The sequence below is a fragment of the Toxorhynchites rutilus genome, chromosome 2, assembly GCF_029784135.1.
Source record: "Toxorhynchites rutilus septentrionalis strain SRP chromosome 2, ASM2978413v1, whole genome shotgun sequence".
Taxonomy (NCBI): domain Eukaryota; kingdom Metazoa; phylum Arthropoda; class Insecta; order Diptera; family Culicidae; genus Toxorhynchites; species Toxorhynchites rutilus.
This window is the reverse complement of record NC_073745.1, coordinates 210,031,603-210,319,960: the sequence shown is the minus strand read 5'-3', so window position 1 is coordinate 210,319,960 and position 288,358 is coordinate 210,031,603. Positions and strand designations below refer to the sequence as shown.

Here is a 288,358-nt window from a genome sequence, read left to right as displayed (position 1 = left end):
TTCCCGGGGAACCGTTTGTAGCATCACTCTCCTCCTGATGGATTCCCTTCTGGCCTAAGGTGCACAAACAGTCTCTTGGCGACACCGTTCATCCGCGCTTTCATGATAAACGAAGAGCTTCACCACAACAGCGACAACATGCTCCAATCGCTGTTCAATTTGAACTGAGTGGATTTCCGAGCGGCGCTCGCTTTTATACCGATCGGTGATTTTAATAGCCTGTTTTGAAAGCAATTTTAAGACTATTGAAACAAGTTTTTGGATCAGTCAACAACATCAGTTTTCAACATCAGTTACCAACCAAAGAAAATAGTTCTTGCTACCGAGAAATTTCGTTAATGCCATCCTGCATACAATGTGTTGTAATTTGAAGCCACTTTTAATTCGGAAACCATGTATGGGTTTGTGAAAACTGTATGATCAATTTAAAAGACCTCAGCCACCCATAAGCTCAAGAACAAGCATAAACAAAATAAATCGGTTTATATTATATGTCATATTATGTCACTTTAGAATGCATTGTGAAATGTATTGTGAAAAACTTTTAATAACTCTTCTTTGAAAGGGCCCTGAAAAGCGCCGTGTTTTACGGTGGCTGGTTTTGCCACCAAAGCAGTCTGTATAAACAAACTTTTTCCTTCTTCTACCTGCTGCCGTTTTGCGATTGCGTTTGCCACTCGCTGAAACTAGTTGTTGCCACCGAACCGAATGTGCTCTGTTCTGTAGGCGGGTTTTCTTATTGTCGTGAGCAGCTTTGCAACCAACTCGAGCACTCCGGCGGCCGAAATTCTATAACCGCTAATAGGTATACTGGTGCTCCGGCACCAATCCGTTGATGCGATGTGATGTGAAACGATACCATACAACCACACTGATTTACGGTTTGAAAGAGAATGATATATTTTTCAGCGGGTCCGCGCGTTTTGTACTTTGGCGGTACACGCTCACAGGATAGAGATAAATCAGCACACTCAGCCAAAGGGGCGAGTCCAACGAGACGAACGAATGAACGTTAAAAGGCAGCGATGGCAAAAAAATACATCCATTACGATTTGTTCGCTCGTTGGATTCACATGCAGTTGTTTCTAACAAACACGAAGGTACCGAAGACTAGTGGAATAATGGAAAAGCCGCCAAAAAGTTCGGCACGGCGCAGAAGAATATCTCGGAAACCGACAAGAAGGAGGAGAAGGAATCATATGCTATCTACATCTTAAGGTGCTGAATCAGGATCATTCCGACACCGGTTTCTCATCAAAGGCGATGAGCGTCATGAGCTTCGTCAATGCATCTTTGATCGTATCGTAGCGAAAGCCCCGGGTCTGACCCACTACAATAAGCGGTCAACCATTACGGCGTGGGAAATTCAGATCGCAATCAGTCTGTTGCTGCCCGGTGAACTTGTATGCGGTTTCCGAAGGTATCAAAGCGATGAAGAAGTATACCAGTTCCAAATAAAGAGCGTGCTGATTCGGAAGCAAACACTAAAAAGGGCCCTTTTCAGGGCCACAAAATCATATTTAATCTAAAGAGTTTATTGATTTGTTATCACTCGATATACCCATCTTGTTCGGCTAAACCTTTCTGTTTAGCGATTGCGTTTGCCACTCGCCACAGGATTCACAATTGGAAAATTTCTTCCCATCCAGCTTGGGACATGTTGTACTGTAAATTACATTTAATGCGATATGCCGAAGCACCACTCAGTGTCGCATTGGAGGCGATTTTAACCTGTAATTGAACATTTGCGATGACAGTGGTACAGCTTTCACAGTTGAAAAATTTCTTCCCATCCAGCTTGCGACATGTTGGGTCATAACTTGGACCCCGAACTCCATGTTTACAAAAATGTCCAACTAAATATGTCGCATTACAGGTCCGTCCAATTAGCTAAATGTCGAACTAAATGTAAATTAATGCACTTTCAATCTGGAAGCAATTTAAGAATTGGTGAAAATTGAATAATCGAGAAAGTCTCCAACCATCAATAAGCTCAGCACAACTGCCAAATTCTCAAACTCATCATATTCTGGCAAACAAATTATGAAAAAATCAATTTGTGTTTTATTATTATTTTGGATAATATTTTAGAATGCATTGAACTGTATTTCGTAAACTCTTTTTCGAAAGGTTTAATGGCCCTGATAAGCGCCGTGTTTTATGGAATGGTTCCAATTTAGAAAACTTAGTACTCGTGGTTTTGAAAAAAAAACCATTTCGAACGCCCTCGATGCCACCTTGTTCTGGATTTGCCACCAAAGCAGTTTGTATAAAGAACAAACTTTTTTCTTCCGCTACCTGCTGTCGTTTTGCGATTGCGTTTGCCACTCGCCACTCGCTGCAACTGCCTGTTGTTGTCTTCACCGTTCGCCGAACCGAATGTGGTCTGTTCTGAATGCGGGTTTTCTTATCGTCGCGAGCAGCTTTGCCAGCCAACTCAATCACTTCGGCGGCCGAAACTATATAACGCCGGCTAGGTGGACTTGTGCACTGGTACTAACGCGCTCGGCCTAGCTACCCTTGCGGAGCAATTGGCGGATACACATACGGGGAACTGGAGACCAACACTGTTCGAGCGGGATTTTGCCGTTCCCTTCACTTTTCCTCCTTTGCCATGTCCAGACATGGCTGCTTGTGTTGGTTTGTTGATGTGATGTGATGCGAAACGATGTGGTGTACGGTTTGGATGAGAATGATCGTTACGGCTTTTTTTTTTTCACTTAAATTCTTTTTATTTCTTAATTTGGTTTACATTATAATAAAGTACTACATATCAAGTGATCAACCTAGGGTTCTACATCTTTAAGTTGCAATGTCAAGTTTTGTAATGATTTGTATCATACACATTATTCGATTGTTTCATATTCCTATTGTAAAATCATGCCTAAACTTTTCTAGTTTTTTGTTACCTTTTTTTTTTACCTAAATCTAACTTATAAGATACCCTCCCCAAATTATTTACATTACCCCAACTTACACTACTTATTTAACTGTAAATAAATATATCTGCCCAAACCCAAAGCCGTTACCTTGAAAGGTAACGACTATGAAGTCAGGTAGCATAATCATACAGATTTTGTATTATTCTGTGTGTTGAGAGAGCGCAACTCTGTTCAAATTTCATACAATTGTTATTGATAATTTCATCCAAGGTTTTAATCCCGGCCAGCTGATGTATCTCCGAATTTCGTGTTCTGGGTGGAGAGTTTAGAATCATACGAAGAATTTTGTTTTGTATGCGTTGAAGTTTTAATTTGTGAGTTGGAGCACAGCACTCCCAAATGGGCATCGCATATGCGATAACTGGAAGTATTATTTGTTTGTATACTGCAAGTTTATTCGTTAGAGATAATCGAGAGTATCTATTGATCAGGGGATACAATGACCTGATTAAAATGTTGCATCTTGTGTCTTTTTTGTCAATGTGTGCTCTGAATGATCGTTACGGCAGCGGAGCGGGGAGTTTTAAGCTGACTGGCTGGCTCGAGAATTACGCATGTGTGAGACTGCGACCAATGTTTCGTTCATATTTTTTCTTTTTCCTTTCCAATCGTGCTTCATTGTATTTCGCTGCTGCTCTGGTTGCCCGTTTTGGTCGGTACGATTTGAGGAGCACAAAATGGACAAATCAAAAATGGGCACATAGTGCATTTGGACAATGCTTGATATTTCACAATTATTCAATTATTTATCTCAAGAAAAATGAAATGTTATTTGTTATGATAGATGCGTAGATATATTTCCTATCAATTGATGCAAAAACCTTTGCGATCTATTGAGAAATGCTCGAGTTATAAGCGTTCCAAATCTTGCATTTTTTCCTACTTGTTAAGTGCCTAGATTTTCATTTCACACCCTGTATCTTCCGGTTAGACGTAGTCCTACGTCAAAATTGAAAATGGTACAATACGCTGTTATCGGGTGTATAAATTATGAAAATGACATTATCGGGCCAAAAAAGAGATTCTTTCGCTTTCCGAAAAACCGAGAATTATGTTCTTTGTGGATAAATGTTTTATCAAATTATTCATGGTGTTAAATATAATCAACTATATTATCAACGCACAAACTTACAAAGCACGAAAAATAAAAAATAAGAACACATTGTTTACTTCAACGACTCAGATGCCGTCACTAAAAAATGACTGATCCGGAGTAGCTAGACTTGTCTCTGTAAGCCGTGCTACGATGGATAAGTCGGCGGCAGGACAGCTGTCATCGTCATATATTAGGGTGGGTTTAGACTAGGGATATATTCATGTGAAGAAATATGATGAGATTTATAGAAATCGCATCAACCGTTTACACTAGCGTGAACTTCTATAATGAATATATTCATATCTTCGGTTAATTTATTCACCTCAAGTAGAACTACATCCAACTTTAGTGATTTCGCACCAGTGAGAAATTCACAAGCGTTTACATATGCTGAACTTATTCAAGTTATATATACCTCGAATAAGTGTATCATATTTATTCTCACCCGTTTACACCTATTTTCGCGTGAATAAATCCATAGCTATAGATCTATAGTACGAGTTACACATTTCTATTGCTATAATCATTCCGTTAGTTACGCGTTTCACTGCCACGAGACAACACATCAACATGAAAATGTATCCATTGTGAGCTTTTTTCTAAAAACTGCTCTTACAAGCAATTTAAAACACAGTGGAACAAATTTTCACGGTTCCACGCTTTCTCAAAGTGCCTTGATGCATTTTAATATCACACAAAGAAGTAACGTCATCATCTGCAATCTACAATCTGCAATGGATTGCTCAGCTGACGCATTTGACTGGAATGAGGACGAGCGGAGGATTGACTCACGCAGATTGCATCTGTTCAATTCACGCGCCCAAAATTTGTCGCGTGCGTATTCTATTCGAATGGTAACGATCGACATCGTGACGCAAAAAAAACGCGTTCTGCCGATTCTACGCAAATTGTGACGAAGTTGGATTCTGTTTTGTATCGTATATTTTATTGTTTGTTTATTGATTCCAGGGTTTTGAATATTTTATTTGTTGCCTACGAAAGCGAAAGTTGTGTTTGAGTTTCGGAGTTCGGAGAAAAAAAAATCGCGAGTGATTGTTTGATCCATGTTTGGTAAGTTTCACACTTTTATGGTTATTTGCAGTGATAGGTGATATGTTATGATTTATTTGCTACCATTCGTCGCTCAATTTCGAAAACAAATCTGTGGAAGCGGAACTAAAAGCTATTTGCATATACAATTTGTAATGATGCAATGATGAAGGTTGCTTGAAAAACCTTGCTTTATAGCCGTCGTCAAGATGATGACAATAACCTCAAAGAGTCGGTATGAATCCACACTTCCAAAAGTCCGGAGCTGAAGTTCAGTGACAAGGCTCCCGAAATGTTCCATTCTAAGCACTCTCACGAGAAACATTCCACACTAGTCTTACAGCTTCTGCGTGGGAAATAAGTTAATCTTAAACACTAAACTTTACTTAAAAAAAACAATTTCTTCTTTTCGAGCACACGATGTGCATCTATTCACTATTCAAATTTAACTCTATCTTTACATTCATTGTCCCTGCTTATATATATCAATGATTTGTGTTTACAACATCTTGAATGTGGGAATGTTTATTCATGGCATCAGCGCGATGCTGATATCGATTCTTGTGAACGGTTGATTGTTTATTCTTGGTCTCCGGGTGGTCCGATAAGTTGTGATTGTTGATGATGATGCAGCTGGATGGTGATTCGGATGTTTATATTCCGCTTATCGGCTATGCGGTCTCGATTTGTGCTAACTGTGCTAACTCCTCCCCTCTTGATTGCTTTGTCCTCAAAGTTTACTTTTGGATGGTGCGTAATGGTGTTGGTGCATCAAAGAATGCTTGAAGTTGTTTTTTTCTTTCGTCTGATAATTCCTCTGTGTTGTTGGTGTCAGGTTTAATTTCCGTTGTTTTTGGTGGCTCATTTATTAGGATGGTCTCAGCGTTTTTGTCGAAGTGGACTGTTATGTTGGCCTTTTGTTTACGTCTGGAAAGGAATCGAAGAATTGCAAATGTGCTTGCGATTAGAATTATTGTTGATAGTCCAAATGATCCAAAGATATTGAGTTTCCAACTCAAGGAATGATTTTGCAGGTTTAATAGTTCCAATTTTTCGCGATGTTCAAGGGTTAAATTCTGAAGGTATTCCACAGGTGGTGCGTCTATGATATGAATTTCGTTAACACGAAGTCCAGTGGTAGGATCATATGTTTTTGCAGGAATAGTTGTTTCATAATTGGAATATTGTTCGCCGTTGATATGAAGATTGCATTGGCTGAATTGTATTAAAAACGATCCATATAGGGGTTGACTGGAATTGGTACAATTTGATGAGACTTCTGCACCAGCGTCATTGATCAAAATTGTTGCATCGTTGATTCGTTTTACGAGTCCCTTTGAATATACCTTTTCAAAGGTGCAATTTGAATGTTTCCCTGTAGTAAGTTTATATATGCATTCATTTGCATGTTCTATTTGAGAATTATCGCATAAGAAATAGTCATCTTGCTCTTCACAAGGTTGATTCAATTCGTAAACATTTGTTTGATTTCTGATAATGTAAAAAATGCGTTTCATTGACTTGATTATTGAGTCAATGTAGTCGTATTCAAATGTTTCAGTTGATACTTGTGGAATCTTTAGCATATAGATAATGTGCGTATTATTCAGCATTACTTGTGCTTTGGCTTGTGTTAATAATTCTTCGAAGGAAGTTATGTGAATATCGTGGTTTTGTAGAAAGGTTGCAATTTTTGTAAAATCTTTTATCGATAGTAGTTTGCTACTAGGGATTCCGTGTTTGGCCATTAGAATTGCTTCTTCTAATGTTTCTACCTGATTTTGTAATGAGTCTATGTTGGAGAGAATTATCAATTGATTAATTTCGAGGGAATGGTTTTTTGTTCTTTCATTCTCGATCTTTAGTACTTGATTGGTTATGTCTGTTATTTCTTGGATTCGTTTGTCGATAGCTTCGTTGATGAATAACTGCTTGTTGTTCATGGTTATCAGGGCGTTCATGGAGTGATTGATGATTCGGAGATCTTCTGCATCTGGGCTGCCGGCGATCCATTTCCAAACTGTTCCGATTGTATCCCACCTTTTTCTTCTGTTTACAAATGGTTTGATTTTCATAAATGTTTCATATAACTTATAATTTTTGATTTGGATTAATTCATACAATGGATTATTTGAAGGATTATTCTGTATGTCACTATTAACGAAAAATGTTTTTATTCGCTTGTATTCTTTCGTAAATTACATTTATGGATTTTTCGATTATTGGAATCTATAATGTATGTATTGTGATCTTCTTTTATTTTTATAATGTTGTATCGACTCTTACGTTTATTGTGAGTATTTGTTTTTTCATATGCATAGCTATTGGGTTCGTATGTTTGATAAGCTTTTGGAATAATTTTTTCTTCTTTGTTTTTGTATAATTTTAATATTTTTTCATTATTTTTGTCTCGACTTCTTGCTATTTCTTCATAGGACGCATTATCTCTACTTTCTCCTATATAAATATTTTTTGGTGTTTTGTTAATAAATGAATGTATTGTGTTATTGTATTTATGAGTTGCTTCTTGAATGAGAGTAGTAATTGGCATATCTGGATTTAATGCTTTAACACATCTAGCTATTTCTCGTATTGTAGAGTGACATCTTTCTACTTGGCCATTGGTTTCAGAATGATTAACAGGAGTTTTGAAGATTTTGACACCTAAATTTATAATGTTTTGTTCTACGACATTTGATATAAAAGAACTTTCATTATCTATTACAATTAATGCGGGCAAGTCCCAATCATATAATAATTCCAAAAGAACATTCTTTACATCAGAAATGGCCTTTGACTTAATTGGTTTCATTTTGAGATATTTTGAAAATTTGTCAAGTGAGGATATAAAAAGGAAATTGGCATTGTAACAAAATATATCGAGATGTATGATCTCGCCAGGATAATTAGGGATTGGAGTTCTTACGGGGATAAATTTCTGAGGTTGTCGTTCATATTTTTCCATTTTGCAAATTTCACAAGTTCTTATATATTTCTGGAAAAGTTTATGTATTCCTGGGAAAAAGTATTTCTTTATGAGTTGAAGTGAGTTTTCCTTTGCATTCCGATGAGCGAAATTATGCACATCCTTGATTGTTTCTAACTGTTGTTCTTCATCTTGAATATCTTCTACTTTTGTTTGCGAAAATCTCACTTTCAAAATTTTTGAATTATAGTTTGTTTTATAAATTTCTTGTATAATTCCCATGGTTCGTTCATCTGTCATAATTCCGTTCAATATTCCTGGGTTGAGAAATTGTTGTAGTTTGTCCTTTAGAAAGTTTATATCAAAATTTGGTTCAACAAAAGTGTGTCTGTTGTATTTTTCAAAAAGAACATTAAATTCATAGGATGAATTAGGCCCAATCTGAAAAATTAATTGGTTCCGAAAAACGTTAATGGGAGCCTCAGTTGAGGGTATATAGGAACTGTCATCTTCTTCTGCCGAATGTTGAGTAGGGGTTAATGAATTTATTTGGATGCGTGAAAGTGCGTCAGCTACTACGTTGGATTTCCCTGGTTTATAGAACATTTCATAATCATGTTCCTCAAGGAAAGCTTTCCATCGTTTTAGCTTTGCATTATTGTTTTTGGGTGATAATGTGAATGTGAGTGGGAGATGATCTGTGTAAATTTTTAGTTTTGCTCCGTAGATAAAATTCCTTAAGTTGTGAAGAGCCCATACGACTCCAAGCATCTCTTTTTCGTTTGTTGCGTAGTTTTCTTCGGTCCTGGAAAGAGTTCGAGAAATAAATGTTATTGGTCGTTCGCCGTCCTGGAATTGCTGTGATAACACTGCTCCTATTGCTTTATCTGATGCGTCTGTGGTGAGAATGAAGGTTTTTTCAAAATCTGGAAATGTTAAAACGTCTTTAGAAGATAAAATTTCTTTAAGAGTATTAAATGAATTTCGTGCATCATCATCTAGATTGATGATTGTGTTTTTTGACTGATTTTTCAGAATTTGGCGATGGCCATCCTCCCCTCTTAAAAGTTTTGTAAGGGGTTTTGCGATTTTAGCATAATCTCTTACAAAACGTCTATAATATCCAGACAGTCCTAGAAATGCGCGTAAATCTTTCAGAGTTTTTGGTTCAGGGTATTTACGAATACATTCAACCTTCTTATCGTTTGGTTTTAGACCTTCTTTTGAAACAATAAAGCCAAGAAATTCGACTTCGGTCCTTAAAAATTCTGATTTGTCAGGTTGAATTTTGAAATTAGCTTCTCTTAATGTTTCCAAAATTGTTCTTAAATTTTTCAAATGTTCATCAAGTGTTTTACCGAATATTATGATGTCATCTATATAGACATGACATATTTTTCCTAAGTGTTCTCTTAAAACGTCATCCATTACTCTTTGGAAGATTGCTGGTGCATTCTTTAAGCCAAAGGGTAAACGAATGAATTCATATTTTCCATTATTAACTGAAAAAGCTGTTTTTTCTATATCTTTTTCAGACATTGGGATTTGATGAAATCCTGATGCCAAATCCAATGTGGTAAAAAATTTGTTTTCTCCTAAGTTAGATAGGACTGTGGATGTATCCGGAATTGGATATCTGTCACTAATTGTTTTTGAATTTAATTTTCGGTAATCTATAACCATTCTGTATTTCTTTTCTTTAGAAGCATCCTGTTTCTTTGGTACTATCCAAACTGGTGAGTTGTAAGGGGATCGTGATGGTCTAATAATTCCATCATGTAAAAGTTTTTCTAATTGTTTATTAACTTCAGATTTTAAAGCTTGAGGATAAGGATAAGTTTTGCTATAGACTGCATTTTCGTCAGTAGTTCTGATATCGGCTTTGACCTTTGTAGTAAATGGTAATTTTTCATCCGGAGGTTGAAATAAATCTTGAAAATCTTTTAAAACTTTTCCGAGTCTGTCTTTTTGTTGCTTGTCTAGGTGATCATCTCGAATATTTATTTTGTTGATTTCCTGTAGTTTGTATTGGAGTAGAGGAATAATGAATTTGTTTTCTAAAATTAATTTTTCATTTGAAGTATCTATTACTGCTTTCAATTCTTTTAATGTGTCGTGTCCTATGATTGCATCAAAAGATTTTAATTCATTTAAATGAAAGAATTTAATCAAAACATTAGAATATGGTTTGAATAATTTTCCGCTGGAATATTTATTAATTTTTATATCTCCGCCTACTGAAGATACATAAAAAGGTTTTTTTATTTTGTGGCTGATACTTGCGTATCGAGGGTGAATGAAATTTTTGTTTGATCCTGTGTCAATTAGAATTTTTAGTGGTTCTTTTGCCTTACCAAAATAAAGAAAGTATGGTAGGGCAGATTTTAATCTAAAAAATTTAGTTCTGCTTTTTCTATGTCTTCTTCTTCAGGTGTTTCCCGTTCTTGTGTGTCAATTGTTTTCATATATCGTTCATATTGAGATGATTCTTCGGTTTGTTCCTCTTCATTATATTCGTTATCTATGCATGGATAATCGTGATCATTGGGATTAATTTCAACGAAATTTTGGGGATCTTCATATTGGCCGGTTTTAATGTTGAAGAGTCTTGGTCTCTTCATTGGGTTTACCTGAGTTGTATTTTGAGGTCTATTGCCGTAATTTATTTGTCTAGTCCTAATGGATGGATCTACTTCCATAGGTTCTGGTGGAGGTTGTCGGAAAGGATTTCTGGGAGGTAATTGTGGTTTTGGTTGAAAGGAATGTTGCGGAAATTGTTGGAAATTTGGTTTTGGAGCATTCCATTGAAATGGGGGCCTAAAATTATTGTTGTTATTAATAAAGGGCTGGGGTTTGAAATTGTGATTTCTGAAATTTTGAATGGGATTTGGTTTTAACATACGTGGTGGTAATTTTAGAGGATTAATTGGAATTAAATTTCTGGGTGCTGCTGTATGTTCAAAATGTTTTGGTTTAGTTAGCATTTTTCTGCATTCTACGTTTTGGAATGCGATACAATAACTGTATGCACTTGCTAAAGAAGTTGGTTCATAATTTCGGATGAATTTATAAATGTCTCCATCAAGCCCTCTTATGAATGCATCTATTGCCTTTTTATTGTAAGATTCTATTAAAGCTTTTGAAGCTTCTGGGTGACTAAATCTGTGATCTGTTTTGATTTGATTTGCTATTAGTGATAGCAATCTGTTTACTTCGTCGTAATAAATTTCTAAAGAGTTTCCTCTTTGTTGTACGGTCATTAATTGATAATCGAGTGTTTCAAGATCACGCTTTTCACCATAATAAGTGACAAGTGTTTTCTTGATCATCGTCCAGTTGATACCAATGTTAGAAGCGACTAAAGCGTCATTTGCTTCTCCTCTAATTTTCCGTCTGATAGTTTTGCATACCATGTGGAATTTATTTTGCAATTCAACACTATGATTTGCAGTAGTATTATATAATTGGATTAGACTGTCAACATCACTGATCCAGTTATTTAATTCACTTGGATCGCCTGTGAATATTGGCAAGTCTTTGACTAAATCGGGAATTTTCTCAAAAGTATCTGGGTTTACGGGAGAACCGTCTTGTTTTGTGAAAAATAGGGGTGGATCACTGTAATCAGGAATATTTTGTGGAGCGGAAGCGGCTTCCAGAGCGGCAATCCTGCTCAGTAGTTGGTTAACGTCGAATTGTTCCATATTATTTATTCTTAATTGATTAAATGCTTCTAGCAGGTTATCCAGTTTAAAAAAATTATTGAATGTTAAAAAATGTTGATAAAATAAATGTTTTGAAAAAAAAAATTGTTTAATATAAAAATAAATGTTTGTTTTAAAAATATTTGTTTCACAAAAAGTTTTATCCTAAAAATATTGTTGGAAAATTATCAAAAAATTTTAACCTTACCTGAAAAAGAATTAGTATATATATATATTTTTTTTTTTAAATAATATGATTATTTTCAATGAATATTTTGGAAATTACCTTTATTTTTTTCTGAAATTAATTGTTTTGTTATTTTATTTAATTAATTAATTGTCACACTATATTTTGGAATTATACAATTATTTGCACTACTTGTATTTGAATCTTTGTTAAATTATTCACTTTATTTCACTTTGTGATATTTCTGTTTTTGTTTTTAGTACTTACATGTAAATCCTGAACATCTTGTGGGAACACCACAAGACTGCGGAACAACGTACTTTCGGATGTCAATCCTCTTTCAGTGACGTCTCGAAAGGCTTCGGTGCGCGTGTCCAGTACTTTTGTCTCGATGTCCTATTATCACCTTTTGATTTATCCAACCGCTGGCGGGTTCAGCGAGACTGGTTGGTCGGGATCCTTGAAGTGTCTTCCTTCCTTCCCAGTGTGGCGGCAAATTCCTGTTCGGTCCACAAGCGAGCTCCTAACTGTTGTGGCTACTGAGGGGCTCTTCCACACGGCTGCAGAGGTCCTGCGGTCCAGAGAGGCTTCGTGCGTTCGGATATTTTTTTCGGATAGTGTGGGTGGTAACTCTATCGTTCACCCTATCACTTCACTTGTCTCACTTCCTTGGCACTACTTTCACTTGGCAAGGTCCCTATTCGGGCGCCAGTTAATCTTAAACACTAAACTTTACTTAAAAAAAACAATTTCTTCTTTTCGAGCACACGATGTGCATCTATTCACTATTCAAATTTAACTCTATCTTTACATTCATTGTCCCTGCTTATATATATCAATGATTTGTGTTTACAACATCTTGAATGTGGGAATGTTTATTCATGGCATCAGCGCGATGCTGATATCGATTCTTGTGAACGGTTGATTGTTTATTCTTGGTCTCCGGGTGGTCCGATAAGTTGTGATTGTTGATGATGATGCAGCTGGATGGTGATTCGGATGTTTATATTCCGCTTATCGGCTATGCGGTCTCGATTTGTGCTAACTGTGCTAACTAATATTTCTCTCGCTTGAGTAAATTTAATGATTTAATTGTTATGAAACTTGACAACGACGGATTTCAGACATGGATGTACAACTGTTCTATTGGCTTCCATCTGTCACAAATCACCTATCACCTCTCAAAACCTTCCAGAACCGACCAGTAGGAGCGCTGTGGTAGAAAGAGCAGAGCATCCCGATTCTAACTTAACAACTTCATCCGTGTTGTGAAAAATTTAAGCAGAAGACATCGAATAAAGTTTGGCGGTAGATGACCACTCTGCCCAAGTGCTGAAAGAACCAATATCGAAGGCTACAAAGCCTACGGCCACGTGTTGACCTGTTGCGTAACAAATCTCATAATTATTCCGGATTACGGAAGCACACTGAGTTTCATCTTTTCGACATAAAGATGGAGCTGAAAAGTAAGTTTCTAAGTTGTATGAATTGTACCTTGAAGACGTTTTTGAAAACGAAGAGCAAGGTGTGAACGATCTGCACCTGAAGTTCTGGAGTAGTCAAAATGGAACGTAACTGACCTCGAAGATCTGGACAGGATGACGAGAAAGACACTTAGGGAGACCAGAATACACTATCCTCAATCGTAAGGGAGCGCCAGTATAACTACTTTGCAAGTTGTTCACAAAGCATGTCATCAATGCGCTATATCAAGATATAAGGTACACCGGGGCAAGTTGAAATTAGAGGTAAGTTAAAACGGAAATCATAACTTTTACAAGGAATGATAGATTGACGTGATAAAAATATATGTAGTAAACATTATCTTTCAACCCACCTTATGACACCCATTGCCAGAACATTGGAATGCTTCAACGCAATTCGCACCTTTGTTTACTTTTCCTTGTTCTGTGAAATCAAAACAAACATTTTTGCGCGCTGACTGAATCGGTTCGAAAACACTGATTTTTTCAAAAATATCGCCAGAATCGTAATCAAATAGGAAGAATCAAGTGTAGTGGTTTTGAAAACTAAATTGAAAAATCTTCTTTCGTGAAGCTCTGAGCATTTAAACTCAACCCATGTTTTTTCAACCCTGGGGTAAGTTGAAAATCGACTATTTTTTAAACATTGCGGCAAATTCCGAACGTTATTTGTGGGTGATTGTTGTATGAATGAATGATAATAAATTTAAAAAATAAGAATAATTCATATTTCGTTCCTCAGTATATTCTACATAATTTATGAATACACAGACATGGTATAAGTAGAATTTGTTAATTTTGCAACAAGGGGTCGTTTAAATATTACGTAACGCATTTTTTTACTATTTTAGACTCCCTCTTTTCTACATAACATAAAATGTAACATGTAATGTTCATTTGCATAAAAATGTTTAGATTTAGTTAGATTTATTTCAAGTTTCCACAAGCCATCTCCTCCTTCCTTTTTGAGTGTTTTACGTAATATTTGAATATTTGAATGATCCCATAAACCTTATTAGTGGTCGTTTCAAGTGGCTCTACTCTGACATGAAAGTATTCCTGATGTTATTGTTTCGTATATTAATTCCTAGTATGTAGTTTCCATTATCATCAGACTACTCCTCCACATCTCACGTGTACCAAAACCCCTTTTTACAATTATTTATATGTAATTCCTTCAATTTAGTGTTTCATAAATCAGTTTGAGAAGTAAAACCGCACAATAAACTCATGATAGTTCGCGTTTCAACTTACCCCGCTCTCAGGACAAGTTGAAACATTGGATGTGAAAACTAAACATTTTAAAAATTGATATTTTTTCGAAACATCTAGTGTGAATCATCCCTATTGTTTATCGAAAGACATCTGTTATACCTTGTATATGCTGCAGACAGATTTCGATTTAGTGATTTAGTGATTTTTTAATATAACTTTCAAGTAGAACTTCGAAAAAATCGTTTCAACTTGCCCCGGTGTACCTTATAGAGATTTCTGCTTCCAGCTGAAGGCAGTTCATGTTGTCTAATGCCAATAATAAACTAGAGGCGGTCAGGACATGACGACCGGTTTTTGGATTTTTCATCGACCAGAAGAAAACAGATTACATAATGACAACCTGTCCAATTTAGCGAAGGCAATCAAAATCAAACGCCATAATATCGTAGGACGATCGATCCATTGTCAACTAGTGCTACAGGAAGATGTTGTCAGACATTACAGGAAAAATATCCTGAAAAATTGCTTTTCCAAGCTGCAGTAATCTGGTTGAAGTATTCACCTTAACCATCTAGATATTATGTTTTACGACAAGAGCGACCTATTGTACTGAGTTAAAATCTGGAGGAGATTCTTGGTTGCAAAATATATATGTACCGACCAGTCATCCGCTTTTTGACCAGTATTGTCCTCCTGCTGGAGGCAATAAAGGTGTTCCACTGTTTCGTGATAAGTACTAACGTTCTAAGAGGAACTTTTGTCGTCTCTACATAGGTGTTATATACGTCATTTTTATCCGAAGTACTAAGCTGAAATTTCTTAAGCCAAATAACACGAATGTATTCCGAGAGGCAATATCTAGGATAGGCGTGACCGAAGTGCAAGTCGAAAGAAGTTTCTTTAATGAAAATCGCTCGGTCAGAACGGGAATTGAACCTGAACCACCGGCATGATAATGTGTGACGCTAATCACTCAGACGGCTGGTCCGATAGTTTCATGGTGAAGACTGAAAAGTATGAGCACTTAGGAACGTTCCGTAGGGTCTGAAGTCTAGGAGGCTAGGCATCGCTAATCCAAGAAGGTTAAAAATCCAGAAAAAGGTAAACTATCCGAAAAACGCTTTACACTAGAATTTATTGAGTCGATTCTTTAACCTAGCTCTCCTAATTTCCTCCTCCATCGAGAAGGGTCTGCTGGGTTGCGATATTATGGGCTCCCTAGTCTGCCGACGGGTGAACCCACAGTCACTGCTATTGTCGCTGGTCGTGCTGCGTATACTTTCCGTCTGACGCTTCTGAAAGCATCGTCTTATCTGTTGCTGCCGTTGGTTGTGGTAATTGTGATGCGCCAAGGGGTTCACAGAGTGGTGGATCGCTGTTGGTGCACTGCTTGGATGGACTTCGGAAAGTTCCAACTCCTTTGGGGCTAGGATTTTGGATTGTCGCCACGTTATGTAAACGTACACACCGTACGCAGAAACGAGGATGAGCAGAGTTAGTAGAATGCCGGTCAGAGGAAGCGATCCGGCGCTCGTAGAATCCCCGTAGGATGGGACATAAATGGGAAGGCTTGCTGGGTGCGATGGATACGGGGTGGTGCTGGAGAAACTTTCCTCTGTTGTAGCTAGAGTGGTCAACTGCGTTGTAGTGGAATTTACGTGTTCCGTAGTGCTACTTTCCGTCGAAGTGATCGGACCACTTTGTGTTGATAGTGAAGTAGCAACGGTGGACACTACACTACTCGATGTAGTTTCGGTCGTAGTCTTTTCTTGGGTACTTAGGCTTCTGGTGCTTGAACTTGTGGTCCTGGTACGACGTGTGGATTGAGTTGTATACGATGGATCATAGCGTGTGGTGTTCATAGCGGTTGCGGTGGTTGAGATGTTGCCTTCATTGTCTGATGTGGAATACCCATCGGTCCAAGTTGTTGTTGTAACTCTTGTTGACGACGGACGAGAGGACAAGGTAGTAGTGACTGCAGATTGTCCCGTAGTAGCGTTCATGGTCGACATAGATGTAGTTGTTGTACCACTAGATGTTGTTCCTATGGATGTGGTAATTGTCGATTCCGATGCTGAAGCTGCAGTTGGAGAATATGTAGTGGAAGTTATCGACGGGATTGATGCAGTTGTGGGTGTTAGAACTGTATATGTTTGCATTGGTGTTGTTGATTTAGTTGGAGTTATTGAAGTGATTGTTTCTAGTGATGTAATTGTTGTTGTCGCAGTTGTTTTAGACGATGAGGTTCTAGTTATTGGTGTTGTAGAAGTACTTGTAAACTCTGTTGTATTGATTGATGGCACTAAAGGAGTTGTAGTTCTTGCAGTTGTTGTTGGGGAGAGTGTTGATTCATGCGTTGTACTGGTTCTTCTTGTCGTAGTTGGAGTCACAGTTACAGTGCTTAGAGTAGAATTTATTTGTATTGTTGTTTCTGATGGAGTAACAGTACTCGCGGAGGGCGTAATTGTGGGTGTTGTAGTTTCAGTTGTTAGTGGTGAAGTCGTTGATGTTCGTATTGTTGAAGGTTCTGTGCTAGTAAAAGATACAGTCGTATTAGAGATCGCGGTTGTTGACGTTGATCTGATCGTAGAGGGCGTCAGCTTAGCTGTACTTGTTGTAATTTTAGTCGTCGTGACTGGTGTTGTACTAGTTGATCTTGTTCTTCTTGTTGTTGGTACTGTGGGCGTAAATGCTGTTGTTGAAGTTGTTTGTGTCGTAGATGTCGATGGTGCTGTAATTGTAGAAGTGGTGGTCGTTGTCGTCCTTGGCTTTGATATTGTGGTTGATGTAATTGTAGATCCGGTTGTTGCTGTTGAGGTCATCCTTGGTGTTGTAGTAGTATTTTCGGTCGTGGTTATTGGTAGAGTATCTGTGGTTGTTGATATTGTAGTAATGGTTGCTGATGTTGTATAGGTTGATTCTGTTGAGGTAGTGGGTGGTGTTATTATAGTGGTAGATGTTGTTGTTCTTATTGGCGTTGTAGACGTTGATGATGTTGTTATTGGTTCTAAAGTACTGATATCTGGTAATGAAGTAGTCGATGTTGTTGGTGTTGTTGTTGGTATCAGAGAAGTAATTTCCGTTGTTGATGTTGTAGATATTGTTGTAGTAGTTGTTGGAATTGTAGTCGTTGATTCGGGCGATGTAGATGTTAATGTTACTGTAGTTTTAAAAGTGGACGTCGTAGTTATGGGTGTCGTAGTCCTGATTTCAGGTGTTGTAGTATTTGGAGATGTATATTTTGTCGTGATAGTGGTGGGTACTGTAGTCGTCTTTTCAGGCGCCGTAGATGTTGACGTTTTTGTGGTTGTTGTAGATGTTTCTGGAACGAGTGAGGTTTGAACTGTGGTGCTTGTTCTACTCGTCGTTTTCGTTTGTTCCGTTGAAATACCACTGCTAGTGGACAAAGTTGTGGGTGGCACAAAGGACTCATCCAGCTCCATACAAAATTGTTCTAATACTAGCGGATTGAATACAGTTATGTATTCTATCGCTATATCTCCATCCGTACTCATGTCAACTTCTATTTGCAACTTGGCTCTCCTAATCTCTCTTTCAACACGAATGGTTGTAAGCTTCCAAGTCTGAGTTGTCCGATGTTCGGTCCAATTTTGAGCAACAAATTGGCTTCCTTGGCTATCAATCTTATCCAAATCCAGCAAACGTACAGATAATGTTGAAGCCGTGCGAAACAACAGATGATAGACTATCCTAATCTCCGTATATGCATTCATAAAGAACGTGCCTATCGATTCACAGCAGCTTACCCCGGAGCCTACATTCGATAGATAGTATACAGTGTTCGGTCGATAGGGTGTAAATATTGTAGAACCCGCATAAGCCGAGAGACGCAGTATTTCCTTGTTGCTATTTGAACACTCGCGTATCTTGTACGAACTGAAATCGTTGAAATCAATGCGTTCACAAATTGCATCTGCTGCGTTCGCATCCTCGGACAGAAGAGTTACAACCAATAAAAATACCAGATATGCTCCAATCAAACTAGATAACATTTTGAACACGCGTCAGTTCGGCAAGAACAACCGATATCAACTATTGGTCTGCTCCAAACAGCATGCGTCAAAGTTTTCATTGGTACCAAAACAAGTGATAACATGACAAGAAGCAATCGTATCACATCAACTGCTATTTGTATCTATTTCTGTCGTAGTCTGCAAGAAGTCGTTAACTAAGTGGAAGATGTGACCTTTGTTATCTTTCCCGAGGGAACAGTGCTGTATCTTCGTCGACTACAGACATATAGGGCTACCATACGGGTGGTGAACCACCATTATGGTCAACCCACTGATTTCATCTCTGGGCACTCATAAGATAACAGTGGTAAAATGCTTCATTATAAAAAAGTGGGAGCACGTAACGGACAATATCATAATGTATTTTAGTGCTTCTTCCAGTATTGAGAACTGATAAAGCAGAACGAAACGCATTCCTGCATTGTTTCACATATTATCTAGTGGTAGCATTCTCTATCGGCAACTGATAATTCGAATTTAGTTGTATAAGAACTGACAAACGGTGTTCATTATCATATCACATTTCTCGAAAAATTACAATGTAAAAACTAGCAGAATATAAGCAGAATATCCAATATTCTGAATCATTTTTTGCTGCAGCGCATATTTTATTTAGTTGAGGTTAACAGTATTCAATTCGATTAATTAGTCGATGTGTCGATATATTAGGTTGGGGAAACATAATTCAATTATATACAATTGTTTGCTCCATTCAGTAGTGAGTTACAGGGTGTTAACCATGGAAGTCAACAAAGGAAAATTCGGTACATTGTGCAGTTTTTTTTGGATAAAATGCAGGCAAGGTAGCTGAAATTTTGAATGACGTTTATGGTGCCGATTAGGATTGCGTGATCTTTAGAAAAAGATCGATCTTGACGAACCGATTTTCTAAACGGCGTGAGGATCGATCCACTGATTAAATCGGTACCAATGATTCGATCTTTGTTGAATCGATCAATGAAAAATCAAATGCACAAAATGGTCGACTATGTATTTTTTGCAATCCCATCATTATCGGTATTAATTGAATTGATTTGACTAATAGAATACAATACATCATAAAAACATTCCGAAAAAAAAGGCAAAAATCAAAAATCTTGAAAAATTGTGGAATGTTTTTATTGTAGAGATATATATTGATAATACAGATAATGTACTAAAAACTAAAAAATAAAAAAAGTAAAACGTTTTAAGTTAAACAATTTTATTGTGATAAAACATAATACTAATACAGATTAGGTACTAAAAGCTAAACAATAATTAGGCAAGTAGCAGTTAGTAGTTATCACATCCCTTACTTTAATTTAGGGTATCGATGGGACTGAAATAAAATCGTGGGGCACATTGAATTTCCGTTATCCATAGTAAATAATTTCATCGTAGTCTCATCAATACCCTAGATTGAAGGAATAGGTGTGATAACTACTAATTGCTACATGCCTAATAACTTTTTTTTTAGCTTTTAGAACATTATCAGTATTATCTATAGCAAACTTAAATTGGATCGTTTTTGTAGTTGAGTTCTTAACTAAAGAAAAAATTGATGAAGAGAAATCGATAAAATCATTTACACTCCTTTCATTCTAAGTCGCTCCAATATAAAAAAAAACTTCAAATAATACAGAATCTAATACAAAGTTGTATTCAATCGAATCATATACAACCGAGTCTGTATATAATCGAGACCGAGCCGGACAATGTTCTTCTCGCTTTATTCTTTCAACTTTCAATTGAGGGGCTCAGAAGGAAAGAGGTTAAGTGGCTTGATCAATTTCCATTCATCAATTTTGTATTTTTCTTTTAGTTGATAACTCGACTGCAAAAACGTTCCAATCACTATAGAATCCGATAGATGAGGTTCTGATCTATCTTCCCTATTGTCAAATACAGCTGGGAATGTGTCTGCAGCTGAGTGCAGCTGATCAAAAGAGTGAGTCGATGTAGAGAAATCGATGATGTCACTTATACCCCTTTCATTTCACCTGTTTACATTTTCTCTTCCCTTTTTCCTTCCCAAATTTATCCTGTTCCTCTGTTGGGTGTGAACCACTGCGTCCATTATTTTGAACTATTGTGGTTTATCCTGTTTGTGACGTTTGTTATACTTGCGATAAGTGAGATATGAGATTTTTCCTCTCTCTTCCCTTGTGTTCAGGCCTAATTAGTTTTCCAAGACTAATATCTTGGCTGCCCCTTGCAACGTCTTCGGGGATTTTGGCGCTTTAGGTCCTCTTCGATTCCGATTCCGATTGAATGCAGACGGTCCTGGCAAAATGGCTGATGAAGCTGAACTGCTGCTGGTTTTAAGCTAGGAATAAATCAATATGTAAAAAAAAGCACACTAGACGGACTTTTCTTCAGCTTTTACTTCTCTTCTCTTTCTATTCGTCTTGTCCTGCTTTTATGCTATCCTCCTATTTTCTTATTATTCTTCTATCGATTTTCCTCTACCGTCTTTCTTCATTTTCTGGCTTTTTCCAATTGGAGATTTATTTTCCGTCACACACTTCCCACTTTCTCAGTCGGTTGAAGTTGTTTGCCCACAGTGCTTATTCAAGCTTGTTTTCAGCTATTCGTGTGCGAAAACATTTTTTTCTCTGCCTATTTGGCAAACTCGTTCGATGATGATAGGTCAACTGGATAGTGTGTCGTGGTGGACATTGTTTACCCAGGACCGAAACCGTTTGTGAATATCTGGAAATTGTTTAGTTTTTTAAATTTATTTTTTATACATTTCTTTGAATTTTTGGTGGAGTTCAAATTAAACTTTTCAAGATTACACCAATCTTAATAAGAAATCATTAATGTATTTGGATGTTTTAACGATCTATACATAGTAGATCTAAGAGCTAATGATAGAGATAATTTTTGTTTTTCAAGCGTGCTGATTCTACTCGAAAATCCATTAAGCAAGGTTGCCACATTTGCAGGTTGCCACATTTTACGGCTGGGAGATTTTTCGCCGAAATATTCCCTCTGACCTGCACTATAGTCACACTTGTTCTAGAGCATGACTGAAGCATAGTAGTCGCAACTAAGTACTAATAACACTGACACAAGAATGACTACTTAGAGAATGTGAACTTTAGGAACGTTATTGCCTTTGAAGAAGAACGCGAAGAGAGTCGTATCAACGGTGTGTGTCAACGATGTATCATCGAATCTTCGAATCACAATTTCTCGCGCCAAAATAATTCCAGTGACGCTTGCGAATTGAACCTATACACATGATTTGTAGCTGGCGTTTTATCAGAATTTATGACCCTATCGTGATTGTCATTTTGTAATCCGAGCAAGTGTGATTTGAAGAATTTCAATAATTCATTGTGCTCATTCAAAAAGGGTTCCGACGATGCGCCTGGCTTTAGACGAATTTCAAATTACTTGCGCATGTGTGGATGAAAGTTCTATAAAGCGGATGTAGCGCCATCTGTCATTCTGTCAATGTAAATAAATGTAAATAAATTCGTCTTTCTTGTAATTCAGCGGCATCTGGAATCAATTAGACCAAAGAAAAGCCTTAGATTTTATGATTGGAATGGGAGCCCACATTTGTCCACTCGGTGTGCGAGAAGTCAAACTTCATTGTTCTCATTTCAGTTTGGTAGAAAAAAAAAGAAAAGCCTCAAACCTGTAGGACCAATTCACCCCACAGAAACGTATCCATTTCACCCCACACAACTTGCAAAAATTAAAATACAATTAATTTCATTCATCGTTATCAAACTTACAGTTTCGCTGACAATAAATTGTTCCTCCCCTGTAGGTCCTGTATGACCAAATCATCCCGTGTTACCATACTGCTACTTCACCTCTACAATTGATACACCAGCTACACCAGTACATTTAAACTCTTTTCCGATTTGTGAGTTTTATAACTTATTATTGTTTCTTCTAGACAACAAAGAGTTTCTCCATTACATTCAACGAATTTACTTATTTATAAACCATTATTTTAACTATAAATTTATTTTTAATCAACAGGGTATGTTTCAGCCCGGACAAGTAGAAAAAAAACACAAATCTTATTCTTAACAAAACACTTTATTCATCACACGCAAAAACTACACAAAGATCATTATGAACACTTCAAATTTGCCCGAATCCGCACCTGCAAACAAGAACGGTTAGCGTATCTATACATTAAAATAGTTATTGTCACTTACGTCTTCATCAGCATCAATTGCCTGCTAAAATATTAACTAGGGGCTGTCCACATACCACGTGGACAACTTAAGGGGGGGTGTAGGGGTAATGCAAATGTCCACGGTGAGGGGGAAGGGGGTTTTGATAATGTCCACGTGGACACTTTAAGTATTTTTAAAAGTAAAACATTCAAGTTAATAGTCAAAATTGAATGAGATCTGTTTTGTATTTACACGATTTTTTAAACTTCACGCCCGCCCTGAGTACTCAGTATTCATCAATAAAAATACTGAACTGCCTGAGAGTGCTGCTCGGTCAAACAACCATTTTTTTTTTTCATATGACAGGAGCTCTTTCCTGAAATGTATATTCTGAAGGTAACGCACATGAACTAGGATTCATCAATTTATTCTTCTGGTTACAGGTCGGACTCGATTATATATAATCGCAATTTCACTTTCAACGTTAGTTTTTGAATCCAATACATAATCGAATCACAAAAAAGCTATTTTTCTTTTGATGTTTGACATTCATACATCAATGAAAAAATTGTTTTCTTGAGATTCGATTATGTATAGGATTTGAAATTAATTGTTGAAAAAAAATGGTCGACTATATATAATCGAGTCCGACCTGTATTTGAAACAAACAAATCGAACAGATTCTAAATCAGTAAAGATGCCACTATCGCATGAACCTCGGACAAGTCAAAAACGTGTTTTTGACAAAACGGCGGAAATTTGAAGAAAAAAATGCTGTTTAACACATTTTTTTAAAAGTTTCTTGATTTTTTTAAAATTGTAAACTTACGAAATTATGATCTTTTATAGGTTCATGCGATGCAAACAGATTGTATTCATATCAACAAAGGTCGGATAAGTAGAACTTGAGATATCGTGTAAGCCAGTTTGAAAAAACATGTTTTGAGAAAAACGCGTTTCAAATTAATTATCGTACTAGAGAAGATATCGCATCACTAAAATGGCTATAACTTGGTAAATAATGAGATTTCCGATAAGTCACTTCTATGGTGTATTCTTAAATGTCCGAATTAGAGAAATATGAAGAAAAAAAAACTGTTTTTTTTTTCAAATTTCTAGACTAGAATACCCTCTTAAAGAACGCAACATTGTGCTAATTTAAAATCCGACCGGATTCCGGAATAAAGGTTTATTTTACCGAAAAACACTTGAAGGGACTTATCTCAATTTGCCATAATTTGCCATTTTGTGCCATAAACGCGACGAAAATACATGTTGGAGCGAATTTAAAAGGGCAAATCATTCACAAGAATGTTGAGTTAAAAAAAATCTTGGCAAGTGAATGGAATCCCGAAGCAGGTTTTCGCTGGGTCTGGTAGGACTGGAAGAAAATCTGTATCATTAGCTTCTACCAAGCAACTAATTTCGATGAATTCCAACAAGTACTGCTAGCAGCTGAACGTATGAAAATCAACGATCCAGAACGCTTCTAGGGCACTTCTAAAACTCCACCCGCCTTACACACCAGATATTGCATCTTCAGATTATTAACTGTTAAGATTCTTGTAAGAACTTCAACTTACTGCATAGCATAAGTTCTGAGAGGATGGAATGTTCAAGTTGCATGATGGATGTTGAAATATTCAGGAAAAAACGATGGTGTGGAACAAGTTTGGGCTACCGTCTTGCTGAACAATCGTACAATTTTTATCGGAGTTGTGTACATCCCTCCTGATCGTATCAACGATTCTATAGTGATAGATCAACATATTTCATCACTTAACTGGATTACGCATCAAATGAAGTTGAACGACTTTATACTCTTGCTTGGAGATTTCAATTTACCAGGTATCGGCTGGACCCAATGTGCTTCGAAATATCTGTATCCTGTTTATTCAAAGTCTACTATGAACCGCATGAATGAGCGTCTATTAGATGGGATTAGTACCGCTGGATTGTGTCAGATGAATGAAATCCTTAACGATAACCACCGCACGCTCGACCTATGCTTCGTAAGCTCGGAAATCGTTCACAGCACAGTTGTAACCCAAGCACCTGCTCCTCTGGTGAAGTTTTGTCGTCATCACCCTCTGCTTCTGGTTTCTTTATCTGCTCCGTCTCCTGTTGTTTTTGTTTGCACCGCAGAGTCAACCTTTTATGACTATCGGCGAGCTGATTTCTCATCAATGAATGGTTTTTTTCCGTAGCATCGATTGGAATGAAATTTTGAAGGACTGTGATATCGACATATCAACGTCTTCCTTGTCCAATGTGCTGCTTTACGCAATCGAACAGTTTGTTCCTAAGAAGAAAGCCAGTAAAATAGTTAGCCCTCCATGGACAAACAGGAACTGAAAACGATTGAAATCCATGAAAAGATTTTACTTAAGGAAATTTTCCAAACATCGCGATTGTCTATGGAGGGACCGTTATTCTTCTGCAAACAGGAATTACAAACGACTGAATAATGCTTTATACGCCGCGTATCTCAGCCGCATCCAAACAAATCTGCGTGCCAACCCAAGAGGATTCTGGAAACACGTTGATAGTCAAAGAAAAGATTCTGGTCTACCTACAGTCATGACGCGTGACAACATTGAAGCGAACACTACAGAAGATATTTGTGAACTATTTCGGAATCAATTCAGTGGCGTTTTCGTTAGCGAAAGTCTCAGCAATGATCAGGTCTCTGCAACTGTGACCAGTATACCCTGCCTGCCATCTATCGCAGCCTACCCTGTAATAAACTCAAAATCTGTAGAAAAGGCTTGCGGTAATCTGAAGAAATCTACTAATGCTGGACCCGACAATATCCCATCTGTAGTTTTGAAGATGTGCTCTAACAGCCTCTCGTTACCGCTGAGCATCTTGTTCAGCCGCTCCATCCTTAGTGGTACCTTTCCGAATGCATGGAAAAAATCATTCATCTTTCCTGTTTTCAAAAAAGGTTACAAGAAGGATGTTAAGAATTATAGAGGAATCGCATGCCTATGTGCTATCTCCAAGCTTTTCGAGGTTATTGTGTTAGACTTCATTTCTCATGCTTGCAATAATTACATCGCCGAGGAACAACACGGCTTCATGCCCAAACGATCAACTGCAACAAATCTTGTTTTGTATACCTCGTTCAGAGCTCGTTCACTTGAAAGGAGACAGCAGATCGACGCAATATACACTGATTTCTCTGCTGCGTTTGACAAAATCAACCATAACATCGCTGTAGCTAAGCTTCAGCGCCTTGGTTTCAACGGCTCTTTTCTCAGCTGGCTACGTTCTTATCTAACCGACCGTGTCATGTCGGTGAAGATCGGTGATACCCTATCTACTCCATTTCCTGTAACATCCGGTGTTCCGCAAGGGAGTCATCTCGGTCCGTACATACTCCTTCTGTATCTTAACGACATCAATTTATGTTTGAAGTGCTTGAAACTTTCATACGCAGATGATTTCAAATTATTCCTTCCTGTGAATTCCACTGTAAACGCCGAGTTTCTTCAAAAACAGTTGGATATTTTCGACGAATGGTGTGTGAATAACAGAATGACTCTAATTCCATCGAAGTGTTCTGTGATATCGTTTTCCCGCAAGCGCTCTTCAATAATCTTCGATTATACGCTGCATGGTGTAATATTGGAACCTGTCAACACCATTAAAGACCTTGGCGTCATGTTGGACTCCAAACTGACATTTCGTGCCCACATTTCCTACATCACGTCCAAAGCATCCAAATCGCTTGGCTTCATTTTCCGCGTTTCAAAGCAGTTTAAAGATGTGTATTGCATAAAGGCACTCTACTGCGCATTGGTATGTTCAATTCTCGAGTACGCTTGTGTAGTATGGTCACCATACTACCAAAATAGCATTCAGCGAATCGAATCAATTCAACGGAAATTTGTCCGATTCGCCTTGGGCAATTTGCCGTGGAATGATCCTCTCAATCTTCCAAGCTATGAGGACCGTTGTAGACTGATTGGGTTGGACTTATTACGTTCTCTAAGAGATGTTGCCAAGGCCCTATTTACGTCAGATTTGATTTTATCAAACATTGATTGTCCTGAACTTCTTCGGTTGATAAATTTCAACATTAGCCGGCGTTATTTGCGTACCAATAATTTCTTGTTCCTCCCATCATCACGCACTAATTTCGATTATAATGAACCCGTTTCTAGTATGTGTCGTGTGTTTAACCGATGTAGTTCCTGTTTCGATTGTCATCTTTCTCGTTCGTCCCTTAAAGCTCTGTACTCTGTAGTCCTCACATAGATTTAGTTTACCAATAAGTTAGTTTTAAGAAGTATTTGTAGATTAGTAGTAAGGTCGATCATTAGGGCACTTATGTAAAGCCTGTTGACGTTTTTGAATAAATGAAATGGATGTGTGGATCATCTGAATCAGCGCAGTAGTTCAAAAGTTATGGATTTTTGAAAAAAGCCATTTTTGGAAAAAAGGGGAAAAATGATTTTCGTACCATCACTTAACTTTGAAAACTCATGACTCAAGAACAAAAATAACACTTCTCTGAATTGTAGATATGTTATGTAAAAAATCCTCAGCTTTCAAGAAAGAATATAAAAAAGCGCCCTTGGTCCCGAGACCATGTAAACTATGAAAAACAATGTATAACTACAAAAACAAAATCCAATTTCTTCGCAACTACTATGTTTTTCAAGAAAAGACTGGCTAATTGGCTTCAACTTGATATGTTGATCTAAATATCTAAATCGGCCCAGTAGTTCAAAAGTTATGAATTTTTGAAAAAAGTGATTTTCGGAAAAAGGGGGAAAAATCCATTTATCCTAAAACGGAAATAGGAACCCTAATGAAAAATAGAAAAATACGGGCCTAATATTTTGCGAGGAACAAAACTACCGCTTTTCACTGAAATTTAAGAATCACATTATCGGTTTGGCATGGAATGGCTGTTATAATATATCATCATATCAACGATGAATACTTAAATTTTATTCTAACGGTTTCGTTTATTTTAGTTACCAGATACAGATACAGCGAACGAGGATTTTCAATCGTACCAAAGTTGGTTTTCCTAGGAGGTGGCTTGAAAGATCTCGGTCATCGGTATTTTGTGCAGTACGGTGATTTGCGATATGAACTTCCATCGGCAGCGCGAGCAGTTGATGTGCTTATTAAATTTTCTACTGTCCTGGGAACACCATATTCGAAGCTGTCCAAATTAGTATGGCACTTTATAAGTAGTGAAATCTATAAGATTCCGCAGCGCGATTCCTACGCAAGTGTGAACAAACTACGCAATTTTATGAGAGCCAATAAGCTGCCAACGACATCTATCGAATCAACAAAATGATTAGTTGTATGATGACGTATTGTAACCAATCATTTACAACTGGTCATGCATATCTCCATCACCTTAAAGTATTTCATTTGATACCAACGGAATTCAGATATCGATGCACAATAGTATCTTGCGATCAGATTTTCTCGAAATTTTATCCTTTCAAAAAACACATCAATAACCACTTCATGGCAGAATTATCCAACATACAAGGAAACCATTCAACATCAATTGCACATCACGGTGAATCGCAGCAAGTTACAAGTGCTGAGGAAGGACCAGCTTCAAAAATAAATAAAGCAGATAATCACACAGCATCGGAAATATTACCAGTGAATAGTTTAAATATATTTGATAAATCTGCTCTAGATTTTACGTTAGGTCTACACGCGAAAAACAATCTTACAAGAAAAGCTGCTAGATTGAGTGATATTTTTGTTGCTGGAAGGCTTAAAAAAGTAGACATTCAAGACATGGGAGTCAATAAATTGATTGTAGCATTAGTAGATAAGTTCACGGAAATAGAGGTTGACGGCATTAACTTAACTATAAACGATGAAACTATGTTAGTGAAATTTGTATTGTGTCTACTACAAGAAGATAATTTAGCGATACATTCCATGTTATCATTGTCAAGCGGATTCAATGCTACATTCTATTGCCGCTTCTGTAGAAGGCCTAAAGAATTACTAAGAACCGATGTCAAAGAACATGCAGACTGTATCCGTCGTAGATTAGACTATGACGTAGATGTCAATGTTGGCATGCATTGTGATACTGGCATAGCAGGGTACTCGGTGTTTAATCAATTGCCATCATTTCATGTAACTGAAAATAAAAGTGTTGATGGCATGCACGATTTTTTCAGTAATGGCATCTGCAAATATGGATTTATGGAAGCGTTAAATCATTTCATTTATTCAAAAAAAAACATTTCTCTCTTAATGACTTGAATACCCGTAAAAAACAAGTGGGAGAGATATCATTGGATAGCGAATGCCTGATATTACGGAAACATATTTAAGTAAAGAGAAGCGTAAATTGGTTTGCTTTAAAACAACATCTAGCGAAATGCGCATTTTTTGTCATCATTTTACTATTTAAGTTGGTCAATATGTCCCAAGAATGACGTGGTATGGAATTACACTCTGCTGTTGATACAATTGGTAGATTTATCCCTTAAACGTTCTTTCTCAGTAGAAGATATTGAAAAGCTAAAAAAGTTGATTGATTCTCATCACACTTTATATGTAACATTATTCGAAAAGCACCTTAAACCAAAACACCATTTTGTGATTCACTACCCGAGCACAAATATTTCGTCAGGACCTATACAAAATATGATGTGCTTCCGTAATGAAGGTTTCAAGCAGTATGCTCATGTTATGACATCAAGAAAAAATATTTGTTACACTTTGTGTCTTAAGTCGTATTTACAATTTTCAAATGACCTACTTAATAAAAGTTTTTTTAAACCTTATAAAAATAGTAGCTTTCATATGTCAGATATGAGATTTCGGAACTATTTTCATGGATTGATTCAGCCTTTAAACATAGATACTGATTTTAATGTAATGCTTTCAAATTCGGTGATGTATAAGGGCATAAATTATAAAACAGGGCAATTCGCAGCAGAGTATAGTTTTGATATACCACAACTATTTGAAAGTATTGAAATAATGTCTCACAAAGAAACAATTTATCTAATTTTACAAGTATGGCAAGTGGAATCATTTAATAAGCACTACTTGGCATACGAAACAACGGGATGTTCACCAAAAGTTGACATTTTGAATATCGATAATTTTACCATCCCACCATTAATAATACATATAATAAATGCCGGAATTAATAGAAAAATTGTGTTATTTAGGATTAGGAATTCGTTTTGATAAAACAAAAATGTAAACATAAATTCAAATCACCACTGATGTTACTTCTTCCATTTTTCTGAAATGATACTCAAAAATTTGAAATATATGTGATTCATCTGCAATAACCTGGATAACCATTATACGTTTTGCCACGTGAATGTTATGCGTCTAGCATTATATATTACTGGAATGTCACATACGAATCACTATATTTATATATTGTTATCGTCTGCTATGCATCCACATGTCAATCCTGTAATTTTGGCATGAATTGATCGATGAATAATATTCATGTATATTTTCACGTAACTTTTACATGATTATTATTTTGAGTGTAGAATACCATTTAATGTGTTCTGTTGCCATTTTGCAGGCACAAGTTAATCCTATAATGTCGAGCGCATTCCGTTTTTGTACAACATTTACGCTCACTTGTTTTGTCCCTTTTTCTCTCTCTGGTTCTCCGGTAATCTAATTGGATTTATATTTTTGAAATGCACATTATGAGTTGACAATCAACGACAGCGAAATATAAAATAAGACTGTCTTCGAAGAGTAGAGTTTTGTGAGTACACTGATGTTTTTTACGTGGTTTTAGGAATTAACGCGATTTATTTTTACACGGATTTCCCAATTTACGCGGATATCGAAATTTACTTGGTTTTTTACGCGGCACGTATCAAACGCGTAAACAGTGGCAAGTCAAGTTCAAACAGATTCAATGTGCTACTTGATGTGACTTTTCACGAAATAAGTTTGTATTGTATCACTGGTTAGTACACCAAAAATTATTTTAGCACATGTTTCGGCATCCCGATTTATTACAATCAATGAGCCTTAAAATAACAGAAAATGCGCTACTCCCTAATAATTGTTTATCATTTAAGGGGCACATAATGAATTTTTTTCTTTCGTGAATAGCTCAATAATTTTCCATTTCTATATTTATATTTCATTATTCTATGTTTCTATATGCAGTTGAGTCATTAACTAACGAAATATTTTCTGCCAACACAAGTTTGGGTGTAGCTGAAAAATGAAAGGATAAACAGATATCGTAGGACGGCGCCAGTGGTTGTGTGGTTAGCGTAACAGCCTCACAATCCGATCGGCCTGGGTTCAATCCCAGCTGGCGTCGTTGGGATTTTCTGAGGCGAAAAATCTCTGGTTACGTCTTCCTTCGGAGGGGAAGTAAAAGAAGTTGGCCCGGCTCATGAGTTGTTGAGTCTGATAGGTAGGAACAGGTGGAGTCGCCTCCCTGTTGTCGGTGATTGGCACTAAAGTGGCGGAAATAGGCCGACGAAAAATAAGCGAAGATAAAAAAAAAAAAAAAAAAAACAGATATCATGATTTTAGCATGCAATAAAATCAGTTAATCAATTGTTAGAATATGGGTCACATTTCAAACTAATAATTCAATGTGGGTTGGGTTTTCTCACGGATTTTTAAATTTACGGTTTTTTTTTTCCAACATATATTTTTTATTAAGGCACATGTGGCGTTAGCCTGACGGGGCCGGGAGTCCAATATTTTGACAATTTTTGTCTTACAACTGTGTTAGTAATATGTAACCGATTACTCGCGGTTGGCTCGAGGTTAGTATTACAAGTGTTCTCATAATTGGTATGTTGCAGTCTTCGATGCTCTATACGTGTGCCCGACACGGGCTACTTCCTATTGGGATGCAGCTGACCATTAATCAGCAACGCTCCCTAGTCTGTACCCCATATCTAGCGTGGTGCGTCTTTCTCGACTCGAGGAATCCAGGATAGAATGGTCACTAGCCGGCGCAATCATCAGTTCGTGTAGAGTTGTCATGAGCGGTACAACCTTTGGCTCTTGTTGAATGATCAGTGGACTGCACAACCTTTGGCCCGTGCATCTGTAAAGAGTGTGTGTATGTATTGCCGCGACTAAGTAAAAGTTTATCGATCGGATAGGAGGGATATGAAACGGGGAAACAACGAAGGAAACATCATTAAACGTTGACATCGGCGTTTCTGAGGAACAGGTATAGATGAAGCAGAAAATCAGGATCCTGGCTACCTAAGATATCCCGGACGGGGATATCCGATTGTCTGCCTTGTGCTCTCAGTGCTCTAGAGAGCTGAGAGCGAGCAGCATGGAACCGGATACACGACCAGACAACATGCTCGATGTCGTGGTAGCCATCGCCACAATCACAAAGATTGTTTGCTGCGAGCCCAATGCGATAGAGATGCGCGTTTAGGTTGTAGTGATTGGACATAAGCCGAGATATCACGCGAATGAAATCACGACCTACATTCAATCCCTTGAACCATGCACTCGTCGAGACCTTAGGGATAATCGTGTGTAACCAACGACCGAACTCATCTTCACTCCACATGCGCTGCCAACTAACGAGTGTGTCCTGACGAGGAATGTGAAAAAATTCATTATAGGCAATTTGCCTTTCAAAAAGTGTGCCTTCTGAAGCGCCCACCTTAGCTAGCGAGTCCGCTTTCTCATTCCCCGGAATCGAGCAATGAGAGGGAACCCATGCTAAGGTAATCTTGAATAATTTTTCGACCAAAACACTCAATAGATGTCTTATTCTTGTTAGGAAATAAGATGAGCGTTTATCAACTTTCATTGAGCGGATTGCCTCTATTGAGCTGAGACTGTCTGAAAAAATAAAATAATGGTCGATGGGCAGTGTTTCAATGATCCCTAGAGCATAGTATATCGCACCCATTTCTGCGACATACACGGAACAAGGATCTTTGAGTTTGAAAGAGGCACTGGATTTTTCATTGAAGATGCCGAAGCCAGTGGACCCGTTTATGTATGAACCGTCAGTAAAGAACATTTTATCAGATCCAACTTTCCCATATTTTTCCGAAAATATCGACGGAATAACATTGGAGCGTAGGTGATCTGGTATTCCATGGATTTTTTGTCGCATGGACAGATCAAAAATGACAGAGGAATTGCAAAAGTATGGGAAGCAAACTTGGTTGGAGATGCCTGGTGAAGGGTGCACGTCGTGGGTAAGGTACTCATGGTATAAAGACATAAAACTTGACTGAGGAGTCAGTTGTAGTAGATTTTCGAAGTTATCAATCACCAATGGATTCATGATCTTGCAACGGATGAGAAATCTGTAGGATAATTCTGTGAACCGAAGAGTAAGCGGGGGTACTCCTGCCAAAACTTCGAGACTCATCGTATGTGTCGAATGCAAACACCCCATGGCTATACGCAAGCAACGATATTGTATCCTCTCCAGCTTGAGAATATGAATCCTGGCAGCTGATCGGAAGCAAAAACTGCCATATTCTAACACTGACAATATCGTTGTTTTGTACAACTGAATGAGGTCTCCTGGATGGGCGCCCCACCATGTTCCGGTTATTGTTTGGAGAAAATTGATTCTTTGCTGGCATTTCTGTTTCAAATACGCAATGTGTCTCCCCCAGGTACATTTAGAATCAAAATATACACCCAGGTATTTGAAAAACATAGAGTGTTGGATCGTTTTGCCGGATAGGTAAAGCTGGAATTGGGCGGGTTCGTGCTTCCTAGAAAAAAACGACCATTTCAGTTTTCTCCGTAGAGAATTCGATACCCAGCTTGAGGGCCCACGTGAACAGATTGTTCAGGGTATCTTGCAACGACTTTTGCAGAGCGACGGGATTAGTACCCGTGATGGAAATAACTCCATCGTCTGCAAGTTGTCTCAGCGTGCAGTCTCTAGTGAGACAATCATCAATATCATTCACGTAAAAACTGTACAAGAGGGGGCTTAGGCAGGAGCCTTGCGGTAGGCCCATAAAACTGTAACGAGAAGATTTTGAGTTGCCATGAGAGAAATTCATGTGCTTTTCTGACAGTAAATTGTACAGGAAATTATTCAGAATTGGTGAAAGTCCACGATTATGAAGCTTCTCTGAGAGAATTTCCATGGAAACTGAATCAAATGCCCCTTTGATATCGAGAAAAACGGAAGTCATTTGTTCTTTGCGAGCAAATGCGATTTGGATTTCAGAAGATAGCAGCGCGAGACAATCATTCGTCCCTTTACCTCGGCGGAAGCCAAACTGCGTATTTGACAGCAAATTGTTCGTTTCGACCCACTTGTCCAAACGAAGTAGAATCATTTTCTCTAACAATTTGCGAATACAGGATAACATTGCAATCGGCCTATACGAGTTGTGATCGCAAGCCGGCTTGTTGGGTTTCCGTATGGCTATCACTCTCACTTGTCTCCAGTCATGCGGGACAATATTCAGCTCCAGAAACTTGTTGAACAAGTTCAGCAAACGCTGTTTCGCCAAGTCGGGAAGATTCTTCAACAAGTTGAATTTAATCTTGTCCGACCCCCGAGCTGCATTGTTACATGAGAGGAGGGCAATTGAGAATTCCACCATCGAAAAATTCTCATAATCGCATTGGAGCGGAATATCGCGTACGACGCTTTGTGCAGGAACGGAATCGGGACAAACCTTTCTTGCAAATTTGAAAATCCAACGGTCAGAGTATTCCTCACTTTCATTTGTATGGTTCCAGCCACGCATTCTCCTAGCCGTATTCCAAAGAGTACTCATAGCGGTCTCCCTGTACAAACCATTGACGAATTTTCGCCAATATCCACGCTTTTTTGCTTTAATCAGACCTTTTAGTTTGGCTTCTAGAGCTTGGTACTTTCGAAACCATTCCACTGATCCAGTTTTCCTGAATTTTTTGAAAGCGGATGATTTTTCAAGGTAGACCTTTGAACACTCCTTGTCCCACCAAAGTGATGGAGGACGACGTCGGGAAGTGGTAGCATGAACACGTTTCTTTTGAGCTTGAAGTGCGCTATCGTAAATCAAACTTGATAAAAAATTATACTCTTCAAGGGGAGGAAGTTCATGCATCGAAATGATTGCTTCAGATATTAATTCTGCAAATTTTCTCCAGTCAATGTTCTTCGTGAGGTCATACGCAATATCGATTGACTCACTAGATTTTGATTCATTGGCGATCGATAAAATTATTGGTAGGTGATCACTACCGTGGGAATCTTGGATTACCTTCCATGTGCAATCCAGGGATAATGAAGAAGAGCAGAGAGATATGTCTAGCATGCTTGCCCGTGCAGGAGGGTTGGCTATCCTAGTTGCTTCCCCAGTATTTAAAACTGTCATGTTGAAGTTGTCGCACAGATCATAAATCAACGTGGCACGGTTGTCATCGTAGAGTGACCCCCATGCTGTTCCATGGGAGTTGAAGTCACCTAAGATTAACCGCGGCTCCGGCAATGCCTCGATAATATCAAAGAACTGATGGCGGCCTACAGTAGTCCTGGGAGGAATATATATCGAAGCAATGCAGAGTTCTTTGCCATTGATTTGTGTCTGGCAAGCGACAACTTCAATGCCTGTAATCGATGGGATAGTGACTCTATAGAAGGAGTGACGTTTTTTGATCCCCAATAGTACGCCACCAAACGAGTCGTTACGATCTAGGCGAATAATGTTGAAATCGTGAAAATTCAGCTCGTCGGCTGAACAAAGCCATGTTTCACAGAGAGAAAATACATCACAGTTAGAACTGCGAACTAAAAATTTAAATTGGTCTAGTTTAGGGATGATGCTTCTGCAATTCCACTGTATGACAGTGGTCAAATCCTTGACCTCTTGCGCTGAATTAGGCATCGAGGGAAATGAACGCTGCTAAAAAGCCACATTTTTCTTTCAAAAATGTTCTCACAACCGGAAGCAAACATAATACTATGCTTTTAAGAGGATCATTTATATTTAAAGCATTTAAAATGTTATCCACATGGTCTGAAAGCGCAAGCAGGCCAGGTAGTGGCTGTTGCTTCGACCGCGAAAATGGAACAGACGTGTTCGTTGTTGTTCCGGGAAGTGCTGAGGACCCCTGGTTGGTAGCATGACCACGTAAACCGGGAGGTACTTGCTTCGGCCTATTCTCAGCACGTTCAGTTCGAGGTTTCATTCCAACTTGGGAAGTTTCGGTATTCTTTCTGGGGAGTGATGGAAAAGAAGTAATTTTTCTTTTCCTGATGGCACCCTTCGATGTACCGGAACATCCGGCATTGGGAGCGTCAGCAACAGGCTCGTCGTTCTGCAGAATGGAGTAGGGATTGTCCTGTGTCGTTGGCACGGAACTCTTAAGCATTTCTGCAAAAGTCCGCTTGGAACGTTCCTTTAAGGAACGCTTGAGTTTTTCCCCTCGTTGTTTGTACACCGGGCATTGAATAAGATCATGAGGAGTCCCGCCGCAATGAAGACACTTGTGCTCTTTCGCGCAAGGATTCTCATCATGGCTCTCTCCACAATCTGCGCAACGTTTTTTATTGCAACAATAGGCGGCCGTGAGACCGAGTTGCATACATTTGTTGCATTTCATTACCCGGGATACAAACAATCGAACAGGTAAACGAAGTGCCCCTATTGCAACGTAATTTGGAAGGGCGGAACCCTCAAAAGTCACACGTAAAGAGTTTTTCCGATTGAGAATTCTTTTGTCATTTTTATGTGACATAGATTTCAGTCGATCGCATGCAAGAATCCTCACAGTTTTTAGTGTGGAGTTCTTGAAGCGACCGACACCATCGATTATCTCTTTTCGGGTCAAACCCTTTTCGGTTATTACGCCGTCTATTTCGACGTTGCAACAGGGTACGTATACACGATACTCAATCGCAAAGAGGTCGCAGCGCGTGATTTCGTTCGCTTGGGTCCTGCTTGAGACGACAACTCGTAGTTTGTCTGGCCCCATCCGTGTAATTTCGGTAACGTCAGAAAAATGTTGAGTTAGTTCCTTCGAGATACGAATGACATTGAGAGGTTTGGATTTTCGTCTAAAGTACACAATGAATGGGCCTTTGGAGCCTTCAGGGTATTCTTTAGGACGAAAATCCTGTTTCTCGTCGATTTCCTCATCTTCGGAACTATCAACTTCGTAAACAGAATTTTCTACCTCAATTTCTGCTTCATCCTCCTGCTCTTCAGGAGGAGGTTCGGTATCAGAAATATTCAATTGCGTCAACGGGGGGTCCTTTCCGCCCTCAGCCATATTAGAAAAATCGGCCAACTGTTCGATATGAACAGAATATAATAATTATCAAAATGAATAAGTAAAAAAAAATATATTATAAGGTTATGCTGCGGATAATATTTATATTAATTTATTTTATTTATATAAAATTCTAAAATGAAAAAAAGTTCCAATAAAATTTAAACGGTAATGTAACCAAGAAAAAATAGACACCCCTAATGCCAACGTTTGCCGATTTGGTAAACACACAGATGAACAATGGTGTAAATTGAGCACAGATGGTAGAAGGAATGATAGGAGGACAAAAGTAAAATAAACTTATACTTGCCGCTGCTGTGTGGCGTGTGTGATAAATCTGTCTGAATTGTATCCTCTGCGTCTCGGTCGCGCACCACTTTGAGCTTCGCTCTACTCGCAAGCGCAACCGATGAAAAAAAACACAGTCTGATTCGATGTGGAAAAAAACACCTTTGTTGGATCGTTTCGAAAACCTATCCGATCTACTTGCGAGTTATCGAACGAATGAATTGATAATATTTGAAATTGAAATAAAACACAAATTTACGGTTTGATCATGTACATTAAAAAACATGTATGTGAGCTCGTCCGGGATTTGAACCCTGGACCCCTCGCACCCTAAGCGAAATCATAACCCAAGTCAAACAAGCCCTTGGATAAATGAACTTAGAGTTTCTTTTCAGCCTTTTGTACCTATAAAGTAAAGCGCAATACGATTCGGGTTTACTATTGTTCTCATTGTTGTTAGATTTTAAATTCAATACAATCAATGTATCAATAAAAGTGGTAACGTTTCATTTCCTCTCAATTGTCTGAATGACATTGTTGAGCATTTATACAGAACTATAGGAGAAAAAATAGAGTAAATCACGGCTTCATTTCCTGCCCTGAATTAGGCTTGAACATGATCCATGAGCCCACCGCTACTATTGGTGTAGAATCAACGCTGGGACTAATTGGGAGCGTTGGCACAAAACGTCTTCTTTCCAGCAATTATGGGGTCTTATTCGTTTGAAGGCAACACAAAGCGCGCATTATCACGTCGTCTCATCTAAACGATGATATTGATTTTTTTCATAGATTATAGCCAAACGTCCGCCGGAGCAATCAACGCCTAAAATCGCGCCTTTAGTTTTCGTATCCATCGCATCTTTTGTTTGGCATCATCGGGCGGAACAAAATTGTATGATTCAAACACCTGAAAGGGCCAAATCGAGCTCGGGTTTCTCAGAGGTTCAGAGACGAACCAGTCCAGGAGACTGAAAGTTTCTTTAAAAAAGAGCAAAAAAAATCGTATAATTCGTATATTCGTAAGGTATTCGTATAATGATAACTGTTGTATATATGTTGTCCCGTATTTTACAATTTTTTAAGCACGGTATTATTTCGAATGTTTCCATTATTTTCATTCGATTACAATGTCATTCACTCACATAGTAGTCTGGAAAAGGCAAAATCAAGATCAAGAACCAAATTATCGGTATCATCTCTGCTATGGGAGCTGGCATACCAACCCCTTAAGTTAACGAACGAAGAACAAGATCGTTTATCCTGCGGGAGAGTACGGTCGGCAGACATGTGCCCTCACACCTCATCCGCGGATGGCGAGCCCGACCAGGGGCCGTTGACGAGGGAAGGTGGTAACCAACTGCTTTTGCGAAAGATAGAAATACAATCGTTCGGGGCAAAGTAAAAATTGTACAAACAACACGTCGCACGGTTCATTAACTTATTCCTATAAATCTCTGCCCAGAGCTCCAGCGAGGAACATAAAATGTGCGCTGTCCATGCTGGGTTTCGAGATCTTCACGGGAAACGCTTCACGCTGCTAGGAGGCATGCATGATATGCCTTGTTTTGTGCTACATGGTGTGAAGTGTATCAATCGAGGGAAGTTCGCGCTGTCGTTTTAATTCGAATTTGAAAAGTGGTTAACTATATTTGATTATTGGTTGTGTATCTAATCCTTAATGTACAGAGATATATCTTTGTGATGTTATATGACGATGGAAAATTAATATTTATTAATAATCAAAAAATACAATTGTTACCATCCTATTTGTTCCTTGGCTCGTGTTGCGGAGAGCACTAATAAATTCGCTTTGCCTTCGGCATAGTGAAATATTTTTTTTGACGAGATGGTACTTTCCGTCCTAAGACAGAATAATCTATGTACAGGTCGGACTCGATTATATATAATCGCAATTTCACTTTTAACGTTAATTTCCGTATCCAATACATAATCGAATCACAAGAAAGCTATTTTTCTATTGATGTTTGACATTCATACATTAATGAAAAAATTGTTTTCTTGAGATTCGATTATGTATAGGATTTGAAAATAATTGTTGAAAAAAAAATGGTCGACTATATATAATCGAGTCCGACCTGTATATAAAAATGGATTTCTGTCTACTGTCTGATTTTTAAAGACTCGGAAACTACTGAACCGATTGACATGAAAATTTGTATGTAGGAGTTTTTGGGGTCGGGAAAGGTTCTTATGATAGTTCGAGACTCCTCCCCCTCTCTAAGGGGAGGCTGCCATACAAATGAAACACAATTTTCTGCATTATTCGAGAATTAGTCAAGCAAACGGAATAAAATTTGGCATATGAAGGTTTTAGGATGCAATAAACTCGTCCTGTTGCATGACTTCGGGAGACTCTACAGCTGCACCATGCAACATATATTCATGCAGGCATTCTTGTTTTCCCCGAAATTGACGAACTCATTGGAGGATGACAACTCGCCACTTCCAGGCGTAAGGCAAGACATGACATCTTCTCAGGAGGAGATGTTTCCATTAACGAAGTCAGACGTCCCAGAAGATAATGAATTGTTAGCTTCACACCGAGGAGAAGTAGTAAGTTTTAACAATTTAACGTCATACCAAGTAGTAGATAATGAACAAACTTCCTCGCCTCAACAACTAAATGTAGTTGAAATTTTGATATAGTGTCAAAATTTTAACCGTATGAAAAGTCCACTTAAAATGAAAGAAATCCAAATTAATATTCTGAATTCTTCTTTCTCGATAATTATGGCCACAGAGACAAGTTGGGATGATAGTGTTAGAAGCGAGGAAGTATTCGGAAATGTCTTCAGAGATGACCGTAATCTTCACAAATCCAATAATAAATCGGGAGGCGGCGTCCTTATTGCTATTAATTCATCAATAAATTCAGAACATATTCCAAAAACAGAATTCGACGAGTTTGAGCAAGTGTGGGAAAAGCACTTATTGCGGGAGAGATACATATACAAGGTTTTCCAACTTTAAATTCCGAAAGTAAATTGAAATAAAACACACTTAGAATTCGAATTTCGATGAAACTTTTATTTCAAATTAAAGTTTGGTTTATGCCATTATGTGTGAAATACAACATCATGTTGTCTTACAAATGTTCAAGAGTTTGCGGAGAGTTGGCATAGACACGGTCTTTCGCATAACCCCACAAAAAAAAGTCTAGCGGGTTCAAATCGCATGATCTGGACGGCCAATTGGCATCACCAAAACGCGAAATTATGCGTCCCTCAAATTTCGTTCGCAATATGGCCATGTTCGGTCGTGTTGTGTGGCACGTGGCGCCGTCCTGCTGAAACCACATGTCATCCGTATCCATATCTTCAATTTGTGGCAAAAAAAATAGGTTAACATGCGGCAAAAGCGCTCACCATTCACAGTTACCGTCTCGCCGTCCTCATTTTCAAAGAAATACGGCCCGATGACTCCACCACACCATAATGCGCACCAAACAGTAACTTTTGGCGGATGCAATGGCCTCTCAACAATCACGTGTGGATTTTCTGAGCCCCATATACGGAAATTTTGGGTGTTCACATAGCCACCGAGTTCGAAATGTGCCTCATCGCTGAAGTAAATATGATGCGAAAATTCAGCATTTTGCTGCTGTTGTTCGTTCACCCAATCGACGTATGCCCGACGCATTCCATGGTCACCACGCTCTAATTTTTGTACCAGTTGGACTTTATATGGATGTAGGTGCAAGCCCAAATGCAAAATTCGCCACAATGATGTGTTTGACAAGCCCAATTGCTGAGCACGCCGTGGAATCGAAACATTCGGGTCATCCTCCACACTGGCAGCAACAGCAGCAATATTTTCGGCCGAACGCACATTACGATGATGCACAGGTTTCACAATATCCGCTACGGATCCAGTTTGTTCGAATTTACGCACTACATTAGCGATTGTGTGCTCTGTAGGCCGTCCATGACGACCAAAATCCGTCCGTAATGCTCGAAAAACATTTGCCGGTTTTTCATCATTTTTATAGTATTATTTAACAAAATTAACACGTTGTGCGATGCTAAAACGATCCATATTGTAAAATTGCAGACATTCAACTAATGATATGACGCTTTGGTTGACAGCTATGTCAAACGGTTGTCAGCGCAGGGCTGTATACTTTCGGAAGCCCGAAATGGAAAACCCTGTATATATTTTTGGATGATCCTTTACATACGCAGATGCCTGTGGATATCGTGTGGTACAATCATAATATTATACATTTACGTGAAAAATGGATTAATAAATAATTTTTAAAACAATTCTCTAATAAGTTTTCACAGATCACGGTTGGAAACGAGAAGTTCATCTAACGCAGGTCAGAGTCGTTAAGGACACACAAGGAACATCGGGTCAGCACAGGCCGTCGTTGAGATTGTCGGAACTGGTCGGCCAATACCGACTACCTCTGAAACCGAGATGCCAACCGTGGAGGAGAGAAATGATGTGCGGCAAACGCCGGTTCGAAGAGAGAATCAATCAACGGTAAATGGAAACAGAAAGAGAAAGTAACTGCCTGAATTGGTAGTGCTAACTGGCCTACCAAAGCGTTCGAAGAGAGGGAAGATGTCAAGAAGAGAGAGAAAAGTGAATATGATTATTATTGATGTACTGTTCTTATTTCTGTTTTTTTTTTTTGTAAGGGGGAAGTGCTATTGTATATTGAGTTACAATTTAGATTAGTTGAATTTCAGAGTGTTTTCGAACATCTATCAAATGAGTATATTGTATAGACATTTTAGATAACTTCATTTATTCGTATACTCAGCATTCAGCGAGATAAACATACCGCTGTCAAAGTAGTTGGTTGGAATAAACTTTCTTTCCGACTTCGACACCCAAACAAGTCATACGTCTTCTCATTATACTCCGAAGAATTTGACAAAGTATCATTTAGTAGTTTCCATCGGTTATCCAGAACTCATTATTATTAACACTCCTATACTCGCGCATTGGTCTGTCAGACCGAGGAATCAATAATTCGTTCATTTCTCAGAAAATATCAACACTACGACTTTGCAATTCTCTCTAGCTTCGTAATTCGTCGTTCGTCATCGTTTAGCGTATCGCATGTGTTGGTACAAAGGGGACGTGTGCCACTTTTTTAACACTTTCGGTTTGACACACCGACGCGAGTATAGGAGTAACTTTTTTGGACAAGTGCCTTTTTTCATATTCTAGAATATTGTTGAATGAAATGTATAAATTAATGTTAGTGGCGTGGAATATTTATTGAATATAATGCATAAGATCATTACCGGACTATTCTTATTTGATTTCAGTCCCTTTTATAACTGGATTGAATGGATCCATATATTAACTATTCGTCTTTAGATTCATACGTTCAAAAGCAAATTATAAATGTTTGACTTTCGTATAGTTATTCGCTAAATATAATGGTCATACATATACACACTTGTGAAAGAATTTTACTTGTGGAAGAATTGTAAACAGTAAACTATAAACTAATCGGTAGCTTAAGGTAATTTTTAACAGTTACAGTTTCGGGGATATTTTTTTATAATGGACAATATCGACAATATCGACAATATCAAGAAAAAGAAAAGGAAGTTCCTAGATGCTTTTATATCACCTTTTAATGCCCCATCTAAAAAAAGGCATTAATTCTTTGTTTACTGAGAAAACAGAGACAAAGAATATTAGAAATATGCAAACTTTATATTCCAGAACCTTTATCATCTGGTATTTATCTAGAAGGTCGTTATATATTCTTCTCTTCGACAAAAGACCCGAAAAACACACAACAACCAAAAATATGTTTGTTTCGAGCATGCAGTTATGCTATGTTCTGATTCTTACTCCAATGAAACCACAATCGATTAATACGTTTTTATGTTATTTAATAGCTATTTATACTTCCATGAATTATATTCAGTTGCTTACTTTTGATTAATAACAGTGAAAAATTCGAATTTCGTTATTTGTGTTGGAGTATCAAAAATTACCCTATTTTGGGGAGGCTGAATTAGATGACTATTAAAACATAACAAAGACGAAAAAACATATTTTTTGGAGTTTTTTCATTCAATCATACCCTCTTCTTCAAATAAATGCCAATACAGCCTGAAAAATACACAATGGCAACATTACAGAGAAGTTCAATTTTCGGTCTGTGACACCATGCGCGAGTATACGTGTTATGATTTTGCACGCGAGTACAGGAGGATTAAGATATTATTCTTTTATAAACAGCAAAACTGAGTCAATATATATACCATTCATGAATTTAGTCAAGAGCCGTTACAAAATACTAATGTGTTATGTAATGATACTATGCTAATATCTAGCATGGACTTGGTTCGCTCTGGCTGCAAATAAAACGAAGTTTTGCGTGTCTAGCAGAAACATAATTTTGTTTGTTTCATATTTCTAAAGGTTCTGAATCAGAAATTAAGGAATATGTGTGCTTACAACATGAAAAGGAAGTATTATGTTTGACATCCTGTTTGTAACACGTGAGCGATAAAATGATAGATTTGCTCCGAAACAGTCAATTAGTGGAGCCCAAACTTCAAATTGGAATATCTCAAAATAACGTTTTTGGCGCTTGGTTCGCTTTGGCAGAACCCCGGCTATTTAGTCGGTCCAATGAACATTAAAGCTTTTCCTTCTCAGGTTACCTAAAGATATTCTTTATCGCGCGTTGTGACATATAAGATTTTCGGAACTTCATTCCGTCGAGTGCTAGATAGGTTGCGTAAACATAATCACATCACTCACCACAGTGAATCCCGATTCTTACCTCTCCCCACTAACAATTATTCTTTTCATGATAATCGCTAGGGAACCACGCTATAGAGGTGTCCCTTCTGGCCTTCGGGCGGCGATTATCGTACTGAAATTCCTTCCCCTCCCCTGGTGACTGTAAGGACGTGGCCGGCGTCGTTATTGACCATTTAAAGCTCGAATCACCGAAAATTGCACAACGAGAATGATTTGCTAGTCCCAAGCGTCATTCTGTGTGTTCTTTGTGCAAATTGGTTGGTTCAGGTCAATCATGGAGAGCAACTACGAATTGTACGGTCTACCCAAGCTCAAGATTGAGTAAAAATATTTTTTCGCTTTTCTCGGTAGCGTTCTGTGATAATTTCTACAACTTGACGTCGTATAAATCTTTGGCGAAGAAAAAAAAAGTTACAAGAAACAAATTGCGCGCGGCACATTCAGCAGACGATCAAACTGCGCAGAGTGTAATTTATTTTATGGTGGTTATTCTGAAAACAGAAAAAAATATTATATCCAACCATGGTATTAGGAAGAATAATGAAATGCCACGGCAGAGAAACCCGAGAAGGCTATAATTTACAAGAGCATCGTCTCGTCTCGGGCTCGCGGTTGTCTCCTCCTGCGCTGTTTAAGTAACGATCATATGGCGGTTGGGGCAAACGACGAGACCCTTCTTGCATCTTGAGATGGCTTCGATAGCAGCTTGGTTGCATCAGTATGAACCCTTTTCCGAGCATCATACATTTTCGACCGGCGGTCGAGAAAACGGAGACAACAACTTTCGTTGAACTTGACCTTGAACGGGGCCGACGCGCGAAGAAACGTGCCGAGCCGAGGGAAATTTATGATAAAACCACGATGAAAGAGGATCGAAGCTGTGAACCGGCCGAGCAATGGCTTTATTGTTATACAATCAAGCGCTTGAGGGATGGTCCGAGAGAGTGGCAAGCGGTATTATAATGGGCAATTCAAGTCATAAAAGGTAGCGCTAAATGGAAAAATGGCAGACCAGAATATGCTTGCCATCCTAAAGAGAATCAGTGAACAGCGAAAAAAAAAAGCAAATGATCTGGAAGACGCATACTGATTTTCAATTCGCACAACGTAGCATTACTCACGACAAGAATGACGCACATAAGTACGGTATGCTTCTGTACAATTGTTCGGACGAAATAACGATGGCTTGTTGGTTTTTTATTTTATTACAATTTTATTATTTTTTTCGGTTTTTCATGAACATTTTTGATCACTATTTTGCAGGTTCATCTTTCTGATAGCTCGACAGTAGCTTTTCAAGGTTTTTTTTTCTCTCGTTTTCGTTTTTGCCTTTCGTAAGATAATCGCAACCAAATAAATATTTCTTTTCTTTTATTGCATTAGAAATAAATAAGTTAATGTTAACCAATTCCCATTTTCTGCACCTCCTCCATACAAGCGCACCCATCCTCGTGAACTTTCCCATTCGTGTTTTCGGGGACTTCACGATCACGAGTGCTAGAAGACGACAGATGGAGGGAGAAGAAAGGAATCGCATCGAAAAGATCTTGTTGCCACTATAATCGAAATGATTTGACTTGATGAGTTTTTTTTCTCTTTTCCTAAAAACGTAAGATTCCTTAAAATAAGAAAGGAATGTCAAGTTTTCTGAGCGCGTGTTTTGTATGGCTTTAAAAGTAGTGGAGTCCCTAAATTCGAGTAAGCCTAAATTGAAATCATCTAAGCGGTTTGCTCTTCCGCGGCTTCGGGAGCCTCTGGGGCTTCTTCAGCAGCAACAGCAGCAGCTGGGGCGGCTGGGACGGCAGGTACGGCGACAGGAGCCTCGGGAAGAGCCGGGGCGGCTGCACCGGATTCCGCCGGAGCAACCGGAGATGCTGGCTGTGGTCGGAAGAAGTTCTGTACATTTTGCACTATGCTCTGGATGGGACCCTGAGTCGGCTGTTCGGCGTTGGAGACTGGACGGTTGAATACCGATCCGACAGCATTTTGGACCTGTTCGATGATGGTTGGTGACCGAGTGGTACCCTCAGCACCAACAGCGGCAGCGTTTTGAGTGGTTGGGTTCAGCAAGTTCTGGATGTTCTGGCCGATCTGTTGAAATACGTTGGGTGCGGCAGTACTCGCAGCATCATCTTGAGCTGCTTCGACGGCAATGGGAGCAAGTGTAGTCGATCCACGGTTCAGGATTGGTCCCAGGGGGCTGTTCTGAATGAGGTTGTTGACAGGCTGAATGATCTGCTGGATCAAATTTGGGCGGGCGGTGGTTCCATCTTCCTTAACATTGACAGCGCGGAGGACATCCGATGGTTCCTGCTCAACTTCCTTCACTGGTGCAACTTCTTCAGCGATTGGTACAGACTTAACAATGCTAACCGACTCTTCGAGGGGTTTCTCTGATTCTTTTTGGCTAATCTTGACAGCTTTCTCCTCAACGACGGCTCTCACGGCTGATACAATTTCGTTCTCAGCTACTGGCACGATGGTTTCTTCCAATTCGGTCAAAACTACATTTGGTTCTTCGACGGCGTCCGCTGGAAGGGCGGTTCTTAGAGAGTCGACTGGGGCCACAATTTCTTCCTTCTGGGCGACAGTTTCAGCAACCGTATCAGCAATGACTGGAGCAACTACTTCATCCTCAGCAGCAACAGCAGCAGCGGAAGCGACAACTTCGTCTGTGGGAGCAGCTGGAACATCCACAATGACAGGAGCGACAACCTCATCGGCAACAACAGCTGGAGCAGCGACCTCATCAGCAACTGCGCTCTGAACCTGGGCAATTGGTTCCTCAATCTTCTCGACAACAGCCTCGTTTACGGTTTCAACAACAGAAACGGGTTCCTCAACGTCAATTTGTGGGGCAACAGATCGTAGTGATTCAACTGGCGCAACTTCCTTATCTTCAACAACTTCCAATTTTTGTTCGGCTTCGACGACGGCATTAGCTTCAGCAATTGGCGCATCGGCAACAATTTTCTCTTCTACGACCTCGACATTTTGCTTTTCGGGTTCAGCAGCAATGGGCTCGGAATCTGCGACCTTTTCGGTGTCGACCACTTCTGGTACTGGTACACTTCTTAGGGACTCAACATTCTCGACGATGTCCTCTTTTTTCTCCTCTACAATGACCGCAACTGGTTCTTCGACTGCAATAACTGGTTCAACGGCTTTCAACGATTCGACAGGGGTGACCTCGGTTTCCTTGATGGCAATAGGCTCTTCGACGAGCTTATCTTCGGCCTTATCTAAGATGACTTCCGCAACGGTCTTCACGACTGGGGCGACAACTTCGACGGGTTTTTCGCTCTCAACGGCCAAAACAACTGGCTCTTCGATGGCTTTAGTTTCGGTTGGAACCAAGCTGCGCAGCGATCCTTCGGCGACAACTGGAACTTCGTCTTTCTTAACTTCCTCCACAACAGCGACCACTGGTTCGACAACGGCTACCACAGGTTCAACGCTACGCAGCGCTTCGACTGGAGCGACTTCTTTGTCCTCAACAGCGACTTGCTCAACTACGACCTCGGTTTCCTTGACCAAAACGACTGGTTCCTCGACAGCGACCACTGGGGCAACACTGCGTAAGGCAACAACGGGTTCCTTCTCGTAGACGGCGACTGGCTCCTCAACGACAACCTTTTCTTCGGCAACAATCGCTACCGGTTCCACAACCTCAACTACCTCAGCAACGGAGCGCTGGTTCTCAACGGGTAGCACAGTTTCTTCGACGACAACCTTGGCAGACTCTTCCTCAACGGCGACTGGAATCTCTTCCTTTCGCAACTCGGACACAACTTCCTCCTTGATGAGTTCTTCAACGATTGGCACTACATCTTCACGAGCTACCCGAATGATCGAGGCGCCCAGAACACCATTCAAGGCCAAACAAGCCAACGCACAGATTAATAGAACTTTCATTTTTGTCTACAACTAGAGGTACTTCGAGATCGCCAGCAAAAGGATCTTCGAAGAAGCGAGTGATGTTTTGGCACAAATAATTCACTTTATGTACTGTTCAGTTCTTATACACTATCGGTCAATCACGTACAATCTCCGCTCCCAAACTCGTGCGCCACAAGCTATGTCCTTGAATCCTTCTTTCACTGTCCTTGGCAGTGATTGACGACGATCTGCACTTTGCCAGTAAATGCCTCCAACTGAATGTAAAATGAGAAAGAAGCTCGATTTTATATCACCGTTGGTCGCAAGCCGATGACCCGTTATATATTTTTTTCTTTCTCCCCTTCTTTTCGCTTTCCTTCCAGCGCTTCTCACTCTAGGTTATTCCTTCTTTCGTATCGCGCCCACTTACGCGCGAGCCACCACCAGTGGCGAAGTTCTGTGCAATCAGCAGCGAGTTCCAGTGGCTCGCAGGTAAGAAGATCCCAAATCACGGCCCACCGCAGGAGAGGGAAAGCACTGGAGAGAGAAAGATAGAGAGTGTGCTACACGAGAAAATACCACAAAAAAAAACTATAACAAGAAGAGTCATAGTTGAAGTTTAGCTTTTTCGCGCCCATCACCTCAATCAGCTGACCCTGCCCCAGCCCTAGAGCTGCTGGCCAATGGACCTGACACGAACGAACGTTCATAAACTAATTCCCGCTCGTCTCCATCTCCCCCGGCCAGCCGTGGAGGCCGTGGAGAGGGTGGCAGACGACTTTTGTAAGATTCATTTGGCGGGATTCGCTTGTGGGCTCACTTATTTACTTTGTTGTTTTCTTTACCTCTCGGTTTCATCTACCTTCTCGCCGGTCTGCCTTCGGCACCGACAGAAACACATGACCAACGTCCGTGTGGCGGCAGGAGGTTTCCCTCCGTGTTCTCGTGCTAGAGAGGGCAATTTCATTTTTCTAACTTCATGCTCTTCATTCTTCCGCCGCGCGCCGCCGCCGCCAGAAAAGAAGCTCAAATTAGTCTTTTGCGAAGTTTCGCAACCTGCCTTTGCCCGGCACTGGACGTGTGAATCTAGCAGGCAACACTCTTCAACCCGAGCAGAACATGTTCCGGCTCGGCGATGCTAAGGGAGGAAAGAACCATTACTTATGCCGGTCACAAGTGAAATCGGCAAAAAATTAGCAACGCAAAATAGCCGCCGCAGCCTTTTGCGGGAGATGCGCGAGGAGAACCGATTGGGATTTTAATTTCTCGCTGTAGGCTCACACTTGTGGGCTACCAGTTTACCGTGTGTCGTGTTAAAATAAAAGTGAAAATTTTGGAAATTTTGCCCCGGCGCGTGAAAGAAGGGGCGAAAACGCACAAAAGCACACGCAAATACGAGTGACATCAATGGAGGAGCTCTTGCGCGTGCTCGCTCAGTGACGAACTCGGTTTTCGGCTCTCGGTGATCATTAGTCGTTATTGGCTGCACATTTTTGGTAATCTTAATTAGTACTGCTCGGTGGTCATTGCTCTGGTTGAATTGAGACACACTTGGATTTGTCGAACAGCATGGATATGTGTTTTAATTATAGTGGTGTTTGGAATAGAAGGTGTATATTTATGTAAAGCAACCCATAGAAAGGGAAACTCTTCACAAATTGTTATGACTGAAAATTCAACATTATTGACTTAAAAACCGATGCAAAGATCATGAATTTGGACTAAAATTTAGTTATAGTTAAAGTCAAAATAATAATAAATGCAGTCTCAACCGAATAGTTTACGGAAACAATAATCTTAACTAAAATTGATCACATGAAAAGATATAACGTTCTCTTGTTCTACGTGAAAGGGCCTGGCCGGGTAAGGGAGTAAAAAGTGCCCCAAACCAAATCTGTATGGAAAATATTGTATAGGATATTAAATAAGAAATTTTAGTGGTTTATTTGAACCCCTATGTGGTTTAACGTAGGATCTATAATGAAAAACGTACTTTTTCGTTTATTTCACGCCATCCTCAGAAGCTTCGAGACAAAAATTTGAAAAGAATACTGAATGTGTATCTTACTACGGTGCATCAAGAAAAATTATCAAAAAAAAATTTCATCAATAATTTAAATACTAAAAAAATATTGAAATTTTGCATTTTTTTTTTATTTAGAGATTCAGTACTACTCTAATTCATATTTAAATGTGTTCCTACGGCTTTTCTAGATTTGTGTAATTTTTTTTCAGATATTTTTCAGTGTTACGCGGTACCAACAAAAATTGTTTTATATTTCTAAAGGGTCTGGCTGGGTAAGGGAGTAAAAAGTCCCTCCAAACCAAATCATCAGCTGTATGGAAAACATTGTATAGGGTACTAAATAAAACATTTTGGCAGTAGTACCATATATTTGAGTCCTTATGTGGTACACCATAGGATATATGGTGAAAATGCACCTTTTCGTTTTTTTCACACTATTCTCAATAGCTTTGAGACAAACACATGAAAAAATACTGAAAGTTCATCTTACTAAAGTGTATCGATTAATATCTTCAAACTATTTTTACATCAAAAAATCTAATAATAAAAAAAATTAAATATGCAGTACAACAATTTTTTTATATATTTTCTGGCATTTCGAAATATTGAAAAAAGTATAATTTGGAGACCCACTTCTGCTCGATTTTTTATTTAAATTCATTCGTATGTGTCTTTTTTCTACATGTGACGTAACTTTTCCCGAATTTTTAAGAGTACTGCGGGACACAAAAAGAATTTCTTCATCGTCTGCATTATTTTTTTATTTTCTTGAAATCGATTATTTTATTATATATTATAGATTAAAATAGAAAAAATAAAAATTATTCGGATTTTTTCAAGTGTTCTTCTCATTAATCCGAATGATATTTCCACAAGGACTTTATTTTTTCTCACAGAGCTCTATCGTACTGATGACTCTTATGAATTCGATAAACCATCTAAATCCAATGTAATGATCTTAAATTATAAGATATGAGAAAAAAAAAATCTTTGTGCAGCGCAATGCTCTAAATATACAGACAAAGTTTAGACATATGATAAACAATATTTAAATAAATATTCGAGCAGTAATGTGTCACTAAATTCAAAATAAACTGAAAATGCAAAAAATGCAAAAAATGCAAAAAAAAATGTTGGCATTTCGAAATTCAATTTCAAAATAAAAAAAAACTAATATAATTATTTTAGTATTTGATTTCTTGATGAAAAAATTGTTTGAAAATATTGATCGATACACCTTAGTAAGATGTATTTCAGTATTTTTTTTCCATATTTTTGTATCAAAGATATTGAGAATGGTGTGAAAAAACGAGAAGGTGCATTTTTCACCATAGATCCTATGGTGTATATAAAAAAATATAAAAAAAAATTATTTTTTTGTACCTCGTAACACTGAAAAAAATCTGAAAATATCACAAATATCTAGAAAAGCCGTAGGAACACATTTAAATATGAATTAGAGTAGTACCGAATCTCTAAATCCTAAAAAAATGTTTTCAAAACTTCAATATTTTTTCAGTACATAAATTTTTGATAAAATTTGTTTTTTGATAATTTTTCTTGATACACCGTAGTAGGATGCACATTCAGTATTTTTTACAAATTTTTATCTCGGGTCTTTTGAGGATGGCGTAAAATAAACGAAAAAGTACGCCCTCCCAACGACACAAATTCCTACATTTCTCTAAAATTAATCAAGCAAACGAAACGAAATTTGCCTTGTGGAGGTTTTAGGGTGCAATAAATGATTCTATGGTGGTTAAATACCCCTCCCCCCTCTCTTGGGACATACAAATACAACACAAATTTCTGCATTACTCGCGAACTAATCAAGCAAATGAAACCAAATTAGGCATATGGAGGTTTAAGGGTGCAGTAAATGATTCTATAGTGGTTAGACACCAACAGAATGTTCTGCCATACAAATGAAACACAAACTTCTGCATTATTCGAGAATTAATCAAGCAAATAAAACCAAATTTGGCCTGTAAATTAACGGAGAAACATGTTATTTGCAAGTAGTTGAAAAATCTTGAACGAGAATTGTGTCTGAAAATAATCTGATATTATAATGTCGAGTTTTGGTAGGAGTACTAGGAATTTTATAGTTAAAAGGTAATTTCAAAAGGTAGATTAGAAGATCAATCAATGAATAATTCTGCGATTGGACTCATGAACAGCGCTTAGTAAGAAAACGTGGATGTGATAACGAAAAATAAATTTTGGGCGGGACGAAGTTTGCCGGGTCAGCTAGTATCCTATACAATATTTGCCATACAGCTGGTGATTTGGTTTGGAGGCACTTTTTACTCCTTTACCCGGTCAGGCCCTTTGATCAAAAACATGAAAACATCTGAATAATCGATGAACTCTATAGAAGAAAGCAAAATCTCAAAAACTCTATTATTTGAAATTTCACCAGTTGAGCATGTTATTCGTTTGCAAAATATTTTATGGACGTATTGAGCACGCACTAAATATTGTAAGATGATGTAACTAATGCTTCGATTTTAATTTCAAGGAAATAATTCTCGTTCGGAACTTATTTTCGTTGCTGCAGAGGATGTTGTTAATGCCGGTTACAAAATGAAAAAATCTTTTTGGCCTACTTATGATATAATTGCTGGTACATTGTTCAAAAATTGAGACGATACTTTAAAATTTTCGATTTCTGGTAAATTCAACATAAGAAAGATTGAGAAAGTAAAAACCGTTCGGTAAAAGTAAAAGGGCATATTCCTTACTTTTTATGTTATATATCGATAGAAAATACCAAATCCTTTCAAATGATTGCGAAGTTTTACAAAAATGATCCCGTAAAAGCTTGAAAACGGAGTGGCGTAAGTGCCATTTCCACTGTAATGTGGCGCAAGCGCCATTTCCCTTATGATGCGACGTAATTTGATTATGATGCGATGTGATTTGCGATCCGTTCTGATTGCATAGAATGAATGAGTGGAACAGCAAATTTTATATAACAACATCTTCCGTAATGAAGGTTTAGCATAATGAGAGTCACATGTCTTTTTTCTTGTAAAAAAAAACACTTTTCCGAAAAGCTCGTCATGCTAAATATTTTAATCAAAAACAGTCGATCCCCATGCAGTGCTACATTTACAACAGCAATTTTGTTTTAGAACTACAAATCATGTACTTAGAGGCTCTGTATAACTCAACTCTGTAAACTCATCTTAAAAGAAAAACATATCCTTGATTGAAGTGTATTGCTGTTCCTACATATTGCACATAACGATTGTGACTAAATAGTTAAAACTCATCAATTTAATTGTTGATTACAAGGACTTCCCAATAGTATCATTTATCTTCAGGAATCAAGGGACAAAGCATCTTGACGATGTTCACTTATCTCACCTGCTCATCCTATCATCCTCATCCTATCTTATTTAACATGGATGTTTTCAATTGCATTTTGGATTGGAAAAAACGGTGATGTCCATAACTGTTACGATAGGGTTCTCAACTACGTTAAACCGGCCTACAAAGTCGGAACATGTGTAGTACTCTTCTCCCTGATGCTACCTCATGCTTCGCTCAACGGTGGCATGTTGTAGAAAATATTTGGAAACAGATTCTCGTAGGGGATAGTAGGGGACATCCTAAGGAATATGTCCATTTTCAGTGTCCACATACCGCTACAATTCCCGTTTTTATAAGATTATTATAGTTCAACTCATTGTTGTTCAAGATAGCATACGGCTTTTACTATAAATATACAAAGTAGTAATTTTTCATCACTAGAAAAAAAAGGTGAAAAATCGAACTTTTTTTGCTTGGAAGTAAAGTGGTCACTCGCACATATCAAGCTAAATGGAATAAAATTTATGCGTTTTTTCGTCTAAATTTGTTCAAATCATATTCGATTTAGTAGGTAAAGGTATTAAATATGCTTGGTCTATTCACCAAGAGTCTCAATTCAAATTTTCTCATGCATACAAAAACGTTGTAAGAAACACATAACATTCCGTATAATGAGGCCTGGTTGATTGGAGTGACATATTTTTCCAGGGTCAAAGCCACAAAAGGAACCTCCAAGAGCAGAATGTGATGAGGTATATTAGCTTTAGTAAACAGAACATTGTAAGTCGTTATGCTGCTATGACCACTTTGCCCCCACACATTAAAAGTAATTTCTATGCTAATTTATCGCTGAGATTCAACAAAATATCTGTTTAGCTCTCCTAGAATATGTGAACAGTCATCCAAACTGTTGTTTTGTCCACTATATCAGATTGAATAAACTAAATTTCACGAGAACCAATTCCTTAGACACCATGCGCACAGAACTACGGCCGAATGGCTATCGAGAGAGCAATTTCTGTTTTTATTTATATTTCGACATGCGACAGCTCTACTGAAGTACAGGGTGACTCAAAATTCATCAAATTCTTCAAACATAAGGTGCCTATCAATAAGGTGTCATGAGTCAATAGTTATACTACCAAACAAGCATGTGACCACTTTGCCCACACTACCCTACTTTGATGGACATAGGTAACCGGTGGACCATCAACCTCCACACACAACGCAGCTACATTCATCGTCTCACAGGTGCATGTCATGCTGCTGTACGACCAATAACGGTTGCTCGAGTTTTCACCACCACTGACGCATTCTTCGGATGAAGATTTAGTTCATACTGGTTTACTTGAAATAATTATTTATTGTCAAAATTTCAATAGAATGCGTAGTGCGGCGAAAATGAAACAAATATATAAAACAGTTAATACTTGCCTGTACAATGTAATACTGGCCACTGAAACCAGTTGGAACGACACAGTGAAAAGTGAAGAATTATTTAGTAGCAATTTTAACGTGTTTAGGTGTGATCGAGATTTGTCATTGTGTGATAAAAAATCGAGGTGTGGTGTACTCATTGCTGTTAATGCCCTGTTAAACGCAGTTCGTATTCCTATTGAACAACATAAAGAATTTGATGATGGGTGGGTTAAAGTATGTATTAATGGTCAAACACATGTTTTTGTATCTATCTGTTTCCCTCCTAATTTTGCCAAAAAACATTCTCATGAGGAATTTTTAAATATTGCAGAGTAATTTATTGATGAACTCGACCCTAATATTAATATCCATATTTAAGGGGACTTCAATCAAAATACAATTGATTTCATTGTAGACGAGGAGAACGAATGAATCTTACTCCCGATTGTAGGCGAAAATGAGACATTGCAACTTATTTTCGATAAAACAAGCCAACTAGGTCTTTGTCAAATCAATCCTATTTCAAATGAACTAAATTGTTTCCTAGACTTGTTGTTTACTAATTGCACAGAAGATTTCCAGGTTTCGAAAGCTGAATGTCCTCTTTGGAAAAATGAAAAATTCCACACCGCTATAGGATACTCTTTATTTATCGATAGCACAAGTACACGCCCCGCCGATTGCGATTTCGAGATAAATTTTGATTTCAAAAAGGCAGACTACGAGCAAATTAATTGTAAGCTTAATGATATAAATTGGTTATTTCTACTTCAAGATGAAAGAAACATACGCAAAGCTGTTGAAATTTTTGATGATAATCTGTATAGAATCATAAGCGAACATGTTCCAACAAGAAAGAAAAAACTTAATACAAATTCAAAAACACCAGTATGGTTCACTCGTGATATTAAAAATCTCAAAAACAAAAAACAAAAAGCTCATAAAAGATACAAAGCCAGCGAAACTTTGGATAATTTAATCATATACAAATATATTTGTAAAAACCTTGATGTGAAAATATCACTAGAATATGAAAGGTATATTACAAGGATACAAAATAATATTAAATCCGATCCTAAGAATTTTTTCAATTTTGCCAGCGATAAGATGAAATCTAATAATTTTCCATCACCCCCGAGTGTGCGAACTCGGTCTCAATTAATAATATTACCCTCCAATGTTGTTGAAAAAGTTGGCATCGGCTTTCGTTCATCCTTTGTCCTTGCTATTCAATTTATCGCTAAAATTGGCAATATTTCCTTCTGTCTGGAAAAAATCATTCCTACTACCCATATTCAAATCGGGTATCCGTTTTGACATAAATAACTATCGTGGCATCACCATATTATCTTGTATTCCCAAATTATTTGAATCTATTGTCAATACTAAAATGTTTAATCAGTTAAAACATTATATTTCACCGAATCAACATGGTTTTTATAAAGGAAGATCCACTGCCACAAATCTGTTAGAATTTGTATCCTATTCTCTTGCGGTAATGGATAGAGGCAACGTTGTCGAGACTCTTTATACAGACTTCAGCAAGGCTTTCGACAGAGTAGATATTTCAATGCTTATTTTCAAGCTCCAACGTATGGGAGTAACTGGAACTTTATTGAAGTGGGTAGAATCTTACCTCACCAATAGAACACAGTTTGTTCGCTTTAGAGGAAAAATCTCTAATCCAGTGAATGTCACATCCGGAGTTCCACAAGGTTCTCGCTTAGGTCCTTTACTTTTCATCCTATTCGTACATGATGTGTCACTAGTATTAACTAACCTCAACATTCTAATATATGCTGATGATATGAAATTGTACATGTAAGTAACCAAATGTAGTGACCTTGTGATTTTCCAACAAGAAGTAGATGTTTTCTTCGAATGGAGCGTGAAAAGTCTTTTAGATATTAATGTGAAATAATGTAATATTATATCGTATACTCGAAAACATGAAACTTATGACTTCATATGTTCTCTAGGATTTGAAACTGTAGAGAGATGCGTCAAAATTAGAGATTTAGGTATAATTCTTGATTCGAAACTAACTTTTGGCGAACATTACAATACAATGATCAATAAAGCAAATGGTATGCTCGATTTCATAAAAAGATTTAGTTACAATTTCAGTGATCCATACACAATAAAAACATTGTATATACGTTTTGTAAGATCTATTTTAGAATATTGCAGTGTTGTATGGGCACCCTATCAAGAACTTCACTCCAATCGAATAGAATCAGTACAAAAACAATTTTTATTATTTGCCCTGAGAAAGCTAGGCTGGACAACATCTCCCCTTTCCCCATATGAAGCTCGTTGTATGTTAATAAATATTGAAACACTTGAGAAACGCAGAGAAAATGCCACAATTTCATGTTTAATTGACTTAGTTTCACACAGGATTAGCTCTGAAAACTTACTTGAAAATCTAAATTTTTATGCACCAACACGAGCCTTGCGAGCACGGAATTTGTTCAAACCAACTTCATTTCGAACATTATATGCTATGAATGGTCCACTTAACAGTATGATGACAACGTACAATAAGTACAGTAATGTAATTGATGTGACAATGACGAAGAAATTATTGAAAAAGTCATTGACAGAAAGATCATTGTATTCGTGAATTACAGTTTTGTCATATATGTTTGCTGCGTTGTAGTTCGTAATTTATTATTAATACTAAAGACATGATACCTCTTATAATTGATTTTCATAAATATAGCTATGAATTATTCATTAAGTACATTGTAATTGTAATGTAATGTATGTAATTTATTGTCTACTATAGTTTGACGAAATAAATAAAGAAACTATGCCGAAAAACCGAAAAAACCAAAAATAGCAGTGGATGCAACATATTGTTATATGCAGGTTTGTTAGGTAGCTGGTCCACAATATTTCAGGAGGTGATAAAGGATCATGTTTGTTAAAAAAAACCTTCCTCGTTCGTTTTCAAACCTCAATTGAACAACAATTATTGAACTTTCCTTAAGACCGATTTTTTAGCCTTAAACTGACTCCAATTAAGAAATTTTTATTCCTTTTGTTTATTTTAGGCTCATTAGCATTTTAACTGTAACAGAGCCGAATTTTAATCGTGTATATGTCACATGTTTATCATATCTATAATTAGCACATTACACAGTTGCCATTTTTTCGGCGTTAGAGTATTCCCTTCTATACCATTGCATATGGTACACATTTACACAGTAGCCATTTAGGCGTAAGAGTTTTCCTTCTGTTCTTCCATTATCCATTTAGACCGGACAGCGCAGACAGTTGATTGATCATTGTTGAGTTATTTATAGAACAGCAGCCCGATGTGTCTTGTAGAGCAGAGCAGTTGTATGGATGAATCGATCTTATTTCGACCGTGGATCGATCTCCATCGCTGATGATTGTTGCGTGGACGAAGTTATTCTGTAACAACACAAAGATGGTCAATGAGGGCCCTGAATTTTGAACTCACGAACGATCGCTAACTAAGCGAACGCGCAACCAATGTGGCTACAAAAACCCCCAAATGTAAATATTGATTCCTATGAATTGACGAAATTAAAATACTTAGAAAAAATTGTTTTACACGCAATTCTGTATGAAAACTATACAGACATTATTATCCTAAGACTGTTAGACTGTTAAGAGATATACAGGTAAACTTCGATATAACGTACATTTCACTTTCAAAATTGTACGTTGTATCGAATTGTACGTTATATCGAAGCATAATAAAGTACCCACAGACGTATTCTATAATACATTATTGTGTTGCTGTTTTAGTAAAGTTAACGAATAACTTCAATCAGAAGACGAAGCCAGCCTTTCTCATGATGTTTCCCTTCGTAGTGTTGATTGAATCCTGATTCATTTAGAATCCGGAATCACAAAATCAGCTGTATTTCGGGATTGATTGAAGGTACACAACTTGTTTTAGCATCACAATACATATAATTAATTGTTCTATCAGGAAAAAAAAATTGAATTTTTTTTTCTTTACACTTTGGAAATGTGTACGTTATATCGAGTGACGTTATATCAATAATATATAAAATATATAAATAAAATATATACAATATATAAAGAAAATTATATTTGATGGAAAACCATTTACGCATAGTTTTATATATACACGTGTTTACGTGAGATATAGTACTGAAAAAGTTCATTGATTTGAGAAAAAATATATAATCGTTTGACTGGGCAGCACGCTCAGGTAGCTCTATCCGTTCATTGATAAATATGGAAAGTGTCGAAATTCTTGAATATGTAACAGATTTTGTAAAATTTTGAATGTACAGGTGATTGTATTATATATTGAGTTTCTGTTTTATTTTTTTGTAATTTGATTTGACACATCCATTTATTCAACCATAAATTGTACTAAACTAGAAAAATTATCACTACAAACAATTTCAACATTGTTTCCAGCATATCATTTTGAAAATAACAAATTGAGGATATTAAAATGAATTATACATTCGGCATAATGTTTCGAAAAGCAACAGAAAATGAGTGTTTGGAGAAAACTTTGCGGAAAAAACTGCGAATTAAAGAATGCCTGTTTTAATGAAATTTTATTACTTTTATTTTAAAAATTCATAAGTTATGTGAAATTGTTGTATAAAAACTTGCTACCAATAAAAATAATCATGAACAATAGTGATGAATGGGAATTTAGAAAATTTAAAAAAATATATTAATAGCAAACTATTCAAACGTATGTTTGTCACAATATGTTATCTGTGTTGAATAATATCGGTTTAGTGTGTAAGTAAAATTTTGTTTTGTTGTGATTGGTCTAATTAATTTAAAAAAACAAAAAATCGTCGTAAACCGACTAACCCGATATCGGGCTGTTCATATTGTACGTCATCTGTTGGTAGCACTGTAGAGGATGTGTTTCAAAATTCGTTTCAAAAAAACCCCCACAAGACCGACGTGGTTTGACATCAGGCAAAAAAGACATCTGTCAGAACTGAGCTAGAAACAATCGCACCACTTAATTCTTTGAAGTTTATTCAAAAACAAATACCGTTTTGTGTAATATTCCGAACACTCAAGCTTTGATGGGCATTAAACAATGTCTCATTACTAAAAACGGTACTCTTTCGCGGAATTACTTTTTTTTTTAAATCAAAACTTTCAAACTACTGGACCGATTCATACGATCGATATATCAAATTAAGGTCAATTGGCCAGTCTTTTTAGGAAAAAAAAAATGGATTTTGCTTTTGCAATTATTCATTGTATTTGTTTCTTTACATGGTTTCGGAACCAAGGGCGCAATATCGTTGTCGATACCTGTAAATGATGTTAAAATGAGTCTATAGCCCGAAGAATGTCAGGGTTTTGAATATAAAATTATTTATAATATTAAAGTTCAGTAAATTAACATTAAAAATGAAGTGTTCGCAATTTGAATCATGCGTAGAAACTTGATTCATATTCCGAACACTAATTTTAATGAAGATTTCTGCAGAAAATATCATTTGAGGGGCTTAGAATAAAAGGGGTGTAAGTGATTTGATCGATTTCTGTACATCGACTCTCTCTTTTGGTCATAACTTAGCTGCAAATACATTCCCAGCTGTATTTGACAATGTGGAAGATAGGTCAGAACCTCATCTATCGGATTCTATAGCAAATTTAAATTGGAACGTTTCTGCAGTTGAGTTATTTACTAAATAAAAAGTTGATGAAGAGAAATCGATCATGTCACTTACACCCCTTGCATTCTGAGAACCCTCATTTTATTTCATCCGTTTATTGTAGATTCTTACCATTTCTAGCACTTAACATGGAAACAACAAACAAAATAGTTGGAAAAAACTACAAAAACTGAAAAATTAACGATGCTTGTTTTTTACAGAATTTGCTAACGCAAATGTTTTATCATTGGTTCGGCTGTCGCTTTTTGCAAATGATTAATATTTTAAATTATAGACTGGATCAACATCTGTAAATGATGTTAAAATTAAGGCTATAACCCAAAGAATTTGAGGGTTTTGATTATTAAATTATTTATAACATCAAAGTTCAGTAAATTTACATTTGAAAATGAAGTTTTCGGAATTTGAATCATGCGTAGAAACTTGATTCATATTCCGAACACTACTTCAAAATATCTTTTTTTTCACCCATTTATTGCAGGTTTATACATTCTCTAGCACTTAACATGAAAACAACTAACAAAATTGTTTAATCAACTATAAAAACAGAAAAATGAACGATGTTTGTTTTTTACGGAATTTGCTAACGCAAACATTTTTTCATTGGTTTTGACTGTCACTTTTTTGCAAATGTCCAATATTATAAATTATAGGCTGTATCGATACCTGTAAATGATGTCATAATGAAACCTTACTTGAGGTATATGTTTGTGTTCGTTTTTCATTATTCAATTATTTATTACATAAAAGTTAAGTACATTTACATTTAAAAATGAAGTGTTCGGAATTTGAGACTGTACGGAATATGAGACAAAACGGTAAATCAATAACACTGTTTATCATGTGTTTATCAAGTAACAGTAAATGTGAACATTAGAGTGTATCGACGTTTCTTTCAATTTTTTCAATTTTTTTTAACCAAGAACTTCCAAAGCAAAATGCATCTTGCCAATATTTAAAGGAAACATCGATACACACTAATGTAGAACTTTGTTTTCGGGAGTATAGATTTTAAAATATAGTGTCACGAAAATCGCGAAAGTAGCAGGTTCTAACTTTGGAGATTTTCAACAGCATCTGAAGAAGATACATGATATCTATTTCGGTGCTGAATCTGTAAAAACTGAAGCTGTTGAATGGGTGTTGCGAGAAAGGATTAGCGAACGCAAAAACGACAAACGAGGTAGAGGTTGAAAGGAAATTGGCAGAAAACATCTTCATTTTATCTTTCGAATAATGTGATTATCATACCACTTCGTTTTGCCAGGGAGAGATTATTAATGCTCGAAGGAGGAATCGAGTCCTCCGAGGAAATACCCAGCGCAAATTAGAGTCGACTATCGATTGCGGCATTCGCACACAAATAATTTTATAATGCAGCTTTCATCAAAGTGATTTCTCCGATATGGTGAAATATCCACTTTCATATATTTCGTATTTGTCATTATCATCTCCATAGTCAATGGCGCCCATCGGTATCGAATTATTATCGACGCCACCATTTTCGCTTAATGGATCTTTCAGTTCGGCCTGCAAAAACTTTTCTGAACTCTACTCCATGAATTTGGTGTCCCTAAAAAGGGCCGTTGATTGTATGCCAAGGTACTAAGATAATAATGACGAAAGCGGAAGCGCGGCGGTTTACGATAGTTACTAATCAATCACATCAATCGCACGATAGTTACTAATTAATCGCATTAATTCAACATGCACATTGAACGACGAATGTTCGAATAAAAATATATAAATTTATATAAAAACATAACCGATCATTTTATTTCAAATGAAAAAATTCTATCAGAACCTATCCATATCCTAAGCATCTGATTTCGTAACAACTTTACAATAAGTAACGCAAGACAAGCTCTGCCCCTTTAAGTTACTTAACGCTAACTTAATCTGTACACAAAGTCAAAGTCAAATATTTTTTTATAATACTTCACCTTTTCAAACTAATGAAAATATCAACGTAAAAAATCAGACATCTGCCCAGGTCGGAATCAAATACGGAATACGGAAGTTACGGAAGTTCCTCATATGCAAGTAGTGACTTCGGAAGAACTTTCGACAAGCTCATATAATTCGAACAGAGACTGAATATTAATGCTCACATCTTTTGGGATTGGTGCTTCCAAACCATCTGACGTTCAACTGAGAGGAACATGGGCTGGTATAAATAAATGTTGATTTACGCAAAAATAACTACTCCTTCGTTCAATCCAGCAGTTCCTGTCGTTACATTTCACTACTTGCAAAAGGTACTGGGATGTCCTTACGTGACGAGCAAAATACTCTGCTCAATATTCTATTAATTCCGCTCCATTTGGGAGTTTGTGGACTCAATATATTATGCATTGACAGGATATCCATCGATCGCTAGGTTACTCCACACATCAGCTAACGATTCCTAACGATTGCTTATTAAAAATAAAACCAAATCCTGGTCACGGCACCATTAAAAAATAAGATAAAACCAGTTCCCTTGTTTTGAACTTTTCATCCAGGTGATATCTTTCATGAACATGGGGAAGTATTGAACATGCTAATTCCCGGGAAAGAGGATCCATCCGACTTTCAACTAGGTTGAAACCACTGTGTCTTGGAGCATTTATAGCAACGAATTTTGCATCAATGTTCAATTGATTGAATTGATAAATCGAGAAAATCTATGACCGTTTTAAAACGAGGGTTTGCATCTGGGCTCCCATCCACATTAATTATGATTACTGACTTGATTATTGGTACCGAAAAAGCTCGAATTCAGGCAGCTCGCACACTCTTTTAAAATTGAGCCCATGAGAATATGCGTTCGGGGAATAGTGCCTTCCTGAATGAACTACATCCTACATTGGATCACTTTATCCAACTGCTTCAGCATAACCAAAGTGCCCTGCCTTTATTTCCCATCCTTCCTTTCCCATAACAGACGGCTCTGAAGCTTATGTTTAGCAGCCATAACAAAACCATGATCTGGTAGATTAACGCGATATTCGCCACACGTGCTTCAGCATCTTGGCTCAGGAAATACACCTTAATTATTTAGGAATAGAAAAGGAAATTTTGTTGCGTAACGATCACGGCTATTCCCCCTCCCACCTATGTCACATTAAGTAACGCAAGCTCGATCCGCCTCCCCAGTGTTTTTTTTATTAATCCGTTTATTTTTACAGGCTCAGTTACATAAGTTTAATGGAGCCAAACTCTTAACTATATTTCAACTAGCATATATCAAATTCCTAAAGGGATGAGCGAGAGTAGTGAGTAACCTGGCTACTGTAGTGGTTTATGTGAAGTTTCTATGTAATTTTCGCCTCGACGTGGACTTATTCTGCAACACGATTCTTCTAGAATCATCACCGGATGCAAAGCATATGAAGTTCCACGCTCTGGATTAGGTACAATCTCGTCTTCAAACTAACTCTGTTGTGCAAATCCAACATATTCTACATCTATAGCCATTGTTTCATTGGTAACTCATTTCACGATTGATCCGTCATAATAATCGACTACGCTCAGAACGGGTTCATCCGCTACCAACAGAAGCAAAACAAAGTGCTTTTACGATGGTGAGAGGCAAAACAAACAATAACACCTTGGGATTGAGCTGCGACGGGAATGCAAATAAACGTTCGTGCGAGGAACTGGATAAAATTGATGATAAAGTCGAAAGCCTATCGGAGCTTCTAGTGCGTATGCAGGACATGTTTAAGGACACAAACGCTAGGATTGATTCCTGTAAGCAAGATCTGCAGATGGAAATTTCGACGCTACGGAATGATGTTCAGCTTTTCAAATCGGAGTGCAGCAGAGAAATCAACTGTCTATCTTCATCTGTAAACAAGATTCGTACTGATGTCAACCAGAACTATAATCGAGTACGTGCAATGGAGAAGAGTTCTGACTTGCTGTTGGCTGGTGTTCCATATAAAGGGTGTGTCACATCAAATTGCATCACGGAAAAAACGCTGTAGAAATTTAATTTTTAGGAATTATATCTTCAGTTTTCGCTTATAATCAGATAAGAGTGTATAGATCACATTGGCCATGCTTCACTGTCAATTTTTCGTACATTTGGAAAAATGTCGTCGAACGAAAAAGAGCGTCGTGCATTAATCCTGTGCACTCATTTCGAGAATCCGGAGTTGTCACATCGGGACATCGGTAAGATGCTGGGAATCGTCCAATCCACGGTCAGCAGAGTACTAAAACGATACTTCGAGAACCTAACCATCGACCGGAAGGTGAAGAACGGCAAAAATGGATGCTCCGTCAGTGAAAAAGATCACAAGCGCGTAGTTAAGCAGTTTAGACGTGATCCGAGAAGTTCGGTCCGGGATTTCGCCAATAAGCTGAATTTGTCAAGTTCATTCGTCCAGCGGACCAAGCAGCGGGAGGGCCTGCGTACATACAAGGTTCAGAAGACTCCTAACCGCGACGAAAGGCAAAACATGGTGGGGAAGACGCGAGCTCGGAAGCTGTACACCGAAATGCTGACGAAGCCGCATTGCCTGGTAATGGACGACGCAACCTACGTCAAAGCGGACTTTCGTCAGCTGCCGGGCCTGTTGTTCTTCTCCGCAGAGGACAAATTCAGCGTTCCGGAGGAGATTCGCAAGCAGAAACTATCCAAGTTTGCCAAAAAGTTCATGGTGTGGCAAGCGATCTGCTCTTGCGGAGAGCGGAGCGCCCCCTTCGTGATGACCGGCACGTTAAACGGGCAGGTTTACCTTAAGGAGTGCCTACAGAAGCGCTTACTACCATTATTGAAGCAGCACGAGAGCCCGACCATCTTCTGGCCGGATCTCACTTCGTGCCACTATTCAAAGGACGTGTTGGAGTGGTACGAAGCCAACGGGGTCACCTTCGTGCCAAAGGAAATGAACCCGCCCAACGCGCCGGAGCTTCGCCCAATTGAGAAATATTGGGCGATTTTGAAGCAGGCCCTCCGGAAGAACCCAAAAGTTGTCAAATCAAAGGCGGACTTCAAGAGAAAATGGATTTCTGTTCAAAAAAACTACAACCTGACGTTGTACAGAACCTTATGGACGGGGTAAAAAGGGAGGTGCGAGCATACGGGCTTGGGCTCGAAGTATGAATAAAAAGAAAATGCCAAAAGTTGTTTAATAGTTTTTATTTTACTGTCTAAAATTTTCAAAAGGATCGGTCTACTGGGCGTATTTCTACAGCGTTTTTTCCGTGATGCAATTTGATGTGACACACCCTTTACTACAAATGAGGACCTAAATGAAATATCTCGGAATGTTGCGGTCGCCCTTGGTTACAATGAACAATGTAAGCCATTGATCTATGCCAAACGTTTGGCTAGGGGAAACATCTCGGTTGGCGCCACTCCACCAATTGCACTGCAATTTGCGTTCGAACTGGCTCGCGAAGACTTCTTTCGTCGTTACTTCTCATTGAGAAATTTGTCATTGATTCACCTTGGATTCAATGTTGACAAGAGAATCTATATCAATGAAAATCTAACGGAAGAAGTTAGGAGGATCAAAGGTAACGCTATCAGCCTGAGACGATCGAGAAAATTACACACCGTGTTTACTAAGGACGGATGTGTGTTTGTCAAAGCTATGGTTGACGCAGAAGCAGTTTCGGTACGTACGCTGGAGGATTTGTCGCAGTTTAATGATCGCTCCTGATGAAGTCGAAAATCTTTCCTTCGAAGCTTTTGTTTATTCCTTCTCAATTATGTCCATGAATCCTTTCCATATTACATCCTTCTCTCCATCCTTCCTAAAAGTAAGGGGGGACGGGTATACAGATGAGCTGAGGCGGCTGCTGTTCCTGTGCATGCTGTTGTTACTGCTGTTGCTGTTGTTGCTGCTGTTGCTGTTGTTCCTGCTTTTGCTGCTGTTACGACCATGTTGTGATAGATACATTCTTCACTTGAACCACTTCACAAATGTTAATTGAAATAATCGAAATACCAATGAATTGTTATACGAAAGATTACTCATTGCTCTATTCAATTGTTGATTCTAACGGGTTGGGCTATATGATGCATTTTTTGTGGTTTCCACTTCTTTTGTTTTGTTTCGATGTTAGGTGATGGTGACTACAATGCTCCTGCGAATGTTTGTATCCCTCGTATTGTGATGAATTGTGCACTAAAGACAGATAACATAAATATCTGTCATGTTAATATTCAAAGTCTTTGTGCGCGCCAATTAAGTAAATTAGATGAATTCAAAATGTGCTTTCATGACAGTAAAATCGATATAATTTGTTTGAGCGAAACTTGGCTGACTGCTGATGTCCCAGATTTTCTTATAGGAATTGATGGTTACAACATCGTTAGAAATGATCGCAACTACAGCCGTGGTGGGGGCGTTTGTGTTTATTACAGAAGCTTCTTGAAGTGCAAAGTATTTTCCGCATCAGATATACTTGTCGGGGTTGGTAGCATGTCTCGCACTGAATATATGTTTCTAGAAATAATGCATAATTCGGAGAAGTTTCTTTTGGGGGTTTGTTACAACCCTCCTAGAACGGATTGTTCTGAACTTCTTTTTGACAAACTGCGTGATATATCTGTAAATTTTCAAAATGTTATACTTTTGGGTGACTTTAATACCAACTTCAATAGAACTGATAGTAGATCAGAAAGATTGAAAAGTTGTCTTGATTTTTATGGTTTGAAATGCATAAATTCTACGAACACTCATTTTTTCTCAAGTGGTAGTTCGTTAATTGATTTATTTTTAACAAATAATGCAGACTTTGTTTTAAATTTAAACCAAGTTTCTGCACCAGCATTCTCAAGACATGATGTTTTATTTTCATCCATTAAAATAAGTCGATCTCATGTCGATTCTATCCATACCTTCCGCGATTATCGGAATTTGAATTTGTCGTCTCTTATGGATGCTTTTGAGAGAATTAATTGGGCATATCTCTATAGCATAACTGATGTCGATTTGGCTTTTAGCTTTTTCAATGTAAATCTATTAAACCTGTTCAATTCTTTTGTTCCATTAAGGACAACACGTGCTAAAAAGAATCCATGGTTTACTAATGAAATCGCGCAAGCTATTCTGGATAGAAATATTGCGTATCGTTTATGGATCTCGGATAGATCTGTTTATAACCAAAATCAATTCAAGCGTCTTCGAAACAGAGTCACTCACATAGTAAACACTGCAAAAATTAATTATACATCCAATCAGCTAATTTCGACACATTCGAGCAAGGACTTGTGGAAAAAACTGAAAAGTATTAATGTGTGTCAAAATTCACAACATGTTGAACAGTTTGATAATAATAACGACGAAATTAACGAATATTTTAGCTCCAATTTCTCTACGGACACTGAATTATTCCCTATTCCTCCAGTAAATACGAATGGTTTTGCATTTTCAGAAATTTCTGATAACGATATTATTATTTCATTAAACTCAATTAAATCTGATGCAGTGGGTTTTGATGAAATTCCTTTGAAATTCATCAAACTTTTATTTTTATTTTATTTTTTTTTATTTTTATTTTTCGGTTTGTCCTGTATTGAGATTTATATTCAATCTTATTATTGTTTCTTCTAAATTTCCGCAAGCTTGGAAATTTTCTAAAATAATTCCTATTCAAAAAAAGGGAAAAGCGTTAATTTGGCTAATTTAAGACCGATAAGCATTCTGTGCGCCCTGTCAAAAGTCTTTGAACGATTGATAAAAAATCAAATTCAAAACCATATTAATAGTTATAATCTAATGCACCATCTTCAATCAGGTTTTTGCCGTGGACATAGCACAACTTCTGCCTTTTTGAAAGTGCACGATGATATTCACTCGGTTATTGATAGGAAAGGTGTTGCTGTTTTAATATTGATCGATTTTTCTAAAGCCTTCGATAAAGTATCGCATACTAAACTTTTGAAAAAATTATCCTCTGAGTTTTCGTTCAGCCGTTCAGCTGTTAGCTTGATTCACTCGTATCTATCGAAACGAACGCAAGCTGTTTTTGCAAATGGAAAATATTCCAAACACATTCCAATTATGTCTGGTGTCCCTCAGGGTTCAGTTTTGGGCCCCTTGTTATTTTCATGCTCTATCAACGATCTACCATCTGTTCTGAATCTGCACTGCAATGGAGCCGATCTGGCGTGGAGGTAACATCCATACTTCTCACGCTCAAGATCACGAGTTCAATTCTCACTCCCGACATTCTTCCAAAATGGAAGGAAAAGTGACGAACCAGCCAGAAGCGTTGAAAGTCACTATAATACAGAAAAAAAAAAAAAAAAAAAAAAAAAAAAAAAATCTGCACTGCAAGATTCACATGTTCGCGGATGATGTGCAACTTTACTTAGCCGTAGAAGGTTTACCAGTACCTATGATATCTGACTTCATAAATATTGATTTGGGTAGAATTTATCGATGGTCGATTCGGAACATGCTGCCAGTGAATGCATCAAAAACTAAAGCTATGTTTATTGCCAGAAATAATCAAAATAGCGAGTTACCATCCTTGTTCTTAGGCACCGAGAAATTAGATTACATTGACACGGCTTGTAATCTAGGGTTTATCATCCAAAACAATCTAGAATGGGACAAACACATTAATGAACAATGTAGCAAAATATTCGCTGGTTTACGACTTTTGAGGCTTTCATCTTACATGCTTCCAACTCCTATAAAGTTACGTCTGTTTCAATCATTGCTTCTTCCTCATTTTATGTATGGAGATGTTTTTCTGTTGCATGCATCTGCTCGAGCGATTGACAGATTTAGAATTGTTTTAAACTGTTGTATTAGATATGTTTTTAATTTAGGTAGATTTTCTAGAGTGTCTCATAAGCATCATGTTCTACTGGGCTGTCCCTTCCATGAATTTGTAAAGTTGCGAGCATGTCTAACTTTGTTCAAAATTATTCATTTTCGTTCCCCTACATACTTATATGAAAAACTGACTGCCTTTCGTAGTAATCGTAGTAGGAACTATGTGATACCACGATATAATTCATCGCATTATGCAAATACATTGTTTGTCAGGGGCATTGGTTTTTGGGATCAGTTACCTAACGAAATTAAGAGTATTAATAGTGTGAGTGGATTTCATAGGGAATGCGTTGAATGGTTTAACAGGAGGAATCAACAAAATTAATTGGTTAAATTTAAAATTATAGATAATTAAAAGTAGATTGAAGAGCTCAATGAATTCAAACTAAATGTAGTACATGAAAAGGAGAATTCCTTACGCTACAATGATTTGTGTATCCATAAATAAAATAAATAAATAAAATAAAAATGTTGTTTCCTTAATTCTATGGTTAATGAAATAGGAAACCGATTACTCGCGGTCGACTCGAGTTTAGAAGGGTGACACATTTTCATTAGGAAAAGGATGGGATGTAAGGAGATGTGTGTTTACACTCGCACTCACGTTCACATTCACATTCTCATTCACACTGACACTTCACACTCAATTCTTAAAACTATCCTTACATCTAATATGTATTTACAATTTAACTTATTCTAATGTTAGTAGGAAGGGAACCGATAGTTCGCGAAGGACGAAAAGGAGGGGAAAAGGATGTATGAACAATCACACTCGAAGATCGATAGCTTTAAGGAAAACATATATTTGGGACATGTAATCAAGGTCTAACCGAGCCAACACATCTCTCACCGGCACATTGGACTGCTTTCCTCCAGCACGAAGGGAGTTTTCTAAATTCGATCTGGCGACAAGATACAACTCGCACGACCAAATAACGTGTTCGATGTCGTGGTAACCATGGCCACAACCGCAGAGATTGCTGTCGGCAAGATTAAAACGAAAAAGCAGCGCGTCTAACGAACAGTGATTGGACATGAGTCGGGAGAAGGTGCGAATAAAGTCCCGACTCAAGTCCAGACTTTTGAACCACGGATTGAGGCTAACCTTAGGGATAATTGAGTGGAGCCACCGGCCCAATTCATCTTCGTTCCATTTGCGTTGCCAGTTAACGATGGTATTTTTACGAACTAAAGAATAAAATTCATTGAAGGCGATTTGACGCTGACAATTTTCGCCTTCAATTGCACCTACCTTTGCTAATGAGTCAGCCCTCTCATTACCCGGAATTGAGCAATGTGAAGGGACCCAGACAAAGGTAATGACATAACAGCGTCTGGATAAAGCACTCATTCCCCAGTGTTTGAAGTGATTGAAAAATCTTGAACGAAAATTGTTGTATGAAAATAATTTTATATTAACGATGAGTTTTGGTCGAAGTACTAGGAAATTTAGAGTAAAAGGGAATTGTAGAGGATCAAAGGGTAATCAATCAATCAATGAAGAGTTCTGCAATTGGACCCACAGACGTTCGCATAGTAAGAAAACGTGAATGTTTGAACGTATTCATATCAAATGTTTGAATGTTTGAAAGTATTCATATAAAAAAAATCAATTTTAGGCGGGACGAAGTTCGTCGGGTCAACTAGTTCAAAGCAGTGGAACGGCAAAATTTGTTTATGCAAATGATTGTGCATGCTGACTTAAATGTATCGCAGAATATCAAAACTCGCATCAAGTGCGTTGATAATAGCTACTAGAATTGTTTATATTCCCATCTAACATTTGCGGGCGAAGACTATGTTGAGGCTCTAATATGTAATACTCTCATCCGAATTTTTCACGTTGATGAATCTTTCTCTTTTCAACGCAGGCACAGCGAGAAATCAAGCAATAACTAAGAATTCTATCCATTAAGATTCATAATTAACGATGAATACAAATGAGGAAATATTTATAAACCGCCCGATCCACGAGTAGTCAACCTTCATCCGTTTGTGTCGATGCGAACGCGACGAGATTAAAATGCACTTTTTACGACGACATCTTTCTCTCTCTCCAAACAGTTGAAAGATGACAAACGTACAATCGTCTTCCTATATAAATCGACCACCGATCGGAGGCAGGAAGGGGAATGGCCGGTCCAGCGGATCGACCACAAAGAGATGTCATTAGTCGGAGAAGTTGACGCTAATAAAATTAATCGCCCGAAGAAAACACACGTTCTCATATGCACGAGCCAACCAGTCCACAAGTTCCACATCTTTCCGTAGTTTGAATGCCGATCACACATATTAGAGCGATCTTATTAACATCATCCGCCGTGTGATTGGGAAAATTCTCCCGTTATCTTGCATGCGGTCAGCATCCCGTGGCGCGGTGGGTTGATTTCTACAAAATTTCACCATTTTTACACACCATATGTCCACAAATTGGAACTCAAAGGCCCGCCATCATCTTCCAACCCACCGTGTATCGTGGGTCTATGCACACATGTTGCGACACTAGAACCCGAACAGCGGCGGTTTTGCGCCACTGCTCATGGCGCAGTTTGCTGCGGACCCTTCCTTGGTCAATAGTGAATCGTCGTTCGATGAACCACAGTGATGTCAATTCAGAGAAAACAGGGAAAAAACGCAACAGTGTATCCATTCAGTTCGATCGATCGCGTTTGAATAAATTAAACCCAGATGAATCTTGGGTGCTAACGGGATTTATTTTTTATCATAAAAATCGATTTTATTCTTTGGTCATTTCAAGGAACGACCGACGATGACGACGACGGGGTCAGAATGTTTTCATCGGGTGCTGATTCAGCAAATAACCACTACACATCATTTGGGTTCGATTAGCGGGGCTATCATAAGAACGATCGTAAAAACGGGAACGTTTCGCGTGCGGAAGTAGAAATTGGCAAACCGAGATAATTTAGTGAGGTGAAGTTTACCGGCCGCAATAAATCAACTCTGCTGGAGGGGGCTAATGAGTTGCGCGTTAATTGGTCGTTCTGTCATATCTCATTTTTTTTGTTCCTTCGGTCGAATCTATTTCTAGATCCGAGGAAATTTATGTGAATTCTTCGGATGATGATGAGCTTCGAGTGCTGTATTAATTTTATGATAATATTTAGGTTATGTTCTATTACGACTTTTGATTAAGCCAGCGAACACGAAAAAATATTTTAGGAGACGTAAGCTTATCGCTATGGTAATACTGCTACTCAAAATCAGATTATAACGATAGTTAGTATGAAAACAACATTCCGCCATCTTTTATGATGATCGTTTTTATGATAAGTGTGGTTGAAGTACAGTCGATGCACTCTGTCATTGATAGAAATGAGATGAAAGAAGAATCGTAGATTTCGGTCTAGCTGTCTGATTAGTTTTTAAGAAATCAACAAACTTACTAGGAAGAATAACACCCTATGTAAACTGTCGAAAACTTGCACAATAAATGAATTTTCAAATCAAAAACATACAGATCTCAAAATCACATTATATTTCAGTAGAGCAGCTGGTTTTTGAAGTTTTTCTTTGAGAAAACTAGAAATGATTTTGGATACGCTCTTAGCAAAACTTAGTCGCACTTATAATTGATCATATGATAATATAAATTGGCATTATGAAATTTAAAGGAATTACCATAATAATCATCAGCTCGAGAATATTGTTACGGCTCGGTCCTGTTCGAACAATCGGATTTGTGATGAAGAAGAGAGACACATTTATATCTTCAAATCACTTTATTAACACTAAAACATACACTAGAAACAATTAAAACTCAGCAGCGAAATTCTGAATCCGTACCTGGAAAACCAAAAATTATTGATGATTATACATAACAATGCAATCTTCTGGAAAAAAGGTAATCAAGATGGTAGAGTTTCGAGCTCAAATTATGATGTCAGTCGTTGTGTTTATCTTTGATTGCCCTCCGCATCCATGTGAAAATGCTATTTTCAGGAAGTAATTTATCAATTAAAAACGTACATTTTTTTAGAGTTCCCGCTGAATATGCGGCTAATGTGGTAGTGTGTGGTGAATATTTGTGAAATCACTCCGAAAGAGACGGAAAAAGTGATATCATGCTCCCAGCGAAAATGGTTATTAACGTTAACTTTATTTCATAAAAACGTGACCTGTTTTCTGATTTGGCAACAATGTAAGACGCAGTCGTACGTCAACAAACAGTTGAATGATTTCATGAAAATGTTGTGAAATTATCATGCATCCGTGAGTATTTTGAACATTGTTTTGTTTCTTCCATACACATTCCATATTGAATACGAATAATTACGATACGATATTTTGCTTGCCAATACAGATATACTTCGCCTACTGCTCCACCTCTATATGTATCTCATTGATAACAATGATGTTCGATGAACGAATGCAGACCCCCTTCCATATATACTCGAGCGGTTATCGGTCTGATGTCGACCGTAACGGTGCGAGGTGCTACACAAGTGCTAGAATCTAATCCCGCTTTGCCCCCCGCAGGCAGCACTGCCTATAATTTCAGCTATAATACAGCGCGACTAATTGATTTGAGCGAAACGGCATCACTGCAGCGAATATCTTTTCTCCTGCTCCTTAAACTGTCAACAAAACAAAACAGCGAAAATCTGCAATCAAATGGTGTGAGTTTTTTTTTAATTTATACATGCCTAGCACATAAGTTATCGTTGGTAATCCTAATTTAAATCGATTTCAAGAATACGCTAGACCTGTTAGGGATGTTTTCATAAAAGTGCTATAGAATTTGAGCTTGATTTTCACAGACCGGGTTTTCTCAGTAGTATAGCAGAAAAGTAACGGCTGCGAACGCAACATTGAGTTTTTATTCCGTGAAATGGAAGAGTTGGCAATATAGTTTTGTTCTTCATGCAGTGATATTACTTTTGTATTCACCAACACGAATTCCGTTTTATTTTTAGTTATTTCGATGTGCCTTCTCCAGAGTATTTTACCAACAAAATAATGGGGCAGTATGCATTTGCCGTGCAGAAGACAAGGCTCAGTGATACCAAAAACACCTGATCGCAAAAAAAAATTCCTAGCCGGATAACGAAAAGATTTGCGATTTTTGATGGGAAAAGGATATGCTGGCGGTGTACATTTGTGGCACTGTAGCATTGTAATATTACAAGACGGAAATACTGTCACTAATAAACGATCATAACGTCAGGTATTTACATTGTTTTTTTTTGTTTATTAGCTAATAGACCAATGTTTTGTTTCAGTCATGAAGATTAGAATGAGTTCAATAACATCACCAAATTATCGCTCGTTGACCCATTCGAACTGAATGCAGCCTTTTTACTCTATTTGCATGACAATGTACCAAGCATCTTGCTCTACGTAGTGCATCAAAATAGTATTTCGAAACATAACCATATTCAATCAGCGCAGGTTAGGTGTTTTTGTAAACAACTTAGAATTAAGGTAGAGAAAGATAGAGAAATATTTTCCACAATATTCAGCATATAATTCCAAAAGATTTACGGCCGTGAGGAATCAATGACAAATAATTTTACGAAATAGATCTGTATGAAATCTGTCTGTATGAAATGATCGACATCGTTTGCAAGAAAATCTATAACCTTCAAGCTACAAAAAACGACAAAATCAATCGAAGTAACCTGGAAATTAAACTTTTCACTTCCGCCAATCAACATCTATAAAAGGCCGTTGAATCGTATGCGGGGCCTCTTTTACCTTTTGCTGTTGACCGATGGAGACGAGCTGCTGGAAGTGAAACCGAAAAATAATTTGTGAAATAGTTTACTGAAAAAAAATAGAAATAAAATTAGTTTACTTACCTGCATCGCGTCACCGTTCCGGAAAGCGCTACTTGATGGGAAACCCGCCACACTTACCCTCAAAGTTGCTGCCCAGTGATTTTGCTCTTCTCTGCTATCGACACCCGTTTCTTTTGGAACATTCGGGATTCGTCAGTAAAACATTCCACATAATACTTGAAGAAACACAAAACAGACATCACAATGTATATAAACAATAACATTGCAGAATCAAAACCAATAACAATCGCATTGTCATAGAATAGGAGCGGATGGAAACGAACCCGCTATAAAACAAAGCTTCATTGTTTATAGCGAACATTTGAGAATATCCGAATAGAATTCACCGTAGCGTGTACCATATAAATAGGGGTTCAGTTCCAAATAAACCATCGTAGGGAAGCAGTGAAATAGTCTATCTAGTGTTCTGAAAATCACGTGGAACCGAAAAGTTTACAGAAGACGTTTTTTCTCATCGGAAAGTGGAATTCCGCACAGTTTAAAATCCAGGCGGAATCATCCGTCACGTATCAGTATAGACCAAACAACTTTGGCTATATTTCAACTTATTTCTTCTACATTTCTTCTGCGACATCGAAGTCACATCATCTCTGGAATTTGAATAAAAACTTTCAACGACTGAAGTGTTTGCTCAGTCGAAGTATCATAACGTCGAGAAGTGTCCTTTTCCAGGGTCGAGTCCGCCAATCGTCGATTCTTTCCCGTAACAAATATTTCATAATTTATTATGTCTGTTGCCAGTTTAATACTTTTGCAACGAGACTACTCTTGACTTTTTATGGTTTCTGAACGTTAACCAATAATGTTGTTTTTCAGTTTCGCTTAAAACCGTGCAAATCAACAAATTTGTTCTATAATTTTCTAACAATATATGAAAATGAGTTGCGAAAAACAAGAAACATCGATGTTGTAAAGAAGAAAAAGAAGCGTATACTGTGTACCTAGAGCCTGTATCTGGATCGTGAATAACCAACATCTTTTTTCACGCTACAGATACAAAATCTGCACATTGTTAAACCACGTACGAGCAAATCGTATAACTACCCAGCAAACATTGAATCGTATAACCAGCGTATATACAGCATTATATATCCAATATTTTAGGTGATATATGATGCGCCTGATTTGCATATACATGCGAAAATAGAGGCGATATGCGTACATGGCACATGCCTGAAAATTAGTTTGGATGAATAAAAAATTTATATTTGCACCTTATGCGAATATTGTCTCACGAATATACGAACAACAAACGGCGTAAAATAATTACCTCCAATGTAATTTCATAGCCTCACGAATCGCCATTTGTATGCATGAGAATAGTTATGTTTGTAGAAATAGAATTTATTCAATTGGTTAAAATGTTCAAGATGAATGGACTATCTGAACTATCTGAAATATAACTCTAGAGCAGCTAAAACTCGTACATATGAAACGTAAGAGGTACGTTCAGAAACGTCATTCATGGCTTCCAATGTAACTATTTCAACTGTGTTCTAAGGAAAAGAAAGTATTCCCAATCAAGCGAAAAAAAAAACACTTAGTTTTGTTTATTGGAAATAACAGGAAATTCGTAGGGACGATCTCAATTGTATTACAGTGCGGACTCGATTATATACAGTTTTTGAATTCTTTTCACTGTATATAATCGAATCCTGTATATAATCGAGTGAAATAAAAAAAAATTTTATTTGTTTTTTTTTTGCATGAGTTTTTCGTTTTTTGAAAATAAAAGAGGAAATTGATTTTTGATTCATCACCTTAAAGTCAGAAAACACCTTTCTCACATGAAAAAAACAAGTTTATACAGATTCTCTCAAGAGGTGATAGATGATCATATTTGATGAAAAAAAATCTCCTGCGCATATGCTCGAATTTCAACAATGACAGAGTTCTAGAACTTTTTTTTTATTTCGGACTCTGTTGCTTCAAACTGGCTCTACATTAAAAAGTACGCTATAGAAGACGATTCGGATGCTTTCATTTGAAAGATGAGGTAATTTTGTACATGATATAGCAGTGGAACAACTAAACTAGTGGATTTACTTAAAACTTATTAGGTAATAGTTTTTAATGTGTTAATATTAATTTAATCCTAAAAATGTATATTAAACTAGATTGTTTATATCAATTAAATTGAAGATCTTTAACCGCTCTACAATTTGTTCTTTGACGCCCAACTTCTATTTTTTTTACTTTGGCTGCAATATCGATATAGACAATTCCTGGTGAAAATTCAAGCAAAATATTCGAAAATCACGATTTTCACCCCACCACCCCACTGTACATGTAATAGCCACTTAAACTTCACATTAACGTTGAATGGTTACAGTTTTTCTTGAAATAAGTCCAAATTTGTATATAATCGAATCACATATAATCGAGTCTGTATATAATCGAGCCCGACCTGCATCTGACAACCATTTGTTCTCTAAAGTAATTCTGAATGTAATTTCAAATAGTTTGCTACTATTTTTAAGCCAACTTGGCAGCCTTGTGAAGCCAAAAAACATCAACAATCGTGATGTGCGTGTGTGATCCGGCGACCGAGTGGTTAGTATCACACATATCATGCCAGAGGTTCAGATTCGTTTCCCTTTCTGGTCGGAGGGCAAACTGCAAACGTGTTCAAATAGAAGGAGATAGTTGGGATGAGAGTTTGGGAGAAGTGAATTCGGAAGAAGAATGTTCGAAAAACGAAATGACGAGAAAACTGCGCAGAAAACAAAAATTATAAATTGTTTTGTTACTTCTTTTAATAAGCTTTTTGAATTGACGCGGGCCAAATTTTCAACTTAGGAACCTCGGATGGGTCTCAATCGATTATTAGGCGTCGTGCACAAATTACGTAACGCGATAAGGCGGGGGAGGAGGGTCGAGGTTGCGTTACATTCTGTGTATTAGAGATAGGAAATTGCGTTACGAAGGGGGTTCAAAATCCGGATTTTTAGCGTTACATAATTTGTGCACGACGCCTTAACCCTTTCACTACGTCAGTGTGCTCCGTCGGAGTGCTACCGTTGAACGGAGCACTGCGCCAGAAAGTATGCATATCGCGCTGGTGTGATCGATGTGCAGTATCACCAGTGGCGTCTAGTGAAGCTTTTGCACCCGGGGCGGAAGAGGTGATTTGCACCCCCTCCTTCCGTCAGAAAAGTAGAAACATTTGCACCCAGGGAAGAGTCTGTGTCGCACCCGGGGTGGAAAATTCGATTAGCACCCACACCCACCGTCAGAAATCGTATTTATCCAATTTATTCATATAAATTCGGTTCATTCTGCCCCCTCAAATCGTGCACATGAGGGTGGTCCGCCCCCTCCGCACCCCCTAGTCGAAGCCACTGAGTATCATCCTGATGTCTTCCGAAGACGACGCTCGTACACACAGGCCGGCGCGCAGATGTCGCCTATAGACGACGCTCGTAGTGAAGGGTTAAGGGTTTTCTGGTGAAAAATCTCAAAATCGAAAAATTTACCCTAAGCCCCCTTTTTTCCCGAACGATCACATATGAGGGGCTCAGAATGAAAGGGGTGTAAGTGATTTGATCGATTTCTCTTCATCAACTTTCGCTTTAATTAATAACTCAACTGCAAAAACGTTCCAAATTGAGTTTGCCATAGAAGCCGATAGATAAGTCTGTGTTTGTAGCTAAGTTATGACCAAAAGAGAGAGTCGATGTAGAGAAATCGATGATGTCACTTACATCCCTTTCATTTTGAGCCCTTCATATGATGTCGATCAAAGGATACATTGTGTACATCTAAAATCGTATAAAATGCGAAAACCTCGATTTTATTCATCACTACAGATTAAGTCTCTATTCGTTGTAACAAGAATCGGTTTCATGATAAATGGGATCACCCTAAGGATTACGTCCATTTCCTGTGCCCACATACCACTACAATCCCCGTTTTTGGAAGAATATTGTAGTTCAACACATTGTTGTTCACGATAGCAAGAGTCTTTTACTATAAAAATTTGAAATAGTACATTTTTCGTCATTAGAAAATAAGTTGAAAAATCGAACATTTTTTTGACCGGGAGGTAAAGTGGTCACATCATTATTGAAATAGTATGTACATATATAAAATAAGCTTGGTCTATTCACCTAGAGTTGTAATTAAAATTTTCTCATACATAAAAAACGTAGTAGGAAACACATACCGTTTCGCATAATGAGGCTTGGTTTAGTTGGTGTGGTATATTTTTCCAGGGTCAAAGCCTCAAAAGGGACCACTTTAAGAGCAGAATGTGATAAGGTACATCAGCTTTAGTAAACAGAACATTGTGAATCATTATTCACTACTAACCACTTTGCCCCCAAACATTAAAGGAGTTTCTATGTGAGTTAATCGCTAAGATTGAACAAAATATTTGTTCATCTCTCCTAGAATATTTGAACAGTCGTCCAAACTGATGATTTATCCAAGATATTACAATGAATAAACTTAATTTCACGAGAAATTTCTTAGATTCGATGCGCACAGAACTACGGCCGAATTGCTATCGAGAGAGCGATTTCTGCTTTTATTTATATTTTGACATGCGACAGCTCTACTGAAGTGCAGGGTGGCTCAAAATAGATGAAACTCATCGAACAGAGGGTGACTATCTATACGGCAGCTTCAGTCAATAGTTATACTACCAAACAAGTAGGTGACTACTTTGCCCCCACTACCCCTACTCTATCGTAAAATCGATCTATTCGAAATATATGCATATCAGACTGATGCAGTTTGTGGGTCGCATGAACACATAAATTGAATCATTGTAGTTCTGTGAAAAATTATGTTACATGCTGTGGAAAATCGTTCAACAGTGAACCGTATCAGATCGTAATTCAAGATTGACGATGTCGTATGTCCAGTGTCGACGTCTGGTGGTGATCTGAGAGAGAGGAGCCAGCTCGCGTTTGTTGTCACCCTTATGTCAGCGAGAACCAGTCAGGGTGAACCAAGGGGAAGTTAAAAAATATGTAGAAATTTTTAACAGAACATGTTTTTTTAAGACTTTTTATGTAAAAACCCGGTTAACTTCGTCTCGCCCTAAATTTGTTTTTTGTTATCAATACCTTCAAACATTCACGTTTTCTTACTAAGCGCAAGTTCATGAGTCCAATCGCAGAATTGTTCATTGATTGATTTTCTAATCGACCCCGTTGAATTTAACTTGAACTAAAAAATTCCTTGTACTTCTACCAAAACTCATCATTATAATATCAGATTATTTTCAGACACAATTCTCGTTCAAGATTTTTCAACCACTTGCAAATAACATGTTTCTCCGTTACATGGAATAAATGTTTGATAAAGAAAATATGATAGAACAAAGACAGAAACGAAGCCAAATTTGGTTTCGTTTGCTTGATTGATTCTCGAGTTATGCAGAAATTTGTGTTTCATTTGTATGGGAGACCCCTCCCCCCTCAGAGAGATGGGAGGAGTGTCTATTCGCCATAGAAACGTTTTGTTTCCCCTAAAACCTTCGCATGCCAGATTTGGTATTTTCTTGATTAGTTCTCGAGTCATGCAGAAAGGGCCTGGCCGGGTAAGGGAGTAAAAAGTGCCCCCAAACCAAATCACCAGCTGTATGGCAAATATTGTATAAGATATTAAATAAGAAATTTTGAAGGTTTATTTAAACCCCTATGTGGTTTAACATAGGATCTATAATGAAAAACGTACTTTTTCGTTTATTTCACGCCATCCTCAACAGATCTGAGATAAAAATTTGAAAAAAAAACTGAATGTGCATCTTACTACGGTGTATCAAGAAAAAATACAAAAAAAATAATTCATCAAAAATTTTAGTACTAAAAAAAAAGTTTTGAAAAAAAAATTTAGAGATTCAATACTACTCTAATTCATATTTAAATGTGCTCCTACGGCTTTTCTAGATTGATAAATATCTTCAAACTATTTTTTCATCTAATAATAAAAAAAAATACAAAGTACAAAAAAATGTTATAGATTTTGTGGCATTTCGAAATTTAAAAAAAAATATAACTTTCAGACCCAAATCTGTTCAAATTTTTATTTAAATGCGTTCGTACGTGTCTTTTTTCTACATGTGGCGTAACTTTCCCTGAATTAATAGCATTGCGGCGCACAAAAATAATTTTCTTCATCGTCTGCATTTAAAAAAAAAAAAAAAATTGAAATCGATTATTTTATTGTATTCGTGTTTTCAATTGTAAGATTAAAATATTAAAAAAAAACAAATCGGATTTTTTTAAGTGTTCTTCTCATTAATCCGGATGATCTATCCACAAGGACTTTTTTTTTCACAGAGCTCTATCATACTGATGAATTTGGTAAACCTTCTCAATCCAATGTAAAGATAATCTCATATATTTTAAGATACGAGAAAAAAAGTTGTACAGCGCAATGCTCTAAATATACCGACAAAATTTAGACAAATGAAAAACAAAATTTAATAAATATTAGAACAGTAATGGGTCTCTAAATTCAAAATAAATTAAAAATGCAAAAAAAAAACATTATTTTCTCCGCACAACCCTCTTAAAATTCAAGAAAAAAATACGCTACATGTGGAAAAAACAACACATACGAACGCATTTAAATACAAATTAGAGTAAAACTGGGCCTCAGAGTAATATTTTTTTCAAAATTTCGAAAATATATATACTTTTTTTGTACCGCGAAAAACACTCTAAACATTCGGAAAAAAATCACATATACCTAAAATAGACGTAGGAAGAAATTTGTATACAAACTAGAGTAGTACTGAATGTCAAAATAAAAAAAATAAAATTTAATTTAAAATAATGATATAAATTAATTTCAAAATTTTTTGAGTGTTAGATTTTCTGATGAAAAAATTGTTTGAAAATATTGATCGATACACCTAAGAAAGATTTACTTTCAGTTTTTTTTTTTCATATTGTTGTCTCAAAGCTATTGAGAATGACGTGAAAAAAACGAAAAGATGCCTTTTTCACCATAGATCATATAGTGTATCATAGAAGGACTCAAATATATGATACTATTGCCAAAATGTTTTATTTAGTACCCTATACAATATTTTCCATACAGCTGGTGATTTGGTTTGGGGGACTTTTTACTCCCTTACATAGCCAGATTATTTGGAAATATATAAAAAAATGTTTTTTGGTACCGCGCAACACTGAACAAAATCTGAAAAAAATCACACATATGTAGAAAAGCCGTAGAAATACATTTAAATATGAATTAGAGTAGTACTGAATCTCTAAATCCCAAAAAAAAAAATTCAAAATTTCTATAATTTTTTTTAGTACTAAAATTTTTGATGAAATTTTTTTTTGATATTTTTTCATGATACACCGTAGTAAGATGCATATTCAGTACTTTTTCCAAATTTTTTATCTCGAATCTTTTGAGGATGGCGTGAAATAAACGAAAAAGTACGTTTTTCACTATAGATCCTACGTCAAACCACATAGGGGTTCAAATAAACCGCCAAAATTTATTATTTAATATCCTATATAATATTTGCCATACAGCTGGTGATTTGGTTTGGGGGCACTTTTTACTCCCTTACCCGGCCAGGCCCTTTGTGTTTCATTTGTATGGCGGCACCCCCTTAGAGAGGGGGGAGGAGTATCTAACCACCATAGAATCATTAATTGCTTCAATCGAAAAATAGAATGTATACACGTTATATGTTTGTTACTTATAGATTCAAAAAGTTTATTTCAACTAGTGATGGAACGGATAGTGGTTTGGCCGAATACCGGATAGGATCAGCTTTCAGGCCGGATAGCCGGATATTCGGCTCTTTATTAGCAGACACAAAATTGAGAGAAACGGCATGTGACATACATCGTGCAAATAAAGTGTTAAATGGAAAAAAGAAATAAACACATTTTTAAATAAAAATTTCAAACGAGTATAACATATATCGTTTAGGATAAGTATCCAATTTAGCTTTGCGCAATATTACTTGGGTTATTTTTCCAGTTCTTGAATCAGACTCTAGTGCCCAATTAGATACATTGATCCTATTTCCATAGCTGATACGGCTAACCACTCCCTTCACTTAAATAATCACTGGGAAACAATTCTCAGGTAGAGCGTAGCACTGTTTAATCCAGTCCATACTCTCCGTGCAACGCAAAAGATTTACTTTTTTACCGAATTAATCATCTCTGTCTGGCTCGTGCCTGGTTAAAGCGAGGTAGGGTTCGAATTGACATGACTAACCCAGAAAAATACACTCACATGAGCCAATGCCCCCAACTGTGTGAAATCTCAAACCTCAGAAGACCCGTTTACATACCGGACTGATACAACCGAAGCGTCAAAATCCTGCTACTCATTTATAACGTTTTTTTTTTCATATTTCTTCTACTCCATCGAACCAACCTCCCGCGAGTTAATCAAAGAAAGCACATTCGGATGGCACGAGACGGCCGCAGATAGCCTCATTTATCCAATCCATCGGATTTTTACAACCATTCAAATTAATTCCTCCCTGATAAAACAAGAAAACATTTCGCTACCCGGCGATATGATCGTTTGAGGCCGAATGTCGACCTCTTTCAAAATTTATATTGTTTTTTGTTTTGAATTTCCTCCATGGGATGGGTCCAAGGAATCTCTGTCTGAGCATCGTAAATCCAAAAAAGGGAGGGCAGAACAAAAAAGGGGGATACAATGGATTTGGGAAATTAATTTTTTTTTCGTAAGCATAGCAAAAACAGGTTTTGCACAGTGCCAGCGAATGGTTGAATGAAAGGGTGTTCAAATGTTGGAATGGTTTCATGAAAACTATTCTATGAGACGAGTTATTATCACAAAAATACATTGCATCGCGAATATATATGGCTATCTGATCAAGGAGTTGTGGAATAGTCGTATCATAGTGATCAGCAAGTATAGGAGAGTATGACAGACAGGATTAATGATGATGTATTATCGTGTCCATCAGATGTAAGTCGTAATCTTTGAACACATATTCCCGTGCGCAATGTGTCTTATTTACAAGTTCCGAAATAATAACAAATGAACGATCGCTGCTAGGATCTGTGGTATCGGTATCCGGGATCGATAGTAAAAGAAGCACAGACTCCTTTGGGAGTAGACATATAATCTAGATTGAATACTGTAATGAACCAAACGCTGGCAATGTAGCTTACCTGATATATGCAAATTGCACACACAGTTCTGTGCAATTAATTCTCCACTGATACGCTGACGGAAGCTTTCTTCGAGTTTAACAGTGATATCTCCTGTGGAGAGCCAAGTAGTGGTTCGTATGCGACCTTGGCATTCATTAGCGATCAATCACTTCGTACATTTAGGGTCGAAATGAGATCGCGCTCTCAATCGATTTATCTGGAAATGTATTTCTAAATTAAATCTGCCACAGCATGACGCGGTTGGACGCAAAATCGGTTAATGGCATGCATTGGTTCGGCGATGAAATGTACACTTCTCGATGGCCTGGCCGTCACTTCGATTAAATCTACGAAAGCACCGGCTTTCATGATTAATGCAAACTGGATAGAAAGGCGTTAAAAATAGACGGCATAAAAGATGAAGAGAAATGCTGCGCGATTAGCCGTGCGATGATCCGTCCACTGTCAAGTTCGACGGCGCCCAGCGAGCGCATAAATGCAAGTCATAGCTTCTTTGTGAACCGGGAAAGGATCTCGGGGGAAAAAAAAATATTTCAAATCGATACATCTGACGTCGGCGAATTGAAGCGCGTCAAATTTGAATGCTGCGCATATGCGCAGCGTGACTTCGGTTCGGAGATTTTTAATTCACTGCCAATTAGGGTAACACGGGGTGAGTTGGACATATGGGGTGATTTGGACCACCCGTTTATCTCAAAAAGTACGGCTCAACTTGGATTTTTTATGATGTCTTCTCCTTCTACTGTTGAACCGTATGTACCTAAAGTGAAAAAACTTTGGTAAAATTCGACAGGTGGAAGGAAACGGTAGCATGAACACATCAAGCACTTTGATTGTCAAAAAATGTGAGTTTTTGGATCGTGGTTTTAAGGTTTTCCCCGCTGATTAAACAAACTTTTCGTGTATTGTGCAGTAAAGTTCTGTTCGTCTACAGAGGAGGAACAATTTGATGCAGCGAAACTGTCAGTCTGATAACAATAAATGGAATTAATTGCATTTAAATTTTTGCATGTTGTGTGGGGTGACATGGACACGTTTCTGTGGGGTGAATTGGTCCTACAGGTATGAGGCTTTTCTTTGGTATAATTGATTTCAGATGACGCTGAATTAAAAAAAGGATGGGCAGACAACGTTGGAAAAGAGAGAGCTTGAAAGAGCAACACAGGCCATCAAGAACTGATTTTCTTTGACCAAGCATCGAGAGTATTTGAAAATGCTCGAAAAACAGTGAAAAGATCCATGCAGAATTCGAGATGGTCTCAATCCAATTTTTCTGGTCTGGCATCTGACCAAGACACCTGGTATCGATCCCAGAATACTGTTACTGGTTGTAATATTATCCCAAAATACTTTACATGAACATAAGTATGTTTTTTCGATGAAACACACGCTGGACCAAACCACCCCACAGACGGTCCAAATCACCCCGCACCAAATTTTAATGTGCAAAAATCATCTCTTTTATTTTATGATATATTTGGTAATTTGAAGCTTGATATAATGATTAAACATTATTGATTGAAAGAAAACAAGTGTAGCTCAGTATACAATGTGACATTTTTTATTCAGACCGTATTGGTTTGGAAATATTAGGCGATTTGCTTAGGTGGTCCAAATTCCCCCCTTTTCCCCTACTGCACTATCGCAGTAAATTAAATCGGCGCAAAAGAGAAACGGCCAATCGTTTCCGAGAGTCAATTTGGATCCACCGATCAAAATCTGCACCGAAATGTCGCACGTGAACCGAATTCCATCGGGAGACGCTGATTATATTGTTTGAACATGGTGAGATCGAAATGTAGCAGCAAAGTTTCTAAGCTTATTTATGTGCGGAACATTTGATTCGATAGCGAGGGAATGCAAATTTAGCCGGTAATAGAAAGGCGATGAAAGTAGCTTGAACAATTCAAATTGTTACTGTTCTAAGTAGTCAATTTATTTGCCCGCGGTGAAACAAGCAAACTGATTTTGTTCCCAGTGAACAGCGAAGCAGTTTCGGAAATTTGAAATTCCAGTTTATTCCTTTCTTTCCTTCCATTCGTTTATGTAGTGACATTGATGCATGGTAGTATTATGGAACATGCTATGACAATATTTTCTCTCTGATTATCGGATTTGGCAATCCCATTTAAATCAACAGAGCAATAAAATGAATGAAGAAGTGCTGTGATGTATGAATTACTTCTTGATTATTATACTGATCATTCATATATATATATATATATATATATATATATATATATATATATATATATATATATATATATATATATATATATATATACTAGCTGACCCGGCAAACTTCGTCCTTCGTTTTCTTACTAAGCGCAAGTTCATGAGTCCAATCGCAGAACTGTTCGTTGATTGATCTTCTAATCGGCCCCGTTGAATTTATCTTTTACTAAAAAATTCCTAGTACTTCTACCAAAACTCATCATTATAATATCAGATTATTTTCAGACACAGACCCATCCCTCTTCTCCCCTTCAGAGAGGGGGTAAGAGTGTCTATAAACCATAGAAACATTTCGTCCCCGTAAAATCTTAACATGCCAAATTTGGCTCCATTTGCTTGATTAGTTTTCGAGTTATGCAGAAATTTGTTTTTCATTTGTATGACAGTCCACCCTAAGAGAGGGAGAAGTATCTAACCACCATAGAATCATTTGTTGCACCCTAAAACCTTCACATGCCGAATTTGGTCTCGTTTACTTGATTAATTCTCGAATAATGCAGAAATTTGTGTTTCATTTGTATGGCAGCCCCCCCTTAGAGAAAGGGGTGGAGTGCCAACCACCGTGAAAACATTTATTGCGCCCTAGAACCTCCATATACCTAATTTGGTCTCGTTTGATTCATTAATTAGAAAGAAACAATTATTGCACCATAGAAACTGATAAAATACGTCTTGTTCAGATGAGGTTTGGGTAATGAAGGACAAAAGTAGTTTTATTATAATCAAGGCGTACTACTATACAATAATTCAACGATTACTATTCTAACATTCCCCCTTAATCTTGAAATTCCAAGGGTCTTCCTGGCTTCTTCTTGTTTCACAATTGGAACAGCTTTAGTAAGTGCATCGGCGACCTGTTCTTCTGTTCTCACATGTTCTAGCTTGATGATGTTCTGCTCCAACTTTTCGCGTATAAAGTGATGGCGAATGTCAATATGCTTGCTGCGAGCAGAATATCCGACTTCCTTTTCTGCTAGGTGCACAGCACTAAGGTTGTCGCAGCGGATCTTCACAGATTCTGATTTTCCGTACAGCTCCTTCCGTAGTCCACGCCACCATAGTGCTTCTTGGGTTGCCGCCGAAACAGCCATATATTCCGCCTCCATTGTAGACAGAGCCACTGTGGCTTGCTTTCGGCAAGTCCACGAAATCGCACCACCAGATTGCTTGAAGACATAGCCAGTAATTGAACGACGGTTATCGGGATTGTTCGCCCAATCAGCGTCGCTGTAGCCGACGAATCCTTCATCAGACTTCTCCGAGTAGGTTAGTTTCATCGACTTAGTCCCTTTTAAATATCGAAGTATCCTTTTCGCTGCTGTCCAATGCACCTTTCCTGGGTTCTGGCAAAACTGGCTAACTGCATTGACCGCATAACTAATGTCAGGCCTGGTCGACTGCGCCAGATACTGCAAACTTCCCACAAGCTCTCGAAAAGGCACATTCTCCATCAGCTTTCGTTCCTCTTCGGTGTTTGGACACATTTCCTTGGTGAGCTTTTGATTCGGATCAGCTGGTGTATTAACCACGTTGCAATCAGCGATATTAAATCGCTGCAGCAGACTGTTGATGTAACTCTCCTGGTCTATCATTACACTTGCTTGCTCTCTGGTTACCCGCATTCCTAAAATCTTGCTGGCCAAACCAAGGTCCTTCATCCTGAATTTCGTTATCAGTTCTTTCTTCAGTTTTTCCACCCATTGATGGTTGTTGGAGAACACCAGCAAATCGTCCACGTACACAGCAACAATCAAAACCGTGTTACCTTCAATCTTGAAGTACACACACGTGTCGTAAGCGGACCTCTTCAAACCGATGCGTTTCAGTTCAGCGTTCAGCTTCTGGTTCCACACCCTACTAGCTTGTTTGAGGCCATATGCCATATGCTTTCTTCAGCCGGCAAACTTTCTTCGGTGAAGCTGGATCCACAAACCCTTCAGGCTGAACCATATAAATTTCCTCTTCGGCTAGATCTCCCTGCAGAAATGCTGTAATCGCATCCAGCTGATAAATCTTGAGGTTCATTCTTGCAGCAATCGACATCAGATACCGAATGGTGGCGTACCGAACTACTGGTGAAAAGGTTTCGTTGTAGTCGACGCCTTCTATCTGGGAGTAGCCCTTAATAATCAAGCGGGCTTTGTACCGCTCCACAGATCCATCCGCATTTGTCTTTACTTTGTAGATCCACTTGCAGCGTAGAGGTTTCCTTCCTTCTGGTAACTCAGCCAAATCCCATGTTCGGTTGTCCATCAGGGCCTCGTATTCCATCTGCATCGCTTCCTTCCATCGGTCGCTTTCGTGTCCAGTAATCGCCTCACGAAATGTACCAGGCTCGGCATTCGTATCCATGTCACGTTTCTGTTCGGGTTGGGATGGGTTTTCAGGAAAAGTATTACAGCTCATAATATAATCACGATACTTGCCTGGGACAGTGTGCTCCCTCGCACTGCGCCTTACCAACAATTGTGGGTCCTCTGTTTGTGGAGGGAGCAAGATGGGTTGTAACTCCTCCTCAACTATCGAATCTGCGTCACTGTAGACCGAATCGTCCAGAGAATTCTCTACCTCAGCAGGTTCGTCAGGGTATTCGTCAGTAAGCTCGTCGTTACCTTCAGTTAGCTCAGTTTGACCGTCATCTTCAATCAGCTCGTTTTGAATTATCAGCTCGCTTCCTTCTTTGATATCCGATGATTCGCCAATTGCTTCGGTGCGCTTAACTTCCATTTCCTCCACGAAGATAACATCTCGGCTCACCAATACCTTCTTCGTTTTCTTGCTGTACACCCTGTACGCCTTGGAACCTTCACTGTATCCAACAAAAATACACGCTTCGGACTTCCTCTCCCACTTCTTACGTTTTTCCTTAGGGACGTGTACCATTACCTCCGCTCCAAATGTTCGCATGTTTGATACATCCGGTCGCTTTCTGGAAAGCTTTTCCTCGGGGGTCACTGACAGTCCTTTTGTCGGCGAACGATTGACCACATACGACGCTGCTGCAACTGCTTCCGCCCAAAAGCTGTTGTCCAAATTTGCATCGAATAGCATACTCTTCGCTCTTTCCACCAAAGTCCGATTCATCCTTTCGGCCAATCCGTTTTGCTCCGGATTATAGGGAGCTGATGTCTCGTGTTGAATTCCTTCCTTCCGTAAGAAATTCCGGAAATTCCGGTTCACGTACTCTCTTCCATTATCCGTCCGAATCCGCTTGATCCTCTGTCCCGTCTGATTCTCCACGAAAGCCTTGTAATCCTGCAACGATTCCAGTACTTCCTCCTTGGACTTCAGAAAATACACGACAGTTTTCCGACTTGCATCGTCAATGAAGGTCAGAAAATAACGACTGCCTCCCATCGACTCTGATTCCATGGGACCACACAAATCCGAGTGGACCAGTTCCAGTATGCGATCCTCTCGATGTCCCTTTGCTTCAAATGGTTGACGACAATGTTTAGCTTCAATACATGGTACGCACTTCGCCGGATCCTTCACCTCGAACTCCAAACCAGTCACCATACTTTTCAATCGCTTCATTCCACTGGCTGAGAGGTGTCCCATTCGCCGGTGCCATAGCTCGTATCTACCGTCTTGGACCAGATTCACCACGGGCTTCTTCACTTCGGATAGCTTGTACAGGCCATCAACTTCACGACCAGTCGCAACTATCGCATTGTCCGGATCGACTACTTGGCACTCTTCCTTGGTGAACAACACTCGAAATACATTCGTGCACACCTTGCTCACCGAAAGTAGATTAATCGCCAGATCCGGAACGCACAGCACGTCGCTCATTGTGAGGTCACATGTCCTTTCACCGCAATTCGCTTCCAGCTTTACCGATCCTTTCGCCACGACTTCCACCGCAGCGTTATTGGCCACATTGATCCTAGTAGATACTTCCTGTGGGTTTTCCAGAATCTCTTTGTTCCGACACAAATGAACGGTTGCGCCAGAATCAAAAAACCAATCAGTGTCATTCCTCTCATTCGACTGCACAGCATTAGCAGCTTAGAAAGCCGCATTACCTTTCTGGACAGGACGCTTCTCTTTCTGGCATTCCGATGCAAAGTGTCTGATTTTCTTGCAACGGAAACACTTCACGGTAGACTTGTCGACTTGCTTGCCAGACTTGTCCACCTGCTTCTTTGATAAGTTCTGCTTGCTGAAGAACGCACCCTCACTTTCAACCGGCTTCGAACCCGTCAGTACCTTAACTTCTTGCATGATCTTTGATTTCACCAGGTCCGCGGTCAGCGCCACTCCAGACGATTCCAGGCCCAAGATCATTGGATCATATTTCTTTGGTAAACCCTTGAGTAGCAAACTACACATCCAGGCATCGTCCACCTTGAAACCGACCTCCGACAGCTGGTTACAGGTCACCATGATCTCGTTCACATATTCCTGGGGAGATTGGCAAATGACATCATCATCCCGCTCGGCTCCTACCAAGCGAATTCCCGTCAACCTTCGCAGAAGTCCAATCTTACGAGTAGAACCGCTATCCTCGAATGTGTTCCGTAACGCGTCCCATGCTTCCTTCGCTGTCTTCACATTTTGAACTAATCCGTAGATGCTCCGGTCGATGTTCAGGCAAATGGTCGCCAGAGCTTGTTCCGACACCTCATCGCTTACTTCCGGATCTCCTTCATTACGGTCCTTCACGGCACACCAGGTCCGCTCCTCTTGGTTGAGAACGCCCAGGAATTGTATTTTTCAGATCCACGAAGCAATTCCCTCGCGTGCACCGAAACCACACCACCGGGTGGTCTCGATCCGCCAGCTTGGGCTCCAGAATTTCTTCCATCGCCAACAACCGGAATAGACATCTTGCTTCTAAAAACTTCTTCAAAATCTTCACAGTGAAAAAAATTACTCTCCAAACAGCGTCGTTTCTATAGCAGCTTGCCTGGGCCCATAACCTGATAAAATACGTCTTGTTCAGATGAGGTTTGGGTAACGAAGGACAAAAGTAGTTTTATTATAATCAAGGCTTACTACTATACAATAATTCAACGATTACTATTCTAACAGAGACAATTATTGCACCATAGAAACAATTATTGCACCATAGAAATAATTATTGCACCCTAAAACCTCCATATGCCAAATTTGGTTTCATTTGCATGATTAATTCTCGAGTAATGTAGAAATTTATGTTTCATTTGTATGGCATCCTCCCCTTAGAGAGAGGGGTGGAGTGTCTAACCACCACGGAAACATTTATTGCACCCTAAAACCTCCACGTGCCAAATTTCGTTCCATTTGCGTGATTTTTTCTCGAGTTATGCAGTTATGCAGAAACTTCCACATGCCAAATTTTATTCCATTTGATTGATTAATTCTCGAATTATGCAGAAATTAGTGTTTCATTTGTATGGCAGCCCCACCCCACCATTTAAGAGGGGGGGGGGGGGATGGAGTGTCTAAACACCGTAAAAACTAACCACCGTAAAAACATTTAATTAAAACAATACGTTTTCGTTAATTTCAATTTTTGAAATATTTTCTTGCTTCTGTGTATTTTTTTTTTGTATTTTTTAATTAAAATAACAATTTAAACAATTCAATAAATTTCATTCTACGACCAAACTTATGTAGGTCTCATAGTTTTTGACTTAGACTCGAAATCTTTAGCTCTCTGCAAAAAGTAGTCTATTTTTTGGAATTTCAGGTATGCAAAGTTGCTTATATGATCACTGGTTTTGCACCCGCTAACTGCGACTGTTATCTGAGATAGTGCTGCCAACTCCTTAGACCAGTTGGCTTGAATTTGACTAAAGCATCATTTTAGTTTCGAAGTTTCGTGTTTCATTTTCCAAGAAATCTGCGGTTGAAGCGCATCGAATGATGCGAATGATGAATCTGTCATCCGGTGCAAAATGATCACCAGGGGGAAATTAATCAATCGTACTACTAAAAACAAACCAAAATCTTTGAAGGTATTATTTAATTAACCCCTTCGGATACGATTCAATTTTCGAAAGAGCGGACCAAATGTAAATGCTTCGATGGGTCACGCATCGAGTAATTTCACTACTCTGTTGAGCGTCTTAGCGCCTTGGGATATACAAGCGCACAACGAGAGAGACTCGATGTTGTACGTGAAATGGTTAATGACACTTCGATAATCATCTGTAGGTTCTTTCCATCAGTGATTCTCATCGAATCGCTTACTAAATTGCATGAAAATGTATCCTTTTCTGATCAGCGTTTTCGTTTCCATTTAAAGCATGATAAAGAAACAAATATTTGCATTAAAAAATACTCATTTATTTACTACAAATACTAGATTTACATTTGTGTCAGTCATTTGTGTGTTTGATGATGTGTATACACAGTTTTTTTGAATCTAGATTGCGCACTATCATTTTTTTAAATTTTCGAGCTGCCACCACGATGTTTGACCAAATCCTTTGAACTGAAAATAGTGTTCATCGTATGGTTGCTGAGCCGATTTCAAAACTTATTTTTGTTCTGATTATCTGGAATTGTGATTTTCTTTCGGAGTAATTTGATCTTTAGGACACAGAATTAATTCTCCACATCTTGCCTCATTTTAGAATCCTAGAAACGCTTCTAACACAACGTTAATGCTAATCAAATTGGAAAAGTTTCTGGGATTTATCATTGCCGAAGACTTGCGCGTCGAATCATCAAAATTGAATCTTTTTCTCATTTGTTTGATCAGCTCCACGAAACAACTGCGCTGTCCATTGTTATGATAGTTTCTTCTGCTGCTATTCCAACCTAAAATTCTTTTCGCTTTTAAAGTGATCTTCATATTTAATAGCATTGGACATTGAAACAATTTAAGATTGTTCGCAGATATTAGTGAGAATGATCAAATAAAAATCTTTCAGCTCTTCATGTAGCATCGTGAATTCTGGTTTTTCACCCTGGAACAAACTATTCAACCAAAGCATACGTTACACCGTCCGACACGAATCCTTTCAGACGATCCTTGTAAGGCATCTCGTCCTTATGAAACTGATCAATCATTGCATTGTAAATGCTTTTATGATCAGCAGCACCAAGCGATACTGCGGCGTAAAAATCGTCATGTACCTCAATGTTGCTTTGTTCAAATGTTAAAAAATTTCACAAATGGAAAAAAAATCTGTACCAATCTGTACTTTTTGACGAAAATCTGTCCTCTGTACCGTACAGAATCTGTACCAAAATAAATAATTCTTGAATTTTCACCAGGAATCGTTTACATTGACATTGCAGCGAAATTAAGATAGATAGAAGTTGGGTGTCAAAGAACAAATTTGTAGAGCGGTTAAAAAGCTTTAATTTTATTGATAGAAACAATCATGTTCAATATGTATTTTTACTGGTGTCGCAAACGTTAAAATTTGAGTTATTCGAAAACCGAAAAATCACCGTAAATCGAAGGTTTTTAAAAAAAGGTGATGCCAAATGTCTTAAAATTGCATAACTCGTCTAGATTTACGGTTATCTAAAAAAAAATATCAAAAATCGGTTTTTCAGGTGGAAAAACGACCAAGTGCCAAAAGAAGATTTATTTTTTGATAAAATAAAATTTAGAGATAACTGTAAATCTCGACGAGTAATGCAATTTTAAGACATTTGGCATCAATATTTTTTTGAGAACCTCGATTTTCGGTGAATTTTAACGTTTGTGACACCGGTAAATGAAGTCCGAATGAGCAAATATTTTGCATAGGGTATATTATCGTGCATTTTTTTGCATGTTCCGAAAGAAAAATCAAGATAATTATTTTTATTGGCACCCAAAACCATACTTTTCGTTTCGTATTCCGAAAAAAAGGCCCTGAGTGCCGGTTTTCTACAAAAATTTTTTTCTCGAGATGACACGAGATCTCGACGTTTCTTGCAATTTTAAGACATTTGGCATCAGAATTTTTTTTTTCGAAAACCCCGATTTCCTATACTCCTCTCTGGGTGTTTTTTTTTAGATTTTCAACTCAACTCAAACTTTGACCGCTTTCCGCCACTCTCCCTTAAGTCCGATTGAGCTGATATTTTGCATAGGGTGTTTTTTCGACGTGATGAACATTTTTTATTGGGTAACTTTTTGAAATTTGAGATGACCATTTTCATTAGACCCCCTAGTGAATACGTATGTAAAATATAATAGAAAATGCGTTTAATGTGCAAAATAATGCAAAAGGTGCTCTGGGGGGAAGACGGACCATTTTCGACGGGTAAAAGCGCCACACGTTGTGAAATTGAATGATATTCATATCAAATAAAATACCATCTTTTTGCTCGTCTCTTTACACACAAATGCCTCGAAAGTACACAAGGAAGTCGTCGCGGATACAATGGATGTTGGATAAGCTGGATATGGCTAAAGCAGCAGTGGATAACGGCATGTCTATCAGGACAGCATCAGTCAGTTTTTGAAATCCTAGAACCACCAACAAATCAAAGGCAATAAATCACCGACGATGAAGCTCGGATCCATTGATCCAGTTTTTACCACTACTCAGGAACAAGAACTGGCGGAACATTTGCTGCAGCTGCAGAATCGATTCTACGCCACCACAATGCGAGATGTCAAGGAACTGGAATTCTAGCTGGCTGAACAAAACTGGCTGAATGAACATCGAAACTAGAAATACCTACTTCGGGGTCATTCAAATTTCACGTGAACAGATTTTGAGAGATTTGGACCACCCTAAACATTTAGTACCTTAGACAACACTGTTCCTGTTATTTTTACTAGACTAAACTGTTTGAAAATAGCATCGCTCCGTCTTACCCCGTCATGGTCCGTTTTACCCAGTGGGTGGTCCTTCTTACCCCGCTAGCAAAATAAAAAGTAATTTTTTATCATTTCAAAAATGAATGAAAAAACGCAAAAAAAATATACAATCAACAGTTACACATTGTTTAGTAGTAGATTATTATACACTCAATGATATGCAGCACAACAAATTTTGGAAATTCAAATTTTTTTTAACTCAAAATTGCTTTTCTTAGGGGGACGGTCTTACCCCGTCTTCCCCTAATGGCTCGTCCTTTACATGGTGGATTCACGTTGTATCTTGAAGCGTTGTGCATCCTGAGTATGGTAAACATAAAAATCATAGAGTCCATTTAATTAATAAGTGTAGATAAAATTTACCATCTTATTAATCACGTAAGACTGTTCAAGTTTTGAAGAGTCACAAGGTGTTCGGAAATAATGGAAGCTCGACTATTGGTTTGCAACTGTAGCTGTTAGCTAGTAATGATTGTGCTGTCTGCTGCCTGGTTAAAATTCCTAGATAATGTTGCCGAACTCGATTTTTGTGAAGATGTTGAACTAATGTATGCAGAAGATGAATTTCTGTTAACCCTCTACAGCCCAAGCCCGCCTTTAGATGGGCTTCGCGGATTCTCTTTTCAAATTATTCAGACATTATTTTCAATGTTCACCCCCACTAGAACGTCTTTAGAATATTTCCATCTATCACACATACACATTGGTTTTATGCTGGCAGCTTTCTGCTAGGAGTATTTTATGTTGGAAGTCGGAAATTCGTGATAAAAGTGGAGTAGGTTTTTTTAGATGAATAAAAAACTTGGGCGGTAGAGGGTTAATGTTGAATTGCCTTCGTCTTCTTAGATTTCTAGATGATGACAGATATCAGACCCGCGAGATACAATATTTTTATGATCTTCACTCGACAACGGAACTAAAGCAAATGATGCAGTACAGCGTGTTCGCTATGGTGAATAGTTCAAATATCTCCGATTGGTTCAATTACTTCATTGTCAGTTTACTTTGCTTCTATAACAATTTATTAGCTTTAATGTTTGCTCGGTCACTTATTGTAGCATATAGAATGTATTTCCCTAATAAACAATATCAATTTCAGGTCCATATATTACAATTGAATTCATTGTTTTATTGTCCGTATATTAAATTTTGAGGAAATAAGTCACTTTGTCACTTTGCAGATTACGTTAAATTTTGAGGAAATAAGTCACTTTGTCACTTTGCAGATTACGTTAAATTCGTAATCGAGTAACATCAAATTGAGGACCACAGCATACTGCTCAAAACTATGATGAATGCGCAAGTATATCGGAAGGTGGTTCTAGCCCGATCTAGTAATCCTAAACCGAATATTGTGAATGACGTTTGGGCGAGTGAGTGAGCGTTTGATTATAGAAACTTTATTGACATCTGTTTGCTAGCACAATGGCTGCCGAAATTGCGACGATGTATCGTCAATGACGATTCTGTCAGGCTTCTCGATTTAGTATACCGTGTTAGGAAAACACATTCCGATCGGCAAAAATGCATACAAGTACAAGAGTGCCCGCAGCTTGCATCTTATCATGTTATGGTTTATTTATTGATTTTTTCCCCTATTATAGAGGCTTCAAACTACAAAAATCACTCGCATCCAGATGGTGTGGCGTATGAAAATATAGTGCTAACAAAATTATGTATGTGAATGGAAATTCATAACGTGGTCATCAGTTCATTCCCTATCACACACTTTATTATCGAGCACATTACTATTTAAACTTGGTTTTATTCAAAAATAATGAGTAAACGGCGTAGAATTATTCAGTAAATTGCTTCAAAAGTATATAATTTTCTCTATTGTTTCTCTATTGTAGTAGTTTTTTCGATCGATTGACGCAACGAACGGGGTTTTATAGAAGCGAACAAAATTATATGATTGTGTGCAGCAAATTCTGTCCATTTTGATAGATTAGGTGACTTATTTATAGAGCAAGAAAAGGTGCATAATAATTATCGCTTTATTGGATTTTATGGAAACTTTCAGTAATAATAGGTAGTATATGAACAGGTATGTCCATACAAAAGGATATTTGTACACATTTATAACCTAACAGAATTCCTGGAATATAACGGAATGCTCAGAAAGAAATGCTCCAGTTCACGTTGCATGCATAAAAAAGGCATAACCTAACAGAATTCCTGAAATATAACGCATGTATGGCGGCATTCGATTTTTTTAGGATTGTTTTTGCAATGTCGTGAGTATGGCGGCATTCGTTCGCTAAGAGTTAAGGAAGCTTTCAAATTTGCAGTTTATTCACCTCCAGCCCTGAAAAAAGCCATTGAGGGCCTAGCCTTGTGAAGGCTGGTGAAAAAAACAGATGGGTAATGTCGTGAACATAAGCGAAAAGATGTAGGACTTCAAATTTTCACTTCCTTTAGGTTCTTCTTCTTCTTGATTTGTTTTATTGAGGTTATTTTGTCGATGTTTTCATCAGTTGAAGAGGTAGAAGTTCGTCCTTGGCGTGGCAAATATTTAATCTCTTCTTGAATTTTTCATACCCCATTCCCCACTCGTGTTTTCGACATAGTTGAGGCTCCAAATATATTCTGCAACATTTCTGCAACAGTTCCAGTAGGAGAAATTTTGTTTGTAAAATAAAATTTCACACGACATCTATGATCAATAAAATTAGCTATATCAAACATTGCCAGGCGAAAACAGTTAACTTGTTCTTAATGACGATGTCAACATGATCGATCGCGCACAAAATTGACATTAGAACCTGCTATACAAATTTAAAAAACATTAGTGATCTGCTATACAAATTAAACACAAATTTCTACATTACTCGGGAATTAATCAAGCAAATGAAACCAAATTAGGCATATTGAGGTTTTAGGGTGCAAAAAATGTCTCTATAGTGGTTAGACTCTCCACCCCCCTCTCTAAGGGGGGCTGCTAACAAATGAAACACAAATTTCTGCATTACTCGAGAATTAATCAAGCAAATGAAACCAAATTTGGCATGTGGAGGTGTTAGGATGCAATTAATATTTCTATGGTGGTTAGATACTCCTTCCGTTTTCTAAGGAATGGAGAGGAGGTCCCATAAAAATATTACACATGTTTCACCGAAAATATTCCAACCAAACATGACAATTGAAAATCGGAAAACTCTGAGGGAAAAAGGGGAAATTCGGAAAAATTAAATTCCCATATGTTCTACAAGTGCTGTGCTGTGTTGACAAGTGCTGTTAGTCCATTTGATGTTTGACTAGCGAAATTGATCTTTGCTCGAAACTGGAAATGAATTTTAATGTGATGAAACGCACTACTACGAGGGTCACTATTTATATTTCGGGAATTGGCAACACTGATGTCATGTGAGTCTATCTGACGGTTCCATCGTAAAGTTTGACATTTTTGACGATATACGTACTCAGCACATTTTGTCATACGGACGCTATTTGTTTATTTTATATTTAGTTGAAAGTTTGGTCTCGGCAAAAACATGGAACTGAATCGTGAACATTTTCGTGCGATGATTTTTTACGACTTTCGACGTGGATTATCACAACAAGAGTGCGTCAATCAACTTAATTTGACTTTTGGCGATGAAGCTCCATCAAAAACCACTGTGTATCGCTGGTATAGTGAATTCAATCGTGGTCGTAGTTCGCTGTCCGACGAGTTTCGTGAAGGTCGTCCAAAATCGACTGTAGTGCCAGAAAACATCGATGCTGTGCACGAAATTATTAAGCAAGATCGTCATGTAACCTATTGTGAGATTGAGGCATCCCTAAGCATTAGTTCCACCAGCATATATGCGATTTTACATGAACACTTAGTTGTGCGAAAATTATGTTCACGTTGGATCCCACATAATTTGACAATCGCTCAAAAAAAGGCTCGTGTCGATTGGAATAAATGCTTTGAAAATTGGTTTAAGCGCAAAAGTGTATCGATCATCGTGGCGAGTACTTTGAAAAACAATAAAAATATATTCGCAGCTTAACTATTTGTTTTTGTTCCTATTCCCGAAATATAAGTAGTGACCCTCATATATCAAGAGCAGAACTCGGGGAAGGAATTGTTCGATTTAGGACTGTCTTTATTCTACCATATTTTCTGTATAAAACATTTATTCCATGTAACGGAGAAACATGTTATTTGCAAGTGGTTGAAAAATCTTTTGAACGAGAATTGTGTCTGAAAATAATATGATATTAGGCTGTCAAAAAAGTCTTGCGGTATTTCCGCGAGGTGTCGTTGTAAGCGCGTAGTTCTAGTTGTATTCATTGTATCGAGTCATACTATAGCTTGTTGGAAAGGTGTGTTTTGTTGGCTTGACAGTGACAGTGTTTTGTTTGGTTAAGTCGTTCGTGAGTTATAGTGTCGCAAATATGGAGCAAAATAAAGAGAAAATCCGACATATTTTACAGTACTACTATGACAAAGGCAAAAGAGCATCTCAAACAGCCAATAAAATTTGTGCAGTTTATGGACCCGATACAGTTTCCATTTCCACCGCACAACGATGGTTTCAACGTTTTCGTTTCGACGCAGAGGTCGTCGAAGATGCGCCACGCTCCGGAAGGCCTGTCGTCGAAAATTGCGACAAAATCGCTGAATTAGCCGAGAAAGACCGGCATAGTAGCAGCCGTAGCATCGGCCGAGAACTGGGGATAAGTCATCAAACCGTTATTAGCCATTTGAAGAAGCTTGGATTCACAAAGAAGCTCGATGTATGGGTGCCACACACGTTGACGCAAAAAAAACATCTTTGACCGTATCGACGCATGTAAATCGCTGCTGAATCGCAACAAAATCGACCCGTTTCTGAAGCGGATGGTGACTGGCGTTGAAAAGTGGGTCACTTACGACAACGTGAAGCGCAAACGGTCGTGGTCGAAGCCCGCTGAAGCGGCTCAGACGGTGGCCAAGCCCTAATTAACGGCCAGGAAGGTTCTGCTGTGTGTTTGGTGGGATTGTCAAGGAATAATCTATGATGAGCTGCTTCCCTATGGCCAAACGCTCAATTCGGACCTGTACTGCCAACAACTGGACCGCTTGAAGGTAGCACTCATGAAGAAGAGGCCATCTTTGATAAACAGAGGCCGCATTGTCTTCCATCAGGACAACGCCAGGCCACATACTTCTTTGGTGACGCGCCAGAAGCTCCGGGAGCTCGGATGGGAGGTTTCTTTTGCATCCGCCGTATAGTCTGGACCTTGCACCAAGTGACTACCACCTGTTTTTGTCTATGGCAAACAAGCTAGGTAGTCAGAAGTTAGCCACAAAAGAGGCCTGTGAAAATTGGCTATCCGAGTTTTTTGCCAATAAGGAAGCGAGCTTCTATAACAGGGGTATTATGAAGTTGGTATCTCGTTGGGAACAAGTCATCGAACAAAACGGCGCATATTTGACTTAAAACAGATGATTGTAACTAATTTTATGAACAAATGAAAATTCAAAAAAAATACCGCAGGACTTTTTTGACAGCCTAATATTAAAATGATGAGTTTTGTTAGAAATACTAGGAATTTTATAGTAAAAAGTAAATTTAACGGAGTCGAATAGAAGATCAATCAATGAACAGTTCTGCAATTGGACCCATGAACTTGCTCATAGTAAGAAAACGTGAATGTTTGGAGGAATTGATAACAAAAAACAAATTTTGGGCGGGACGAAGTTTGCCAGGTCAGCTAGTTGAAATATAAAAATGAATACCTGAAAAGTTCATACGTTGATAAATTGTGAAAATAATATTAGGTTGGGGAAAAAGTTATCCATTATTTTCTCGTTGGCTGGCTTTAGTGATCAATATCTCGCGTAATATCGATCATACAATTTCAAGTTTAGGCAAGTTGTAAAGGTGGCATTTCACACTAAAAAAATTGTTTTTTTTGTTTGTTCTATTCAGTTGTGAGTTACAGCGTGTTTTTTTTTACACTGAATTATGATTTCTACTGCTTATTTATTTATTTATTTATTAAAAGATACATTCATCTGACATAAGTCTTAATGAACTAGAGGGTTTAATATTATATGAGCCTAGAACCAGTAATACGTCGCTGGAAACAAGCTGCAGGTTCTCCAAACTCGAAAAGCTCCTCAACTGAAGAAAATGTGTGGATCATGCTCGTAACAGGCTCGTGTTGTCCATATGAAGTGCGGTGTGGGTCATGCCGCAACAGGTATGTTGACCGGAGAGATCTGCTTGGTGCACGCAGATTCAAGCGCGAGAGTAGGTAAAAGGAGTCGATTTCATTGGCCAAAATCTTTGCGACATAAGTTGCTTGTTGAATTTTCCGTCGGCGTTCTAATGTATCCATACTCAGCAAACGACATCTTTCAGCATACCGAGGCAAATTTGAAGGATCTCTCCAAGGAAGTTGCCTTAGGGCTCGACGAATGAAAGTTCTCTGGATACGTTCAATTCTGATGCTACATGACAGTTGGTACGGAATCCAAACCACAGACGCAGTCTCGACAATTGGTCGCACAAGTGAACAGTATAGTGCCTTTAGGCAGTACGGGTCGGAAAAATCCCTCGAAATCCTGGATATAAATCCTAGCTGTCGATTCGCCTTAGTGACTACCATTGATCGATGCAAATTAAACAAAAGCTTTGGGTCCAACGTTATCCCCAAGTCACTTACTTGTTCAACTCTCTCCAGTACAACATCATCAATCGAGTAGTCGAATGTGATCGGTGTCCATGTTCGATGAAAAGTCATTACTACACATTTAGATATACTGACAGAAAGTTTGTTCAAGCGGTACCAGTTAAAAAAGAGATTCAACATTTCTTGAAGCCGAAGGCAATCTTCGATGTTCTTGACGACGATGTAGATTTTTAGGTCATCGGCATATATGAGCACACAACCACTTAGAAGGATGAGCGTCACGTCGTTGAAAAATATTATGAACAGCAATGGTCCTAAATTGCTGCCCTGAGGAACGCCCGATGTTGCGATGAATGGCGCAGAGGTACAAGATCCCAGCTTAACGCGGAGAGTTCGATTGAGCAGGTATGATTCGAGCCAATTCACTAGACTATCAGAGACTCCCAATCGAGACATTTTCCGCAGAAGGATACCATGATCGATGCGATCGAAGGCTGCTTTCAGGTCTGTGTAAACGGTATCCACTTGAACTTTGTTTTCCAAATGTGCAATACAAGTTGACGTAAATTCCAACAGATTCGATGACACAGAGCGCCCTGGCATAAAACCGTGTTGCGACGGAGAGATGTAGCTTTTAACATGAAAGAAGATAGCTTCTTTCACAATTATCTCAAATATTTTTGAAGCAGCAGAAAGACTTGTTATACCCCGATAGTTTGTTACGTCTCGTTTGTCGCCCTTTTTATGAACAGGAAACATAAAGGAATGCTTCCAAATCTCGGGAAAAATTCCTTGATCCAACGATGCAGTAAAGATCCAGGCTAAGGGCTCAGCTAAAGCATCAACACAGCGGCAAAAAATTATTGCAGGTACACCGTCGGGACCCGGAGAGACCGATTTCTTTAATTTCTTAACGGCCTTAGTGACATCCGTAGAGCTAATCCCAAATAAGCGCAGATTAATGAGATTCTCTGGAACATTGATAGCTGCTTTTACAATTTCATCCGTATTCGCAGTCGCATTCGAAAAAAAGGAACTGAAGTGATGAGAAAAAAGGTTGCATGATTCGAGCACAGATGTTGACTCCAAATTTCCCAGAAACACGGACTTTGGAATAGTCGATGATTTACGTTTGGAGTTCACAAAGTTCCAGAAACTTTTGGGATTTCGACGCAAATTGGTCTGAACACGCAAGACATACGACTTGTAGAGGGCTGAATTGAGCTTTCTATAGGCGTTGCAAGCACGATGAAAGTTGCGTTTAGTTTCAGTGGTTCGATATTGGCGGAGTTTACGCTGACAGGAATTTTTGTCGCGTCTCAAAAGTCGCAGTGGAGGAGAGCTCCAAACAGGAGAGGCAGCAGGTTTTCGTCTCGGAGTATTGTCATTAAGCCAATTGCAAATAATATGGCAAAATGTTGCAGCCATATCATTAACGTCATTTGTTGCCAGCCTACTGTTCCAGTCACAACTCTGCAGATAATCGTTGAGCATGGCAAAATCGATTTTGGAGTAGTCTAGCGGCTGTTGAATAGGGTCATATGATTCACAGTTAGCACGGTCCTCACAATCGGTTAGAGTTGGTAAGGAGAATAATAGCGGAGGATGATACAGATCAATAGGTAACAATGGGCATATCGCTTCGTTCACAACAATATTGCAATTAGCATCACATACAACCAAATCCAGGATCCGACCCCGATAGTTGCGAACTGAGTTGTATTGCCGAAAGTGCAGGAAATTCAAACCATCAACTAGAGCAGCGCTGGCAGCAGACATCGTGGAAGCTTCCTGACTTAAGGCTTCGTCGTCAAGCAAATATAATACACCTACACCTACATTCTGACTTCGATCGGGAGGTATATAAACGGCGCAAAGCATTAACCGCTTTTCACGAATACAGGCAGACACACAAACTTGTTCGAGATTATTGCCATGCATTGTGCGTACCTCAACAGATTTATGATGACTTGACACTGCAATAAGCACTCTCTATTACGTGGACTACGGTCGCAACGAAAAACGTTAAAGTCGGTTCCAAAAAGTTGTAACGAGTTGACACTGTCGTCAAGACCGGTTTCGATCAGGATAATGACCTCATAATTACAATCACAAATCGCTACGATGAGGTCATCGATTTTTGTTTTCAGACCGCGTACATTCTGGAAGTACATCCAGACATCATTTATGCTGGTGGTCACACGTCTGTTGACACGAGATGGTTCGAAGCATTGCTCATGTTGACTGGAAGAGTTTGGAAATCTGAAGGGGGGAACATCGTCAGGCAGGATAGGTTGAAAATTACATCCATACTTGCCTAGACAAGCAAGTCGGAAGACCTCTTCTCTCACATCAGACACAGGGCCGGGGCGACTACGGCTGCATACATGGCTAATGGGCTCGACTGTGCTAAGTGGATAGGAGGCTTCCAAAATGCTTATTTGAGTGCGCCCCGGTGTCCATTTATCGGCTATGTTGTGGCTGAGATGGTTGCTGCTGGCTTGAATGTTTGGTTCACAGCAGATGGCCGCCGAAATTTTTGAGCCGAGTGGTCTTCGAATTCACGAAAAAGAACTCCTTCCGGCCACGATCACGGATCCAAGGCATTCGTCTTCAAAGTCGGATCAAGACCAACTTTGAAAGAGACGAAGCGCAAGTTGTTGGTGTCTGTTCCTTTGGCAACTAATTTCACGATTTCAGGTTCTGTTTCGATTTCCAGGTTTGCTTTAACCATTGCAGAGATTTGATCACTTGTCACATCTGGACGGATGCGTGATAAGTAGAGCCAGAATTTGGTCTCCGGTTGTACACAGATTGGTACCGATACAACATTCTGAAGCAGCAGTTTCGAACCAGTCTGACACTCATATGTTTTAGGTATCGGAGAGTCGGATCCCCGGAATCTCTTCGAAGGACGAGTTGGTTCACTTCTTGGCCAAGGGTTAACAACAGGGGACGGGATTGATGGAACAGGCTTCGATGATAACTGCTTGATTTCCGTCTGCAGGTTGCTGATAGCTTCCGTCAGGGAAACCAAAGGTGATTTCTCATCGGCCAAGTTGGTGATCGAACGGAGATGCGAGTTCTCGAAAAGCTCTGCGCATTGATCACACATCCAAAACAGGTTCTTCCGATGTGAAGTGAAGTAACCCGTCAGGGCACGTGACATTCCAGAGCACTGCATGTGAAATAATTTGCCACAGTATCCACGGCAAACCACCACGGTATCAATGCCAGTTATTCCCGACAAGCATTTGGCACATGTTTTATCCATGCTGGCAGTTGAGCAGTTGTAACGCCTTAAAATATATTTCGGGCGGTTCCCAGCCGGTCGATAATGAAACAAGCACGAAGTTGATCGCTCCGGCAACGGCACGAAGGTGATGAATGAACCACAACAGCGCGATACAATTGAAGTGATACAAAACAATCTTAACAGTCAATTTGCACTCCAAATAACAAAGACAAAACAGATATTTAAAGTTGAACACAGAACTACATAGAACGCGAATACATACTACTGTGAACAAATGTACCGTTTGAGGCTAGTGATTGTCCAGAAACGGCCAACAGAATTGGCTAACAGAAGAGGTTTTGTGTTCCATCATGATAACACAGAGCTTTTTTTTATAAATTCGTTTATTTTTACAGGCTCAGTTACATAAGTTTAAAGGAGCCGAAATCTTAAATATATTTTTAAAACTATATATATGAGCAATTTTCTTAAATCTATGGTTAGTAATGTGAGAAACCGATTACTCGCGGTGGACTCGAGATTAGAAGGGTGACATATTTTTCTCAGGAAAAGGATGGGGTATAAGGAAATTATTACAATGTTGATAATCACACACACTCAATTCTTAAATCTATTCGTACATCTGTTGTGAATTTACATTTCATTCTCATGTTTATAGCAAGCGGACCAATTAGTCACAAAGGAAGAAATGGAGGGTAAAAGGATATAAGGATAATCACACACGAACATCGATAGATTTAAGGAAAACATGTATTTGGGACATGTAAGCAAGGTCTAACCGAGCCAACACATCTCTCACCGGCACATTGGGCTGCCTTCCTCTAGCCCGAAGGGAGTTCTCTAAATTCGATCTGGCAACAAGATACACCTCACACGACCAAACAACGTGTTCGATGTCGTGGTAACCTCGGCCACAAACGCAGATATTGCTGCCAGCCAGATCAAAACGAAAGAGTAGCGCGTTTAACGAACAGTGATTGGACATGAGTCGGGAGAAGGTGCGAATATTCCCGACTCAAGTCCAGACTTTTGAACCATGGTTTGAGGCTAACCTTAGGGATAATCGAGTGAAGCCACCGGCCCAATTCATCTTCGTTCCATTTGCGTTGCCAGTTAGCGATGGTATTTTTACGGAATAAAGAGTAAAATTCATTGAAGGCGATTTGACGCTGATAAATATCGTTTTCAATCGCACCTACCTTTGCTAATGAGTCAGCCCTCTCATTACCCGAAATTGAGCAATGAGAAGGGACCCACACAAAGGTAATTACATAACAGCGTCTGGATAAAGCACTCAAAATTTCTCGTATTCTCTCAAGGAAGTACGGCGAGTGCTTTTCCGGCCTCACTGAACGGATAGCTTCGACGGAGCTAAGACTATCCGTTACAATGTAATAGTGTTCAACAGGTCGTGAGGCGACGCTGTCCAGCGCCCAGTGTATCGCTGCCAATTCAGAAATATACGCTGAGCAAGGAAACTGAAGACTATGGGAGGTGCTGAAAATTTTGTTGAACACTCCAAATCCTGTGAACTCGTTTATAGTGGACCCATCAGTAAAGTACATATTATCACAATTGATACCCCCATACTTTGCATCGAAGATCGTTGAAGCGATCCTCGATCGTTGATAATCTGAATGGATATCTTGCTTCATGGACAGATCAAAATGTACAGAGGAATTGATGTAGTCAGGAAAACAAACACGGTTGGGAATATACGAAGAAGGATCAACCTGCATGGAGACGAATTCATGATATGGGCTCATGAATCCAGAGTGAGAATTTAGCTCGATCAGCTGCTCAAAATTTCCGATCACCAATGGGTTCATAACCTTACACCGGATGAGGAACCGAAGAGATAATAAATTGAAGCGATCTTTTAGTGGGAGTACGCCTGCCAAAACCTCGAGGCTCATGGGACACAGAGCTTGATCGGGATGTTTTAATGCATCCACCATATAGTTTGGACCTGGCACCAAACGATTATCACCTTTTTCTCGCGTGGAAAAAATTCCAGAGTGATAAGAAATTGGGATCAAGAGAAGATTGTAAAAATCCAAGACCTCTATGAAAGAGACATTATGAAGCTACCTTTAGGATAGCGAAAGAATTTAGAATAGAAATTTTTCAACGAAACGATGTATATTTAACCCAAATCGGACAATCCGACGCATATTAAAAATAGTTTTGGACCCAAAAATAATGGAATACTTTTTCCCCAACCTAATAATTTAAGCAATTTTCTCGTTATTAATTATGGTTGGATAGTATGGATGGTATGGATGGTAAATATGGTTGAGAGTAATAGAAAAAAAATCAATTGTTTCCCTTGGGAGGGGTTTGAATTTTTGTGGTGCTGGTGTTATTTTTGGTTGATTGGCACTAATTTTTCAGATAACCCAAAATAAAGTAACAATCAACACAAGAAACTAAATCCATGAACAAAACCAATCCAATGATACGTGCAGTGGAGTAAACTCAAAAAATACAACGATAAAAAAACTACCCATTTATAGTACCTTATATTCTTAGTATGGATGTCCCCGAATCACGACTGGACATATTTCACCTATTCCACACGAAGGCTCATACTCATTAGCTGAATACATGGCAGTAATGTGCGAAATTAACATATTAGTGGGAACTCCTCAAATCAAGCATCATTTCGAAGATTGAAAAGAAATAAAGTTATTTTTGGTGACAATAAGGAGTTTAGCTCGAATGGAATGTTAAGCCCGTTCCATAAGCGCCACTTGGTAACAGTTTCCCGAAAAGGTGACCTAGTTCATCCTTCCACCTTCCACATTAATAACCATAACGGCTCGCAACATCAGAAGATATAAATAGTTGACTGAATATATAACTTTGCACATTTCAATCGCATGATTTAATACTGAAATGCCCTAGCATTAGGCGCAGGAGCAGGATGAATAATTATTGGTGAGAGTAATTAACGCACAACTGAAAATGCACTTACAGCTTACAGTTATGGCGACGGAGCATCCGAAGAAATGGGGTCCCATTGGGAGAGAGATGACAATAATTATAACAGTTAAAAATGATTAACTACTCGACGGAGATAATGAGTCTGGAAACATCAGTTCTCTCCTGGAACACGTTAGAAAGAAAAATGACATCAGCAGCATCTTGTATCCAATTTGCGCTACATGAAATCATTTTCAGAAAACACCTCATCAAATGTGAAGACACGCGAAACACGCGATTATATGAGGGAACGACTCTTAACGACATTAGCCATCGCAACCATCGCATCGCCGCGTCGATCGAGAGCAGTATTTTCCGCTCGGATCCAACAACACTCGACGAGATCCAGGCGGCGAGATAAACTTGTTTCTGTCCCTGGCCCTGTCCCTGGCCGACGGGAACGCACGGGGAATGTTTTATGCAGAAATGCTGCTGCCATGTAGCCATCGCCATCGCCATCCAGCGTTGTCTCTAATTCCCGGGAGTGCTGCGGTTGCCTTTCTGGATTTCTAATGATTAAACAATTTCGAATCGAACCAACAGAACGAACCGAACGCATAGTAATGTTCGCCGCTGTCCGCTGCGGATAGTGCATCGTTACAAAGATAGTCCAGGAATGTTGTTTCCAATCGACTTGGATGGACCCGACGACGGGTTTTGGCCCGGTGGAAGGTGGGTGTCACCGGAAAGGGACGGACTGAGGTGCCTTTATGCTTATCGACGCGCACTTCGCCATCTATGGACTTTTCTTTCGGTTTCATATTCCCGAAGAGAGTAGTTTTATTTTCAAACGTATTCTCTTATAAATATCGTGTTATTTTTAGACTTTTAATGCCCATCCTGTCACAGCGGACCGACGCATTCAGTCGGGCCGGACAGGTCGGGAACGAGTCGGCTATTACGTTGCAATCTAATGAGGCGAAGGTTGATCGATCTCTCTAGAGTGCGACGCGATGTTTCACGTTAGTTTGGCGGTCCTCGAGCATAATGAAGGATTTCATAACGGGGACTTCATTCAGTTTCAGCATGAAAATGATATCGTGCAATTATAAAACATTAGCCATATAAAAACAATTTTTGAATACCCCGATATCTGGCGATTTTTTGATTTTCAAAAAAAAAAACAAATTTTAACGTATACGACACTGGTAAATAAAATCCGATTGAGCTAATATTTTGCATTGGGTTTATTACCGTGCAAATCAACATTTCGCAGTAAGTTCCGAAGGAAAAATCGAGTGAATTTTTTTATTGGCACCCAAAACCATACGTTTTGCATCGTATGCTGGAAAAACCCCCGAAAAAGTCCCAGAGTGTCGATTTGTGTCGAGACATTGAGCATCAAAAAATTTTTATTTGAAAACCACAATTTCCTTTACTCCCCCTTTGGGTAATTTTTCGATTTTCACAAAACTCAAACTTTGTTCCACTTTCCCTCAAGTCCGTTTGAGCTGATATTGTGCATACGGTGTTTTTAATGGGGTAACTTTTTGAAATTCGAGATGACCATTTTCGTTGGCACCCTACTATACACATTGCATGGGTAAAAATTTATAAAAGTTTGGATAAAACTAGAGTTCAATGTTTACATGTGCAAAATTTCGTCACAATCTGTCAAGTGATTATCGATTTGACCTTCAAGCTAAAAATGCTTCAACAAAAAATTACTGCGCGCTCTCGTGAAAAATCCAGGTTAGTGCCACAGGTGGATCGCAAAACTGTTTGGAATCAACCATTCGATCGTGTCTTGTGTGGTGAAATCGTTCAAGGAGACCCAGACGACCCAGTGGCGGGCTAGCAGCGGAAGAAAAGCGGAGACGACCGACCCTGTGAGGGCAAGAAGGTGTGGGATTACTTCAAGCACAATTTACACGTTTCGATTCGGGACGTGACCAAGAAGGTTAATTCTTCCGTGAGGTTCGTCCCGCAGACAATGAAGCGGATCGGACTTCGAGTCTTCAAGGCAAGGAAGGCGCCTAACCGAGTTGATAAACAGAATACGGTGGCCAAATCTCGCGCCAGGAAGTTGGTGCAGCCGAAATGCGTCGTAATGTACAACCAGAAGTACAGGGTTTTTCATTTCGGGCTTCCGAAAGTATACAGCCCTGTGGTTGTCAGAACCGTTTGACATCAACAACAATAACAACAATAACAGTATCAACAACAACAACAACAGGAGCAATCACAATAACCGTAACAATAACAACAACAACCACAGAAACAACAATCGAAACAACCCCATCAATTGCAGAAATAACATCAATAACAGAGGTATACTTGAAAACATGGCTAGCGGTCAACACAGAAACATCCAACTTCCAAAGGACAGAGAGCTTCTGGCGGCAGCGAAGTATCAATTCTCTGGGCTACCGGCTTTTTCAACAACTAAAGACACGAATTACGAATAAGCAACACGGTTTTTTCAAAGGACGATCAACAACAACAAATTTGCTGGAATTTTTCACATTCACTTTGAATGCAATGGATAATGGTAATCAAGTTGAAGCTCTATACACTGACTTTAGTAAGGCTTTCGATCGTGTTGATATACCCTTACTCCTTCTTAAACTTCAAAAAATAGGGATAGAAGTCAAGTATTGAAATGGCTAGAATCATATTTATTCGACTGACCGCACCCAAATGGTAAGATTTAATGGGGAAATTTCAAAACCAATATTTGTTACATCCGGAGTTCCTCAAGGCTCTCATTTGGGGCCACTTTTGTTCATTTTATTTGTTAATGACGTTTGCGTTTTTCTTAACAGTGTTAAGGCACTTATCTACGCAGATGATATGAAACTGTATATGGAAATAAAGAATGAAGAAGACTCTCAAACATTCAAAAATGAAGTTGACATAGTTTATAATTGGTGCACTAAGAGTTTATTACAGCTCAATGTTAGGAAACGCACTTTGATTACTTTTACAAGAAGAAGAACACCATTGAACAATGGTGTTATACTGGGTAATCAACCCATCAGTAGATGTCAACGAGTAAGAGATTTAGGTGTGATCTTAGATTCGAAACTAACCTTCGTGGATCCATAGAGCAAATAATATGTTGAGCTTCATTAAACGCTTTAGTTACCATTTCCACGATCCGTACACAATAAAAACATTGTATATTACATACGTCAGATCAATTCTCGAATACTGTAGTATTGTATGGTCCCCCTACATAACTTCACACGAAGACAGAATTGAATCTGTACAAAAACAATTTTTGTTATTTGCACTTCGTTAACTAGGCTGGTCTTCATATAATCTATCTCCATATGAAGCACGCTGTATGCTAATCAATATTAAAAGCCTAAAAGAACGTCGGAACTCTGCCATGATTCAATTTATTATTGATATCATATCACAATGAGTGGACTCAGAAGAAATATTAGGAAACCTAAATTTTTACGCGCCGATTAGGAACCTGAGAAACCTCAACATTTTTTACATAGATTATCGAAGAACGAATTATGCCAAATATAGTCCTATTAATCGTATGATGAGCCTCTGTAACGAACACAGTGAAACAATTGATGTAACCATGTCAAGGTCAATGCTCAAAGACTATCTGAATAGAATAAGATATCGTTAAATTTCACTGTAATATTTGGGCAGCATATTTAGTCTACGCTGGTTTGACGAAATAAATAAATAAATAAATAAAATTGATTCTGTAACTTGTTAAAATCGTCTTTTAAATTAAACGGATAAATTATCCAGCCAGCTCTCTTTAGATTTTTAGTTATAAGTAAGTAGTTTTAAGTAGTATTAAGAATGTATCGGTCTACAATTTAGATTGACGACAATAAAATGAAACATAGCTGTCAACCAATGCGTCATATCGTTAGTTGAATGTCTGCCATTTTACAATATGTATCGTTTTAGCATCGCACAACGTGTTAATTTTGTTAAATTATACTATAAAAATGATGAAAAACCGGCAAATGTTTTTCGAGCATTACGGACGGATTTTGGTCGTCATGGACGGCCTACAGAGCACACAATCGCTAATGTAGTGCGTAAATTCGAACAAACTGGATCCGTAGCGGATATTGTGAAACCTGTGCATCATCGTAATGTGCGTTCGGCCGAAAATATTGCTGCTGTTGCTGCCAGTGTGGAGGATGACCCGAATGTTTCGATTCCACGGCGTGCTCAGCAATTGGGCTTGTCAAACACATCATTGTGGCGAATTTTGCATTTGGACTTGCACCTACATCCATATAAAGTCCAACTGGTACAAAAATTAGAGCGTGGTGACCATGGAATGCGTCGGGCATACGTCGATTGGGTGAACGAACAACAGCAGCAAAATGCTGAATTTTCGCATCAAATTTTCTTCAACGATGAGGCACATTTCGAGCTCGGTGGCTATGTGAACACCCAAAATTTCCGTATATGGGGCTCAGAAAATCCACACGTGATTGTTGAGAGGCCATTGCATCCGCCAAAAGTTGCTGTTTGGTGCGCATTATGGTCTGGTGGAGTTGTCGGGCCGTATTTCTTTGAAAATGAGGACGGCGAGACGGTAACTGTGAATGGCGAGCGCTATGGCCGCATGTTAACCGATTTTTTTTCGCCACAAATTGAAGATATGGATACGGATGACATGTGGATTCAGCAGGACGGCGCCACATGACACACAACACGACCAAACATGGCCATATTGCGAACGAAATTTGAGGGACACATAATTTCGCGTTTTGGTGATGCCAATTGGCCGTCCAGATCATGCGATTTGAACCCGCTAGACTTTTTTTTGTGGGGTTATGCGAAAGACCGTGTCTATTCCAACTCTCCGCATACTCTTGAACATTTGAAAGACAACATTCGTGAAGTTTAAAGGGTGTGTCACATCAAATTGCATCACGGAAAAAACGCTGTAGAAATTAAATTTTTAGGAATTATATCTTCAGCTGTCGCTTATAATCAGATAAGAGTGTATAGATCACGTTGGCCATGCTTCACTGTCAATTTTTCGTAAATTTGGAAAAATGTCGTCGAACGAAAAAGAGCGTCGTGAATTAATCCTGTGCACTCATTTCGAGAATCCGGAGTTGTCACATCGGGACATCGGTAAGATGCTGGGAATCGTCCAATCCACGGTCAGCAGAGTACTAAAACGATACTCCGAGAACCTAACCATCGACCGGAAGGTGAAGAACGGCAAAAATGGATGCTCCGTCAGTGAAAAAGATCACAAGCGCGTAGTTAAGCAGTTTAGACGTGATCTGAGAAGTTCGGTCCGGGATTTCGTCAATAAGCTGAATTTGTCAAGTTCATTCGTCCAGCGGACCAAGCAGCGGGAGGGCCTGCGTACATACAAGATTCAGAAGGCTCCTAACCGCGACGAAAGGCAAAACATGGTGGGGAAGACGCGAGCCCGGAAGCTGTACACCGAAATGCTGACGAAGCCGCATTGCCTGATAATGGACGACGAAACCTACGTCAAAGCGGACTTTCGTCAGCTGCCGGGCCTGTTGTTCTTCTCCGCAGAGGACAAATTCCGCGTTCCGGAGGAGATTCGCAAGCAGAAACTATCCAAGTTTGCCAAAAAGTACATGGTGTGGCAAGCGATCTGCTCTCGCGGAAAGCGGAGCGCCCCCTTCGTAATGACCGGCACGGTAAACGGGCAGGTTTACCTTAAGGAGTGCCTACAGAAGCGCTTACTACCATTATTGAAGCAGAACGAGAGCCCGACCATCTTCTGGCCGGATCTCGCTTCGTGCCACTATTCAAAGGACGTGTTGGAGTGGTACGAAGCCAACGGGGTCACCTTCGTGCCAAAGGAAATGAACCCGCCCAACGCGCCGGAGCTTCGCCCAATAGAGAAATATTGGGCGATTATGAAGCAGGCCCTCCGGAAGAAACCAAAAGTTGTCAAATCGGAGGCGGACTTCAAGAGAAAATGGATTTCTGTTAAAAAAAAACTACAACCTGACGTTGTACAGAACCTTATGGACGGGGTAAAAAGGGAGGTGCGAGCATACGGGCTTGGGCTCGAAGTATGAATAAAAAGAAAATGCCAAAAGTTGTTTAATAGTTTTTATTTTACTGTCTAAAATTTTCAAAATGATCGGTCTACTGGGCGAATTTCTACAGCGTTTTTTCCGTGATGCAATTTGATGTGACACACCCTTTATGACCGAGATACCGCCCCATATGTGCCGAAAAGTCATCGAAAATTACCTGTTCCGAATCAAGGTGTGCGAGGAAGCCCTAGGTGGACATTTGAATGATGTTGTATTTCACACATAATGGCATAAACCAAACTTTAATTTGAAATAAAAGTTTCATCGAAATTCGAATTCTAAGTGTATTTTATTTCAATTTACTTTTTGAATTTAAAGTTGGAAAACCCTGTACATTGAAGCGAACGCCAAGCAGATCTCTGGCCTGGAGTCTTTTGTCCCTGGAGTCTTTTAGTCCCGGCTGGATGTTCCGGAGAAGTTCCGGAATAAATAGGTTGACACATTTGCCAATAAGTACTTGGTGTGGCAGGCAATCTGTGGGAGCGGTAATTTCAACAAGCCGTACATAACGACCGACACCATCAACAGCTAAATATATAAAAATCAATGTCTCCAGAAGCACCTGCTGCTCTTCCTCTGGTCCCACAAAGGAGAGGCTCTGTTTTGGCCGGATCTGGCATCGTGCCATGACGCGAAACCGGTGATGGAGTGGTACGAAGCCAACGATGTTGTTTTTGTGCCTGAGGAGGCGAATTCACCAAACTCCACAGAACTTCGCCCAATATTAAAATTTTGGGTGATTATGGAGGGAAAGCTACGGAAAACAAGGGAAGGTCTTCGAAAATCGACCAGGATTTGAAGAAAGAGCAAGCGTTGCACGAGATTTGATGAGTAACGTTGAGTCCAAGGTGCGGGTATTTAGCATAGGAGAGGAGATTGAATAACCCAATTTTGCAGAGACATAACTGATATGTGTTCATTTATTGCATGAAAAATTCGAAAATACCCGACTTAAACTTAAAAAAAGGTCTTTATCGGTATAAAACGATGTCGGTTTCGGAACAATGCATTCTTCCACCCATTCTTCAATATTTTGAAGATTCATAATACCGTTCCGAATCATATTTCGGACACTTAAGGCATATGATGCAGAAAACATATCTGAACTTTATGAACAGGTATTATTTGGTAGATATTTTTAACAAATTAGTTCAATATGCTTTCAAGCTTTCTACTTTGGTACCTATTCGATTGAAAACATAAAAAAATCATCGAATAAAATGCTTTTCAAATGATGCGAATAAGAACCAAACATCGGACACTAAATCAAATTTCGGACAGATTGAATTCAAATTTCGGACACAGATTTGTTGAACGAAAATTACATTACAATTGATTATATTTTATAATCAACTGCGAAACACTTACCAAGCAATCACAGTAAACTGTTAACGATGATGAGAACTGATGAAACACGGGAGAAATTCAAATATTTATGAACGGGTAAATTCTACGTGCTCACGCAAAACAAACGAGAGAGAGCGGGGACGGGTCTCGAACTATCATAAGAACCTTCCCCGACCCAAAAAACCCCTACATACCAATTTTCATGCCGATCGGTTCAGTAGTTTCCGAGTCCATAAGAATCAGACAGACAGAAATCCATTTTTATATATAAAGATTAAATTGCGGAATATCATAAGTGCACTCCAGTCTTCCGATTGGACAACAATGCATCGAACAATAATCGGAAGACCGGAGTGGACTTATGATTTTCCACAATTTAATCTATATGTATATATAAAAATTGATTTCTGTTTGTCTGATTCTTATGGACTAGGAACTACTGAACCGATCGACATGAAAATTGGTATGTAGGGGTTTTTTGGGTCGGGGAAGGTTCTTATGATAGTTCGAGACCCGTACCCGCGCCATACAAATGAAACACAAATTTCTACGTTACTCGAGAATTGATCAAGCAAATGAAACCAAATGTGGCATGTGGAAGTTTTAGGGTGCAATAAATGATTCTATGGTGGTTAGATACTCCTCCCCCTCTCTTAGGGGGAGGGGGGTGGTCTGCCGTACAAATGGAACACAAATTTCTGGATTACTCGAGAATTGATCAAGCAAATGAAACCAAATTAGGCATATGGAGATTCTAGGATGCAATAAGTGTTTCTATGGTGGTTAAACACTCCACTCCCCTCTCTAAGGAGGGGGGGGGGGGGTGGTTCTGCTATATAAATGAAACATAAATTTCTACATTACTCGAGTATTATATTAATGTGAATGTGTTCTACAATTACAGTTTGACAAGCGTTGTTAGTCCATTTGATGTTTGCGGTAACGAAATTGATCTTCGTTCGAAATTGGAAATGGATTTTAATGTGATAAAACGCACTCCTCGTCTTCTATCTATATAAATAAAAATGGATCGTCGAATGTGTTGATAGGAGCAAAACTGGAGAAAGGAATTGTCCGATTTAGGGCTGTCTTCATTCTATCATATCTTCTCTTTCAAACATTTATTCCATGTAACGGAGAAATATGTTATTTGCAAGTGGATGAAAAATAATTAAAAGCGTAGATTAGAAGATCAATCAATAAGCTGCTAAACTCAGTTCTGCGATTGAACCCATGAACGTGCGCTTAGCAGGAAAACGTGGATGTGATAACAAAAAAATAATTTTGGGTGTGACGAAGTTTGCCGGGTCAGCTAGTTCGTAATAAAAATTTTCACATTCCAGATCAAAGCTCTGTTGGACAATTGTCATTGCTTTGATGGTTTTAACATTGAGTCGTGACTTTTCCGTGACTTAACATCGTAGAAATCGTAGATAATCATCGTTATCATTGTAGGAAAAAAATTCTTTCAATTGGGGCGTTACTACCAGGCAGACACAACATACAATCAGTTAGCTTCATGAATTCATAATAGCCTAGAAATTTGTATTCCATATCTGGAAATATTTGCACCCAATAATCTGCAACTGGCACTGATTCTTTATTCCTCCTTTTTATCTCTTCAATTATAATTTTTCCAATCACGACTGACGTCAAGCAGAATATTCTCATCTATCTGAATACGAAGCTTTATTGGTATTTTGAATGTCCGACCATTCAAGAATTGACTTTAATATAAATAATTTATTCTACCGGTCATGCATTTTTCAATGTACTCCAACGCAGGATCGCGTTTTTTTTAAATTAATTAATTTATTAAAATTGTATATCACCTAAATCAACTCAACTTTTAAGAAAAGTTTGCATCTCATAAACCAAAAACTTCTTCTTTTTTATGTTAAAGAATCCTAATAAAAAAATCCAAAAAACCTAAAATTTCGTATTAACACTACATCTACAAACTCCGAACGAACACACTTCACACGCGATTCAAATCAAACACAGATGCGAATGCGGATTTCAGCCAATTTTCTTGCAAAATTTCAATTCTATTTAACTTGTACACCGATTGGATACAACGCGCAGATAAGTTTTCACGATGTGATGTTCCTCAATTTTTCAAAATTAGACGGAACCCGATGGCAAAGAAAACAATCACAAAACAACAATCTAAAAACCAACGAAGGATCGATAGAGCAAAAAAAAACTACGTCTACTCAGCAGCACAGTTTTGCATAATAAGTCCAAGTTTTTTTACTGCGTTGAAAATGTCAATTTTCGCTGCAAATAAGCACCATTTGCGGAAGGTTTCGATTTTCTGGTTCCATTTCATTTGTATGGCATCCCTCTCTAGAGAGGGGGTGGAGAGTCTAACCATCATAGAAACATTTATTGCACCCTAAAACCTCCACATGCCAAATTTGGTTACATTCGCTTGATTAATTCTTGTGTAATGCATAAATTTGTGTTTAATTTCTATGGCAGCCCCCCCCCTAAGAGAGGGGGAAGATACCCCACCACCATAAAAACATTTATTGCACTCTAGTACCTCAAAATGCCCAATTTGGTTTCATTTGCTTGAATAATTCTCGAGTAATAAATAAATTTGTGTTTAATTTGTATGGCAGCCCCCCCTAAGAGAGGGGGGAGGAGTATCTAACCACCATAGAAACATTTATTGCACCCTAATACTTAAATATGCTCAACTTGGATTCATGTGCTTGAATAATTGTCGATTAATGCAGAAATTTGTGTTTCATTTGTATGGCAGCAGGACCGAGGGGAAGGGGTCTCAATCTATCACGAAAACCTTCCCCGGCCCCAAAATTTTTATGTTGATCAGTTCAGTAGTTTCCGAGTCTATAAGAATCAGACAGACAGGCAGACAGACAGAAATCCATTTTTATATATATATATATAGATGATGAGTTTTTGGAAGTATGAGGAAGTGTATAGACAAATGGTTAAGTAAGAGCAAGGAATACGTGTTTTAAACATTCGAGAAACAGCAAATAATTGTATACATTCAAAATATAACGATTGAAATAATGTTATTAATCTACCTTCGGATGTGCTAATCTGATATAGTCTTCTTTTACACCAACTTCAAGCTTTAATAAGTGTTATACCTCCGATAACGCGAATCGCTTCAGAATAGATAAATCACGAACGAACGAAAAAGATAGCATCATGCAAGTGCGTACCGAAGAGCTTATTTATGTTGGCTATAATGACAGTTGTTATTTACAAAAAAATTTGGAAGAGATTTCAATGTATTTACTGCGAATATTTTATTTTTGTTCTGATGATGTAAAAAGTACAAAATCAGGAAAATCAGGATCATTTAAGTTAAATCAGGCAAAATCGAGTGTTTGTCAGGATATCAGGGATCTACCAAAATGTCTGGGAAACCCTGAAAAATAGGTAAGGTTGGCATCTCTGTTTTGGACGGTTGAAAAGTGGCGACTTTAGTGTTAAAAGCTAAAAACATCCGGGTCAACCGGAAAAGTTTGAAGACGACGAATTAGAGACTTTACTCGATCATGATTCGTGTCGAACGCAAAAAGAGCCTAACAGAGCAAACAGAATCATTGGGAACTACTCCAAAACATAATTTTAAAAGACTTATACTCGTAGGATACATCCGAAAACTAGAGCGACCAGACACGAGTTGATAGTATCCCATCATGACAAGACTCGGTCCCATGTTGCTGTTCGAGTTTAAAACTATTCGGAAAATAGCGGATGGGAAAGTTCGTTTCACCCGCCTTATAGACCAGACCTTACCCTTTCCGACAACCATTTGTTTCGATCGATGAAGAACGCAGAGCGAAATTCTCTTTACTTCAGAAAAATTTTGAAATGGGTATTAAAAATTGGTTGGATTTATACATAGCTTCAAAAGATGAACGCTTCTTTCACGGTGTAGTCCATAGATTGCCAGAAAAATGGGGAAAAGTAATGGCTAGCGATGGTCAATATTTTGAATAATGTATTATTCCTTTTATTATTCAAATGAATGTGTTTCTCACACACAAAAAAACAGAACGAATATAGTTGCACATTAATCACATATGTATTTGTAGATGATCAGACCAAAACACGCAAAAAATAAAATACATATTGTTCTCATCAAGTACACATACGAAACGTAAAAGCATCAGTAAAACAGGGGGAAAAGATGCACAAAATTGCATAATAATATACATAAGATGAGATGTTTCCAGTCCCCGTGCGCACAACCGCCATCACGCCACAGCCTCGATGCCGTAAAGATGATATTCCCCAATAACATCAACAAGTCAACCAATGATGCACAATAATCGAGATGGCAAAAGAGACAGAAACAAGATAATACTTAAAGTTGGCTATGTGCACTTTTTTCGAGTTCAAGTCCACGGCCGGACTTGGCTAGGCTCGCTTTTTATGTACTTGGAACCTGGCATAAATCGTTGGACTCGACCAGCGCAGGGAGGGCAGCAGGGCAGCAAGGGGACAAAATCAGAAGATAAAAATAAAACATTTTTCTTCGCTTCCTTTCCAATTCTTTTCTTTCTTCACCGTTCATTTGAGACCAACGAAGCGACCGCGGTCTGAACTATGGCCATTATGACGCTGCATTTCATTTCAGTCGCATAAACTTGCTTAGGGGCCGATGCTTCTTCCATTTCTCCCTGCCTCCAACCAGTTATACTTCTAACTAGCAGCAAAATCAGGCTGCGGTTTCGAATGGTAATTCGAGAGAGAAAATGACTCTGCCAATATGTGTGGTGATTTAAATGAAACTGTTTTGGTTCCCGTCTATTGCATAGAAATACTATCGCATTAATCATCGCTTTGGCGACATTCTGCTTGTTGCGTTTATTGCCTTTTTACCTCGTTCTTGTGTTTTCTCCCCGCTGATCAGGTTGAAATATGCGAAACTCATTCTGAAAGCCAGCCTTACAATTTGTCGTTTAATTTTCACGAGCGAATGTATTATTGGTACATAGTCCTATGTCGAAACTGAACGAACGCATATCACGGGAAAAATCATTTTACTTTCTTTTCGGAAGTCAATTGAAATTCAAAATAAATAAAATTCAATGGTGGAAAGAGAATTTACGAAAATCGAAAAAAAAGCCTTATATGTCACTCATGTGAGTGACGTGAACGCAACCGCCGAGGGACAGCGAAAACTTGCATTTGTAATGTAAATTGAGAGAAAAAAATAAATGCTTTACGAGTGTGTCTAAGTGAGTGATTAACTGCGCAACGATTTGAGGTACTAAATCCTACCTAATTACCAATCGTGCCTTGTGTACTAAGATGATTTTTGGGAGAAATGTCCATCACCCTAGTCCACTTGGATCGCAAACCACGTTTTTCTGAACCTGCGCAGACAAATCGCACGTTTGCTGTATTAAAGATACGTGCCGGAGATAACCCAGTTTAAGTTGTTTTCGAAACTAATGTCAATATCACGGTCGCTGAACGGAGGCCCGGTCGCACATACATACATGTACACAAACGACACGCGGTTGGTGTCCGATACGCAAATGAGCCGCACAAATATTGATCCACCTTTCGGGTCGTTTTGGGGGATTGCTTTGCAGCAGGTTTCGCTTTTCAAATACTTCCCACCCTAAGAAAGATAGCGATCGAACCATGGCGATTGGATTGCAGACCACAGATGGGGGGAGATGATTTACACGAATCATAGCCCAAACCAGTCAGCTCTTGTGGTGCTGCTTGTGGTCGAGCGAGAATAAAGAAAGCACCGTGAAAGTATCGCTGCTAACGAAGGAGAGGGGGGGGGGGGGGTAAGGCAGAAGCGAAGGTTTTCTCCTCGTAGCAGAATCGCAGGTTCGTCGCTTGATTGCTCTGTCGTTTGAATCTCCCGGGATCGAAGTCGAAAAATGAGGACTGGAACAAGTTCGAATTGTGGCAATGTAGTTGGGGGTATGTTTTGACTTGACAGTGCTCGGTTGAAGTTGCACATGTTTTGAGAAAAGATTCAATTTTATTGTAAACTAGCTGACCCGGCAAACTTCGTCCCGCTTAAAATTTATTTTTCATTATCACATTCATGTTTTCTTACTACGCACACTGTTCATTGGTTGATCTTCTAATCTACCTTTTAAGATTATTTTTTACTATAAAATTTCAGTACTTCTACCAAATCTCGACATTATAACATCAGATTATTTTCAAACACAATTCTCGTGCAAAATTTTTCATCCACTTGCAAATCACATGTTTCTCCGTTACATGAAATATATGTTTGACACGAAAAATATGATAGAATGAAGACAGCCCTAAATCGAACAATTCCTTTCTCGAGTTTTGCTCTTACCAACACATTCGGCGATCCATTTTTATTGATATAGATAGAAGAGTGCGTTTTATCACATTAAAATCCATTTCCACTTTCGAACGAAGATCAATTTCGTTACCGCAAACATCAAATGTACTAACAACGCTTCTCACTATGTAATTTTAGAACACATGCGAATTGAATTTTTCAAATTTTCCCATCTTCCTTTAGAGTTTTCCGAAAAATTTCAATAGTCATGTTTGGTTGGAATATGTTTTGTTGAAATATGTGCAACCATGTGCGAACCCCTTTCCAGAGGAGGAAGGGGTGTCATACTACCATAAAAACATTTCTCGTACCCAAAAACCCTCTCCTCCCAAATTTGGCTCCATTTGCTTGATTAGTTCTCAAGTTATGCAGACATTTGTGTTTCATTTGTATGGGAGGGGGAGGAGTGTCGAACGACCATAGAAACGTTCATCGATCCCTAAAACCTCTATATGCTGAGTTTGATTCCATTTGTTTGATTAGTTCTCGAGTTTTGTTTTTTTTTTTCATTTTCATCATGCATTCAATTCAATAACGTTTATGTTTCGTTTATGTTTATGTTTTCACAAAGAACTTCAAATATATATTGTTTTTTTTTCCAACAATGAGTTTCAAATAAATCAAGTGAAGGTAATTAGGTATTTATAAACTTGATCTATATTAATAAAAATGATTTGGTGTCCGTTCCTCACGATTTAACTCAAGAAAGGAGCAACGGATTCAAACAGTCAGTATCATGATTGATGCGTCTTAGTCTGCATCAGGTTTATATGTCAAAAAATAAATTATATACCGCGAGTATAGATTATGTACATAAAAATTATTTCTGTGGGAACGTGAGTGTTCGAAATGATCAATTGTGGATGGGACGAAGCTCGCCGGGTCAGCTAGTTTGTTAACAAAAAGGAATTCTGTTGCAAATGTTGGACATTTTCAGATATCTTATATTGTCAGTCTCCTCCCTCCCAAAAATTTCCACGTGGTATGTTCGACCATAACACCCACTCATCTCCACCCATAAAACATCACACCCACCTCCTCCGCACTGGATGGTGCCTACACACTCTGGTAATGATGCTTCTCCCGCTGGTAATGATAAATCATTTATTTTTATTACAATTTACCTCAGAAGAACAATTCAATAAGTGTGCACTTTTGCCCCGTACGGTGCGCACCATAGCCCCCACTAAAGGGGATAAGTACGCATTTGCTATTTTGTATTAAAATAGGTTTTTGTCTAACTACAAACAAAACTCTAGAAATTCTTGTACTACGTTTCGAAGGTAATATATACATATAGTTACAATTTGGTAAGCAAATTAAATTTTATTTGCTTTTATTTCAAGAGTAGCAAATTGGAAGACAACAGTTAGGTGCGCACTTTTCCCCCGCACTAATCTAATCATTTGTTTTAAGCTGTATATAACTTAACCCTCAATGAATGGATGAACAGATATTTTAGAAGATTGTTGAAAGTTCTTCTTGTAAGTGTGCGCTCGTATGCATATTTCATGATTTTAAAAATCCAACATGGCGGCCGCTACAAAATGGCGATTGCATATTTTCGCAAATCCCCATCAATACGAGTATCAAATAAAAAGATTTCACTAGTAGAACACAGTTATACATGAGAAATTCAAATCCAAAATGGCCGCCACCACAAAATGGCGATATCTATTTATTTTCCAAACCCCAATCAATATAGGTATCAAATGAAAGGGCTTGAGCTTGAGCTTGGGTAGACTGTACAATTCATACAGTCGTAGTTGCTCTCCGTGATTGACCTAAACCAACCAAATTGCACAAAGAACACACAGAACGATGCATGGGACTAGCAAATCATTCTCGCTGTGCAATTTCCGGTGATTCGAACTTTAAATGGTCAATAACGACGCCGGCCACGTCGTTACAGTCACCAAGGGAAGGGAAGGAATGTTAGTATAATATTCGCCGCCCGATGGCCGAAAGGGTCGCCTCTATAGCGTGGTTCCCTAGCGATTGTCATGGAAGGGATTTTTGTTAGTGGGATAGGTTAAAAATCAGGATTCACTGCGGTAAGTGATGTGATTTTGTAAACGCTAACTCTAAACTGCTCGATGAAACTAAATCTCAAAAATCGAAGGTATTTAAGGTAATACACTGCCGGACGTACGATTATATACTTTCTAGAATATTCTAACAATGAATATGATACGATTATATATGATTATATATGATTTCGACACCCGACAAAGGAGGTTATCTATGAGAAACCTGAGAAGGTCACTAAGAAACCCCTATACAATAAGAAGAATCTACAATACATATCTCTGTTATTTATCGCAAGTACTTTGTATCTCAATTCCAATTGCGATGATGGAGTGCGGAAACCTGAAAAGGTAACCGAAAAAAAACTTTATATTCTCTTATTTATCGCACGTACTATTCGTCGAAATTACTCTTCGCGTTATCTTTGGGAATGATGAAGGAATGAAAGAATTATAAAGCCAAAGAATAAAGGGTGTGTCACATCAAATGGCATCACGGAAAAAACGCTGTAGAAATTCGCCCAGTAGTCCGATCCTTTTGAAAATTTTAGACAGTAAAATGAAAACTATTAAACAACTTTTGGCATTTTCTTTTTATTCATACTTCGAGCCCAAGCCCGTATGCTCGCACCTTCCTCTTTACCCCGTCCATAAGGTTCTGTACAACGTCAGGTTGTAGTTTTTTTTGAACAGAAATCCATTTTCTCTTGAAGTCAGCCTCCGATTTGACAACTTTTGGTTTCTTCCGGAGGGCCTGCTTCATAATCGCCCAATATTTCTCTATTGGGCGAAGCTCCGGCGCGTTGGGCGGGTTCATTTCCTTTGGCACGAAGGTGACCCCGTTGGCTTCGTACCACTCCAACACGTCCTTTGAATAGTGGCACGAAGCGAGATCCGGCCAGAAGATGGTCGGGCCCTCGTGCTGGTTCGATAGTGGTAGTAAGCGCTTCTGTAGGCACTCCTTAAGGTAAACCTGCCCGTTTACCGTGCCGGTCATCACGAAGGAGGCTCTCCGTTTTCCGCAAGAGCAGATCGCTTGCCACACCATGTACTTTTTGGCAAACTTGGATAGTTTCTGCTTGCGAATCTCCTCCGGAACGCTGAATTTGTCCTCTGCGGAGAAGAACAACAGGCCCGGCAGCTGACGAAAGTCCGCTTTGACGTAGGTTTCGTCGTCCATTATCAGGCAATGCGGCTTCGTCAGCATTTCGGTGTACAGCTTCCGGGCTCACGTCTTCCCCACCATGTTTTGCCTTTCGTCGCGGTTAGGAGCCTTCTGAACCTTATATGTACGCAGGCCCTCCCGCTGCTAGGTCCGCTGGACGAATGAACTTGACAAATTCAGCTTATTGGCGACATCCCGGACCGAACTTCTTGGATCACGTCCAAACTGCTTAACTACACGCTTGTGGTCTTTTTCACTGACGGACCATCCATTTTTGCCGTTCTTCACCTTCCAGTCGATGGTTAGGTTCTCGAAGTATCATTTTAGTACTCTGCTGACCGTGGATTGGACGATTCCCAGCATCTTACCGATGTCCCGATGTGACAACTCCAGATTCTCGAAATGAGTGCGCAGGATTAATTCACGACGCTATTTTTCGTTCGACGACATTTTTCAAATTTACGAAAAATTGACAGTGAAGCATGGCCAACGTGATCTATACACTCTTATCTGATTATAAGCGAAAGCTGAAAATATAATTCCTAAAAATTAAATTTCTACAGCGTTTTTTCCGTGATGCAATTTGATGTGACACACCCTTTAAAAGAATTTAAAAAAAAGAATTGAGTAATCAATAAATTAAAGAACTGAAGAATTAAAGAATGAGCTTGAGCTTGAGTAGACTGTACATTTCGAAGTTGCTCTCCGTGATTGACCTGAACCAGCGAAATTGCACAAAGAACACACCGAATGACGCCATTCTCATAGTGCAGGTTTCAGTAATTCAAATTTTAAATAGTGAATAACGACGCCGGCCATGTCCTTGTAGTAACCAGGGGAAGGGAAGGAATGTGAGTATGATAATCGCCGCCCGAAGGCCAGAAGGGTCGCCTCTATAGCGTGGTTCCCTAGCGATTTTCATGGAAGGGATAGTTGTTAGTGAGGAGAAGTAATAATCAGGATTCATTGAGGTAAGTGATGCGATTATGTAAATGCGAACTATCGACCACTCGACGGAAAAAAACCCTAAAATCTCGTGTTACGACACGCGGCAGAAATTACCTTTAGGTATCCAGAGAAGGAAAACCTGTGAAATGAATTAAATCGACTGTTTACCCTATTATCTATCGCATTTATTTTTTACTGAAATCAAATCGCGACGGTTTAGAGTTATCATTGGGAAACCTGAGAAGGTAACGGTAATAAATCTATAAATTCTATTATTTATCACACGTACATTGTCGAAATCTACCGTGGCGAGAAGCAACTCACTCTCTATTAGACCAGTAAACCCGGAAGCAGCACCGAATTTCTGAAATCTTCATGAAATTACATGATGCTATTTAGCTTTACAAAAGTCCTAAATAGTCCTGAACCAAATACACATAATCTCAAATTTTAACAATTCAAAACTGCTTGCAGGCCCGCTAATCCGAGAGACCAATTCGGCTCCCTAAATGGCTATCGCCACCAGACGTCGACACTGTATATTCGTCTTCGTGGACTTGCATTAAACACCGACAAAGTTTCGTGTGTAAATCTAATGATCCATTAAACGCCAATAAGGCACGAATACAAGTAGGGGAAAAGGGGGGAATTTGGACCACATAAGCAAATCGCCTAATATTTCCAAACCAATACGGTCTGAATAAAAAATGTCACATTATATACTGAGCTACACTTGTTTTCTCTCAATAAATAATGTTTAATAATTATATGAAGCTTCAATCTACCAAATATATCATAAAATAAAAGAGATGATTTTCGGACATATAAATTTGATACGGGGTGATTTGGACCGTCAGTGGGGTGATTTTGTCCAGTGTGTGTTTCATCAAAAATTACACTTATGTTTATGTAAAGTATTTTGGGATAATGTTACAATCAGTAACAATGTTTTGGGATCGATACCAGGTGTCTTGGCCAGATTCCAGACCAGAAAAGTTGGATTGACACCATCTCGAATTCTGCATGAATCTATTCACTGTTGGTCGAGCATTTTCAAACACTTTTGTTGCTTGGTCAAAAAAACCCTTTCTCGATGGCCTGCGTTGCTCTTTCAAGCTCCTCCTTCTTCCAACGTTGTCTGTCCATCCTCTTTTTGTAATTCAGCGGCATCTGGAATCAATTAGACCAAAAAGAAGTCTCAAACCTCTAGAACCAATTCCCCCCACAGAAACGTGTCCATGTCACCACACACAACCCACAAAAATTAAAATGCTATTAATTTTATTTATTGTTATCAAACTGACAGTTTCGCTACATCAAATTGTTCCTCTTCTGTAGGCGAACAGAACTTTACTGCACAATACACGAAAAGTTTGTTTAATTAGCGGGAAAAATCTTAAAACCACTATCGGAAAACTCACATTTTTGACGATCAAAGTGTTTATGCTACCGTTTCCCTTTACTTGTGAAGTTTTACCAAAGTTTTTTTTACTTATACGGTTCAACAATAGAAGGAGATGACATTATAAAAAATCCAAGTTGAGCCGTAATTTTTTAGATAAAGGGGTGGTCCAAATCACCCCATATGACCAAATCACTCCGTGTTACCCTAAATAGCACGCTACAACACAACACAAATCAAATGAAGATAGGGAATATATAGACACAGAGATACCGTTCCGAATCACACCCGGACAGCTCCACACCCCGGACACCCTGCAACAACAACTAGGAATGCTCAATGCTCCAATGATATAATTAAAGGGTTACTACGAAGAATCAATTGTGATATTTATTTTATGGTCATATCATCGGGCATCAAGAATTGCAAGCTACTACTACATAGCGTCCGAAATATGATTCAAACCGGTACTGCATCAGAGATGCGAGGGATACACAGCAGTGGAATAAAGTGAATGAGAGGGCGAGAGAGAAAGTAAGGAAGTTAGCTTTGTTGCATTTTTCCTCACTGGTGTAACTTATTCTCATTCTTCGATGAGACAGCTCTCGCTTCGACATTCGCTCAGGAAACTTCTCCACACTTTGCACATACACTCAACTGCGCGCTTCGACACACTGAAAAAGAAAAAAAATCGAGGGTTGTATCCGAGACACGACCGCTTAGGACGTAGGACTACGCAATCTTTTTTTTTTGTTAATTTTTTGGTTTATCAGTTCGGATATTATTTGCGAATACGTCGAAATTTCATAAATAAATCTTTAGTAAATTTTTCCGGGGACCCTGAAAAGATTTAATGGCTTGCGTGGTTTGTAGAATCATTTCGAGAAGCAACGATTTTTCTTGCCTTTGCGAGAACAATCCACTAATTGGTCGCATGGCACTGAGTATTCAACGAGAGGCATCTTCCATATATCGCCATTCAACAAGCATCAAACACGCGTCTAACAGATGCACACAGTTGCAGCGATAAAAATGAGACATCGCGAGAATGACCGTTTATGAAAAATCGTTTCTCGACTCTCGGTCAAAACCATCAACAAAGCTAGGAATTTGTCGCATCAAAACAGAGCCGATGCGCATGAGAGCAAATACAAATAGCAACTGAAAGTATCGAAGGTGTGCTAATCACATGTACAGCCAATGATCAAGTTCTAAGTTTCGCGCAACGAAAACGCGCAACACACACAAAACCAAACACTGATGGCTAGCAGTGACCCTTAATAATTTGCACTCTTCTCTTTTTCCACCTGCTTTGCCATGGCTCGGATGATTGTGTTAACTGCAATGCCAGATGCACTTCGTGTGAAATATTCGCTAGCGTTCACAGCTCGAGAGGTAACATAAAACACAAAACGAGAATAAGCGACCTTTGTTGTTTCGGGCACAGAAATTGGTTTGGTTGGTTTGGTTCTTGATTAGAGAGATTTTAAACTTTTTCAGTTCATTCGTCTCTAGCCTTGGGAAAAGCCCTTGTAAAAAATTTACTCTACTCCTGCACTACACCTCCACCCTCATTGCCTTGAGAAAGGCACTCGATCCCTCGTCGTCCAGCTCGTCCAGCAACGATGTTGTGGGCACAGAAAGGTTCTGAGAATTTTCCTCAGAGGAGATGCAATACTTATACGCTAGCGACAGCTTACTTACTATACAAGGGTGGAGTTTACTTTGCAAATATTCTCTTTTCGCTATCCCTCTTCGTTATTTCTATTCTAGCGGCTGCATGAGTTGCTCGTTATTGGCAGCTCTGTACGGGAAAGCACACAAACGGACAGAACAAATGTATGGGGAAATGGGAATGCTTCCAATTTTCATCAATTTTAACCATGTACAGACTATGGGATTGTACTGTATAGCATATCATACAAATCTTAGAAAATTTCCGATTCGATTGGTATGCAAATCGTTATTTCAACATTCGTAGCAAAAATACTTATTAACGTTAACTTTATTTCATAAAAACATGACCTGTTTTCTGATTTGGCACCCTTAATGTAAGACGTAGTCCTACGTCAAAATTAACTCTTCTGAAAGTACAACATACTGAAACGCAAAACTTTCATTCCCTCGTATATAGCATTTTTCTTCAGTTCCTGTATTTACAAACTTCAACACTGTCCGACTACTGTCTCAAAGAAATATTACACGTAATCAAGTATTTCGGACTGTTTTAAAAACATTTTTTTAATCACACCATCGACACTAAAGCAAAAGAAATAAAACAGTAAGGCTAGGCGCAAATTGAGAAGCGTATAGCGCTCGTAAGCGAACGCGAGACTACCAACACGACTCATACGTGCCACAAACGTAGCGTGGTGGAGAGCATATTGAGTCGCAGTTTGGTGTAAATAACATACCACTCGCATACAATGACTGATTAACACGGAGTTGCGCGATATATTTATTTACTAACACAATCACCCGACCAGTACAGCCATACAGTGTCAAACCCACGGCGCTATATGATTGTTCACCAACACAACTACCACAACCGGCATGACCAGCACGAGAAACTGTGGTTCAGCCACAGCGTCGCGCGAGTCGTGTCTCACGAGCGCTCCACCATCTCGCGTCATCTGACCAATTTGCGCCCTTCTATCTGTTTTCATTAGCCACAAAAACAGGCGCAAAAAACTCAGACAGCTAGTTTTCGCAAGCCTCTTTTGAGGCCAACTTAGTATCACCAAGAGCGTTTTGCATGGACCAGAAGAGATGATAATCACTAGGATGCAATAGGACATCCCATGAGAGCTCCCGTTGCTTCTGGCGGGTCATCAAAGATGTGTGAGGCCGAGCGTTGTCCTGGTGGAAAACAACACCATTCCTATTGATCATTTCTGGCCGCTTCTACACTACACGATTTTTTTCGGCCGCCTTCGTTGCAGTATTACCTCGCAGGTAGTAAAAACGTAAAATATGGCGAATTTCTTGCTTGGTGGACTCCTTCTTTGACGCGCTATAATTTGAGACTGAAAAGGACAATCACAACACTGTCAAAACGACACTTGTAGCACAGATTGTCGTCTTTAAATAGCCGTATAGTATTACCCGATGCGATACGTACAAGACAAGATATATTTAAGTGTTGCCATATATTGACAATATACGACATTTCTTTTTCTCCAACCCAATATAAAAAAAAAATGCAAATCCAAGATGGCTATCAACACAAAATGGCGGATTACATATTCTCTCGAAATAAGTCCCATCAAAATGAGTATCAAGTGAAGAGGTTGGACCAGTAGATCACAGCTATTTAGGAAAATTCAAATTCAAGATGGCCGATATAACAAAATTGTCAATTACTATTTCAAACGGCTCCATCAACTAGACCTGTTTGTATGTCTGTAGGGCTGTCCCAAATTTATAAAAAATTGACCCCGTTCCTTTTGACTTATTGATCTGAAATTTGGAACAAACCTTTATCTCTGCTGACATTATATTACTGTGTATCCCATTATGTTGAAAAATTCAATTTGACGGCCGTTTAAAATAGTTGAGTGGCTTGACTTGGAGAGCACACTACATTATGAACAACATAAATTAAAAAAGGTGTATTTATTTTTTTGTAATCCCCTCAATATCGGTATCGAATGGAATGATTTGACTAATATATGATGAAACTACTAACTGTGGATAATGGAAATCCGATGTGCCCCACGATTCTATTTTAGTCTAATCATTGCCCTAGATTAATGGAGGAAGGGATGTGATAACCATTAACTGCTACCCACCTAATTATTTTCTAGCTTTTAGTACATTAAACCGTTTAACCTAAAAAGTTTTTTTTTACTTTTTTATTCTTTATTCACGGATAGAAACGAATGCCTTAGTTACTCGTTGTTGACGGTACGGGTAAGTAAGTGCAAAAGTGTGCAAAACAAATGTATGGGACAATGGAAATGTTTCGAATTATCGTTAATTTTGACCGTCTACAGATTAGGAATCGTAATATATAGTATACTAGCTGACCCGGCAAACTTCGTCCCGCCCAAAATTCGTTTTTTGTTATCAATACCTTCAAACATTCACGTTTTCTTACTATGAGCATGTTCATGGGTCCAATCACAGAACTGTTCATTGATTGATCTTCTAATCGACTCCGTTGAATTTGGAATTACAGCTCCCCTTAAGAGAGCGGGGTGGAGTGTCTAACCACCGTAGAACCATTTAATGCACCCTAAAACCTCCACATGCAAAATTTGGTTCCATTTGCTTGATTAATTCTCGAGTAAAGCGGAAATTTGTGTTTCATTTGTATGGCAGCCCCCCTTCAGAGAGAGGGGAGGAGTGTCTATTCACCATGGAAACGTTTCGTGTCCCCTAAAACCTCCACATGTCAAATTTGGTTTCATTTTCTTGATTAATTATCGAGTAATGCAGATATTTGTGTTTCATTTGTATGGCAGCCCCCCCCCCCCTTTGGAGAGGGGGGAGGGGTCTCAAACTATCACGAAAACCTTCCCCGGTCCCAAAAACCCCTACATACCAATTTTCATGTCGATCGGTTCAGTAGTTTCCGAGTCCATAAAAATCAGACAGACAGACAGAAATCCATTTATATATATATATATATATATATATATATATATATATATATATATATATATATATATATATATATATATATATATGTATATATATATATATATATATATATATATATATATATATATATATATATATATATATATATATATATATATATATATATATATAGATAAAATAAATCTTGAAGAATTTTCGATTCCATTGCTATGCAAATCTTCAGAATTCGTCCGTAGCGCAAAAAGTTATTAACGTGAACTTTATTTCATAAAAAACGTTTTCTGATTTGATACCCTTCCTGAAAGACCTATCTACCTCTCACTGGAAAATTTCGGGAAAATCTTGAGAATTACTATGAAACTCGCTTTCGCGGATAATCGGGGCTCTGCTGTATTTGTGTTTTCAAGTGATCGTGGGGCGATCTGGCGTAATGGTAACATCCATGCCTCTCACGCTGAAGGTCACGAGTTCAATTCTCACTCCCGACATTCTTCCAAAAATGGAAGTCAAAAAGTGACGAACCAGCCAAATGAGTTGAAAATCACAATAATACAGAAAAAAAATCAAGAGATCGAAAATAGAGGTTTCGTTTCGGTTACCTATAAAAAAATATTCAAAATATAAAAATATTCAAAAATGACTTTTTCCCTCAGCTTCCAGGAAAAAATATGAAAAAATATACAGCGCCCTTGGTCCCGAAACCATGTGTACTGTAAAAAGACGAATACAATCAATAATTACGTAAACAAAATTCATTTTTTTTTAAAGTGTAATATTTTTTTCAAAAAAAGACTAGCTCATTGGCTTTAATTTGATATGTCGATCATTATGACGATCGATTGTGATTTTTTTTTTGAAAAAGTCGTTTTTGGGAAAAGGAGAGAAAATGATTTTTCGGACCACCATAAAATGGAAATGGGCACCCTTATGAAAACATAGAAAAAACGGATCTAATAGTTTGCGATAAGAAACAAAACTACAAATTTTCACGTAAATCTGAGAACCACTATATCGGTTTGACAGGGGATGGCTGTATAGAAATAGACGACCTTCTCTGAATCGAGCAAAATCAGAAACCCCTTGATACAATAATATTTATAATGGCCATACGCTGAATTAATCCAACGACCTTGTATTGATAGAAAAATCTTGGAACAAAAAATTCGCCGCGAATCAAACCAATAAAATAACGGTACCCACAAACTATTATCTGTGCCAAAAAAAAACACAGAGTTCGAGCCCCTGCCAGGAACGTCTATTAAAACGGGCGATGCAAGCGGTTGGCGCCACATAATAAATTGTTTTGACCGCATGAATTATTAATCAGCGCTGGACACCTTCGGAGACGAAGTGATTGCAGATAAAGGAAAAAAAATCTCGACTGAAAATAATTGAAAACACATAAATTCAGGATGGAACTACCAATTTGACACAGTCACAGCGGGCATTCCTAATTCGATGCGCATTATTTGGCGTGGTGAATGCAAACCAGGCCGGAATCTGGAATAGTAGAAAAGCCGGATTGGAACGGGAGTTGCTTTCTTTCGGGAACTTTCGGAGCTAATGACGCCGGGGCGGGATTATTTTTCAAAACACATTTATTCTGTTTGTTTCAGTATATATGATTTTGCTTATATCTTTCCTCACATTGAAATTTGTTTTTTGATACATGTAATTATGCATTTGCGCGGATTGATCTTATTTAGCATCAGCTGTTTTTTTAAAATGATTCCGTTCTCTCTTATTCAAATACTCTACTTGTTTTCGAAAATACTTTGCAGCACATTATTATCTCACATAAATCGCCCAAAGAGAAATTATAAGTCATCGACAGCAGACACACGAATAAAGATAATGGACACAGTAGCTACTCCGATTATTTGTGGAATGTCAAAAAAAAAAAGTTGTGCTAGCTTATGGGCCATTCATATATGAATCACAACAAATATCATTTCATCCACGGTGGTTAGAAATTCCGACAAATAGATAAACAAGTCTTTTCCATTCTTGTGCTGCGGCTTATCATGCTGTCTTCATGTCTCATAAATTCTTCACATTATTTTGACCTTTTCGGAGTTCATTTTTTTTTCTCTCTTTTTAGATTTACTTCTGCCTTGTTATTTTTGTTTTTTGCTTGCTTCAGCCGGATATGCTATTAGAGAAATACATCCCCTCGAGGCAGATAACGATTAATTGTTCACTAATGGATGCTTCTGCTGTCCCACTGAATCTAGGGTATTTGTCGGAAGTTACCAAAGCAAGAACAAAAAATGAAGATTTTTTTTGCATGATTCATGAACTGGAAGCAACAAATCTCGTCGTGTTGGTTGGGACATTCATCGGTCGAAAATCCAACAAAAACAGAGATTAAAAAACACATTATGGTATTTGATCGATAATTACATATATTGAACGGATGTGAAGTTGTAGGATTCTTTCCCGATGTGTAACGAACGAAAGAAGAAAATCATGGATTTGGCAAACAACTAAGTTTTAAATACCTACCCGCAAACTGAACGGAATATTAAGAAAGAAACGTAATACTGAACAAGTATATATTTCCCTTGAGGCAAAGATGAACGTCCTTCAAATCTATTAGAGAAGTTTCTCAACCTTGAAAGTTAATGGACCCTATCGGTAACTGACCTTATTTCTAGAGATTTGAGGTCGTCGATCGCTCAAACATTGGCTCAATTTTTGCCGATTTAATTTGCTTTGTTTCCGTCCATCTAATTGGGACATATTAGTGGAGATTAGCAACGCCAGGAATGAGACTTCATCTGGATGATACCTTATGATGTATTGAGGACCGGACAATTTGTATTAATCAAGTCGGTTTGATTAGATCTTCGTGTATTGTATTGTACATTGGGATTTCGCAAAAAAAAAGTTGTACCTTTTTAATCTGAAATTTCAGTCCTCAAAGTTAGCATTAAATCGATAAAATTTACATTTGACCATGTATATATGACCAAAATCAAACCTGACTTTTCGACGCCAGTTTGTAGTGTTTGCCACGAGTGCTCCAAAATTGTCTTGGTACAGAATCTGTTTTCGTTGTTTGCCCTGTAAATTCGAGTTCAGCTGTTTAAGATGCTGAGAAATATTGGTATGGTGAGCGCGACGCTTATGCAAAATCTCTCGAAAATCTCGTTCTCTGATATCCTGACAAATATGCAACTTTGTCTGATTTTTCTTAAATGATCCTGAAATGATTTATCCTGATTTTCAATTTTCCTAGTAGGTAATGAGTCATAATAGCCTACATTAAAAAGATCTCTGGCTCACACTTGCATTTGTTTCGTTTCGTACTGTATTTGTATTTCTATCTTTCGTTTATTATCTATCTATTCCGAAGCAATTTGCGTTATCGAAGGTACACTGTCGACATTTATTAAAGCCTGAAGATAGATAGCTATATATATATATATATATATATATATATATATATATATATATATATATATATATATATATATATATATATATATATATATATATATATATATATATATATATATATATATATATATATATATATATATATATATATTTAGATATATATATATATATATACAGACACTCCTCCTACCTCTCGAAGGGGGAGCTGCCATACAAATGAGACACAAATTTCTGCATGACTCGAAAACTAATGAGCAATTGGAGCCAAATTTTACATATGAAGGTTTTAGGAACACCAATATCTGCATTATTCGTGTATTATAATACACTCCTCCCCCCTCTCTAAGGGAGGCTGCTATACAAATGAAGCATGAATTTCTGCATAACTCAAGAACTAATCAAGCAAATGGAACCAATGTCGAAATATGCAGGTTGTAGGAGGCAATACACGTTTCTATGGTGGATTGACACTCCTTCTCCCTCCCTAATGGGAGGCTGCATTACTCGAGAATCAATCACGCAAATTGAACCGAATCTGGGATGTGAGGGTTTTTGGGTACGAGAAATATTTCTATGATGGTATGACACCCCTCCCTCCTCTGGGAAGGAGGGGGGGGGGATTCCAAAAAATTAAAACACATATTTCAATCAAACATATTCCAACCAAACATGGCAATTGAAAATGTTCGGAAAACTCTGAAGAAAATAGGAAAATTTGCGAAAATTTAATTTCATAGTCACAAGCGTTGTTAGTCCATTTGATGTTTGCGCTAACAAAACTGATCTTTGTTCGAAAGTGGAAATTGATTTTTATGTGAAAAAACTCACTCCCATAGCTTCTTCTATCTATATACAGCCATTCCATGCCAAACCGATATAGTGGTTATCAGATGTTCGTCAAAAGTGGTAGTTTTGTTCTTTATAGGAAATTATTAGACCCGTATTTTTTTTATTTTTTGGTTAGGGTGACCATTTCCATTTTAGGGTAGTCCGAAAAAATCCATTTTTTCGCATTTTTGCCAAAAATGACTTTTTTCAAAAATTTATAACTTTCGATCCACTCACGAATTTCGAGACCAATTCAGATGTTCGATATATTAAATTAAAGCCAATTAACTGGTCTTTTTTGGAAAAATACTACAGTTGCAGAGAATTTGAATTATGCTTCCGTTATTTCTGATTGTATTTGTTTTTTATAGTTTTCATGGTCTCGGGACAAAAGGTGCTATATTGTTTATATTTTTTTCTGGAAAGTTTATGATTTTTCACATAACATATCTCGTTATGATTTTTCAAAATTAACCGATGGTCCGAAAAATCATTTTTTTCCATTTTTTCCACCACAAAAAATCATAACTTTTGATCTACGGGACCGATTCAGATGATCGACATATCAGTTTAAAGCCAATGAGCTAGTCTTGTTTCAAAAAATATTACATTACATTACAAAATGGATTTTGTTTTTGTGATTATTGATTATATTTGTTTTTTATAGCTTACATCGTTTCGGGACCACGGGCGCCATATTTTTTCCTTGAAGCTGAGGATTTTTCACATAATATTTTCGAATACCAGAGAGGTGTTATTTTTCGTTTTTAAGTTATGGTTTTTCTAAGTTAACATGTTTTCAGTTTTCGTTCAATATTTCTGTGCGACTAGACTGAATGTATGTGACTATAATCCAATTAATTGGCAAGTGAGTTACTTTTTCAAAAAGGCTAGTTAGTAGGCTTTAATTTGATATGTCGATCATCTGAATCGGTCCAGTAGTTCAAAAGTAATACATTTTTGAAAAAAGTCATTTTTAGGAAAAAAAGGGAGAAATGATTTTTTGGACCATCAGTTAACATTGAAAAATCATAACTCACAAAAGAAAAAAAAACCGCCTCACTGGTTTCGAGATATGTTATGTGAAAAATCCCCAGCTTTCCAGAAAAAAATATATAGCGCCTTTGGTCCCGAGACCATGAATACTATAAAAAACAAATACGACAATACAACAATAACGAAAACATAATTAAAATTTTGTGCAACCGTAGTATTTTTCCAAAAAATACCAGCTAATTGGCTTTAATTTAATCTATTTAATCATCTGAATTGGTCCAGTGGTTCGAAAGCTATGAATTTAAAAAAAAAGTCATTTTGGCAAAAATGCGGAAAAAATTATTTTCCGGACCACCCTAAAATGGAAATGGTCACCCTAACAAAAAAAATTAAAAAATACGGATCTAATAATTTGCGATAAAGAACAAAACTACCACTTTTGACGAAAATCTGAGAACCACTATATCGGTTTGACATGGAATGGATGTATAAATAAAAATGGATCACCGAATATGTTGATAAGAGCAAAACTCTAGGAAGGAATTGTCCGATTTAGGGCTGTCTTTATTCTATCATATTTTCTGTATCAACATTCATTCCATGTAGAAACATGTTATTTGCAAGTGGTTGTAAAATCTTGAACGAGAACTGTGTCTGAAAATAATCCCCTAATAATAATATCATAATGACGAGTTTTGGTAGAAGTGCTAGGAATTTTGTAGTGAAATGTAATTGTAGATTAGAAGACCGATCAATGAACAGTTCTGCTATTGGACCCATGAACGCGCGCTCAGTGAGAAAACGTGAATGTGATTACGAAAAATAAATTTTGGGCGGGACGAAGTTTGCCGGGTCAGCTAGCACTCTTTAAGATTAGCTCGCCCAAAGGCAGTATGAAATCGGTAAATTTTGAAAAAAAATAATAACTCGCTCTTACTCAATCTTTCGTTTATACATTCCCTGATATTTCCACAAAAACTCATCATTATAATATACAATTATTATTCGATAAAATTTTTGTATAATACTTGCGATACCATACCATACCAACAAACCCGATACCAACAAAAACGTGTTCTTCTATAACGTAGAATACATATTCGATACGGATAATTAAATGTTATTGTTCAAAGTGCGTGTACTCTACCTGACTTTCTATTATCTAACTCCATAATCTTTTTTCTAGGATGATCGATTTACATTGGCAGATTTCATACGTATAATATGTTTGTATAGAGCAATCTCACCTAAAATCAGTCGGCTGCTGAGTATCTCCGGTTATTTTGAAACTTGGCATTTATGATGGAAACTACCTAAAATCAGAATTTTAATTTTCATATGACCAATTTAAATTATGACTGATTTTTTCAAAGAGCGTAATCAAAATCATTGATTTTTCTTTCAAAATCCAGCTGTCTGATTAAAATATGATGTTTGACAAAGTTGTTGGAAAAGAAGTGAACCGTATAGAAAAAAAACATATTTCGAATATACAATTAAAAAAATCTTTCTCAAAAATTAAATTTGATATAACATTTTTTCTTTATTTCGGAACAATAAAACCACCCACTCCTTTAGATTTTTTTTGTATATTTTAATTGGCCCTTCAAATTTTACAAGGTTTGACGTACAGAGATGCTGTGGTAAACTCATCGAAATGCAGATATGAATTTTTGATTTTTTTTTTTACTTTGTGAAATCGTGTTTATTTCAGAAAGTAAAATGGGATCAACATGCGATTCTACATGAAAAACTATATATATAACGTTTTATACTAGGAAAAAAAGTTTACCACGGCAGCACTGTACGTCAAGCTTCGTTAAATTGGTAGGGCTTTCCAATAAAAATATACAAAAAATATCTAGACAACTTTGTGAAACGTCATATTGTAATGGGACATCTGGATTTTGAGTTGCAATTTTTTGAAAAAAAAGTTCAATGTTTCTGCATACGCCCTTATAAAAAATCAGTCGTTATTAACTCTCCTGTTCTCGCGGCTTCCTGTATTTTTAGGCGTTTTTTTTTTTATCCAAAATAATTTTATCCAAATAGACTATGTTAGTAATATGTAACCGATTACTCGCGGTTGACTCGAGGTTAGTATTACAAGTGTTCTCATAATTGGTATGTCGCAGTCTTCGATGCTCTGTACGTGTGCCCGACACGGGATACTTCCTATTGGGATGCAGCTGACCATTAATCAGCAACGCCCCCCTAGTCTGTACCCCATATCTAGCGTGGTGCGTCTTTCTCGACTCGAGGAATCCAGGATAGAATGGTCGCTAGCCGGCGCAATCATCAGCTCGTGTAGAGTTGTCATGAGCGGTACAACCTTTGGCTTTTGTTGAATCATCAGTGGACTGCACAACCTTCGGCCCGTGCATCTGTAAAGAGTGTGTGTATGTATTGCCGCGACTAAGTAAAAGTTTATCGATCGGATAGGAGGGATATGAAACGGGGACACAACGAAGGAAACATCATTAAACGTTGACATCGGCGTTTCTGAGGAACAGGTATAGATGAAGCAGAAGATCAGGATCCCGGCTACCTAAGATATCCCGGACGGGGATATCCGATTGTCTGCCTTGTGCTCTCAGTGCTCTAGAGAGCTGAGAGCGAGCAGCATGGAACCGGATACACGACCAGACAACATTTTTAGGCGTTGTTGGTATTTATTTAAATAAATTTGATTTGAGGAGGAATTGCTCTATATATAATTTGAAAGCCGTATGAGAATATGTAATATTCTTATACGTATTCAAACACGCGCAATCAAAATTTGAAGTGCATGTATTTGAAAAAAGTCGTCTCTGCATAATTTTTCGCAATTAATCTCAAAGCTGAAATCATTGACTGTTCTCGAATCACACGCGTGATAGGCGTCGTGTTCCATCAGGGCAATATCAATCTACATGTCTGCTTGACAACACGACAAATTATTATCTTGAACAGTTTCCACGAGAAAGCAAACATGCTCTGGAAGGACAAAATTTTTGAGCTGCGTGAATGATGGCGAAGGATTGTGGAACAAGACTGTGCAATGATTGAATATAGATTTGCCATAATCGACGAACTCTTCAGACATCCCAATATGAGATATCCTGATTCATTCAATTTTTATTATCATTCTTACTGATTTTTGAAAATGATAGTTGGCAACCCTGTGTGACTCTGCTGGCACTATTGCTGAAAACTATGAATTGATCATCAAAATGATTAACAACATCAAATGTGTAGCTCTGAATGTTGGTTCATCCCAGAAACCGTAACGAGGGATGAATTCAGATCATCAAATTGTACTTATTTAAAACAAATACCTGTCCTTCGTAATCACGAAAAAAGAAAGAAAAGAAAAATGTTGGATGAATAGTGCACCTACTCATTATACGGAGTGTTTTGTCGTAGGACCACATCTTTCAGCAAAAGGTTTTAAATCAGAAAACAGGTCACGTTTATATGAAATAGTTTTAACTATTATTGAAGCGAAACGATTACTTAAGATTTGTTTTATATTCTATGCATTATCCTAATTCTTGAATGACTGAAGGTAGTAACAATTCTAGTAATGAATATTTTTTCTCCGTTCAATTTTTGTTTTATTGTTAAAAGATAGATGAACAAATAATGATATAATGGATCGTAAAAATATTCTTTGTTTTATTTTTACGGAGTTCGAGAAACGTCCGAAATACGTATCTCTACAATAGAATACCCCCTTAATTGATGAAATTGAGTACCATCATCCGGGGGCAAATTGATCACCGGGGTGAAATTGAATTTGATTGTATGACTGAAAACAAACCCAAATTTTCAGAGGTATTATGCAATTTAATTTTAAACTTTTTTAATCTGATATGTTCAATAATAATATGAAGGTTCTTTTTGTCAATGGATCTCAACTAATCTCTTATTAAATTGCATGAAAATTAACATTTTTCTGAATAGCATTTTCGTTACCATTTTTCACTATGGTAAAAAAACATATTTTCAAAACATCAAAACAATATTTATAGACGCTTAACATATTAATTCACTTCTAGCCGATACTTGATGAGTTGAATAAGTAATCAAATACTTGTAATTACTATTCAAACAAGTGAGAAAAAAACTATCTAACAAAAAAGCACCACGAATGACCAGAGCCGAATCCCATCATGCGATATATGGAACGTGTTGGTTTGTCAAAACTAGCTCATTGGTGACCATTTCAAGAGTTTTTGACCACATTAGGATAACCCGAATGATCTCCGGATGACTTGCAGATCAGTGTTTAAATTGAGTTATAGAAAGGCATGACGACACCTTTAGGTGGATTGAATCAGGTTTTTGTCACCTCAAACCCTTGAATTATCATCAATAGGTGAAGAAATAATTGATTTTCTATACATGTTTGTGCATACTAGAAAATCCTGAAAAACATAGATTGATCAATTTCACTCCGAAGCTACATTTTGAAATTTTCCTCTAAAAGATTTCCAAATTAGCGTCTAAGGGTTTTTCTGAATAAAACTTACCATAACGTTTTGTGGGGTTAGCACCAGTACTGATTTCAAAAATAATTGGGCATAAATCTAAAAAAAAAAATCGGAAATATTCACATTTTTCTGAAATTAGTGACCAATTTGCCCCCAGTTTACGGTACTCAAATTATCCCGTACAATTGCTTTGGCGTTTCTGTGCTCACCAATCCGCATTGTGGTACAGTTTTCATTCACGATTCACCTGGCGAGCAATCGGCCGACGGCGATCCTCAATGCTTTCCACATGACCTTTGTCAAGGCCGTGAGGAGAGTTACATTTAATTTTCCAAAACGGTCCTTTCGCAAGACTAAGGCGGTGTTTGAAGCCTCTTAAATACAATAAAAGAGCAAGAATAGGAAATGTACAGTTTTTAGATACCACTGCCGTTGCAAACCTTGCTTTGCAAACCAGTTGCGCCTAAATCTTTCTGTTGAAATCGGTAGAAAACAGGCGTCTCAGGCAACCTCAAATGTAATGAGGTTAAGATAATTAGTTAAGTGGCTCGTATCTTTAGCGTTCAATGTCAATCTGTTGATAAACCGTTAAATGAAGAAAGAATAAAGAAATGCAAATGAAGTGTAAGCAATAGAAGGGGAGAATAAAAATATTGCGACGTAAGCTCTGTCTTTGGTCCATGTTTCACTTTTTCCGGTAAAATCTATTTTAGTGAAATGAATAGACAAAACTTCAAAATAAAAGCAGTGAGCGTCCTTTCGTATGCAAAATTATACTCTTTGACGATGATAATGAATATAGCTCATTCGAGTAGTTCCAATCTTCGATGAAAACATAAATGGGAACAACAGCAGAGATGAAGGAACTAGAATAAACGATGTTTCAGTATGCGTAGAAAAACGGGGTGACGGTAGGAATCATTCGATACTCTCTCATCATCCTCTCTTTCATTTCAGAGGAATGCCCACCAAAACTGCACAGTTACGTTTGCTGCTAGCTAACGGCGGCTACGATGTCCTGATCTTCACTGAAACTTGGCTTCCAGTAGACATTGATCTGAATCTTGAGATCTCAAGCGACTAAATATTCTTCTGTGTTTGGAGCGTGTTATCTATATGCTATAACACCTACAAAGCTTTAAATTTTTATTATTGGTCAATTTTGTATTAAAAAAACATTTAAAAAATAAAAATTCATATAAAAAAAATTGGAATATATATATTTTTATCTCAAAAACGACTTTCCTAATTTCTTAAAAAAATTAATAGCCCATATAATAACCAACAAATCATCCATTCAATGTTTTCTTTGAAAATTTGCTATGAATGTTTTGCTCGTAACATTTTCGTATGTAACATTAGAAATTTTTCATGTCAAATACGAAATATGTCAAGAGCATGTCAAACACGAAAATTCACACACCAAATTTTTACGGAGCCTCCTTCAGGAATCTCCATACAAAAATTCCGTATATTTCAAAAACTAGAAAAGAGAGAAAGTTGACGTCTTCGATAAAAGTTCATATTTCAATGAAATTTAAAACTTTGTTAAATTGTATCGCTATATTGGTTTTAAACGAAATTATGATTAGTTGTAATTTTATCAAAGAAAACAAAGAAAACATACCCATCTTCCGATGTATGGATGACTTGTTAGTAATTGTATTGGCTAGTCATAAAATTTTGTTGGGAATTTAAAAAAAAATAGTTTTTGAGATAAATGAATTTCAATTTTTAAAATACTATTTTTCATGGTTATTATTTTGTATTTTTTCATTTAATTATTTGATCAAAATTATGTAGGTCTTATAGTTTTCAAGTCACAAAATTTTGAAAAAAATTAAGAAAAAAATCTTCGCCCCTTTTCAAAAAGTGGTCCAACTTTTTTTTTTTTTGAAATTGGCAGTAACATTTGCTATTAATTTGCACCTCCGAAATTGAATTAACATACGAGTTTATTTTCAACAGATCAATAGAATAATCAATAGAATAAAATTTAGAAAGAGTTGTGGCTTACAATTTTTCTTTCAATATTTATGAATCACGAAGTCTACAGAGAATTCAGCATCTAAATTTTCCCGGAAAGTATAGTAAACGGAACCTGTTGAAGGTAATGTGTACCTCATCGTTGAATGTGAACATTTTTTTTTTTTCCAAAATATATATTTTATTAAGGCTCATATGGCGTCAGCCTAACGGGGCCGGGAGTTCAATATTTTAACAATGTTTGCTTAGACTATGTTAGTAATATGTAACCGATTACTCGCGGTTGGCTCGAGGTTAGTATTACAAGTGTTCTCATAATTGGTATGTCGCAGTCTTCGATGCTCTGTACGTGTGCCGGACACGGGATACTTCCTATTGGGATGCAGCTGACCATTAATCAGCAACGCCCCCCTAGTCTGTACCCCATATCTAGCGTGGTGCGTCTTTCTCGACTCGAGGAATCCAGGATAGAATGGTCGCTAGCCGGCGCAATCATCAGCTCGTGTAGAGTTGTCATGAGCGGTACAACCTTTGGCTTTTGTTGAATCATCAGTGGACTGCACAACCTTTGGCCCGTGTATCTGTAAAGAGTGTGTGTATGTATTGCCGCGACTAAGTAAAAGTTTATAGATCGGATAGGAGGGATACGAAACAGGGACACAACGAAGGAAACATCATTAAACGTTGACATCGGCGTTTCTGAGGAACAGGTATAGATGAAGCAGAAGATCAGGATCTCGGCTACCTAAGATATCCCGGACGGGGATATCCGATTGTCTGCCTTGTGCTCTCAGTGCTCTAGAGAGCTGAGAGTGAGCAGCATGGAACCGGATACACGACCAGACAACATGCTCGATATCGTGGTAGCCATCGCCACAATCACAAAGATTGTTTGCTGCGAGCCCAATGCGATAGAGATGCGCGTTTAGGTTGTAGTGATTGGACATAAGCCGAGATATCACACGAATGAAATCACGACCTACATTCCATCCCTTGAACCATGCACTCGTCGAGACCTTAGGGATAATCGTGTGTAACCAACGACCGAACTCATCACCACTCCACATGCGCTGCCAACTTACGAGCGTATACTGACGAGGAATGTGGAAAAATTCATTATAAGCAATTTGCCTTTCAAAAAGTGTGCCTTCTAAAGCGCCCACCTTAGCTAGTGAGTCCGCTTTCTCATTCCCCGGAATCGAGCAATGAGAGGGAACCCATGCTAAGGTAATCGTGAATAATTTTTCGACCAAAACACTCAATAGTTGTCTTATTCTTGTTAGGAAATAAGATGAGCGTTTATCAACTTTCATTGAGCGGATTGCCTCTATTGAGCTGAGACTGTCTGAAAAAATAAAATAGTGGTCGATGGGCAATGTTTCAATGATCCCTAATGCGTAATATATCGCACCCAGTTCAGCGACATACACGGAACAAGGATCTTTGAGTTTGAAAGAGGCACTGGAATTTTCATTGAAGATGCCGAAGCCAGTGGACCCGTTTATAAATGAACCGTCAGTAAAGAACATTTTATCAGATCTAACTTTCCCATATTCTGCCGAAAATATCGGTGGAATAGAATCGGAGCGTAGGTGATCTGGGATTCCATGGATTTTTTGTCGCATGGACAGATAAAAAATGACAGAGGAATTGCAGAAGTATGGGAAGCAAACTTGGTTGGAGATGCCTGGTGAAAGGTGCACGTCGTGTGTAAGGTACTCATGGTATAAAGCCATAAAACTTGACTGAGGAGTCAGTTGGAGTAGATCTTCGAAGTTATCAATTACCAATGGATTCATGATCTTGCAACAGATGAGAAATCTGTAGGATAATTCTGTGAACCGAAGAGTGAGCGGGGGTACTCCTGCCAAAACTTCGAGACTCATCGTATGTGTCGAATGCAAACACCCCATTGCTATACGCAAGCAACGATATTGTATCCTCTCCAGCTTGAGAATATGAATCCTGGCAGCTGATCGGAAGCAAAAACTGCCATATTCCAACACTGATAATATCGTTGTTTTGTACAACTGAATGAGGTCTCCTGGATGGGCACCCCACCATGTTCCGGTAATTGTTTGGAGAAAATTGATTCTTTGCTGGCATTTCTGTTTCAAATACGCAATGTGTCTCCCCCAGGTACACTTAGAATCAAAATATACACCCAGGTATTTGAAAAACATAGAGTGTTGGATCGTTTTGCCGGATAGGTGAAGCTGGAATTGGGCGGGTTCGTGCTTCCTAGAAAAAACGACCATTTCAGTTTTCTCCGTAGAGAATTCGATACCCAGCTTGAGGGCCCACGTGAACAGATTGTTCAGGGTATCTTGCAACGACTTTTGCAGAACGACGGGATTAGTACCCGTGATGGAAATAACTCCATCGTCTGCAAGTTGTCTGAGCGTGCAGTCTCTAGTTAGACAATCATCCATATTATTGACGTAAAAACTGTACAAGAGGGGGCTTAGGCAGGAGCCTTGTGGTAGGCCCATAAAACTGTAACGAGAAGATTTCGAGCTGCCATGAGAGAAAATCATGTGCTTTTCTGACAGTAAATTGTACAGGAAATTGTTAAGAATTGGTGAAAGTCCACGATTATGAAGCTTCTCTGAGAGAATTTCCATGGAAACTGAATCAAATGCCCCTTTGATATCGAGAAAAACGGAAGCCATTTGTTCTTTGCGAGCGATTTGGATTTCAGAAGATAGCAGCGCGAGACAATCATTTGTCCCTCTACCTCGGCGGAAGCCAAACTGCGTATTTGACAGCAAATTGTTCGTTTCGACCCACTTGTCCAAACGAAGTAGAATCATTTTCTCTAACAATTTACGAATACAGGATAACATTGCAATCGGCCTATACGAGTTGTGATCGCTGTTGGTGTGTGTTGGGTTTCCGTATGGCTATCACTCTCACTTGTCTCCAGTCATGCGGGACAATATTCAGCTCCAGAAACTTGTTAAACAAGTTCAGCAAACGCTGTTTTGCCAAGTCGGGAAGATTCTTCAACAAGTTGAATTTAATCTTGTCCGACCCAGGAGCTGAATTGTTACATGAGAGAAGGGCAATTGAGAATTCCACCATCGAAAAATTCTCATAATCGCTTTGAAGTGGAATGTCGCGTACGACGTTTTGTGCAGGAACGGTGTCGGGGCAAACCTTCCTTGCAAAGTTAAAAATCCAACGGTCAGAGTATTTCTCACTTTCGTTTGTATGGTTCCAGCCACGCATTTTCCTAGCCGTATACCAAAGAGTGCTCATAGCGGTCTCCCTTGACAAACCATTGACGAACTTCCGCCAATATCCACGCTTTTTTGCTTTAATCAAACCTTTTAGTTTGGCTTCTAGAGCTTGGTACTTTAGAAACCATTCCACTAATCCAGTTTTCCTGAATTTTTTGAAAGCAGATGATTTTTCAAGGTAGACCTTTGAACATTCCTTGTCCCACCAAAGTGATGGAGGACGACGTCGGAAAGTGGTATCCCCATGCTGTTCCATTGACAAAAAAATTGAAGTAGGATAGAAGATCCTTACACGAAAAAAAAACGAAAAAATCAAATCAGGTTAAACTTGATTAGTTGTGATAGAAACGAAATTTGCCTTCAAAGACCCTGGACAAGCAATCGTAAGAAACCACCAGAGAAATGTTCTACAAAAAAAACGACTGAACAAGATCGTAACCTATTTAAAAAAAATATAACCAACACCAAATAGACAAAGTGGGACAGCATAGAAACAGATGTAAGCAACAGCAAACTGTCCGAAACAAGAATTCATACATAAATATATGGCGTTATGGCTGATTCAACTAGGTTTGTTGAGATGAGAATTATCAACATCCCGCATATAAACTCACTATTACTAGATGTAAAATAGTTGCAAGCTCGTTTCTGAAAGCCAGAATAACGCATTCTATACGGTACGGTACGGTTCACCTCACCACTCAGCGGTTGTAAATAAAACCCTTTTTTTTGTTCATTCGAAACAAGCTCCACTTATCGATAGTTCAACTAGATAGCTGTATATGTATAGCATTTTACGTTTTCCTAATTAATCTTACGTTGTAGATAGATAGATATAGATACACAGTATATATGGAGAAAGGCAGAACTCATAGCAATGTAATCTAATAATTGGTTTCGAGTAGGAAAGGGTATGATATTTTGGGGATTTCCACTGTTGATGTAATCGACTATCATCACTGATAAGCTGCAAGTCTTTCGATTACGCTTCTTCTTTTTAAATATACATGCTTGTTCCTGAAAGCTATCTGTCTGATCTCAGAGGGCGTTTCCTAGTTTCTGCTAAAAAGCGTAAACTGATTTTGTTGGTCGCAAGGCGTTCAGAGTGCATTTACGTTGCACTTAGTTTTGCTAGGTGTATTTGATTTTTGGTAACATACGGATTTTTGGTACACTTTATCTGATTTTCAACATTTTCTGCTCTAATGTTTTACATTGTTTTTATTATATATGTTGTTTCCAAAAAGGCATTCAAAGCGAATGGATCCGCTCTACTGGATGCTGTGCTTCACTTGTATGGCTTCCTTTCCATCCATATTGGGTTGATCGTATGGTTCTGGTTACAATTGGCTCATCTGACTTTTCACTCTAGCCCGTAACAGACTACAGTCTTGGATAGAGATGTATGTAATATCTGTTTATATTTTCAATATGACCTCTCTCAATGACATTTTACAAGCGAGTATTGTTACACGGCGAGGAAACGTAAAGAGCTAATCGCTACTTAGTATATGTGTAAAACTGAACACCGAGTTTGTGAGAATAATTCCATACACATTCACCATTTGGCTCATTCTTTGGATATACTTTCATTGGCATCCATCACTGCATCAGGGAATGATACATTAAAATTGATTTCATTATCACATTGACTAGCTATGGTTTATATAGTTTTTGGCTTCATAACACAGTGAAACGAAGGTATAATAAATGTGAGGAGCGTTTTTGTGTGATTTTTTTCTAATCTCAGATATCACGCTTATGTGTGTTGCGATTTTGATTCAAAGTAATGTCTGAACCGATAGGTTTTCTGTGGTGGTCTTCAGTTGTTGGAAGGAAGTGCTGTTGGATGTTATTCTGTAATCTGAAAAACAATTCCTCCATCGATCAAACCGATGATTGCAGTTATTTCAAGGATGGTTTTATAACGGGAACATTGGCCATTTTTACGTTTTAGAACCACTCAAGAACTCAATAATTTGCGGCTTATCACCATAGACTACAAAATTCACATGGTCATAAAAAACGTTCAACGGCGAATTCGGGGGTCCATTACACTTAATTATTCGTGTGCTGGACGACATAGGCGGTGTGACATGTTGCACCATCTTGTTGCAAATCGATTTCAATACAGGCAAACCTGGCAAACCACACAAAAAATCGCGCAAAAAAGGCTGTTTTCAGAAAACAAACACGTATTCTCTCTTGTTTCGGAGTGTACCAAATTCATAAACACGAGAGTGCCGAATGAACCCAGCGCAGAATTCTGATACTAAACATCGCTTCTCATTTGTGTGATGCGCGCCTCATTTTATACATACACACATACATCAAGTTCTAGCGCCCGTTTTGTCTTCGCGCGTTCTACGCAAAGCATAAGAACAACAGCACGCCTCCATACCAACCGCATACGCTTGTGTGAAGAAAAATTACTCCACCGAGAAAGCAAACCAGATTCATGCGCGGTGTAATACGGGTATAGAAATATGGTGCAAAGCACGGCACAAAACACGTCAATTGAAACGTAAATTTCTGTATAACTTGAAAGCTTATCATTGAAGTGGAGCCAAATTTGGTATGTGAAAGTTTTAGGGGGCACGAAACGTTTCTATGGTGAATAGGCACTCCTCCCTCTCTCTGAGAGGGGGGCTGCCATACAATTGAAGCATAAATTTCTGCATAACTCAAAAACTAATCAAGCAAATAGAACTATATTTGGCATGTGGAGGTTTCAGGAAGCAAAAAATGTTTCTATGGTGGATTGACACTTCTCCCCTTCCCTAAGGGGAGGGGGACTGAATAACTCCGGAACTAATCAAGCAAATGGAATTAAACTTGGCATATAAAGGTTTAAGGGAACGATAAACGTTTCTATGGTGGCTCGACACTCCTCTCCCCTCCCCTCTCTTTATCAAGCAAAACGAGCCAAATTTGGCATGTTGAGGTTTTTGGCATGTTGAGGTTGAGGAGAAAACGTGTCTATGGTGAATTGACACTCCTCCTCCCTCTGTAGTGGAGGGCAGCCATACAAATGAAACCCGAATTTCTGTATACCTCGAAAACTAATCAAGCAAACGGAAACAAATTTGGCATATGGAGAATTTAGGGGGCAATGATTGTTTACATGGTGGTTTGACAAATCCTTCCCCCTCTCTAAAGGCAAGGGGACTGCCATACGAATGAAACTCAAACTTCTACATGACTCGAGAGCTAATCAAGCAAATGGAGCCAAATATGGGGTGTGGGGGTTTTTGGATACGAGAAATGTTTCCATGATGGTATGAAACAAACTGAAATGGAGGAGGGGTCCTGTAAAAATAATACACATATTTAAACCAAACATATTCCAATCGAACATGACAATTGAAAATTTTCGGAAAACTTTGAAGGAAAATGGGAAAATTCGTAAAATTCAATTCGCATATGTTCTACAATTACATATTGACAAGCGTTATCAGTCCATTTGATGTTTGCGCTAACGAAATTGATTTTTGCTCGAATGTGGGAATGGATTTTAATGTGATAAAACGCACTCCTATATCTTCTTCTATCTATTTAAATAAAAATGGATCACCGAATGTGTTGATATGAGCAAAACTCGAGAAAGGAATTGTCCGATTTAGGGCTGGTTTTATTCTATCATTCATCACGTTTATTCCATGTAACGGAGAAATATGTTATTTGCAAGTGGTTGAAAAATCCTGATAGAGAATTTTGTCTGAAAATCATCTAATATTATAATGACGAGTTTTGGTAGAATTACTAGGAATCTTACTGTAAAAAGTAATTTTAAAGGGTAAACTAGAAGATCAATCAATGAACAGTTCTGCGATTGGACCCATGAACGTGCGCTTTGTAAGAAAACGTGAATGTGATAACGAAAAATAAATTTTGGGCGGGCCGAAGTTTGCCGGGTCAGAAAAAAGTAATAAATAAACTATCATCGCAGATATTGTGCTCTAAGCTGCTACTACTAATACTTCAACGAACATTGCCATTTAGAGATTTAGCAACGAAAATCCATCCTCCATCCTTCTGCTTATTCTTAAACACTCCAAGATCCAGCTAACGCCGTTTCCTTTTGAGAATAAGCACGTTTGTCTTCGAAAGGTTGTTTTTCATTCCTGAGCTCAAACGGTGTGTTGCATACTGTAAATTATGACAAACGATTCTGCAAGTAGCTTGCTCAGCTATGACTTCGTAAACATACACCACAGCACTTCACCTGTATACTCGACGCCATCATCAGAACGAATCTTCGTTGATAACGTCTTTGGACTCGAACTGATTCTTCACTAGACTATAGAAATCCCCATTTTTCTGAGCGAAAAGACTACTGTGTAGAGACTGTTTTTTTATCCCATTTGTTCATTTATTTAGGGTCATTAGCAATTTCGCTGTAACAGAGCCGGATCTAGTATTGTACATGTTACATATTTGTGGTATCTATAAATTGTAAATAACACAGTAGCTATTTAGGCGTAAGAGTATTCCTTCTGGTCTTCCATTGTTCAGTAGACCGTACAACGAAAACAGTTGATACGATCATTGTTGTGTCCGATGTTTTCTTATTTATTCGTCTTCCAAAACTATGCAGATCCAGTTACTAACAGTTCGGCTGAAAAGTTTATAAGGTAACACAGTAAAACTATTTTTGTTGCAAAATTCAATTTTATTATTCAACATAATTGCCTTCGAGGGCGATACACCGATTATACACACTGTCCAACATCTATAAGTCCAGGTGAGGATCTTGCTGCTTTGTGTCATTGTAAACAAACAATGCTTCAATTCATATTCTAGTGTGTAGGTTTGGTGACTACTACGAATGTTTTTGTATTTTTCAAGTGTCAAGTTTCTGTAAGACCAGTTACATTTTCCGTTGTTTTAGTTGTTTCGATCAATCAATCTGGAAAATTCCGAAGAAAAAAGTGCTCAAAGAGAGTGAAGAAGGCCAAATAGATGCATTTCACCAAGAAAATGTTGGTATCAGACAAATAACTTGTTGGATTGGACGATCCCATCAAGAAGTGCTCAATTAATTGGCGAACCCTTAAGGATACGATAAGAAGGAGAGAGTTCCACGTAAATCGAAGCTCTCTAACCGGGATAAGCGGGAAATAGCTGGAACAGCTTCGAATACTACGAAATCACTAATCCAAATAAAGCAATATTTCCATTTAAATGTTACTCGGGTGACAATTCGTCAAATTTTGGTAAAAAATCCTCACATAAAGAGGGCTTAAATGGTTAAAACTCCTCATCTTACACCATCACATCGGAAGACGTCTGCGTTTTGCCAAAGCTCACATGAACCGACAGTGGGACATGGTATGTTGTGACAAATAATGTTTCCAAAAGAATACATTTTGCCATATACCATAACGAAGAGTTCTTCAAACTATAGGTTATCTTCACTCACGAAAAAAAGTTCAATTTGGATGGTCCTCATGGTTGAAACGGGTACTGGCGGGATTTACGAAAGAAGGAACAGTATTTTTCAACCTGGAATTTTGGTGGAGGCTTGTGCATGGTTTGGGCGGGAATCTGTGCAACCGGGAAGCTCAAGATAGCTTTCACATCATTCAAGGATTACACACATGTTCTGGAATACTCTCTCCTATCGTTATCGTCACAAAAAAATTACATTCCAGCAAAACAATGCTACTATTCATACCAGCAAGTAAACTAAGCAATGGATTATGGACCAAAAACTATTTTTTTGGGACTGGCCGGCTCGTTCTCCCGACTTGAATCCTGTTGAAAAATTTAGGGGGGATCCTTGTACGCAGATTCTACACTGTTGGAGAACGGTACACCACGACAGAAGCGCTCAAAGTCGCAATTTCGGAGACATGGTAAAATATGAAGAAATCCGTTCAGCAGAATTTGGTAAATAGTATTACAACACGAATTTTCAAGGTTATAAGTCGAAATGGCAAGGTTACCAATTATTGACATGTAAATCAGCCGATTGTTTTGAATTTTTCATCGATAATACTTATGAATTTTGAAGTGTTCTTATAGAAACTGGACAGCTGAAATTATCATATTCAAGCACAATAAATAAACAAACAACTCTTTTGAACGGAATTGACGTTAAATATGCTTTATTCTAACCATTTAACAATGTATTAATGTATCTTGTTGAAATTCTAACTGTTTGTGTTGCAACGAAATAGAATCAGGGTGGTCTTATAGAAGTTGGACAGAGTGTAGTTACTCCGACCGTCCTTATGAAGGCATGTTAAAAATTTTTAAAGACCCTGGATTGGTGAGATTGCTCAATGAAAACCAGTGCAAAACGCAAGAGGAGCTGAGTTCAGCATTAGGAGCTACCATGTCCAACTGATGACATGTATGGGAATGATTCACTTCCTGTCACTCCCTGGAGCGAAGGACATAGTAGATTCAGCATTTACAACATCACCTTCCTGCTGTAAAAAGGCGTCCGCATCGAACGGATGCCTGGTTTTGACCGACGATGCTGCGCGACCGTAAAAGGCAGCACAAGTTGTAGAGTGAGCTGGCCTTATCGTTCCGCATATTGGGCCGGGAGGTCGGAGCAACCGGTTAAACGGTGAATATTTTTATGCGGAAGTGTCAGTCGAGACCGACTGTGTCTGAGCAGCAAACAACCACTCAAACGGGGCGCCTGAAGGTGCTGATGAAAAAAATCTTTCTGGTGAATCCTTCCAGCGACGCCGTGGTCATAATGGCCGTAAGGCCGCACGGCGCGACAAAACTATTTTGAAGCAGGCTTAATAAACATAAGATTTAAGGAAAGGTTCAATTATCTTTAGTAGTTTAAACTTCGATAGCTCCCATCCAACAACACTTTCTACCAATTTAGAACATATATGACTGCTATGCGAAATGTTTACAGATTCGTTTCGGTCCTGTGTGGATTGATGGTGTATTTCTGCATATGGAACTGGGGCGTCTGGGCTACGGCAGTACCAGGGAAACTTCCTCTCACCCCCATCTCACTACTCCTCACGCTGCCGAATGTGATGGGACGCTCGGCTGTTGTCATTTTATTCGCCGACGACTCGTCCGCTATAGGATGTTGTTGATCGATTTTCCCCGTGGTTGTTGTCGCCGATGATAGCTTTCTCGAGAGCGATGACCACTCGTTTTGCTTCAACAGGAACTGCTTCACGTTGTACTCCATTTGGGCCAAGTCCACACTGTTACTGTCATCCTGGTCGCCTGGTTCCATATGTGGACGCAGCTGTGATTCGGCACTCAGTGTCAACTCCTCTTGTTGTTGCTGCTGCTGCTGCTGCCTAGAGCAATCCAGCAAAGAATGCTTACTACCCGTGTAAATGGGTTGCCTACTGCCCGTTGATTTTGTATTGTAATTGCTGTAGTTGTTACTATTGTAATCCAGCTGTGACACATTACTAGCGATGGCTGCCTTGAGGCTTGTGTGACCTCTCATAGTGGCATTACTGCAGGGTTGAGCAAAAATATTGTTGCTGTTGCTGTTGCTGGTGACGATGATGTGATTATTTTTGTGGGAATTGCTATTGCTATGAATATTATCGCTACGCGTTGGTTGTGCCATGCTATTACTGCTATTACTATGACTAATTTTTAAATCACTAACTACAAGTTTGGTTTCATGGGTAAAGCTGTCCTTTGAGTCGACCGCGGTGCCAATGCCTTGTCCATTATTGTTATTATTGATACTATCGGCTATGGTGAGCGATGTGGCTGAAGCAAGCGCTAAGTTCTCGTTATCTGACTCTGTGTTGCTCAAATGTTCCGGATTGGCTATTTTTGAATTATTCTGCACCCATTCTGCCACCCGGGAGAGCTGCTGACGTCTCAGCATAGCGCTTTCCTGAATGTCTATTTCACTGGAGATTGAACTGGATTGTGTACAGGATTTCTTCGAATTCATATCGATGCCTTCGAGTTTGTTCACGTTGATATCCGGTCTTGGCTTGGTCGTAACAACATTCGAACTCATTTTTGTGTTCAGTATCAAATTGTTGATCTCCTCCCCGATCGTGCATAGCCGATCCGAGGAGTTCAGTGATGTGGTGGTGCTCATATGGCCATCATTGTTCATTCCTTCTGGGGCATTATTTCCCGCAATAGGGGCACTGGTAATGACTCCATTTGGAACATTCGCAATAGTTGGGATCTGTTTGCTCTCACTACTGCTATCTTGTATGCTAGAAATAGCGGTCGGAAGGCTGGTAGTTTTGATGGCACCATTCAATCCAATCGAAGGATCGTCATCAAGCAACAGTTCTTCGTCTAGGAATTTAGCCCGTCGAGTATAGATCACAGGCGCCACCGATTGCTTACTATCTACACACTCCTCTAAAACATCATCCTGCAGATTATCCAGCAATATGTTGCTCGACCCGTTCTGAATTCGTAACGCACAAATTCGGGGCCCCGACATCTTTGGATTTTCAGCCTACAATAGAAAAAAAATGGGATATCAAAAAAACCGTAACTTGCTTGTGAGGCATTCCGCCAATCAACACGAAACCATTTTAATTTCATATTTTTTGTTTAACTGAAACTTTGCCAATTTGTTCGGCACTAGGTATGATGCCAATAGATTTTATTAGATTTTTGACGTAGAGCTACGTCTATCAGTAAGGGTGCCAAATCAGAAAACAGGTCACGTTTTTATGAAATAAAGTTAACGTTAATAACTATTTTTGCCGTAAACGGATTCTGGCGATTAACATACCAAACGAATTGGAAATTCTCTAAGATTTGTTTGATATGCTATACATTACAATCCCATATTCTGTATATGGTTTAAATTGATGAAAATTGGAGGCATTCCCATTTGCTCATATATCTGTTCTGTCCATTTGTGTGCTTTCCCGAACAGAGCTGTGAATAAAGAGCAACTTATCGACGAGCAACTAAGGGGAAATCTTAAGATGTAAAGTCTCCGTGAACAAAGGAAAAGAAGAAGAAAGAAGGGGTATATTTGCCTAGAGTATAAACAGTGGATCTTGCTGAGCCAAACTTCGTTTTTCGTGAGGACACCGACGGCACAACACCGTTTCTGGGCGAGCTGGACGGCGAGGGATCGAATGTTTTTTTCAAGGCAATCGGAGTGGAAGAGTAATATAAAGAAAGTAGAGTTTAAAGTCTGCGCCAAAAAAATATTTGGGGAATACCAAGTTATTCAATAAGTTATAATAAGTCATTAATTTATTTGGGTTCGCGTGCAGATAGAGTTTATTTCGCTTATTTAGTCACCAAGAAAGTAAATGTTATTCTGGAATTTTGTATGTGATTGAAAAAAACATTTCAGGGCGACCAAACTGGTACAATGGCTATTTAAAAATTTTCGCAGCATTATAAAATAGTATCCGCAGTTATGAACAAGCGACTTGAATTAAACTACAGCGTAGTTCTACGTCAACAATGCGGTCGTGTCTTGAACATAACCTCCTACAATTTTTTAATACGGCATTAGATTTTTGAATACGATCACGACTAATTTTTGTACAGGGCTTATGCAAAAATGGTATCAGTTCAGAAAATAAACTATAACGCCAAAACGGGTTATTTGATCGAAATGGTGTCTTAGGTAAAGTTATAGATTATAATTTAGCGGTTCAGGAAAAAGTACACACTGAGAAAAAACATTTTTGGCCGAAAAAAATCGAAAATATAGTTTGAAAATAGAATAGCTCAAAAACCGCATTTGAAACATAAATTTTTGATACAATAAAGTCCGTATTATCTGGTAGAAATTTGATCCTGGGCAAATCAAAAATGAATTTTTATGGCATTTTAAAAGGTATTTTTACATAAAAAAATTAACTCAAACACTATAAATACCTACAAAATTCTCGTCAAAGGATAAAATCTAGGAAATTGTTCAAATTTTCATAAAAATATACCAACAAATATACCAATGTGTAAAATATTTTTTTTTTAAATTACACTGAAAAAAAAATATTTTACACATTGAAATTCATTTTTTTCAAAAACGTATTCTTTAAAAATTATTAAAAAAAATTAAGATAGCGATATAGTGTATTCGACAAAGTTTTACGTTTTACTCGTAAAATTATTGTGTGTAAATTCTCGCGTTTGACATGTTCTTGACGTGTTTCTAAATAGAAAAAAGTTTACAGAATATAACAATCGTGGTAATCTACACACTAAAATATTACGATTTAAACATTAATACAAGTCGGACTAGATTATGTACTATCTCGATTTACAGTTTATATACAGTTTGAAATTTTTTTTTAGAATTCAAATATGACTTGTTTTGTGAAAAATTGTAATGTTTTAACGTTAAGGCAGGGCTACCATATCTACAGAATAATCTGTATTCATACAGATTTTTCATACTTTTTGAAACCAAGAATCTGTAGATACAGATTACAGATTTTTTTTTGGTTTTCATACAGATTTACAGATTTTTCACAATAACGATCCAACACTAGTTATGGCTTGATCTCAATAATATTTTTTCCCCAACTCGCCAATTTTATTCATATAGCATTCGAATCAGTCTTAATGAGAGTAATTGTATCATTCGAATGTAGCGTGTAGTACTGCTTTCTCATGTTCAATCTAAAGCGAAAAGATGGAAAAGTCTGCGTCATCGGCTAGCTTTACAATAAATAAATAACACTGTTGATCTTTTTCCTACTAAATCGCAGTGAATACGATTTTTAACGTGGATACCATCAACATCCTCAAATTCAAAATAACTATGCCAATCAATGATATTAAAGCTAAGATTATACTTCAAAATTAAACTTATAAATTTAACCCTTTACGTTCGTAATAAATTTCGACATGTGTGTCGTACTGGTCGCAATTATTTTTACACGAAAGAGCAGTGATGTGTAACTTTGTGAGAATATGAAAGATAACCGAGATTCCATTATTTTTTGTAAACTTCTGATAAGTATAAACAATGGTTTTATGTTTGCGTTTAAAAAATGTTCGCTATAATTTATCTTCGTGTGATATATTCCGCATGTATCGCAAAATAATTAGTTTGGCGTTTCTCGCCTTTTATCCTTCTGATTGAACATACAGAACAATGATCTTTACATCTACACAGCAGGGTTACCATATCTACAGAATAATCTGTATTTCTACAGATTTTTTCGACTTTTTGAGACCAAGAATCTGTAGATACAGATTACAGATTTTTGGAGTTTCATACTGAATATACAGATTTTTTGAAGAACGTTCTAATAAAAGTTACGGCTTGATGTTAATAATATTTTCCCATCTCACCCATTTCATTCATATAACCTTCGAATCTGTTCAAATGAGAATCATCTGTTTTCATATGTAGCATGATATCCCACATTCTTATGCAAACGTCTGCGTTATTGATTAGCGTTATCTATATAAATCAGAATGGAACGGCAAATGTGTTGGTATGCTCAAAACCCGATTATGGTCCGATTTGAGCCGGTTTTATTTTGTTGTATTTATTTCTGCCCGTAGAATATTTTTCAAATTTTGAGGGAAAGTTCGAATGAAATCAATTATTTGTTCTTGAATGACATCGTTGTTAGTTCAATTGAATTTTGCGTTTGCGGAATTAAGCTTCGAGTTCTGTTGGTGTGAAACGAAAATAGCAATGGATTCTCAGGTAGAATAACGCGCTTTGAAAATAAAAATTATGACTGAAAACTTACTTTTCTGTATCAAACATGTATTCCATGTAACGGAGAAACATGTTATTTGCAAGTGAATCAAGAATCTTGAGCGAAAATTGTGTCTGAAAACAATTGTTTTTATTATAATGACGATTTTTAGTAGAAGTACTAGGAAATTTGTAGTGAAAGAAAAATTTTAAAGACAAATCAATGAAGAGTTCTGCGATTGAACCCACAAATATTCGCTTATTAAGAAAACGTGAATGTTCGAAATAATACATATCAAAGAATCAGTTTTGGGAAGGGTGAAGTTCGACGGGTCAGCTAGTAACAAATAAATAACACTGCTTAGCTTTTTCTTACTATAGCACAGAGAATGTGAAATACAAAAGTGTGCTCATACTCACGTGAAATTTCATTTGCTTTCGAAGTTTTTTAAATATTGAAAAAAAATCTAAAAGAAAGATCGAGAAGTTTCGACAGGATTACGTTTTCGATAATATAAGTTTTAGATGTAAAAAATTGTCAAATTTTGTGTGTTTTATGATCGGACTTTTCATGATGGTTTTTTGATTCATGATGTTTCTGTACCAATCGATTTGGATACTCCTTAGCAATCTGCTGCAATGCAATAATAATATCTTCTATAGCTAACATGTCAAAATAGTGTTGAAAATAGAGCTTCTTTCTCCCCATATATCTGTGTAGACCACAAGGCGTTTCCCTAACACAGACTCGAAAATCGGTAGTTCGAATTAGAAAACCACATCGCGTTCGAGACATTTATAGTAATTTTTCGCACAACTCAAAGCGAAAAGGAGGGCTTAATTCAATTCAGGAAATATTGGAGCTCAAACCATTGAAAATGCTGTATTCGCCCGCAAAAAAAATGACTTTCAAATTTGATACAGATTTCAATACAGATTTTTTTGAGAAAAAAATAAGATAAAAAGATTTTTTCAGACTAAAAACACAGATTTTATGATGGCAACCCTGCTACACAGTGCCACAATACATGGAGTTTTCCATTAATCCTTTCTTCAAGCATGAATGACAACTTTTGTTTATACTGAGTACCGTTATCGATCATTCATAGTAGCACCGTTTTGGTTCGTGAATAAGTTAACAAGACATTGCAATTTGCTTAGAAAAAGTATGAACTGATATACACTGTCGAATAAACTATAATATTAGTATACTTCTTTGCTGTGGTGACTGAAAGCAGACAAACGACCGCAAAGGGTTAATACAGATTTCGATACAGATTTTTCAAGAAAAAACGCAGATAAAAAGATTTTTTGAGATTTTGAGAATTTAAATGGCTATTGTGAGTACAGAGGAACAAAAATGAGGGGCTTAGAATGAAACGGGTGTAAGTGATTTGATCGATTTCTCTACATCGACTCTCTCTTTTGGTCATAACTTAGCTGCAAATACATTCCCAGCTATATTTAACAATGTGGAAGATAGGTCAGAACCTCATCTATCGGATACTATAGCAAACTTAAATTGGAACGTTTTTGCAGTTGAGTTGTTAACTAACGAAAAAGTTGATGAAGAGAAATCGAGCAAATCACTTACACCCCTTGCATTCTAAGCCCCTCAAATATGATTCTAGAAGTTTTTGATCGATTTTTCACCAGAAATTGTTTATAACGATATTGCTGCGAAATTAAGAAAAATATAAGTTGAGTGCCAAAGAACAAATTGTAGAGCGATTTAAGAGCTTCAATTTGATTGATACATTCAAGTTTATTATGAATTTTTGGGTTAGAATAAATAATGACATCTTCAAAACCACTATCATTCAAGATTTTCACTTCCAAAATTATGTTGAAATTTACTCATTTAGATGTTCCAAAACTATATCCTGCACAATTTTTCTTATATTTCAAATGGAACAGAACCCTCTTCTGTGGCATACTTTTTAAAGTAGAGCCAGTTTAACCCAACATCGTTCGAAACAAAAAAGGAATTTCAATAACTCTGTCATTGTTGAAATTCGAATATATGCGTGGAATTTTTCCATGATCGTCTATCATCTTTTGAGAAAATTCTGGATAAATTATTTTTTTTCTTGCGAGAAACGTGTTTTCTGATTTTAAGGGGATGATTCATAAATTAAATTCTTTTTTATATCCAGAAAACGAAAAATATGCATATAAAAATCAAATAAAACAGTTTTTTTTTTTATTATATACAGGATACGATTATATACAGTGAACAGGAATCGGAGGCTATTTATAATCGAGTCCGCCCTGTAGTAATTTTTCAAAGAAAACATGAAGAAGTTGTTCTTAGGAAAACTTTTTCCATGGAGCAGTGTCCTTCTTTCGATGTATGTATGACTTGTTGGTAATTGTATGGGAAATTCATACACATTTTTTTTTTCAAAATAAAAAAAACATATTTTTGAGAAAAAATGAATTTGAATTTTCGAAATACTGTTTTTTCAATGATTTTTTTTAATTGTTTGATATTTTCGATTGAAAACATGTTTTAATCATGTTTGCTATATTTCGTTCCTTAACCATTATTTTGTAGGTCTTACAGTTTTTAAGTGAGGATTTTTTTTAGTTTTCCCAACTTTTATTTTCGAGGTTTTACATGTCTTCTTTAAAAAATTACTATTCATGTTTAAATCGTGACATTCTAGTGTGTAGGCTATCGCGATTGACATATTCTGCAATTTTTTTTCTATTTAGAAGCACGTCAAAAACATTTCAAACGTGAAAATTTACACACAAGAATTTTACGAATAGAACATTATTTTTCCAGGAATCTCCATACAAAAATACCATATATTCCAGAAACTAAAAAGGTAATAAAGTTGACTTATTCGACAGAAGTTCATATTTGAATAAGTTATAAAACTTTGTCGAATACACTGCATCGCTATCTTAACTATAAACAAAATTAGGATTGGTAATATTTTTTTTCAAAATTGTTATTAAAAAAACTTTTTCCCTGTAAAAATTTCCATCTTTTGATGTATGTGTGACTTGTTGGAAATTGTAAGGACTATTCATATAATATTTTTGAGAATTTAGAAAGAATGCGTTTTTACGAAAAAATAATTTTAATTTGGAATTTTTTCTTCAGTTTAATTTAAAACTTTTTTTTAGTATATTTTCGAGAAAATTTAAAAAATTTCCTATACTTCATCCTTTGACGAGAATTTTGTAATTATTATAGTTTTTTGAGTTAGTTTTTTTTTGCAAAAACCGTGCACAAGAAAATCATTTTTCATTTGCTCAGGATCAAATTTCTACAATATGGACTTTATTGTGTCAAAAATGTAGTTTTTGAGTTAGTTATTGAGTTATTCTTGTAAAAAGAAGGTTTTTTTTGAACATGTGCTTTTTCCGAACCAAAAACTCATAATTGAGGGGCTAAGAATGAAAGGGGTGTAAGCAATTCGATCAATTTCTCTTCATCAACTTTTTCTTTCGTTAAGAACTCAACTGCATAAACTTTACAATTTTAGTTTACTGATCGAAAAGGGGCAAATTTTACGTCTGTCAACCCCCCACATTTATAATTTGCTGTATGGGCTCAATCCAACACATGCAGATCGCCAATATAGAAAAAAAACAAATAATCCAAATAGAAGGAAAAGAGACAGGAAGAAGGTGATCAAAACAAGGGTTCGGAAGAAGAACACGAAGGAGACAAAACAGAAGGTTTATAGAAAGAGAGTTGGAATGAAAACGGCCATTGGATCGGGCGAAATAATAATGTCCTTTAAATAAATTATGTTAATTAATTGTAAATAAATATACGAGTTGTGAATTAATTGTAAATAAACGGACTGTAGTGCAATCATAAAGTTGGTGCTGTTAATTGGCGGGTACTCACCCCCAAAAATAATAAACCCAGGAAGGAAAACCCCGACAGTTTCAGGTCGAAGAAACGCAGGATAGGGTCCTGCGTATTGGCATCGAACCAGCTACCCAACACCGATAGATATCTTCAACATTGTCAAATACAGCTGGGGATGAGTTTGCAGCTAAGTTATGACCAAAAGAGAGAGTCGATGAAGAGAAATCGATCATGACACATACACCCTTTTCATTTTCAGCCCCTTAAATTATAACTTTGAGTAATTCCAAATGAAATCGACAAATGACAAAACATGAGTATTTTTGATTCGAATGAAAGTGTGTATTCCGTTTGGGTTAGAGGAAATATGAGTTTTCCACAGCAGTTGGGATTTTTTTGACTCAAGCGTAACTTTTGAAAAGGGCGTATCGATTTTAGTAGGAGAAATCTTTGATAATTTATATCTCAAAAACTATGAGTTGTACCGAAATAGTGTCTTAGAAAGAGTTATATAGTATTAATGGTTGAATATGAAAAAATGTACACTGAGAAAAAAAATTAGCACTCTTTTTTTATTTACAAATTAAAAATTCAATTTGCAATATCCAAAATACATATTTTTTAATTTTTTTTTATTTTTTCATAGAAAATAGAAGTCATGCAGAAAATTTAAAAAATGGGCCCAAGATGGTAAAACTATTTTTGAAGAACTTTGTGGAACATCGAATTTCTAGGAATTTTCGAAACTTCGAATTTTTGTATGTTAACAATCATTTTTAGCCACAAATTATGAATTCTGATGTGATTTTGAACAAAAAAGGTTATTATCAAACTCCTTCTAAACGTAACCATTCTCGAGATATTTAAAAAAATATATATATCTTATTTATTATTTTGTTTATAGTAAACTAGCTAACCCGGCAAACTTCGTCCCGCCCATTTACTTGATTAATTCTCGAGTAATGCAGAAATTTGTGTTTTATTTGTATGGAAGCCACCCCTAAGAGAGGGAGGAGGGGTATCTAACCACCATAGAAACATTCATTGCACCCTAAAGTTTCCATATGCCTAATTTGGTTTAATTTGCTTGATTAATTCTCGGGTAATGCAAAAATTTGTGTTTCATTTGTACGGCAGCCCCCTATAAGAGAGGGGGAAGGAGTATCTTAACACCATAGAAACATTTATTGCATCCTAAAACCTCCACATGCCAAATTTGGTTTCATTTGCTTGATTAATTCTCGAGTAATGCAGAAATTTGTGTTTCATTTGTATGGCAGCCCCCCCTTAGAGAGGGGGAGGGGTCTCAAAATATCACGAAAACATTCCCCGGCCCCAAAAACCCCTACATACCAATTTTCATGTCGATCGGTTCAGTAGTTTCCGAGTCTATAAGAATCAGACAGACATCACTCCATTTTTATATATATATATATATATATATATATATATATATATATATATATATATATATATATATATATATATATATATATATAGATAATCTCTTTTAATATTTTTGTCTCCTGGCAGGTGTTTACCATTGGTTCGGTTTTGGGAACTGTCCTATCGCTTCTTAATCCGAAGCGAAATCATGAACCCATTAGTAATTGAGAATTGTAAGAATCTTCTCGAATTGAACCAACGGTCGAGATCCATGGATCTGTACTCTCATTACTCATTACTTCTAGTCTTAGCAGTATGCAAGCCATTCAATCCTTGAAACAACAGACGAAAGCATCATATTTTCTTATCGGAATTAGGAATGCATTGAATTTTCTTATTGATAAAAGTATTCGAATCACTTTCATTTGGATTCCTTCCCAATGCTCTATTCCTGGTAATGAGAAAGCGGATACACTCGCAAAAATGGGTAGTATGCAGGGCACAGTTTTTGAAAGACAAATAGCGTATCGGGAATTCTTCTCCATTTCCCGACAGCAGTCACTCACCAGTTGGCAAAACCAATGGAACAGAGATGAGCTTGGGAGATGGCTATACTCTATTATCCTCAAAGTTTCAACGAAGGCCTGGTTTAAAGGGTTAGATCTTAACAGAAATTTTATTAGAACTATGTCCAGATTGATGTCCAATCATTCCGCGCTAAATGCGCATCTCTTCCGCATAGGTCTTGCTACTAACAATTTATGCAATTGTGGTCAAGGATATCATGACATCGATCACGTTGTTTGGTCATGTAATGACTTTTGCAATGAAAGAATCAAACTGGTTGCCGATTTAGAGACTCAAGGAGTACACTCACGCATGCCAGTTCGCGATATCTTAGCTACTCGCGACCCTAATTTTATGTTCCCCATATAAAGGGTGTGTCGCATCAAATTGCATCACGGAAAAAACGCTGTAGAAATTTAATTTTTAAGGAATTATATCTTCAGCTTTCGCTTATAATCAGATAAGAGTGTATAGATCACGTTGGCCATGCTTCACTGTCAATTTTTCGTAAATTTGGAAAAATGTCGTCGAACGAAAAAGAGCGTCGTGAATTAATCCTGCTCACTCATTTCGAGAATCCGGAGTTGTCACATCGGGACATCGGTAAGATGCTGGGAATCGTCCAATCCACGATCAGCAGAGTACTAAAACGATACTTCGAGAACCTAACCATCGACCGGAAGGTGAAGAACGGCAAAAATGGATGCTCCGTCAGTGAAAAAGATCACAAGCGCGTAGTTTAGCAGTTTAGACGTGATCCGAGAAGTTCGGTCCGGGATGTCTTCAATAAGCTGAATTTGTCAAGTTCATTCGCCCAGCGGACCAAGCAGCGGGGGGGCCTGCGTACATACAAGGTTCAGAAGGCTCCTAACCGCGACGAAAGGCAAAACATGGTGGGGAAGACGCGAGCCCGGAAGCTGTACACCGAAATGCTGACGAAGCCGCATTGCCTGGTAATGGACGACGAAACCTACGTCAAAGCGGACTTTCGTCAGCTGCCGGGCCTGTTGTTCTTCTCCGCAGAGGACAAATTCAGCGTTCCGGAGGAGATTCGCAAGCAGAAACTATCCAAGTTTGCCAAAAAGTACATGGTGTGGCAAGCGATCTGCTCTTGCGGAAAGCGGAGCGCCCCCTTCGTGATGACCGGCACGGTAAACGGGCAGGTTTACCTTAAGGAGTGCCTACAGAAGCGCTTACTACCACTATTGAAGCAGCACGAGGGCCCGACCATCTTCTGGCCGGATCTCGCTTCGTGCCACTTTTCAAAGGACGTGTTGGAGTGGTACGAAGCCAACGGGGTGCCAAAGGAAATGAACCCGCCCAACGCGCCGGAGCTTCGCCCAATAGAGAAATATTTGGCGATTATGAAGCAGGCCCTCCGGAAGAACCCAAAAGTTGTCAAAGCGGAGGCGGACTTCAAGAGAAAATGGATTTCTGTTCAAAAAAAACTACAACCTGACGTTGTACAGAACCTTATGGATGGGGTAAAGAGGAAGGTGCGAGCATACGGGCTTGGGCTCGAAGTATGAATAAAAAGAAAATGCCAAAAGTTGTTTAATAGTTTTTATTTTACTGTCTAAAATTTTCAAAAGGATCGGTCTACTGGGCGAATTTCTACAGCGTTTTTTCCGTGATGCAATTTGATGTGACACACCCTTTATGTCTTCCTAAGAAGCGCTAATGTTATTATTTAGGTCGCATCTCCTACTCCCACTGTCCATTCTCCCTTCCTTTCCTATTACACAAGCAGAACTTAGTACCCGTTGAGATAAGATCATTACAGGAGCTATTAACATAGCAAGGAGGCACTCACTACCAAAGGATACCATTGCTACATCAACTGGCGATGTAGTTGTTACGACCCACCACAGGCACTGTTCCAGACAAGGATAATACCGACGAGGCAACGAAGGAATAAATTATATATTTTTTTTTATATTGCACTGTAGTTGCACTGTAGTTTTAGCTAATTATACTTAAGTTAATAATTATGTAGTTATATTATATTCAAATAGTTTTAAAATGTATTGCTTGATGGTGGCTCTTTATCCACTTGAGCCTAATTAAATCAATAAAGGAAAAAATATATACGTTTGTCGTGTTATACAGTCATGTTCAAATTTTATGAATTTTCTTATAATTTCCAACAATTTTTTTGATTGATTGAAGTTTGTATTAGGATGAAAAAAAGATTTTTTAGTTTCGCTACGTTTTGTATTAACCCACATGTCTTCGAATGTTTCGTAACGTAACTCCAAACATATGTCTTTACCATAACGATGTATTTGGAAAAGTTGATGGAAATTATTAGAGAATTCATAAAATCTCATGAACATGATGGTATAACACGACAAACATATTTAACGGCCTATTTACTATTAAAAAGACAATAAATTAGAAACATTTTTTTAAATATTTCGAGAATCGCTACATTTAGAAGGAGATTGATAATAACCTTTTTGTTTTAAATCAAACAAAAATTCGAAGTTTCGAAAATTCCTAAAAATTAGATGTTCCACAAAGTTCGTCAAAAATAGTTTTACCATCTTGGGCCCATTTTTTAAATTTTCTACATGACTTCTATTTTCTATGAAAAAAAAATAAAAAATATGTATTTTGAATATTGCAAATTGAATTTTTATTTTGTAAATAAAAAAAGAGTACTAATTTTTTTTCTCAGTGTACATTTTTTTCATATTCAACCATCAATACTCTATAACTCTTTCTAAGACACTATTTCGGTACGACTCATAGTTATTGAGATATAAATTATCAAAGATTTCTCTTACGCAAATCGATACGCCCTTTTCAAAAGTTACGCTCGAATCAAAAAATTCCCAATTGCTGTGAAAAACTCATATTTCTACCAACCCAAACGGAATACACACTTTCATTGGAATCAAAAATACAAGTTTTTAAAATCTGCATTTTTAGGACGATTTCATTTGGAATTGCTGCTTTTCTTAAGACATAGTTTGGATCAAATAATCTGTTTTGGCATTTTAGTTTATTTTCTGAAATGATACCATTTTTGCATAATGTCTTTTCAAAAATTAATCGTGATCCTATTTGAAAAACTATTAAACTAGCATCGTCGAACAAGTTGGCAAAGTTTCAGCTAAATAAATTTTCATTTTCGAAAATTCATGTTGATTGGTGATTTTCTTTCAAACATACCTTTATAGTTTTGATAAGATTTCGATTGAAATTCTCGAAGATTTTCGCCCCATCACGCTCTCGGCTGCTGGTTCTGCTCCACAGACTGTTGGTGCTTCCGATGGCGTGATACAACCCACTACCAACCGGACCACCGGATGATATCTTGCCCGGTCCACTGAGACTGCCGATTTCGCCGCCACCCCCACCGACGCTCGATTTGGGCGTCTGCAGCGTGTGGCTTCCGCTCATCTGGTCGGTATCCTTGATTATGTACGATGGGGATTCGTTGGTGTATTTTCCCCCCATCGGAACTGCAATCGTGCTTTGTGCTTTCACCGATTTCACCGCATCTACCGGCTTTTTGCTGTGGGTAATCAGTGTCAGCTTGCCGCTTTTCGAGCCGGCAAGATTATTGCTTTTATTCAGCCCGAAGCTTCCCGGGGGATCCGAGTTCGGTGATGTGTAAGTACCGCACCTTTCATTGATACGATGATGACCAAGTATTGGGTTAACCATCAGGTCATCCTTCTTGATAGGCTGGAGTAGCTCTTGATTGCCGCTGCCACCGTTAGGTGACGTTTTATCCGGCGTCGTAAGGAAATCGGACACACTACTTTTCGTCTCCGATATGACACTATCACTGGATTTGATCAGCTTCATTATGTAAGGACTATTGTGGTGGGACGGCGAGTTCAGATTATTGTTACATCGCAGGCAAAGCGAATTATTCGTTTCCCCCTTGATGACAGTCTGCGTTCCAACGTTGTAGTACTTCTGGCCGTCTCCCAGCAAATCGGCCAATATAAGTGAGCCACTATTGAGGGCGGTATTTCTGGTGCAAACACAGGTCTCGCAGTGCTTGACGGGAGAGTTCAGCAGGGCCTCGCTAGACTTGAGTTCATCTTCGAGAAACTTTGCCATCACGGACGGTGAGACGACGTTGTGATCGTTGCGACTGCCCCGGACCGTTCCGAGGAAGCTGTCACTGCTGTTTATGTTCCCCAGGGACATCGTCTCGTGCTGCGAAGAAAGTTTTCCACAACTACCCCCACCGCCAGCGGTTCCTCCTCCGCCTCCCCCGCCACCGTCCTGTGATGATGACTGGTTCACATCTGTTGGTGATGATGGGTTGGAGATGTATGGTGGCATGTGGAGTTGTTGATTGTCAGCATAGCGCCATGTTCAGAGAGGATGAAAACAGAAGACATAGGAAAAGTCGATTAGAATACTGACATTGGTGGCGTATGCCAACTTTTGTTCGTGATATATTAGTAAATTGGTTAAAATCGAGTTATGTAGGCAAAGATTGAAACATGTGCTACAATCAGTTTATATTCAGAAGACGATTTTGTTATGACATACTTTTGTCTGTTAGTTGGTTGCAATGTGTAGCTATTATTACGAGAAATGCTTGCACGCGAGCTTGGTGGAATGAGATGTTTGTGTTTGGTTAATTCTCTACTCACATTATGAAATGGGATTTTTAAAGCGTTATAGTTGAGAAAATCATAAAAGTTATCATTTTCTACAAATTCAAAAAAGTATAATTGAACACGATTCAATTAATGAAATTAATTGTCTATTTCATGTGGAACCTTGGGTAGGGAATCGGCTCACATCGATAGTTGGTTCTTTTTTTTGGGCACCCAAAATCGGCGGGAAATCATTACCCGATTACAAATTTCCTATTGTCATCGGGAAATAATATCTAAACAAAATTTCTTGCGCATAGAGCCAACGGCAATGGAGTCCACCCCACGCTTCTCCTCCGCGACAGTCTCCGAAGCCCGCCACACTGGTTGAGCCAAGTATTACCCCCTTGCAGAGCCTCTTCTTACCTTTGTAAAACCACGTGCGAAAAAGTTGGTGTTTTCTTAAGTTAAATAACGAGCAACAGTGGTATTGCGAAAACGGAGTAGACGAAAGATGATGAAGTGGAAAATGGCGGAAATTCTACTTCAATGGCAAGGTACTGGAAAAAAGCAACCGATGAGGTAGATCAGCAGCTTCTGCAGGAATTCATGATAGGTATCAAGCCTAAAGTACGAATTTTCATTGGCAGGGTATTAATACCGTTTAAGACTGAGAGTCTAGTATTTGAAAGTTGCAGAAATTCTATGAGTTTTTCGGGCTTCAATTGATTTTTGGCACTGGAAACCAGTGTTGCCACACACATAGATTTATCTAGAAAGGTACAGATTTTTTCGTTATTCTTGGTACAGATTCTGTACGGCACATGCTACAGATTATCGTCAAAAAGTACAGATTGGTACAGATTTTTTTCGCGTGTGAAATTTCGTAGATTCGAACAAAGAAACATTAAGGTACATGACGAATTTTAATCCGCAGTATCGCTTGGTGCTGCTGATCATAAAAGTCTACAATGCAATAATCGATTACAACATGAGAAAACTGTACACGAGACATTCGGCTCTGTTACAGCTGAAATTGCTAGATGAGCCTAATAGTAAAAATGAAACAGATGGGATAAAAAAAATTAACAACAAAGAAAAAAAAACATCATCATCAGTACGAACATGGACGGATTTCAGGTCAACTCGTCTATGGGATTGGCATGACCCTCCCAGAACTTAATAAAACTTTCTGGGCGTGAATACCTTACCTAATTAAGCAACCTGGCATAGCATTTTCCGAGAATTTATCTAGACTAACATATGGAAAGCGCAAAATATTTTTGATCATTTTTTTATAAATTCTTTCTTTTTACTCGAAAATAGAGTGTCCTACAAAGAAGTGATCTATGGAAGAGTTATAAGAAAATAATTGAATTTTCATAAAAAATACTGAAAAAATATTTTTTGAAATCCTACACTGAAAATAATCGATTTAAAAAAATATACATAGGAAGTTGTGTTCAAGACACGACCGCATTGTTGACGTAGAACTACGCTGTGGTTTAATTCAAGTCGCTTGTTCATAACTGCAGATATTATTTTATAATGCTACGAAAATTTTGAAATAATCATTCTACCAGTTTGGTCGCCCTGAAATGTTTTTTTTTATTGTGAAATCCTTTGAAGATAATTGTTTGAATATTCATTCTTATAAATAACATAAATAACTCTTTAGTAAAAAGTTCCGGGGACCCTGAAAAGGTTTAAGGGTTTGCGTGGTTGTGTAGAATCATCTCGAGAAGCAAAGATTCCTTCTTGCCTTGCCATCGCCATTCAACAAGCATCAAACACGCGTCTAACAGATGCACACAGTTGCAGCGATAGAATTAAACATTGCGAGAATGACCGTTTATGAAACATCGTTTCTCGACTCTCGGTCAAAACCATCAACAAAGCTAGGAGCAAATACGAATGGCAACTAAAAGTATCGAAGATGTGCTATTCACATGAACATGAAATGAACTAGTTCTAAGATTGGCGCAACGAAAACAAGCAACACACACAAAACCAAACATTGATGGCTAGAAGCGACCTATAATCATTTGCACTCTTTTCTTTTTTCGCCTGCGTTGCCATGGCTCGGATGGTTGTGTTAATTGCAATGCTAGATGCACTTCATGTGGAATATTTGCTAGTGTTCACAGCTAGAAGGGAACCATAAAACACAAAACGAGCAGAATAAGCGACCTTTGTTGTTTCGGGCACAAAAAGATTCTGAGAATTTTCCTCAGAGGAGATGCAATACTTATACGCTAGCGACAGCTCACTTATCATGCAAGGGTGGAGTTTACTTCGCAAATATGCTCTTTTTGCAATCCCCCTTCGTTATATCTATTCTAGCGGCTGTTTAAGTTACCCGCTATTAACAGCTCTGTTCGAGAAAGCACACAAATGGACGAAACAAATGTATGGGGAAATGAGAATGATTCCAATTTTCACCAATTCAAACCATATACAGACTATGGGATTGTAATGTATAGCATACCAAACAAATCTTAGAAAATTTCCGATTCGATTGGTTTGCAAATCGTTAAAATCCGTTCGCAGCAAAAAAAAAAGTTATTCTCGTTAACTTTATTTCATTAAAACGTGACCTCTTTTCTTAATTGGCACCCTTAATGTAAGACTTAGTCCTACGTCAAAAATTGTTATGGAGTGCCGAAATCGATTGACGCAAAAATTTCATCAAACCATCATGAAATACTGAGCAATAAGCGTTTGAAATTGGACAATTTTCACGATGTGCTCGATTTTCGATTTTCAATTTGTATCCTAATATGCTCCCGAAAGACGTAATCCTACGTCAAAAAAAGTTGTGTAATTTTAAATTATTACTTTATTATGTCATCAGAAATCATATCAACGAGGGTATCCTCGTAGCACATAGTAAATGGATAACTGTGTAATCGTTCTTTACATCTCAGTGAAGTAGAGTGTATATGCCTACTAGCGCTACGTGGAAACCATCAATCGCCACTAACATCGCTTATCGGTTGATACAATTACAATAAATTTTCATGGCCAGCAAAATTTGGCAACCCTGACCCCGAACCGTGTATCATTCAGTTGAATGGCTTGTGATTTATTTTGTGGCAGCGCAGTTCGCGCTCATTTGATTAAAATAAAATTATGATAATAGGTAAACGGGTTTCAACCATCCGTTCAACCGATTATTCTTGAGGTTCATATATACAACGACAGCGCATAGGGATCTGTCGGCTTTTCCGAGCTCTCGATGAGTATCACATTGCGCGCCGTTTTGCTGGCGACAGGCCATGAAAATTTAGTGTAATTTGATCACCCGATGTGCGACGTTCGAGCTAATCGGATCAGAAACCCTTTGGACTGAGTCCTCGACTAAGTAGACGCTTTCTTCATACAGTGAAAACTTTCGCTTTTCGAATAACGAATCTCTTGTAACAATCCTTATTACCTTAGACGAAACATATGAGGAAGATGTATTCCCCCACCTTTCTAACACATCCATCATTCCAGACAACGTCAGAGAACCTGGCGAGCTTTCATTAAAATGTATTGTGTATAAAATTTATATCTGAGAACACAGATACCCCCTATATAATATGAGTAGCTCCACAATTTTTCAGGCAAAACATTGTATAATCGATGTTTAATCAGTACAACCGATCGATCTAGTGCTCAGTACAACCTATGCGTTAACCTCCACATTCGGGTCCCATTCCAGATAACCCCAAGCAATCAAGAGAGGTTAATTTCGCATCTAATATTTGGTGGGTTGATTAATGAACACAAAGAATCCCCCCATATTTTCCTACCCTAAAAGGCGGTGTGTGATATTAATATCAAAATCCCAGTTTAAATTTCACCCGTGCGGACTGACTGCTGGCAGGTAAAATTGTTTCGCCACAACGAAAATCCCCACGTCGTTCGCATCCTGTCGAGAGGTGTATCGCCCATAGTCGTAATAGTCGCTGGTAGAGCTCGGAAGCCACGACCTATACCACACCGTTCGTTGGCGATACGTAGAGTCGTAGTGGCTTTGTTCCCGTAATGGGCCCTCCCTCGATTGACACAAATAAGTCATGTTTCCGATAGATATACATAAGACACGGCCACAACACACCGTGTCTGTGCGTTCTTTAAAGGGAAATCATGTTTCACTCGAGCATGGCATGTGTAATGAGATGGGTAATGTGCTGTGCGGTAAAATGGGATGAGGCAAAAATATGTTTCAACGCCGTGGCTTCGACCGTGGTTAGATATCCATCTAGCAGAAAGTTTATGGATCATATGTAGTCGAGAGAATCCTTTATGAAATCTATGGGACGCTGGTGAAAACTTGGTTGAACTTCAAATATTCATCATTGTGTCACAATGTAATTATTTCGTGATGTCATTCGTTGAACTTTATTCAATGGAGTTCACTTTTGCAGATTAAAGCTGTTTAACAGCTTACAGTTTAAAAAAATATATCGGTATAAGATTTTGAATTAGATTCACTGTAGCATGGAGTACTTACTATACTCAATACAATATATCAGTATTTTTTTACATTTTTAGGAAAATAATGAAAAATCAAAGAACCATAGTGCAAATATTATCTGATTGATCTTCTAATCTACCCTTTAAAATTATTTTTTACTACAAAATTTCAGTACTTCTACCAAAACTCGACATTATAATATCAAATTATTTTCAGACACAATTCGCGTGCAATATTTGTCTGTTACATGGAATAAATGTTTGATACCGAAAATATTACAGAATCAAGATAGCCCTAAATCGGACAATTCCTTTCTCGAGTTTTGCTCTTATCAATTTTTATTTATATAGATAGAATGGAATAAAATCCATTTCCACTTTCGAACGAAGATCAATTTCGTTACCCCAAACATGAAATGAACTAACAACGCTTGTAATTGTAATTGTAGAACATATGAAGAATTTCACGCCAACTCGACTGGCCGTTGACAGCACCATCTCAGATAGCAGTGAAACGTAGTGGGTGTAAAAAAATGGGTCATTTAAGCAACTTTGCATACTTGAAATATTCGAAAAAGAATTAGACAACTTTTTGGAAAAAGTCAAAATTTTTTTTTAATTTTTACAAAAATTTATAACTTAAAAACTATGATATCTACAAAGTTCATGTCATAAGATGAAATGTAGGAAATTGTTAAAATTTTTACGAAAAAATACCAAAGATTTTATAGGAAAAAAAATTTGCTTTAAAAAAAAGTTATTTTATAAATTAAAATTCATTTTTCTCAAAAATGTTTTTTTCAATTCTCAAAAACATATATACGAATTAAACATAGTATTCATACTTTGACAATAATTTTGTAGGTATCATAGTTTTTATGTTATAATTTTTTGTAAAAAAAATAAGAAAAAAAAATTGTTTTTTTTCCAAAAAGTAGAGTAATTGTTTTTCAAATATTTCAAGTATGCAAAGTTGCTTAAATGACCCATGTCTTCACACCCACAACGTTTCACTACCACCTGAGATGGTGCTGCCAACTCCTAAGACGAGTTGGCATAAAATTCTTCATATGCGAATTGAATTTTTTGAATTTTCCCATTGTGCTTCAGAGAGGGGGTGGAGTGTCTAACCACCATAGAAACATTTATTGCACCCTAAAACCTCCACATGCCAAATTTGGATTCATTTGCTTGATTAGTTCTCGAGAAATGCAGAAATTTGTGTTTCATTTGTATGGCAGCCCCCCTAAGAGAGGGGGTGGAGTGTCTAACCACCATAGAAGCATTTATTGCATCCTAAAACCTCCATATGCCTAATTTGGTTTCATTTGCTTGATTCATTCTCGAGTAATGCAGATAATTGTGTTTCATTTGTATGGCAGCCCCCACTTAGAGAGGGGGGAGGGGTCTCGAGGTATCATAAGAACCTTCCCCGGCCCCAAAACCCCTACATACCAATTTTCATGTCGATCGGTTCAGTAGTTTCCGAGTCCATAAGAATCAGACAGAAAGGCAGACAGACAGAAATTCATTTTTATATACAGTCTATCGCAAAATTTAGTATACAACTCGTGCTGGTTTGTTATTGTTGAATTTTTGGGGGTTAAAAAATAAATAATAAAATGTCATCATGTAGTGATAAGAAAAAAATCAAAATGGTCACATTTCTACTTTATATTTGAAATACAAACAAAAAATCTCCAGTTAAGACGTAGCAAAATTGAGTGTACAGTTCAAGTTTTTCTTGAAAAGAAAATTCAAATCAGTTCAGAAATGTGAACAGATAACAAAAATCAATTCCTCTAGTATTTGGTATGGCCCCCTTTTGGCGTTCAGCACTTCCTGCAAGCACCAAGGCGAGATTTTTGATCACTGTAGAAGGAAGTACCTCCCAGATCTCCGTAATCGTCGTTTCAAGTTCCGCTTCGTTCCCCGGATTTTGATGGATGGATGGTTCTTGATTTTCCACCACATATACTGAATAGTGTTCAAGGTCGGTGATTTCGGAGGTGTTTTGAGTTGATTGGGACATAATAGAGCAGGCATTCCAGCACCACGAAGTCAGTTTGCTTCGGGTCATTATTCTGTTGAAAGTAGTAATCACGAGGGAGACCGAATTTCTGGACGGGATACTGCAGGTTTCGTTTCAGGAAGATCATCCATCGCCGAATCGATAAACACCATAGTTCCAGTTCTAAAAGCCGCCAATGTACCATGCATCATCTGACTACCGCCGCCGTGTTTTACTGTGATAACCAAATGAAGAATCTGAAACACCAATCCTGGTTTCCTCCACGCCATCTGTCTTCCATCCGATTCAAAGAGATTGGTTTTCGGCTCATCCGCATGAAATACCTTGTTCCAGAACTCCTTAGGTCTGTTTACATATGCCTTAGCAAACTGTGGTGGTTTTTTCATATTCACCTTTGAGTTGAAATAATTTTCACGGCCAACACGACGTCTCAGGTTGTTGCTGTATGCTACTCTCCGGATAGTGTCTGCGCAGACAGGTCTCCCAATGATGCCGGCTACTTCGGTAGTCAATTGAGGAATGTTTGTTTTAGGGTTCTTTCGCAATGTTCGAACAATTACCCGTTCATCATCAGAAGATAAGATCCGTTTGCGTTCTCTACCGTGAGATTTTCCATGGTTCCTTCGTATGTTCACTTGTTTATGATTTTCTTCACTGTAGAGTGGGTTTTTTCCGACAGCAGCTGTTATTTCCTGCAAAGTCTTCCCACGACAATTCATACTTATTATTATTGTATGTGTAACAATATCTATTTCTTTCCACCAACTTGCCATTTTGATAAAAGAAATTCAAACATCAATAAAAACAAAAAAAAACCGCCCAATCAATGGTTAAGTGTTGACACCAATTACTGATGAAAAAAGTACGCTTATTCACGAAGAAACTTACTTACAAGACTAATTTGATCGGAGAAATTTGAGGTATACACTCAATTTTGCGATACCTAGAATAGAGATTGATTTAAATTTTTAGGAATAAACAATCAGCAGAAAAATTTTCTCGGAATTTTATAATATCAGCTCAATCGGACTTAAGGGAAAGTGGCGCAAAGCGGTCAAAGATTGAGTTTTTTGAAAATCGAAAAATCACCCAATATACCTCTGACATATAAATACATAAATAAAATAAAAAAAAATATATATATATATATAAATATATATATATATATATATATGTATATATATATATGTATATATATATATATATATATATATATATATATATATATATATATATATAGATATATATATATATATATATATTTCCTTCAGAGAGCGTTGCGTGACTTATGCGCCATTCAGTATTTAAAACGGATAATTTTTATTCCGATGGGATAAATCAGGATCATTTCAGTAAAATCAGGCAAAATTTCACGTTTGTCAGGATATCAAGGGACGTGACAAAAAGTCTGGGAAATCCTGAAAATCAGGAAGGTTGGCATCTCTGATCTTAAACGACTATAAATAATGCCAAACATGACGCTCCCATCTAGAGGAAAACTCATCAAGCTTTCCTCTACACTAGTTCATTCGTACACCGTTTTCCGGGCCAATGTACGGCAGCCTGGAAAACTGGAAAAGTGGCTGTGAAGAAATATTACGTTCGTTCCATGTGCTGAAAGTGCAGCCGCATATCTTACCATCGAGAGAAACACACCGACGCTTATATACTGCCACAGGATTTCCCTCATTAAGCACAACAACACACGAATGGGCCACAACGTGCAGGACTACTGGCTTCATTTTGATTCAAAGTAACGTCGGGTGAGAGAGGGGGAAGAGACGTTAGAAGAGGGTTTATTGTTTGTGCAAACACAGAGTGCAATGTGTGGGGTTGACTGAATTGGGGGGGGGGTGGCTGAATGATTAGGTGAAGAAAATGCGAGCAGAAGGCGCTCTTTTTTGCACAATACCTACACCGAAAGGATAAGAAGGCTTCGGATCAAAGCATAATGATGACAGAGAAGGCAGTAGCGGTTTTGCCGTTGAGGTAAGGCTCGTTTAGAGTGTCGGCGAAGGGAATGAAATTTCATTCCGCATGGTGTTATGTTCATGATGTGTTATTTTTGTTATAGAGAAATTGGTGGTAAATTGGTCAACCTAAGGAATATACTTATTTACAGCTACGATTCCCATTTTCGAAAAATATTGCAGCTTACATAATTGTTGTTCATTATGACAAACGGATTTTACTATAAAATTCATATTAGTAGATTTTTCATTATAAGAAAAAAATTGCAAACACGAACATTTTTTTTATAGGGGTAAAATAGACATATCGTGCTAAATGGGATATATTTATGCGTTGTTTCATGTCCAAATTTGAAAAAATTAACTCTTTTGGCACTAGTTGTGCATAAAATTTTCTCATACTCAAAACAACAACCAAATTAAAACAAATAGTTTGGTGAGACATATTTAATCAACGGGCTAGTTCTCTCAAACTTAAATGACGATTTCCGAGCATAGAGGTGGATGGTCGTCCTTGACGTGGTAAATCGCTAATCTCTTCTCGGCCGTCTTTAGTTGCATTATGCCATTCATAAAGGGCGAACACGAAATTATTGCGACACCGAAAATGTCATGCCAATTTTCTTATAATGTTTAGAATCAAACCAAAATTTTAGGGTAGTTTTATACATATATTTACTTCAAAAATCAAAAGATAGTAAATCGATGGAGCCTTGAGTGTAAAATTGAACGCATTTTCGCTTGATGCCCTCCATCAAAGTCTTTACAGTGTCATCCGGTACCAGTTTCTCAGTTTTTTTCCATTTTCTTAACATGTCCTTCTCGTCTTTGACTGTCTTCTTGCTCTTTCGAAGTTCCCGCTTCATTATTGCCCAGTACTGCTCCACCGGGCGCAGCTCCGGACAGTTTGGCGGGTTCATGTCCTTTGGAACAAAATGGACAGAATTGGCCTCATACCACTCCAGGGCACTTTTAGAATAGTGGCATGATGCCAAATCTAGCCAAAATAGCGGAGCTTCGTCGTGCTGCTGCAAGAACGGCAAAAGGCGCTTCTCGAGGCACTCAGATTTGTAGATCTCGCCATTTACTGTGCCCTTTGTCACGAAAGGCTCACTCCTCAGTCCGCAAGAGCAGATGGCCTGCCAAACGAGATATTTGAAGGCGAACTTCGACATTTTCTTCTTCTTAAATTTGTCGTCCACATCGAACTTGCTCTTGTCGGTGAAAAACTCCAACCCCGGAATTTGCCTTAAATCGGCTTTTATATACGTTTCGTCGTCCATCACACAGCAGCCATATTTTATCAGCATCTTCTCGTAGAGCTTCCGTGCCCGAGTTTTAGCCGTCGATTGTTGCCGCTCATCGCGGTTTGGGAAGTTCTGTACCTTGTATGTATGTAGTCCAGCTCTCTTCTTTACATTCTGGACGTAGCTCTGCGACATGCCGATCTTTTTAGCCAAATCACGGCTTGAAACGTTGAGATTTGCTTCAATCATCCGCTTCACCTTTCCCTCCGTCTTTTTGTTCTCCGGTCCCGGTTTTCTTCCAGCTCCTTTGCCGTGGTCGAACGTCAACCGCTCCTGGAACCGCTTCAACACCCTGGAGACGGTTGAATGGTGAATGTTCAACATTTTTCCCAACTGCCGGTGCGACAGGTCAGGAAATTCCAGGTGTTTGGAAAGAATTTGTTCTCTCGACTCGCGTTGGTTCACCTCCATTTTCGTTGAATCGAAAAACACGACTTCGAGTTTGACAGCATGTAGACAATACACATCAATGAGCTGGTGTGCAAAATTTGGTTGATTTTTACCCAATGGTTAAAAAGTTATGCCTTGTTGAATGTGTCGCAACAATTTCGTGTTCGCCCTTTACACCTATGTTTTCGATATAGTTGAGTCAACAAATGTATTCTACAACAGTTTAAACGTTTCGACACAAGAAATTTTGTTTGCAATACAAAAATTTAGACAACATCATTGAACAACTAACTATCTTGCGTTTAATGACGCTGTAAAAAACTACATAACAGTGCTCTAAATTGGCACCACTGACAGTTGTACCAACTTAAAACAAAATAGAAATATGTTCAGCGGGAAGATTTGAAATTACACATTCCAGGTAAATATTTGATCTAATGTATAGTTTTTAGCTCGAGCAGCAACATTAAGCCGAGTGTTGTCATGATGTAATATTATCGACCACTTAATCTGGACTTTTTTCGGCGATAGCTCGCTTTAAACGGATCAACGAATAGTAGATGCAACTTACGAGCAGTATGAGTGATTTGAAGGGCTTGAACGAGCAGTATCCTCTGCGTAGAACACACTACAACACGACGCAGTTTGATCGAAACCACCCCGAATGGGTTATTTAAACTGATTGGGAACTAAACATTCCCTACGAATTAGAAACTTATTCATGTGAAATTGACGTTGATTTTGTAAACGAGTGAGAGTTTTTCCATCTGGTTTTATAGTTATGAAACACTGGAATTTTAGTTTTTTTGTCAATGTTTCGCGCTTGGACACAACAATAAACTTCAAATGACCAGTCTTATAAATGAAGATAGTTGATATATCTTACACTGTATACTTCAATTCAACCGATTTCTTACATATCTCTGGAAACTCAGACAAATTGAGTGGTTCCATAGATATGAAACGCAGTGTAGAACACGGAACTCAATGTCGTCTATGCCGGATCGCGTGGCAATGTTGCCAATTTTGCACAACTCGGTAGGAGTTGAATCGAACGGGTTACAGAATGCAAAATTGCAATCCGTTTGGATAATTATGACTCGATCGAGTTTAAGAATATAGGTTACTAGTTGATCAGTAGACAGATCAGGGATTTCTGAGGAAATTCCATTACCGATTCCCTCAGGGCGTATTCTGTCGACTCACCAAACTAAAAATGTGTGTATTTTCATTCAAAAAGAGAAAAAATGTTCATAATAAATGAATCTGTGGCGGGTTCTTGTTTAATGATTGGTTAATGCTGTTGCAATATCCATCTTGTCCCTTCAGAACGGCTGGGGGATTTTTCGTCAAAGAAACCTTTCTGACTTGCACTAGTCACATATGTTCGGAACGTTAGTGCCATTGAAGAAGAACATGGAAATATTCGTATGAACGATGTGTGTCAACGATGAATGCCAGGTTGATATTTTTTATTCGAATCACAATTTATCGTGTCAATGTGCAATCGCCTACCATGGTTCCATCAACGTTTCCGCATTGAATCTGCACACGTGCTCTCTAGCATGTGTTTTATCAGGAATGATGACAATAGCGTGATTGCTATTTTCCGAGTAGGGTAAATGATCTTGGTTTGTCCAGTCGAAAATATGATCATGGTTTGCCCACTTTTTTGAATGCTCTAATTCAGCGCTCCTGTGTCAAAAAATGTTTTTTTTTTTTGATAGATTCAGATTAAGGCCTTCGAATGTTTCGAAACATATAAATGAAATTGCCTTTTACATGATTTATAGTAGTTTGATAGTATATTTTTACGAAATCACATGTTTTAAAGGATTATAAAATACACCTTCTATTTGTGTCAATGCGCCCCTCATTCGAGCTAACTTTTAATCGACCACCAGATGATTATTTGGCACGTATTCAGACCTTTTCTGGATTACAACACTTATAAATATTGTAAACATCATGCTTGCTTACCATTTGTATCGGATTTACATAGCAAAACCATTAAATTAACGCATTTTGATGAACTCAATTCTGATCATGAGTTATCCAATTCAATAATGTTGTTTTGTCCACATGATTTCTATGGCAACCGCTTGGCGCGCTGCATTTTGTTTATGTTTGTTTATGGTGTGCTTCGCGCATAGCAGAAGTATGGTTTTTCTGTATTGATTGTGTTGAGGTGAACACTTCTAAAATGCCCAAGAAAAGGCAATATTCTGAAGAAAGCCTAAATTATGAATGAATCAATTTGATGACAGTAAACTCAAGCAATGATAAATGCAACATCTAATTGTGAATTCAAATGTTTTCATTCAAAAATGGAGATTTCTAAAACCGGACAAACCATGATTATTTTTTTGGGCAAACCATGATCAGAGGTGGTCAAACCATGATCATAATTCTTCTTTAAGGAAAATCGTTAAAAAACATAAAAATTTGAATAATTTCAACACCTTATGGTAGTATTAGCAACTAGAGACTTGGGGCTTTTCAACAAACCCAAACTCGTATCGATTATGTGTGATTTTCATGAAGAAAAATCGATTTGCATTTACTAGTTGCGTAAAAACACCCCAAATTGGACAAACCAAGATCATTTACCCTATATGTGATTTGAAGAATTTCAATAATTTATTGTGTTCATTCAAAAAAGCTTCCAGGTCGTCGGCGATGCGCCCGGCTTTAGACAAACTGAGATCACCTGCGCCTGGGTAGATGAAAGTTCGATGAAACAGACGTAGCACCTTTTGTTTATGTCTGTCATTATACAACGTAAACAAAATCGTTCTGTTTGAAAAACGAACATCGGTTGAATTATTTGAATATTGTTCATACACATATACTAAATTTGCGAATAAAAATAGGGGATGGGGGCAGTGTTGCCACACGTACAAATTTATCTGGAATGGTACAGATTTTTTCGTTGTTTTTGGTACAGATTCTGTACGGTACAGAGTACAGATTTTCGTCAACATGTACAGATTGGTACAGATTTTTTCCATTCGTGAAATTTCTTACATTTGAACATTAAGGTACTTCTACGCCGCAGTATCACTAGGTGCTGCTGATCATAAAAGCATTTACAATGCAGTTTCATAAGGACGAAATTTCTTACAAGGATCGTCTGAAAGGATTCGCGTCGGATGGTGCGACGTATGTTTTGCCCCAGATCAACAGATTGAATCGTTTGTTCCAGGCTGAAAAACCTGAATTCACGATCTTTCTCACTAATATCTGCGAAGAATCTTACGTTGTTTGAATGTCCAATGCTACTGAATACGAAGATCATTTGAAAAGCGACAAGATTTTTAAGTTGGAATATTTAAATTTTGAATTATTTTTTTGGGATTTAGAGATTCAGTACTACTCTAATTCATATTTAAATGTTTTCCTACGGCTAGTACCATAGTATATTTGAGTCCTTATATGGTAAACCATAGGATCTATGGTGAAAAATGCAGCTTCTGGTTTTTTTCACGCCATTCTCAATAGCTTTGAGACAAAAATATGGAAAAAATACTGAAAGTACATCTTACTAAAGTGTATCGATAAATATCTTTAAACAATTCATTCATCAAAAAATGTAATGATAAAAAAAATTAAATATGCGGTACAACAAAATTTAATATATTTTCTGGCATTTCGAAATTCTGAAAAAATATATAACCACTTCTGTTATAATTTTTATTTAAATGCGTTCGTATGTGTATTTTTTTCTACATGTAGTGCAATTTTTTCCTGAATGTTTAAGAGCATTACGAGACACAAACTTGATTTTATTCATCGTCTGAATTATTATTTTTATTTTCTTGAAATCGATTATTTTATTGTATTCTTGGTTTCCAATTGTAAGATTAAAATAAACAAAATAATAATAATTTGGATGTTTTTAAGTATTTTTTCCATTAATCCGAATTATCTTTCCACAAGGACTTTATTTTTTCTCACAGAGCTCTATCGTACTGCTGACTCCTATGAATTTGGCAAACCATCTAAATGCGAAGATAATCTCATATATTTCAAGATATGAGAAAAAAATCTTTGTACAGCGCAATGCTCTAAACATACCGACAAAATTTAGATATATAAAAAACAAAATTTTAATAAATATCAGAGCAGTACTGGGTCACTAAATTCAAAATAAACTAAAAATGCCTAAAGGCCAAAAAAGCAACATGTTACAACACGCAATCATGTTTTTTTCGCGTAATCCTCTTGAAACTTCAAGAAAAAATTACGCTACATGTGGAAAAACCAAACATACGAATGCATTAAAATAAAAATTGGCCAAAAGTGGGTCTCAAAGTCTTTCAAAATTTCGAAATACTTGAAAATATATATAATTTTTTTTGCACCGCGAAAAACACTCAAAAAATTCTGAAAAAAAATCACATATACCTAAAATAGACGTAGGAAGAAATTTTAATACAAACTAGAGTAGTACTGAATCTCAGAATAGAAGAAAAAATTTAAATTAAAATTAAAATAAAAATTAATTTAAATTTTTTTTAATATTTGATTTTTTGATGAAGAAAGTTCTTAAAAATATTGATCGATACATCTTAGTAAAATTGTGCTTTCAGTATTTTTTTTTCCATATTTTTGTCTCAAAGCTATTGAGAATGGCGTGAAAAAAACGAGAAGGTGCATTTTTCATCATATATCTCATGGTGTACCATATAAGGACTCAAATATATAGTACTACTGCCAAAATGTTTTATTTAGTACTCTATACAATATCTTCCATAAAGCTGACGATTTGGTTTGAGGGCACTTTTTACTCCCTTACCCAGCCAGACCGTTTGGAAATATAAAATAATATTTTTTTGTACCACGCAACACTGAAAAAAACTGAAAAAAATCACACATATCTAGAAAAGCCGTAGAAACACATTTTAACATAAATTAGAGTAGTACTGAATCTCTAAATCCCAAAAAAAAATTTTCAAAGTTTTAATATTTTTTTAGTACTTCAATTTTTGATAATTTTTTTTTTTGATAATTTTTATTGATATACCGTAGTAAGACGCACATTCAGTATTTTTTTCAAATTTTTATCTCGAAACTTTTGAGGATGGCGTGAAATAAACGAAAGAGTATGTTTTTCACTATAGATCCTATGTCAAAAAATTTCTTATTTAATATCCTTTACAATATTTTCCATACAGCTGATGATTTGGTTTGGGGGCACTTTTTACTCCTTTACCCGGCCAGGCCCTTTAAGAAAAAATAATATTCAGATTTTTTTTTGCGAAGGGCCATCCTTATTGGTATTAAATATATAGTAATCGGTACCCTGGTATAATATATAGTTTACGACATATTTTCATGTCGATTCGGAGGAGTTCAGCCACAAACACCGTGACACGAATTTTTTTTATACACTCGACAAAAAAATTAGAGGAACAGAATGCGAAGTCGGAAATCTTCAATGATTTTTGACATGCTGTAACTTCGTGAAATATTAACGCATATCGATGGGATGCACATCATTTTGAAGCTGCAACTTTCTGGTATTAGAATAGTACATATTTTTATCTTGATGTGTGGAGGTGTAGTGGGCAACGATATCGGGAAGAAATGAAAAATCGATTTTTCTTGGTTTTTTAAAGAATATTCTGGACTAACACCCTTTTTGGTTAACCAACTCAACAGAAAATCCAATTAACCTTATCAATCAGCTTTTATTTGGTTCCAAGAACGTTCCTGTAGGCCACACAGAGATATGTCAGTTTGAATGTTTGAAACTTTCTAGCCGATTTTTCAAAGTTTGGAATAAATTAGAGGAGCAATTAATCGCAAATCTACCAGAAGTACAAAATCCTACGCGACTCTCAGAATGAACGATTCGCAACTTTTGCCTTTATAAAAAATAAATCGATTCTATTGAAATTTTAAGCATCAAAATTCGTTCACAGCAATAAGAGTTACAATTTCATGAAAACGTTACATATTTTCTGGATCGGCACCCCTGACAGACGTTGTTCTACGTCAAAACATTTAAGTATGCAGTAAACCGCATGTTTCAAATTGATTCTCTTTAAGTGGACGACTTACCCCTAATTCCCCTATGGCTGGCTGGGTAACATACGAGCACGAAGCGTGCAGGCGTAGACAGTAATTGAGGTAGATAATTCGAGTCGAGAGGGCTTGGATTCACGATAATGGTATGTATTCATCAACAAATGAATGAAAGTATAATTTCCAAGGAGTAAGCAAACTTTGCATCGTTCCTTAAGAGCAAGCCTTGTAGTAATTTGTTTTCCATGTCTCGGATTGTTCAAGCAAAGCTGTAAGCTATTTCAGTCAGAGAATGCCAGGCCGGCAAACTGTCATAACGTTTGATCTAAAATAATTTGCACATTTACATAGGATACGTGAAAATTTTTAGCAGAAAATTTCAAATATTGATTGTTGAAATTATAAAATTGTTAAACTGAAGCTTAAAAAACGGCAAGCAGACAAGAGATGAAGAGATGGTTTAGTAAAATAGTTGACGAACGAAGTGTCCAAAAACTGATGCAGGAGTTCACGATTGCATCGAAACAAAATCAGATTTTTTCTCTGAAATTGTCATTTAAAACCTTTATGTTTAGTCCACAACACATTTAATCCATAAAGTTTTCCCGATATAGAGTTTTGTGTAACCGGTACACGCGTTTGATCAATACTGCACTGGACGCCTCGTCGTAATCAATGTGAAAAAATCCAACTCGCTGAAACTAAGCCAAAAATAAGTTTATCTTTCATAATGTGACGAAAAATGAGTGGTTATAACACATTCTGCATGCGCGAGAAGGTTAATTAATTAGTAAAATTAGTGTTGATGCTAACGGGGTCGGCAATCACAGAACACAACTGGTGAAAACATATGCTCCCAGCGGCGGCTTCTGAAATGAGAATGTATGTATGCATGGTTGGGTGGGTGGCAAGCATTACCGGTTCCCTTACCATCCGGGTTTTAATGAAGTTTTCTTATAAATTATATGAACTTAGGCGTTTTGCTAGCGTGTATATTAACTAAAAGAGGAAAGTGTATGTTGTGCATATCGCTACAAACGTTTTTGCATCCGTCTGGAGCAGGAAGAGGGGATGCCATTCCAGCCATTATTCCGTCGGTACGCTGTCCCGGTTTTCCTATTAATAGCAGCGCATATGAAACACCATTTGCGGGACTTCTCGCATGAAAAGCTTCCATTATTTACATGACCGAGTGCTGTTGGTGTTGGTGTGCGGTGGTTAAGACAGATGAGCAGAAAGAGTAACGAATATGTAAGGCATTATCGCCCGAGAGAAATATAAAATTAAAACATACAACGAGTAAAAAAACACTGTGGGAACCCACAGTTAGCAAAAGGGCAGCAAGAAGAAAGTAGTGCAATGAAGGGAGCTGAACCGAAAAAGAATATTCTCCCAGTGAAGTGGTTAAAACTACTATAAGGTAAACAGAGTCTTGTGTATGTGTTCGTAAAATTAATTCTACTTTCGGGCAGTGGCGCGATAGTGCACATAACGCGCTATAATAGTGACCAGCCACAGGATCCAGGAATAGGCATGGAACCATTCCGAAAATAGTGCCAACGGAAGGAGGTAGCACGAACTATGCAGCAGCAACACTTTTTCAACTACTAACACTTACCGAGTCCTCGCATTGAGTATACCATTGCGGTTGGCGGGAAGGGACACATTGGCGGTGGACTGTCGGAGGCCGGCAACACGTGGTAGGAGCTGGCAGTCGCCATCCCCACCCCACTAGTGCTGCCCTCCGAGTCCGAGTGGGAGTTTGTGTCGAGACGCATGTATGTGGCAACCTTTGACTGGATTTCAATGGGAAGCTGAAAGAAAAAATGAAGAGTATCGTATCATTTTGATCCTGGAGAATATTATATTTTAGTGTGTGGTATTTGAATCTTACCGAGGAAAGTTTTGGGGAAACGAAGCTGTCCGGTTTGCACTGCAGCAGCTGGATGGCCACACTCATGTCTGTTTTGTATCGTTCCTGTAATCAACGAGAAAAAGTTTTTCATTGAGAAGGATGGTTTACTCTCACCGCTGTCGAAAATAGCTAAATAAATACATAGTATTTTATTATGGAGTATTTTATTATTTTAGATTCCTGTGCGATGTTCAGAAGTTTTTCAGCATTATTTTGATACTGTTTTTTCAAGGTGGCAGAAAAGACAAACAAACTCAACAATCTGGAAAAGCGATCAAATAAAGGTTTGGCATAGATAGAATTCAGTTCGACTTTTCCTGACCGACAAGACGATATATGTGTGGAATTATTCGAATTTCATACAACACCATGTCCTGGATGTATTTATTATTTCAACTAAAAAACCGGTACCCAAACATTTAGAATGCGTGCGGAAGCTCACGGGTAACAGAGACCACAATCAAGACACATTTCAATCTAAAGCCGAAAACAAAAACACGACCCGAAATACGAAGATACGTTGTTAAATCAGAAATCCAGCTCAGCATAATCAGCATGAACAAATTCCATTGATAAATATTAATTGAATTGAATGTGAATTAGCAATTAGATCATTTGGTAATCTTTTTAACATTGCAATCATCGGAGTCGGAACATTTTGATAGTGTTTTGGGTCCAGTTCCACCCAATAGAAAAGTTTCAACAAAAGCAAAGCCCAAATTCCACTTGAAGGGAATTGTCATCCGAAAAATCAGTCTTATGAAAAAATCGTGGAATCGAGTAGCAAAACCCGCGGCTTAAAATTACGTTCTCTGTCTCATAAGTCACAATATTGTAAAGTTAGGTAATTCCTCCCAAATAACGAATCGTAATTTGTTCCTGGATTCCTGGTTCCTGGATTCATCGAATCGAAAACCGAATAGACACATTTGAATTTGTCCCATTTCAAAATAATCTATGCTTTATAATGAGTGTGTTTACCTATGGAAGCAATGGTGAAAATTTTAAAACATAAAAAAATCCGATGGCACACGTTTTGAGGGAGGCACAAGTAGCAAACCTAAAAGTCATTAGTGAACTTCTGTTAAAAACACATCAACGGAAGTGTTTCCTAATTCAAATTGCCACAAGTGATAGAGAATAGATTTATGGAAAGGGAAGATAATTAAGGATTGATCAACTTGGGTCACGAACCGTTCAGGAAAGGTGCCATCAGTTAAATATGAGTTACTTCCAGCCGCTCAAACTGAGAAGAATCGTCATGGAAAATCAATATTGACATTATTTGATATGTATGGGCCCAACATGAAAAAAATGAAAGGATGGTGCCCAAGACATGACCGTTAACAAACGTAGGACTACGAAATTATTGCCGGAGAGAACAAATATTATAAAAAATAAGGAATGAACTCTTTTTTTTATCCCATTTATTTATTTATCAGGCTCATTAGCATTTTATCTGTAACAGAGCCGGGTTTTTATCGTGTACATGTACATATGTTTATGTTTCTATAAATTGTAAATTACACAGTAGAAATAGTAGCCATTTAGGCGTTAGGTTTTCTGTTCCATTACATTATGGTAAATTACGCTCTAGTAGCCATTTCGGCGTAAGGGTATTCTATCTGTTCTTCCATTGTTCAGCAGACCGGACAGCGGAGACAGTTGATATTGATCATTATTGGGTTATTTATAGAACAGCAGCCCGATGTTTCTTGCAGAGCAGAGCAGTTGTATGGATGAATCGATCTTTGTTCCACCGTGGATCGATCTCCATAGCTGATGATGGTTGCGTGGACGTAGTTCTTCTATAACAACACAAAGATGGTCAATTGAGGGCCCTGAGTTTGAACTCACGATCGATCGCTTAGTAAGCGAACGCGTAACCAAGTGGCTACGAAGACCCCCAAATGAACTCTTTAGTACAACAAATTCATATTTACCCCCAGTTTTCCAGTGAAGAACACCGCTGGAACCTTTCAACGAACCTTCTTCACATTCCGCTTGAAATTCACTGCACTTTGCCGCCTCATTTAACACTATATTTCCCAAGGAAGTCATTTTGACTGCTTTTAAATTTCAATTTGAAAAACAACTATGTATTAGGCTGTCAAAAACGTCCTGCGGTATTTCCGCGAGGTGTCGTTGTAAGTGCGTAGTTCTAGTTGTATTCATTGTATCGAGTCATACTATATCTTGTTGGAAAGGAATTTTTGCGCTTTATAATATAGTCCTTGACAGTGTTTTGTTTGGTTAAGTCGTTCGTGAGTTATAGTGTCGCAAATATGGAGCAAAATAAAGAGAAAATCCGACATACTTTACAGTACTACTATGACAAAGGCAAAAATGCATCTCAAGCTGCCAATAAAATTTGTGCAGTTTATGGACCCGATACAGTTTCCATTTCCACTGCACAACGATGGTTTCAACGTTTTCGTTCTGGTGTAGAGGTCGTCGAAGATGCGCCACGCTCCGGAAGGCCTGTCGTCGAAAATTGCGACAAAATCGCTGAATTAGCCGAGAAAGACCGGCATAGTAGCAGCCGTAGCATCGGCCAAGAGCTGGGGATAAGTCATCAAACCGTTATTACCCATTTGAAGAAGCTTGGATTCACAAAGAAGCTCGATGTATGGGTGCCACACACGTTGACGCAAAAAAAAACATCTTTGACCGTATCGACGCATGTGAATCGCTGCTGAATCGCAACAAAATCGACCCGTTTCTGAAGCGGATGGTGACTGGCGATGAAAAGTGGGTCACTTACGACAACGTGAAGCGCAAACGGTCGTGGTTGAAGCCCGCTGAAGCGGCTCAGACGGTGGCCAAGCTCTCATTAACGGCCAGGAAGGTTCTGCTGTGTGTTTGGTGGGATTTTCAAGGAATAATCTATTATGAGCTGCTTCCTTATGGCCAAACGCTCAATTCGGACCTGTACTGCCAACAACTGGACCGCTTTAAGGTAGCACTCATGAAGAAGGGGTCATCTTTGATAAACAGAGGCCGCATTGTCTTCCATCAGGACAACGCCAGGCCACACACTTCTTTGGTGACACGCCAGAAGCTCCGGGAGCTCGGATGGGAGGTTCTTTTGCATCCGCCGTATAGTCCGGACCTTGCACCAAGTGACTACCACCTGTTTTTGTCCATGGCGAACGAGCTGGGTAGTCAGAAGTTAGCCACAAAAGAGGCCTGTGAAAATTGGCTATCCGAGTTTTTTGCCAATAATGCTTCTATAACAGGGGTATTAGTTGTTGGCATCTCGTTGGGAACAAGTCATCGAACAAAACGGCGCATATTTGACTTAAAACAGATGATTGTAACTAATTTTATGAACAAATGAAAATTCAAAAAAAAATACCGCAGTACTTTTTTGACAGCCTAATATATAATGCCGCATGTTTTTTTTTTGAATATTGTGACTTTTTGTATAACATATAAACACGTTTGCTTATAATTGCAGTTACCTGCCCCTCTTTCATTTTCGGTACATACATATGTGTTATACCTATATTGTCCAAGAGCAGTCATTTTGACTGCTTGGTAATTTTAGATAATCAAATGACTCTCACTATTGAATCGAGTGAATTTCTTATACGAACAGTACGGTTTTGTATTGAAATGACAGTTTTCATTATTTTTCGAGAACCATCACATGATAAATGGTGAATTGTGGACATGGGTGTATATATGATAAGTTTCAATTTCTGTAAATCAATGTGCTCAAAAATGGTGTTGGACTCTGAAGCAGAAACATTTGAAAACACCTTTTAGAGGACGGAAACCGATGGTATTGTGTGGTCAAAATTTGACGAAGGTGATATTCCTGGAAGGCTACCATCTACTTTCAAGGGTGTGAAAGGGTCGTCAGGCTGCGCAAGAAAGAACATTGTGTCAGATAATATTATCAGTGCATTCTCGTTGAAAATAGATAACAATATTGTCAAACATATTGAGAAGTGCACAGCAGATGAAGGCTGCCAAAATTTGTGGAACTATTGGACAACAGTAATACCGGAAATACATACATATATTACGGTTTTATATGCTCGTGGAACTTACAAGGTATAAAAAAATAGAACTGGTTTACCAAAGCGGGATCCCATGTTTTTTAGAAAAATTATGGCCACAGGAAAGCTCTAGCAAATCATACGATTTATTCGCTTTGACAAAATAAATAAAAAAGGAGACGCCTACAAACAAATAAATTCACCTCGGTTCCGGAAATATGGGACATCTTTATTGAAAAAAGTCAGGCTTGTTATTTTCAACTAAAATAGAACAGTTGATTAAAAATTATTTCCATCATAAGCCAGGTGCAGGTTTACACTGTATATGCCAAAAATTTTGTTTCAATTCGCAGAACAGTTTTTTATTGAATACAAAGCAGCAAGACAAAAAAATCATCTGAATATGAACACGCACAAAGATCAACTGCAAAATTATCAGATGTAAATCATTCCAACAAACGCTAAATTTGTCAAATACGACTTTGCTGCATCTATAAAAAAAAATACAAATGATAATGAAAAAAAAAATCAAAAGTATGCTTGCGGGAGATTTACACATAAAAAGATTTCCACTCTCCTTTGTAAAAAAAATGTACAAATAATAATGCATTTTTTTTCTCCCAAGTGAAATATTTTATTTCATTGTTGATATTTACTAATAACTCGACATATAACTGTAAACAAGATAAAAAGCTATTGAAAATTTATTTAAAACCAATTTCTTTACATATTATTTATTCTTTTGCAAATCAGTCATTTTGACTACTTTTGGGCAATCTAGGTATATATAAAGTTTCAGTCTTTCTAGTGTTAATTAGCAAATAATCATCGGATTCACGGAAAGAAAAATAATCGATTTGAAATTAAGTCACTAATACGTCTGAAAACACTCCCAAATTTAGTCTAGTTTAGTTTATTTATCTAATCAATCCAGCGTAGACTACATAGAATGCATCAATATAATAAAATAAACATGATTCGACTTAGCTCTCTCCCGGTAAAAAATATGAAAACCAATTCGCTTCTTATCACATCGGACATTACTTAAGAATGCATCGAAATTTTACACATAACTTTGTCTAAGTTGCCCTGAAAAGGACCGATTAGAATTGTAAAACCAGTTGAAGTTGGCTGAACCAAAAATTAATTCTCTCTCCCTCACGACAGTAATACGACGAACACAAGAATAATGAGCAAGAATAACTTTTTTTTGGTACATAACAGCTATCGTGACGGTTGTTTTGACGTAGGACTACGTTTTACATTAAGGGTGCCAAATCAGAAAACAGGTCACGGTTTTATGAAAAAAAGTTAACGTTAATAACTATTTTATTCATTTAGTCTGTATATGGTTTAAATTGATGAAAATTGGAAGCATTCCCATTTCTCCATACATTTGTTATGTCAATTTGTGTGCTTTCCCGAACAGAGCTGTCAATAACGGGCAGCTTCTGCAGCCGCTAGAATAGAAACAACGAAGGGGGATAGCGAAAAGAGAATAATTGCGACGTAAACTCCACCCTTGCATACTAAGTAAGCTGTAAGCTGTTTCGTTTTTCCCTCGAGCTGTGAACGCTAGCGAATATTTCACTTGAAGTGCATCTGGCATTATAATTAACAGAAAACATGACAAAGCAGGCGAAAAATTGAGCAGTCCTACGTCCTAAGCGGTCGTGTCTCGGATACAACCCCTCGATTTTTTTAGTTGGCTTACACACGGTCACAAGCGATTATAAGTTTGTTTCTTTTTTTTTATTTAAATCGTTTATTTTTACAGGCTCAGTTACATAGGTTTAAAGGAGCCGAACTCCTTACTGTATTGTTACTAGTATATATACATTTTTCCTTAATTCTAATGTTAATAATATAGGAAACCGATTACTCGCGGTCAACTCGAGTTTAGAAGGGTGACATATTTTCTTCAGGAAAAGGAGGGGATATGAGGATATGTTGACAATGATCACACTCACACACTCAATCACACTCATCACACTCAATTCTTAAACCTATCTTATATCTAATATGTATTTACATTTCATCTTATCCTTAAGAAGGGATCCGATCTCTCACAAAGGAAAAGGAAAAGGAAAAACTAAGGGTATAAGGACAATCACACACGAAGATCGATAGCTTTAAGTAATACATATATTTGGGACATGTAATCAAGGTCTAACCGAGCCAACACGTCTCTCACCGGCATCATGGGCTGCCTTCCTCGGGCCCGAAGGGTGACTACTAAATTCGATCTGGCGACAAGATACAGCTCGCACGACCAAACAACGTGCTCGATGTCGTGGTAACCTTGGCCACAAACACAAAGATTGTTGTCGGCAAGAGAGAGATGAACCATGGTTTGAGGCTAACCTTAGGGATAATCGAGTGGAGCCACCGGCCCAATTCATCTTCGTTCCATTTGCGTTGCCAGTTAACTATGGTATTTTTGCGGACTAAGGAATAGAATTCATTGAAGGCGATTTGACGCTGATAAATATCGCCTTCAATTGCACCTACCTTTGCTAATGAGTCAGCCCTCTCATTACCCAGAATTGAGCAATGTGAAGGGACCCAGACAAAGGTAATGACATAACAGATTCTGGATAAAGCACTCAAAATTTCTCGTATTCTCTCAAGGAAGTACGGCGAGTGCTTTTCCGGCCTCACTGAACGGATAGCTTCGACAGAGCTAAGACTATCCGTTACAATGTAATAGTGTTCAATAGGTCGTGAGGCGACGCTGTCCAGCGCCCAGTGTATTGCTGCCAATTCAGCAATATACACTGAGCAAGGATTCTGAAGACTGTGGGAGGTGCTAAAAAATTCGTTGAACACTCCAAATCCTGTGGACTCATTCATAGAGGACCCATCAGTAAAGTACATATTATCACAATTGATATCCCCATACTTTGCATCGAAGATCGTTGGAACGATCCTCGATCGAATATAATCTGATGTTCCATGGATATCCTGCTTCATGGACAGATCAAAATGCACAGAGGAATTGATGTAGTCAGGAAAACAAACACGGTTGGGAATATACGAAGAAGGATTAACCTGCATGGAGACGAATTCATGATATGAACTCATGAATCCAGAATGAAAATTTAGCTCGATCAGCTGCTCAAAATTTCCGATCACCAATGGGTTCATAACCTTACACCGGATGAGGAACCGAAGAGATAATAAATTGAAGCGATCTTTTAGTGGGAGTAGGCCTGCCAAAACCTCGAGACTCATGGTATGCGTTGAGGGCATACATCCCAACGCGATACGGAGACAAAGATACTGAATTCGCTCGAGTTTAATGAGGTGTGTTTTGGCAGCTGATTGAAAACAGAAACTGCCATACTCCATCAGAATAGTTGTTCGATACAACATTATAAGATCTTCTGGATGGGCTCCCCACCAGGTGCCGGTAATTGTACGGAGAAAGTTTATTCTTTGTTGACATTTTTTACTCAGATACCTAATATGGGCCCCCAAGTACATTTGGAGTCGATCCAGACCCCAAGATACTTGAATGACATAGCATGAGTGATCGGTTTACCCAAAAGTTGAAGCTTTGGTTTTGCTGGTTTATGCTTCCTAGAAAAAACCACCATCTCTGTTTTCTCCGTGGAGAATTCGATCCCTAGCCCAATGGCCCAGGTTGAAAAATTGTTCAATGTATCTTGTAAGGGTTCTTGCAGGTCGGATTCGTTTGATCCTACGACGGACACCACTCCATCATCTGCAAGTTGTCTTAGGCTGCAATTTTGTGTAAGGCAATTGTCGATGTCGCTTACATAGAAGTTGTACAAAAGGGGGCTTAAACATGAGCCCTGGGGGAGGCCCATGTAAGAGACCCGACTTTCTGCCGAATCTCCGTGAGAAAAGTTCAAATGTTTCTCACAAAGCAAGTTATATAACATATTATTCAATAGAGGCGGCAGACCCCGAGATTGTAATTTGTCTGACAAAACCTCTATTGAAACAGAATCAAAGGCCCCCTTTATGTCCAAGAATACTGAAGCCATTTGTTTTTTTTCGGCGTAAGCCATTTGAATTTCTGAAGAAAGCAACGCAAGACAATCATTCGTCCCCTTGCCCCTGTGGAACCCATATTGTGTATCTGAGAGTAGGCCATTCGTTTCAACCCATCGATCAAGGCGAAACAAGATAATTTTCTCCAACAATTTCCGTATACAAGACAGCATTGCTATTGGGCGGTACGAATTGAAGTCGGACGCGGGTTTTCCGGGTTTTTGAATAGCTATAACTCGTACTTGTCTCCAGTCATCTGGAACAATATTATGCTCCAGAAACCGATTGAATAAGTTCAACAAGCGATGTTTCGCCACATCAGGGAGATTTTTCAGCAAGTTGAACTTAATTCTATCCGATCCCGGAGCAGAATTGTTACATGAAAGGAGAGCAAGAGAGAATTCTACCATCGAAAACTCGGAATCAAGATCGCACCTATCTTGTGGTATATCCCGAATAATTCTTTGCACTGGAGCGGAATCGGGACAAACCTTTCGTGCAAAATTAAAAATCCATCGATGTAAATATTCCTCGCTTTCATTGGATGAAGAGCGATTTCTCATGTTTCGAGCCACTTTCCATAATTTTTTCATTGACGTTTCTCGTGATAAACCTCCCACGAAATTTCGCCAATAAGCACGTTTTTTCCCTTTGATCAAGTTTTTAAATGGGAGGCGATCTGGCGTAGTGGTAACATCCATACCTCTCACTCAGAGATCACGAGTTCAATTCTCACTTCCGACATTCTTCCAAAAATGGAAGTAAAAGTGACGAACCAGCCGAAATGTGTTGATGAAAGTCACTATAATAAAGAAAAAAAAAAAAAAAAAAAGTTTTTAAATTGATTTTCAAGGTCCAAATACGTTTGAAAATTCTCAATGGTTCCACGTTTCCGAAAAGCTTTAAATGTATTCGATTTATCTCCATAAAGCTTGGAACACTGGCCATCCCACCATGGATTGGGAGGCCTTCGACGAATAGTGGAACCTGGGATGGGTTTCGTTTGAGCGCGAACCGCGCTGTCATAGATCAAACGAGAAATGAAGTTATACTCCTCCAATGGAGGCAAACCATCTCTGGAATTGATGGCTAGAGCAATCGCGTCCGCATATTTTTTCCAGTCAATGTGTCTTGTGAGGTCGTATGCCATGTTTATTGATTCAGAAGAATTCAACCCATTGGTGATAGAAATTTTGATTGGCAAGTGGTCACTACCGTTGGGATCCTGGATTACATTCCACTTGCAATCTAACGATAGTGAATTCGAGCAAAGCGAGAGGTCAAGAGCACTTGGGTTAGCAGGAGGTTTAGGTACACGTGTTGTTTCCCCAGTGTTCAAAACGGTCATATTGAAGCTGTTACAAAGGTCATATATCAACGATGAACGATTATCGTCGTACGGATCCCCCCAGGCAGTTCCGTGAGAGTTGAAGTCTCCCAAGATTAATCGTGGCTCAGGAAGGAGTGAGCACATGTCAACAAGTTGCTTGCGGCTAACCGCAGCTCTCGGAGGCCAATACAAGCTGACTATACAGAGGTCTTTGCCTCTGATGTTTGCATGACAAGCAACAGCTTCGATCCCTCCAATAGGTGGAAGGTCAATTCTAAAAAATGAGTGACACTTATTGATCCCCAATAGTTCCCCTCCGTATCTGTCATCGCGGTCCAAGCGTATTATATTAAAATCGTGGAAAGAGAGATCATTTTGAGAAGACAGCCAGGTTTCGGATAGAGCAAAAACATCACAATTGAGTTTATGAATTAGAAATTTGAATGTATCCAATTTAGGCATAAGACTACGACAATTCCACTGTAAAACAGTGATATCTCCGACTTCTCTATTTAAATTAGACATCAAGAGAAATAATCATTGCAAGGAGGGGCCATGTTTGCATCAATCGCTGCAAAATTGTCTTTAATACTGGAAGCATTGCGGTGACAATGGTTCTGATGGAGTCGGAAACATTAAAACACGTGAAGATTTGATCCACAAGGTCAGACAACTTTATAAATCCCGATTGGGAAGTTGAACTTGACGGAAAAACAGGGACAGTTGGGGTTTTTGATGTCCCCTCGAGTGCTGGGTCGTTCGAAGATGAACTATTCCCACGGAAGCCAGGAGGATCCTGATTTTGCTTGTCCGCTGCACTCGATTTTTTAGGCATGCTAACAGGAGGTATAACCGGAGGGGCTTGTCCTTGAACTTTGGGAGTGGTCACATTTTTGCGCCGGGGATTACCTTGAGAAATAAACGGCGTGCCCCCGTTAGCTGTATCCGCTTCCATTTCGTCAACTGGCAACGTAGCGAAGACATTGTGTGTATTGATTGGTTGTTGTTCTTGAGCCAGTGGAGAAGCGCCCTTCAAAATTTCTGCGAAAGTGCGTTTAGAGCGTTCCCTCAAAGAGCGCTTCTATTTCTCCCAGCGAGCCTTGTATGTTTCACAAGCTGAGAGCACGTGTGGGGATCCCCCGCAATATGGACACTTATGCTCAGTCGCACTGCAGGATTTCCCCTCATGTTGTTCTCCGCAAGTGGCACATCGTTCTTTATTGGCACAATAAGCAGCCGTGTGACCAACTGACTTGCACTTTAGACAAGTCATTGGCTTTGGAATAAAAAGTCGCACGGCTAACCTCAATTTATCTACCATCACGTAGTCAGGGAGAGCTGAACCAGCGAAGGTGACTCGAAACGAGTTGGACGGCGTAAATTTCTTTTCTTCTCCTTCATGGGAGACTGTTCCGAGCTGGCGGCAAACCAAGATCTTAACAGTCGTCGAGGGCAGTTTTTTAAAACGGCCGGTACCTTCACTCGTAATGTATTCGCACGTCAAGCCCGTTTCGGTTATCACACCCTCAATTTCGACTATGTGAGAGGGAATGTAGACCCGATACTCAATTGTAAAATGCTGATCGACAACAATCTTGTTTGTGTCTTTTCGATCATTCACGACAACTCGCAATTTGTTTGGTCTAACCTTCGAAATTTCCGAAACGGAGGTATACCTTGCCAGATCTTTCGCGATCTGCATGACTCTCAACGCCTTTCCATTTGGCTTAGGCCTGAAGAAAACAACCCAGGGACCAGTTCCGGGCACATCTTCTGGATAGACCTTTACACGGGGAGTGGGAATAACAGGGGGGGAAGGCGAGGACGGGGATTGAGAGTGGGAAGGCGAAGGTTGAGAAGGAGCGGGAAGAACAGGGGGAGAAGACGAGGTTGAAGGTAGAGTGGGATCGTTAAGGGCAGATGGGAGATTTGCTAGTTTTTTGGAGGGAGGCTTGGTAGGGTTAGCTGACTCGTCCCCAGAAGAAGTATCTTCCGTATTTGGAACACGTTTGAGTGACTTTTTTTTATCCGATAGGAGGGAACTAGTGTCAGAGACCTCCATATCCGAAGGTCCCCCACTCTCTGCCATTTTAAATTTTCACTTATATTCTAAGTATTTTTTTAAACAATATTTCACAATAAAATAATTCACAAAAACAAAAAAAAACAAAAAAACTTATAATTATTAAATATTTTCTCTCAGTATATTTAATGTTATTCACCTATGAACGCACTCCAGTGCAGATGAACGGGAGCGTGCTGAAAGCTCGTTGGGGGTGGGAATGTGCCTACGACACCACTACACACAGTCGTCGGTGAAAGCTTACCCGCACTATCAGTGTTGGCACGATGACTCGGCGAAATCTCCAATGTCGGCGAAGCAGCGACAAAACAAAAACCAATGCTTGGCTTTCCGAGGATGAAAGCCTCTATCCACTTGCAGGCAGGGCACTTCACTCACTATCCAGATAGCGAAATGAACTCTTCAGCGGCAAAAAAAAACAACAATCACGCGGTAACCGATAACGGAACTTGGACGCGACTTTCCTTCGTCTGGTTACTTCGGGCAATCGGCGAAGAATGAAGTTTGTTTCAATACCATCATTATTTCTCATTTCTAATAAACAAAACAACAAAACTTCTTGATGGTAACCATTTCAATCTACATTTGGCAACGCATAAAAACCAACAACAATGTGTATGTCACACATATACACGCTCTCTCCTCCAGGTGGCATGAAAACCGACATTTTCTATCATTACTATCATTCCTATCATTACTAACTGGATGTGAGCCTGTGTAATAGAAATGGTCAAAGCTTTGCTTTTATGCTCTAACCAACTCAATGAGTTACCATCGGGCGGGGCTTAAGTTGCAATATTTCCTCTCTCTTTAGTGCATTTGCATTTCGAACATCTGATTCACGTGCGAATGAATCGGATTATGAATATATTCTCTTGTTTTTCTTCTTCTACTTTCACTTCTTCTCCGAAGTTTTTTCAATTTAAATTTCAATGCGTTTTTTTTTTCAAAAAATTAATTAAATTATTTTCCTGTGTTTCATGTCTCTTCAGTTCTGGTAGAAATTGGTAAATTTTGTGTAACCGGTTCAAAGACGGGTGAGAAGACGATTTTCCTCGTTGTTATTTTCTGTCATACCATATCTAGAAGAGTGGTGTTTTTATTTATTTGAAGAAAAGTTCGACTACTGTTTCTCCTAGCTTACCCCGACTTTGACAGACCAGTTGTTTTAAACAAAATGTAAACTGCCGTTCTACGCATAGTTATCCTATGTTACTTTTTGACAATTTTCACTTTTTTTCATAAAACGGTGTTTTTATGCCTAATCTTCCGGAAAAAAAACACGAAAATGAGTTGTAGTTTGTTCCCAGCTTCCAAAAAATAACATCAAGCTCAATTGTCCCATGTTGATATTCTATTCATAACTGTCCCACCATATATTTTTTGTAGATCCATATCAAATAAATTGGTTCAATAAATTTCATATCACGCTTTCAGCTGGGCTAATGTACTTATTTCTGGTTTGGAAGAACGAACTAATTCTCAAACAAAAGAAAAATTTAATAGAACACGTGTACATCTTGTTAGCGAATGCCTGATAACAACGAGATTTATATTCTACAAAGTATTGCAGATCACTCCCTTCTTCATAAAACGATGTTTTGACGTAGGATTACGTCTTTCGGGAACATATTGGGGTATTTCGGAACTCCATAACATTTTTTTATATTGAATAAAATAATTTATGTCATGAAACTAACTATCGAACAATTGAAAAATCTCAACCCCTATCCTAACGGAAATACCCACTTCTAATTGGTCGAAATTGACGACACATGCGGCGGGTTCCTAACAGAGACATCAAAACCAAGCTGCCTGGAGGAAAACGGCATGGCTAATATATGCAAGTCGGGGGCATTTTTGAATTGCAAGTAAGGTGAGTCATGAGATTAATTCTAGCAAATAAAATTTAAGTTTAGAACTTTAATGTTGGTTGCTTCGTGAAATTTTAATGAACCGATTTTGTATTGCGAGAAATTTAGCACAAGTGTAGGTGTAAAATTGTATATGGTAGCAGTTGTGTTAAAAATGACTTGATATATGAAACGATTTATTTCAATTTTCATACATAAAACCAAGGTGTGTTCCCGCTCGAGAACAGGTCGCTATCTGTTTTGTTGTGTTCATTTATCTCGGATGTGTCTCGGACACAACTCTCCTGTGACTTCTTCTTCCAAAAATCTGTACCATCGGAAATATTCGTTGTGAATTTTTTTATGCATAATCTTTCGAAAAACACAATAAAAACTTATTGTTTGGTTCCAGTATTTTGAAAAAAAAAACATCAAGTTCAATTGTCCCATGTTGATGTTCTAGGCATAACTGTCCCTCCATGAATTTTTAAGCCTGTAACTGAGATTGATTGATTCAAATGAGGGGAACTTTTCACATTTCATTAAATAATAGTTCTCTGCTTATAAAAAAAACCCAGTGTATCGCTAAACCGAAATGTTCAAAGCTTCTGGTAGACAAATATGCTAGAACACTTTGAATGTGTTTTTCTCAGTTGCTTATTTTGGAACATGCGACAACTATGCGTAGTACGGGAGTATACATATGGTAAATTACACAGTATCAATTTATGCGTGAGAGTATTTCTTCTGTTTCATTGTTCAATTAGATGTCCAATCACTGTTCGTTAGACGCGCTGCTTTTTCGTTTTAATCTTGCCGACAGCAATCTCTGCGGTTGTGGCCATGGTTACCACGACATCGAACACGTTGTTTGGTCGTGCGAGTTGTATCTTGTCGCCAGATCGAATTTAGAAAACTCCCTTCGTGCTGGAGGAAAGCAGTCCAATGTGCCGGTGAGAGATGTGTTGGCTCGGTTAGACCTTGATTACATGTCCCAAATATATGTTTTCCTTAAAGCTATCGATCTTCGAGTGTGATTGTTCATACATCCTTTTCCCCTCCTTTTCGTCCTTCGCGAGCTATCGGTTCCCTTCCTACTAACATTAGAATAAGTTAAATTGTAAACACATATTAAATGTAAGGATAGTTTTATGAATTGAGTGTGAAGTGTCAGTGTGAATGAGAATGTGAATGTGAATGTGAGTGCGAGTGTAAACACACATCTCCTTACATCCCATCCTTTTCCTAATGAAAATGTGTCACCCTTCTAAACTCGAGTCGACCGCGAGTAATCGGTTTCCTATTTCATTAACCATAGAATTAAGGAAACAGCATGTTGATATATGCTAGCTGAAATATAGTTAAGAGTTTGGCTCCATTAAACTTATGTAACTGGGGGTCTCCGTAGCCACATTGGTTGCGCGTTCGCTTAGTAAGCGATCGATCGTGAGTTCAAAACTCAGGACCCTCATAGACCATCTTTGTGTTGTTACAGAATAACTACGTCCACGCAACAATCATCAGCGAAGGAGATCGATCCACGGTCGAAATAAGATCGATTCATCCATGCAACTGCTTTGCTCTGCAAGACACATCGGACTGCTGTTCTATAAATAACTCAACAATGATCAAACAACTGTCTCCGCTGTCCGGTCTAACTGGATAATGTATGAACAGAAGGAAAAACTCTTACGCCTAAATGGCTACTGTGTAAATATGTATCATATGCGATGGTATAGAAGGGGATACTCTAACGCCGAAAAATGGCAACTGTGTAATGTGCTAATTATAGATATATGATAACCATGTGACATGTACACGATTAAAATTCGGCTCTGTTACAGCTAAAATGCTAATGAGCCTTAAATAAATAAATGGGATAAAAAAAAACTGAGCCTGTAAAAATAATCGGATTAATAAAAAAAAAATTGTTCAATTAGAACGGACAGCGTAGACAGTTGATCTGATCATTGTTGTATTATTAATGTCACAACAGCCCGATGTTTCTTGTTGAAATCAGGGCTTGTAAGGGTGGAAAAAGACCAGGACTCCGACGTAGTGGACGTAGTTATTTTATAATAACACAACGATGGTAAATTGAGAGCCCTCACGATCGATCGCATAGTAAGCTAACGAATAATCAATGTGTCTGCGAACACCCCCACGTAATTTTTAGATTTAAGTAAAATTTGATCACCCTCTGTATTTTAAATTAACGTAAGAAATCAATGCAACGTAGGGTCGCGTCCGGGTTAATAGGGATATTTATTTTGGATGCAAAAACGGTTAAATATCAAGTAGACAACTCCCGTGATTATTTGTGACTGTTTTGCCTCCAGACGGATACCTAATCAAGCAAGGCGTTTTTTAATTCAGCACCCATAATTAAAGACAGATCCCCTGTGTCAGAGAGACCCGTAATCATTCTGGTGGATGAAAATTCGCCGGTTTTTCTTCTGTTTATATAAACGTACCTTTGTTTCAGACGCCTTTCGCACAGCAAATTCCCGACAGTTATTTCTTTTTTCATAATTTAATCAAAACAAAACGAGCCTTGAAATGGTTCAACGTAGAACGACCCGAGATGGTGGAGGGGGGTGGTGTTACCTCGGAGGGGCCACGAAAACGGGGGCGAATGTCTTTCTTGATGATTTGTTCATTTCGCGGAAAACGACGTATTTACATTGCAAATGGCAACGAGACGAAAAGCGGGTGCCAAAAGAAGCAAAAAACAACAAAAATAAACATAACAGTACGGAGATCCAGTTGTAGCAAATTAGGTAAATTTAACGCGAGACAGTTATGTGCCTTCCGGGCTTCCGGTGGTACAATTTAACAACCTTTTCGCATTGTTTCTCGACATTATAGATTTCTGTGCGCGCCGCGTGGGATGAGGGTTGTGTCTGATTACCGACGCGCGCGCTTTTGATCATTATAGTAAATTTCCGGCAGCGTTCGTGTTGTTACCTTCAGAATATGACCTGGGAGCACGATTGCAGAGAACATATTTCTATTTGTGAAATTTCGATGCCTGTGCCGTGGCTTTCCGTAGGAAATTTATGTTGATTGTCTTGCTCGTAAAATATGGAATCTTTTAGGCTGTTTAAGTTCGTGAAATGGACGACAGCGTGTTGAATCGAACGTGCAAACAGTGCTTGATATATTCTGCACGAATCAGTACCTCGGAATAGATTGTATCCAGTTAACTAGCGCAGAAAAATCTGCACGAAAATACGTCCATAATGGGAAGCGGATATAGATGAGAACAAACGTAAATCGGTCGAATACTTTTTTTTCGCAGCAGCGATTCATTGCTTATTCCTTCTAATTTATTTCCTCAGTTATCCTTTACATAGCAATCTTTCATTGTGAGGACAAATGGTACTTTGGTTCGTTCCTCATCTCTATTCTGGCCTTGGAGGATTTCTCGAGCAGCAATGTCGGATTCGGTACCCCATGAAAGATTAATGGATAAGCATTAGCAGCCGTCGGTGGGAAGAAAATGTGGCTTCGGTGATTCGGCTCGACGAGTTCCGTCCACCCCCCAGTTGCGAAGCCGGGTTGCTGAAGATTGGAAAGAAAACTCGATTTAGGCTTGAACAAACATAACTGGAATAATGCGCACTCAAATTATAGTTATACTGTAGAAGGATTTCTTCTGGGCGCAAATATTGAGGAACAATTTTAGTAACAAGTTTGTAACTTTCCTTTGACCGGTCAGCGGCTAGCGACTAGTTCATTCCAGCATCTGGTCCTGCTTTTAACATCTCGTGTCACTTTACTATTTATCGTGAACTTGGGCAAATGTCCAACACTGTTCAATGGAGCAGAAATTGTGCCAGTTGAGAGCATCGTTATTTGTTTATGAATATACTCCCCACGCTGGTATGATAATCACTATACTGCCGTTCTACGCATAGTTGTCCCATGTTAGTTATTGACAATTTTTACTTCTCTTCATAGAACGATGTTTTTATGCCTAATCTACTGGAAAAACACAAAAAAGTTATAGTTTGTTCCCAGCTTTAAAAACAACATCAAGCTTAATTGTTCCATGTTGATATTCTATTCATAACTGTCCCACCATGAATTTTTGAACCCGTAATCAAGATTGATTGATTCAGAGAGGGTAACTTTTCACATTTCATTAAACAATACTTTACTGCTTATGAAAAACCCGGAGTATTGATAAATTGAAACGCTTTAAGCTTCTGGTGGACAAATATGCTAGAAAACTTTGATTGTGTTTTTCTCAGTTGCTGATTTTGGAACATGGAACAACTATGCGTAGAACGGCAGTATACTTATTTATTATAAGTTTTTCAAAACTTATCAAAACTTACAAATCTTACAACCAGCGGCGGCAACTGATTACGCCTGCTGGTACACTGCACATCCTCATTCTCACATCGTCATTTTCATTACTTTCTGTTCGGTTCGAACTCAAACGAAATTTTCATTCGAATACAAGATACTTTCATTCGATGTAAGTAGAGTGCGTGCCGTGCCGTGCCAAACAAAAATGGTACAGAAATTGCGTGCCATGGCACGGGATATGGCACAGTGGATATCCATCGTTTAAGGGGTAACCTCAGTCTAGAAGGTCGAAAAATCGTTTTTTTTTTGCATTTTTTGGAAATCTTATCTCCTCAGAAATGTTGTCCTGAAAGAATTGTTCGATATTTGATTTCGTTGGAAAGTTACAATCAAAAGTGTGAGGTCACCTCAAGGGATATATTAAGTATTACTGTGCTAATTTTTGAACGTGTTTTACTCGAAACCATGTTTTTTTAGCTGGTGGTATCGATATCTTAGGATCTACTCGACCGAATTGGTTGAGCTTTTTTTTATCAGCATATGAAAATGAATTATCTAAATCCTTAAATAGTCGCTTTGATATCTCATTTTTTTGATTTTTTATGAGCTTCTAGACTGCGATTTGTCATGAAAAATAAATCATTTTCAGAAAAAATGGTCGCCATTTTGGCAATTTTCAAAAACCCCTATGTAATCCTTTAGGTATTGTCCTAAAGTTTCAAAATATTCATGGTTCTGCGGCACCCCGTTGTGCTAGACAGTAATCAGAGAAATAAACGGGAAACAATAATTATTTTTACTTTTGAAAAACCATCACTAAACGATCCCCTGCAGACAAACATACAAACAGGGCAAACAACAGAACCGTTTAGTAGAAATAGGGATTTGAATCTGTGCACTGAAACATACGATTCGCACTAAGTGTACGAAATGTGCCATTTGTACCATCTGTGCCAGCTGTGCCAACCGTGCCATTTGTACCAAACGTGCCAGCTGTCCCAAAGTTTGCCAGCTGTCCCAAAGTTTGCCAGCTGTCCCAAAGTTTGCCAGCTGTGCCAGCTGTGCCAACCGTGTCAAGTGTACCATGGCACAGCTCTATGCCGTACCAAATGGTACAAAATTTTGTCGTGCCATGGTACGTGCCGTGCCAATGGGACACACATATTAGATATAAGGCATATTCATTTTCAATTGACGATTCGATAACTCCGTTTCAGTATGAAGAATGAATCAAATGAACGTGAAACGAAACGAGACTGTTCAGATATGAAGTGATGAAGATGAGGATGTATCAATTGAAGTGAAATTGTAAGGCTCTGGTGTGGAATGCAAATGCTAGGTAATTCCAGTGTTGCCATGATCGCCTCATCGTAGTAGAAGACAAGATCGCGTAGTAGTTGTTTATCTGGCTGTGGATCTTCTGTCTCAGGGGGTGTTGTTGTGGTCTCCACTGGTGCTAACGATTCGTCAGCCCAAATCGGGAGTGAATTGCACAGCCTTGCTGAATTTCGTCGCGACAACATCGCTTGTTCTGTTGTTCCTGGAACTTAGCTCTCAGGAGCTCTTTGTGTCTGCTCAGGAGCTCTGCGATTTCTGTCTCGCATTCATCGCGTTTTGTTCAAGCCTCGTAGCGAACTCACGATACGCTTCCTCGAACATTGTGAGTATGCGAGGGCTCATGCCCGTCACAAAAGAAGTGCAGATGAAATAGCATTGAAATGAACATTAAGCACTCAACATTGACGATTCTCGGGATGCGTCGAATATTTATTTTTTTCCAATTTGCACTCCCAATATGTTCACGAAAGACGTAATCCTACCTCAAAATATGTCTAAAATATAAAGCGAAAAGTGATGAATAAAAAAAAGATGGTTGACTTTGTCACCGCTTGTATTTTTGGACAACGAACGTTTTCGCTTAAAGTTCTCGTAAATGTCCGCCTTATCACCATCACCATCCGTTTTAGTGATTGTCGATTTTGTCGCTATTCAGCGATTCGAAGATGGAAATGTTTATAAGGTTTTGTGTTACCTCGTGTGGTGACTTTACATGGAGCTTTTTATATTTAGCCTACTCTTTGTTTTTTTCGTGCAATGTTAACATGACGGTGGCACTCAACGATTTCCATTATTTTATTGAAATTTTCAAACAGTCAAAGCGGTATGTTATCCGAAATCAAAACTCGTGTCAGCGCGTGATTGTACGCGCGATAAAGTAACAAGTTTAGCAGTCGTGCAACAAGTTTAAATATTTTCGGAGGTTAGCAGTCTATATAAAACGGTCTGCTATCTAGCACATCTTGCGCACAACAATTTACATAAGTTGTACGCAATTATTGTGTAGTTGGACGCAAGCGCAACGAATCATGTTCCGTCACACTAATTTCAAGGTCGAACGGACGAAGAACGAAGTGACATTTGGGCCACTTATGCGCGACTTAGCGAAAATTTCGAGTCTGGCTTTGAGAGGCGACTCCGAAATCGCGAGAATGCTGACTCAACCTGAGTCATGAGAGCGGACAATCGTTTCTCTGCTCTGTTTCAAACCATGGGCTGGGGAAAGTTCGCGGATTTGAAAAGAACATTTTTAGCTTTAACAAATATGCAGGATCAAGGCTGACCGAAAGTACAATTCCCGTTTTGTGCTCGGCGCACCGCAGCATCACCACGTCTTCAACCGCACTTCTGACCCCACGTGTTGGGTTGGAATTTCCCGACACAACGCCAACATCGTCGAAAGGGAGCTGCTTCGACATCACAACGCTCCTGGCAGAGTCAACCAACGTGTGAGTACCCTAACCCTTAAATACAAGGCTATGTGGGTGGGAACCTTTTTTTCCGAATGAAATTTGAATGAAGTGATCACATGACATAAAGCTAAAGGGTGTGTCACATCAAATTGCATCACGGACAAAACGCTGTAGAAATTTAATTTTTAGGAATTATATCTTCAACTTTCGCTTATAATCAGATAAGAGTGTATAGATCACGTTGGCCATGCTTCACTGTCAATTTTTCGTAAATTTGGAAAAATGTCGTCGAACGAAAAAGAGCGTCGTGAATTAATCCTGCGCACTCATTTCGAGAATCCGGAGTTGTCACATCGGGACATCGGTAAGATGCTGGGAATCGTCCAATCCAAGGTCAGCAGAGTACTAAAACGATACATCGAGAACCTAACCATCGACCGGAAGGTGAAGAACGGCAAAAATGGATGCTCCGTCAGTAAAAAAGATCACAAGCGCGTAGTTAAGCAGTTTAGACGTGATCCGAGAAGTTCGGTCCGGGATTTCGCCAATAAGCTGAATTTGTCAAGTTCATTCGTCCAGCGGACCAAGCAGCGGGAGGGCCTGCGTACATACAAGGTTCAGAAGGCTCCTAACCGCGACGAAAGGCAAAACATGGTGGGGAAGACGCGAGCCCGGAAGCTGTACACCGAAATGCTGACGAAGCCGCATTGCCTGGTAATGGACGACGAAACCTACGCCAAAGCGGACTTTCGTCAGCTGCCGGGCCTGTTGTTCTTCTCCGCAGAGGACAAATTCAGCATTCCGGAGGAGATTCGAAAGCAGAAACTATCCAAGTTTGCCAAAAAGTACATGGTGTGGCAAGCGATCTGCTCTTGCGGAAAGCGGAGCGCCCCCTTCGTGATGACCGGTACGGTAATCGAGCAGGTTTACCTTAAGGAGTGCCTACAGAAGCGCTTACTACCACTATTGAAGCAGCACGAGGGCCCGACCATCTTCTGGCCGGATTTCGCTTCGTGCCACTATTCAAAGGACGTGTTGGAGTGGTACGAAGCCAACGGGGTCACCTTCGTGCCAAAGGAAATGAACCTGCCCAACGCGCCGGAGCTTCGCCCAATAGAGAAATATTGGGCGATTATGAAGCAGGCCCTCCGGAAGAACCCAAAAGTTGTCAAACCGGAGGCGGACTTCAAGAGAAAATGGATTTCTGTTCAAAAAAAACTACAACCTGACGTTGTACAGAACCTTATGGACGGGATAAAGAGGAAGGTGCGAGCATACGGGCTTGGGCTCGAAGTATGAATAAAAAGAAAATGCCAAAAGTTGTTTAATAGTTTTTATTTTACTGTCTAAAATTTTCAAAAGGATCGGTCTACTGGGCGAATTTCTACAGCGTTTTTTCCGTGATGCAATTTGATGTGGCACACCCTTTATATCGAAGCCGTGCGGATTGAATGGAGACCGGTTCGATAGATTCTCAATAAACATTGCCTCAGGTTCTCAACAAACATTGCCTCAATAAAAAAAGTTCTCAATAAAAATCGACGCAGAAAAGAATATTTAGTATTTTCATTTTTTAAACACATTTTAAACACGAAGAAAACAAAACTAGCTTTTGGCAAGAGGTTCCACTGTCTATCTGAAAATGATTAATGAATATCAGCGTGACACATAACAGGGTGGAATGGTAGGCGAAGTATATGTGGATCGGTAAACAAAAAAAAATGTCGTCATTGATCACATTTAATATGAAGTTTATGGGGAAGAAACAAAATAAATGTTAAAAATACTTACAATTCGTTATATTTTGGGGAAAAATACACATGAAATCATGAAGCTGCTGTATTGACGTGGGACTACGTCTAACCGGAGTATATGGGGGTGAAATGAAAACCTAAACACAGGACATGCAGGAAAAACTGAAAGATTTCGAATGCTTATAACTCGAAAATTTCTTTATAGATCGGAAAGATGTTTGCATCAATTGATAGAAAATATGTCTACGCGTCTATCACAATTATGAAATTTTATTTTTCATGAGATAAACAATTGAATAAATTTAAAATGTCAAGCATTATCTAAACACCTTAACTGCCTCGTTTTGATTGGCCCTTTTTACGGTTTCCCCAACACAGAATTCAAAATTAATATACCTGTGGGTATCCGCTTTGCAAATATACATGCAAGTTGGGGGTATTTTTGTTCCCATCTAAATGTGTTTGCTTAAGATGGATTTCAAAACAAAGACGCCTGGGAGAATTCGTGTAGCAAATATATCCAAGCTGCGATTACTTTTTTTTACTCGCTTGTTATTGTACAGACCGCAATATGTTTCCCTATACACTGGATTCTTTTTTTACGCGATAGATGCGTGCGCGCAAAAAAAAAATTGCGTAATTTCGAGCAAATCGCGTAATTTTGAGAAAATCACGTAATTTAAAGCAAATCGCGTAGAAAAAGTGGCGTAAAAAGAGAATCCAGTGTAACGTACTACTAAACTGACAAGCCTGGGAAAATCATCATTTCAGATACTAGAGGTGGATGAACTATCGCGGTTCGAGTCTTCCGGGCTTCGCGGTGCCCATCTTCCAATGTATGGACGACTTGTTGGAAATTATAAGGGTTATTGGTATATATATTTTTGGGAATTTAAAAAAAAACCCTTTTAAGAAAAATGAACTTAAATTTTTAAAATAATTTTCTTTTTCAGCGAATTTTTTTTCTAAGAAATTTTTGGTATTTTCTTGTGAAAATTTAAACAATTTCCTAAAATTTCCTAAAAAAAACAATTTCATCATTTGACCAGAACTCTTTAGGTATCATAATTTTTAAGTTATGAATTTTTGTAAAAAAAATAAGAAAAAAATTTTGGCTTTTTTCAAAAATCTAATTTATATTCAAGTATGCAAATTTGCTTAAATAACCCATATCTTTACACGCACAACGTTTCCCTACTATCTGAGATAGTGCTGCCAAAGGCCAGTCGAGTTGGCATGGAATTCGTCAATATATTATAACACTAGCTGACCCGGCAGACTTCGTTCTGCCCAAAATGGTTTTTTTTGTTATCAATACCTTCAAACATTCACGTTTTCTTGCTAAGCGAACGTTCATGGGTCGAAACGCACAACTTTTGATTGGATGATCTTCTAATTGACCCTTTACAATTTCCTTTCACTATAAATTTCCTAGAACTTCCACCAAAGCCCGTAATTGTAATATAAAGTTATTTTCAGACACAATTCTCGTTCAAGATTTTTCAATCACTTGCAAATAACACGTTACTCCCATACATGGAATACATATTTGGTACTGTAAATATACTAAAATTATGTCATCCCAAATATGATGATTGCTTCTTCGAGTTTTATGCTTACCCCTTTGCTTGATTAGTTCTCGGGATATGCAAAAATTCGCGTTTCATTTGTTTGACAGCCCTCCTTTAAAGAAAGGGGAGGAGTGTCGAATCACCATAAAAACATTTCTTACCCCCTAAAACCTCCACATGCCAAATTTAGTTCCGTTTGCTTGCTTAGTTCTTGAGTTATGCAGAAATTTGTGTTTCAGTTGTATTTGTCTTTTTCCCCAACCCTATATAAATGTCGTATTTCTGATCGAAATTTGACGCTTCATTTAACATACTTAAAATTATCCAATTTAAGTCAAATATACGCCGTTTTGTTCGAAAACTTGTTGCCATTTAGAAGGCAACTTATTATCCCCCCTTATAAAACCCCCCTCCTTATTTGCAAAAAAAAACTCAGACAGTCAGTTTTCGCAAGCCTCTTTTGAGGCCAACTTAGTATCACCAGGAGCGTTTTGAATGGACCGGAAGAGATGATAATCACTTGGAGCCAGGTCCGAACTATACGGTGGGTGCAATAGGACATCCCATCCGAGCTCCCGTAGCTTCTGGCGGGTCGTCAAAGATGTGTGAGGCCGAGCGTTGTCCTGGTGGAAAACAACACCATTCCTATTGATCATTTCTGGCCGCTTCTGGACAATCGCCTGCTTCAAACGGTCAAGCAACTTACAGTAGAGAACCGAGTTGAGGGTCTGGCCATAGTTGAGCAGCTCATAGTGGATGATTCCCTTCCAATCCCTCCAAACACACATCAAAACCTTCCTGGCCGTCAATCCGGGCTTGGCGATGGTTTGGGCCGGCTCACCGCGCTTCGACCACGACTTTTTTCGCTTTAGGTTGTCGTACGTGATCCACTTTTCATCACCAGTCACCATCTTCTTCAAAAATGGGTCGAGTTCGTTCCGTTTCAGCAGTGCATCGCAGGCGTTGATTCGGTCTAAAAGATTTTTTTGCGTCAACACGTGTGGCACCCACACATCCAGCTTTTTTTGGAATCCAATCTTCTGCAAATGGTTCCAAACGGTTTTATGGTCTAGACCCAGTTCCTGGCCAATCGAGCGAGTGCTCACATGCCGGTCTACTTCCACGACGATTGGCCTACCAGTACGGGGTGTATCTTCGACAGCCACTACACCAGAACGAAATCGATCAAACCAACGCTGTGCTGTGCGGTTCGTTACAGTATCGGGTCCATAAACTACACGAATTTTCATAGAATTTTTATATATGAATATATGGAACATCAAAAACTATATTTTCAACGCTATTCTTACATATTTGCTACTGAAAATTGTATAATTATTTTTATAATTATTGCAACAGATTGTTAAGAAGTGCCCAAATCTATTGGTGCAAAAATATTATTGACATCGAGATATACTTAATATTGAATTGTTATTTTTAAAACACTGGAAATTCTGCATAAAATCTAAAAAATCTGTAACTTGTATCTACAGATTCTTGGTAACTCTGATGGTCACACATATGCACACTTGAGAAAGAATTGCACTTGTGGAAAAAAATGTAAACTGTGATATTTTTGTATAATATATAGCCTGAGCAATATCGACAAGAAAACAAGTAGCAGGAAGTTCCTAAAAATTATTTTACATCATTTTTTTATGCCCCATCAAAAAACAGGCATTAATTGTTAGTTTGCCAAGAACACAGAAACAAAGAATATTAGAAACATGAAAACTTGAAATTTCTGAACCATTATCATCCGGTAACTATCTAGAAGGTCGTTATACATTCTTCTCTTCGAAACAAAGACCCGAAAAACACGCTACAACTGTATGAAATGTGAAAAATATGCTTGTCTCGAACATACAGTTATGGTATGTTCTAATTCTGACACCAATAAAACCTAAATTGATTAACAAGTTTTTATGTCACTTCATAGCTCTTTATACTTGCTTGAATTATATTCAGTTGCTTACTTTCAACTAATAACAGAAAGAAAGTCGAATTTCGTTATTTGTGTTGGAGTATCAAAACTTGCTCTTTTCTGATCAGGCTGAATTAGATGACTATTTAAACCTGAATGAAGATAAAGAAAACATATTTTCTGGAGTTTTTTCATTCATATTTTCGTACCCTCTGCTTCAAATAAATAGCGCTAAAGCCTAAAAAATACACAACGCAATATTACAGAGAAGTTTAACTTTCGATCTATGAGTGCGCGAGTATACGAGTTATGCTTTTGCACGCGAGTACAGGAGGGTTAATCTAATATCATGAATATTTCTACACAATTTGTTGTCATCGACAACGCCTGTGTTTCCATTAGTGGATTTTCCTAATAATCTGATTCAACCTAACGAAAGGAATCGATTACATGTACTTATGATTCCAATCAGCCAGCATCGAAGCTAATTAAATATCGAAACAACCCGCGGCTTACAGAGATTGTATTCCAAGTATTTTCAGAAAATGGTACATAGCATCATTTCATAACTACCAATATGTATGAGATTATTCTAATTCCAAACATGGACATCCACTCACCAGGACCTAATTATTTCCGGGATATCGAATTAAATAACGAGTGGAACGCGTTTCGAATTGTGGCGAAAAACTTGTACCCGAGGCTCGCTCTCCGTGCAGACAAAGCATAAATTCAGCAGAAATCTTGGTGCTATCCTTTGCTCCTGCCTTCCATCACTCAACCCGCGTCGGACAGATTTTCACTCAGGGAAAACATTTTCCGCCCGAGTGAAGCCCACCTTTAGGCAGCACACCACTGTCATCAGCCGACCAGATAATCCAGTGGTCCTTTCTTCGTTATCATCACCCGTGTGGCACGAGATCGACAGTAACATAAACTGTTCTAGAACCAACCGACCGACCAAACATCACTTGCACTCAAGCTCAAGTGTTTGTCTGCTCAGCAGGTGGCCAAAAAGTGGTCCTCTGTCAAAGGATTACCCGATGGCGAATGAAAAAGGAGACAGCAGGCACTTTAATTTATAGAGGAGATGTGTCTAAAACGCGCCTACCGGGCAATTTGACTCGCCTGATTTTCTCGTAAACCAGTAAACCAGAATAGAAATGCAATGGATACAGGTAATCGTGCTAGTCAATGATAGAATCCTACCATGCAAGTTGTCATTTGTAACATGCTTTAAAAAAATAAGAAAAATAATTCTCTTTGGAAGCGATTTTCGATGTAATTTTCTACATCATTTCTATAAGGTTTTTGTTGCTTGAAACCGATTCAGAGGGGATAACTGTGTCGAGTTCCCAGTGAATATCTCAGATGAAGAAAATGGTAAGAAAGGGTTCATTTCCTTCTTAATTTGATATTTTCCTCATCAGCTCACCATCGGGCAGTATGGCATACCCTCGATCGGGGCAATATGCTCGCTTTCGGCCGAATAACATTCTCACGAGAGAAATAACTTGGATGTGAGGGATGTCAGATGATTTTTTCAAATATCTTTGCGTGGCACGAATAAATGTCTTCAAATGTAATCATAATGAACAAAAATGAGCAAACCATTACGATATATCTAAATCATGTTCGATAAATCATACAAACAATAGTTTTCACATACTTTGAAATGCCCTCAGTATGTTTTCACAAAATTAAATGTCTTCAAAACGAAAACATGTCTTCACATTTGGCATCTATACTATGTGCTCAGAGAATGCAGGAAAACAAGAGCGCGGACTGAAGAATTAATACACGAATACTGGGAGAACACGCTCACCGGAGAAACGGTTTCTTCTCTTCGGTGGCAGGCATCAAGGGAATAGATTGATGGAATCTCTCATTCAGTCTTCCATGTTTCACAAAAAACACTGCGTCCGGAATAAACATGTCCACGCTGCTGTTCACAGTTTTGTGTTTGAGTACAAACATGATTTTTTCGTACCTATGTTAGAAAATGTGACATGTTTGTATTCGTGGTATGTTTGAACATACGATGTTTAATCCCAATGTTTCACATGATGTTCGAACATGGCAGTGCGTAGAGTAGAAGAAGCGAATCGGACACCACACCACCACCATTCAACGCGTGGTGTGTTGGTATGTTGACATGGAAAAAAATGCTTTCCTATCATGACAATGGTTGAATCGTTTAAAATATTGGACAAATAAATTAAACCCCTTTATCTGTTCTGAACAAAATAAACGTCGATTGATATCAGAGTTTTTTACAATTAATATCATTATTTAGTGCACGCATCAATTTATATATTGAATTCATGTAACATTCGCTATTATTAGCTATTTGAACAAGTACTGAAATTTAATTATTCAGCAGTGACATGTTAGGCGTGACGCTAACCACTCGACCACGGGAGCAACAATTTTGGCTGGATCTTTGAATACAAATGGCCAATACTGCTTGTTCGCGACGATCGCGACCCGAGCTATAAAACGAGCGAAGAAGAGGAGAAGAAAGGATGATGCAATCGCATGCACACATAGCATATGTAGTGCAGTGTAAGTGTAGTTTTTAGTTTTTTCCTTCATTCAGTTTGTGATAACATCGAGAAATTAATGGTGTGTTTTAGCCGCTAAAATTTCTCTGCTGGTTCTGCTGTGCGCCGCTGAAGGTTGCATCTAAAACAAATTTTTGGGTATTTATTTTTTTGGTCAGCATTTGTACGACGTCGCCCGCTATGCAGTCGGCTCCCCAGACTTTAATTGCCAACATGCACGCAAAAAAAAAATAGAAAGCTTCTTTCTATTCAGAGAATGTTTTCTTTGAACGAAACCAAGGATTATTTAATCTGACTTGCAAAATGTGCATGAACGATCTATAAACTTTTACTTAGTCGCGGCAATACATACACACACTCTTTACAGATACACGGGCCGAAGGTTGTGCAGTCCACTGATGATTCAACAAGAGCCAAAGGTTGTACCGCTCATGACAACTCTACACGAGCTGATGATTGCGCCGGCTAGTGATCATTCTATCCTGGATTCCTCGAGTCGAAAAAGACGCACCACGCTAGATGTGGGGTGCAGACTATTTAGGGGGTCGTTGCTGATTAACGGTCAGCTGCATCCCAATAGGAAATATCCCATGTCGGGCACACGTACAGAGCACAGAAGACTGCCACATCCCAATTATGAGAACACTTGTAATACTAACCTCGAGCCAACCGCGAGTTATCGGTTACATATTACTAACATAGTTGTAAGCAAACATTGTCAAAATATTGAACTCCCAGCCCCGTTAGCCTGACGCCATATGAGCCTTAATAAAAATATATATTTTGGTGCATGAACTTATAGCCTCTTAGTTCGTGCAATTTTTGAAATGCGAACTAAATTTCAAGCTCGTTTATGTGAAAAAGTATTCTACGAAGAAATGTTTTGGGATGAATAATTTCTTTCCGTGTATGAAAAGAAACGAAACGAAAGCAATGAATACTGCGACATCGGGTGATATCTTTGTACATGATGTTCTTGAATTATAAACATCGTGTTTGTATTCACATGTCTATGTTTGTGTATCATTGTTCGTGTTGGGGATAGACACTTAACACTAGCGAGAATCATGTTCGAATTCAAACAAAAACATGGAATTTTCACATCGCGTGGACATGTGTAAGTGTTTTTCGGAAGACTGCTCTCATTCATACAAGCTGTTTCTCTGAGCTTTATAGTCTCTGAGAGAAACAACAACTGGGCATATTATACTTCTGCTGGGCCATTTAACACCGTATGATTGGAAATTTAGAATTCGGGCGTCTCACAAAATAAAATTCGTAGCGATTTTGTTAATTAGTATCTAAAATACAGAAAAATTACAGATGACTGAGGGTTAACTAATCTACGTCCTGACGTAGTTGTCATCTTAAATTTTAAGAGCACGGTCAAGATGAATCCATTCTCGCTTAGGGGGTGCGTATTACACACTTCTACTATACTTCTAAAGGTGCTTAAGTGAAATGGCGCCTAGAATCAGGGTTGCCAAAACTACAAATTAACCTGTATTTCTATAGATTTATTAGATGTTTAAATCCGAAGAACTGTAGTTACAGATTATAGATTTCATAATATGAAAAAAAAACTATAGATATCATTCTGTATTGGAAAAAAGAAAATGAAAAGATCCTTTAGACTGAACACACAGAACATATATAATTATGACGAATTTCATGCCAACTCGTCTTAGGAGTTGGCAGCACCATCTCAGATAGTAGTGAAACGTTGTGGGTGTGAAGACATGGGTCATTTAAGCAACTGCATCATTGAAATCCTCGAAAAAGAATTAGACTACTTTTTGGAAGACATTTTTTTTCATTATTTTTTACAAAACATTATAGTTTGAAAACTACATATACCTACAACATTCTTGTCAAATGATGAAATGCAGGAAATTGTTTAAATTTTCACAAAAAAATACCAAAATGTTTTTGGAAAAAAGTTTCGATTACAAAAAAGGTTATTTTAAAAATAAAAATTAATTTTTCTCAAAAACGTATTTTTTAATATTCCTAAATATATATATATATATATATATATATATATATATATATATATATATATATATATATATATACATATATATATATATATATATACATATATATATATATATATATATATATATATATATATGTGTCCATCTTCCGATGTATGGACGACTTTTTGGAAATTGTCAGGGTCATTCATATTTATATTTTTGGGAATTTAAATAAAATACATTTTTGAGAAAAATTTTAAAAATAACTTTTTTGTCAGCGAATTTTTTTTCCAAAAATTTGTTGGTATTTTTTGTGAAAATTTTAATAATTTCCTATATTTTATCCTCTGACAAGAATTTTGTAGGTAAGTATCATAGTTTTCAAATTATAAATTTTTGTAAAAAATTTAGAAAAAAAATTAAGCTTTTTCCAAAAAGTGGTCTAGTATGTAGTTCAAATATGCAAAGTTGCTTAAATGACCCATGTCTTTACACCCACAACGTTTCACTACTATCTGAGATGATGCTGCCAATAGCCAGTCAAGTTGGCATGAAATTCCTCTTATATTTTGTACGTCATTTTGGGCATTCATTCAGCACCAAGAATTGATGATTTTGTATATATTTTAAGCAAAATATATTATGAAGAATATAACGAGTCGGATTATTTTGCAAATTTCCGACTGAATTGAGGCAGACAACTGCGATGGTGAATGGTCTCCCAATGATGATTTTGTCAACAAAATGCATTTATCACGCAGCTTACTCTCACCCATTTTTTCATTGGAGCTATAGGAATCAATTTTTGGTCATTCGTGTCATCCTTTTGACTTTTTGCTCCCGGAAGCAAAAAGCCGGGCAATTCGATGACACGAATCTGCTACTGATTCCCCTCATTTCAGACCCGGATCCTGTCTGTGAATGCCTGCCCAACAGGTTCTAGTGAATGCCATGGATAGAGAGCAAAAAAGGAGCCAAATAAACCTCGACGTAAGCACGAAAAACCAGACGAAATTATCATAAGATATTTATAGCACCATCCATTTTTCTGCCACATCAGACTCGGAGCCAACCCGACTCGATTTCCCGATTAATGCACACCGGGTTGTGACTCGAGTGGGCTCCGGTTTGTTGTTTTATCGACAAATCAAACGGCGGAAATATTCCCGTTTTGATATCGTATGGATTATTCATTGTGTTGGTTTTTTTTTTGCGAAGCGATGATAGACTGCGAACAGCGGATGTTTCATTTAATTTCAACTAGTTGCGTTGTCGAAATAATAATGGGTGCAGACAGATATGATCAGAGGTCGAAACGCAAGCGAAAAAAGCACATTCCTAAAATCGGAATTCAGAAACTTTTGTGTTCCAAAGTTTTGCTACGGACAGGAACGTGGATAGAAAATAGTTTCGTGGAAGTTTGGGATCGATAGAGGTGAAGTTCGTTAAATCGTTGTGAAGAATTATGCCTGTGGCTAAATAGTAACCGAACGAGCGGAAAAGTCGTTACTCGGAAAATTAGAAAATAGGCAAATGTTGAAGCTTGTGAAATTCAGATAAATCTAATATTTTCTGACGAAATCGCATAATCAGTCCAGAAAATAGTCGACTGTCCATGAAAATCTGCAATGAATATTCATAACATCCTTGTTGTGAAATGAGTTGCAGCTACTTTGAAGTTTATGCATCGAAACATTGCTCCAAATATTTCATGCAAACATAGAATTATTCATACTTTTCAAACATCTTCGTACATAGAATACCAAAAACACAGTTGAATAAATATTAGGGAAAAAACATGAAAAGACGCACGATACCTCTCCTCTCTTTTCGCCAGAGTAAACATTTGTGTTTCAGGATACTCCGATTCCACGTGAAATCATTCGAGATTGCTTTCCCCGGTCTCAATCTTCTCATGCAGCAATTAGTAGCAGTGGGCTTTCGATGGCGCTCTCCTCTAGCCGGCTCTGGCAACCTTTGGACGTACATAATTCAAAATTCGTGCCGAGCAGCATGATGAGATGCAAATAGAATTGATTCGCCGTGAAAGGAAAACATAACCTCCTCGCTGTTGATTGTTGGCGTTGTCGTTCTCCACCATCAAAATGCAAACATATTCAAACGCGCATCAGAATGAGCCACCAAGCCAGGAGGAAGCTCTCTTCATGCTGCTGTTCCGTATCAGTTCGAGGTCTTGCGGCTCTCGAGATCCGCCCCTCCGCCCTCTCGGTAGGACACAGCCAAATTACAAATACCCAAATCAAACACGCGCTGTTCCATCTGTCAAAGCCATGTTTGCTGTCATAGTCCATTAATATATCTCGTGGATGCTGCAACAAGATAGCAAACGAGCCCTCTTCGGCTCGGCCCACAATAATGAGTACACATCCGCGGCAGACGTGTAGACGTTAATTAAATGTCGGTGACCTCAATTATGCCCTGGGGGGTAATTTCATTATCCTCTCCGGCTTCATCTCGTACTGTTTGTTATCTATTCGATTCATGTCCACCGTTATGAGATGATTGAAAACTGGAACAGGCAAACCTAAATTAACCTTCAGATACTGTTATGATTACATCGCATTGTGAATTTTCAATCGGAACTGTCGGATTTGTTCTTCGAGTGAATTCATAGACCTTTGAATCTACAGATTTCTATGGATTTTGATTTTTTTGGAAAAGATTGAATAATTAATAATGTTTCCCGTGAATGTCTGTGAATACAGGTCGGATTCGATTATATACAGATTCGATTATATGTGATTCGATTATATACAATGTTGGACTCGATTAAATACTGTTTGGAAAAAAATATTTTTTTTTTTATATTTCAAATATGACTTATTTCAAGGAGAAACGTAACCTTTCAACGTTAAAATGTAATTTAAGTGGCTATTACATGTACAGTGGGGTAAAAATCGTGATTTTTAACGATTTTGCTTGAATTTTCACCAAGAATAGTTTATATCGATATTGCAGCCAAATTAAGAAAGATAGAAGTTGAGTGTCAAAGAAAAAATTGTAGGACGATTAGAGAGCTTCAATTTAATTGATAGAAACAATCTAGTTTAGTATAAATTTTAATACGATGAAATTAATAATAACATATTAAAAATTATTAACTTTTAAGTTTTTCACTTCCAAAATGTTATTAAAATGAACTAATTTAGATTTTTTAAATTTAGATTGTTTCAAATGAAAGCAACAGAATTGTATTCCGTAGTGTACTTTGTAATGTAGATCCTGCTTGAAGCAACAAAGTCCGAAACAAAAAAAAAAGTTCCATAACTCTGTCATTGTTGAAATTCGACCATATGCGTAGAAGGATTTTTTTCATCAAATTTGATCGTCTATCACTTCCTGAGAGAATTTAGATAAATTTATTTTTTTCATGTGAGAAAGGTATTTTCTGACTTTAAGGGGATGAATCAAGAATCAAATTCCTCTTGTATATTCAAAAAACGAAAAATACATGCAAAAAAAACGAATAAAAAAAATGTTTTTCGACTCGATTATATACAGGATTTGATTATATACAGTGAAAAGAATTCAAAAACTGTATATAATCGAGTCCGCGCTGTATAATACAAACATGAATTTTAAGCTTGAGCTCAAGCATGGGTAGATTGTATACTACATGGGCTGAAAAGTCCCGGGATTTTTCAACAGATGGAAAAGAGGAATATCGTATTTCGATATTTTTTTTTTATGGGAAAAACTCCTGAACAATCAATGCATTGGTTGACGAAATGTTATTCCACTTCTGCCCCTTCGATAACAACAGTTTATCGGTGGTTTAGTGAATTTCAAATGGACCGTACAAGCACCTCGTTCCGGAAGGTTGAAAGAGGCTACGAATCCATAAATCGTAAAACAGGTGCAACGACTCGTTTTGAACGATCGTAAATTTAAGTTACGCGAGTTGGCTGAGGACGTAGGCATTTCAAAAGAACGAGTGTGATACATTTTACACGACATTTTGGACATGAAAAAGCTATCCGCGCGGTGAGTGCCGCGTTTGCTGACTTTCGACCAGAAACAGCGGCGCGATGATGATTCAACAGCCGGTTTGACGTTGTTGAAGCGTAATCGAGGGGACTTCTTCCGACGTTTCGCGACAATGGATGAAACGAGGATCCATACCACACTCCTGAGTCCAAAAGGCAGTCTGCAGAGTGGCTGACAAGCCACGAAAGCCGACCAAAGCGGCCAAATGACCAACGGTCGACCGGGAAAGTTTTAGCCTCCGTTTTTAGGGAAGCGCATGGCATAATCTTCATCGATTACAAGCAGAAGGGAAAAACAATTACCGGAGAGTATTATGCGGCGTTATTGGACAAACTGAACGACGAAATAAAAAATGGCTCCATATGGCGAAGAAAAAATTGTAAGGGGTTGTATCTAGGACACGACCGCATATTTTCGACGTAGAACTACGCAATTATATTATGCAATTCACTTGTTTACCACTTCGAATATAATAAATTTGATGTACGTTCTTTCACGTTTGATATGATGCCTAAGACTACCAAAATACGTGAACGGAAGAATTGTCAAACGATCATTGCGTTTTACATTTTCCTCTGAAATTATTGCACATCTCATGTTTACATAGTTCTCGAACCGCGAAAGTTCATTGACCTCTAGTAGTATCTGAAATGACGATTTTCCCAGGCTTCTGAGTTTGAAAGTACGTTTTATGGAAACATTCCGGTCTGCACAACGAAAAGCGAGTACAAAAGTACTCACCACCAAAAAATACCCCCGACTTGCATGTATGTCCAAAGCGGATTCCCCCAGGCGCATTAATTTTGAAGTTCGTGTTAGGGAAACACAACTCAGTGGGAAAAAATACCCCCGACTTGCATGTTTTGACAAAGCGGATTCTCCCAGGCACATTGATTTTGAAGTCCGTGTTAGGGAAACACAGCTCGGTGGGAACAAAAATACCCCCAATTGGCATATATATTTGCAAAGCGGATTTCCTCAGGTACATCGATTTTGAAGTCTATGTTGGGGAAACCGTAAATCGGGCCAATCAAAAGATGGCAGTTAGGGCATTTAGATAACGCTTGACATTTTACAGTTATTCAATTGCTCATCTCATGAAAAATAACATTTTATTAATTGTGATAGACGCGTAGAAGTATTTCCTATCAATTGATGCAAACATCTATCCGATATGTATAGAAATGTTCGAGTTATAAGCAATCAAAACACGGGTAGGGTGAGCACACAAATCGGCAGAACAAATGTATGGGAAAAAAGGAAATTCTTCCAGTTTTCATGAATTTAAACCAATCAGAGTTTAGCGAATTGTAATGTATAGCATATCAAACAAATCTTAGAGAACTTCCGATTCGATTGGTATGCAAATCATGAGAATTCTTTTACAGTGAAAATAGTTATTAACGTTAACTTTATTTCATGAAAACGTGACCTGTTCTCTGATTTGGCATCCTTCCTGAAAGACCTAGTTCTACGTCAAAAAGTTCTGTTCCATCACGACAACGCACAGTCGAATACGTCCTCAAAAGCGACGGCCAAGTTGGACCAATTACGATTCCAATTGGTTGCTCACTCATCATATTATCCAGACTTGGCCCCTAGCGACTACTATATGTTCTCAATCCCCAAACGGTGGTTCCAGGAAAAGAGATTCACCACGAATGAGGAAGTCAGAAACTGAGGCATATTTCGAATACTTAGATGTTTTGTACTACAGAAAGTGTGTATTGGCCTCGAAGAAAACTATGTTGAGGAATAAATACAGCTTTGCCAAAAAATCGATTGTTTTCATTGAAAAATCCCTGAACTTTTTAGCCCATGTAGTACTTTGTAGTTGCTCGAATTAGTTCTTTGTGCTATTTTCAGGGACGAAATCGAATGTATTCTAATACACGATGCCTAGACAGACGATAAATTTAAATGAACAATCGTGTGTCGTACTTTGGATTATTTTCATATTTAAGTTATCCATTAGCCGCCATTCCAATTGTTTTCAACATACTCGAACGCGAGAGGATCTCCATGGGCTAGCTGAGAAGGCAACTGGGAGAACATCTCTACATGAACGAAACGATGATATACTTCGTGACCTATCGTGTCGCGAAAATTCTACACACTACGACGGAAGATATCCATGGGCAACTTGAAAAGGCAACCGGAGAACCAAATATGAGTATTAATTTAGAATAATGAAAAACGAACTCAACCAATAGAATAACGTAATAGAAACTAAATGGTTGAGCTAAACTAAAGAAATTTGAAGCAATAAAGGGAGAAAACAACGGTACATGTGATTCTAGTGGATCAAGACCTTTTGAAAGAAACACAGTAAAATATATCAAAAATAATCAAATGTTTAATGACGGTTTACACTTAACAATATGGGCAAACACTACATCAAAGTTAATGAAAATAATAGTAATGATAAAACATAATTATAAATAAAATAAATAATTGGTTGAATAATTTGGCAGAACGTGGTTGTGAGAAAATGAAAGTATGTTAAACAACAACAAATTGAGCTATAATTTCAAATTAATTTCACCAATATTTGTTGAAAGAAACGCTGCTCAAATTTTGTCAAAATTTGTATGAAACTTTGTGCAAATTTAAATGGTATCTATTTATGCTTTGGGTGAACTTCAAAACTCCGAACCCAAAGTCTCTAAACGACACGCAATTCGTCTTAGGAGTTGGCATCACCATCTCAGATAGCAGTGAGACGTTGTAGGTGAAACACATGGGTCTTTTAAGCAACTTTGCATACTTGAAGTATTCAAAAAAGAATTAGACTTTTGGAAAGGTCCAAAAAAAATTATGTTAATTTTCTACAAAATATATTTTTTCAAAATTCTCAAAAAAATATATGACTGGTCCTTACAATTTCCAATAAGTCGTCCATACATATGAGGATGGACAATTTTACAGGGAGAAAGTTTTTCTAACAACAACTTTTTCATGTTTTCTTTAAAAAAAAAGTGCAACCAATCCTCATTTTGTTTAAAATCTAGATATCGATATAGTGTATTTGACAAAGTTTTAGATCTTATTAAAATATGAACTTTTGACTTTCTATCTTTTATAGTTCCTGGAATATAAGGCATTTTAGTATGAAGACTCCTGCAAAAATAATTCATTACTCGTAACATTTTTGTGTGCAAATTCACGCGTTTGACATGCTCTTGACTGACTTATCAGAAAAAAGTTAACAGAACATGTAGATAGCGATAATTTATACATAAAAATGCTACATTAATAGTAATTTTTCAAAGAAAAAAATTAAAAAGTTGTTGTTTGAAAAACAAAAATTCCTTGTAAAGGGCCATGTACTTGTTGTGACTTGTTGAAAATTGTATGGGCTATTCAAATATTTTTTTTTAGAATTAAAAAAAATGTTTCCGAGAAAAATGAATTTTTATTTTCAAAATACTTTTTTAAATGATTTTCTTTTTCTAAAATATTTTTAATGAAAACATAAATAATTTCCTACATTTAATTTTTTGACTAAAATTTTGTGGGTCTGATAGATTTCAATTTTTTGTTATATTAGTGCCATCTAAAATGAAGGAGATAGATTACATTCTTCGTTGCAATTAAATTTAATGAATTAATCTGATCTCCGTTATCCTTTTACGTAGAGAATAGTGCTTTGGTCATTTCATTCATTTATCGCGGACTTCCAAAATACAGGTCGGACTCGTTTATATATAAATAATTTTTTTTTAATATTTCAAATATGACTCATTTCAAGAGAAAATGAAATGGGTCAGTGTTAAAGTGAAAGCAAATTGGATATTACAAGTACAGTGAAGTAAAAATCGTGATTTTGGTAGATTTTAGTTGGAGATTCACCAGGAATTGTTTAAAATGTAATTGCGGCGAAATTAAATAAAATAGAATTTGGGTGTCAAAGAATAGAGCGGTTAGAGAGCTTCAATTTGGTTGATGGAATTATTCATGTTTGTTCTGTATTTTTTGGATAAAATTAAGAATAACACATCGAAAACAATAACATTGAAGTTTTTTACTTCGAAAATGTTACTTAATTCCAATAATTTGGAAGTTTCACAACCGTACACTGTATATTTTTCTTTTATCTTTCAAATGGCAGCAACAGAATTGTCCTACGAAGCGTAACTTTTGAATAAGAGCCAGTTCACGGTAAACAGGGCCCGGAACAGAAAAAAGTGCAATAACTCTGTGATTGTTGAGATTCGAACATATGCGTAGAAGGATTTTTATCATCAAATATGATTCTCTATCATATTCTGAAATAATTAGAATTGTTTATATGAGAAAGGTATTTTATGACTTTAAGGGGATGAATCAAAAATTAAATTCTTCTTTTATAATCAAAAAACCAAAAATATATGTATAGAAAAACAAATAAAAAAATTATTCTTGACTCGATTAACACTAAATCTACCGATACTCATGTATACCTATTCCTACCACAGCGAGTCAAATGACCCTTCATTGAAATATTACTATGTAAAGCTCAAAATGTATTATCTCGCACAATTTGATAAGGTGTCAATATTGAAGAATACACTGATGATTTTTTCAAGAAGAAGTAAAGACAAATGACGAAGAGGTAATGTTACTTGTATAACAATTTTGAAAAAAAAATCGAAAGGGGTCATTTGACCCCGCCGTGGTAGGTTTAGTAACAATTTCATATTTATGCTGTTGTTAAGGCGACATTTCGTACTAAAAAATTCGTTTGCTGTTCATTCAGTTGTGAGTTATCGGTACATTTTATGGTTTTTCTTTGATAAAAGCGAAAATGCAAGCGAAGCCCCTGAAACTGTGAATGATGAATGCTGTTTATGGTGCCGATACTTTAACAACTAATTACGTGCAATTTAATGTTAAATGATGCACCTCGCACAGACAGATCCGTCTTCGAAAACGTCTTTAAAATCACAGAAATAATCGAAGTTGACCGACATGTTTGCAGTGGTAGCATCGCCCTGAAGCTAAAGGCTGTTGTGGTAGTTTTGTTCTTTATCGCAAAACATCAGACCCGTATTTTTTTATTTTGACGTAGGATTACGTCTTTCGGGAACATATTGGGGTACAAATTGAAAATCGAAAATCGAGCACATCGTGAAAATTGTCCAATTTGAAACGCTTATTGCTCAGTTATTTCATGATGGATTGATGAATTTATATATATATTTATATATATATTTATATTGAATATATATTTTTTATATTGAAGAAAATAATATATGTCATGAAACTTACTATCGAAAAATTGAAAAATCTCAACCCTAACGGAAATACCCACTTCTAATTGGTGGAACATGCGGCGGGTCCCTAACAGAGACATCGAAACCAAGCTGCCTGGGGGAAATCGGCATTGCATATACATGAAAGTAGGGGGCACTTTTTTTCCTACCGAAATGTGTTCCCTAACAGAAACATCAAAACCAAAACATTATCAAAGAGTTTAACGATGTAATTCTTCAAACATATCCAAAATAAACAGATGGCCTAACGGAATCCTACGTTAACTATGCGGTCGTGTCTCGGACACAACTCTCCTGTGACTTTTTTCAGTAGGGTGATCATTTAGAGTGGTCCGAAAAATAAACTTTTCCTCTTTTTTTTTTTTTTTTCCAAAAATGACTTTTGACGTAGGACTACGTCTATGATTTCTATATAGGGGAGTCACTCTACGAAAAATGTAACGAATCGTTCTTACGATGTATGTTATAATATATACCATTAGATGGCAAATTTATCCACGATTTTTTTCGCTTGAGACATCAACAGTGGAAATAATAAAACAAGAGAGCAATTTAACAAATAAAAGGGGTATTTTTAACGAGCGGATGCGTAAATCATGTATTATGCATTCTTTCTTCCAACTTCGTTCCCATAAATGTTGTATGTAACATAAAATTGCGTGCAATAATTCGTTCTATCTAACAAATAGGCAAGATGTTAAAGTAATCATATGCAAGATGGCATGCATCACTCAAACTTCATGCAAGATTTAAAGGGTGTGTCACATCAAATTGCATCACGGAAAAAACGCTGTAGAAATTTAATTTTTAGGAATTATATCTTCAGCTTTCGCTTATAATCAGATAAGAGTGTATAGATCACGTTGGCCATGCTTCACTGTCAATTTTTCGTAAATTTGGAAAAATGTCGTCGAACGAAAAAGAGCGTCGTGAATTAATTCTGTGCACTCATTTCGAGAATCCGGAGTTGTCACATCGGGACATCGGTAAGATGCTGGGAATCGTCCAATCCACGGTCAGCAGAGTACTAAAACGATACTTCGAGAACCTAACCACCGACCGGAAGGTGAAGAACGGCAAAAATGGATGCTCCGTCAGTGAAAAAGATCACAAGCGCGTAGTTAAGCAGTTTAGACGTGATCCGAGAAGTTCGGTCCGGGATGTCGCCAATAAGCTGATTTTGTCAAGTTCATTCGTCCAGCGAACCAAGCAGCGGGAGGGCCTGCGTACATACAAGGTTCAGAAGGCTCCTAACGGCGACGAAAGGCAAAACATGGTGGGGAAGACGCGAGCCCGGAAGCTGTACACCGAAATGCTGACGAAGCCGCATTGCCTGGTAATGGACGACGAAACCTACGTCAAAGCGGACTTTCGTCAGCGGCCGGGCCTGTTGTTCTTCTCCGCAGAGGACAAATTCAGCGTTCCGGAGGAGATTCGCAAGCAGAAACTATCCAAGTTTGCCAAAAAGTACATGGTATGGCAAGCGATCTGCTCTTGCGGAAAGCGGAGCGCCCCCTTCGTGATGACCGGCACGGTAAACGGGCAGGTTTACCTTAAGGAGTGCCTACAGAAGCGCTTACTACCACTATTGAAGCAGCACGAGGGCCCGACCATCTTCTGGCCGAATCTCGCTTCGTGCCACTATTCAAAGGACGTGTTGGAATGGTACGAAGCCAACGGGGTCACCTTCGTGCCAAAGGAAATGAACCCGCCCAACGGGCCGGAGCTCCGCCCAATAGAGAAATATTGGGCGATTATGAGGCAGGCCCTCCGGAAGAACCCAAAAGTTGTCAAATCGTAGGCGGACTTCAAGAGAAAATGGATTTCTGTACAAAAAAAAACTACAACCTGACGTTGTACAGAACCTTATGGACGGGGTAAAGAGGAAGGTGCGAGTATACGGGCTTGGGCTCGAAGTATGAATAAAAAGAAAATGCCAAAAGTTGTTTAATAATTTTTATTTTACTGTCTAAAATTTTCAAAAGGATCGATTTTCTACAGTGTTTTTTCCGTGATGCAATTTGATGTGACACACCCTTTAATCAAAGCAACGAGGAAAGTGTTACGAAATGAAATATTAATATTTTTCATGACTCATATTCATAATTCTCAATGACTCCATTCCTTCTATGATAGATTGAGCAGTAGAACCAATACGACTTGATTTTGATAGTCTGCAAACGAACACTATTTCACCGAAAACGCTACTGCTCCCGATGCCTAATAATAAGAATAAGACAATGGAAAGAAATCACAATAACATAGCTTTCCATTAAAAATAAAGCAACTTGATGATTTCATGTGTGTTTTACCTAAAAATATCACGAAATCGTGAATATTTTCAACTTGTTTTTTCGTTTCTTCCTCTTAAATATCATGTTCAATGTGATCAATGACGATATTTTTTTTTTGTTCACCGATTCACATATACTTCATCTACCATTCTATCATTCATTAATCATTTTCAGTTAGACAGTTGAACTTCCTGCCAGAAGCTTATTGTCTTTATTTGTTCGTTACAAACCATTTGAAGGTTAAGAGTATATACAACTAACGGCTCTTTTTAGCGCTACTATTTAGAGTTCCAAAAGAGTTAAACTAACAAATTTCTGAATAATGAAAAAATTACATTTATAATAACCAAGTGTTCTGAGCGATCACAGTCCTACGTCAAACTTCCGTCCGTGCCCCTTCTACTTAAAAAAAAAAAATCATAACTTTTGAACTACTAAACCGATTCAGATGATCGACATATCAAATTAAAGCTAATCATCTGGTCTTTTTTGAAAAAGTACTACACGAAGATCGAAATCTGTTCTCGTTATTATTAATTGTATTCGTTTTTTATTGTTTTCATAGTCTCGGGAAATGCTGAGGATTTTTCACATAACATATGTCGAAACCAGAGAGGCTTTTTTTCGTTTTTGAGTTATGATTTTTCAAAGTTAACCGAAGGTCCAAAAAATAATTTTTCACTTTCTTTCCAAAAATGACTTTTTTTCAAAAATTTATTACTTTTGAACTACTGGACAGATTCAGATGATCGATATATCAAATTAAAGCCAATTAGCTTATTTGAAAAAATGTCACATTTGCCAATTAATTGAATTGATAATGTTCTTGGGCAACTATCCGTGGAAGCAACCGAAGCTTCAAATAAATTCTATAGAAGGTATCGGGAAAGCTTAACGTTAAAGACATCCCGATTGAGGACCAATACCGATCCAATGAATCGATTATTGATCAACTCTGACTCATACATATCAACATTGAGGAAGAAACAAACGAAGAGAAACCAGCTGTAAGCGGAGAAGTCCTAAACTTACTGAACATCGAGGAAGAGATTCAAGCTTCTCATGATGCCGGTGAAAAGGATGTTCAGATTGAACACCGATGTTCAGATGGAAGAGGAAGAAATTCAGATTGAGGACGAAGATGAAGAAGAAGAACATGAAGGAGAAGCCGATGAAGACGAGGAAGTAGATGAAAACTTGGAAAGAGACGAAGTCGATATCTAGCAGTACATAAGAAGGCATTTTTTGAATTTTATTTTGCAAAACTTGTGAGGTTTTTTTCAATAGGAATCTCAAATTATGTAGTCAAACACTTATTATTCGTGATTTTTTTTCAATAAGTATACCTATCCAGCAATGTTGTTAAATAGCTATTTCTGATGTTTTTCCAATAACTATCTGACACGGGCCAAAGGTTGTGCAGTCCACTGATCATTCAACAAGAGCCAAAGGTTATACCGCTCATGACAACTCTACACTTTTACACTATCATGGATTCCTCGTGTCGAGAAGACGCACCACTCTAGATATATATTTTTTTTTATATATCTGTATTATAGTGACTTTCAACTCATTTGGCTGGTTCGTCACTTTTACTTCCATTTTTGGAAGAATGTCGGGAGTGAGAATTGAACTCGTGACCTTTAGCGAGAGAGGCATGGATGTTACCACTACGCCAGATCGCCTCCACCACTCTAGATATGGGGTACAGACTAGGGGGCGTTACTGATTAATGGTCAGCTGCATCCCAATAGGAAGTATCCCGTGTCGGGCAGAGGTACAGAGCATTGGAGACAGCAACATCACAATTACGAAAACACTTGTAATACTAACCTCGAGCCAACCGCGAGTAATCGGTTACATATTACTAACATAGTTATTAGGCAAACATTGTCGAAATATTGAACTCCCGGCCCCGTCAGGTTGACGCCATATGAGCCTTAATAAAAATATATATTTTGGATAAAAAAAAACTATCTGATTATGTTGCCAAATATTTGTACTACGCTATTTCAAATAATATTTTGATCTCTAGTATTGATTTTCGTTCGTTCATTTGAAAATCACAAATTATTAAATCAAAAATATTGCGCTTTTCCCTTCGTATCACCTCTTATTTTAGTTTTTTTTTGGTTAATCCGAGTTGAAAAATGCACTCTGCGTATTCGAAAACATACATTTTGATACCAAACACGAAAAAAACTGAAAATTTTAAACTTTGAAGGGAATGGACTCAGTTATCCGAAAACCCCAGTCTACCAAAAATTGGGGTTTTAGCTCAAAAATCTGAGTTTGGCCGCCAAAATTTTCTCAGGGACCACTATGCGTCGTAGAGGGAGAATGCAACTAAACGCCCGAATGACTGTTGAGTCATGTTTACGGAGAAACCGCTGGAAGAAGCAAAAACTCATTTCGAATTAAATACGAAGGCGGATTTCTTCATATGAATATGACTTTGCTGGGCTCTGCTCTCTGGGTCAAAAATTGAATAAAAAAAATATGAATATTATTTCAGAGTATATTCAATGCTCATTTTAGCAAAACATCTAGTTTGACATTTTTGGAGCATGAGTCGAATCAGAATGTTGACACACAGATTAATTCTGCAAAAAATATGTTCCGAGAAGCGAATCAACTAGAATCGCGAAATGTTCGAAGTCTGCTGCATTGAAATTGTATGATGGATACAGCGTTCCTGATGGCGTACGGTACATGAGAACAATGTTCGGAAAAAGGTGCCACACGAGCATATGACAAGCAATATGCTCGTCTTAAGGTCAAAATATTATTTTTACACATAGTATTCTTATTGATAACGACTTCTACCTATCTACCGGAAGCACGTGATAAATTTCCTAATTCAAATTGAGTCGTCCAAATTTACAAGCTAAACTTACTCATTTACATAAATCTGTTACTTCTGTTTACATCGACGCATAGACACCTTCGAAATGTGAAAAACAAACATCAATCAAAGCTTTCGCGACTATCGGAGAGTAACAACACAAAATACTCAAACATTGACGTCATTCTGGAATCCAGGGCTCCCCTCCGGATGCTGCTTCACTCATGGTTTTGCAGGCGAGAACTATCTTACTCATTCTTCGGCATAAGCTTCGAGTAACCGGTCATGTGCTGTGAACGTCTCTGTTAAAGCATTGTTCTCGGTTACCGTTGGCTGTTATTTTTTTGTTATCGCCCGGGTGTGCTTTTTTCGCGCGTTTTTGAACTGTTCGAAATATCGTAAAACGCAGTGTGAACTCGGAATTAGTGAGAAAAGCAGAATCATCAAAGCCTGGCAAGGCCAGCCGGCTTTCAGTTTTCGCCGATTTGTCGCCATCGCAATCGAAGTCGGACATCGGTGGTCAGTTGCACGCACACAATACCAGCGCGATTTGCTGCTCACTTACAGCAGTGTGAAGGAGAGTATCACTTCTTAGTGGTGTGTGATAGTGCCGAGCGCTCAAGCGCTCCGATTGAGAAGCAAGCAGCGGTTGCCAGTTCATCAGCACTGGGGTGCATTGTGAATGGCAGAAGGAGGGGGAGGATCTCCAGATATGGAGATCTCTGATGATGACTCCCCTCTGGTTGAAAAAAGTTCTAATAAAGGAACAGCGAAGACACTTAAACGCGTTCCTACATCAGAGGATGTTTCGTCCGGGGACGAGTCTGCTAACTCTAGCAAGCCCCCCTCTAAAAAACCTGCAAATATCTCCTCTCCAACCCCCCTCGCTCCTACCCCAGCTCAGATTTCGCCTCCCCATCCTGTTGTCCCCGATCCCCTTGAATCCTCGTCATCTCCTTCTCCTCCTGTTGTCTTCTCTCCACGTGTCAAGGTCTATCCTGAAGATGCACCTGGAACTGGTCCGTGGGTTGTTTTCTTCAGGCCTAAGCCAAACGGAAAAGCACTTAATGTTATTCAGATCATGAAAGATCTGGCAAGATACTCCTCCGTGACAGAAATTTCGAAGGTTAGACCGACCAAACTGCGTGTTGTCGTGGCTGATCGGAAAGACGCAAACGGTATTGTCGTCGACCAGAGGTTTACCCTGGAATATCGTGTCTACGTGCCATCCCATGACGTAGAAATCTCGGGGGTGATAACCGAAACGGGTCTGACGTGCAAATCAATTATGGAAGGAGATGGCAGATTTAAAAAGCTGCCTTTGATTAAGGTTAAAATCTTAGAATGCCGACAACTCGGCAAAGTTTCCCAGGAAGGGAAAGAATCGAAATTTACGCCGTCCGACTCGTTTAGAGTCACTTTTGCTGGCTCCGCCCTCCCTGACTACGTTATGGTGGACAAATTGAGGCTACCGCTGCGACTCTTCGTGCCAAAGCCCATGACTTGCCTGAAATGCAAGTCAGTTGGTCACACAGCAGCTTACTGCGCCAACAAGGAGCGCTGTGCCACTTGCGGAGAGCAACATGTGGACAAATCCTGCAGTGCGATTGAGCAAAAGTGTCCATATTGCGGAGGAACTCCGCACGTGCTCTCGGCTTGTGAAACTTACAAGAGTCGCTGGGAGAAGCAGAAGCGCTCTTTAAAGGAACGCTCGAAGCGCACTTTTGCTGAAATTTTAAAGGGCGCTTCTCCATTGGCCCAACAGCAACAACCTTTAACCGCAAACAATGTCTTCGCTTCGCTGCCAGTTGACGAAATGGAAGCGGATACAGCTAACGAGGGCACACCGTACATCTTCCAAGGGAATCCCCGGCGCAAAAATGTGACCACTCCCAATGTTCAAGGACAAGCCCCTCCGGTTATACCCTCTGTTAGCATGCCTAAAAAATCGAGTGCAGCGGACAAGCAAAATCAGGTTCCTCCTGGCTTCCGTGGGAATAATTCACCTTCGAACGACCCAGCACTCGAAGGGACATCAAAAACCCCAACTGTCCCTATTTTACCGTCAAGTTCAACTTCCCAATCGGGATTTATAAAGTTGACTGACCTTGTGGCTCAAATCTTCACATGCTTTAATGTTTCCGACTCCATCAGAACCATTGTCATATCAATGCTTCCAGTATTAAAGACAATTTTGCAACAATTGATGCAAACATGGCCCCTCCTTGCAATGATTATCTCTCTTGATGTCTAATTCAAATAGAGAGGTCGGAGATATCACTGTTTTACAGTGGAATTGTCGTAGTCTTATCCCTAAATTGGATACATTCAAATTTTTAATTCATAAGTTCAATTGTGATGTTTTTGCTCTGTCCGAAACTTGGCTTTCTTCGCGAGATGATCTCTCTTTCCACGATTTTAATATTATACGCTTGGACCGTGATGATAGATACGGAGGGGTGCTATTGGGGATCAATAAGTGCCACTCATTTTTTCGAATTGACCTTCCATCTATTGGAGGGATCGAAGCTGTTGCTTGTCATGCAAACATCAGAGGCAAAGACCTCTGTATTGTCAGCTTGTATTGGCCTCCGAGAGCTGCGGTTAGCCGCAAACAACTTGATGACATGTGCTCACTCCTTCCTGAGCCACGATTGATCTTGGGAGACTTCAACTCTCACGGAACTGCCTGGGGGGAACAGTACGACGACAATCGTTCATTGTTGATATATGACCTTTGTAACAGTTTCAATATGACCGTTTTGAACACTGGGGAAACAACACGGGTATCTAAACCTCCTGCTAACCCAAGCGCTATTGACCTCTCGCTTTGCTCGAATTCACTATCGTTAGATTGCAAGTGGAATGTAATCCAGGATCCACTTGCCAATCAAAATTTCCATCACCATTGGGTCGAATTCTTCTGAATCTATAAACATGGCATATGACCTCACAAGACAGATTGACTGGAAAAAATATGCGGACGCGATTACTCTAGCCATCAATTCCAGAGATGGTTTACCTCCATTGGAGGAGTATAACTTCCTTTCTCGTTTGATCCATGACAGCGCGGTTCGCGCTCAAACGAAACCCATCCCAGGTTCCACCATTCGCCGAAGGCCTCCCAATCCATGGTGGGATAGCCAATGTTCAAAGCTTTATGTAGAAAAATCGAACGCATTTAAAGCTTTTCGGAGACGGCGCCAGTGGTTGTGTGGTTAGCGTAACAGCCTCACAATCCGATCGGCCTGGGTTCAATCCCAGCTGGCGTCGTTGGGATTTTCTGAGGCGAAAAATCTCTGGTTACGTCTTCCTTCGGAGGGGAAGTAAAAGAAGTTGGCCCGGCTCATGAGTTGTTGAGTCTGATAGGTAGGAACAGGTGGAGTCGCCTCCCTGATGTCGGTGATTGGCACTAAAGTGGCGGAAATAGGCCGACGAAAAATAAGCGAAGATAAAAAAAAAAAAAAGCTTTTCGGAAACGTGGAACCCCTGAAAATTTTCAAACGTATTTAACCCTTGAGAATCAGTTCAAAAATTTGACCAAAGGGAAAAAACGTGCGTATTGGCGAAATTTCGTGGGAGGTTTGTCACGAGAAACGTCAATGAAAAAATTATGGAAAGTGGCTCGAAACATGAGAAATCGCTCTTCAACAAATGAAAGCGAAGAATATTCACATCGATGGATTTTTAATTTTGCACGGAAGGTTTGTCCTGATTCCGCTCCTGTGCAAAAAATTGTTCGAGATATACCACAAGATAGGTGCGATCTTGATTCCGAGTTTTCGATGGTAGAATTCTCTCTTGCTCTCCTTTCATGTAACAATTCTGCTCCGGGATCGGATAGAATTAAGTTCAACTTGCTGAAAAACCTTCCTGATGTGGCGAAACATCGCTTGTTGAATTTATTCAATCGGTTTCTGGAGCATAATATTGTTCCAGATGATTGGAGACAAGTACGAGTTATAGCTATTCAAAAACCCGGAAAACCCGCGTCCGACTTCAATTCGTACCGCCCAATAGCAATGCTGTCTTGTATACGGAAATTGTTGGAGAAAATGATCTTGTTTCGCCTTGATCGATGGGTTGAAACGAATGGCCTACTCTCAGATACACAATATGGGTTCCGCAGGGGCAAGGGGACGAATGATTGTCTTGCGTTGCTTTCTTCAGAAATTCAAATGGCTTACGCCGGAAAAAAACAAATGGCTTCAGTATTCTTGGACATAAAGGGGGCCTTTGATTCTGTTTCAATAGAGGTTTTGTCAGACAAATTACACTCTCGGGGTCTGCCGCCTCTATTGAATAATATGTTATATTACTTGCTTTGTGAGAAGCATTTGAACTTTTCTCACGGAGATTCGGCAGTAAGTCGGGTCTCTTACATGGGCCTCCCCCAGGGCTCATGTTTAAGCCCCCTTTTGTACAACTTCTATGTAAGCGACATCGACAATTGCCTTACACAAAATTGCAGCCTAAGACAACTCGCAGATGATGGAGTGGTCTCTGTCGTAGGATCAACAGAATCCGACCTACAAGAACCCTTACAAGATACTTTGAACAATTTTTCAACCTGGGCCATTGGGCTAGGGATCGAATTCTCCACGGAGAAAACAGAGATGGTGGTTTTTTCTAGGAAGCATAGACCAGCAAAACCAAAGCTTCAACTTTTGGGTAAACCGATCACTCATGCTATGTCATTCAAGTATCTTGGGGTTTGGTTCGACTCCAAATGTACTTGGGGGGCCCATATTAGGTATCTGAGTAAAAAATGTCAACAAAGAATAAACTTTCTTCGTACAATTACCGGCACCTGGTGGGGAGCCCATCCCGAAGATCTTATAATGTTGTATCGAACAACTATTCTCTCAGTGATGGAGTATGGCAGTTTCTGTTTTCAATCAGCTGCCAAAACACACTTAATTAAACTCGAGCGAATTCAGTATCTTTGTCTCCGTATTGCGTTGGGATGTATGCCCTCAACGCATACCATGAGCCTCGAGGTTTTGGCAGGCGTACTCCCACTAAAAGATCGCTTCAATTTATTATCTCTTCGGTTCCTCATCCGGTGTAAGGTTATGAACCCATTGGTGATCGGAAATTTTGAGCAGCTGATCGAGCTAAATTTTCATTCAGGATTCATGAGCTCATATCATGAATTCATCTCCATGCAGGTTGATCCTTCTTCGTATATTCCCAACCGTGTTTGTTTTCCTGACTACATCAATTCCTCTGTACATTTTGATCTGTCCATGAAGCAAGATATCCATGAATATTCAGATTATCAACGATCGAGGATCGCTCCAACGATCTTCGATGCAAAGTATGGGGGTATCAGTTGTGATAATATGTACTTTACTGATGGGTCCACTATAAACGAGTTCACAGGATTTGGAGTGTTCAACAAAATTTTCAGCACCTCCCATAGTCTTCAGTTTCCTTGCTCAGTGTATATTGCTGAATTGGCAGCGATACACTGGGCGCTGGACAGCGTCGCCTCACGACCTGTTGAACACTATTACATTGTAACGGATAGTCTTAGCTCCGTCGAAGCTATCCGTTCAGTGAGGCCGGAAAAGCACTCGCCGTACTTCCTTGAGAGAATACGAGAAATTTTGAGTGCTTTATCCAGACGCTGTTATGTCATTACCTTTGTGTGGGTCCCTTCTCATTGCTCAATTCCGGGTAATGAGAGGGCTGACTCATTAGCAAAGGTAGGTGCGATTGAAGGCGATATTTATCAGCGTCAAATCGCCTTCAATGAATTTTACTCTTTAGTCCGTAAAAATACCATCGCTAACTGGCAACGCAAATGGAACGAAGATGAATTGGGCCGGTGGTTTCACTCGATTATCCCTAAGGCTAGCCTCAAACCATGGTTCAAAAGTCTGGACTTGAGTCGGGACTTTATTCGCACCTTCTCCCGACTCATGTCCAATCACTGTTCGTTAGACGCGCTACTCTTTCGTTTCAATCTGGCCGGCAGCAATATCTGCGTTTGTGGCCGAGGTTACCACGACATCGAACACGTTGTTTGGTCGTGTGAGGTGTATCTTGTTGCCAGATCGAATTTAGAGAACTCCCTTCGGGCTAGAGGAAGGCAGCCCAATGTGCCGGTGAGAGATGTGTTGGCTCGGTTAGACCTTGATTACATGTCCCAAATATATGTTTTCCTTAAATCTATCGATGTTCGTGTGTGATTATCCTTATATCCTTATACCCTCCATTTCTTCCTTTGTGAGTAATTGGTCCGCTTGCTATAAACAGGAGAATGAAATGTAAATTCACAATAGATGTACGAATAGATTTAAGAATTGAGTGTGTGTGATTATCAACATTGTAATAATTTCCTTATACCCCATCCTTTTCCTGAGAAAAATATGTCACCCTTCTAATCTCGAGTCCACCGCGAGTAATTGGTTTCCCACATTACTAATAGATTTAAGAAAATTGTTCATATATATAGTTTTAAAAATATATTTAAGATTTCGGCTCCTTTAAACTTATGTAACTGAGCCTGTAAAAATAAACGAATTTATAAAAAAAAAAAAAACTATCTTACATTCATATTGCCCCGCAAATAGGCCATAGCCATTCAAATGCCAAACACACACACAGAGCGGTTTTGGGAAAGCTAGTGCATGCATGGATGCATAAATATAGGTCAAGGATGGATCGAAGCCGGAATTAGTCAGTGCACTCTGATGCAATTAGTGTATTTCAATCGATTCCGGAAAGTGGATGGGAACGCGGAGCCAGATCTCCAGTGGAACAAAATTTGTTTGTCAATTGTCTTTGTCAAGTTTAGAATGTCCCGTTGCAGAGCTATACCTGGACAAGAGCATTTGCCGATTACAAAGTCGTCATAGGTGAATTGTTTTGCAGTGACATCAAAGCATTGTTGTGACCTTACAACCGCCAGTCTGTGTTGTACCACGAATATGTCAGTACAACCTAGTATTAATGATTTATTCCAAACTACAGATGGTACTACTCAGAATACAATCAAGGTATATCTGTTAGGCTAGAAATCGCAGCTAAATGATGATTTAAAATTACGCAAATAATACCATGTTGAGACACCGAAGTTCCTCTAGGAACATCAGTGTCATCTAAAAAAAAGAAAAGGAAGAAGATTTATACTACAATTTTTCGTAAGGAATTTTCAAAGAGCTTATCTTCTCCGTCTTTTGTTCTTATTCGTTTCTGTCGTTGTTGCTTGCTATAAATAATGTTGTCAGTACTTCAAAATATTTTTTCCTCCAAAGGGATGGAATTGATTCATTCATTTTCCGTCGCGACGTCGCGACCCTTCCTGCCACTGGTCCAAAGAATGTATCAATGAAGAGATAAAATGCTCGTTATTTATCATCAGAGTCCTGGATGATTCACACAGCTGGCGCCACCAAAAAAAATCTCATCGTTGTATAGTGGACGATACAATCCGGATCAGAAGTCACAGGAAAAAGCTGTGGAAACTAAAATGCTATACTCCTCACAAAGGAATCGTCTTTCCTCCCACTTACACAAACAAACAAACACACACACAATATTGACCGGAGGAAACGAGTATTGGCGGGTTCCTCGCGGCGAACGAAAAAAAATCCGGCTACACACAAACAGCGAACAATGCGAACGAATCTGTGATCGCTGCCAGCGGCGTTACCAATGCGACATGATGATGACGACAACGGCGAGGATGTCGTGAAAAATCCTGCCAGCCGGTGCTGCGGTGACAACAGGTTGATTGATGTGTACATATTTATGGTGCGGGGATTTATTTTGATTCTGTGCGACATCATTTTGATTTGATTCTTTTTTTATTTAAATCGTTTATTTTTACAGGCTCAGTTACATAGGTTTAAAGGAGCCGAACTCCTTACTGTATTGTTACTAGTATATATACATTTTTCCTTAATTCTAATGTTAATAATATAGGAAACCGATTACTCGCGGTCGACTCGAAGTTTAGAAGGGTGACATATTTTCTTCAGAAAAAGGAGGGGATATGAAGATATGTTGACAATGATCACACTCACACTCTCAATCACACTCATCAATTCTTAAACCTATCTTATATCTAATATGTATTTACATTTCATCTTATTCTTAAGAAGGGATCCGATCTCTCACAAAGGAAAAGGAAAAGGAAAAACTAAGGGTATAAGGACAATCACACACGAAGATCGACAGCTTTAAGGAATACATATATTTGGGACATGTAATCAAGGTCTAACCGAGCCAACACGTCTCTCACCGGCACCATGGGCTGCCTTCCTCGTGCCCGAAGAGTGACTACTAAATTCGATCTGGCGACAAGATACAGCTCGCACGACCAAACAACGTGCTCGATGTCGTGGTAACCTTGGCCACAAACACAAAGATTGTTGTCGGCAAGATTAATACGAAAGAGTAGCGCATCTAACGAACAGTGATTGGACGAGAGAAGGTGCGAATAAAGTCCCGACTCAAGTCCAGACTTTTGAACCATGGTTTGAGGCTAACCTTAGGGATAATCGAGTGGAGCCACCGGCCCAATTCATCTTCGTTCCATTTGCGTTGCCAGTAACTATGGTATTTTTGCGGACTAAAGAATAAAATTCATTGAAGGCGATTTGACACTGATAAATATCGCCTTCAATTGCACCTACCTTCGCTAATGAGTCAGCCCTCTCATTACCCGGAATTGAGCAATGTGAAGGGACCCAGACAAAGGTAATGACATAACAGCGTCTGGATAAAGCACTCAAAATTTCTCGTATTCTCTCAAGGAAGTACGGCGAGTGCTTTTCCGGCCTCACTGAACGGATAGCTTCGACAGAGCTAAGACTATCCGTTACAATGTAATAGTGTTCAACAGGTCGTTAGGCGACGCTGTCCAGCGCCCAGTGTATCGCTGCCAATTCAGCCATAAACACTGAGCAAGGATTCTGAAGACTGTGGGAGGTGTTAAAAAATTCGTTGAACACTCCAAATCCTGTGGACTCATTCATAGAGGACCCATCAGTAAAGTACATATTATCACAATTGATAACCCCATACTTTGCATCGAAGATCGTTGGAACGATCCTCGATCGAAGATAATCTGATATTCCATGGATATCCTGCTTCATGGACAGATAAAAATGCACAGAGGAATTGATGTAGTCAGGAAAACAAACACGGTTGGGAAGGAAGAAGGATCAACCTGCATGGAGATGAATTCATGATATGGACTCATGAACCCAGATTGAAAATTTAGCTCGATCAGCTGTTCAAAATTTCCGATCACCACTGGGTTCATAACCTTACACCGGATGAGGAACCGAAGAGATAATAAATTGAAGCGATCTTTTAGTGGGAGTACGCCTGCCAGAACCTCGAGACTCATGGTATGCGTTGAGGGCATACATCCCAACGCAATACGCAGACAAAGATACTGAATTCGCTCGAGTTTAATGAGGTGTGTTTTGGTAGCTGATTGAAAACAGAAACTGCCATACTCCATCACTGAGAGAATAGTTGTTCGATACAACATTATAAGATCTTCTGGATGAGGTCCCCACCAGGTGCCGGTAATTGTACGGAGAAAGTTTATTCTTTGTTGACATTTTTTACTCAGATACCTAATATGGGCCCCCCAAGTACATTTGGAGTCGAACCAGACCCCAAGATACTTGAATGACATAGCATGAGTGATCGGTTTACCCAAAAGTTGAAGCTTTGTGATTTGATTCTTCGCCCAAGAATAGATCTAACGAGAGCGGTACAAAAAAAAACAAACGGAGAATTATTTATCGCTGTCATGGGGAGCACAAATATGGGTCGTAAATGTTTTCATTGGTATACATTGTAAGAGAATTGAAGAAATGAACAACAAATACTATCATAATACTATCATAGTATTCTCACACTAGTGGAAAATGTAACCGTTTCTACCTAGGATTCGTATCCACAAGGATCCTGTTGTGTTCTGGCCAGATTGAGCGTCTTGCCAAAATGCAAAACCAACAGTAGAGTGGTGTACTTTCAAGAATGTAACGTTTGATCCAAAGAACTTGAATCCCACTAATTTCCCACAGATTGGATCAATTGAAAAATTTTAGGTATTTTGTCTTAGGAAACATGTATTCCGAGCAGAAACCTTTGAACAATTTGAAAAGAACTAAGTCTGTGCTGAACCTCATGGAGCAAAAAGGTACGTCAGCTTGCATACAACCGATAGATAGAACCAATATATGGTTTGAGTGGCGGAAACAATTGTACCAATGTTATTTTAACAGTGAGAAAGGTGGCCCTGACCTGAACCTTTACATGGTGATGGTCATTAAGCAGTTAAAATAATCATGTTCTCGCGATTTTGGCATTGAAATGAATAGTATAATCTATACATTGCGTTTCACAACTATAGAATCACTCATTTTTTCTGAGTTTCCAGAGATATGTAAGAAGTCGGTTGAATTGAAGTCTATAATGTAGAATACAATAACTATCTTCATTTATAAGACTGGTCATTTCAACTTTATTGTTGTGTTCTGGCGCGAAACATTCAAAAACTAAAATTCCAGTATTTCATAACTATAGAACCAGATGGAAAACACTCTCACTCCTTTACAAAATTAACGTCAATTTAACATGAATTACGATAAGTTTCTAATTCGTAGGTCATCTTTAGTTCTCAATCAGTTCAAATAACCCATTCGTGGTGGTTTCGTCCCAGCTGCGCCATGTTGTAGTGTGTATCTCGTTCTACGCAGAGGATACTACTTGTTTTGGCTTTTCGAATCTCTCTTACTGCTTGTAAGCTGAACCTACTATTCGTACGATCACTCCTCATAAGTACTTGATAGGGTTTTAATCTCGTAAACATGCTGACCAGTCCAAAATCTGAAGCCACTATTCATTAAATCATGCCATGACTTTCCGGATTTTGTAAATTGATGCAAGATTACCCAATTATCACGGTTTTTTATGCAAAAACAGAAGTAAATGATTGTGAAGTACAGTAGAACCCTGATTATAAGCGAGCGGACGATCAGTGATGCGGATAATCCGTGTAAGCGAGTTCCATAGTAGTTCTATAGAAATTCCCGAAATCTGTCAGTGAAAGATAGGCATTTGCTCTTTTGTTTTGGTCATGGCTTTCACATTATCTGACCATTGGTGTACATGACTTTACAGATGGATAGTTTAATGGTTTCTGAATTGAAGAAACATAGTATTCATGCTGAAATATCTTCATCTCGTGTTTGCACCTCATTTTTAATTCTTTATCGCGTTATCTGCGATTCTAGTTATGTGCAGAGGCCCTGCCAGACTATTCCGCGGATAATCGGGGTTCTACTGTACTTCTTTGTACTTTTGACTGTGCATTCGTGTTGATGAAAAGCTATCTAAACCAGGTCTTTTTATAATATATTTCTCAAACCATCAAACTGCCGCCTGCAAAGTTACGAGTTGAAAACTGACACGACACATTCCGTAAGTCCTTCCAGTATGAAGAAATTCCATTCAAGTTTTATTTCTTTTTATCAGAGAAGTTCTCCTGAAATAGTGAAATCCATAGGATTAGCTCCCACATTAGATTTTGGACAAATGAAACACAAATTTCTGCATTATTCGATAATTAATCAAGCAAACGAAATCAAATTTGGCATGTGAAGGTTTTAGGGTGCAATAAATGTTTTTACGGTGATTAGATACTTCTCTCACCTCTCTTAGGGTGGGCTGCCATACAAATGAAAAACAAATTTCCGCATAACTCGAAAACTAATCAAGCAAATGGAGCCAAATTTGGTATGTGAAGATTTTAGGAGGCACGGAACGTTTCTATGGTGTATAAACACTCCATCCCCCTCTAAGGGGAGAAGAGGGGAGGGGTCTGTCTTTATTCTATCATATTTTCTGTATCAAACTTTATCCCATGTAACGGAGAAACATGTTACGAGGGTCGTTCAAAAAATAAGTTTCAGTGCCTTAGAAATCGCGGAAAAATAAAGTAACGTAACGTTCAAGGCATTTTACGATGTAACTGCGTCACGAATTTCTTCAGTGTTATCGAATCGTTGACCGCCGAACGCATGTTGAATGAATGAATGTTGAATGAACGCCTGTGAATGATCAATGATAAGTGCCGGTGTGAACGCATGAAATAGTCATGAAGCCTAAATAAAAAGACGGGTGGGTAATGTCGGGGACATAACCGGAGTGACGTAGGACTATACAAAGGGGACAGCTTTTGCTAAATATATATTTCGAATATATTGTTTTATTTTCTTCTCCTACATGAATACCTACCTATCTACCTGAAAAATGGATTAGTTTACTGTTTACTCTTTATGAACATGTTGGGGGTTCTGAGAAGAACCTTTGGTGTTGTGTTTTTGCGTTTTTTCTACAAACTTGATTCTTGTTTTTTTTCTGAAGGCTTTGTACTTACTAAATGTTCAACGTCGGGAATCTTTCGGCGTATGCACATATCGTACAATCAAAATGATGGCTGTGATAAGGAATGCATAGGTGGTTATCAGCTCATTCACTATCATATATTTCACTATTGAGCACATTACCGTACCTTAAACTGTCGTTTCGGAAACGAATGAATTGTAAGATTTATAGTCTCCGCAAACAATGTAAATAAAAATGAAATGGAGACGAACTTTACGATCTGTCGAGAAATAGATGAGCTATAAGCGTTCTGAAAAACCAACAGTGATTACAGGGACGGATGACCTTCGGATAAAATAAGAACAGAGCAGCAGGATATACATAGCTCATCATGTTGCTCCTTAGTTAATTTTCTATACAATGCAGATGTAACGTCAGTCAATTTTCAACATCAGTTATCAACCAAAGAAAGCAGTTCTTGCTACCGAGAAAATTCGTTAATGCCATCCTGCATACAATGTGTTGTAATTTGAAGCCACTTTTAATTTGGAAACCCATATTATGTCACTTTAGAATGCATTGGTATTGTGAATACCTTTTAAAAACTCTTCTTTGAATGGTTTAATGGCCCTGAAAAGCACCGTGGCTGGTTTTGCCACCAAAGCAGTCTGTATAAACAAACTTTTTCCTTCTTCTACCGGTGCTCCGGCACCAATCCGTTGATGCGATGTGATGTGAAACGATGCCATACAATCAAACTGATTTACGGTTTGAAAGAGAATGATATATTTTTCAGCGGGTCCGCGCGTTTTGTACTTTGGCGGTACACGTTCACAGGATAGAGACAAATCGGCAGACTCAGCCAGAGGGGCGAGTCCAACGAGACGAACGAATGAGCGTTAAAAGGCAGCGATGACAAAAAATACATTCATTACGATGTGTTCGCTCGTTGGATTCACATGCAGGCTAAAAAGGGTCCTTTTCAGGATCACAAAATTATCTTCAATCTAAAGAGTTTATTGTTTTGTTATCACTCGATATCCCCATCTTGTTCGGCTAAACCTTCCTGTTTAGCGATTTGTTGCCACTCGCCACAGCTTTCACAGTTGGAAAATTTCTTCCCATCCAGCTTTGTGACATGTTGTACAGTAAATTACATTCAATGGCACGTCGCATTGCCACCACTCAGTATCGGATTGGAGGTAATTTTAACCTGTATTTGAACATTTGCGATGACAGTGGTACAGTGTCGACTTTCAATGTGGGGTCATAATTTGGATCTCTATGTTTACAAAAATGTCCAACTAAATATGTCGCATTACATGTCCATCCAATTAGCTAAATGTCGAACTAATTGTATATTACTGTACTTTCAATCTGGAAACAATTTAAGAATTGGTGAATATTGAATAATCAGGAAAGTCCCCAACTATCAATAAGCTCAGAACAACTGCCAAATTCACATACTCATCAGATCCTGGCAAACAAATTATGAAAAAATCAAGTTGTGTTTTATTATTATTTAGAATATTATTTTAGAAAGCATTGAACTGTATTTCGTAAACTCTTTTTTGAAAGGTTTAATGGCCCTGATAAGCGCCGTGTATTATGGAATGGTTCCAATTTAGAAAACTCGTGGTTTTGAGAAAAAAACCATTTCGAACGCCCTCGATGCCGCCTTGTTCTGGATTTGCCACCAAAGCAGATTGTATAAAGAACAAACTTTTTTCTTCTGCTACCTGATGCCGTTTTGCGATTGCGTTTGCCACTCGCCACTCGCTGCAACTGCCTGTTGTCTTGATGTCCACCGGACCGAATGTGTTCTGTTCCGAATGCGGGTTTCCTTATCGTCGCGAGCAGCCTTGCCAGCTAACTCGATCACTTCGGCGGCCGAAACTATATAACGCCGGCTAGGTTGACTGGTGCACTGGTACTAACGCGCTCGGCCTAGCTACCCTTGCGGGGAACTCCAGATCAACACGGTTCGAGCGGGATTTTGCCTTTCCCTTCACTTCTCCTCCTTTACCATGTTCAGACATGGCTGCTTGGGTTGGTTTGTTGATGTGTTGTGATGCGAACCGATGTGGTGTACGGTTTGAATGAGAATGATCGTTACGGAAGGAAGGAAGGTATTGTATTATAGAGACTTTAAACTTTTGCAGTTCATTCGTCTCTAGCCTTGAGAAAGGCCCTTTGAAAACTCTACTCTACTCTACTCCAGCGCTACCACCTCCGCCCTCTTGCCTTGAGAAAGGCACTCGATCCCTCGCCGTCCAGCTCGTCCAGCAACGATGTTGTCCAGTCGGTGTCCACACAAAGAATGACGGACGAGAATGATGATACGTGATCGTTACGGCAGCGGAGCGGGGATTTTTAAGCTGACTGGCTGGCTCGAGAATTACGCATGTGTGAGACTGCGACCAATGTTTCGTTCATTTTTTTTTCTTTTTCCTTTCCAATCGTGCTTCATTCTATTTCGCTGCTGCTCTGGTTGCCCGTTTTGGTCGGTACGATTTGAGGAGCACAAAATGGACCAATCAAAAATGGGCACATAGTGCATTTGGACAATGCTTGATAGTTCACAATTATTCAATTATTTATCTCAAGAAAAATGAAATGTTATTCGTTATGATAGATGCGTAGATATATTTGCTATCAATTGATGCAAAAACCTTAGCGATCTATTGAGAAATGCTCGAGTTATAAGCGTTCCAAATCTTGCATTTTTTCCTACTTGTCCAGTGCCTAGATTTCCATTTCACCCCCTATATCTTCCGGTTAGACGTAGTCCTACGTCAAAAAACTGGTCGCCTTTTTGAAGTAGGCTCAGGATCAGCCGACATTTTTCAAATAACTGCATGCCGTGTACTTCAAGCAACACGTAGATTCAATTCATATAACTAGTTTTGACGATCAGACCATAAGCAAATAAATTTGTCTAGTTTTGTAATTTTCCGCCAACTAGAAGAACATTTGACTCATTTTCCGTATATGTAAAAAATCAATCTTTTTTTTTTACTTCCTTTTCCTTTCCTTTTTTCCTTTCAACTGAAAACACGTCATGTCGTCAAAACGCTAAAATAAAGGGATCCTGAAAAAGAGGACCATGCAACCATACTGTCTGCGTTATAATAAAAAAGATATTTTCTAAAATTTTTGTTCTATTTTAACAAAAAAACTGGATGCGTCCATGATTTCTGGAACAGTCTTTATGACGTTGTGGGCTGTGGTGAGAGAAAGAAAAGGAGAGTGCTCATCACGCACACAAACTGTTGCATAGAAGTAACATTGCCAACAACAAAAGTCATTAATCCGCGTTCTGAAAAAAATTCGGAGAAAATTTCTCAGTAATATTTTTCAGTTCAATGTTCAATGTCTTTCAATCTTTGAATTTCGAAAAATTGAAAGACAAATATTATGTGCAAAAGATAAGGAAGATGTATAGACAACAAGCTATAGGATGTAAAATGAAATATCAAGAATATAACTTGTGACGAAAAGATTTCGAACGCTCCAATCTCGATCATTCGTTGATAAACCGCAAGAATGTTAGCATCAATCGATTGTAAATATTTCTACTGTTGGCATTATGTTGAAGTTTGCATTTGGCAACACACTACTTGGAACTTGGAAGCAGTGTTGCCACAGGTACAGATTTATCTGGAATGGTACTGATTTTTTCACCATTTTTGGTACAGATTCTGTACGGTACAGAGTACAGATTTTCGTGAAAAAGTACAGATTGGTACAGATTTTTTCCATTTGTGAAATTTCTTACATTTAAACAAAGCAACATTGAGGTACATAACGACTTTTACGCCGCAGTATCGCTTGGTGCTGCTGATCTTAAAAGCATTTACAATGCAATGATTGATCAGTTTCATGAGGACAAAATTTCGCGTCGGACGGTGCGACGTATGTTTTGCCCCAGATTAATATATTGAATTGTTTGTTCCTGAACTCACGATGCTACATGAAAAGCTGAAAGATTTTTATTTCATCATTCTCACTAGTATCTGCGAGGAATCTTACGTTGTTTCAATGTCCAATTCTATCAAATATGAAGATCATTTGAGAAGCGATAAGAATTTTAGGTTGGAATAGCTGCAGAAGAAAATATCAGAACTATGGACAGTGAGAGGTAGATCAATTCAAAGGATATTTGTTGCAGTTTTTTCGTGGAGCTGATCAAACAAATTAGAAAAAGATTCGATTTTGATGACACTCAAGTCTACGGCAATGTTAAATCCCAGAAACTTTTCTAGTTTTACTAGCATCAACATTGTGTTTCCGGAATTCTATAATGGGAATGTACAAGATGTGGAGATTTAATTCTGTAGCCTAAAGATAAAATTACTCCGTAAGGTAATTTCAGAAAACGAGAATGTACAGGGTTGGTGGACAAAAATTGGATGCCTAAAAAATAGACGGCTCGCTCGTCTTTTCGGCGCTTCGATGCCTTGTTTGTAACGATCTCATTATGCCTCACTCCTAGGCAATTGTCGAGCGTTTTTTTCTGAATATAATCAGGACGAAAATAAGCTTTGAAATCGGCTCAAATCGGCTCAGCAACGATACGATGAACGCTATTTAAAGATCAAAGAATCATCGTGGTGGCAGTTCGAAAATTTTAAAAAATGATGGTATACAATCTAGATTCAAAAAAACTATGTATAAGCATCATCAAACACACGAATGACTTGTAAATGTAGTATTTGTAGTAAATAAATGAGTATTGTTTTAATGCTAACAAATTATATTTTTTTGATGGTACAGAAGACAAAAATAGAAACACGCGCTCTAAACAGTGCGCTTGCTGCGGCGAACTGTCAGTTGTACTGTTGCTGTGTAGATCATGCACAAAGTATGTTCAAGGTATCAGGAAGATGGTTTTGATCTTTTAATTGGCCTTTTTTGAGACTAAAGGAAAAGGAATATTGTAGTCTAAATCATCTATAATTCTAAGAAGTAAGAAGAAAGAAGAAAGAAGAAAGAAGAAAGAAGAAGAAAGAAAGAAGAAGAAGAAGAAGAAGAAAGAAGAAAGAAAGAAAGAAGAAAGAAGAAAGAAGAAAGAAGAAAGAAGAAAAGAAGAAAGAAGAAAGAAGAAAGAAGAAAGAAGAAAGAAGAAAGAAGAAAGAAGAAAGAAGAAAGAAGAAAGAAGAGAAAAGAAGAAAGAAAGAAAGAAGAAAGAAGAAAAAAGAAAGAAGAAAGAAGAAAGAAGAAAAGAAGAAAGAAGAAGAGAAGAAAGAAGAAAGAAGAAAGAAGAAAGAAGAAAGAAGAAGAAGAAGAAAGAAGAAAGAAGAAAGAAGAAAGAAGAAAGAAGAAAGAAAGAAAGAAGAAAGAAGAAAGAAGAAGAAAGAAGAAAGAAGAAAGAAGAAAGAAGAAAGAAGAAAGAAGAAGAAGAAAGAAGAAAGAAGAAAAGAAGAAAGAAGAAAGAAGAAAGAAGAAAGAAGAAAGAAGAAAGAAAAGAAGAAAGAAGAAAGAAGAAAGAAGGAAAGAAGAAAGAAGAAAGAAGAAAGAAGAAAGAAGAAAGAAGAAAGAGAAGAAGAAAGAAGAAAGAAGAAGAGAAGAAGAAGAAAGAAGAAAGAAGAAAGAAGAAAGAAGAAAGAAGAAAGAAGAAAGAAGAAAGAGAAGAAGAAAGAAGAAAGAAGAAAGAAGAAAGAAGAAAGAAGAAAGAAGAAAGAAGAAAGAAGAAAGAAGAAAGAAGAAAGAAGAAAGAAGAAAGAAGAAAGAAGAAAGAAGAAAGAAGAAAGAAGAAAGAAGAAAGAAGAAAGAAGAAAGAAGAAAGAAGAAAGAAGAAAGAAGAAAGAAGAAAAGAAGAAAGAAGAAAGAAGAAAGAAGAAAGAAGAAAGAAGAAAGAAGAAAGAAGAAAGAAGAAAGAAGAAAGAAGGAAAGAAGAAAGAAGAAAGAAGAAAGAAGAAAGAGAAGAAAGAAGAAAGAAGAAAGAAGAAAGAAGAAAGAAGAAAGAAGAAAGAAGAAAGAAGAAAGAAGAAAGAAGAAAGAAGAAAGAAGAAAGAAGAAAGAAGAAAGAGAAGAAGAAAGAAGAAAGAAGAAAGAAGAAAGAAGAAAGAAGAAAGAAGGGAGAAAACAAGATAAAAGAAAAGAAAAAGAAGAAAGGATAAATGATAAAAGAAGGAAGAAGAAAGAATACTAAGAATGAAGAAAGTAGAAAAAAAAACAACTTTAAAATTGTATTCTCAATGCTGTGTGAAAATTATTTCTTATTTTCTGTTTGACATTCTCTGAGACTAAAGGCGAGATAAATTTAAACCTCGGAATTGGAAACAAAGAAAGAAAACTGAACAAAATAGTCTCAGCAGAAAACGAAGGTGTTAGAGGACTCAATTCATCTTTTTTCTGGAACCGATGGAGCTGTGGTATTGGCATTGATCCAGGTGTTAGCGATTCTACAGATTGAAATTTAAAATGCCAGAGAGAACTGCGACATATTGTGCGTGATATTCCCGCAAGGGCAAGACGATTGAATAATGGCAGATCTTGCCCGCTCTCTTACCGATAGAACATTCAAAGTAGCAGATGGGGATTCGCCCTCTAGTAAGAAACTAACAGCAAACGATATTCGCCAAGATTCGATCCTATCGGTAACTCTGTTCCTGGTAGTGATAAATTCTAATTTCAATCCCCTATTGAGTGAAGATTATCCTCTATACAGAAGGCATACTTTTAGTATCCTTTAACCACCTGAAGGTAGTTAGTCAAGAGTATATCGATGCGTGCAGACGAAGTAGGGTTAACAATCTCTAGAGAGGGATCAAGTGAGGCTTGTTTGCGACAAAATCTGGACACCGCTATAAACACAGCTTTGGAAATGGAAATATTTTGCAGAGTGATGGACGTATGTCGGTTCTTCCTGAAAATATAACATTCGTTTATATTGCAAACGTTCAGTGTAAAATGGCGTCGAGAAAAAAGCAGGTGCGAAAATCAATCGTTAAGAAAATCTTCCAAAAAGCTTGGATTTCCCCCAAGCACTGTTCATAGTATTTTAAAATCGTTCGATACTCGCTTGAAAACAGATAGGAGGAAGGGAAGTGGAACAAAACCAGACCTGAGCAACCACGACAAGGATGCGAAGGTAAAACAAATATTACGGAGGAGACCAGAATTTTCTGTACGTACCATCGATCGTAAAATATAAATGTCGCAACATTTGTACACACTTCTAAGCACCGACACGAATCCCTTTGCGGAAATAATCGGCCGGCTAACCGCAAATCGATCCAATTTTTGACCTCATCAAAATTGGAGAAGTGCTGGTCAACCAGGCCATGTTGCATCGATCGGAAAAGGTAGTAATCGTACAGAGCAATATCTGGAGAATACGGCGGGTGGGATAGGACCTCCCATTTCACCGTCTCCAAGTATGTTTTGACCGGTTTCGCGACATGCGCCCGAGCACAAGTCAAAATTACCACTCTCAAACCGTGCAAACCACGTCTGACACGTTCGCTCAGTTGGAGCATAGTCACCGTAAATTTCCACCAAAATACGATGACTTTCCGCAGCTTTTTTCTTCGCATTGAGGTAAAGAAGTAACACTCCCCGCAAAAACGTTCTCGTTGGTACGAAGTTCGACATATTCCAAGAGGCAAAAAACTATGTTGTTTACGCTTCAACTTTTTGACATATACTGAAAAAGACGCGCAATGACAGTAGCTTTCTAACGAATGTCTGGAAATTTGATTCATTGGAACAATAATCAAGTTACGGCCCTGTAGTAAAACCGAAGAAACTGAGCTTATGTGGATGTTCTATTCATCTGAACTTTATAACAAACACAGGAATAAACTTTTTTTTTAAATTTTACTATTGCATCCGCAAGTTCAAAATGTCGGAGCAACTGAATTTTTTTAATGCTTTCGGGTTTCAAATGATTCGAATGATTCAAAGCGTTTTCATTTACGGATGTCAAATATCTCACCAACGGAATCAAATCAATTTATTTGGAAAACATCTATAGCTAAGTCGCATAGTTGTCAAATATCGTTAATTTGAATATTTTTTTGAAAAAGTGTCCGCCTTATCTCTTCCAATGATTTGAGCTGGGCAAGTTCTCTTTCTGATAATTATACGACAAACTTTTCATGGCATCATATTAAACAAGTTTTTCTGACGAAAATCAGGTTAATTTGTTGAGTGTTCCTCCATGATTTATCAATTTATCTTTATTTATCACATTGCCATTGAAAATACGGCGTTTATATCTTTTCTTGAGATTTTATGTCATGAATTATGAAAAAGGGTAAAAAATTACGCAAAAAAAGTTTATTCACCCTTAAAACGGATACTACGTTTTAAGTGTGTTTTACAGAGTTTCAGTGTGTTTAATATTGAAAGTTATTTGTTGCAAAAAAAAACACACATTCTGTTCAGCATCCGAAATGGAATTATTGAACATCATCAAACTGGCAAAATCTTCCATGATATTGCCGACATTGTCCAGCTTCACAAAGATACAGTCGTTAGGATTGTGCACATGTACAAAAAGCGTGGTTCTATCTCACCAGCTAAGCGATCGAGACGTCCTTCAAAGATAACTGGCCGAATTGACAGAGCTATCGTGTAGAAGGCGGAGCTGAACAGGGGACTATCAGATCCAAAAATTGCGAAACAAATTGAAAACGAGTTTTCCATTCACCTGACATCACAATCCGTACGAAGGCATCTCCATAAGAAAGGTTTTAAGGGCAGAGTAGCACTTAAGAAGCCATGGTTGTCCGCAAAAAATATCAAAAAAAGATTGGAGTGGGCCCAGGACTACATTTCATGGACCAGTTATGACTGGAATAAAGTGATTTGGTCAGACGAGACGAAAGTAATGCTGTTTGGGTCTGATGGTATCACAAGAAAATGGCGTCGAACCGGTGAAAGTTTGGAAAATGAGTGATTGCGGCCTACAGTCAAGCATGGCGGTGGTGAGTTACTTTACCAACATTGATTGTTCAACCAACTGAGCATGAATTTGTTTTTTTTCCTGCAGGTAGAGTCATGGTGTGAGGATCTATAGCTGCATCCAGTGTTGGAAAACTTGAGTTCACTACCAGTGTCTGCACAAAAGTTAAACTTGGGGCGCAGAGACTATGGATCGGCCAGCATAGTCTCCCAACCTTGATTCGATCGAGCATATCTGGTGAATTTTGAAAATTAAGCTCCATGAACAACAACCAATAAGCATCCAGCAATTACGGCAGGTATTCTCAACTGAACGGGACAAAATCACCCCGGAAACAATTACTGAGCTTGTTGAGTCGATGACACGACCATGCCAAGCAGTTATTGAAGACAAAGGTATGAAGTATTAAGACTATGTGAGCCAGAGAGGTGGGTATACTTTTTTGCGTTATTTTTTTTAACTTTTCTTAACATCAAGTCTGAAATGTAGGAGAATTAGTTTTTTTTTATTCTGAGCTCGCATGCATCGGTTTTGTTTTTACATAAATAATAATCAACTGAAGAACAATTAACCGTGTTTATTTTTCTGGTGGATTTTTAGAAGAAATCTAATTTTTCACTGGGGTTGCAGAAACTTTTTTTGCATACTGTGGATTCCAAATTGAAGAACAAATCAAGACATTAATCGATTGTATTTATTCCTTGGCATGTTTGGAAAATATCCAACTTGGGAAAACTCTTGACCGGTGGTATTGAGCTCAATACCTATATTAGCATATAGTAACTATAAGTGATTAAATGAAACTAACAGAACATAATACTTACAATCTCTCTCTTGAGGCTCTGAATGTTGTAGTTGGCTTGGGCCAACCGCACGCTGAGCGTGGCTACATCACTTGTAAGCTGCGCTCGCTCGCCCGAGTTCCGGTCCACCAGCTTTAGCAGCTTGTCCTCCAGGTTCTGGTTCACCTTCTGGACCCGCTTGTGGGATTCATACAGCCGATCGTACTTATCCTGCCAGGCGATGACGCTGTCCTCCAGCTCAACCTGACGATCACTTTCCTGCAGGCAGGCGTTCTCCATGGCCAACAATTGCGAGTGTTTATCGGCGAGAGCGTTCTTCAACACCTCGATCTCCGCATGCAGATGCACATCACAATTCTGCGATAAGGGAAATAATTGCTCGGATAAGGTATAAACCACGTATATTCACATTATTCGGGTCACTACTGAAATCCTCACTGATGCGGTTGCGGAAGTGGAAGGCTGATAGAAAAGTGACGTGGAAATAATTGACTTTCTATTTCACATGAAGAGAATGTTTTTAAAACAAAAGTTCAATCAATCGCGCATCAACTCTAGTTTATAATTGAAGCACAATTTCATGGAAGACAGGATTACAATAATAAGAGCAAATCGTCTTCATACGGTTCGCCACCCAGAATCACGATTGAATAAGCGCAACAGCACAATATCGACCAAACGCAAGGACACCCCAACGAGGGGGGATAAAGTCCTTTCGCATACGTATCTCGAAGCCAAACGGTTTCGAACCAAGAGTCAAGTGTGCAGCAATCGGAATGAGCCACAAGGTTGGCGAAATCGAAACCGCTTGGCAGTTTCCAGCTTTCACACAGAAGGAACACAGCACGCACGGAAAAACGATAACAGGACACGGTTATCTCGTGTGGAAGCCGGCTTATCACTAGTCAGCTGTAGCGGCTTAGCTTCGGTCGCAGCCCGGGCGAAGAGGTAAGCAAACATAATATAGTGGCTGTGTGTAGGGTCAAGAGGCTATCCGGTTGACGGAACAGTTGATTCGAAATTTTGTCCGATGAACATTGTAGTGGCGAATGAGAAAACGCACTTGAGGGCGACATCGTAGCTTTATCAAAGACTTTGAACGTAACACTTGTTTGACATACGAGTCCTATCGATCTAAACTAAAAAAGGAGTGTTTGGCGCTTCGATGATTCCTCGATGTGTACGAAATCGTTATATGTTCTTTTGAACAGCGTGATAAGTATTCTATATTTTAAACATCGTATATTATTTTCAATGTCTCCTATTTCGTATTGACAAAAATATGGATAATGTTGAAATAGTATGAAATCGTGCTTCATTTTAATTTTGGAATCAAATTAACTAGGTCAAATAGGTTACCGCTATATCAAAGTTACACATAACTTTTGATTCAATTCCTAGATTTGATAAGTGTAACCAAATTTATGAACTCTCATCGAAGACAACGAACACCGTGTTTACCCCATTACAGCACCGGGTACGATGGATGCTGCAAAACAAGAGCGCGCGTTTTCCGCAGCGCCGCGCTTGTTATGATTAAGAGTGACTCTGTTGGAATTGCTGATAAAATACACATCACTGCGCTTCATAGCTGTAATCATGTCAGCGTCTTTTGAGCGTTATTTATTACGCTTTAATCTTGCACTGCCAGCCCCACCCCTGCGGCAACGTGGTTTGCCCCTTTCGCTGCCACATATTCGAGAGATGATTCCGCGTTTGTTTGGCTTTTGTGCCGTATCAACAGCACCAGAATAGCAATAAATACCATCTGTGGAGGGAAAACAAAAAATAAATTTACAGACACGAGCAGCGCTAGAGAATCAGCCATCATTTATTTCGTTTCGGTTCGCGCTTGCTATCACTTCGGCTCTGATAGGAACTAGTCGCATATGTATTGTTCAAGAATGTGTTACATTGCGCTGAATGGGGAAGATTAATTGTGAAGTTATCGCGAAAACTATTTCTCACAATTTGGACTGAGTTTCACCATTCATATGGTCGTTAAAATAGTTTTAGTAGGTCAACTTCCGTGGCTCCCGTGGCCGGTTTCACATATATCATCCCGAGTGCTTTGGGTTCGATTTCCGCCTAGGCCAGGGGTTTTCGTCGAAGAATATTTATCCGACATGCACTGGTTCACGCGCAAGTACAAATGAAACACAAATTTCTGCATTACTCGAAAATTAATCAAGCGTATGAAACAAAATTTAGCATGTGTAGGATTTAGGGTGCAATAAATGTTTTTACGGTGTTTAGACACTCCTCCCCCTCTCTATGGGGGGCTACGTTACAAATGAATCATAAATGTATGCATAACTCGAGAACTTATCAAGCAAACAGAACCAAATTTGGAATGTGGAGGTTTTAGGAGACAAGAAACGTTTCTTAAGTGGTTTGAAATTCCTCCCCATCTACATGGGTTGCGCTGAATAACTCGAGAACTAATCAAGCAAATGGAATCAAACTTGGCACATAAAGGTTTTAGGGATCGATAAACCTTTCTATGGTGGTTCGACACTCTTCCTCTCTCTCTAAGGGGAGGCTGCCATACAAATGAAACACAAATTTCTGCATAACTTGTGAACTAATAAAGCAAATGGAGCCAAATTGGTTATGTGAGGGTTTTTGGGTACGAGAAATGTTTTTATGATGGTATGACACCCCTCCTTTCTCTGGAATGGAGAGGGGGTTACATAAAAATAATACACATATTTCAACCAAACCGGAAAACTCTGAAGGAAAATAGGAAATGTGTTCCACAATTACATAGTGATGCATGTGTTCTACAATTACATATTGACGAACGTTGTTAGTCCATTTGATGTTTGCGGTAACGAAAATGATCTTCGTTCGAAAGTGGAAATGGATTTTAATGTGATGAAACGCACTCCTATATCGTCTTCTATCTATATAAAAAATGAATCGCCGAATGTGTTGATAAGAGCAAAACTCAAGAAAGGAATTGTCCGATTTAGGTCTGTCTTCATTCTATCATGTTTTCTGTATCAAACATTTATTCCATGTTACGGAGAAACATGTTATTTGCAAGTGGATAAAAAATCTTGCACGAGAATTGTGTCTGAAAATAATTTGATATTATAATGTCGAGTTTTGGTGGAAGTACTGAAATTTTATAGTAAAAAATAATATCAAAGAGTAGATTAGAAGATCAATCAATGAACAATTCCGCGATTGGAGCCATAAACGTGCGCTTAGTAATAAAAACGTGGATGTGATAACAAAAAATTAATTTTGGGTGGGACGAAGTTTGCCGGGTCAGCTAGTGATGAATAAGCTTACTATCGGTGATGCACCTATTTATTTCACTAAATACATGATTTTAATTTGATGAATTTTAAACAGATTGATCAAATCAAACTGAAAACACAGATGTTATTATGGTAACCCGGGTCCTGACCTTCACTTATATATTTTCGTTGAATTTCCTAGTTTTTCCGTGAAATTTTATTATTCTTATATAAAATCCTTTTCAGAAACACTTTCAGTACAAGGTTTTGACGTAGGACTACGTCTTTGGTGTCTATACATGGAGGTCACCCTACGAAATATTAAGTGATTTCAAATGCATATTACGTAACATCGTTATTGCGATATATGTTACTAGCTGACCCGGCAAACTTCGTCTCGCCCAAAATTTATTTCGTGCCCCCTAAAACCTCTACATGGCAAATATGGCTCAATTTGCTTGATTAGTTCTCGAGTTATGTAGAAATTTGTGTTTCGTTTGTATGGGAGCCCCCCTTAAGAGAAGGGGGAGGAGTGTCGAACTACCATAGAAAAGTTAATCGATCCCTAAAACCTCTACATGCAAAGTTTGATTAGTTCACGAGTTGTTCAGCAACCTCCCCTCCTCTCTTTAGAGAGAAGAAAGGAGTGTCAAACCACCATAAAAACATTTATTGCTCCCTAAAACCTCCACATGCCAACTTTGGTTCTGTTTGCTTGATTAGTTCTTAAATTATGCAGAAATGTATGCTTTATTTGTATGGCAGTAAGAAATTCATCATTCCTCAGAGAGAGGGGAAGAGTGTTTATTCACCATAGAAACGTTTCGTGTCCCCCAAAACCCTTTTTGGAAAATTGGTGTGTATTTTCATGTCGATCGGTTCCGTAGTCCATAAGAATCAGACAGACAGACAGACAGAAATCCATTTTATATATTATATATATAGATACTACACCCGACAAAAAAAATTTCAGTGATTTTTGGCATGCTGGAACTTCGTAAAAAATCAACGCATACCGATGGGATGTGCATCGTTTTGAAGCTACATCTTTCAGATACTAGAATATTTTACGTACATATTTTCTTTTCTCATTTCATTTGGGATTGTACCAAAATAAAAGTGAATACGACGTCAATGGAGATGGAACCAAGGCCGGCTGGAATGCAAAGCTATTTCACACGACCACGCTATCCATATAGCTGCCAGCGTTGTTATATGAAAGCGTGATAATATTACACCTCATCATAAAAGAAAGTTGGAAAGTGTTTTCTAAGAGGGTAAAGAAGAACATGAACGAGAATATATATATATCTCTGACTGGGCCGTGTATTTGGCAAACTATACGAAAAGTTTTCATATGCTTTCATTCAAATGTGTCTCCTGTTTCGCTCGCTCATATTGGCTCTAGCATATACATATTATACAAGATATACATGTATTGAGGAGTAGAATATTTTCTGTTACTTTTCAACTCATTCAATGTAATAAATTGGGATGCCATAATATGTGCTAACAATTAACTTTGGGTGTAGGAACCAAATAAAAGCTGGTTGATGAGGTTAATTGGATTTGCTGTTGAGTTGGTTGGCAAGAAATTGTGTTAGTCCAAAAAATTCTTTAAAAAAACAAAGAAAAATCGATTTTACATTTCTTCTCGATATTGTTACTCACTACATCTACTCACACCAAGATAAAAATATGTACGAAAAATATTCTAATACCTGAAATTTGCAGCTTCAAAATTATGTGCATCCCATTGATATGTTTTTCACGAAGTTACAGCATGTCAAAAATCATTTAAAATTTCCGACTTCGCGCTCTGTTCCTTTTTATTTTTTGTCACTATACCCTATACCATTAGATAGGAAATTTACTCAGCATTTTTTTATTATAACACAAACAGTGAAGATAGTAAAATAAGTAAACGGTTTAGCGAATAACGAGGCATGTTTTTTTGGATTTTACTCGCTGCTTGCGATGTGAGGTTATGAGAAACAAACGACATGTTTGTATACAATTCGGGCGTTGGCAGAAATGGAGTCGTTCGCGAGTCGTTCTCGAATGGGGCGAATGATTTGGCTCGTCAGAAAGATTGAACGAACCGTTTAAAAAAAACAACGGTGGTTCGCCATACGAATTGTTTCCGAACGAACTGACTGCGAGCGAACTGTTTGAGAACGAATGATGTGCAACTGAACTGAATGCATACGGGATGCAGATTGCGTTGGACGGAACGGATGAATACAACGAAAACGTTTGGGTAAAGCTAACAAAAATAACGATATTGTCATTCACAGGCTAAATGCATGTAAAGTGTGGCTTATTTTGAGAAACATATTGTTACAAAAAATTTGCGACCTTTTCGTTCCCCATATCAACAAAACATAAATACCAACATAAATTCAGAAAATGTTCTAACTTATCTAACGATTACAATGTCACGACATGAATAGCTGTGAAGCTGCCTATGTTTTTAGGTTCGAGCATTCATTGCTGTTTATGATACCGGTATTGACACCGCTGAACGAAAGAGCGAAAGAACGGTTCAAAAGAACTGGTTCACTTAGTTGAACGGTTGACAACTATGCCGTTCAGCAATGTGAACCTAGGTAGTGCGGACTGAATCAAAACGGCTGTCAAAAAAGATCCAATTGAAATGTCGAAAGAGATCCAACGATCAGGAGTGTTATTTTTCTTATGATAATCAACACTATAAAAAGGGTATTGTTATCAAGGGCAAAAATAATTAAAATTATAAAATGAACGAACTACATTTTTCCGTCAATTGTTTAATTAACCATTGCATCTCTGAAAGAGCATCTCAGCCTTTCACTGAGCTACGCATTCTTAATGTTCCCTTTCTTTGACATAACGTTTTTCCGAACGAAATAAAAACAAACGAAGTCAGAGTTACGTAAATGTTTACTCCTGCGATTTGAAAATATTCGATAAAAAGTGGAACGAAGAGATGCCAGATGATTTTTAAAAAAAATCTGTAAAAACATGTGTATGTCTGTTAAAAATGTGGGAAAGTCTGTTAAAGTGTGCAGATCTATAGAAATGTCTTTTTTTTTAATTTTCACATATTCATTAGTACTTTGTACATCGCGATGAACGTAAGATTGTATTTTGTATATATATACAGCCATTCCATGCTAAACCGATATAGTGGTTGTCAGATTTTCGTCAAAAGTGGTAATTTTGTTCTTTATCGCAAAACATTAGACCCGTATTTTTATTTTTTCATTAGGGTGCTCATTTCCATTTTAGGGTGGTTAAAAAAATCTATTTTTTCCACTTTTTCCCAAAAATTACTTTTTTCAAAAATTCATAACTTTCGAGCACCGTAACCGATTTAGATGATCGACATATCAAATTGAAGCCAATGAGCTTTAATTGAAAAAAATTGAACTTGCAGAGAATATGGATCCTATTTTCGTAATTATTGATTGTAGTCGTTTTTTAATGTATTCATGGCTTTGGACTAGGGGGCGCTATATTTTTTTATATTTTTTCTTGAAAGCTGAATTTTTTACATAAAATAACTCCATATCCATATTTATCGTTTTTGAGATATGATTTTTCAAAACTAATCGATGGTTCGAAAAACAATTTTTCCCCATTTTCCCACTACAAAAAGTCATAGCTTTTGAACTATTGGACCGATTCATATCATCGACATATCAAAATGAAGCTTACGAGTTATTTTTCTTTGAAAAAATATTACTTTTGCGAAAAAAAATAATTTTTGTTTTTGTAATTATTGATTGAATTAGTTTTTCATAGTTTTCTAGGTTAAAGATAGAGGGCGCTATATTTTTTTATATTTTTTATGGCAAGCTGAGGATTATTTAACTAACATATCTCGATATCAGAAATGCTATAATTATCGTTTTTAAGTTATAATTTTGTAAATTTAACATGTTTTAAGTCTTCGATCAATATTCCTATGTGTCTAAACTAGACCTATGCGACTAGAATTCAATCTTCCCGCAAGTGTGATATTTTTTCAAATTTTTCTTATTGGCTTCAATTTAATATATCGATCATCTAAATCGGTTCAGTAGTTCAAATGTCATGATTTTTTGAAGAAAGTCATTTTTGGACAAAGAGGGAAAAATGAACCACCGATTAACTTTGAAAAATAATATCTAAAAAACGAAAAAAGTGCATCTCTGATATCGAGATATGTTGTGTAAAAAATCATCAGCTTTCAAGAAAAAATATAAAAAATATAGTGTCCTCAACGTCATAAGAAATAAAAAACGACTACAATCAATAATTACTAAAATAAAATTATTTTTTTCGTAAGTTAAATATTTTTTAATAAATAGCTAGGTCATTAGTTTCAATTTTATATGTCGATCATCTAAATCGGTTCAGTGATTCAAAAGTTATTAATTTTCATTTGTTATTTTTGGGAAAAAGTGGAAAAAAGTGATTTTTCGGATCACCCTGAAATGGAAAAGGGCACCCTAATGAAAAAATAACAAATACGAGTCTAATGTTTTGCGATAAAGAACAAAATTACGACTTTTGACGAAAATCTGAGAACCACTATATCGGTTTTGCATGGAATGCCTGTATATATACCCGGCAAACGTTGTTCTGCCATAAAAAATATTTCTAGTGAATATGTTAGTTGTAAAATAAAAAATAACTTATGTGTTGTAAGTGTGTTTAAATGTTTCAACGATCTACACATACGTACATACGCGTTATTAATTTTTATAAAAATCAGTTCTTCGTTGGTATATTGGACATCCACCAAGGCTGCAATGATGTCCGGGCAAAAGTACTTATGTGTATGAGTTCCAAACTTCATACACACTAGATGGACCAACCAGAAAGTCTGCCGGGCCACAGATTGAATATCGCTGATCTAACGTCATGTGTATTGATATAAATTAAATATAATAACTTTTCTGTATTAAAACTATACAAAATGTCATACGGTGAGTCAAATATCTTTGATGCGATGAATAGAGCCTCTTATTTTTCAAAAACCTGTGAAATATTGTTATATCCAAAAAGTCTGCAACAAAAATAAAAAGTGTTTTACAGATATGTCTGTAAATTTACAAACATATTTGTAAATCTGGCATCTCTGGTGGTCTGAGAATTTATTGCAAGAAATCGCTTGAAAACATGCATGAATTTGCCTGAAAATGAAGTGAATTGAGTCCGCACCACTTAGATGTGAACTACTTTGTCCATCTTTACTCCATGGTCTGGTTGCCTTATTCGTTGTCACATGTTTTTTCGCGACGGACAAGGTGAGTCGATGCGTATTGAAAGTTATTCTACATAGCAGGCACTTATCAGAATCAAAGGAGAGGAATTGGAAGATGGATACACACTATTATCCCCAAAGTTTAGTCGAACGCCTGGTTTAAAGAGTTTAACGTTGATAGATATTTTATTAGAAAGGTGTGACACCAACACAATTTTTGTTTTGTGTGTCGATATGAGCCAAAAACCAAAAATAACGCCAGTTCAATCCACCTCTTGTGTCAATGAGCAATTGCGGGGCTGTTACGTATAACATGTACATGACCAAACAAGAGGTCATTTTTCTCTTCGGACGTGGTCACTTTGTGATCACACCTGAAGGTTGTACCATTGGCATTAAAAAGGTATACGGACTGAAGGTTGTGTGCTAGTCAAATAGCGAATTAAAGTTTGTTCCAGTCAACCAGATTTCTGAGCTACAACACAGCTACGGACTAGCCGGGCGACGCAAGCTGATGGACCTTTCCATCACAAAAATTGAATAAAAAAAAGGTTAGTTCATTATATTATATTTTGTTTCCTGTTCGAAAAACGATCCGCAAAGAGCTGTCGGTAACAAAGATTGTTGTCTAATTATATTGTATTCAATAGACATCTCTATCATGGAGGATGTGATTTAGTACCTTAGTATTGTTCAAAACTTTGCAGTGGAAGAACTAAACTGGCTACCGAATGATTCGAATGTTCGATTTTATTAATAATATTTTTAATGTAAATTTATGAGAATGTTAAGTTTTTCGTGTTAATGTTGGAATATCTATCTGATTTCTTTTACAATTCGTTTGAAGTACTGTTCAGTTCATACAAAATGAGGTTTTCCTAGGACCACTATTCGGAGTTGTGAAAGAGTTTATTTTACGAATTCTGAACAGTTACAAAAACTTCATTCGAATGCAATTATCCTAGAAGTCCTACGTCTAGTTTCCGTCCGTGCCTCTAGGCTTAGATCTTTCAACTTTTTTCACCACTTTTAGAAAAGGTGTTTTTTTTCTGTATTATAGTGACTTTCAACACTTTTGGCTGGCTCGTCACTATTTACCTTCCATTTCGGAAGAATGTCGGGAGTGAGAATTGAACTCGTGATCTTCAGCGTGAGAGGTATGGATGTTAACACTATACCAGATCGCCCCCTGAAAAGGTGTTACTCTATCTCATAGAATACATATTTGATACGAAATAGTTAATTTTAATTCATCCTTTTTGTTTTAACCCTTTCGTTACGAGCGTCGTCTATGGACGACATCCGCGCGACGAGCAGTGTGTACGAGCGTCGTCTTTAGACGACATGAAATTCATACAGCTCTTCGATCACACCAGCGCGATGTGCATACTTTTCGGCGCAGTGCTCCGTACAGGGGTAGCACTTCGGTGGAGCACACTACCGTAATGAAAGGATTAAAAGCGCATTTTTTTCCACCCGGAAACCTCTGCCATTTTGACGTAGGACTACGTCTAACCGGAAGATATAGGGGGTGAAATGGAAATCTAGGCACTGAACAAGTAGGAAAAAATGCAAGATTTGGAACGCTTATAACTCGAGCATTTCTCAATAGATCGCAAAGGTTTTTGCATCAATTGATAGGAAATATATCTACGCATCTATCATAACGAATAACATTTCATTTTTCTTGAGATAAATAATTGAATAATTGTGAAATATCAAGCATTGTCAAAATGCACTATGTGCCCATTTTTGATTGGTCCATTTTGTGCTCCTCAAATCGTACCGACCAAAACGGGCAACCAGAGCAGCAGCGAAATAGAATGAAGCACAATTGGAAAGGAAAAAGAAAAAAATGAGGGAAACATTGGTCGCAGTCTCACACATGCGTAATTCTCGAGCCAGCCAGTCAGCTTAAAAATCCCCTCTCCGCTGCCGTAACGATCATTCTCATCCGAACCGTACACCACATCGTTTCGCATCACCTTACATCAACAAACCAACACAAGCAGCCATGGTTGGATATGGCAAAGGAGGAAAAGTGAAGGGAAAGGCAAAATCCCGCTCGAACCTTGATCTGGAGTTCCCGCTCGTGTTGATCTGGAGTTCCCCGCAAGGGTAGCTAGGCCGAGCGCGTTAGTACCAGTGTACCAGTCCACCTAGCCGGCGTTATATAGCTTCGGCCGCCGAAGTGATCGAGTTAGCTGGCAAAGCTGCTCGCGACGATAAGAAAACCTGCATTCGGAACAGAACACATTCGGTTCGGTGGACATCAAGACAACAGGCAGTTGCAGCGAGTGGCGAGTGGCAAACGCAATCGCAAAACGGCATCAGGTAGCAGAAGAAAAAAGTTTGTTCTTTATACAAACTGCTTTGGTGGCAAATCCAGAACAAGGCGGCTTCGAGGGCGTTCGAAATGGTTTTTTTCAAAACCACGAGTACTAAGTTTTCTAAATTGGAACCATTCCATAAAACAAGGCGCTTTTCAGGGCCATTAAACCTTCCAAAAAAGAGTTTAGGAAATAAAGTTCAATGCTTTCTAAAACATTATCCAAAATAATAATAAAACACAAATTGATGTTTTCATAATTTGTTTGCCAGGATCTGATGAGTATGTGAATTTGGCAGTTGTTCTGAGCTTATTGATAGTTGGGGACTTTCCTGATTATTCAATTTTCACCAATTCTTAAATTGTTTCCAGATTTAAAGTACAGTAATCTACAATTAATTCGACATTTAGCTAATTGGACGGACATGTAATGCGACTTATTTAGTTGGACATTTTTGTAAATATAGAGATCCAAATTATGACCCCACATTGAAAGTCGACACTGTACCACTGTCATCGCAAATGTTCAATTACAGGTTAAAATTACCTCCAATCCGGCACTGAGTGGTGGTAATGCGACGTGCCATTGAATGTAATTTACTGTAAAATATGTCACAAGCTGGATGGGAAGAAATTTTCCAACTGTGAAAGCTGTGGCGAGTGGCAAATGCAATCGCTAAACAGAAAGGTTTAGCCGAACAAGATGGGGATATCGAGTGATAACAAAACAATAAACTCTTTAGACTTTTTGTGATCCTGAAAAGGACCTTTTTTAGCCTGTATGTGAATCCAACGAGCGAACAAATCGTAATGAATGTATTTTTTTTGCCATCGCTCCCTTTTAACGCTCATTCGTTCGTCTCGTTGGACCCGCCCCTTTGGCTGAGTCTGCCGATTTGTCTCTATCCTGTGAGTGTGTACCGCTAGAGTATAAAACACGCGGACCCCAAAAAAATATCTTATTTTCTTTCAAACCGTAAACCCGTGTGGTTGTACGGCATCGGCATCGTGTACTCAACAAAGGAGGAAAAGAGAAGGGAAAGGCAAAATCCCGCTCGAACCGTGGTGGTCTGCAATTTCCCGTAGGTGTATCCGCCAATTGCACCGGAAAAGGTTGCTAGGTCGAGCGCGTTAGTACCTGTGTACCAGTCCACCTAGCCGGCGTTATATAGTTTCGGCCGCCGGAGTGATCGAGTTAGCTGGCAAAGCTGCTCGCGACGATAAGAAAACCTGCATTCGGAACATAACACATTCGGTTCGGCGGACATCAAGACAACAGGCAGTTGCAGCGAATGGCGAGTGGCAAACGCAATCGCAAAACGGCATCAGGTAGCAGAAGAAAAAAGTTTGTTCTTTATACAAACTGCTTTGGCGGCAAATCCAGAACAAGGCGGCATCGAGGACGTTCGAAATGGTTTTTTTCAAAACCACGAGTACTAAGTTTTCTAAATTGGAACCATTCCATAAAACAAGGCGCTTTTCAGGGCCATTAAACCTTCCAAAAAAGAGTTTAGGAAATAAAGTTCAATGCTTTCTAAAACATTATCCAAAATAATAATAAAACACAAATTGATGTTTTCATAATTTGTTTGCCAGGATTTGATGAGTATGTGAATTTGGCAGTTGTTCTGAGCTTATTGATAGTTGGGGACTTTCCTGATTATTCAATTTTCACCAATTCTTAAATTGTTTCCAGATTTAAAGTACAGTAATCTACAATTAATTCGACATTTAGCTAATTGGACGGACATGTAATGCGACTTATTTAGTTGGACATTTTTGTAAACATAGAGATCCAAATTATGACCCCACATTGAAAGTCGACACTGTACCACTGTCATCGCAAATGTTCAATTACAGGTTAAAATTACCTCCAATCCGGCACTGAGTGGTGGTAATGCGACGTGCCATTGAATGTAATTTACTGTAAAATATGTCACAAGCTGGATGGGAAGAAATTTTCCAACTGTGAAAGCTGTGGCGAGTGACAACAAATCGCTAAACAGGAAGGTTTAGCCGAACAAGATGGGGATATCGAGTGATAACAAAACAACAAACTCTTTAGACTTTTTGTGATCCTGAAAAGGACCCTTTTTAGTCTGTATGTGAATCCAACGAGCGAACAAATCGTTATGAATGTATTTTTTTGCCATCGCTCCCTTTTAACGCTCATTCGTTCGTCTCGTTGGACCCGCCCCTTTGGCTGAGTCTGCCGATTTGTCTCTATCCTGTGAGTGTGTACCGCTAGAGTATAAAACACGCGGACCCCAAAAAAATATCTTATTTTCTTTCAAACCGTAAACCCGTGTGGTTGTACGGCATCGGCATCGTGTACTCAACAAAGGAGGAAAAGAGAAGGGAAAGGCAAAATCCCGCTCGAACCGTGGTGGTCTGCAATTTCCCGTAGGTGTATCCGCCAATTGCACCGAAAAAGGTAGCTAGGTCGAGCGCGTTAGTACCTGTGTACCAGTCCACCTAGCCGGCGTTATATAGTTTCGGCCGCCGGAGTGATCGAGTTAGCTGGCAAAGCTGCTCGCGACGATAAGAAAACCTGCATTCGGAACAGAACACATTCGGTTCGGCGGACATCAAGACAACAGGCAGTTGCAGCGAGTGGCGAGTGGCAAACGCAATCGCAAAACGGCATCAGGTAGCAGAAGAAAAAAGTTTGTTCTTTATACAAACTGCTTTGGTGGCAAATCCAGAACAAGGCGGCATTGAGGACGTTCGAAATGGTTTTTTTCAAAACCACGAGTACTAAGTTTTCTAAATTGGAACCATTCCATGAAACAAGGCGCTTTTCAGGGCCATTAAACCTTCCAAAAAAGAGTTTAGGAAATAAAGTTCAATGCTTTCTAAAACATTATCCAAAATAATAATAAAACACAAATTGATGTTTTCATAATTTGTTTGCCAGGATTTGATGAGTATGTGAATTTGTCAGTTGTTCTGAGCTTATTGATAGTTGGGGACTTTCCTGATTATTCAATTTTCACCAATTCTTAAATTGTTGCCAGATTTAAAGTACAGTAATCTACAATTAGTTCGACATTTAGCTAATTGGACGGACATGTAATGCGACTTATTTAGTTGGACATTTTTGTAAACATAGAGATCCAAATTATGACCCCACATTGAAAGTCGACACTGTACCACTGTCATCGCAAATGTTCAATTACAGGTTAAAATTACCTCCAATCCGGCACTGAGTGGTGGTAATGCGACGTGCCATTGAATGTAATTTACTGTAAAATATGTCACAAGCTGGATGGGAAGAAATTTTCCAACTGTGAAAGCTGTGGCGAGTGACAACAAATCGCTAAACAGGAAGGTTTAGCCGAACAAGATGGGGATATCGAGTGATAACAAAACAACAAACTCTTTAGACTTTTTGTGATCCTGAAAAGGACCCTTTTTAGTCTGTATGTGAATCCAACGAGCGAACAAATCGTTATGAATGTATTTTTTTGCCATCGCTCCCTTTTAACGCTCATTCGTTCGTCTCGTTGGACCCGCCCCTTTGGCTGAGTCTGCCGATTTGTCTCTATCCTGTGAGTGTGTACCGCTAGAGTATAAAACACGCGGACCCCAAAAAAATATCTTATTTTCTTTCAAACCGTAAACCCGTGTGGTTGTACGGCATCGGCATCGTGTACTCAACAAAGGAGGAAAAGAGAAGGGAAAGGCAAAATCCCGCTCGAACCGTGGTGGTCTGCAATTTCCCGTAGGTGTATCCGCCAATTGCACCGAAAAAGGTAGCTAGGTCGAGCGCGTTAGTACCTGTGTACCAGTCCACCTAGCCGGCGTTATATAGTTTCGGCCGCCGGAGTGATCGAGTTAGCTGGCAAAGCTGCTCGCGACGATAAGAAAACCTGCATTCGGAACAGAACACATTCGGTTCGGCGGACATCAAGACAACAGGCAGTTGCAGCGAGTGGCGAGTGGCAAACGCAATCGCAAAACGGCATCAGGTAGCAGAAGAAAAAAGTTTGTTCTTTATACAAACTGCTTTGGTGGCAAATCCAGAACAAGGCGGCATTGAGGACGTTCGAAATGGTTTTTTTCAAAACCACGAGTACTAAGTTTTCTAAATTGGAACCATTCCATGAAACAAGGCGCTTTTCAGGGCCGTTAAACCTTCCAAAAAAGAGTTTAGGAAATAAAGTTCAATGCTTTCTAAAACATTATCCAAAATAATAATAAAACACAAATTGATGTTTTCATAATTTGTTTGCCAGGATTTGATGAGTATGTGAATTTGTCAGTTGTTCTGAGCTTATTGATAGTTGGGGACTTTCCTGATTATTCAATTTTCACCAATTCTTAAATTGTTGCCAGATTTAAAGTACAGTAATCTACAATTAGTTCGACATTTAGCTAATTGGACGGACATGTAATGCGACTTATTTAGTTGGACATTTTTGTAAACATAGAGATCCAAATTATGACCCCACATTGAAAGTCGACACTGTACCACTGTCATCGCAAATGTTCAATTACAGGTTAAAATTACCTCCAATCCGGCACTGAGTGGTGGTAATGCGACGTGCCATTGAATGTAATTTACTGTAAAATATGTCACAAGCTGGATGGGAAGAAATTTTCCAACTGTGAAAGCTGTGGCGAGTGACAACAAATCGCTAAACAGGAAGGTTTAGCCGAACAAGATGGGGATATCGAGTGATAACAAAACAATAAACTCTTTAGACTTTTTGTGATCCTGAAAAGGACCCTTTTTAGTCTGTATGTGAATCCAACGAGCGAACAAATCGTTATGAATGTATTTTTTTGCCATCGCTCCCTTTTAACGCTCATTCGTTCGTCTCGTTGGACCCGCCCCTTTGGCTGAGTCTGCCGATTTGTCTCTATCCTGTGAGTGTGTACCGCTAGAGTATAAAACACGCGGACCCCAAAAAAATATCTTATTTTCTTTCAAACCGTAAACCCGTGTGGTTGTACGGCATCGGCATCGTGTACTCAACAAAGGAGGAAAAGAGAAGGGAAAGGCAAAATCCCGCTCGAACCGTGGTGGTCTGCAATTTCCCGTAGGTGTATCCGCCAATTGCACCGAAAAAGGTAGCTAGGTCGAGCGCGTTAGTACCTGTGTACCAGTCCACCTAGCCGGCGTTATATAGTTTCGGCCGCCGGAGTGATCGAGTTAGCTGGCAAAGCTGCTCGCGACGATAAGAAAACCTGCATTCGGAACAGAACACATTCGGTTCGGCGGACATCAAGACAACAGGCAGTTGCAGCGAGTGGCGAGTGGCAAACGCAATCGCAAAACGGCATCAGGTAGCAGAAGAAAAAAGTTTGTTCTTTATACAAACTGCTTTGGTGGCAAATCCAGAACAAGGCGGCATTGAGGACGTTCGAAATGGTTTTTTTCAAAACCACGAGTACTAAGTTTTCTAAATTGGAACCATTCCATGAAACAAGGCGCTTTTCAGGGCCATTAAACCTTCCAAAAAAGAGTTTAGGAAATAAAGTTCAATGCTTTCTAAAACATTATCCAAAATAATAATAAAACACAAATTGATGTTTTCATAATTTGTTTGCCAGGATTTGATGAGTATGTGAATTTGTCAGTTGTTCTGAGCTTATTGATAGTTGGGGACTTTCCTGATTATTCAATTTTCACCAATTCTTAAATTGTTGCCAGATTTAAAGTACAGTAATCTACAATTAGTTCGACATTTAGCTAATTGGACGGACATGTAATGCGACTTATTTAGTTGGACATTTTTGTAAACATAGAGATCCAAATTATGACCCCACATTGAAAGTCGACACTGTACCACTGTCATCGCAAATGTTCAATTACAGGTTAAAATTACCTCCAATCCGGCACTGAGTGGTGGTAATGCGACGTGCCATTGAATGTAATTTACTGTAAAATATGTCACAAGCTGGATGGGAAGAAATTTTCCAACTGTGAAAGCTGTGGCGAGTGACAACAAATCGCTAAACAGGAAGGTTTAGCCGAACAAGATGGGAATATCGAGTGATAACAAAAACACAACACCAAAGGTTCTTTTCAGAACCATCAACATATTCATAAAGAGTAAACAGTAAACTAATCCATTTTTTAGGTAGATAGGTAGGTATTCACGTAGGTGAAGAAAAGAAAACAATATATTTAAAATATATATTTAACAAAAGCTGTCCCCTTTGTATAGTCCTACGTCACTTCGGTTATGTCCCCGACATTACCCACCCGTCTTTTCGCTTCACAGAATGCAAGACGAAGCTCAATGTCGTCTATGTCGAATTGCGTAGTTTGCACAGCTCGATTGACTTAAGTCGATCGGATTACAGAACACAATGTTTCAAATTTCAAATCCGATCGGATTCCGGAATGGGGCGAACTCAAGTTGAGACGGTGAATTTCCTCTAGGCTCGTTAGTGCCATCGAAAAAGGACAACGCTTTCCTCGGTCATAAGCGGAACAAAACGAGAAGACAATGTGTTTTATAATCGTGGTTGACATTTTAGTTCGACTGTACAAGTGTTCTACAGTGATTGGCGAAATGAAGTGCGCACTATATTTTGTTCATTTCTTTCATTTTTTTAGTTAAATTAAACTTAAACACATCATAATCATGTAAAATCCTATTTACTATGTTTATTTTTTTGTAGATAAAAAGAACAATTTGTATTTCGAGAAAAAATACCCTGACAAGAAAAGCTTCAAATAAGCTTAACTGAAGACAGACAAAAAAATTTCAATAACTGATATGACCTCCTGTAGCCTTCAAGACTTCCTGTAAGCGCTTCGGCATGCTCCTCACAAGGTTTTTTCAGGTTTTGTGGGTCGAGTACTTACCACGCGCGCTTCAGGGCTTCAAAATAATTGTTTTTATTGGTGACATCGGTTTTGCCGACCCGTCGACCGTCGACGATAGCCCACAGGTTTTTAATAGGGTTAAGATGCGGGTTTTGAAAAAATTTTGAATTGTTAATTTCGAACACCATTCGATCGAAAGAATTGTTCTATTCCCATTCTCTTTCGTAGTGCGCTACGCAGGTAGCTCCAAAAATGGTTAATCTTCTGAAAGAGCAGCCGAATGTCACGAATAGTTTTGCCAAGTCTAACGATTAAGTTTATTGCGGACTTGCATGTAGAACGAGAATATATTTTTGAAACATGTTAGATATGACCGCTAACAAGAACAATTGGAGACAAGAATTGGAGCTGTTCCAGGATATGCTGCAAATTGATTTTATACTTTCGGTGGAGAAATCTCAAATCCTAAACTAATTGTCGTTGGAACGTTTATTATCCAGAATTACCAGTCAAATAATGAAACCATCCGAATTATTCAATTTCAATGTTATTTATAGCACTCGCGTTGACTCTACAATCACTCTACTAGATAAATTGAACCGTGTTGACAGCAGCCAACCACCCAGGTAGGTGAAATGAATTTAAAAAAAAATTAATTAACGGAATATACATTTCACTGTGCATTTTCGCACCGCATGTGCACTGCTGTAGAATATCCAAGGGTAACCTGTGTGCGTGTTACGGATCCTTATTCCACTATAACTCCGTAGTAGCGTTTATCCGCTCACTCAATAGTGGAAAAACATGTCCGCCAGAGGGAAGTTTAATTATATCAATTATCAGCGAATTATGGTTTCATGTATTCCCGGCAAAACGGTGTACTGAATTGGATTGAAATTCCACGGGAACACGATAGTGGCATTGAACCAGTTCGCACTGTTAATTCTTCAGCATCTCCTGCTTTTAGAATTAGAAGACAAAACATGAGCTACCGGAGTTAATTTCATAATATTTTAAAAGGTAAATTTGATAAAAATTTCACACGCAAAATTACTTATCACAACTCGCCCTTCACGCATTCTCATGAAACTTTTAAAGAATGAAGGACTACTAATTAATGATGATTTGCTTCATTTATTATATTTAGTTCCCTCTTCCATGCCGAATGTCCACACTTTTCCCTTCACAACAACTGTTGCCATTTTTGATAGTTCCCATTCAAGCTTTCTACAACTGCAACCTATATTCTATAGTTTTGGGATGCTTACGAAGTCTTCATAAAAGCCCAACTTTTTGACGTAGGCTTACGTCTTCCGGGAACATACTCGGGGTACAAACTGAAAAACTAAATATCGGTTGCAAAACGATTTGTTCGCGGGCGATTTGCTGTTTCTATGACATGACTGTAAGTATCGCATTTATTAAAGGGTGTGTCACATCAAATTGCATCACGGAAAAAACGCTGTAGAAATTTAATTTTTAGGAATTATATCTTCAGCTTTCGCTTATAATCAGATAAGAGTGTATAGATCACGTTGGCCATGCTTCGCTGTCAATTTTTCGTAAATTTGGAAAAATGTCGTCGAACGAAAAAGAGCGTCGTGAATTAATCCTGTGCACTCATTTCGAGAATCCGGAGTTGTCACATCGGGACATCGGTAAGATGCTGGGAATCGTCCAATCCACGGTCAGCAGAGTACTAAAACGACCGCAATCACGATAATAGGTCCAATCGATGTTGTGATTTCCGCCCCTATAGCTTCGATTATGTTTCAGGCTCGGCAAAAGATATATCGACTTGTTATTTCTGATGGCTAAGGCAACAGCTCCTCCGCCAGAACCAGTACGATCCATTCTCAATAGACGAGAATTTGGAACCCGAAGGTTAATATTCGGTTTAAGATGCGTCTCGGTAACGATAGCTACCTCGATGCTGTTTGTCACTAGAAAGTCAGTGAACCTTACTCTTGAGCGAGCAGGCATTCCAATTAATTAGCCTGAGAGATGACCGATCCATGGTTGTAATAAAAATGTAGCATGACTCGCACTTGTTCCTGTTGTCGATCTAGTTCTAGAAACAGGGTTGCAAGTTCTTGCATACTGTAAAGATCCTCAATTGAAGAATGAGGTGAAAAAGTTGACGTAGATGGTAAACCAATAGCTGCATCCTTACGATAGCTCGGTTGCTCCTTTTTATGCTTTTCGCTAGAAGAGGCCGTTTGAGGACGACCTGTAGGGAGTGGAAGAGAAGAAAGAATAGGTATTTGACGAGAAGTTATCGAAGGAAACTCTTTCTCCGTCAGTTCCGGAACCTTCTTTCTGTTCTGGTGAATTTTATCTGTAGCTTGCTTCCGGATGCGTTTGAAATCGGTACGTTTTGTACAGCTACGGCTGGTGGCTTGGTGATTTTCGCCACAGTTAATGCACTTGCGAGATTCTTCCTCTGGAAGGCTACAAGCGCTTGTTGGATGGTCAGCAGCACACTTGCCACAACGAGTTTTCATGTGGCAATTTTTTGTTCCGTGACCGAAACCAACACAATTAGTACATTGAGTGACGTCCCGATTTTGGGGTTTGTATCGGTCCCATTGTACGGATATGTTAAAAATGGTATTGATATCCCTCAGACGTGTGATGTTGGTCGATCCTTTTTTTAATGTGGATCAGATACAAGACATAGGAAAAGCCATTGTCCTGGGATTTGCGCCTTGTCATTCGATGTACAGCCAGCGGTTGTAGACTATGGGATTGCTCGAGTTCCTTCTTGATGTCCTCCGGTTCAATGGCAGGAATACCTCGTAGTACAACCTTAAATGGTTTGTCGGAAGATATATCATGAGTGTAAAATTCACGATTGTTCTTTTCCAGATACGTTCCGATGACCTTGTATTGTTCCAAATTGGGACAGGTAACCTTAATCCCTATGCTGCACAATTTGAACACCGGCTGCAATTTCAGCGCCAGTAGCTCGGATCTCAAAGTACCGATGTCCTTGGATGTAGTGAAAAATAGGTAATAAATATTGCTCCAAACACGTCCGTCTCTGTCGACGGTCGGAGCGGAATCTGAAAGTTTGCCTCAGCGAGATCCACTGTTTATACTCTAGGAAAATATTCCCCTTCATTCTTCTACTTTTCCTTTGTTCACGGAGACTTTACTCTTACGATTTCCCCTTCGTTGCTCGTTGATAGCTCTGTTCGGGAAAGCACACAAACGAGCAGAACAAATGTACGAGGAAATTGGAATGCTTCCAATTTTCATCAATTTAAACCATATACAGACTCTGGGATTGTAATGTATAGCATATCAAACAAATCTTAGAAAATTTCCGATTCGCTTGGTATGTAAATCGCCAAAATCCATTTGCGGCAAAAATAGTTATTAACGTTAATTTTATGTCATAAAAACGTGACCTGTTTTCTGATTTGGCACCCTTAATGAAAGACGTAGTTCTACGTCAAAAGATAATGAAAATTTGTTTAAATAAATTTGGCTATAGGGATCGATGGTATCACTGCAATGTGGAAAAGGGGTGTCAGGCCAAAATAGTTTGGGAATACTTGCCATACTCTATGGTGCTTTCGAGGAAAATCACACACAAACACAAATTTGATTGTATCTTTTGAACCGCCTGAAAGTGTGAGTAAAATAAGTTGAAAATGTATTGTTTTCCTTTGTCTAATTCATAGTAAAGGGTGTGTCACATCAAATTGCATCACGGAAAAAACGCTGTAGAAATTCGCCCAGTAGACCGATCCTTTTGAAAATTTTAGACAGTAAAATAAAAACTATTAAACAAATTTTGGCATTTTCTTTTTATACATACTTCGAGCCCAAGCCCGTATGCTCGCACCTTCCTTTTTACCCCGTCCATAGGGTTCTGTACAACGTCAGGTTGCAGTTTTTTTTTAACAGAAATCCATTTTCTCTTGAAGTCCGCCTCCGATTTGACAACTTTTGGGTTCTTCCGGAGGGCCTGCTTCATAATCGCCCAATATTTCTCTATTGGGCGAAGCTCCGGCGCGTTGGGCGGGTTCATTTCCTTTGGCACGAAGGTGACCCCGTTGGCTTCGTACCACTCCAACACGTCCTTTGAATAGTGGCACGAAGCGAGATCCGGCCAGAAGATGGTCGGACCCTCGTGCTGCTTCAATAGTGTCAGTAAGCGCTTCTGTAGGCACTCCTTAAGGTAAACCTGCCCGTTTACCGTGCCGGTCATCACGAAGGTGGCGCTCCGCTTTCCGCAAGAGCAGATCGCTTGCCACACCATGTACTTTTTGGCAAACTTGGATAGTTTCTGCTTGCGAATCTCCTCCGGAACGCTGGATTTGTCCTCTGCGGGAAAGAACAACAGTTCCGGCAGCTGACGAAAGTCCGCTTTGACGTAGGTTTCGTCGTCCATTACCAGGCAATGTGGCTTCGTCAGTATTTCGGTGTACAGCTTCCGGGCTCGCGTCTTCCCCACCATGTTTTGCCTTTCGTCGCGGTTAGGAGCCTTCTGAACCTTGTATGTACGCAGGCCCTCCCGCTGCTTGGTCCGCTGGACGAATGAACTTGACAAATTCAGCTTATTGGCGACATCCCGGACTGAACTTCTCGGATCACGTCTAAACTGCTTAACTACGCGCTTGTGATCTTTTTCACTGACGGAGCATCCATTTTTGCCGTTCTACACCTTCCGGTCGATGGTTAGCCTGAAACATAATCGAAGCTATAGGGGCGGAAATCACAACATCGATTGGACCTATTATCGTGATTGCGGTCTACTATCCGAAACAGACGTCAATCAGAGACGGCTCAGCGTTGCTTCTTTAAAACGATATCATCAAGCTAACACGAAGGCAGTCGAAATACGTCATCGGTGGGGACATTAATATTCGACATTAGTCCTGGGGAAACCAAAGGAGGAATCAAAATCTATTTGACTCTAGTCCAGCAACCCCCACTCGCATTTCCCGTTTTGGAGTACATTCCATAATTGATTTCTTCGTTACAAGCATGGACCGCCACATCGGTGATCCTATTGCCCTTAACGAGTTGAGTTCAGATCACTTCCCAGTGATGGTTGAATTGGGAGTGAATGTCGTAGTCAGAAGGCCACAATATAGACGGGACTATCATCGTGCGAATTGGGTGGAATTCCAGCAGCTTATTGACAACAACATTGATCTCGATCTCCCGAAGATATCGAAGCAACAGTCAGCTCTATTCAAACTACAGTTATTCAGGCTCGCCAAAACCACATCCCAGAAACGATTCAGGTGAGTGACTCTGTTCAAATTGATTCCATTACTAAACATTTTATTAGGCTTCGGAACCTATATCGAAGGCAGTATCAACGTACTGGTATTCGAGAGAGGAAACGCCAGTATAATCAATTAACCAAGGTTATCCAGGCCAGAATAATTGATCTCCGTAACAAAAAATTCGCCATTTTAGAGGCTCGATAAAAAAAGACCGAAAAATGACCAAGTCTATTTCTATTCCTCCTCTTCTTCAACCTGATAATTCAGAACGATTGATAACACCTGCCGAAAAGGCTAATGCAATTGGCAACCATTTCGCTAGTTCACACAATCTTGGTCAGAACTTTGCAAGTCCATTTGAAGCTTCGGTGAATGATACTGTAAGGGCTATTGACAATATCCGTTCTGCACCTCAAGAGAGTGAAATCATCTCGACTGAAGAGGGTATCTCGGTTATACGCTCGTTGAAGAATATGAAGGCCCCCGGCTTCGATAGTATATTTAACATTGAAGATCCATCTTGGGACCGATTCTTTTCAGTATCTGCACTTCAGATATTCCCGCACTCCCATCTGATGGGAAACTGTTATTATTTTCAGATGACACTGCCATCATTTACAAGGGTAAAAGTATCACAGTACTAAGAACTAAGATGGGTCTAACTTTCGATCGAAAGCTTACCTTCAGAGCACACATTGACAAAAACAGACACAAGATGTAACATTTTAACAAGGTCATTGTATCCCCTGATCAATAGATACTCTCGACTATCTCTAACGAATAAACTTGCAGTATACAAACAAATAATATTTCCAGTTATCGCATATGCGATGACCAAGGCAATGGAGGTGGAGAAGTAATATGATGGATAAAGTAAAGTTTTCTAATGTCCTTCTTGAAAGATAGAGACGAATGAGCTGATGAAGTTTCAAGTCTCAAGCAAGAAAGGAAAGCAAACTTTCAGTATCGTTCTGTATTCAAAGCAATGAATATCGCTTGTTCTTCCTTGTTTTGCGCCATCACGTCTTCGTTTCGGATTGAGCTGTGGACGCGACCAAATTACTCACTCGTTGATGTCTCTGCCATTGCAATCATTGCATCAAATTGACGCCATTGCATTAATGTTTTGAGCTACACAATTGTGTGGGGAATCATCAAGCTAGGCTTTCGTCAGCTCACCAAGAAAATAAATGTTCTGAATTTTGTCACTGATTTGGTTTCACATGACGGTAGAAAAACTCTCTCCACAAAGGATGACAGCTAAGCTAACTGGCAATATTAACAGAAAGGGCTTCTGTTGAGAAGAGCGCAAAACGGAGATAAGTGTGTGTATATTTAGTTGCTTCAAGCCATCGATATATGGATATTTGTGTGCGTACTTGCGTGCTTCATAACCCGTACGTAAAAATAGTGCATCTTCGCTACGCTGAACCCCATTTGTATCTGCTCCCGTGTTCATTGGCCCTGTAACGATGCAAAAATCGCTTAATTTTTTATGCTTTGATTGACGATCGTTTTGTGTTGCAAATTATACAGTCGTAATGATAAATATCAACAAGGAGGGGAGATAGCGGGAGGGACATATTTACGCTAGGGTATTAGTAATGAATCTCTGCTGAGGCAAATATTCAGCCTTTTTCCAAGCAGTTAACATTGTTTGTTTTCTATCATCAATGCATTGAACTGACGCAATGGTGAAGCAGGTGTTAAGGTTGTCCACCAAAAAATTATTTGGGAAATACCAAATTATTCAATAAGTTATATTAAGTTATTAATTTATTTGGGCTCGCGTGCCAGTCGCAAAACTGCTTTCAACTAAGATCGCATTTGCGCTAATCTTGACCATAATGAAGCAGTGCTACACTTTTCGAGGTTGTTGAGATTAGCAGATAGAGTTTATTTCGTTTATTTAGTCACCAAGAAAGTAAATGCCGTTCTGGAATTTTGTATGTGATATGGTTCCGCTTGTCAGTAGCAAAACTTTCTCCACTAAGGATGACAGCTGCGCTTATCTCGATCATGTATTGTTCGGCGAGCACAATAATGAATCATCAAACAATTATCGTCAAATGATTCCAAAATAGAAAAAAGACGGGTGAGTAATGTCGGGGACATAACCGGAGTGACGTAGGACTATACAAAGGGGACAGCTTTTGCTAAATATATATTTCGAATATATTGTTTTATTTTCTTCTCCTTCGTGAATACCTACCTATCTACCTGAAAAATGGATTAGTTTACTGTTTACTCTTTATGAACATGTTGGGGGTTCTGAAAAGAACTCTTGGTGTTGTGTTTTTGCGTTTTTTTACAAACTTGATTCTTGATTTTTTTCTGAAGGTTTTGTACTTATTAAATGTTCAAAGCCGGGCATCTTTCGGCGTATGCACATATCGTACAATCAAAATGATGGCTGTGATAGGGAATGCATAGGTGGTCATCAGCTCATTCACTATCATATATTTCACTATTGAGCATATTATCGTCCCTTAAACTGTGGTTTCGGAGACGAATGAATTGTAAGATTTGTAGTCTCCGCAAACAAAATAATTAAAAATGAAACAGAACTGAGGTTTTGGAGACGAACTCTACGATCTGTCGAGAAATAAACGAGCTATAAGCGTTCTGAAAAACCAACAGTAAATACAGGGACGGATGACCTTCGGATTAAAGTCCTTTAAAATAAGAACAGAGCAGCAGGAAATACATAGCTCATCATGTTGCTCCTTAGTTATTTTTCTATACAATGCAGATGTAACGTCCGTCAATTTTCAACATCAGTTATCAACCAAAGAAAGCAGTTCTTGCTACCGAGAAATTTCGTTAATGCCATCCTGCAAACAATGTGTTGTAATTTGAAGCCACTTTTAATTCGGAAACCATGTATGGGTTTGTGAAAACTGAATGATCAATTTAAATGACCTCAGCCACCAATAAGCTCAAGAACAAGCATAAACAAAATAAATCGGTTTATATTATATGTCATATTATGTCACTTTAGAATGCATTGTGAAATGTATTGTGAAAAACTTTTAATAACTCTTCTTTGAAAGGTTTAATGGCCCTGAAAAAGGCCGTGTTTTACGGTGGCTGGTTTTGCCACCAAAGCAGTCTGTATAAACAAACTTTTTCCTTCTTCTACCTGCTGCCGTTTTGCGATTGCGTTTGCCACTCGCTGAAACTAGTTGTTGCCACCGAACCGAATGTGCTCTGTTCTGTAGGCGGGTTTTCTTATTGTCGTGAGCAGCTTTGAAAGCCAACTCGAGCACTCCGGCGGGCGAAATTCTAGAACCGCTATTAGGTATACTGGTGCTCCGGCACCAATCCGTTGATGCGATGTGATGTGAAACGATGCCATACAATCAAACTGATTTACGGTTTGAAAGAGAATGATATATTTTTCAGCGGGTCCGCGCGTTTTGTACTTTGGCGGTACACGCTCACAGAATAGAGATAAATCAGCAGACTCAGCCAAAGGGGCGAGTCCAACGAGACGAACGAATGAGTGTTAAAAGGCAGCGATGGCAAAAAAATACATTCATTACGATTTTTTCGCTCGTTGGATTCACATGCAGTTGTTTCTAACAAACACGAAGGTACCGAAGACTAGTGGAATAATGGAAAAGCCGCCAAAAAGTTCGGCACGGCGCAGAAGAATATCTCGGAAACCGACAAGAAGGAGGAGAAGGAATCATATGCTATCTACATCATAAGGTGCTGCATCCGGACCAATCGTGCTTCATTGTATTTCGCTGCTGCTCTGGTTGCCCGTTTTGGTCGGTTCGATTTGAGGAGCACAAAATGGACCAATCAAAAATGGGCACATAGTGCATTTGAACAATGCTTGATATTTCACAATTATTCAATTATTCAATTATTATATATTTATCTCAAGAAAAATGAAATGTTATTCGTTATGATAGACGCGTAGATATATTTCCTATCAATTGATGCAAAAACCTTTGCGATCTATTGAGAAATGCTCGAGTTATAAGCGTTCCAAATCTTGCATTTTTTCCTACTTGTTCAGTGCCTAGATTTTCATTTCACACCCTATATCTTCCTGTTAGACGTAGTCCTACGTCAAAACATTTCAGGGCGACCAAACCGGTAGAATTGTTTTTTTTAATTTTCGTATTATTATAAAATAATATCCGTAGTTATAAACAAGCGACTTGAATAAAACCACAGCGTAGTTCTACGTCAACAATGCGGTCGTGTCTTGAACAAACCTCCTATAATTTTTTCATACAAAATACTTACAAATTAAAAAGCTTTGCGGTTGGTTAAGTGAGTAAACTTGACGTAATTTTCTCATCAATAAATAGACATAACTGGAGGCGATCTGGCGTAGTGGTAACATCCATGCCTCTAACGCTAAAGGTCATGAGTTCAATTCTCACTCCCGACATTCTTCCAAAAATGAAAGTAAAAAGTGACGAACCAGCCATATGAGTTGAAAATAACTATAATACAGATAAAAAAATAGACATAAATTTCAGTAAATATCAAGTGTAATTTTTAACAATACTAATATATTGGTCATTCTTATAACAAGTTGGTTCACATAACATAACTTATATAGTATCTTGAAAGTTTCATAAAAACTTGTTGTAATTAATAGGGGTCGATCTTTAGATCTCGACGACCCCCAAAATCAGTTTTCGTTTACGTCGACCCCTGGGAAACCGATATTGACCCCAAGGGGTCGATATCGACCACTTTAAGAACCCCAGCTCTACGGTAACATCGCGTATTGATATTTATAACAGTAATATCTTCACCGTTGACAGAGCCGTATGATATCTACATAGTGGAAAAATTCCAAAGTGATCTAACACTGGAAAAATGTATATTTTTGCTTTGACAAAGCGTCAATAAATGATTAATTCATTACTCTAGAGTAGGTGTTTAGGAATAATCCGTGGTTGTCGCTTGAAAAATTATTAATTTACAAATATCAATACAAAATACAAAACAAAAAAAAAAGGAAAACACCTCACATACAAACTTTTGCTACCTTTTTCAAATGCTCCAGAACATTGAGAAACAGTTTTCCCGTTATGCAACGGTTAGTTGGGAATTTAGCAAAGACTGGGTCCGTTGTTGGACCACCTGTAAGCTAGAATCATGAAAACGTTCTATTCGAAATTGGTTCGACAGCCCTTTCCAGCTCATCTTCGCTGAAGCTGGTTCTATCGGTTTTCTTTTTGTAGTTTCGAACCATCATTAGGTCTCAGAATCAGACTAAATTGATGTTTGTTAGTAAACAACAATCAGACACAAATTTTATGAGGTATTAAACAGTGTCCGAATGTGCCACCACCATCCGAAGACAAATTATAATTTTATCTAATAAATAGACCTTTATTGTCCCCGTTCCCCGTGCATACGTTTTCTCATTTCATATTAGTTACTAACTGAAGTGGTGTATTTAAATTTCTAAATCGTTCACAAAGGAATTATGGAAATACTTACAACTTCAAGATCAAAAGTTTCGAAACGTGTGTGAAAAAGAGCAATGTGTTGTTTTCGTAAGTAATAAACGACCAGGAGATGTCATGACAGCTGTTGGTGGAAGGGCTGTTAGCTTACTTATATTTTTAATTTGGTTGAAAATTGTACCACTTGATTTTTACAAGCGTTTTTCGAAACTGCCCCCCCTTTCCCCTACTGAAAAATGTCGTGGAAGTTCAGTGTTTCAATGTCACTCTAGACAGCGAGCACTCAACAGTACACGATGAAGATGAGTGTTAATTTGACAATTTACTCAAACTGACTTCCTATTGACTCAGTGAAGCATTCATTCATCAGTCATCGCCAGCATATATTTGTGCTAAAAAGCACTTGTACCAAATCTTTGTCCTATAGGGTGTCAATCATAAATTTCTATATTGTTTGTTCTCATCGGAATTAATTTCGTGGTCTTACGTTCAAAATGTGGTCTTGTTATGGATACACTACTTCTAATTTTCATTCAGTTTTCAATCATTTTGATGTTTGTTTGTCCACTGTAGATAATCTTTTCTGGGGAGAAAAGGTTTAATTTGGTTAGCACCGATAGATTGAGAGGTATTGGTGAGGTCTACGAAAGGATCCAGAGTACTTCTTTACTCGCAATTTGCAAAAAGTTTTTCAAAAGATTTGACAAAAAAACATCTTGCCAGATGAACTCTCATATTTATTTGAAGCTCCCTGAGGATCCCGATTTCGATCGAAAAATCGTGTTTTCAAATGAGGCGCATTTATCACTGGATGACAGTGTCAGCAAATAAAATTGCGATAACCAGAGTGAGCAAAATCCCCAAGTGTGCACTTTGATATGGTAGCGCCAATTAAAGAGCTGTGTTCGAGACATGACCGCAAATTTGACGTAATATTACGTTACGTTACAAATTCACAATTAGTGTATGTCATAAGTAATGTAATTCAACATGTTGATAAAATTATCGAATAAAGGAATTAAGAAACATAGATCTACATTAATTTGATAGAATAACGATGAACGAAATTGAGTATTTAAGCGAAATAAATAATTGATTAACAACACAAAACGTTTGACAATAATCTGTTCCATTTCGGCAGCAAAAGTTTTGCGATTATAAATGTTACGTTCTTTATTATTGTGCAGAACAATGCAATCCAATCCAATAAACTAATAATAAATCATCTCATGTTATTTCAAAATAAAAATGTTACAATGGCTCGTGATGAAGAAAGGGTCCGAGATTTAATTGTCTTTTTTATTGATATTCTTCATCTCCAAAGCACTGCAAGTTAGAAGTATTTTCTTACTTCTTTTTTCACAGCTAAGAAAAAAAAAGTTACCGGAAATACCACTTGCCACCGATAATGAACTCCCAAAAATGTTAATAAACGTTTTCAGTTGTTCCTTTTTTCCGGTGCTCCCACAACATGGTTTATGTTTTCACACTGATGCTGCTGTTGGGTTCATTCCCCGAAACTCCGGCATTTTAGGACGAGGGAACGCAGAAAATATGCGATGCGGATAACATGGGAACTGTTTAGAAATGATTATTGCAACTTTTTCTTCTTCTGTGTGCCGAACAAGCATCGACCCGATTTCACTTCAAGAGAAAAAAAAAGACTTCCAAAAGACTTTTCTTGCGAATGACATGGAGGGTTCATGGAAAGGACATGCCCTGGGTTGGAAAATCTTTTAAAGTGTATCGGAGAAAAACATACTAATTTTCAAGATAAACTTTGTAGGAATATTCCAACGAGAACATTGAACATAAAATAACACTTCTTGTGTAATCTCACTTCCTGGCGCCAATCACCTTCAGCCTTCCACTTCACTGTTTCCGTTTTTTCGATAGCATCTTCATTTAGGCGATTATTGCTTTCATTTCTGCACCACTTTATGCTAATTCTTCTGATATCGTATTCCAGTGCTTTTACTACACGCGCGTCTACTTGTGGAAGCAAAAAACGCACAAGAATTCTCATATTTCAAGAACTTTTCCATTTTCATTTTTTGCCACTCCACTGATCCATTTCCGAAAACCTTTTTTTCTCCCCCATTGCACTGTTTTCTCCGTTACCTGCTCACTAGTAGTAGACATTTTCCACCCAATAATTTTCACACTTCAACTGCAACAGCATCCAAACACACCAATCGGACGTTTTCGTCCTGAAAAATCTCTTGCAGTTAAGATTTTTCCACTGCGTTTTATTTCCGAATGCACTCTGATAGGAAAAATCTACTTCCTTTTCTTGTTCCCCAATCGGGAAAAACAGTGATATTCACCAGTCCCTGCCTGACTACGGCACACTACAAACATCAGTGAGCACTCATAGAAGGATAATATTTTGCAAATTTTCCAACAGTCGCTCTCGAGAATCATGCGCTCATACTACGAAGGAAAAAGGCTATCTACTACAGAACTCTCTCTCCCCCCGGCGCTCAGCAAACGTTCCAGTGAGCCGAGTCGTGTGTAAACAAGAAGGATTAATGAACTTGGTGCAGCTCCATCCGATGGCCGCTGTCTGATAGGGACATCTCGTGTTTTTGTCTCACCACAGTTCGTGAGAAAACATCAGACGGCCGGATGAGAACCAAGTGAGAGCGGGATGCTTGAGTTTTGACAATTCTTATTGGAAAGCAGAGAGTGTGATGGTTGGCCACAGTTGATCAACGCGTGATACGCGTGAGCAAGCTACGAACCGTGATGCGCCTTGTAGAGGAAAAAGGGTGATGTAGGTAGTAGAGTGTGTTAACATTTCCATACTATTTTGTACCCGTGACGTAGATAGTTTAGTTTACAATTTGGTTGGCTGTGGTGCCCATAGAGCAATTTCATACCAAATTGCCCGGCCGTTGACCCGACTTTCACTGATTAATGGAGTAAAAAGTGCCCCCAAACCAAATTACCAGCTGTATGGCAAATATTGTATAGGAGATAAAAACAGACATTTTGGAGGTTTTTTTGAACCCCTATGTGGTTTAACATAGGGTCTATGGTGTAAAACGTTTTCGTTCATTTCACGCCATCCCCAAAAAGCTTCGAGATAAAAATTTGAAAAAAATACTGAATGTGCAAAAGTTATAAAAAAAAATTTCAACAAAAATTTAAGTATTAAAAAAAAATTAAATTTTGAAATAAAAAAATTGGATTTAGAGATGTAGTACTACTCTTATTCATATTTAAATGTGTTCCTACGGCATTCCTAGATATATGTGATTTGTTTCAGTGTTGCGCGGTACAAAAATATTTTTTTTATATTTCCATTAGGTCTGGCTGGGTAAGGGAGTAAAAAGTGCCCTCAAACCAAATCGCCAGTTGTATGGAAAATATTGTATACTAAATAGAACATTTTGGCAGTAGTACCATATATTTGAGTTCTTATATGGTACACCATAGGATCTATGGTGAAAAATGCACCTTTTCGTTTTTTTCACACCATTCTCAATAGCTTTGAGACAAAAATAAGAAAAAAATACTGGAAGTACATCTTACTAAGCTGTGTCGATAAATATCTTCAGACAATTTTTCCATCAAAAAATCTAAAAATAAAACGCGTTGCAAAAATATATATATATATATTTTCTGGCATTTCGAAATTTAAAAAAAAATTACTTTGAGACAAACTTTTGCTCTAATTTTTATTTAAATGCGTTCATATGTGTTATTTTTTCTACATGTGGTGCAATTTTTTCCTGAATTTTGACGTGGGACTACGTCTAACCGGAATATATGGAGGGTAAAATGAAAACCTAAACACAGAACATGCAGGAAAAAATGAAAGATTTCGAATGCTTATAGCTCGAACATTTCGTACTGGATAGGAGAGATGTTTGCATCACTTGATAGGGAATATTCCTACGCATCTATCGCAACTAACAAAATGTTGTTTTTCATTAGATACACAATTGAATTACTGTGAAATATTAGGCGTTATCTAAACGCCCTAACTGCATCGTTTTGATTGGCCCGATTTACGGTTTCCCTAACACAGCCATCAAAACCAAGCAGCCTTGGGGAAATCGGCATTGCAAATACATGAAAGTAGGGGGACTTTTGTTCTCATCGAAAAATGTTCCCTAACACAGACTTTAAAACCAAGCAGCGAAATCGGCATTGCAAACACACGAAAGAGCCTAGAGGCGAGTGAACTGAGAAGTTTAAACCCTCTTAAAGCCAAAAAGAAGAAAAAGAACACACGAAAGTAGGGGGAGCTTTTGTTCCCACCGAAATGTGTTCCCTAATAGAGATTTCTAAACCAAGGTGCCTGGAGAAATCGGTATTTCAAATTCATGCAAGTCGGGGGTATTTTTGTTCCGACTGGAATGTGTTTCCCTAACACAGACTTCAAATCCATGAAGCGTGGGGAAATCGGCATTGCGAATTCATACAAATCGGGGGTATTTTTGTTCCGATTGAAATGTGTTTCCCTAACACAGACTTCAAAACCGAGGTTTCTGGGGAAATCGGCTCTGCAAATAAATGCAAATTGCGAGTACTTTTGTCCTCGCTTGCCTTTGTGCAGAGTGGAATATGTCTGTCCTAACATGATCTTCTAAACTTAGGAACCTGGGAAAATCGTGCAGCCACTAGAAGCGAATGAATTTCCCAGTTTCAAGCAAATTCGAGATTCGAGAAGTATGTACACTTTTGGGATGTAAACTTCAGAGGGAAATGTAAAATAAAATAATCGTTTGATAATTTTTTTTGTCTTTATTGGAAAGATTTTCAGCCTTAGGCTGGTTCATCAAACGTTTGATAATTCTTCCGTACATATATTTTGTTCTAGTCATCATACCAAACGTAAAAGGTCCGTCATTAAATTTACTTGTAACGAAGAACAATCAATCACAATAAATGAATTGACTTTACACGGCATTTGTTCATTTTTTTCACTCACAGAGCAAATATATTGAACTCAATTGAATTTGGAAACTGTTTCATTCAACCAAGAATTTAATCAATACAAACGAATGATTGCTAAGCTAAGGTAGTTCCACGTGAACCTTGCGGTTATATCATAGATATAACCCACTCATTTTTTTTTAAATTTTCTTCATCGCCTGCATTGTTATTTTTATTTTCTTGAAATCGATTATTTTATTGAATTCGTGGTTTTCAATTGTAAGATCTTTTCACAAGGACTTTATTTTTTCTCACAGAGCTGTATTGTACTGCTGACTCCTATGAATTGGGTAAACTATCTAAATCCAATGTAACGATAAAATCATATAGTCCAAGGTACGTGGAAAAAAATCTTTGTAAAATACAATGTTCTAAATATACCGACAAAATTACATTTACATGAAAAGTGATAGTTTTGTTCTTTATTTTCGTTAGGGTGACCATTTTCATTTTAGAGTGGTCCGAAAAATAATTTTTTTCAACTTTTTCCCAAAAATTACTTTTTTCAAAAATTCATAACTTTCGAATCACTGAACCGATTTAGATGATCGACATATCAAATTGAAGCCAATGAGCCAGCCCTTTGCCTTTTGAAAAATATTGAACTTGCAAAAACAATGGATTTTGTTTTCGTAATTATTGATTGTAGTTGCGTTTGTTGTCTTTATGGTTTTGGACTAGAGGGCACTATAATTTTTCATATTTTTTTTTTGAAAGCTGAGGATTTTTTACATAACATATCTCGATATCAGGGATGCAACTTTTTTCGTTTTTGAGATATGATTTTTCAAAGTTAACCGGTGGTCCAAAACACAATTTTTTCACATTTTTTCCATTACAAAACTTCTGAACTACTGGACAGATTCAATAATTGATTTTTCGAACCCCCCCAAAGATGGAAATGGTCACCCTAACAAAAAAATAAAAAATACGGATCTAGTGTTTTGTGATATACAGCCATGCCAAACCGATATAGTGGTTCTCAGATTTTCGTGAAAAGTGGTAGTTTTGTTGTTTATCATAAATTACACCCGATTTTTTTTCTATTTTTTTGTTAGGGTAACCATTTCTATTTTAGAGTGGTCCAAAAATATTTTTTTTAAATGACTTTTTTCAAAAATTTATAGCTTTTGAACTATTAGACCGATTAAAATGATCGATATATAAAATTAATTGGCTTTAATTTTATATATCGATCATTTCCCTAGTTTTCCTCTGAAGAATATCACGCTTGCAAAAACTTTGGATATTGTTTTTGTAATTATTGATTGTATTTGTTTTTTGCTGTTTACATTTACATTATTAAGGGACGCTGTGTGTTTTTATATTTTTTCTTGAATGCTAAGGTATTTTTTAAATAACATATCTAAAAATCAGAAATGTGTTATTTTTGTTTTTTTGAGTTATGGTTTTTCGAAGTTAACCGATGGTCCGAGAATCATTTTTTCCCCTTTTTTCCACTACAATAAATTATGGCTTTTGAGATGATTGTCATATCAAATTAAAGATATGAGGTAGTCTTATTTTTTCTTATAGCTGAGGTTTTTTTACATAATACAGTCAACTCTCCCTAACTCGATGTTCTGTAGCTCGATATTTTCCCTAACTCGATGGATTTCATGGCACCTTCGATTGATTTTACAA

At 38.2% G+C, this 288,358-nt stretch overlaps 2 protein-coding genes across 5 annotated transcripts; both read right to left on the bottom strand.

The window, feature by feature from the left end:
- Positions 1 to 17,250: 17,250 nt before the first annotated feature.
- Positions 17,251 to 18,617, bottom strand: LOC129766636 (GATA zinc finger domain-containing protein 14-like). Its single transcript, XM_055767212.1, has 3 exons — positions 18,372 to 18,617; positions 17,868 to 17,926; positions 17,251 to 17,764 (listed from the first exon to the last, which is right to left on the bottom strand). The coding sequence occupies exons 1-3, from the start codon at positions 18,615 to 18,617 to the stop codon at positions 17,251 to 17,253; spliced, it is 819 nt and encodes a 272-aa protein (XP_055623187.1).
- Positions 18,618 to 147,006: 128,389 nt separating this feature from the next.
- On the bottom strand, positions 147,007 to 284,281 carry LOC129771820 (tight junction-associated protein 1). 4 transcript variants are annotated; one of them, XM_055775878.1, is made up of 6 exons: positions 283,889 to 284,276; positions 253,505 to 253,840; positions 186,829 to 186,912; positions 186,547 to 186,748; positions 167,348 to 168,441; positions 147,007 to 155,205 (listed from the first exon to the last, which is right to left on the bottom strand). In XM_055775878.1, exons 1-6 carry the CDS (start codon positions 283,907 to 283,909, stop codon positions 153,649 to 153,651), a joined length of 3,294 nt encoding a protein of 1,097 aa, XP_055631853.1. In that variant the 5' UTR covers positions 283,910 to 284,276; the 3' UTR covers positions 147,007 to 153,648. The 4 variants fall into 4 exon arrangements, with proteins under 4 accessions (XP_055631853.1, XP_055631855.1, XP_055631854.1 ...); XM_055775880.1 differs by lacking the exon at positions 283,889 to 284,276 and adding an exon at positions 254,108 to 254,362 and having other exon boundaries at positions 147,008 to 155,205; positions 253,505 to 253,945; XM_055775879.1 differs by having other exon boundaries at positions 147,009 to 155,205; positions 186,553 to 186,748; positions 283,889 to 284,275.
- Between the last annotated feature and the right edge of the window lie 4,077 nt (positions 284,282 to 288,358).

Bases quoted from the DNA above. Each gene is read 5' to 3' on its own strand.
- LOC129771820 (XM_055775878.1), bottom strand. From the start codon at position 283,909: ATGTCTACTACTAGTGAGCAG. The intron at 253,841-283,888 runs GTAACGGAGAAA...CCCTTATCGCAG, and splicing joins TGTCTACTACTAGTGAGCAG to AATTGTGATGTGCATCTGCA. The intron at 155,206-167,347 runs GTATGTTTGAAA...TTTCTATTGTAG, and splicing joins ATCTTATCAAAACTATAAAG to GCTGAAAATCCAAAGATGTC.
- LOC129766636 (XM_055767212.1), bottom strand. From the start codon at position 18,617: ATGTTATCTAGTTTGATTGGAGCATATCTGGTATTTTTATTGGTTGTA. The intron at 17,927-18,371 runs GTAAGCTGCTGT...CACTCGTTCCAG, and splicing joins TATCGAATGTAGGCTCCGGG to AAACATCTACAACAACCACA. The intron at 17,765-17,867 runs GTACCCACCACT...TTAAAACTACAG, and splicing joins CGCCTGAAAAGACGACTACA to TAACATTAACATCTACATCG.